At 42.7% G+C, this 218,889-nt stretch overlaps 2 protein-coding genes, 1 long non-coding RNA gene and 1 pseudogene across 6 annotated transcripts; all 4 read right to left on the bottom strand.

The window, feature by feature from the left end:
• Positions 1-32,123: 32,123 nt before the first annotated feature.
• LOC118076974 (nucleoplasmin-like) lies at positions 32,124-32,726 on the bottom strand (annotated as a pseudogene).
• A 19,625-nt stretch (positions 32,727-52,351) lies between these two features.
• Positions 52,352-55,705, bottom strand: LOC132592798 (uncharacterized). Its single transcript, XR_009558318.1, has 2 exons — positions 54,648-55,705; positions 52,352-53,617 (listed from the first exon to the last, which is right to left on the bottom strand). It is a non-coding gene; the product is annotated as an uncharacterized LOC132592798 (long non-coding RNA).
• A 24,800-nt stretch (positions 55,706-80,505) lies between these two features.
• Positions 80,506-157,452, bottom strand: HSD17B4 (hydroxysteroid 17-beta dehydrogenase 4). The gene is made up of 24 exons (XM_035099591.2): positions 157,328-157,452; positions 150,362-150,415; positions 144,422-144,529; positions 142,534-142,593; positions 141,530-141,551; positions 141,388-141,434; positions 140,511-140,595; positions 139,429-139,616; positions 132,921-133,012; positions 131,755-131,779; positions 130,719-130,847; positions 124,266-124,372; positions 122,268-122,504; positions 120,333-120,384; positions 119,756-119,827; positions 118,552-118,655; positions 117,027-117,092; positions 99,781-99,850; positions 96,303-96,409; positions 95,588-95,674; positions 93,059-93,136; positions 91,373-91,511; positions 81,876-82,003; positions 80,506-80,927 (listed from the first exon to the last, which is right to left on the bottom strand). Exons 1-24 carry the CDS (start codon positions 157,383-157,385, stop codon positions 80,838-80,840), a joined length of 2,205 nt encoding a protein of 734 aa, XP_034955482.2. The 5' UTR covers positions 157,386-157,452; the 3' UTR covers positions 80,506-80,837.
• Positions 157,453-167,062: 9,610 nt separating this feature from the next.
• TNFAIP8 (TNF alpha induced protein 8) lies at positions 167,063-207,659 on the bottom strand. Of its 4 annotated transcripts, none has more exons than XM_035100001.2 (2): positions 207,469-207,659; positions 167,063-169,798 (listed from the first exon to the last, which is right to left on the bottom strand). In XM_035100001.2, the coding sequence occupies exons 1-2, from the start codon at positions 207,491-207,493 to the stop codon at positions 169,233-169,235; spliced, it is 591 nt and encodes a 196-aa protein (XP_034955892.1). In that variant the 5' UTR covers positions 207,494-207,659; the 3' UTR covers positions 167,063-169,232. The 4 variants fall into 4 exon arrangements, with proteins under 4 accessions (XP_034955892.1, XP_060136128.1, XP_034955893.1 ...); XM_060280145.1 differs by lacking the exon at positions 207,469-207,659 and adding an exon at positions 207,290-207,456; XM_035100002.2 differs by lacking the exon at positions 207,469-207,659 and adding an exon at positions 207,222-207,416.
• Positions 207,660-218,889: the final 11,230 nt, after the last annotated feature.

Consider the following 218,889-nt stretch of genomic DNA (forward strand, 5'->3'; position numbering starts at 1 on the left):
CCTGCTGGATGTTCAGGCCTACCAGAGTGTATGACTGGCTGTGACTGGCCAATTTTTCATACACTGTGATGCTTCTCTGCATAGCTGCCAAGTTTTCCCTTTTCTCGCGAGGAAGCCTATTCAGCATAAGGGAAAATCCCTTTAAAAAAAGGGATAACTTCGCAGCTATGCTTCTCTGTGAACCAGACACCAGTTTCCATAGTAGCCAACTTCTAGGGGTTGAGGGGTCTTTGGCCCCCCACCCCAATAAAATATTTGAGGGACTCAGCCAGCCCCTCCCCCCCATTAATGGACTTTGCCATTAGTGTGTGCCATGTCATGTGATTGATTGTGCAGGGCGGGGGTTACCTGGGCCCCGAATATTTTATTCAAGTGGCACCCTTGCCAGTTTGTGAGTGTCCTGGGTTGTGCCTCATCAAGCTGGATTTCCCTCTGAGTGAGTATGGCGGTCAGTCCCTCAGCAAGTTCAGTAGGGGGGGGGTTCAAGGACCAGCAGATAAAAGTGATAGGGAACTGTTTGAAGGGCATAAGGAGTCAATAACGTTTGGCACAAAGTGAGCAAGGCTCTGACACATGTTGTTTTGCTCACAGGTGGCTTAGTTTTGCATCACCCCTCCATAGCGCATGACTGAGTGGATTCGTTTCCCCATTTCTCAGAAACGGATACCAATGTTTGGCTGGAAAATTTGCACCAATTCAATCCTTATCTGCCTTTACTTAGTTCAGCAGTTCAGGACCTCCTGCAGACTTACAGCTGCGCTTATGAAACCTTGGGAAGGGAGCCTATGCTTCCTTCATTAGTGAAAGATCTTCCTTTGGTCTAAATCAGTGTTTCCCAAACTTGGGTTTCCAGCTGTTTGGGGACTAAAACTCCCATCATCCCTAACTAGAAGGACCAGTGGTCAGGGATGATGAGAACTGTTGTCCCCAAATAGCTGGAGACCCAAGTTTGGGAAACACTGGTCTAAATGTACGCCCTGATACTCTTATAATAGATCTCAAGCGTAATGTGACTTTGCATGGTTGCTGAGTGTATATTCTGAGAAACTGCAACAGTCCCCATATCTTAAGAATAGTCATTGAATTTGGGCGGGGAGGAGGGAAGCAGCACACAAAGGCACACAATAATTTCGTATGCAAATATCAATTAATACACACAGAAAGAAATAATTCTCTCCCCTTTTAAATATTCATCATTCATTCTTCTGTCATCTAAAATGCTTTCTCCTCACTAGGAGAGATGGAATCTTGGCAGACAAATGTAATAGCTTTTTAAATAGAATTAACACAGCAGATTCAGTATATTAGATTTTAATAAAGTCAATGATAGCTGGACTTGCAAAATAGGACTTCAGGGAACGTAAATAACTCCTCTTTGGCATGTAACACTGACAGATATCTATCAGGCACTGCTGCATAAACATTCTTCATTTGAATGGAACCCTCCTGGGTTCTGTATCAGTGTTCTTAAGGAAAGCTGGCAGCCAGACCCAAGCACCTCGCTTTCTGCATTCCACCACCATAGCAGTTTGCCAGAAGGCAGATCAAAATCTCTCCCTACCTTCTGCTTTTAGACACCACCAACATTTCTTCCAAGAGTGAGGATCTGCAGTGATTGTCAGGTGATCCAAGGGACCAGCGGTGTTTAACCTGATCTGATCAAGCCTGATGCTTTGGCCTGGTTCTTCAACCTGACCAATCTCGGGTAAAGGTTGAGCTATCCTAGGGTTGCCATATTTCAAATAGTAAAAACCAGGACACCTCGAAAGTTGTTGACTTGCCTAAGATCCAGGACAAAGCACCACCTTTCGGAAATTCCCCCAGACGTCAATTCCTCCTTTGAAATCCCAGTAAAATCTGGACATATGGCAGGCCTAAGCTACCCTCAGCCTGCCCCATATGATCTTCTCAAAGCTTAGTTCTCTAAGCTGCTCTGGTCACTGGTTTACTGTACAGCTGTATGCTTGCCTTTCTTTCTGTCTCCTTGATTCACTTCCTAATATACCACCACTACTAGAGGTTGCCATACATTTGGATTTTCCCGGACATATCTGGAACACCATAGTCGGCAACATTGTCTGGGCAGAAATCAGTTACATGTCTGGGGAAATCCAGACGTACGGCAGCCCATGTTGGCAGTGCCGTTTTTGCCATTTCCCCATAAAAATTGCTCAAAAATGGCAATTATTATTATCATTTTGGCCCAAAACGACTTTGGCCAAATTTCTCTGCCCAGGTTTTCACTGTTTGAAATATGGCAACCCTAACCACTACTTAAATGACTGTATAACTAGAAAGCTTGATGGGACAGGCCCCATCTTGCAACTTCAAAGATAACTACAAGGGTCATGACCAGCGGGAGAAAAGAAGAAATTGAAACTGTAAAGAAAATATTGAAGGGATAGAAATCTTTATTCTTACTAAACGGCCCTGAGAACTACTCAAATTAAGCAGAAGACATATCTAAACTGTGAAAGTAGTCTTAAGCACCATTACTAAAGTTAAGCATGGGATTGGCATAGAAATTCATCCCATAGAGTCCCATTGGCATGAATGCATTTTCTCATCTTGATATAAGTGGTCTGTGCCATTATCTCGCAAAACCTCTGTGCTGAATGTATTTGGAAGTATGCATAGCTCTCAAGAACAAGTGGGGTCTGATAACCTTGCAGCTTCCTACTACACGGCCAACTCCACTAGAACTTAGACAATTACAGTGCTTAAAAGATCAAAGGTAAGGTGTACAGTTTCAACCTCTCACATTAAAGTAATTATATCAGAGCCACTCAGTACACATGACCTCATGATTGTTGTTGTTTTTTCACCAATTTTTTTCCATTTAAATATAAACATACAGCATACACACATAAAAACATAAAAACAAAATGCAACAATACAACAATAAACAACAAAATACCAAAAAGAAAAGAAAAGAAAAAGAAAAAAATTAATACTTATAATTCTTATTTCTTAACATTTTGACTTCCTCAAGTACTGTGTTTCACTGTAAATCATCTTTAGTAATTTCTATATCATGCTTTCAATCAACTTGTCTAATTTTTTATCATTCTTTTCAAATATTCTTACTTAACATTTATACCTATCGGTCCTAAAATACTAAACATATTTCTCTCTACAGCCTATATCAACTTCCAAATCTATATCAAACCTTTCAAATATTACAATTCTTTTTTAAATATACTTTTAATTTCTTCCAATCTTCTTCCACCGACTCTTCTCCTTGGTCACGCAGTCTCCCACTTAGCTCAGCCAGTTCCATAAAGTCAATCATCTTCATTTGCCATGACCTCATGATTGTTAAACGATACCTCTGCAGTGAGAAACCCGCTTTCCTCATTGGTCCTAATGAAGTTTGCAAAGCTTAACTCAGTAGTTGAACTCCTCTTTAAAAGAGAAAAGGGTGGTGCTCTAATAAATCCTAGCAAATCATGGACCAAAAGCAGACTAGAAGTTATGCAAGTGAGCCTAGGTGTGCTTCTCATTCTGTGCAGAAAATTTGCATTTCAGATCTGGATCCCATGGTCCATGTCTTCACTAACCTACAGCAGACTCTGATACACGTCTACTCGAAAGTATGCCCCATTAAGCAGGACACACTCCCAGTTAAGTGGATAAAGGATCACTGACTAAAATTTATTTAGGGAAAGAGAAAAAATAAGCAGATGTCTGGATAATCTCACAGGAAATTATCTCGAAGGTGCTATTAGGAGCGCTAGACTTCTACACCATGGCAACAACTAAAAGCAAGCAAAGAAGGGGAAGGCCTGCTGTCATTGTGTGAGATAAACATAATAATCATACGAAACAAACAAATACTGGGAAGATGGTAGCATGCTAAATATAGAAAAATACCAAGTAGAATAAATTTATTTGTGCTTTAAGTTTCACTCATGCTTATTTCCTAAAATAAAAATGACAACTTCTCTTCTAGGCATACCAGCTTCCACAAGTCAAAGAAAGGGTGCCTCTTCTTCCCTTCTATATTTTCCTTACATCAGGGGTGAGGAACCTGCCCCCCTCCAGATGTTGTTGGAATACACGTTGGAGGACGTTTCTGAGCACAATTCAAAGTGTTGGTGTTGACCTTTAAAGCCCTAAACGGCCTCGGACCAGTATACCTGAAGGAGCGTCTCCACCCCCATCGTTCTGCCCAGGCACTGAGGTCCAGCTCCGAGGCCCTTCTGGCGGTTCTCTCACTGCGAGAAGTGAGGTTACAGAGAACCAGACAGAGGGCCTTATCGGTAGTGACACCTGCCCTGTGGAACGCCCTCCTATCAGATGTCAAGGAAATAAACAACTACCTGACTCATAGCTGCCAAGTTATCCCTTTTTTTAAGGGATTTTCCCTTATGCTGAATAGGCTTCCTCACAAGAAAAGGGAAAACTTGGCAGCTATGACCTGACTTTTAGAAGACATCTGAAGGCAGCCCTGTTTAGGGAAGTTTTTAATGTTTGATTTTTTAAAATCACTTTTTTGTTGTTATTATTATCATTAATTCTGTTGGGAGCTGCTCAGAGTGGCTAGGGAAACCAAGCCAGATGGGTGGGCTATCTATAAATAAATAAATAAATAAATACTATTGTTGTTGTTGTTATTGTTATTATACAACTCCCAGAATCATTGCCCATTAGCCAGGCTTGACAAGAGTTAGATTTCAACAACATCCGGGGTGTGGGGGGCCCATGTTCTCCATCACTGCCTTAATTCACTCAAGGTGTCTCCTGAGACAGACAGATATGCCAACAACTGTTGTTTAGACTGCTTTACTGGAAGCTTTTTCAATTACAAAAGAGCAATACATTAAACAACATTTCATTAACCACTTATTTCCAAGTACTGCCCCACTGTTTTCATTTGGATTAGAGAGAATTGTACACATTAGTAGCAAGAGGAACTTTAATGACCAAAATGAGGGGAAGCTAACATATTGAATCTGTCTAGCCGTCGGTCCTTCTAGTACAAACCTATTATTATATTGATCTCCTCAAATGTTCTCTCGGAGTCTCAGTAACAATTCAAAGTAAAAAGAATTCCGACGTTACTGGATGAGAGAGATTGGTATTACATTAGAAGTTCGCATTCACTTTTCTTCAAACATTTGTAATTTTCAATCAAAGGCTTTGCTACAAGCCAGGAACTTTATGTAGTACTTATTGTTCCTGGAACTCATTTTACTGGAAACAACAACACAAGGCTAGTACAGGAAATGAAGTCCTTATCTCTATTTATTTCTCATTTTAACATGCCTTTGAACCTTTCTTAAAGTTGAGATGTGAAAAACTGTTATTTTAATTGTATTTTTGTCCTCTTTCTTCCTAATATCTATTTCCCTAATACCACAGAACTTCGTGTATTTTTTTTATTCATTTAGGATGCAAAATATTACAATGACAGTTTTTCACTTCCCTCATTTTGCATGAATCTGTGTTGATAATGTGACTGTGATAATGCCCTTCGGATTATTATTATAAACTGCAGATAATAACAATGTTTACTTCTTACCCTTTTGAATGCATCAAAGTAATGCAGCTGATATTAAAACCCTGCATAAATTAAGCACTCTGCTCTTCAATCCATCTACTTGAAGAAATAAAAGAACCAACATCATTATAGAGGAAAGGCTTGTCATGTGAGAGTGTCTGACTTTGGCTCAAATTGACCAGGGCAAATTGTGCTTTACGGGGAAATTTACCAAAGGCACTAAAAGCAAGTTGAGCTCTTTGCTGGAAGTGACCCATGGGGAAATGGAGCAATAGCAACTATCCTTTCTGAACTACAAACCCAAGAAATACAAAATAGCCAAATGTTTATTCTCTCCTGCACAGAGTCCAGAATTAATCTCATACACAGAAAACTCAGGTTTCCAGTTTTGATTTGCAAATTAATCAAGTGAATCTTAGTCATTCAAAAGAGGGATGTTGATTGATTAGTTGAAAATGAAGGAAGAGTTTTAAAACAATCCGTTCAACAGGATTTAGGTTTTTTGGGGGGGATTAAAATATGTTGTACTGCATGCACAGATCTCTTGTGTTTGCATGGATCAGAGCTATATTTTGCCCATTCCTCCTGTTTCCTCCTCATTGGAGCAGCCAGATATTGATGGATGAACACTGAGATCCTTTAGAGCTATGCTAACTGCAGATGACAGAGCATACTGCAATCATGTCAAAATGTAAATTCCTCTACCTCTTAAAGAATACAAGTTTCAAGTGTATCACATTATAACTGGAAGCACAGCTATAATGCAAGGGAGATGTAGCTTAAGTAGAAGAACAGCCTTGGATAAATTGCTCTTGCCAATGTATTATCAATTATTTGGGGTTACTAACCTGTTTTATGTGTTGGGGTGCAATACAACTTGCACTGGAGGCTGATGTGGCTACATGGGAAAGAGTAAAGAGAGAGGGACCTCCAAGTTTCTCAGACTGTCCTTCTGACCTTACCTGTGCTGACCTTCCGTTAGGTGCTAGACTGATATTCTTATTGCCGCTGACCTCATTTCCTGCTTCCTGCTTCATCCCTCACCTTGGGAGTGGATAAATCTTTTGTGTCTCTCCTGCTGAGATGGAACAGCAAGCATGGCTCAAGGCTTCTCCACCTTAGATAGAACTAGGGAACTTCCCTATATAAAAAATATATGCTGTAATAAATTTGGCTTCCTTATTTTCCTAAACTTGGAGTCTCAGTATGATTATATCCTTTGCAAAGTATGCTCCTCCAACAGGGATTCAGTATTTAAATCGACTTCTGCTGAATCCTTTAACTCTAAACGTCAACCCAGTCACACATTACTATTATTAAATTCATAACACTGGCAGTCGCATAGGATTTTATTTTTAAAAAGTTACAGTACCAATTCGTTCATCTATCCCTTATTTAAAGTTAAAAACAAGTAGGAAATTGTTTTACCAACTGCTCTGAATATCATACAGCCAGTGCTAAATTCCAAATTATTATTAACGAGCAAACTTGCCTGCTATTAGTCAATAAAAACAAGCCATGTCTATGGCAATTATAAATTAGTATAATTCCATTTGAATAACTTCCTACAAGAAGTCAAAATGCCAACCTCAGAGAGTACTAAAAAATCAGAACCTGATAATGAAAAGTTAACTAATACAGATATAGTGGCAAAACTTGTATAATTGCAGCTTTCTAGTCAAAGTTCATCTCAACCATCCTCATCTATTTTTGCAGAAATGAGTCTGAGAAACTTTCCCTGGACTCTAGAAGTTTTTCATCCCCATTTGTGATTTTTTTAAGACGCTGCTATAGGAATTTAGGCTGTGTACATGCTCCCATTGACTCTGCTGGTTTGGGAAGCAGTGCCCAAACAGCGCAAGCCATACTTCATAGCTATCCTGTCACTTCCTGATGAAGTACTCTGTTTTGGTGGGTTTTCTCCAAAACCAGCTTCTATCCAAATTGAGAAAAAGAATGACCTAACTGCATTTTAAGCTGGTAGTGTGTCACATTAATGGCTGCCTTCGGAGCAATGCTGGAACAGATTTCAAGTCAAAGCTCCCAGTATCCAGCTACCATGTTGATTTATCTATGAAAGCAGACTGAGAACATGTGTGCTTTTCTCAGAAGTCATGGTCATGCCAACCATTTCCCCACCCACAACTATGTGGATACAATTACCTGAAGAAACTCAGCAGTGCGTCCTTGACACAGAGACCCTATTAATCTGTTTTATTGGGGGGGGGCGTTGTATGTTGAAATTAATTTGTAATAAATGAAGAGGAAAATGACATTTTATTTTTTAAAATATATTTTTATTGATTTCATAACCAATACAAAAAAATAGATAAAAGAAAAAAGAAAAATAAAGAAAAAACATTAAAAAGTACAAAAAGGAAAACATTTCTTTGACAATGTAATAGTCCAATATATTTTCTTACTCTATCGACTTCCTCCTTCCCCCCCTCCACGTTTCCATTTATAACTAATATAGCACTCTCTACTTCTTAAATCATTTCTTCTTCTAAAACTCTCATTATGAATATTATTCTTGATCCTTTTTAACCACAAATTTCCACTATTTCAACATATCATTGGATCAAGAGATCATAGTAATTAATTTACATTTAATCTTAACACCCTTATCACACACATTGACTCCCTTGAAATTTACTTTGAATGGCGTCATAGCACTCCTTGCCTGAATCAGGTCTTGATCATCATTTAATGTTGCTGTATTTTAACAATTGCTGGGCTTCTGTGAGCACATCACAGGGGCCTGTGTATATTCCCTCGACCCTCCTCTTCTTTTGCACAAACAGCCACAATCACAGGGGTGTTCAGTTCAATTAAGAATTAAATGTTATAGCACACTCTAATATAGTTACCTCAACAATGCCAGAAGCACATCCCCCTGGGCATTAAGACAGCCTCCCTAGATTAGGGAGCCATTGATTCCACTCAAGAGCATTTTGATACCCTGTAAATAAAGTCCAGCAGTTCATTTTCTGGCATCTTTTCACCTGCCATCCCTAGTAGCAGCACACAGTAAGGGGAAAAAACTCCTGCTCTTTCCTTCCAGTTCAGACATATAAACACTCCAGCTTCATATGCATTTCGGCACTGATACAGTACAGTACAATGTGCAAGTGGGTGATCACTATTGCATATACAGCGGTACCTCAGGTTCATAGCTGCCAAGTTTTCCCTTTTCTCGCGAGGAAGCCTATTCAGCATAAGGGAAAATCCCTTAAAAAAGGGGATAACTTGGCAGCTATGCTCAGGTTACAGACGCTTCAGGTTACAGATGCTTCAGGTTACAGACTCCGCTAACCCAGAAATAGTACCTCAGGTTCAGAACTTTGTTTCAGGATGAGAACAGAAATCGCACGGCGCCAGTGGGAGGTCCCATTAGCTAAAGTGGTATCTCAGGTTAAGAACAGACCTCCAGAACAAATTAAGTTCTTAACCCGAGGTACCACTGTATTAATATTGCACAGTCTGAAGCAACTGGATGCATGAAAACTGAGTCCTTTGGGAGTGAAGCATTGTCAAGGCCCATAACTTGCAGAAGTTTCTTTAAAACGTAACAAAAAGACTGTACCTATATGATACATCTAAACAGTTCCGTATCTTGCACAAGTTCAGCATCTTATTAGAAATGACTTTAAACAGGATTGAGAGAATAACTTCCCCACTCTAGCCTCCATTAGCCCTGGAGCTGTTTTTTTCTCCCTTCAGGAGAGCTTCATTTACATCCTCACTCCACAGAGTTTTGGGAACAAAAAAGACCAAAGGCTTCAAAATGGAGATTTGGAATTCAATACCTTAATCACCTGTTATAAGGTTAAAACGCTCACTGATTGTTGTTTCCTACCAGCAGGTTGGCGGTTTGAATCCCTGCAACAGGGTGAGCTCCCATTGCTCGGTCCCAGCTCCTGCCAACCCAGCAGTTCGAAAGCACGTCAAAGTGCAAGTAAATAAATAGGTACCGCTACAGCGGGAAGGTAAACGGCGTTTCCATGCGCTGCTCTGGTTCGCCAGAAGCAGCTTTATCATGCTGGCCACATGACCTGGAAGCTGTACGCTGGCTCCCTCAGCCAATAACGCAAGATGAACGCCACAACCCCAGAGTCGGTCACGACTGGACCTAATGGTCAGGGGTCCCTTTACCTTTTTACCAGCTAATTTTAAAGAGAGAGAGATCTTATTGTTGTGCCTTATTTTGCTTCAGTGGAATCTCCCCATATTTAAACCTTCATCAATACACAGGCATTTCCCATTTCTGTGTGAATTAAAGCAAATAAAAAGATTCCTTCCAGTAGCACCTTAGAGACCAACTAAGTTTGTCATTGGTATGAGCTTTCGTGTACATGCTCATACCAATGACAAACTTACTTGGTCTCTAAGGTGCTACTGGAAGGAATCTTTTTATTTGGTTTTGACTACGCCAGACCAACACGGCTACCTACCTGTAACTTGAATTAAACCAATTATACTTAACAGTACATGACTAAATGTTCCAACATGTAGAAAACTCATTGCCTGTAGAATGTCAGCTCAGCAGGAAAAAGGACTCTAGCTTAAGATTCTCCCTGATTTGGGTTACATGCACACCATACAAATTTAAAGCACATGTTGTTGTTGTTTAGTCGTTTAGTCGTGTCCGACTCTTCGTGACCCCATGGACCAGAGCACGCCAGGCACTCCTGTCTTGCACTGCCTCCCACAGTTTGCTCAGACTCATGTTTGTAGCTTCAAGAACACTGTCCAACCATCTCGTCCTCTGTCGTCCCCTTCTCCTAGTGCCCTCAATCTTTCCCAACATCAGGGTCTTTTCCAAGGATTCTTCTCTTCTCATGAGGTGGCCAAAGTATTGGAGCCTCAGCTTCACGATCTGTCCTTCCAGTGAGCACTCAGGGCTGATTTCCTTCAGAATGGATAGGTTTGATCTTCTTGCAGTCCATGGGACTCTCAAGAGTCTCCTCCAGCACCATAATTCAAAAGCATCAATTCTTCGGTGATCAGCCTTCTTTATGGTCCAGCTCTCACTTCCATACATCACTACTGGGAAAACCATAGCTTTAACTATACGGACCTTTGTCGGCAAGGTGATGTCTCTGCTTTTTAAGATGCTGTCTAGGTTTGTCATTGCTTTTCTCCCAAGAAGCAGGCGTCTTTTAATTTTGTGACTGCTGTCACCATCTGCAGTGATCAAGATGGTGACAGCATCTTGATCACATCCAGCACCACAAAGAATCCAGAGGCCTGTAGTTTGTTAAGGGTGCTAGAAATTAGTCCTGCTAGGGATAAACTACAGTTCCCAGGACTCTTGGAGTTAAATGCTGTAAATATGTGGTGTGTGTACAACCATCTTTTTTGTTTTGTTTGTTTTTTTAATTCAAGTGGTTCTTCTTTCCAGAGGAAAGTGAGCCTTCAAGTAGCTTCTGATCTGAAGCAGTACAGTGCCAGAAGACTGGGCCATTTGATTCCTCTCAACATGTATCCTGACTCAAAACAATATACAGCTTTAAAGGTTGGCCATCCTAAACTGGTTTTGTTACAATGGTCCCTCTAGCTGGGTGGATCAGTGAAGCATCTATCCCCATGTGTCCAGAGAGGATCAGATATGTTGAAGGAGTGCACCTGACCTCTGGAATTAATGCCATGTGTACTTTTTTCCAAAGCAGCTGTCCAAGACCCTCCACTGGCGAATGAAGATCAATGTGATTCTTGCTCAGTATTTGCACTGCAGGCGCTTAAAATTAGTTTTGATTTTGAGTATTTGGAGAATGCCTGAACAAACAGAGTTGACATTAGGACCAGGAAATTGAAAACGGAGATCAAAGTGCAACCCTACATGAAATGGAGTGTTAGGAGGGAAGTAAACAAGACAGGCCACAAAAAGCTAAAGAAAATAATGGCTCACTGCCAGGTGTTTGTGTTTCCCACTCTCAAGGTACCTAATATATTCAGCTAAATGTTTTTTGGAATACAGTACTAGACAAAACGCAATAAATAGAATTAAAATCTGAAAAACCCCTTCCTAAAAGGTTACTTTCATATGACAGAAAGCAGCTCTGCAAATGGCCTCTTGAATCAATTTCATGCTCTCCGTTCAGGAACTAAAAGCTAATCCCTGATTATAACAGCGGGGAGAGATATAAACAATCAATTTGGTAGTGTGATACCTCACAACTCAGTAGTCACTTTCTTGACATATTTTTGTCATAGTTAATAGTCATACGTGGAAGAAAGAGGGTCAAACCAGAGCCAGATGCAGCTGCATAAAACTTCATGAAGCTAATATTCTAGTATTGTAGTGGGTTGGGATGATTTCATGATAAATTCCATGGCAGACTAACTAACAAATTCCAACCATATAATGAGAAAAGTCCAAAGTTCAGAGCAGTGTAAACCCATGATATGTATTAGTTAACCCCATTTTTTTCTTGGTATATTCAGCAGACCCACTATCATTTGTGATATCAGAATTATTTTGCATTTTAAGGAGGAGATTATGCATGTTTCAATCTCAAATCCTTGTAGGCTCTTGTCTTGTTCTCTTGTGGATCCTTGCTTAACTTCTTGATCTTTGAGCTGCAAACAGCAGTGGCCAAGTATGTTGGGCTAAAGCCACCCTCCGGATTCTGCACCTTGCCTGGGCAGCACCAGGACAGGACAGGACAGTGATGAGATCAAAGACCTCATCAGGCTCTCCCACCAGAGCATCTGCACAGCCTTGACTGCTGCCTTTACCTACACCAAGGGTCAGCAAACTAAGGCCCAGGGGCCAGATGCAGCTCCCCAGGCTCGTAAATCCGGCCTGCGGACCCTGCCACCCGCTCAGTCAGTCCCCGCACACAGTGGACACCTCGCCACACAGGGACTGACTTCTACAACGCTGGCACGGCTTCTGGTCACGCGGTGACACTGGTGCGGCTTCGGGTTATCTGCAGAAAGTTCCTGCAGCCAATCCGAAGCCTCACCTCCCACGTGCTGAGGTAAACCCGGCACGGCCATGGACAGAGAGGCCGGCAGGCGGGCGGCGGGTCTGGGCCATGCCATGGGCATCGTGACGTGTGCGTTGCAGGGATTCAGCCAGAGCCTGGTGCACCTGCTGGCCCCACGCCTGGTGCCCAGCTTGGCGCTGCTGCTGGTGGCGTGCTCAGTGGCCATGCTGGAGCAGGTAGAGCGCGAGCTGCACACCGCCTGCCCAGCACTCTGCATGCATGGCCTACCCGCCGACCTGGCCTCAGATGATGGGCCGCAGTGCATGGTGCACACCACCTGGGAGCTCCGCGGGGATGGGCCGATGGATTGGCTGCTGCTCGTCAACAATGCCAGTGAGCGCATGGCGCCGAGATGTGCTCCTGAGCACGCGCAGACTGCATTCTTCTTCCAGGTCCGGAGGCAGCTGCGGGACCTGGCTTGCAGGGCATTTATATTTTTCAAAATATAGTCCGCTGCCGCCCCCACAGGGTATGAGGGACAGTGGATGAAAAAGTTTGCCGACCCCTGGCCTACACCAACCCCATCCAGATAAGTTGCAGTGACCCTGTTGATGGCTTGGTAGCTCTGTTGGTCTTCTCAGAGTAGTAGCAGCAACAGGGCTTGATGGAGTGGCATGGCCAATGTCACCTCCACAGCCCACTGCTCAAGCCAGCCAGGATAGAAGATGGGAGGCAGGCCTCTTTGCTGTTCCAGCTCCCATGGGTCCACTGCTGTAATGCTGCTTCACTGAGGTCAAAGTCTATGCCTATAAAAGGATCAGGCACCAATCCAAATACTTTAAGAGCCCAGGATGCAGTTCGGCATCGACATCACCCAGTTAATGTGAATACTTTTCCCCCTTTGAGATGTGCCTTTAATTAAATTCCTACAGAGAGTTAACTGTCAGCCATTAATATCTTAACTCTACACAGCTCAAACCCCCCAAAATTATGCTTGCTGCTCAGCTGAATTTAGGAAAATATAAGCAAGTTGTCCTCTGCCCCCTAAAGTGATTCATCTGTAAAACAAAAACAAAAAATATTAATCTTCCTCCTTTGTATAATCTATTTTACTAAAGAGGAATGTTGTGCCAAATACTAATCATTTTGATATGGATCCATGTGCTTGACCTGCAGTTTTGGGGCACAAAATTATTTTTGCATTAGAGCCACATTACTATCCATTCATTTTGCTCTCTGTTTTAATTGACACTGTCTTCCATTTTATCTTGCTCAATAGGCACTAAATACCAAACAAATAAATAAATACTTTATTATTTATACCCTGCCCATCCAGCTGGGTTTCCCCACTCTGGGCAGCTCCGAATAGAATATTAAAACTACGATAAAATATCAAACATTAAAAACTTCCCTAAACAGGGCTGCCTTCAGATGTTTTCTAAAAGTCAGGTAATTCCTTGACATTTGATGGGAGGGTGTTCCACAGGACGGGCGTCGCTGCCAGGAAGGCTCTCTGCCTGGTTCCCTGTAACCTCACTTCTCGCAGGGAGGGAACCGCCAGAAGGCCCTCAGTGCTGGACCTCAGTGTCCGGGCTGGACGATGGGGGTGGAGATGCTCCTTCAGGTATACAGGGTTGAGGCCATTTAAGGCTTTAAACTAAAGATCAGAACCAACACTTTGAATTGTGCTCAGAAACATACTGGGAGCCAATGAAGGTCTTCTAGGACCCGTGTTATATCGTCTCAGCGGCCACTCCTAGCCCTAAGGGCTTTCCTGTGTCATCTGATTTTGTCAGGACTAGGGCTCATCTGGGCAACCTCTCTCTTTCTCTGGGCAACCTCTCTCTTTCTCTTTGGTCATTTATATGTATTTTCTCTTTGTAATAATGACAGTAAAGAATCCCGTGGTCTCCCAGTCCTTTCTCAAAAGAAAACTATATGCCCAAATCCAGCTTTCAGAGACTTTCAGCCCAACCCCTGTACATGACTGCTGCTTGGAAACAAGTCTCATCAAGTCCTGTCAGGCTTACTCCAATGTAAGTGGGTATAGGATTTCAGTCTAATAAAGATACTCTATTACCTCAGAGGCTGAAAGCTATTGAAACTTTTCCCAATTAATCCATACACAACTTATTTATTGCTGGGTGCTATAATTTATTTTCTCTCTACTAATTCAAGGCACAATTGGACTACTTTCTGAAGCCTGAATTTTCTCCCTGAGTTCACCTTGGTTTTGTATTCAATTATTGCCGTTAACATTAAGATCCAGCCAACATATAAGCCAAATGTGGTTCTAATGCAAATAGATGATGTGATCATACTGACAAAGACCTCTACTACCGGATCATTTATAAAAACCACCTTGAGAACATGCTGTTTATTGAAGGAGCCACACATAAAAGCACATTACTTTGATCACTGACATTATGCCAAGGAGTCCTTCAAAATGCAAATTCTGGGGGTTTTCTGGGTGCTTTGCAATAATTGTGATAGATGCTCTTCTTAGATGTGCATCTTTCATGAGCTTAGGTGTGATTAATAGTAGGTATCTAAATTGGATTCCCACCACCACTCTTGCAAAAGGTATGGATGCAAGGAGGAACAGCAAGACCATTTGTAAGTGTTAGCTCTGGAGGAAGTCGGCATGAAGTCAACTGCTAAAATTTCGTGAAGTGTCAAGATTGTATTGACAATTTAGAATACCATGAAGGTCCAACTTTCCATTGTGATGCTGTTGCAATGATTCATCTCCTGCCTTCGCCATTCATTCATGATCCACCATCATAAATGCAGTCATAAATCAATTCACTCATCAAAAAGCTCGTCGGTTTCAGTTAATCGTGCAGTTATTCCAGCTGCTATAACTTATCAAAGAATGAAAGAACTCCAATATTGTGTGTAATTACAATTATGCGATCAGTCCACTGAATCACAATATAACACATTCATATGGACTTTCAGATTTAAGCATGCAACATCATCCATTCCTTTGGTTCCTGTCCTGACTTCCACTTGATGATGAACTCAAATGCAGAAGATTCCCCCCACCTCCACCCCTAGAAAAAAAAAAGTTTTAATGCTCAGATCAATGCAATACCTACGCAAAAGTTCTATTCAAAGGCACAGCAAGCAAAACACATAACTTCAAAGGCACAATATGCAAAGGCACAGCAGGCTACACAAGGGAAGACATTGATCCAATGATGACATCCCCTCCTGCAATCCTGTTCTAAAGGAATGAGGTGGCCATAATGTAGTGCAGCAAGTGACTCTGTTCCTTAGCAAGCAACCTAGAGAGCTGAACCTACTCCATCTGTTCATGCCTCTGCTGGTGTCTCCAGGATCTAGGTGATGAGAGAGGTATCGTTGGTGCCTGAGAAGTGGACAGGGCTGGTGGAGCACGCCCCCCCCCCCCAGAAAGGCAGGGCTAGATCCAGTGTCTGACAACTCTGGAGGCAGAGTGGGTGGCAAGACAGGCACAGCAGAAGCATCAGAGATGGCCTCTGACAAGTGTGGAGAGGAAGGTGGGGCTGTGGCTCTCACTCTGGTGACTGGCAGGGTGCGAGATGTTGAAGGAAATCTCTCCCCCGCCCACTGGGACCCTCCTCAGAATCCTCAGCATTGGGCTCCCTTGAATCAGGGTCCTCAGCAAACCACCCCTCTGCATTGTCGTGACTTAGCCAGCCCATTACAGAACCCACTTATTGCCCTAAAATTGACCCTCAGTTATTTCTTGTGCTGCTATAATATTATTATTGTATCCACATTTCCAGGCACATTTCAGTCTGATTGCCTACCAAAGCTAAGCCAGTGCACTTGGGTTTAAGGCACTTTAACTTCAGTATGCTTAACTGGATTATTGCCAAATACTGGGTCTTAACCTGAGTTGTAGAAAGGTCTTTTAGACAACAGGCAGCTTAATAACTTGCAACAAAGAGTGTAATGCCACTTCTTGTGGGCAGCCGTCTAGGGAGACAATGGAAGAGTGTTCTTTGGAGGTGAAGGCAAACCGTTGGAGAGTTACAGCGCCTGCTGTGGCTGTAGAGAATGATACGGCAGAGACATGTTTTGTTGCCACTTTTGCTATCATTTCGCTTCTACTTGTGCCTAGAGAGGACAATACCTAGACAGGGCCCTGGTGCTATGAAGAATTATTGCCTCTGTTCATTCTTCATAACTCATTGCTGTGAGCTCATTTGTTGTATTCAAGAGAGCCAAACAAGATGTCATTTCATTCGGACAGTTAGGAATGGTGCAAATTCCATGTTTACATGGGATTGTTATTGTGTGCCAGAACGGCTACTTCCATGGGCTGTGTGTGTCATTTATACCGTTCATATTTCTTTTCCTGACCTCTTAAATGACTAGGTACAAAAATGATAAGGATCTGGGTAGAATTTGATTGAATTTGCTATTGAACTAACCAATTATTGTGTTCCTTTTTTCTCCATGCACCATGCTGATGAGTAATGTGTTTTTCTCTCAACACTGCAAAACACAGTATGGAATTTTAAATATTTCTGGTGTCCCTAATGTGGCCCATACTGCACTGCTTTCAAAATCTGTATCGTTGGCTTGCATTTATTTATTTTTCTCTTAGCCACTCACATCACCACTCATAGCAGTCCCTAAATACAACTGTAGAATGTGGCATTGGGATGAGAGCTGCGTCTCCTACGTTTAAGCTTACTCCGTTAACCGCCTCAGAACATAGAATCAGGAACACCACAGTATCTCACATTTCCAATGAACATATTTGGAACTGGTCCTACCAAATATCAAAACCATATGGAATGAGTTCCTTAAAGCCCAAGCATTATTGTTATTATCCATCATTTCATGTTCGGCAAAACGTACAAACCAAGGAATGTACGTATATGCCCAGGCGTGCAAGAGATCCTATCTTCCCTGTTCTTATGCTGCTTGAAAATCGCTGGAGCCCTTGGGATGGGGCTGCTTCTTCTGTCAACCATCTCACGCCTCACTCCAGATTATTTATGACCCTTAAAAGCTAGTACTACAGCTTCTTTATCCTCATTATCTGCCCCCCCTCCGTAGGTCTGGGTCCATTCTTGAGGGGAAGTGCCTTCATCTTGGCCCTGCCGCATAGCTGGGTCTAGAGTAAAGACCACCATTTTAATTTCCCACTGTGCTCTTGAGTCATGCTGCATTGGGGCACTGTGACACATGTCAGTGGTGGCTAGACCCAGCCAGCTGCAGTGGCGTGGGATCAGCGGACTAGGAGCACTAGGCTTGTCCTCTAAATGTCCCCAGTAAATTAGAGTATTAAAGTATTAAAGCTTGGAAGCTTTCACCCAGCTTCGGGATGGAGGCACGATGCTCTGACAGGGTCCAAGTGGGACCCACTACTTTGGGAAGGAGGCAGGAGGGCTCCAACATCCTGTCAGAGGCCTGGCGCCTCCTTCCCAAAGCCTGGGTAGCTTCTGTCTGGCTTAGGGAGGGAGGAGCGATGCTCACATGCAGGACGTCAGGACGTCACAACTCCCCCCATCACCCTTGCAAGCTGGCGTTTCTGGCCCTAACTGTTCCCCTATGAAAAATTTCAGTGCACCCTACTGGCCAGTTGTTATTCTTGGAATGCCAGGTTAAGTTAAGGGGGGCCCAAGGCAGGGTCAACAATGGCCCTAGCGGAGTCCTGGCATTTTCCTAAGGTTTCTGGTGCCAGCACTGCTGCCATTAATAATGTTGTTGTTTAGTCGTTTAGTCATGTCCGACTCTTCGTGACCCCATGGACCAGAGCACGCCAGGCACTCCTGTCTTGCACTGCCTCCCACAGTTTGGTCAAACTCATGTTCGTAGCTTCAAGAACTCTGTCCAACCATCTCGTCCTCTGTCGTCCCCTTCTCCTAGTGCCCTCAATCTTTCCCAACATCAGGGTCTTTTCCAGGGAGTCTTCTCTTCTCATGAGGTGGCCAAAGTATTGGAGCCTCAGCTTCACGATCTGTCCTTCCAGTGAGCACTCAGGGCTGATTTCCTTCAGAATGGATAGGTTTGATCTTCTTGCAGTCCATGGGACTCTCAAGAGTCTCCTCCAGCACCATAATTCAAAAGCATCAATTCTTTGGCAATCAGCCTTCTTTATGGTCCAGCTCTCACCAGCTCTCACTTCCATACATCACTACTGGGAAAACCATAGCTTTAACTATACGGACCTTTGTCGGCAAAGTGATGTCTCTGCTTTTTAAGATGCTGTCTAGGTTTGCCATTGCTTTTCTCCCAAGAAGCAGGAGTCTTTTAATTTCGTGACTGTTGTCACCATCTGCAGTGATCAAGGAGCCCAAGAAAGTAAAATCTCTCACTACCTCCATTTCTTCCCCTTCTATTTGCCAGGAGGTGATTAATAATACAGTTGGCCATTAATAATACAGTTCAGCAAAATCTAGGGGGGGGGGGATGGGGACAAAAATAGTCTATGAAAAACACATACCACTTTATTCTGTGCACATTTGCCCCCAGGTGAATAAAAATATTTTCTGTTCCATTCACTGTTACTTATTCTCACTACTTTTGTATGCAAAGAAGCAATATTCCAAAGTCTGTATTCAAAGATTATGCTTGCTTTCTTAAAGGAAAAATACTGCAAAAGACCATGAAGCACCATCATTTTACAGATTAACATAGCACTTTGAAATGAATATAAGTGAAATTGTTTTTCTTGGCAGCTGAAAACATTTGCATCCTGCGAATCTGGATCTATATGGTGTGTATTCCACTGACAGCAAATGTTTCTTCATAATTCCTTGGGTTTCTATCTCTCTTCGCCTCCCCCCCCCCATATTATGTTATTATTAACACCTAAAGGGCCCCAAAGTAAAGTTCTCCATTATGTATGAAATATAAGCAGCTGGCAGCAACATATCGAATGTCTCTTTGTGCTAGAAGAGTTTTACCATCTTTATAGTGGTTATCAGCTGAAAACAGTATAAAGCAACTGTCATTCTATCCAAGATTTCCAGAGGCACAAAGCAGCCAGTTTAGCTTGAAAACTTCCCCAAGATTCCTTCCACTCATGTAGTCAATAAAACCTTTTATTTTACTGTTTATCTGACATGAAATTCATAGCAGAGCTGCCTTGCCAGCAGATTCAGTTTATCAAAGACATATCATGGACTGATACCTCATCAAAGAAAAGCTCCGGTATATTATCTAATGCACTGGTCCCAATCTGCAGCGCGAGTAGGCCAACCCATCCGACTGATGCAGAACAGATGTTGGACTGTCGATTTTGACAGTGCTGATCTTCTGTTTGGGAGGGCTAGAGACCTCATTCCAAGTTCCCACGAGAAGAAAGAAGATTTCTCCAAGTTGCTCTTATCGGCTTGAAAAGATAAATTACATTATGGGTGCCCTAAGTCTTATTGGAGGAGATCTACCGCACCCATTTCCATCTCAATATAGAGACTGGTTTGGGGTGCTGGATGTTTATGCATACATCAAGCTACTGTGGAGAGAGGTTTGCCAATTGTATTATTGAGCTAAATCTGATCCTATGGTTTGCATTACCTGCATTGTATAATTCTGATTTTGTTGCTTAGCCCCCCCCCCCATATCCCTGGGATGTCTTGCTTAAAATGCTTTTTTCTTTGCCTCTCTCTGTGTGTCAAAGTGGAATGTAAGCAAAAGGAACAGGATGCCCAGCTTGCTATCAAGGCCGGATGGCTGGCCTTGTCTGACACTATCAGTCTGACGCACAGAACAGTCAGGGATTCAAGCCCCCACTCAAGGCTGGGTGAGGATGCTACCGGGGTAGCATGAGTCAGCATGTGTTTATGCACAGGACCGGACACAGATCTTCCTTATATGTACTTGTGACCCCCTTTGTGTTTATGAGAAGGATACGGATTTTCCTTATATGGATTTGTAACCTGTGACCCCCTTGCATGCGCACATTTACAGAGGAGGGGGAAAGGAGCCCAAGAAGTGTATAAGAAGCTTTGCAAATTTGTGTTTCTTTACTCTTGTCGTGGAGCTGACCACCAAGAGTCTCTTAAATTTAAGAATTAAATTCTTTCTCTGAATTCAACCCCCGGTGTCATTATTGGCTGTCTCTGTCCCTGCCTGGGCGCAACTTAAAGGACCCTTAGTAGATAATAAGGCTACACTACCTCCTCAAAAAGGGCTTTTGTGCCCATTTTACTTAGCAGATAAGTTTTCAACATATGCTCCTTGCAACATATGCTCCACAATGTTTCAAGGGATGTATGTATTATATGTGTAGTAAAACCAGCACCATTTCTTCAATCATTTTGAAGTGACTTTTGAGCAACGGCGTCCATGCCAAAGAAATGACAAAATATTTAATAAACACAGTGAGTTGATTGGTTTTGGCGGGAATTTGAGGAATGAGCTGCCATTATTCCATAAAGGAGCGCCCAAAAAGAAGAGATAATTATTATTCATTCTTTCTATTCTATTCTATTCTAAGTGCCACATGTTGTCCCACAAAATAAAGAAATCAGTGTAACAAAGGAAACACTATCATAAACATGAAATGCTGTAATTTCTTTCTCAGGAAGGCTGTCACTTCTCAGCATATTTACTTGAAAGCAATCCCGATTAAAAGTATTAGGACTTAATTAGGATGGACAGGACAGGAGCCTGCCAGGACTATTTTTTAAGGAGTGAGGGAAGAGAGAGAGAGAGAGAGAGAGAGAGAGAGAGAGAGAGAGAGAGAGAGAGAGAGAGAGAGATTAAACATCCTTGGACCTGCTGACATTAAGGATTGTTTCCTCTCATACAAATCCTCCCAAACATTCAGCATCATAGGCTCCACTTCATGGGTTCTACCAACCATGCAATTTGGCAAGTACAGTGGTGCCTCGCTAGACGAATTTAATTTGTTCCACGGGTCTTTTCTTATAACGAAAAATTCGTCGAGCGAATCCCATAGGAATGCATTGAATTTTTTTTTGAATCTTTTTTTGCCCATAGGAACGCATTAATTGAATTTCAATGCATTCCTATGGGAAACCGCGATTCGCTAGACGAATTTTTCGTAAAACAAATTCGTCTAGCGAGGCAACCTCCACTAGAAAAAACCTTTCGTTAAGCAGAAATTTCATTAAGCAGGGCATTCGTTAAGCGAGGCACCACTGTAGGTACAAGAGACAGTGCTTTTTCCTTGATGGTGTCTTTAGAGCCATATCTAAAGAGGCCTGCAGTGGACACATCACTGCTCAAGTTTCATCACATGGTAGAGTCCTAGCTTTTTTATTTTCATTGTTGTTCCTTGTCTTTGCTGATGATACTGTAGTCTTGGGGAGTTGGAAGTGCCTTGCAATATTTTATTTATGATAGGCTGCATCCATAGGGTTGTATCCAATGTTAGTCCTGCTCGGAGTAGACCTGTTGAAATTAATGGACATGACTAGATGACCGTCACAGTCTACAGTTCTATGGTTAAGAGTCTTGTGGCACAATAAAGGGAACTACCTTAGGTTAATTAATTTCATTTGGGTCTAATCCATGTTGGGTGCAACCCAGAGTTCCTTCTGCCAGTAGCAGCAGATGGAACAAGCTTGTTTTCTGCTGCTCCACAGGGTAGGACCCAAACCACTGGACTCAAATTCCAAGAAAGAAGGTTCTGACTAAAGATTAGGAAGAACTTTCTGGTGGTAAGAGCTGTTTGAGAGTGGAGCAGACTACCTCAGACTCTGCTTCATTGGTGGTTTTTAAAGAGAAGTTGGATGGTCCTCTGTCAGCTGCAATTCTTCATTACAGCGGGTTGTACTAGATGAACATTGGGACCCATTCCAACTCAACCGTGCTATGATTATATTTCAAAGAGGCCAATGTCTTATTTGCCAAAAACTCTAAGTATTTCTTTCCTTCACCCAAAGAGGAAATATTAAAGAAAATAGCAGTGTTCATTTCAAGAGGTAAATAAGATTCTGTGAGAAAGATGTTCATTTTCACACAGTAAACATGACACAATGAAATTAGTATGAATGGGTGGGGTGGGGTGGCACCCTCTCTTTTCAACCTGAAAAACCTCTCATCTCTACTTAGCCCAAGTTGAGCTTCAAGAAAAATATTCTTTAGGCAGTTACTGGAACATAAACCACTGGTGTTTTCTGACGGGAAACATAAGTGTCTGTAAAAGATGCCTTTAAAATGCATGAACATCTGGAACACTGCTAATTGCAAACAGAATGCTACATAAAACTTAGAATCAAAGAGTTTCTTTGACTCATGTGTCTTCCATAGAAAGAATTCCATTTATTCTGAAACTCACATGTTGAAATAATTGATAACATGTTGACTGATTTACCAGAATCAACCTCATATGTATTAGAGCAGAACAATGAACACCATGGTTTCTCAACAGTGACAACCGATGGCAGGATCTTCCAGAACATTTAATAGCAGGAACTCATAGGGTGATAATTTCCACTAATACCAGCAGGTGAGCCACATCAGCTTCAGCTAGCAGGGTTACTGCCTTTCTGGTGCAGAAAAACAAACAAGCGCTATAGGATGAAACAGAGGAGAAACAAACCATACTAGATGTGTCTGTACTAGGTTGTCTTCAGTTGTGGTACCTAAACCATATAATAGTTTAGTCTTTCTACAGAGGTTTATCAGCACAAGAATCCTCTGCTTTGCTCATTTTTTAAATGGTTCATAAGATTACTAAACATTGTAGGGAGACCTACATTGGCTCCCAGTACGTTTCCGAGCACAATTCAAAGTGTTGGTGCTGACCTTTAAAGCCCTAAATGGCCTCGGTCCAGTATACCTGAAGGAGCTTCTCCACCCCCATCGTTCTGCCTGGACACTGAGGTCCAGCGCCGAGGGTCTTCTGGCAGTTCCCTCGCTACGAGAAGCCAAGTTACAGGGAACCAGGCAGAGGGCTTTCTCGGTAGTGACACCCACCCTGTGGAATGCCCTCCCACCAGAGGTCAAAGAAAACAACAATTACCAGACCTTTAGAAGGCATCTCAAGGCAGCCCTGTTTAGGGAAGCTTTTAATGTTTGATTTCTGTATTTTAATGTTTTGTTGGAAGCTTCCCAGAGTGGCTGGGGGAACCCGGCCAGATGGGCAGGGTATAAATTATAAATTATTATTATTATTATTGTTATTATTATTATTATTAGTTGAGTCTTTGCTCTCTCTCATTTTTAGTCTGCTTTTGATAAAAATGCCATCACTAAATGCATCATTAAAAACCATAACGGCATCTTTATTTATGTTAATTTTTATTGTGAGATTTCTGTTTACATTGTGCTGTCATTTATATATTTCTTAGTAAGCAGCCTTGAGTCTGATTTTATCCTAGAAAGGTGGGATTATAAATATTGCCCAATTATATAAACAAACCTTTAAGTGTGACCAGATGGCTTCTTATCGTCCAATAAGAAGAGGTAAGTAATGCACAAACTGAATCATGTTTTTCACACTGAAAACTGCTATAAAGGAGTAATCAAATTAAAATATTTCTTTCTACTTCATATTCTGAGCATGCCTTGCCGCTGCTTCCAAAGGCTTGAAACTCGTTTTAGAATCTTTGTAAAGCGGCTGTATCACAGGTTTTTCCCAAAGTGCCTAAATTCTGTATGAATTATATAGCTTCGGGGATGACAACAAGTGATTCACATACTCCTAAACACATCAACAGGAAGCCCAATTAGAGAAAAGTTGACAATCTACTATTTGTATTTGCATTGAGAGGAATTCCTGAATAGCAATATCACAGCTGTTTTCAACAAAATGCACTTCAAATCTAAGAAAAAAATCATGTGTAGAAACACATGAAGAACAAAATAAAACAGCAGAGCAAACTATTCGTCAATGAATAAAAGGATAGACCCAGAAAACTTATTTCTTTGAGAATCATCTATATGCAGGTAAAATAGTTCATGTCAGGTAAGAAGCATTGTGGACAAACAGGGTCTACCACCACAAGCCACATTGATCCATGTGGCTCAGGCAGAATTTGCGGTGGGTAGGAAGGGGCAAGTGTTCTCATTGAGGTGCACAGCAATGCCTTTTCTCACCAAAGGCTTGGGACTTGACAAGTACCAGGATCCATGGTGGGAAAAGGCACTCCATTTCCTACCAAGGAGAGAGCCCTGTGGGGCCTCATCTTTAGAGGTAAATGATACACGGAGCTTCGGTTCTTACCAGGGCATTTGTTCTGGGCCCACTGCTAACGTTAAAAGACCTTGAGCTTTACGATCACGTCTCTTTGCAGCTGCAGCTATCACCCTGTCTGCTGCTGAAGCGTCTTCAGCAGCCTCTACAGGAGCTGCCTGTGTACAGTCCCATAACTCTTTAGCTTGCAGCCAGACCTTCACCCTGGCCTTCCAGTCCTGCCAATTTTTCCCATTCAGCCTTGCAAAGGGGACTGTAAAACTTTCCTGGGGCTCTGCCATCCTCCCTGGGGCTTAGGCAAGGTAGGTACACTCTTGTAGACTGCTTGCTTCCCAACTAATGAGGTGGCTCCGGCAGGCGTCTTCCAGCGAGTTCAAAACCGCACAGTGCCTCTTTAAAACTTTCAGCACATTGCAGGACTCAAGCTGCTTTCTTTTGCTTTCCCCTTTGCTGGCAGCCTCTTCTTGGCTTCGCTCCAGTCCTTTCATAAATCACTCTGGACTTCAATCCTTATCTCCTTTCACGCACTGACCATAACCTGTCCATAAGCTTTAATTAGCTTGTGTTTAAGTAAACAAAGTTACCGGTCCAGTCGCGCTTCCGGACGTAAATCTTCCCTTTCAGCAGAGCGTTTTAGCACAGCGGCAAAGAGTAAGGTGAGTCAGCAAGAGTTAATTCAGGAACTCTGGAGCAGGTTGCAAACTCAAAAGGCTTTATTTAAAGAAACGTAGCCAGGAGATAAGGCAGACATTCTTCATCTCTGGCCAAGTAAAAACTTAAACAAAACTGTGCCTCAGTGCACAAACTTGAGGCATCACTCCTACACACAGCAATCAAAACTGATAGATAACGCTACTGAGAGAAAAAACGCCCCTAAGAGAAAGAACGCTTGCAAGGAACTGACTATTTATACAGGCTGTCTTACATTCCCGGATGTTTAATTAATCTCAGCTGCTCAGTGTTCAGAGCGATTAGTGTAACTTAACCCTTTAATACCAACAAGCACGTTCCTAGTTTTCTGTTTCCTTGTAAAGCACAAGAGGTCTAGCCCAGGCAGTTCATTGATTTCAAGTGGGGAGATTTAATCATATGCTTCATCACCCATTGGCATCAATGGTACTTCAAATTTATCCGATCCTAATGGAATGATCATTACGTACCGGTAGAAAATAAAGCAGGATTCTTGGACATGTCTCAGCCAGCCTCAAGCACTTTTAAGTACTGTGGATGTTGCATGTGCAAGCCATGAGTCAAAAAAAGGCCCAGGAAGAGAGCAAGACTGGGTCACAGCTTGATTGGAAAGTGCCCTCCAAGTACGGGTAAAATCACAGCAAGTATAGATGCGAATATAAGGGGGGGGGTGAGCAGAAAATAGCAGCATTACAATCCTAATCAAGAGCGTAGCTAGAGCACTCTGGTATTTTAAAATATCCCAGAGCAGCTCAGACTGGTAAACGCATTGCATATTTTGATGCATGCATATAAATAACGCTCAGCTGAACATTTTCAGGTGTGAGGAAAGGGGTGATCATTGTGTAATATTCTGCCGGGATGGAAAGGTCACTGTTTAAGGGAAACAAATGTAATCCTCAGACACCGTTTCTCATTGTAAGTGCTATTTTCCCTTTAGGTTTAACCAAGATGGCTTACTGAGGTCAGGAAAACTGAACTGATATTTTTACTTTCAAAGTGCTTCTCTTCTCTCCTCCCTCTCCCTCTCTACCACTTCAAATACATTCTTTATAATGGAATAGAGGAAGAAAACTGTTTCAAAGCAAAAGGATGTTTATTGTATTTAAAAGGGACTAAGATATATCATAAAAGACTGCACCAAAAATAAAAGGAAAAATGCACACATCACAACTTCATTTTGCAGGTTTTCATTTGTACACACACACACACCCTTGTGATGATCTTGGCATTTCCAAAATACATTTGTAAGGTGTGAGCAAGTGAAGCTTTATAAAACACAAACAAACATTTTCATTGCTATCACAGTTTATGCTCCTGTAGTTCCAGGATATAGCAGGAAAATTGATAGCTTTTTTTATTGTTGCTGTTTCAAGAACTGGCATCAGAGGTCACGATGATGAGAAAACATACCTGAGAGAGGAAAGGTCACTTCTAGGATTATATTTCTCTCCGGATAATATGTAGCCGGTGGGCTTCAAAGTGTTACTTAATTTCACAGGCCACAAATCTCAGTATAAATTGTGAGGCCCTGCTACTTCTGCTGCTGACAATATTGTAATGAAGCAGAGTCGAGGAAGTAGTTTTTCAATGTTTTGGACGACAGCAACTTCTCACTTGTATTTACAATGGTGGGGGTTTAAATGTGAAGTGATTTGAATAGCTTGAATTCTAAAACACCAGGTGTAATTTTCCTCTGGGGAAAAAATAAATTGGAGGCGCAAATACCTCTTCAAGTTTTCAGTGCCCATGTTTTCCTACACACCGAAACAAATAAGGTCAATATGAAGCTGAAAAGGGAGCACAAGCTTACATTTTATCCATTTTCAGTTCATGATCCAAAATTAAGCCATCAAATTTGGATGAATGTACCCCTTTCAGCTTTCCATTAACCTTGTCTGTTTCAGTGCAGGAATACACTTTCAAGGTCAATGGAAAACTCGAAATGGTGCATAAGGCTGTTTTCAAATAATATGTATTAGTAAGCTGTGGGCTTTGCTTGTTTGTTTGTTTGTTTGTTTGTTTGTTTGTTTGTTTGTTTAACAGGATCCAAAGAGATATCTGTTGCTCACTAAAGGACACTGTTACATCAACACCATCCACTTAAAGCACTGTAACAGTCCAGGGAATTATAGTTTTTTAAGGGTGCTGATAGTTGTTAGAGCTACAATTCTCAGCACCCTTAACAAATTACAGTATTCCTTGGATTCCTTCCTTGCTCTACATCAGGGGTCTGACATATTCTGAGCAAATGAAGATGAAGGCACCTGCAGCCTCCTCACCTGAGACTTGTCTTCGGAGCCCTAAATAGTGTTTTTGAAATGCGTTTTGAAAAGTAAAACACCAAGAGATGCCAGAGTCTGCCGTGGTGGGCTCTCTGGGGCCATAGGCCCAGGCATTTGCCCAATCGTGCAAGTAACTGGTGCTAGATCTTTTATGGGACCAGCCGCATAGCATGAGCTCCCCACCTCTGGGGTGGGCGCACATGCACCGGGGGGGGTGCATGCCCCAGGAGCGAGGCATGGAGTGTGGAGGGTGAAGGATCCCACCATGGCACCCAAACCCTCGTTGCCAACAGCACCAGAGCAACCCCACTTTGCACTGGAGGCAAGCATGGCTCTGCTGCACCTCCTGCCAGCCTGGGGGGGGGGAGCCCGGCCAGCCAACGCAGCACTTGGCAGGAAGGAACCAGGTGCCTCCACACCAGTGCCCCCAGTGTGGCCCAGCCTGGTGCTCCTCCCCATGAACTTTGGTTCCTCCTATGTCAGGAGAGGAGGGCTAGGCCAGGCTGCCCTGGGGTGCCTGCTCGGGATGCCTGTTTCAGGCCCACTCAAAAATCTGCGCTGGGACCCCCACACACGCTGGCACACACACACCCCACGCTATGCCCCTTATAGTTTTTAATTCTATTAATGTTCAATTGTGGGTTTTTTAATGATTAAAATATTTTAGCTGGTCTTATTTTACCTGTAAGCCTTGAGTCCCTGTCAGGGGCAAAGGGGGGGTATATATATATACTGTAAATAGGTGGTGGTGTTGATGATGATGATGATAACAGGAGCATAGGCTCCTGGGGTGTGTTTCTACCTGGAATCCTGATGCAGAATGCTTTCAGAGGTTTTGAAGACCAACTACAAGTTAGACATTATTTAGTGGCGCCTTTATAATAATAATACACCACTCATCTGGCCAGGCCTCCCCAGCCACTCTGGGCAGCTCCCAACAGGATATTAAAAACACGATAAAACATCAAAGGTAAAAAAAAAAAATCCCAATGCAGGGCTGCCTTCAGATGTTTTCTAAAAGTCAAATAGTTGTTTATTTCCTTGACATCTGGTGGGAGGGCGTTCCACAGGGAGGGCACCACTGCTGAGAAGGCCCTCTGCCTGGTTCCCTGTAAACTCACTTCTCGCAGGGAGGGAACCACCAGAAGGCCCTTGGAGCTGGACCTCAGTGTCTGGGCTGAACGATGGGGGTGGAGACACTCCTTCAGGTATACTGGACCGAGGCCGTTTAGGGCTTTAAAGGTCAACACCAACACTTTGAATTGTGCTCGGAAGCATACTGGGAGCCAATGGATACTGTGGGGTTCTTTTTCCTTAAAATGCCAGATGGGGATCCTGATCAAAATCAGTTCTACGGGGTGGAGGGTAGGGGGGATTTAAGTGTTCGCCACCTGTTGCGGTTTCGATCAAAATCAGGTCTCACACAGCTCCAGTTTGCATTGTGGGAGGACAACTTCCATTCATTGTCCATTCAGGTCCATAGGAGGGACAAAAGGTTAACATCTACTGCTCCTAGTCCAGATCAAAGGCTGTGCTGTCTATTTATTTGCCCTTTCTATACTCTTTTTGACACTTGTTGCTTATCAAAACAGCCACTCCACTTGTGCATTCCCCCATTCTCTAGTCATGGAGAAACGTCTCACACTGCATGATTCCTATCAGTGTCTGTTCATGCACACAGACCTGGCGCTGTGCTAAGTTTGGTTCCTGAGTAAGTTGCTTTCTGTCCTCTTCTTTGGCTGAAGTGGTTGCCAGTCTGGACTCTCCATTGATTCCTTTGGCATTACTTACTCAGAAGAGCTTTTCTGCTGTCTCCTCTTAATGCCAGGAAGGAATAAGCAATGTTGCATTAAGGATCAATAGTATGTCTGCTAATCTGGTCACTCCTCTAGTCCGACCTCAACACTCCCATTCTTTTCCCTCCCTTAACCATCACAGTTGCAATGGCATATTTACACTGATAAAACAGTCACATCATTACTACACTATCATAATTTAGAATTTTAGCTGCCAAATGGGATTTAGGTGCAATCCTATCCTCATCTAGGCACCATAATTCACAATTCAGCATATAGCTTGCACTATTAGCCTGTTGGGGAGAAGCAAGCGAGAGCTAGTAATTGCTGATTCCACCAGGTACTTAAACATATGCAGAGCCTATTTGGTTCAAATGCACTAAAGCAGAAAGGCATTGTAGATCTTCTTGCAAGGTACTATAAAATAAATGTTTCAAGCACTATTAATTATACTTGGCTAAAATTGAACTGTCACAAACCATGAGACACTCACAAGAAAAATAAAAACTACAAAGTAAGAACCAGCCAGCCAGAAAAAAAAGAAGGGGGAATGATTTACTGAGTTAGAAATGCATTTTAATGTGTATGCACAGACATGAAAACATAATGGGAATTTCATGATCAAAATACAACATATCGGAGATGAAAGAACAGGCAATCTCCAGCCTGCAATAGGAGCACAATGCAAAGGCACTTCAAGTTTGAGTCATCCTTCTCTAGATTCAGTGCCTGCCTATGTGTTGCTTAACTGTGCGTCTCCCCACTCCCTGCTTGCATGGTTGGGGGAGAGGCATAGGTATAACATTTAATGGAGGCTTGTGTGCCTCTCCTTTCTTTGCTCATTCAAGGGAAGAGGTTTCACTAGTGACCTAAAGGCTCTGGATATGCCTGAGTATACTCCAATAATAGAGTGGTCAGCTATGCCTGGCCAAAAAAGACAATTTGCATCATCATAAACAGAGGACAGGTAGTGATTTATATATCCTTTTGTACCTCTTGTTCTGTTGTCCCAAAGAGAATTATCATATTTTGTGGTAGCCAAATACAAACCTCTCCCCATATCTAGAGCTTGTGTAGATCCCCACTGGGGGAGCTGCAAAATATATCTATCAAACATCAGGAAGACAGAGGAAGGGGAGCATAAGGCATTCACACATCCTGTTTCTTCCATTTCAGGATAACATTCAAAGCTGCTGCTGGTGGTAGGACAAATTTCATTTTTGCAGGTTACTATCAGATTCCAAATGCATTCAGTGCCAATACTTTGCTGTAATCTACAGGAAAGCAATTTTATTTCTATGAGGATGATTTGCACTGTTAAAATAGAATTTATCAAATGGTTGTTTTAGCAGCTCGTAAGCACACAAGCAGTCTCAAAAATCCCCAGTGTGATTCTTTTCTATCAAAATTCAAAATGTTAGAATTATGGAGAACAGATGCAAACTATAAAAGATTTCTGGAGTGTAAGATTTCAAGACGGCTCTCCTTTATTCAATTTCCTACAGTGCAATGTATGTTGTAAAATGCAGTGACTATGCACGGCATTTACTCTTCATTAATAGAGCAATCCTATGCATGCCTATTCAGAAGTAAGTTCCCCAGAGCATAATGAGACTTACTTAGAGACCTATCTACTTAGAGGCAAGCTCAATTGGGTTTACTTCTGAGTTTAGAAGTACAGTGGTACCTTGGTTTAAAACCACAATCCATTCCAGAGGTCCATTTGTAAACCAAAACAGGTTGTAACCCAAGGCACGCTTTTGCCAATGGGGCCTCCAAAAAATTTTGTTTGTAATCCCCCCAAAATGGATTGTAATCCAAAAAAAGGTTGCAAACCAGGACACACACTTCCTGGTTTGACATGTTTGTAATCCAAAACTTACGCAAACCAAGACGTATGCAAACCAAGGTACCACTGTATAGGATTGCACTTAAAGTAAAGATGATGTGTGGGGAAATGAATTGATTTTGTATGTAAATGTTTAAGAAATCTCTAGATATTCAGGATCCTTAGAAGAAATTATTTGTTACACTTGAGATTCTGAAGAATGTACTTAAACAAGCAAATGGTTCATATCACTGTGGGCTATTGCCCTTTATAGTCTTAAAATTGTGGGCAAGATATGGTTTGCCCTGGGTTCTTTCATTGAAAGAGGACTTGAGTCTTGTTGGAGGAGCCCCCCGAGGAGTCACATGTTAGCCGCTCCTGATATAAGACACTTCCCTCCTCTCCAGCACTTCACTACGATCTGTGGCATCCCACTTTCCACCCAGTTTAAGGCAATGCAAGTTGTACCCTGAATTCTTATGGGCTGGATCTACATTGATTTTAAAAAACGTAATAGAAAAAAATGCTATAAAAGCTCTCAATGCAAAACTGGTTGGTGACAGATCACAGCTCTACAACACCATATGGTGTCACATGTTTAGAACACAGTTATAACAATATAATTGATTGGTGTAGCTGAGTCCCATGATTAGAGATGCTTGTCCAAGCCAAGAAGATCAGGCTAACCAGCCAGAAGGGAAGTGGGTTGGTTGATCTATTGGGGTTTAGATGTCTCAACATCTACTGGGATTTCCTCTGCACACCTTTACATGTGTTTAGGCAATGAAAAGAACAGGGAAGGAAAAGACAGCTACTGTCCTTGGTCTTCAAACCAAAGGTGAGTTTTCCCCAACCTGGGAGATGTAGCAGAAGGCATCCATTTTCCTATTTTCTTTTTCATATAATGTGCACTTTTTATTCATTTTGATCAGCTCTAAATAGACCCATCTTTCAGTTTCTTCTATCAGAACTCATAAGCACAGTTCTCCCTTCAATGCAGGCTTCCTTATTCTGTTTGCTTTACTCCCCAGAGATTGCTCCTGAACAGATTGCTGTTGTTCTTTCTTCACTGCAAATGCATGCTTGCGGGGTTGGATGTTGTTGACAGTTTTTACATGAGATGCTTCCTTGGAAAAGCTTTCTGTCACTTCTTTTCCTTCCTCAAAGCACTTTTCCTGATCTCCTTCGCCATCCCAGTGAAAGCCAACTGAGAAATGTTGCCTGGCAAAGTAGATGGGCCCAGAGCCCTGATTTTAGTCTGAATGAGGCAGGAGGAGTCAGGTCAAGTCCCACTAAGATAAGACACTAGGAGCACAGAAAGTTTCAGGGTTGCTAGCTACACACATTGCAGTCAATGCGTTGCTGTCTTCTGGGGGCGTGATCTCCACAAGACTGATTTCATCCTTGGCATTTTCCCCTAGACAGACCTTCCTCAGGGACAGCTGCTGAGTGATCATAAGACCACTCCTCTGGGATATCAAACATGCAGGTTAGGTTCTCCCCACCTAGCTGACCTCCACCAATTACTGTATACAGGTAGGCTTCTCTGATCTACAACTTTCAGCGGTGATCATACTGTCTTCCAGTTTAGAGAGGGGATCTTAAGCTTCCCAAACAAACAAAAGGACAACAAAACAATGCACAAACTGAAAGGGAGCTGTTTTTCAAAATCCTCACCTCTCTGGATTTTGTGATGAAATTCTCCAACCATATAACATGCACTATAAAAACGCACATATTTCTTAAAATAATAACAACAAAAACATAAAACCTGCATTATATCAGGTGAAGTTGCTTGTAAAAATGTGCATATTGGGCAAGATTGCATACAAAAATGTGGAGTGACACTTGTAGTTAAATAATAATAATAATAATAATAATAATAATAATAATAATAATAATTTATTATTTATACCCCACCCATCTGGCTGGGTTCCCCCAGCCACTCTGGGCAACTTCCAACAAAATATTAAAATACAGAAATCCATCAAACATTAAAAGCTTCCCTAAACAGGGCTGCCTTGAGATGTCTTCTGAAGGTCTGGTAATTGTTGTTCTCTTTGACCTCTAGTGGGAGGACAGTCCACAGGGTGGGTGCCACTACCAAGAAGGCCCTCTGCCTGGTTCCCTGCAACTTGGCTTCTTGTAGCGAGGGAACCGCCAGAAAGGCCCTTGGCGCTGGACCTCAGTGTCCGGGCAGAACGATGGGGGTGGAGACGCTTCTTCAGGTATACTGGAGCGAGGCCGTTTAGGGCTTTAAAGGTCAGCACCAACACTTTGAATTGTGCTCGGAAACGTACTGGGAGCCAATGTAGGCCTTTCAGGACCAGTGTTATGTGGTCTCAGCAGCCACTCCCAGTCACCAGTCTAGCTGCCGCATGTTGGACTATGGTTGTAATGGAGATTTAATAGAATTGGATTAACAGAGAAGATGCAGGAGAAATAAGTTAACATAAGGACCCGCAAATGGGAGGGGGGAAATCCATGGTAATTTATGGAATTCTTTTTTCTTTTTGCTTGATGATTGTTTGTAAATTTGCAAATTATTTTTTTTTTTTAAAAAAAAGATTGCATACAAAAAATGTGTAGATTAAGAGAAATTCTCCTTTAAGAGGAAGTGTGGGATACAAATATAAGAAATTAAAATGCAGGTGAAACTTCATGCAGATTGGTTGTTGTTGCTAAAAACAAACTACTGGAGAAATCTGAAGAACTGAACTTAAGTTGGGGAAAACAAGGAGAGAAACTGATTCATCCATCTGCAGTGAACCGTAAGCATAGGAAAGGTGTGTAGATCAGTCATATAACCAAATATGTGACATTTTTAATTCATAAACAAGCTTTCAGGCTATTTGTCACAGCGCTGTCAGGCAAGGAGTGCCCAGTGCGAGGACTTAACTCTTTATTGTTCAAGGTACCCTTACAAGTTAGGAAAAGGCATGTCCATCAGTCCTATGTCTCTCAGCTACTTCCAAGTGTGCATCCGATGAGGCGGTTGCATCAACAGAGAGGCACTGCCCCAAGCTCGGTTTATTTATCTCCTGCACACAAACTGCTTGCAGTGAAGACAATGCATACATGTAACCTGTTTCTGCTCCTCATGCTTCAATCCTTTCCTGGTCATGGAAGACAGTGGTGCAGGGATGGGGAGCTGTGGAAGTCCTTGACTCTGCATCAGCCTAATTTCTCATTCCCTCCTCCTGCAACTTATGTCTCCAGTCCTGTTCAGGACACCGGTCCTGAAAGACCTAATTGGCTCCCAGAACGTTTCCGAGCACAATTCAAAGTGCTGGTGCTGACTTTTAAAGCCCTAAACCGCCTCGGTCCAGTATACCTGAAGGAGCATCTCCACCCCCACCGTTGAGCCCAGACACTGAGGTCCAGCTCTGAGGGTCTTCTGGTGGTTCCCTGATTGTGAGAAGTGAAACTACAGGGAACCAGACAGAGGGCCTTCTCAGTAGTGGCGCCCACCCTGTGGAACACCCTCCTACCAGATGTCAAGGACATAAACAACGATCTGACTTTTAGAGGACACCTGAAGGCAGCCCTGTTTAGGGAAGTTTTTAATGTTCAATGTTTTACCATGTTTTAGTATTCTGTTGGGAGCTGCCCAGAGAGGCTGGGGAGACCCAGCCAGATGGGTGGGGTATAAATTATTATTATTATTATTATTATTATTATTATTATTATTATTATTATTACTTCAGCCTGATCTATCTCTTCCTCTTCCTGAACCTGTGATTCACTCTGCCTCTGACTCTTGTCTCCTGGCTGTTACACACTCAAATCACTGATCCATTCTTCCAAATCAGTCTCCAATCCTGCTTCTCCTGGTGGCCACTCATCAGTATCCAGTCGCCACCTCTCATTGTCCAGGCAGTCGCTGACAATATTAGAGAAAAATTCACTAGGCAAGACTGCCTTGAATTCAAAGAGTGCATTCTGAGGCACCACCAAATTATTGACGTTTAAAAAGAAGAAGAAATGTAACAATAACATTATTATTTTCCTAAGAAACAATTGGAGAAGCAAGTGCACGATGCTGAAAGAAAGAGAAGAAGAGGGGGAAGATTGCATTGCTTCTTCCATCCCTGCAGATTAGAACACAAAATTGAATCACAGAAATAACCATGCTTAAAATTATGGTCTCTCTTCACATTGCTCTTAGCTTGTTTCGTCTGAGATTTTAATAAGTTTTAAGGCCAGGCGGGACTACTACGAGCCTCTAGCTTGACCTCCAGAATAACACAGGTCATGGACTTTCCTCTGAATCCTGTCTGAAGGGAATCATTTTTCTTTACTATATAAGCCAACGTGTTGCAAGGCAATCATTGGAGATTGAACCGCAGCATTTTTGGACGCCTCCTGTTTTAATGAACCACAGAACCAAGATGCTGAAACTGTGTGAGAGAGAGACAATCAACCCAACCTAACTAACACAATCTGCATGCAGAAACAGAGTTTTTGTCAGCTGCATCCTGCTTTAAAACTGCTCCGTGTTTTACTTGTACCACGGTACACCTCACTGCTATCCTGAGCACGCCCCATTAGCTCTGGTCTCCTACAGCTTCACTTCAGATGTTACTGTGCCAGACAAGGTATTGAGTCCGCAAGACCAAGGAAGCAAACCATTGTGTACCCTAGCTGCCCTCCCTAAACTTACCTTAAGAGGTATGTTTTCCCTCTTTTATTTACAGTAGGGATGGACCAACGGTAAATCAGGATCTCCTGGGAGTTCTTAAGAATGATTTGCAGTTGATCAGTAAGTATTCTGACTCCCAAGAGCAACGACAACATCAACAACAATAATGTTATTCTTTATACCTTGCCCATCTGGCTGGGTTGCCCCAGCCAAAAAAGATCCCACCGACTTCTAAATTAGACTACTGGGAACTACTGGGATGGAAACTTGTGGGAAGGAAGCCAGGAGCGAATTTTTGTGTGACAGAACAGCAAGCTTGGTTCTGGTAATGAAAACTGAGCATGTGCTCATTTTAATAGTAAGTTCCCCCCAAACCCACACCATTTTTTTACCTGGTTCATGGAGCTCAAACAGTGGATGTCCTGTGGATGAAGGATTGATCTTGTTGTCCTGAACAGTTCTGTTCCAATCCTGTTTATGTTGACCTGTTAGGGTAGTCAACCCCTGAAGCTAATGGAACAGACTTTTCTTCTAATAGCTTTGGGTGGTTATTTATATGATCTGGCAGGATGTTACATTGAACCTTAATTGATAACTGGAGTAGACAGTTATTCTAGGAGGTGGTCATTGACAGCCCCAAGGCATTCTCTCCCAGCTGACTACCAGAATTCAGCCCACTCAATGATTTAATGGAGCAATGAAGGAAGACAACCTGGGTGTAGGTGGAGAAAAGAACATGGATAATCCAAACAAACAGCTTAGAGTTCATTTAAGGGTCTATTGCTTTTAAATCACCCATTGCCCTTTTTGTTGGGAAAGCTCCAGTCAGGAGAACTCGAAAACAGCATGCAGGGGAAGGAGAGGAAGATCACTCCATCTGGCAAGCCAAAATGCTCGTATTGGCGGCATGATCAGAAGAGCACGATGTTGCATTTATATACCGCCCTATCATAAAGAATATCAAAACAGTTTACCATAATATCTATACAGTGGTACCTCGGTTTATGAACACAATTGGTTCCAGAAGTCTGCTCATAAACTGAAGCGTTCATGAACTGAAGCGAACTTTCCCATTGAAAGTAATGGGAAGTGGATTAATCCATTCCAGACGGGTCCACGGAGTACTCAACCTGAAGCGTACTTAACCCGAAGCATGGGTGTAATTGGTTCCGGAAGTCTGTTCATAAACTGAAGCGTTCATAAACTGAAGCGAACTTTCTCATTGAAAGTAATGGAAAGTGAATTAATCCATTCCAGATGGGTCCGCAGCGTTCGTAAACCGAAAATTCGTAAACCGGGGTATTCATAAACTGAGGTTCCACTGTATACTGCATAATAAAACATATTGTCAGGGGACCACCAGGGGTCAGCGGAGAGCCTGGTGGATCGGAAGGAGGGCTCTCAGACACTACCAGATCCCCAGAGCCTAGCGCCTGGAATATGTGCCCCGCCCCTCCGGGAGGCGCACCCCACCCCCAGAACGGGCTCCAGCCCCGCCCCCGGTGCCGGAGAATGAAGCTCCACCACTGCTGGCAAGTATCTTACAAACTACAACAAAATGCACTTGACTTTCCTGCTGAAACCATCTATTGATATGGACAGGAGTGAGCCTACTCTTCCTGAAATCATGAAATGCTCTGTCTTCCTGCAAGTCCTAACCTAGGCTCAAGATCACCTATCTATTAGCTACAGAGAGCCCTGAGATCTTAAGCATCTTTCACAAGAAGTAGAACAGCTGAAGCCCAGACTTCTCCTTCTTTGTTGCTAAACAAAAATAATTCAGTGGTTTTGTTGTTGTTCTTGTACTCCGGGAAATTGCCATTCTAGGATCATCCTCTTCCTTCATGAGTCTGCAGATACGCATAGAGATGCTTGTTCTGAGCAAGCCAGATAACACAGCAACATCAAAGAAAACTATAAATAAAGGCGTAATACACATTATTTGATTGGAGAACTGCATCCCAAAGTTCAGAGAACTGTGAATTTCCAAGGATAGTACTGTTTCACTCTGCATATTCATTTTGCAACATTTGAATAAGCTTGGTGGGCTTCAAAATATGAACAATTGTCACATATGTATTATGATATACATTCTTATCTCCTAAAGTAACCAGAATATAAGCAAATATGTACAGCAATGTATATAGCTGTATGACGCTTCTTATGTATTAGTACATATAAAATTATGCTGCAGAAATGTAATACAGTATAATACTGTCTTATATGTCCTCAAAACTAATAATTTCTCCCACTCACTGGCTAGTCGTCTAGCTTCAAGGAGAGGATCTGTAGATCAAAAGATTGGACTCCAGCTGCCTGTGAACAGCTGAGAAGTCATTTGAGATGAAATGTTGATTATACGTCCCCAAATAAGCAGATAAAAACCAATGGAGTGATTTGTTGCCTTCAGAAGATTCCATTCCAAGTTCCAATGCCAATATAAGTGAAATATAGAGCCAAAAGAAAACGGCAGAAGCAGTTCACAAGATTTAACAATGCAGCATGAGTTGCTAAACATTGTTAAGTTGTTAAGCAAAGACTTTCTCACAAACAGCTATAGCAATGATACGTGATATATGTTTGTTTATCTCCTTCCTTGAAGAGGTAAGAAATTCAAGGTAACCTTTCACAGGCAGCTTCCATAGTGTCCTTGTTTTAAAAAATGTTTCCAGGCAAAGGTACAGAGATAACAAGCCATAGCAACAGCAAGCATGGGCAACGCAGTTGCAATGGGAAATGAGTTCCTACTAGGGGTCTTTCTGCACTTGCCACAGAATGGCAGAGTCCAAAGAAACCCCCAAGGGTGGAGGACCAATTTAAGTTAAAACCTTCTGAACAGCTTAAATTATAAATTGAATGATTGGTTCCAATACGTCCAGATAAATGAAGTGTTTAAGATGGATTAAAAAATTGGTTTTCAGACAGAAAAATCCAAGTTGGAAATGGAATTGTTAGAGACAAAAATGAAAAATCTTTCCAATTTTTTTTTCGTGTGCTGGAGTGGCACACGAAAGATGAACAAGTGAAATCAGTAATGATTGACTGGGCTAAAGATGTGGGGCACAACATTATGATGGTGGATTGAGAGAGGATGTGGAAAAGGGGAATCAAGTTCACAGCATGTAATGTATTGAGAGAAAATATGATGAAAATGATGTACAGGTGATATTTAACACCTGTTAAGCTAGCTAAAATTTATCATACAAATGACAATAAGTGCTGGAAATGTAAAGAGGTGGAAGGAACCTTTTATCATATGTGGTAGACGTGCCCTAAAGTAAAAGTCTTCTGGGAATAGATTTATAATGAATTGAATAAAGTGTTGAAAAACACATTTATTAAGAAACCAGAAGCCTTTTTACTTGGTATAGTGGGGGAAGCGATCCCAAAAAAGGATGTTATTTTCTTTTTGTATGCCACAGCAGCAGCAAGAATATTAATAGCAAAATATTGGAATAAACAAGAATTACCAACTATAGAAGAATGGCAAATGAAGATTATGGACTTTATGGAACTAGCTGAACTGCCTGGGAGACTCCGGGACCAGAAGGAAGAAATGGTGGAAGAAGACTGGAAGAAGTTTAGAGTTTATTTATAAAAATGTTGCAGTATTTAAATGTTAGGATATCTTTGGAAGTAAATTTTAGGCTGTAGGGTTAGAAGTAAATGTTAGTACTGTATAGAATTTAAGATGACTATATCTAAGTGTTATAATGTGAGGGATTTATTGCAATGGTTAAGTTGTAAGAAATGTTTAAGATTATGATTTATGAAACTGCTAAAGATGACTTGCAATGAAAATCAGATAGGGGGGGGACTTGGGGAAGTCCACATAACAGTGGTTAGAGAAGATGGAAAGACAAGAGTTTATTTGTATTGTTTCTGTTTTGTTTGGTGTGTTGTTGGTTTTTTGTTGTTGTATTGTATTACTGTGTTTTTATAATTGTTGATATAAAACAAATAAAATTTTATGGGGGGAAAAGAAACCCCAAAGGTCATCCAGTTCTATCCCCTGAAATGCAGGAATCACAGCTAAAGAATCCCTGGCAAATGACCACCCAACCTATGTTTAAAACCCTCCAATGAAGCTATACTATTTGTAGTGGTACAGTTGTTGTTCAATCCAACATCTTTAAGAGTGAATTTCTACTCCCCGAGGCGCATTTTTCAATTGTCTGCCAAAACAGACAAGATGCCAAGCAAGTCATTGTTTCAGCAGCCTCTAATACCGGTATTTCTACTACGGTATAATCCTTTGTATAAGGATCTGCTTTAATAAGTACTGCTATATAGATTTCTATCCATATCATTGAGAAATATATAGAGTGCATTCACTGATCCAGCGTAAACAGGAATAAGCCACTGAAAAGGTCATAAACTAGGGCGTTACAAGGAAAGGGAAACAAGTTGCCAATTTATAGTCTAACTTTAGTGAAAAACAAGAATGATTTAGAACATATACTAAAGTACCAAATGCAATTTATTGGTATAAATGTTATATAACCGCTTTTTAAAAAAATACTTTGTTAATCTAATAATATCCTTTCTTTCAATCAGTGCAACACCAGGCATTAAAAAGATATTTTAGTAAAGCAACAGTGTTTTGTATATTTCTAGTATAAAGGTAAAGGTAAAGGGACCCCTGACCATTAGGTCCAGTCGTGACCAACTCTGGGGTTGCGCGCTCATCTCGCATTATTGGCCGAGGGAGCCGGTGTATAGCTTCTAGGTCATGTGGCCAGCATGACAAAGCCGCTTCTGGCAAACCAGAGCAGCACATGGAAACGCCGTTTACCTTCCCGCTGTAGCGGTTCCTATTTATCTACTTGCATTTTGACATGCTTTCGAACTGCTAGACTATTTCTAGTATAGTCCTGTGCAAATCAACTCAAAAGGGCATCCCTTTCAATTAATGAGATCTACTCCAGAGTAAATGTCTCTAGAAGTGCATCTTTAAACTATTTATATTTACTACTATTTGGTGTTATATCACCGGTCCTGTGTTTTTCTCTTTAAACATTCTGTCATATATTTTGCATAGAATAGGACCTTCTCTTAAGAGTGATGGAACCCCAATTCACTTTATCAGTGAAGGCACACAACATCCACAATGATATTTCATTTTTTTAGATGGCATTTTGTTGTTGTTGTTGTTGAAAAAGGAGTTGGAACCATGGGACATAGATAATTTTTCCCTTCACCCTAGAAGAACTGGTAGTTTGCAATAAAAGTGCTGCTGTTAAAATATGTCTTCTTCTTCTTCTTTGCATACATCAATTGCTTTGTGACTACGCTACATGTTTTTAAACTTATGTGCTTTGGCACTGATCTACTAGTTTTCTCCCAACACATGCTCCTGCAAACTTCACATTTGCTCGATTATTTGCTTGCTTTACTTCTACCTATTAGAATCTCTGCCAAATTTTAAATTAATTAAATTTGGTATTGTAAGGCTGTACAGCTGAGTAGCGCAATATTGTCTAAATGCTAATTTGGTGTTTGCTCAGACACTTCTCAAAGCCTCCATCTTCCCAAGTTGGATATTCTGTTAAATCTGGATGTTTTTTTATTAAAATAAAAATAAACAGCCTAGGGCCCTAAGTGTTTATTTGTTTCCCATGTTTTGCCATTTGCTATGAAGGTAACCTAACTCTTCTTCTGCCATCATTCTGTGTGAAGTGGGGGGAGGGGAGGGAGGAAAGAATGAGAATGGTAAACATTTCCCTCTAGGAAAAAATTAATAGAGAAAGAGAGAGAGAGAGAAGGTCAAGCCTGAGCAAAATTCCATGACAATATTGGCGTACTCTCAATAGGCTCCAAAACATCTTTTCAGTAGCGGGTTTTTTGTTCTTTTTTTACAGAAACCAAATGAACAATAGCTTAAGGAAGCAAATCAAAATGGTACTCATGCCTTCCTGCAGAGAAGTGTCCTCACATTGTCTGGGGTTCGAAGTTCCATGTTATTGCTAGTTCCTTGTGCCCTATGGGGCTCTGGGCACTTATATCTGAACTAGTAGCCTCCACCACATGACAAACCCAGTTTAAAACTGAGGGAACTTTCTAAAGTTATATGGCATTACAGTAGTAGCCTACCATTCAAAGGACAAGAGCTCAAAATCTCATTGGATATGCTCAATTCTTTGTGCATGCTTAAAGCAGCATTTGGTGCCAGTTCATTATATGACAGAAAAGATCACATGGGCATTTTCAACTGCAAGTTGACCATGGACGTATCTCCCCTAGAACTCTGGTGCATTGAAATGGCTCAATAAATATCCTAACACCATCCCAAGAATTGTGAAAATCATTCCAGGAGCTCAAGGATGTTTTAGATATATGACTCCTCAAAAAGCATGGAGTTGTTGCATTTTCTCCCCTTCCCTGGCCTGTTGGACTGTGCCAACTAGCATGCCAACACATCTGATGGCCCATTGTAGATGTTGTCCACCCAAAGGTGAACTTTCAGAGAACTACTTGCATGGCGATACCCCGACCCTCCCCGAATAAATAAAGACACAAGACACGGTGAGTAAGCTTAATGGGCATAAAAGGCCACAACTTTATTGATTACGGATGTAGAGAGGTATTGGCTTAGGCATTGGATCTAACCAACTATACGCGACTCCAGCCTGTTGTGCTGGCAGTCTGTGAAGGGTTAACCACCATTGGGTGAGCCCTGCGATGCAGATCAACTAGGAACTCACCCTGGGGCCACCAATAGGGGGCGTGCCTTAGGCCCTCATCTACCACGGCTTCGGACATGGCAGGAACAAAGAGGCTGAGGCCCAGCCGCGCGTGCGCTTTAAGGCAGCAAGCCACGCCCCTGGGACGTCCAGGTTGGACGCGCCAGGGAGCGCCGCGCCCGGGGCCCAGCCTATGGCTGGAGGGATGGCAACCATCCCCCCAGCACGCGAAGGGCTCGTGGGTACCTGCAATCTCCCTTCCTGCTATTCCAAAAGGGACTTTGTTCCCTAGGGTGACATGTCTGTCTTGGGCTGCCTGGCACACTGTGTAGTAGCATGACAGTGTGCTAGGATGATGGATGGTGGAAGAGAGAGGAAAAACCCATGCATGTACTGCAGATGCATCTGATGCTACCATCCAGTCAGATAAGGTTTCAAGTGGGGGGATATTTTTTTTAAAAAAGAATTCTCCCAATCAAATTTCAATCTAAGCCAAAGACTTTTAGCTCTTAAAGCTCACCTTCCTTTGAGGTGGACAAGTCTCCAGAGAGAGTTTCCAAGCAAGAACTTGGAGAAATTCACCAGCTCTATCAAAATTGCAAATACTTTTCAAGCTTTGAGGACGTTGCTATATTAAAACTAGAAGTGAAAACCAGTCCAGCATTTGGAAATGCTGCCTTGCATTTTCTACTACGCTGAATAAGACCAAAAGAAACAAACAAACAAAAATATTTATGCATCACAGATTTCTGCTGTGATACTGGGTCCTAAATGAGAAATTAGCATTTCATCTGGGCATGTTAACGTCACACAGTCATGGCTTGATCTGCGGAATGCTAATGAAACAAAAATATATTCTCTTAACCAACAGCAAATGGCTAAATGTAGATTTAAGAGTTTGAATTGAATATAGGGAAACCACGAGATGAATTTAAAGAACATAACATTATATGCAACCCTGTTGCAGGTGAGCTGTTTGATAGATGGAAATGGCAGGTAGATAGTTGTTCACCAAGATAGAGACAAAGCAGATGAGTTGACCATACAAATAAAGAAAGAAGTGGTTCATATTGGTTAACAAAGTGGTGCATTTATTAAAGCAATAGAACAAATGGATTGCAAAAAGAAAAAGAAGTGAAGAAACAAATGATCAGGAAATGAATGACTTTTAAAAAACAAACAAACACCTTTTGGCAACAGTTAGAGCACTGTGCATTAGACGCAGATATACTGATAGCTGAAACAATCACTTCACATAGCTATAATAAGGTTTGTGCGGCAACCTGGATACGGAGATGTTACAGAGTGCTTAGATATGTGACAACAATACTAGAAAGAAGTGCTTGGAGCGAATAATTAAGACAAGTAGTGTGTGTGAAATACCAGATTGCTGGAACAACAATCAAAACATAAACATTAAGAAGAAAGCAACTCACAGTCAGAGCTGCCATTAAGGTTGAATCCTGACAAGACAGAAGTACTGTTTGTGGGTGACAGGAGGTGGGCAGGTGTGGAGGACTCCCTGGTCCTGAATGGGGTAACTGTGCCCCTGAAGGACCAGGTGCGCAGCCTGGGAGTCATTTTGGACTCACAGCTGTCCATGGAGGCGCAGGTCAATTCTGTGTCCAGGGCAGCTGTCTATCAGCTCCATCTGGTATGCAGGCTGAGACCCTACCTGCCTGCAGACTGTCTCGCCAGAGTGGTGCATGCTCTGGTTATCTCCCGCTTGGACTACTGCAATGCGCTCTACATGGGGCTACCTTTGAAGGTGACCCGGAAACTACAACTAATCCAGAATGCGGCAGCTTTACTGGTGACTGGGAGCGGCCACCGAGACCACATAACACCGGTCTTGAAACATCTACATTGGCTCCCAGTACGTTTCCGAGCACAGTTCAAAGTGTTGGTGCTGACCTTTAAAGCCCTAAATGGCCTCGGTCCAGTATACCTGAAGGAGCGTCTCCACCCCCATCATTCTGCTCGGACACTGAGGTCCAGTACCGAGGGCCTTCTGACGGTTCCCTCGTTGCGAGAAGCCAAGTTGCAGGGAACCAGGCAGAGGGCCTTCTCGGTGGTGGCGCCTGTCCTGTGGAATGCCCTCCCATCAGATGTCAAAGAGAAAAACAGCTACCAGATTTTTAGAAGACATCTGAAGGCAGCCCTGTTTAGGGAGGCTTTTAATGTTTAATTGTTTTATTTCATTTTTCTGTTGTAAGCCGCCCAGAGTGGCTGGGGAAACCCAGCCAGATGGGCGGGGTATAAATGATATATTATTATTATTATTATTATTATTATTATTAATATTAAATGAGGTTAAGACTCTAGCTAGGAGACCAATCCTGTGGAGACTGGGGGCTGTAGCAGAGAAACCACCTTTGCTGCAGTTCAGTTTTTCCTTAATTTCTCTCCCACTGGCTGCACAGGGAAAGTTAACTATGTCATCTGCAGCGTTTGTGCTGCTTTGGGGAAATATTAGGGCAATGGGGAGGAGTAGAAAGGCTTTGGATCCTGTAGATCTGTGGCTTCCCCTTATCTCCACCCCTTTTGCCTCTTGCCTCTGTTGAAGCACCAAGGACAGAGGAGCACCAAAGGTTCATGAGGACAAAGAGTGCCAGGGAGTGAACTGAACAGGAGAAATGGGAAATGAGCCCTTGGTCTGATCGGCTCCTCTCAGAAGAGGAGGAGTGGAAGTTTCGTCCTCCCTGTCTCCAGCAGTTTCAGGAGGAGAGGGAGATAGGGATGATGTACAGCCAAATGAGGAAATGCCTAGTTACAAGATGGGGGGGGTGGGAGTTAGAGAGCAGACAGTAGAGACCTCCCTGGAGAGAATGGGAGGGCTCGCTGGTCCCTCCACATTCAAGAACAGAGAATTCACAGGGATGCGACTCCTGTGCCTTCCCATAGGTTTGCAGGACGATGTGGGAGACGGAAGAGGAGGGACTCAGATTAGCCAATATCTTCTATGCATGGAGACGTGGATCTTCTGTCTTGCCACCAGATAAAATACGAACTGTTCGTTCTTCTTGCCTCTGACGCTACCGAAGGAGGAGAGGATACTCCATGCCTGACATAGTCTCTCCAAGGGGTCTGCCTCACTGCCTGAACAAATGCACCCCACTGGACAGTTCCTGTGTGGAACAGGCAGTGGGTGGATGGGCTTTCTACCACAGCAATGAGGAGGCTTCTTCGCCAGGGGCATAGGAAGATAGGGGCATAGGAAGATAGGGGCATAGGAAGATAGGGGCATAAGAAGATAGGGGCGGTGGGGGCGGGCTACCCTGAGCGGCGCGATCCCAGGGGCGCCATCGCGGCAGCCCGCCCCGCCCCCAAATGTATATCCCGCCGGCACATCCCAACCCCAAAATGCGCGTCCCACCCTGCACATGGCACACCCCGCCCCAAAACACGTGCCCCGCCCCCGCGCACAGTGTGTCCCACCCCCAGAACGCATGCCACGTCCCTGGGGGCAGCGTGCCTGCTCTCCCCCCCCCCCCGGTGGTGGAACATGAAGCTCCGGCGCTGTTCTTCCCTCTCCATCTACAAAGAAAGAAGTCCTCTGGCATCCCACCAGCATGTGTGAGTGACATGAGCACATTGTCATGGAATACAGTGGTACCTCGACTTACGAATGACTCGACAACCAAATTTTTCGACTTACGAATGGGGCAAATGGCCACACGCTTACGATTTTCTCGACATCTGAACAGAAACCACGGTGGTTTTAGATAGGGTTTTTTTGACTTATGAATTTTTAGATGGGGTTGCTTCGACTTACGAATTTTTCTATTTCCAATGCATTCCTATGGGGAATCGTGTTTCCAATGGCACTTTTCGACTTACAAATTTTTCGACCTACGAAGGTGCCTTCGGAACGGATTAAATTTGTAAGTCGAGGCACCACTGTATTGAAGTGGTCCAGACCTCTGAAAATTTCAGGGGGCCAAAGTCCCTCCCCCCCAGCTGGTACCCCTGCATCCTACAGCCCCTCAGCCACACTCTCTAGAATTATTCCCTCCATAGATTTTGTAACAGAAGAGAAAAAATATATTACATATGTTAAACCATACAGTATTAGACATCCTCATATATATTGCCTGCAGTGCTTCTTTTCAACCTTTCCTTCACCTTCTGTCTCCTTTTCATCCTTTTTTATTTTTATTTTATATTTTATTTGTTTATTCAAAATATTTCAGGATGCCTTTCCAGGCACAAAGGTGGTTTAATAAAACCATAAAACAATTTCAATAAAATATCATAGTTTACATTCGCAAAGGTTGCTGGCTTCCATTGTGGGAACCTTTAAGGACCCATGATCGTCAACTAGCTGCACATTTTGAGGATGAAGTCACTCGGCTTCAGAGGGACTTTGCAGTTCTTGCAGTTTCCCACGTTGGGAAAGTTTAATATATACTTAAGGCTGTGTTTATACAGTAGGGTTGCCATACTGCTTTAACATTGCTATATAGTGATTTATACTGAAGTTCAGACAATTCCCACCAGACCATTACTAACTCCTTAAAATAAAAGTATGCAGTGGGTGCATAACTGCACAGTTAGGCTCTCAATCAATTCTTTGCCGGACTCTCAAAAATAGAGCAGTTTTACACCATTTCATGGGCACCAGTAATTAGTAAGTTGACCCTGATACCTAGCTGTTTTCTATGAATATATTTTCCATCAAGCGGCTATCTGAAAGATTCCCCCCCCCCAAAAAAAAGGGAGCTAAACTACTTTTTCTCCCCTCATCTCAGAACATTCAGGCTACATTATTTTTTGATACTTCGGCAAACTCTGAGAAAAGAGACTAAATAATTTATAGAGGCACCGAGGAGCTACCGCATGAAATAAAGATGAGTTAGTCTTTCTGTCACAAAGAAAAAACAGTTAGCGTTCAAATTCATTCACATTTGCGTATTGACTCCCGAAGATTGCTCCGGTTGCACATCTACATACAAAAATACTCCCACCTGAGGACAACAAGCCCACTTGATCAACAGCAATCTTCAGCCAAATTGTTTGAAGAGGTAAGAGGAACATCCTAAGAAATCAGAGCCTCAGCTAGAAGCTCCAAGTGGGTTCAAGCCTCAGACAGAGATGGTACTTTAAGGCTACCCACGAAGACAGAATCCAAGCTGGAAAAGATAGAAGTGCGCTGTTCTCTGGTATAAGCAAGCTATCCATGGCTGGATCTAGACACATTAAAGAAGCATTTCAGTTAAACACGCTGCAAACTTTGTATGAGAAATCGGGTTGGCAAAAACAGGACTCCACAACGCCATCTGGTGTAAGAGGCTTAGAATGCATAAACAACGCACCTAAAGTGTTTTTTCTTTGCCAACGTAGCTGAGGCCCATATTAAGTGGCAACCATATAAACAGAAGGCATTGGGTTTTATCGTCTTCTTTTTCTCTTTAAGCGTATATTACTATAACTAGAAGCTACAGCCCCGGTTCACTTTGCTTGCCAACCACACCTACCCACAGCCCACCAAAGCCACCCTTCCCTTTACTTCTCAACAATGCCACACACACCTTTTTATTTTAGACAAGAGAGCTTTTAACCACTCAAGTAATTTTATAAAAAAAAATGCTGTGATTTTTCTTCTTCTTCTTCTTGTATTGTAAGCTGTTTTATTGATTACAGCATTTGAGTTCTTGTAAACTCAATGATTTTTTTCTTTAAACTGAAGGACAGTATAGAAATATTGTAAACAACTAAAGTAACATAGCTGTATTCACAAACTACTCTCACCACCTCTAAATAAAATACTGTAATAATAATAATAATAATAATAATAATAATAATAATAATAATAATAATAATATTTGTACCCCGCCCAACTGACAGCCACTCTGGAGGGTTTCCAACATATATGAAAACATAATAAAAGATTAAACATTAAAAACTTCCCTATACAGGTCTGCCTTCAGAAGTCTTCTAAAAGTTATATCCCCTTAACATCTGAAGGGAGGGTGTTCCACAGGGCTGGCGCCACTACTGAGAAGGCCCTCTGCCTGGTCCCCTGTAACTTCACTTCTCGCAGTGAGGGAACCCCCAGAAGGCCCTTGGAGCTAGGTCTTGGGCCTATGCTTTGCAGTATCTTCACTCTGACTCTCACAAAGCAAAGGTTGAGACCATGCCAATGCACTCCGTGAGGAATTATGAAAATCAGAAAGTGTAGAATTTTTTTTAAAAAAAAAATTAGTCTTTTGCTTTCATGCAAAGCATTTTATGTAAGTGTTGAACACACTGCTCACACAAATGTGACAAAGGATGATTTCCACAGAGGGCATTTTTCCACTTGAGAAGATTTTTTTAAAAGATATAAAATGCTGCAATGATTCCAGGAAAAGTCAGCGACATGTTCTGCAAATGTTAACAGGCTCATGCATGCTGACTCTTTGTTTGTTGCAACCTTTTCCCGCAACACAATCATAGCAAAGCACCCAGCTTTCTTCTGACATTAAGAACTGAGGAATCAGTTCATACATCATTGTCAAATGTACCTGCAAAGCCCACCCAAGGAATCAATTATTTGGGGAACAGATTGAGACAAAGAACATTTTCAGGTATCCCATGCCTATCACATAGTCTATGAAATATCTAGATTCTAGGGCAAAGGATGGGCAATAGGGTGACCAAGGTTTTCTCCCAAACCATTTTTTTATGGACTGCCAAACTTTAATGGAAAACTTTAATGGCATTATTAATTTCCCTATTTAAACAATTCATATAACACTTAACTACAATAGTCTGTAAGATGTGTACAAAAATATACAACTGAGAAAAGACAAAAATCAGTCAAAACTACGAAATCAAGCTTCAATTAAAATGTCGGGTGGGATAAAGAAACAAGTCTTCATCAGGTACTGGAAATGCAATAAGGAGTCAGTCTGATTCAGTCCCTAAACCATGTCTGAAGCCGGGCTGAAATAGATCCTGTTGATTCATATCCTCCAGGAAATCCTGGAACTGCTAGTGCAAAGTTACATTTGGATGCAACCCATAGATTTTAGCTGGCAGTGTACAATTTTGCACAGGTATTCATTTATTTTACTGGCACCTGTTAAAGGTAGCCTGGTTACCACCAAGGCCATTAATACAGTAGCTCAGTTTTATTTCCTTAGGGGGTTGCCCTCCCTTTTTTTTGGCATTCACTGTGTCTCAATTAAAAATATTACTAGCATCCATACTAGAAAATAAAATAATAATGCTCTAAAAATGCACTGCTTTATAGAGTGGGTCAATACATTTTACAATAATCTTTTGGAAAAACAGCAACACATTAATCTATCCAAAATGTGTAGACAACATTAAAATGTGTAAGTCAAACTTTAGACCAGGCAAGGATGCCTTTTTCAAGGATGTATCTTAGAAAAATCAATTCATCAAAATGTATGAACTAAAAAACAAAACAAAAGGAAGGTATGGGAAAAAAAATACATTTCAACAGAACTAGCAATCTGCTAATACACTATAGTACCAAAAAATACACTGCTTTATGGAAGGCAACGAACTTGTAATATGTTCATTTTCAAACCATCTACTCAACAATTTCCATACCCCAGCTTTCTCAAACTACTTTATATTTATTTCTTATGCTCCTCGGAATGACTTGATCCTAGTCAAATGGGTCATAAAAATTGATAATGAAACTTTTATATATTCATTCACAACAACACTGTCCAAGAAATAAGAATGCACATCACAGCTTTTATAAGAAGCTCTAAAGCAAACAAAAGAAGTGAATTGTGTACAAAATCGCAATGCAGGATGGTTCAGATATATCTAAAAGAGATATATATCCTTTGAACCAAAACAGAAGAAAATTATTCTGTAACAAAGCCTCAAAATTTAACTGTCCCACAGATTATTAAGCAGTAGGCTGAACTTTGAATGCATAAGATATAGATGGTTCATGTTCCTCTTATGCTCAATATCAGACCCTCCAAGTGTCCCTATTTTACAGGGGCAGTCCTGGATTTACAGAAGCCATCCCAGTTTCTGATTTGATCCCAGAATGTCCCGCTTTTCCTTAGGGTGTCTCTATTTTCATCAGAGAAATGTTGGAGCGTATGGAATAGGGTGTCCCCCGGGCATCTCTCAGGTGGGTGCCATTACCGTTATAAGAGAACAAAGGATGTGTTCCTGGTGAGTTCCGGCACCTCTTTTTCTAGAAAAATAGCACTGGCCGTCCCTATTTTCATCTGAGAAATGCTGAAAGGTATGTCTTTATTTTCATTAGAGAAATCTTGGATGGCGTGGAATAGGGTGTCCCTATTTTCACTGGAGAAATGTTGGAGGGTATGAATGAATGAATCGATTTATTTCGGACACTGACCAGAGTGAATTGGAGGGTATGCAATATGTATATTTTGAAGCAGTCTTAGGGTAGAGTGACTGGTTTGGCCGCACTGGGCGCCACACTGCAGGAATGCCACAACAATGCTATACAATGGCACCTCTGGTTAAGAACTTAATTCGTTCTGGAGGTCCGTTCTTAACCTGAAGCACCACTTTAGCTAATGGGGCCTCCTGCTGCCACCGCGTCGCCGGAACACAATTTCTGCTCTCATCCTGAAGCAAAGTTCTTAACCTGAGGTACTATTTCTGGGTTAGCAGAGTCTGTAACCTGAAGCGTTTGTAACCCGAAGCGTTTGTAATCCGAGGTACCACTGTAGAATGGAGCAAGAGGCAGGGGGTGCCGAATTTTAGTGTCACACAAGGCACCGCTGAAATTTGAGAAGTGAAGTCCGCCACTGTCTATCTTCACACATCACCAGGGCCAATAGATAGAAGAGACTGAAAATGGCATCTCAAAAGAGAGAAAGAGGGATTAATCTCTGGGTACAATGCTAACCCTACTTTTAGAGAAACCAAAAGCCATTGAATGAGCACTTTGTCGCACATGCACACATATACCGAAGGGCCAAGTGATGAAGAACAGCAGCACAATTTGTGTTCAAGGAAGAATTAAGGATTATAGGATTACAGAAAATACTAAGAATATCATATAGTAAAAGGCCAGAGGCATTCCTCTTAGGAATATTAAATGACGATATCCCAAAAGACAAAATTTATTTTTTCTTATACGCGACGTCTGCAGCAAGATATCTGATGGCTAAGTATTGGAAAGGGAATCAGTTACCCACTAGGGGAGAATGGTTTCAGAATATTTAGAGTTAGCCAAATTGACAGATATTATAAGACAAAAACCAAAAAGTGAAGTGAAAAAGGAATGGGAGTGCCTAAACAAATACCTTAAAAGTCAAGGTTCGAGGACAGAAATCTGGAATAACCTTGTGAAGTGAAAGGATAAGAAAGAGGGATTTATATTAGATGTTAGGATTGAGAGGATAAAGGAAAGAGGAAAACAGGAAGATACATTGAGAGGTAAAGGAGGTGCTGTGGGATTGGTGTTTGTCAATGTTTTTTTTTCTTTTTAGTGTTTGTATTATTAATTTGTAAGATTTGGATTTGTTTTTCATATGCTTGTTTTTTTGTTTTGTGTATTGACATTTTTCATTTTTTTCTTTTTTCTTTTATTGTTGCGTGGAAAATACTAATAAAACTTACTATTATTTTTTTTAAAAGGAGGGTTATAGTTGATCTGGTTTATGCATGCACGACACTAATTAAGGTGTATCACTTATAACTCTTTCCCCCCCAAAGAAATAAAATTGAAATTGTATGCTCTAATTCAGGGGTAGGCAACCTAAGGCCTGGGGGCCGGATGCGGCCCAATTGCCTTCTCAATCCAGCCCGCGGAGGGTCCAGGAATCAGCATGTTTTTACATGAGTAGAATGTGTGCTTTTATTTAAAATGCATCTCTGGGTTATTTGTGGGGCATAGGAATTCATTAATTTTTCCCCCCAAAATATAGTCTGGCCCACCACATGGTCTGAGGGACGGTGGACCGGCCCACGGCTGAAAAAGATTGCTGACCCCTGTAATTTTTATAGAAGGGATAAATGGAGCACATGGTCTATGATAATATACAGCCAGCTTACATTTTTAGGTTTGGGGTTTTTTCCATTAATGTTTGGTTTTTGTTTAGGATACCTAAAAGATGGCAAAGGCTTAAGAACCATTGTCTAATACAGACTTAGGCTTACTTACGATTGCTGAAACCAGTGGGATCAAACGCTATCTCAGTGTAGATTTGCAGCCAAGGTATTTTTTGCAGTCAGAATTATTGGTGCAGTTCTGAGTAAACATTTCATGCAGTATTAAACGCTTAGCTAGACAAGCCAGTCAATAGTACTCATGCAACTAAAACTATGGAGGTGTTTAGTTTATTATGCAAAAAGTATGTTTTCCCCACATTCAACTCCATCTTTCTTCACCTGAGCCCAAAGGTGGAAATTATCCAACACAGTCTAAGAGTAATTGGTCAAGGAACATCTGTTACCCTCGGCCTAATCTTAGCCAGAAAGATTGCAATACATTTTTGTTTTTCTTTCTGGAGCCAACAAAATGCAAATATGGAAGCTCAGATAGAGATCAAGATTTGCTTATAATGGACTCAGGCCAAGACAAAAGACAGACAGAAAATTAGGAGATATTTCCACGGTAACTCCCGGCAGGGGAGAAGATTGATTATTCCTAAATGATTCACCCAACTATTGATCAAAAGCTCAATACAAGTTCTTGAAAAGTTAAACATTTCTGCATTCTCCACTTTTGCAGTATGAAAACTAGATGCAAAAACAAAATGCTTCAAGTCAAGAAAGCTTTGCTAAGGCTCTTCACAGCTGTCACACATTCCGAACAGTTGGATTTTCATCCATATGGAATGGATGATTAACAAGGTGACAGGAAAGTGCTTTCTGAAAGCCTTTGAACTTGCTCAAATTATCACAGGTGTCAAATTATGTATAGCCATCCTAGGTTCAAGCTGGGCACGCTCCTCTCTTGGCTCAGCAGTTGGAAAGTCAAGATGGCGACATTTCTCACTGTGTGTGCAGAGTGTTAAGAAGATGTGGCCTTGGAAGGGAGCCAGCTTATGGGCAAAACTAGGGCATAATAAATCACTGCAAGATTCTTCTGAAAACAGTCAGGGTTTTTTTTGGCTTTGAGTAGTTTCCTCGGCAAAATCTCAATGAGAAGATCAAACTTCATCCTACACTTTCAGCATTCCTGTGGGAAAACAAATTCATTTTAATCATTTTTTGTATATGGTAAATGTACACGTTCCTGCCTCATTCCTGTTACTTTTAAATATCTACTATGGTTAGCCACCTTGATACTTTGGCAATAAGGCAAGAACTAAATTCAGAAATTATAACTAATAAATGCCTTCAAATAAAGAATTCAAGTATCATGGTTTTTATTTGAGGCTGGATATTTTGAGAAATGAAAAGCAAAAGGGGGAGAGAATTTTAATTCTTTTTTTCAGGGCCAGGATATGATACTGTCTTTGTTTAGATCTTTGAGTGAAGTCAAGTTGGAGGCAGAGATTTAAACCAGGCCATACGGTAAGGGTGTAATTTATACTCAAGCTCAAAACAGCAAAGGAGCAATAAGCCTTCTTTGAGCAGTCAGCACCCAGCAGTTAAGAGATCTTTGCATCACTAACACTTTTGGGGGGTTCCAAATACCTTGAAAGGCAAAGAAGATGGAAAATATAGTCATATAAGTATGAATCAGGACAACAGGAGAATAATATTGAAACAACAATTTATTTATATGCCGCCCATCTGACTGGGCTGCTCCCAACAACAAAAAGTAAAAACACAATACAGTGGTACCTCGGGTTACAAACTTAATTCGTTCCAGAGGTCCGTTCTTAACCTGAAACCATTCTTAACCTGAGGAGCGCTTTCACTAATGGGGCCTCCCATTGCCGCCGCACCGCTAGCGCACAATTTCCATTTTCATCCTGGGGCAAAGTTTGCAACCCGAGGTACTACTTCCAGGCTAGCGGAGCTTGTAACCCGAAGCGTTTGTAACCCAAGGTACCACTGTACATCACACTTTAAAAACTCCCCTAAACAGGGCTGCCTTCAGATGTGTATTAGGTTCAGTAAAGAGAAACTAAATTGATTGAGTCTGAAAGAAAATACATTCATTCACACAGACAGTAGAAGTTCATTGTTGCCATCTTCATGAAACAAAACTAGGGGTAGAGAAAAAACTTTATTCAGTTTGTATTTAAAGGTGAACTTACCTAATTGTCTGAAACAACACACATTCTGAAACACCCTTCAATATTTGGACTTGTGAATTTTGCAGTGCAGTTCTCCAGCCAAGGAATGTGTATCGAAAAGCATACACTAGGGCAAAGTGTGCATAAAAATGCATAGATTGGTGAAAATAACATACAAAAATGCATTATAAGTTGCTTAAACAAGTCCACATTTCACTGGGTGCCAGGATTGCTGTCAAGCTCGGAGGGTCCTCCCCTGCCTTTGGTAACTTCACAGATAAGAATTAACAAGCAGTTGATAGATTTATAGTTCTTTTATTACAGCTTCATTTTGCGATCACAAATACACAGGTCTGGCAAAAAGCTTCTCTTTGTGAGTGAGTAAGTATGGAGTAAGGAGACAGTGAGAGATTTTACTTTCTTGGGCTCCATGATCACTGCAGATGGTGACAGCAGTCACAAAATTAAAGGACGCCTGCTTCTTGGGAGAAAAGCGATGACTAACCTAGACAGCATCTTAAAAAGCAGAGACATCACCTTGCCAACAAAGGTCCGTATAGTAAAAGCTATGGTTTTCCCATTAGTGATGTATGGAAGTGAGAGCTGGACCATAAAGGAGGCTGATCGCCGAAGAATTGATGCTTTTGAATTATGGTGCTGGAGGAGACTCTTGAGAGTCCCATGGACTGCAAGAAGATGAAACCTATCCATTCTGAAGGAAATCAGCCCTGAGTGCTCACCGGAAGGACAGATCCTGAAGCTGAGGCTCAATACTTTGGCCACCTCATGAGAAGAGAAGACTCGCTGGAAAAGACCCTGATGTTGGGAAAGCTTGAGGGCACTAGGAGAAGGGGACAACAGAGGACGAGATGGTTGGACAGTGTTCTCGAAGCTACCAACATGAGTTTGACCAAACTGCGGGAGGCAGTGGAAGACAGGAGCGCCTGGCGTGCTCTGGTCCATGGAGTCACGAAGAGTCAGACACGACTAAACAACAACAAATATGCAAGTGGCTGATTTAGGTGCTTTCCTGATAGGTGGCTGGTCTGGGGTACACACACACCAGTTGGTGGCCCTGTCTCTTTTTAAACTCTTGTACAGGGTGAGTCCTTTAAAAGAGGCCCTGTGAATACAGAGTACACATGTTCTACAGGGCCTCTTTTAAAAGACTCACCCTGTAGATGTGGCTGTTGCTTCGTGTTATGCCAAGCCCCCACAACAGCCATTTTGTGTTCTGCCACACCCCTACAGCAACCATTCTGTGATTGGCATGCTTGGCCCTTTCTCCAAAGGTTGGTGACCGCTGCCATACAACATCTCAACAATTGATTAGACAACTCTGTTGTTGTTGTTTTCCCACTTGGCATGTTTTAGTCTAGTTGCTGTTATGTCTTTTTATTGCCTTGGGTCCTGAGTTTTCTCTTGCTAGCAGAAGTATTCCCTGAGTGGGATTTTTCTCACACTGCTCCTGCCAGTGGCTGAGGAGGAGGAAACGCTCACCAATTACCTTCTCTGCCCTTGCAGCCCCCACCCCCTCCAAAATATGCTCCAAAGCGTTGGAAGACCACCCAGAGCAACAGGGGTGCTGCAGTGGAAAGCAATAATCAGCAGAACTTCAGTGTGAATTTTTGCTTTTCTGTTCCTCAGTATATTGAACCAAACATTTAAAGCCATTTAGAGCCAAAAGATTAATTGGATTTTATTGGATTCTATTGGTCTCCAAAATTAAAGAAATTCAAAGCACTGTGAAACAGAGAAAACAAAACAAAACAAATGGATATGAACTAATCAGCAAGAGGTAGTTTAAAAAGAAAACACCCAAAAGGCATTAACCTTTGGCATTGGACAGCCTGTAAAAAGCCATAAAGAATTATCTTGAGAGAAAGCATTTCCTTCAATTGAGCTGATTTGTTCCAGACTTTAATTCTAAACCACAGATTGATGCCTGGGACTCCTTTTTCTTCCCTCTGCTTCATCAAAGCGATATTTCACGGCTATTGTCAGAGCATCCAATCAATAGTCATTAGTATTAATCACCTGACCAGGTTTTTTTGTGTGTGTGGATGTGTTTGTTCTCAGTGCTCTTTCACCCAGGATTAAGTTATGTTTTAAGCCCTGGGTGGTATTCAGCTAATTTTTTACTCAGAGCAGACCCAGTGGAATTAATGGGCCGAACTTAGGCATTTTTATTCTTTTCAGTGGGGCTACACTGAGTAAAATTTGGTTGAATACCACCAGCACCTTTCTCTCTCTCATTTTGAGTCAAGCATCCACCTCTCTCAGGTCCAGCCTAAAGATATGACAGGATCTCTCTCTCTCTCTCTCTCTCTCTCTCTCTCTCTCTCTCTCTCTCTCTCTCTCTCTCACACACACACACACACACACACACACACATGTATACATGCACACATGTTAAAAGAAAGCAGGGGAAGCAGAACCGGGCCAAGTTAGATCAGATTGTCCCACTGCAATCCCTAACCTTATTGGTGAGCCCTCTATCAGCTAGCATTGCTCTGAGTTGGGACTGGGACCACAATGAAGGCTGTGGTCTCTCCCCTGTACCATGTATTTATTGGTTGGGTTTTTTTTACAAAAAAATGCCCACCAGATCTAGAGCCACAAGTAGCATCATGTCTAAGATTGTCCCCCAGGTCATAGTTTCACAACTTATGTCACATTTAACCCCCTCCCACTTTTGTCCCACTTTGCTCCATTTGAGCAAACACTAAACTCATTTGATGCCTTATTTCACACACCTTGCATGTATAACACTCTCTGACCAGGCTGTATATATTACCAGCAACTGGGATGAAGGAATCAGCCTACTAACAGCAGAGCTACAAATACGAATGAATAAAAAATACTGTATAGAAGTCCACCTTGAATCTGAAGATTTATTAAATAGTGGTTCTCCATATAATAAATTTAGTTTAGTGGGCAAGGAATGCAATCAAAACACATATCTAGGCACACTCCAGCTTACTTTTAAGATATCAGGATTTATGGTGAATATCATTGTTTTAGAATGTGATCATTTCCAAGGGTAGAACTTTTGCACTGAGCCTAGTGAGATGCCAGCATAAATGAAAATTTAATAGCTTTCCACCTGAAGCAGCTGTGCAACTCAGGAGCTACAGCCCGCAGTAAATATAACAGCTGGTTCAGTCAGCATTGATTTGCAAAATGGCTTCCATCATGTCAAGTAATGCTGTGAGGGTCCATATAGAAAACACGCTAACAACTTATGTAGAATGAAGAGTAGGGTCCATGGAGATTTGAAGAAATGTGTGCTTTAAGTCATAAATAATCAGAAATGTTACTCATCTCCTTTTGTATATCTCCCCCACTACCTAGAAGTGCATTGAAATAAAGTATTTACTTTGCAATTATTCTTAAGCAGCTAGCTTAAGACAATTGAACATGATATGGCTCGCTGAATTATTTCCCTAAAGAGAAATGAGAAGCCTATCATATATCTGGGGTTCATTTCGATTTTCTTCAAATTATGTTATGATATATAATGGCGTGCCTGCAACACCAATTTACAGCAATGCATGGAATCTTAAAAATATGAAATAAAAAGGAGAGAACACACAGTTATGGGGTACGGGAATTAAAGATGGAATTAATGAGATACCTTATCAGATGCACCAATAATTTAAAGAAATTCAAGCATTTCAGTCTCATAGAACTATAAATGATTATTCAGATCATTAAAATACTCTTTCACATTCACTTTAGATTTCATGCCAATGGTTTCTGTTGTGCTTTTTTGCTCAGTGTATTGTAATAGATCATTCTATTTTTTGTTTGTTTTTTGTTTATTTTCACTGATTTTTCCAAATTATTACAAATCAAACCAAATTAATTTAATACAATTTCTTAAAATCAGGTTTCCTGCTCCCGTTGGAATCATATGTCCAAGATATTTCCCCATTCCTTTCTTATTTAATCTCCAATTGAAATCCTTCCCTTGACATTAAGCCATTCTTCCAGCTGTCTGCTTTTTCACCTTACAGACAACTATCTCGGTTTCATCTTATATGTATATAATCCGTTTCACATGTGTATTCTACATTTCTATTCCAGACCTGGTGTGTTGAAAGAGTTCAGTTCTTTGCAGTGTTCATCTGGGTGGTACGAGGTCACATTCCATTTCATTCTGCTGTTATCAAACGAACATGTGAGCCACAGCCGTAAATAACTCGCAGAGTGAACTTTCCAGACTTCTGCCATTAAATTCACCTCTCCAATTCCTTCTCGGCACACAACACACAGAAAAATATTTTCTCAGATTCAGCCTCTCTTCAACAACTGTCCAGCTGAGGGTCATTTCTTTCTCTCACTGTAATCCTCCAACAACACCCCTGTCCAGAGGTGGTCATAAATAAAATCCATTCACCCTTGGTTGAGGGGGCGGCATAACAAAACCTTATTAAATTCATTGTAGATCAACCCCCCCCCTTTTTCCCCAAAGTATCAAGCAGAGTAACAACTACACACGTCTCTTCCTTATGTAGGGGATGACAGGAGAAAATGACCATTATAAAACCGTAACAAAGCGCAAAGCACCTTGCCTTCCCCCTTTTCTTTTCATGGCTATTGTAGGGATTCACAAACTTCAGAAAACCATTCAAATACCTTCAGAAAACCAGTCCTCATTCTTTTGGCAGCTGATTGACTGCAGCCCATTTGCATATGATGCTTTGTGAGCACCTCTTGATTCATGCCAATTATCCAAATTGAGGAGGAACCTTCCACAAATCATGCCAGTAACAGAGGCTTATCCAGGCATCCCCAAACTGTGGCCCTCCAGATGTTTTGGCCTACAACTCCCATGATCCCTAGCTAACAGGACCAGTGGTTGGGGAAGATGGGAATTGTAGTCCGAAACATCTGGAGGGCCGAAGTCTGGGGATGCCTGGGCTTATCCAAGGCGGGGGCACACTCCCAGATAGCTCCCATTCTGCCTTCGAAACAGAATTACACGACTGTGCTGGTCCAAGGGTAACCCGAGAGGCCGGTCTGAAGTCTAGGGAATCTATGAGAGGTCAGTCCAATGAAGCTGAGGCAGGGTGCAGGGCAGGAGACTAGGCAAGGTCAGGAGCAGGAACACAGGCAGGAATCCAGGGCAGGGCAGGAGCAGACAGGAATCCAGATTCTGGAGCACAGGCTGGACTGGCAATCAGCAATGTTGCTCCTGCAACCTGGGGCGGGGTCTGACTGCCTTTTATCTCTGCTGAGGTAATGGCCAGTCCCGATCCCCTGATGACTCACCACCCTGCCTTGCCTGAAGGCGAGCACTCCTCCTGCGAGTACTCAGGTCTCTCCTTCTCTCAGACCTGACTCTCTGCAACTAGGGAGATACCGGTGGGTTACTGGACCCAGGAGCCGCCTCAGCCTCTCCTGACTCAGCCAGTAGTGGATCAGCTATCGGTGATGACCGAGCTGACGGCAACGAGGTATTCCCTGCATCTGGAGCCTGGGCAGGCTCAGGCCCCTGACTCGGCCCAGCCGGTGCTTGTTGCAGGGGAATCTGTACAGACTGAGGCTCCTCAGAATCAGGCCCCAAACTTAGTTCAGCTGATGCCCGAGGCAGAGGATCCGGTGCCAACTGAGACTCCTCTGGTTCTGAGTCCGAGCCCGAGTCCCAGGACATCACAACGACACTGTGGGATGCAGTGAACTCCCCAGACCCCACCGGAAAGCATTAGAAGAATTTATGCCTCATTCCCTTCCTTTCCCCTGCCTGAACTTCTTTGCAGCCCCCCGGAGGGCTACGAAGAACACCCGCCATTGACTCATAGACGTGACCAGAAACTAGATCCCACTCTAACATTAATGAAAAGGATGAAACTAATCCAGTTAGATGTGACTCAATGTACCAACCCATAGTTTATTCATTTGTTTGTTAGATTTATATCTTTCCTTTCCACCAAATGGTGCTGAACATGGCTAACATTACTAATACAAATGCAAATGCTTTCCCTAAAACAGATTATCCTAGTTTAAAGTATTCCTAAATTCCACTCTTACCTTTTCTTGAAATCATCTAGAGAGAAGATTCTGCAACTTCCCCAGCTTATTCTGTTCATGAGCACACATTACAATGGGGTGTCCCCGACTCCCACTGGCTAACAATTAACTCTAATCTGTCTTTCTGGCCATTTGCTTCTTGGTTTGAACTCATCAGGCAGGATGCAACAGGGAGCTTCCCTTTTCTCATTTTTTTTCAGTCTTGAATTGTCACAGCAGCTTCCCCTACCCCTCCCAGCTGCAGGAACCTATCTACAGTTTGAATGCAAGACTTGCCCAGGAGAAAGCTCAGCATGGTTGGTTTGAAGGGCATCTGAAATAACCATCAAACTCTCTCTTTTCTTATAAGAGCTGTGTTGTTTGCTCTAATTGACCACGAGAAAGCCACACTGCTTTCTTGTCTCTGTTAACAGCTTTGCAAAATAATTAAATGCAAACTTATAGGTAGTCATTACAGACAGACATGACTCCTAATTAGCCAGCCATGTACATTGCTAAGCATTATTGACAGCTTTTGGTGGAGCAGTGATCATTGTTTCCACCTCATTAGAAAATCATTTATTCCTTGTTATTATGGTTGCTGGTCCCCACTCCAGCTTTCCTACAGATTTTAGCTTGCTTGAATCATCTAGAACAGGCATGTCAAACCTGCGGCCCTCCAGATGTTTTGGACTACAATTCCTATCTTCCCCAACCACTGGTCCTGCTAGCTAGGGATCATGGGAGTTGTAGGCCAAAACATCTGGAGGGCCGCAGGTTTGACATGCCTGATCTAGAACAAGCATCCCCAAGCTGCGGCCCTCCAGATGTTTTGGCCTACAACTCCCATTATCCCTCGCTAACAGGACCAGTGGTCAGGGATGATGGGAATTGTAGTACAAAACATCTGGAGGGCTGAAGTTTGGGGATGCCTGATCTAGAACCATAAATTTGTCATGCCATGGAATAACTCGGCCATTGCCAACATAGTGACCTCCAGCTGTTTTGGCTACACTTTCCATCAGACCCAGAGAGCATTGCCAAAGGTCAGTGATGATGGTAGCTGAAATACAAAACATCTGGTGGACACCAGGCTAGTGAGGGCTGGAGTAATTTGTTCATACTTGTGGACATTTGGAAATGAGATACCTTATTGGAAGCACCAATAATACACCAATAATTTAAAGAATTCCCTTGAGTTAATATGCCACAAATTAATATGGCAAAGCCTGTTCTAGAACTTGGAATCCCCTGCAAGCCTTCAGTGTGTAGTTGCAAAATTCAAATCGTAATTTGGTTAAATAAATTTGTAGTACAGTAATACCTCAGTTTACAAACACAATTGGTTCCGGAAGTCTGTACTTAACCTGAAGCGAACTTTCCCGTTGAAAGTAATGGAAAGTGGATTAATCTGTTCCAGATGGGTCCGCGGAGTACTCAACCTGAAGCGTACTTAACCCGAGGTATGAGTGTAATTGGTTACGGAAGTCCGTACTTAACCTGAAGCGTACTTAACCTGAAGCGAACTTTCCCAGTGAAAGTAATGGAAAGTGGATTAATCGGTTCCAGACAGGTCCGCGGAGTACTTAAACTGAAAATACTCAAACCGAGGCATACTTAAACCGAGGTATGACTGTATTTTATACCATGCCAAGCTTTTGTGATTTCCCCTCCATAGGGAAAGGACCCACAAATTCCAACTCTTTGAGAATATGTTACAGCAAGTGAAAGAGAAGGATTAAACAAGACTGCAAATCAAGTTTAAAGAGTTTAAGACCGGTATGCATTGGATCTTGAAATAAACTGTACAGGGGAAAGCACAATACAAATATGAAAATATAAAAAGGTAATGTCCTGGGAGATCTTTCACCTTAAAAAAATGTCATGGGAAATGAACCTTCATTATTATGCATCCCCCATCAGATAAGGCCGGCACAGGCTAGTCTCATTTTCATTGCTGCAACAGAAAGAAATTCCCTCTGGCATATAAGAACGGTGTAAGATGAGCATCACTCTTCACTTCTAATCATTTGCTCCCATTACACCCCACATTCATCTGTCAAAAAGAGAATAGAATTCTAACTGGAAAGGAAGGAAGGAAGGAAGGAAGGAAGGAAGGAAGGAAGGAAGGAAGGAAGGAAGGAAGGAAGGCACATATACACAGAACCCATTTTGAAGGAACTGAAAATCAGGATCTTCACTTGCCTATGTTCTGTTTTCAAGTGAAAGAGGACACAATGAGAGTTGGTGTTGGTGTTGGTGTTGACCTTTAAAGCCCTAAATGGCCTCAGCCCAGTATACCTGAAGGAGCGTCCACCCCCATCGTTCAGCCCAGACACTGAGGTCCAGCGCCGAGGGCCTTCTGACGGTTCCCTCACAGCGAGAAGTGAGGTTACAGGGAACCAGGCAGAGGGCCTTCTCGGTAGTGGCGCCCGCCCTGTGGAACGCCCTCCCATCAGATGTCAAGGAAATAAACAACTACCTGACTTTTAGAAAACATCTGAAGGCAGCCCTGTTTAGGGAAGTTTTTTTATGTTTGATGCTTTATTGTGTTTTGAATATTCTGTTGGGAGAGCCGCCCAGAGTGGCTGGGGAAACCCAGCCAGATGGCCACGGAATAAATTATTATTATTAATTATTATTATTATTATTATCATCATCATCTATTACTAAATAGTTAGAAACCTTTCTTTAACAGTATAGGGCATGTGCACCTCCTTGCCCCTATGATTGAGGGGGTCTGGGACTGCATGACATTGGTATGCCATGTGTGCACGCCCCCAGCATGCGTGTGATATGTCAGCGTGCCCTGAAGCATGCTGGCGCCACATGTGCACACTACGGGGCATGAACGTGCAGCCGTCAAATAAATCTGGGGGGGCTTGGCCCCCTGATTTGGGTTTGGGGGGGTTGGCCCCCATGGCCCCACATACTTTGTGCCCATGGTATAGGGCCTTAAAAAAACAGACACTTCAGAGCTATGAATATCTGCTAGTATTTGTACTAATGTATTATTATTATTATTATTATTATCGTCACTATTGTTATCGTTTCAATGCATGCACATCAGTTTTCTTTGTCTGGGTTTAGAACATCTGGCCACAATGCCACCCTTCAAATTAAGGGCCAAAAACACAGGTAAAAAGAAAGTCTTTGCTTTGTGCCAATTGTACAATTAAGCCTCGCAGGAATTTTATGATGAGAAGAGTACCAGAGCTCTTTAGTAAAGGAATGCATAGGGGGCCTATTTAACCTCTGCGAAACTGAGGCTCTGAAGGAATCTTGGTAAGCATCTTTCAGCAGCTATAACTTAGATCAGGCATCCCCAAACTGCGGCCCTCCAGATGTTTTGGTCTACAACTCCCATGATCCCTAGCTAGCAGGACCAGTGGTCAGGGATGATGGGAATTGTAGTCTAAAACATCTGGAGGGCCGAAGTTTGGGGATGCCTGACTTAGAACAATAACCAATACCTTGTTCCTGCTTTGTCAATATGCACGTCTTTACTTGTGCCATTTCAAGCATTCTTTAAACCAAAACTTACCTAATTTTAAAGACTTTAAATGTTCTTCACCTGCTTCAATAAACACACACAAACACCTCTGATAACATCAAATAAAATGTGTGTGTAAATGCCCTGGGTGAGCCCAGGGCATTTTGGTGATGGAAGCAGGGAATAAATGCCCCATAACCAGGCAAAACATCTTTCTAAACCATTCAGGCCCCAGAATTCCTCCATCGTTATTGTGCCTGAAGCCAACTGCTTCACTTTGCTTCATGGCACAACTAGTGCTGTGTCCAACGTAGCCTGTTCAAACTGTAAATTTGATACTGCAAACTCAAAAGTAAATTCATACATATTTCTGCATTTTACTTCCAAAAGAGAACGGAAAACGTGCTCCCGTTTGTTTCCTGTTAGGCTTTGTGGTTGGCTTAGGTTTTCCGAGTATGAGCAAGAGAAAAACAGATTAGCTACTAATGCCAACGTTGCTGCCACAGATCTGCATAATGGATCAGACGGTTTATGCCGTCCCTGTTTGTTCAGCTCCTCAAAACAACTAAAAGGGATGACGCCCGGCATTTGAGTCCGTGTCAATGTCATGCAAAGGGCAGGCACCCCCAAACTCGGCCCTCCAGATGTTTTGGGACTATAACTCCCATCATCCCTAGCTAACAGGACCAGTGGTCAGGGATGATGGGAATTGTAGTCCCAAAACAACTGGAGGGCCGAGTTTGGGGATGCCTGATCTAGGGCTTTATATATCAAAACCTAAACTTTGGATTTATAGCCTATCTTGGCAGCTAGTGGAGATCTTTCAATACTGGTGTTCTATGCTGACGAAGAGCTGAGCCGTCACCAAAGGCAGCCGAGGTACTCGAGATTAACATGGGAAAGAGGTAGGTGATACAGGGCTATTTTTAGGGGCCATCATGTACCTGTGATAACGTCTAGTTCTAAGGCATGATGCTTTGAAATGCTTGGGATAGTTAGAAATGCTGAAGAATGAAAACCAGCTAATTGGAAAGCCGAGCTGAGTAAGAGAGCAGCTGGGCTGGAACTCTAACCTCGCACAGTGTCTCTAAATCTATGGCTACGAGGAAAGGCTGAGTGAGAATAGATCCCAGGAGGCAGGAAAAGCTAAAGGGTGGAGACACTCGAGACAGTAAATTAATTGCATGCAAATTTACTTGTAGCGGGGAATTCCAGTCTGCCTTTTATGTGGTTAGCTTGATTGGGACAATATTTCATGCAAGGAACACTGCAGGAAAGTGAACACCTCTTTAATGAATCTGTTGTTATACAATAAAGAACTGGAGTCCACTATGCTTTTGCAGAAATAGCCTAAAAAATATAATAGCATGAGAGCAGGTAGGGGGTGAAACTCCTAAGGACTATGGCAAGTCTCTCCAAGCACCAGACTTTTGTACAATTTTATAGAAATGTAATCTTCTCTTCCTTTTTCTGTCAGAGTCATTCAGTAGATTCAGGAATACCAAGTTACCTGCAAAATAATTCTCACTGAACTCAGTGGGGCTTACTTCTGAGTAACTATGTGCTGTAAGAGTTATGGGATTTGAGAATTCTTGAGACTTCTAGAACGCCATTTTCAATCTAGCCACTCCTAGTCTACTTTTCATATTTAGAGAATAGCTATCCTGCTTTTCAGGTAAATCCTTTACCCACAAGTGGCTAACATAACATTTTAAATATTAAAGCAAGATACAATAATGTGTCATGTAAAAGCATCATGAAATAAAAGCAGAACAGAAGCTTACAGCCAGGTTTCATACACACATACACTATACTGCAGGCATCCCCAAACTTCGGCCCTACAGATGTTTTGGACTACAATTCCCATCACCCCTGACCACTGGTCCTGTTAGCTATGGATCATGGGAGTTGTAGGCCAAAACATCTGGAGGGCCGCAGTTTGGGGATGCCTGCTATACTGTATATAATGAATGCATCTAAAAGGGTTAGGTAAATAAAGAGGTTTTCATCTGGTGATGGAAAAACATCCAAGTTGGCACCAGAGAAGCCTTTTCTGGTGACAACACAGAAGAGTTGAGGCATCACAGCCAAGAAGGCTCTGTCACATGTCACCACCAGCCTCATGTCTGAAGGTAGGGTGACCAACAGAACTGCTTCCGAGACAGAACTTAGTAGCCACAGGCTTCGGTGGGAGCTGGCAATCTGGTCTCAAGTCATTGAAGGCTTCATATCAGGGTAGATTATGACCTATAAACCCCTACACAGCTCGGATCTGAAGAACCATATTTCCCTGTGTGGGTTTTGAGATCTTCAGGGAAGACCTTTCTGCCAGACCGATCATCATCACAGACAGACTTTGGTAATATGGTACCCTGAGCGAAGACAAAATTTGGTGCTATCCTCCTCCCCAGTCCCCATATTTTCAAAATAAAGCCTTTTGGTACAGTCACTTTTTACAGATCTTCTCAGTAGTAAGTAAGTAGTAAGTAAAACCTTTATTGGCATCAAACAAACTCGCAGACAAAATAATAACAGATTAAAACTGTCACTGTGGCAAACGCTGTGTTAAGAGAGAGAAGGGAATAATCCGCTATCCGCTTTCACGACAATGGGGCTTCTAATAATTCAGACGACTGCAGAGCACAACAACGAGAAAATAGTAAATTAAGATATTGAGCCACCATCTTGGTGAGGACCTGGTCCTTCCCCAGCAAAAGGAATTGTAAGATTTCCCACTCAATATATTTTGTTGTTGTTTAGTCGTGTCCCACTCTTCGTGACCCCATGGACCAGAGCACGCCAGGCACTCCTGTCTTCCACTGCCTCCCACAGTTTGGTCAAACTCATGTTCGTAGCTTCAAGAACACTGTCCAACCATCTCGTCCTCTGTCGTCCCCTTCTCCTTGGGCCCTCAATCTTTCCCAACATCAGGGTCTTTTCCAGGGAATCTTCTCTTCTCATGAGGTGGCCAGTGTATTGGAGCCTCAGCTTCAGGACCTGTCCTTCCAGTGAGCACCCAGGGCTGTTTTCCTTCAGAATGGATAGGTTTGATCTTCTTGCAGTCCATGGGACTCTCAAGATTCTCCTCCAGCACCATCTCTGTCCAAAAGTGGCCATAGCTGGTCAACCAGCTGTAACTGGAAATAGGCACGCCTAGCCATCTGAGTCTCCAGCAACAAGGTTGAATCCAGAACATTCCCCAAGCTATGGAACTGTTCTTTCCAAGGGAGCCCAATGCCATCCAGAACAGGCTGCCTCGCCACCTTAGAACTCAGAACACATAACACCTCCATCTGTTCAGAATTCAGCTTCAATTAATTATAGAACTCACTAGAAAAGAAAGATGGGGGGGGGGAGAGGAGAGACCCAAACAGTTTATCTTTCGCTGCCAGGTCATTTCATGGAACAAATGATAAATAAAAACCTGAAACAACATTATTATCCCAACCATCTCCCTTTCCTGCCCGGAATTAACAGCACCAGTATCCCAATTGAAAGGAAGTGGAAAGTGCATTAATTTGTTCAGGTGTTTAGCAAATCTCTGTAAGAAATTACAAAAATTAAGATAGAAACAAAGCTATCCTAATCTTATAATTACTAGATGCGGTCTCTGAAAGATATCGCCTAATGTGTAGTAAGCCTCATACCAAGTCATTAATGTGACATTGTTTCTGCTAATTGCTTACAGTGATATGATCAAATCACTGGTTCTGATTCGAACAGATAATGGAATTAGCATCTGGATCAGTAAAACCACCAGAATAGATATAATTGCTGTAATTGCTTAATGCATAATAGTCAGACATGTTATCCAAAATTATATCTAAAGGACATCTCCAGAGGACATCTATAAGCAAGTCATTATAACACTGTGAATCAAGAGTTTCTGGTGAGATTTTTAAAATTATTATTATTTCCCTATCTCTGTTTCAACCCCCTCCCCAGCCCTGAATGATTAAATTTAACTTGTTTTTCAGAATGGAAGGTACCACTTTATACAAACGTTGCAGCTGTTATCTTGGTACGATGTTTGAGAAAACGATGGAATCAGCACAAAGCCTTACAATGGAACTAGAACACAACAACATGTGCAAAATGTTTAAACCCTTCAAATATTAAAACCCTACCTCAAAGACAAGCCCTCCATTACCTTATTGTGGCCGTTGCTGGCAAGGTTTAGGTGGGTAAGTTATATCATAATCAGGGGGCCAGTGTGATGAAATTTGAAGAAATCTAGGCTTTAATCAGGGAGAGGAGAATCTGGGTGCCTAAAGCTCACAGGATGAGCTGAGGGTAAGTCACTATAGCTCAACCCAACAAGTCTTTTGATATATATACATATATCATCCTGATTTCTGGGTTTGAAGGTTACATTACAGCAAATAGATTAAGCTCACCTAGCAACACTCCCCCCCTTCACAAAAATAAATAAATAAATACCCAGCTGGAAAAGAAGTTCCTTGTGATTGGAAAGGATTGTTTTTTTGTATTTTTTAAAAATTGTCTTGCTAGGAGGACCAGACCCCTTAAGGTTTTAATGAACCTTCCCTGCCCACTGCCCAGCTGTGGGCCATTAAGAAATGTGTAATCTCCTCGAAGCAGGTAGTGTTTCTACAACCTGGATACAAACAACAGCTCAGATAGCGTGAAATAGTGTGGTCTGAAGAGAAGAGGAATATAGGAAGCTGCCTTATAATGAGACAGGCCATTGGTCAATCTGACTCAGTACTGTCGACACTAATTGTCAAAAGTTGGGTAGGATAGCTGGAGGGAGGGAATCACATCTGGCAACATATGTGCCCTTTTGTTTTCAGATAGTACATGGTTAGACGAGTCTAAAAAGCCCGGGACACAAATTTTCACATCCCTCTAGTGGCTATGGTGGCTCATTTATCAGAAGTAAGATATTTAGTGTTAAGTCTCGATTCTGAAACCAAACAAAGCCTCCTAGAGCACCATATACATCGGGAGGCTTAGTGTGGTCTCTCAAAGGCTTTCTAAAACTGCTGGATCAAAGGAGAACCTCTTTCAAGACAGTGGGCATAACTCCTTCGTATAATAAATCATTAACAACTCTCTGGACCATCCAGTCAGTCTCCTTCTCCTAGATGTTACTGTTCATCCCTCAGGCTTTAACTGGATGCGGCTTGAACAAACCTGAACTAGTTGTGGCATCTGCTTAGGTTCCTATGGTATATGAAGATTCCTTCTCAGACAAATCGTCTGAAGATTTGGGTGGAACTCCAAAACCACTGTAAATAAGAGTAGAAAAATTCACTGGGGTTCTTCAGACTGCCGTTGTTGTGCACAAACGGGGAGCTATAGAGACCCACTGTCAACATAAATTTGTATAAGTGCATGCCCCCAAAATGAGATCAGGTCTTCCTAATGCTAAGCAGCCTTGCATAAAAAGCGTGGAGATACAGCATTTCAACTAACACAGTCCCTTTTTCCGGAAGTCATTTCTTGCAAGTCCCAGAATGGATCTCCATTTCCAAAGAATGCCCAAAGTTAATTCACTGTTTAATTATCTCCTCTGATTTCACATAACAATGCATGTTCAGCTAATTAGAATTTCAGACTGAGTGCTTATTTGCATTTTTTTACCCCCACGATCAAAAAAAGAACCAAATAATAGATCATCTTAAGGTGTGGCATTTTCTCTGACTCAATTAAAAAGCAAAGATACACTATTTCTGTTGAACATGGTAACCATTCTTTATAGTGCGGAATATATTAATTACTGATAACATTCATGTCCCGTTGCCAACTCAGAAGAATGTAACTAAAAACTAATTACCCTGTAGAAAAAAATCTCTTATCAGCTTCACACATTTCTCTTGTAACCCAGCATGGCCGCTCCGACAGACAATGTGGGTGGTCGGTGCCATCAGAAGCATGAATGAAAGCTGCCCCTATTACATACACACAACACAATGGAAAGAAAGGTTTCGACGCTAGTTGCATTTTAGGGATTCATCGCTGCTTGATAGTGACGGCATCTGCAAAGTGCATCTCTAAATGCCAGTGCCATCTCTTAACCCAAGTCTCCATTTCTGAATGGACCGCTGTTGCCTCTGCTCTCATTCAGTTTCCCTCTCCATCTGGATCCAAACATCACAACCACCCATAGTCAAAGTGCAAGGGACATGGTGGCTTCTGCTCGATCTCCTCACCTTCTCCTCTGCTTGCATGCTTGGAGAATGAAGGTAAGCAGACAGCATCGCCGGGGACCTGAAAGGGGAGGGCAATAGCTCGGGTGTAGAGCACTTGCCTTGCAAATAGAAAGACCCGAGTTCAGTAAGGCTGGGTGGTATCTGGCTGTCAACATGGCAATGTTTGGATCCCTTCCAGTCAGGATTCAGGCCTCATCATGGGACTGAAACTGCCTTGGTCGCACTGGTTGATGATCTCCAGCAGGCTAGGGACAAAGGTAAGAGCTGTTTCCTAGTCCTGCTGGATCTCTCAGCGGCTTTTGACACCATCGACCATAACATCCTTCTGGACCGTCTAGAGCGGCTGGGAGCTGGGGGCACTGTCATACAGTGGTTCCGCTCCTTCCTCCTGGGCCGTGTTCAGAAAGTGGTGGTAGGGGATGAGTGTTCAGATCCCTGGGCTCTCACTTGTGGGGTGCCTCAGGGTTCTGTCCTCTCCCCCATGCTTTTCAACATCTACATGTAGCCTCTGGGAGAGATCATCAGGGAGTTTGGGCTGGGTGTTCATCAGTATGCGGATGATACCCAGCTCTACCTCTCTTTCAAATAAGAACCAGTGAAGGCGGTGAAGGTCCTGTGTGAGTGTCTGGAGGCAGTTGGAGGATGGATGGCGGCTAACAGATTGAGGTTGAATCCTGACAAGACAGAAGTACTGTTTTGGGGGGACAGGAGGCGGACAGGTGTGGAGGACTCCCTGGTCCTGAATGGGGTAACTGTGCCCCTGAAGGACCAGGTGCGCAGCCTGGGAGTCATTCTGGACTCACAGCTGTCCATGGAGGCGCAGGTCAATTCTGTGTCCAGGGCAGCTGTCTACCAGCTCCACCTGGTACGCAGGCTGAGACCCTATCTGCCCACAGACTGTCTCGCCAGAGTGCTAATCCAGAATGTGGCAGCTAGACTGGTGACTGGGAGCGGCAGCCGAGACCACGGAACACCAGTCTTGAAAGACCTACATTGGCTCCCGTACATTTCCGAGCACAATTCAAAGCTTTGGTGCTGACCTTTAAAGCCCTAAACTGCTTCGGTCCAGTGTACCTGAAGGAGTGTCTCCACCCCCATCATTCAGCCCGGACACTGAGGTCCAGCTCCAAGGGCCTTCTGGCAGTTCCCTTGCTGCGAGAAGCCAAGTTACAGGGAACCAAGCAGAGGGCCTTTTTGTGGAACGCCCTCTCACCAGATGTCAAAGAGAAAAACAACTACCAGACTTTTAGAAGACATCTGAAGGCTGTTTAGAGAAGCTTTTAATGGTTAATAGATTGTTAATAATAATAATATGGAGTTGATGATAATGATGATGATGATGATGATGATGATAATTCTCAGCATTACTACTACTGTCAATTATTATTATTCATTAGGGCTATTCAGGAGTAAATTTAACTCTGTCATCCATTTTCATAGTTGTGCCTATGCCCCCCAACCTCATGCCCTCCTGATGTTTTGGACTATAATTCCCATGAGTCTCAAACAGCACAGCTGATGCTGTGATCTGGCTAGTGCTGATGGGAATTATAGTCCAAACTATCTGGAGGACACCAGATTGGGGCCGGCCGGCCTACATTTTCAGAACCATTAAATGGCCAATTAAAACTTACACAAAAGTTATTATGGATGTGTATTCATGTATTACAAACACTAAATGTCAAATGTAATGCAAGGCAACCGAAAATTTAAAAAAACCAATCATATTTGATATGGGGTGCACCAATTGATTTGTAATACAGTATGTTTGTTCCTTTCTCCTCTAAGAGTTTTATTCTTACGTCTGTTAAACTACTTTCACCATGTTGAAATATTAAAAATAAAAGAAATATGTATATTTGTCCATTTTTGTATCGAGAAAAGAATTGAACCACCACCGGCTCTCTGAAGAAGCCAGGCTGCTCTCTGCATCAACCTGGCAGCAGTCATTTTATTGGGCTGCTGCAAAGGGAAGATGCAAGGAAGCAGGACCACTCCATCAGCACAGCTGAGACACAAGCATCTTCAATGAATAAACCAAAACTTGTAACTAAGAACTTGTATGAGCTTACGTTTTTCCTCTCCCCTCCCAATCTGTCTTCCTTTTGTGCCATGTCTTTTTAGATTATAAATCTGAAGGCAGGGGCAAACACTCTGATAGAGATAGAAATATATATCTGCCATGTCCTTTCTTCTCTAGAAAAAATGGAAGTATTTTCAAAACTGTTGGTGAAAGAGGCAACAGCATCGTATGTTAGAAGTGGGGCGTTTTGATCTTGAAGAAAGAATGCCAAGGTAAGGCAAGGACAGAGCACAAATCCCAGACAGGGAAACATTAAGAAGCGATGCATTACTCTGCATTCAAAATTTAATTTTCTCAGGAATAGTGATTGGCATGCACTGCAATCAAATTCCCATATACCAGACCGATAATGTTTCAGTGTGTACCTCAACAGGAAAATCCTCCTTAAAAGTATTCAGAAGATGCTAACAGGATTGGGGAACCAAGTGTAAAATTAAAATGCTGGTGTCTCTTCCGAGGCTGAGTGAACCTGACAGAAAGAAAAGAATCCTAACCAAAGATAAGCCATATAGCAAGATTGCATCCTTCCTTCTGCTGCAATCCTAAATGAACCTATCCGAAAGTCTCCATGGATGGTTTTTCTCCTGCGAGGATCAATTCTTGCTAAGCTTGAGGATGATCTTGCAGACAAAAACGAGTTGTCCTCACAACTCTACTCATGGGAGAAATGTGACAGGCACGCCAGCAGCTTGTGTTCATTGTGTTACAATCTCAGAGCTTCCTGGAGCTGATGCAAGGGGCTCCCTGCTCATCTGTTCATTCCCCAAGAATAGCCTGGTGCAGGACTACAATAAAAGCGAATAAGAAAAGAACGACACAAGCTTTCAGTTCTTTCAAAGATAACCAAGGCCACTTCAACACAAATGAAATTGGCCCAAAGGCTTCGCCACCCAATCTCCTGCCATTCATATTCTGTAAACCTTTGGAAAGCTGCCAGTCAATAGAGGGTAAGAGAAATAAAAAATTGTGTTGAACTTTCGCTGCCCTCCTTATTTCCAGGACACACAATACACTATTGGGTTAGGGCCATGCAATATTAGGTCATTGTAAGGCAGCTTGTGAGCATGTAGAACTGGCTCAAGATGAATTGCGAATTCACACAAACTGGGGAGGAAGAGGGGATGGCAAGTGTGGATGAAAGGGCAGGCATAAGCTGTATTTCCTCATAAAGGTCCCATGTCGAACATTTGCCACCAAAGCTTCCCATATTCGTAGTGTTCAGACAGCTATTTTTAAAACGTGTTTTTGCATTTCAAAAATCAGTTGGTTATATAAGGGACAAGATGATCTTTTAGATATGTCATGGAGCTACTTGCTTGGAAAAATCCGTTTTTAATCCAATTTCACTTGTGAAAGGAGGCACAACACAGGTGATTGTAAGCAGAAACGCAAATCTCAAAACGACAGTCAGTAAGTCAATTTCAACACCATTAATCCACTCGGTATCAAGCTAAATGCAAAATGTGTTTATAAGCTAAAATGGAAAAAAAGAAAAAAGGGCAGGAACAGAGGTTCAAAGCCACTTGTTTAAAATGAACTGCAGCATATGCTGTTCCAGGATGGTTTATTACCCCTGTTTAGGGAAGTTTTCAAAGTTTTATTTTTTATTTTATATCCTGTTGGAAGCCACCCAAAGTGGCTGGGGAGTAATAAAATTATTATTATTATTATTATTATTATTATTATTATTATTAGCCCTTCTTATGCATTACTCACATGCAGTGAGTCGAAACAAAATAAAAAAATTCCTTCCAGTAGCACCTTAGAGACCAACTAAGTTTGTCATATGTATGAGCTTTTGTGTGCATGCACACTTCTTCAGATACACTGAAACAGAAGTCACCAGACCCTTATGTATAAGTCAAAGGGTGGGGAGGGGTATTACTCAGAAGGGTGGTGGGAATGGGTGATTGGCTGATAGGTAGTGATGCAGTTCATGTCAGTGCTGCTGGTGGAGCAGGACCAGGCTTTTTCACCTTGTCCCCAGCAACTGGGCCTTCTTTCTGCAGCCACCTTGCACACAGGACAGCCAAACAAGTCATTGCACTGAGTCAGTTGAAATCCATCTCCTCCAGGGACCAGCGTTTCTGAATTCTTCCCTTTTGAGGAAATTCTTGTAATTATGGCACCCTAGGCTTTAAATGTGATTCCAATGATGTTATTTCTGCAGCTTTGAATTGTGCCTTCATTTTTTAAAAACCATTTGAACTACTTTTTTAAGCCTTGGAAATGCCTGTGACTCTCTCTCTCTCTCTCTCTCTCTCTCTCTCTCTCTCTCTCTCTCTCTCTCTCATTCTACAGAGGAAATAAACGTGAATCATTGGGTAAACAGCTAGTCCATTATGGTGTCTGCTGTCAGAATCTTTGCATTTTGCCTTTTCTCTCTCTGTCTCTCTCTCATTAGAGAGGTTGTCTCTCTGATCGGATAACTCAGCAGTCAGCCATATTCATCACTTTGGATAACACCTCTCCCCTTCACACCTGAATATGTAGGTAAAAGGTAAAGGACCCCTGGATGGTTAAGTCCAGTCAAAGGCGACTATGGGGTGCGGTGCTCATCTTGCTTTTTAGGCTGAGGGAGCCGGTGTTTGTCCACAAAAGCTTTCCGGGTCATGTGGCCAGCATGACTAAACCGCTTCTGACGCAATGGGACACTCTGATGAGTGCCAGGGTGCACGGAAACGCCGTCTACCTTCCCACTACAGCGCCATTTACCTTCCCACCTATTTATCTATTTGCATTGGTGTGCTTTCGAACTGCTCGGTTGGCAGGAGCTGGGACAGAGCAATGGGAGCTCACCCCGTCGTGGGGATTCCTTCCAATTGGCAAGCCCAAGAGGCTCAGTGGTTCAGACCACAGCACCACTTGCATTCCTCTGCCTGAATATGTATCTCTCCCCACCAGCCATTGGCTTCTTCCAAAATAGTGTACTGTCCAGAGTATGTAGACCTTCCAAGGGTCCCTATTTTCCAGGGATGGCCCCAGATTTACAGAAGCCCTCCGGTTTCTGATTTGATACAGGAATGTATCACTTTTCCTTAGGACACCCCTATTTTCATTAGAGGAGGGTATGGAGTTATGCGACCCCCCCCCAAAAAGCCAAGGATATAAGTAACTATATGACCTTTAGGAGACATCTGAAGGCAGGCATGTATAGGGAATAAAAATTAAAATTAAAATTAAAAAAAACCACCTCACAGTTTTATTATGTTTTTATTTATGTTGGAAGCCACCCAGAGTGGCTGGGTCAACCCAGTCAGACGCGCAGCGTATAAATTATTAAATTTGTTGTTGTGAAATAGGACGTCTCTATTTTCATCGGAGAATTGTTCCAGGGTATGGAGGTTGGTGTCAAGCATTCATCACTCCCCAGTGAGCCCCATAGTCAGAACTGAAGCAAGGTTTTCCACAAATGTCAGCTAAATTCTAGAATTCTAGAATTTCACGTTATTTTAAATTTGCCCTGATTTTTGGTTGTTCAAGAGCAATAAGCCTAAATCCCAAGGGCTCGCAAAACTAGTTTCACCGTTCTTAGAATGTGGGCTTCAAGGCTTATAAAAACATATTGTAAAGCAAGAATCAATATATGCCTTGTACAGTATACACTGACAGCCTTCTCTAAAGCCCCTTAATCCATAATTGTGGATTTGACTTTTTCTACAAAATTTGTAGAACTGCTTGACAAACACACTAAGGGGAGCATCATGGGAAAAGTTAGGGCCTCTGTACACGTGTCATTAATTATGTCACTTGCAGATGACACATAAATGACCAAGCCTGAGATGCCATGTTGGCACTCCAAGCCAAGTGTCACCCCAAGGAAGAGGGTGTGTGTTCTGCATAGCAGATGGAGGTGTTTAAATGTCCTCTCTTTTCTACTACTCAGATAGGGCTGCAAAGTTCCCGTCCTTTTATCATCACATTCATTTTTTAAAACGATTCTTTAATAAGGAATGCACCTGTCGACATTTAAGCGCAAAGGTCTGTAATTCCCGAGGACAGTTCTTAAGGGCAGTCAAATCCTCCAGAACAACCTAATTAAGAGAAATTCCAGTGGCTTAGACGAGGCAGAGCAGCCAGAGGCCCAAAGGCAGGCTGAAGCAAAGGCAAAACACATTACGGGCTTTACCCCTATTTCACTTCTATTCTCGCGTGTTATTTAAAAGGCCATTAAACGGGTCACTTAAAAGGATGTTGAGCTGTAATGCTTCAATTGGTTTGCAGGAAATGGGAATGAACTGCATAAGGCGACAATGCAGACGACAGGGGCGAATGCATAAAGTCCTTGCTAGAGAAAGCATTCAAAGAAACTTAAATCAGACCAGCTTACCAATGATCCAAGCTATTCCAAGGCAACTTTTTTTTTACATGCAGCTCTAAAGCAACCCATTGCTTTCCCATTTTTGCAGGCAGAACTTGCAGTTTAGCAAATATCCAGTGTATTGACTTCATTCTATGCTACAGAACACATAGCATCCTTCTGTTTTTCTAAAGCATCACCAGTTTGAAACATGCCTGGGACGACCGCCTTCCCAGCCAAGAGACCTCAGACTTGTTCTTATAGATCAGGCATCCCCAAACTTCGGCCCTCCAGATGTTTTGGATTACAATTCCCTTCTTCCCCGACCACTGGTCCTCTTAGCTAGGAATCATGGGCGTTGTAGGCTAAAACATCTGGAGGGCCGCAGTTTGGGGATTCCTGTTATAGATCATCTGCCAGTAGGAGTGGGGGGGGGCGGGTTGGTTGATTTAATTCACATTTACATGTAAAATTCGCTCTTTCCAAAGCAACACATGAACCGAAATGTACTCCCCCTTTGAAATGGGCACTTATCCCAATTTTGAAATGCAGCCAAGTAATGGACCCAAAAATCCAGATTCTGTATGCATATATTAGTGAAAATAACACAAAAGGTGCATTATATTGGGGAAAACTGATTTGCAAAAACATGTACATTGGGCAAAATTGCATAAGAAAACATGTACATTTGGAGATATCTGCATGAAAATGTTGGTGCATATCCAGGAGGACTTTAAAAACAACAGCCCACAAACTGGTGTGGAAATGTGGATAACTGATTTTAAGATTGGAAAAATGAGGAATTCATAGAAACCGATGGCTTTGCCCATTGCTATCTGCCAATGTCTGCCACCAGCCTGACTTGACAATTAGGACACCATGAATATGTCAGCAGTACTAGTCTAAGGAAAACAGAGATGCTCCAGACCTGGAGGGCTAATGGAGCTGTTTCAGGGCAACATCGTTCAGCACTACCGATGATTAAAGTGAAGCGAGAAACTGACAAGAGAGGAGACAGCAGGAGCAATGCTGAAGGATACTTGCTCCAATAAATCTCCTGCTATCCAAAGTCTTCAGGGCCCAAGATGAACATTTGTGCTGCATTTCGTCAAGAGAAGATGCAAAAGGCCAGATCACATGTAAAGTGAGAAATGAATGTCAAGCTAGCTACAAAACGGCACATTTGACCATAAGTATCAAGAACTGCCTTCTGACAACACTCACTCTAGAGCAGGCATGTCAAACCTGCGGCCCTCCAGATGTTTTGGACTACTATTCCCATCTTCCCCAACCACTGGTCCTGCTAGCTAGGGATCATGGGAGTTGTAGGCCAAAACATCTGGAGGGCCCGCAGGTTTGACATGCCTGCTCTAGAGCATATTGAACAAACAGCAACACAAAGCCTACGTGTTGGTTGAAAATACAAGGAAAAACAACACTGAGAATTGCATCATAAGCTAAGTGGGACTTTTAGCCTTGTTTTGCCAATTTCACATTTTGTTTTGCCAATTTCACATTTAGTATCCAGATTCATTATATTTCATTATTATACAGTGGTACTTCGGGTTACAGATGCTTCAGGTTACAGACTCTGCTAACCCAGAAATAGTACCCCGGGTTAAGAACTTTGCTTCAGGATGAGAACAGAAATCATGCGGTGGCAACGGGAGGCCCCGTTCGCTAAAGTGGTACCTCAGGTTAAGCCCAGTTTCAGGCTAAGAACAGACCTCCAGAACGAATTAAGTTCTTAACCAGAGGGACCACTGTATACCTTAATGCTTAAACTCCATTTACAGTGGTACCTCTGGTTACAAACTTAATTCGTTCCGGAGGTCCATTCTTAACCTGAAACCGTTCTTAACCTGAGGTACCACTTTAGCTAATGGGGCCTCCCGCTGCCACCACACGATTGTTGCTCTCATTCTGGGGCAAAGTTCTTAACCCGAGGTACTACTTCCAGGTTAGCGGAGCCTGTAACCCGAAGTGTTTGTAACCCGAGGTGTTTGTAACCCAAGGTACCACTTTATTATTAATTTCCCCCCTGGAGTCCTGAAAAAGTTATAGTGGAGAAATGAAGGGTGTAATGGCGCCTGCCCTGTGGAACGCCCTCCCATCAGATGTCAAGGAAATAAACAACTACCGTGTTTCTCACATTTTAAGACACCGTCTTATATTTATTTTGCTCAAGAAAATAAGCCTATGGCTTATTTTCGGGGGTGTCTTATTTTTTAAAAATTACCTCCTCTTCCTGCTGCAGCTTGCCGCCCGGAACTGGCTGCTGCTGCTTCATTGCTGGGCGCTTCAGCAGGGCACGCTGCTAGGTCCTCCCAGGTCGGGGCTCCAAGCCGTCCACGCTGCGGCTCTTGCCGGGTCCTGCCGCCGGGTCGGGGCTCGGCGCGACGTGTGCTGCAGCTCTTGCCGCGTCCCGCCACCGGGTTGGAGCTCAGCAAAGCGCGCGCTGCTGCCTTTGCTGGCTCCCGCTCCGCCGGCTTCCGACCCAGCAGGGCCCGGGAAAGGCAGCAGTGCGCGCTTTGCCAAGCCCCGACTGAGCGGGACCCAGCAAGGGCAGCAGCGCTGTGCCGTGCCCCAACCCAGCGGGACCCAGCAAGGGCAGCAGCGCGCGCCGCGCTCCGACCCAGCGGGAGCCGGCAAAGGCAGCAGTGTGCGCTTTGCCGGATCCCGCTCAGTCGGGGCTCGGCAAAGCGCGCGCTGCTGCCTTTGCCGGCTCCCGCTGGGTCGGGACTCAGCGCAGCACGCGCTGCTGCCCTTGCCGGGTCCCGCTGGGTTGGGACTTGGCGCGGCACGAGCTGCGGGTCGCGCAGGGTCCTGCTGGGTCGGGGCTCGGCGCGGGGCGTGCTGCAGCTTCTGCTGGCTCCCACTCCATCTGAGCTCCATGCGGCGCATGTTGCGCATCCGCTTCCGGCAAGGACAGACATCTTCCTTTTCCTATTCCTTACGGAAGCGCCATCCGGACCTGCTCCCAGCACGGTATTGTACCGGTATTCCCAGCATGTCTTATTTTGGGGGGATGCCTTATATTTTATTGCCTTGAGAAAATCATGCCATGGCTTATTTTATAGGCACGTCTTAAAATGTGAGAAACACGGTACCTGACTTTTAGAAAAAACATCTGAAGGCAGCCCTGTTTAAGGAAGTTTTTAATGTTTGATATTTTAGCATGTTTTTAATATTGTGTTGGGAGTCGTCCAGAGTGGCTGGGGAGACCCGGCCAGATGGGTGGGTATTATTATTATTATTATTATTAACTGTGTGAAATTTGGAAGTGAACATGATGCTATAACACACTTGGATGCATGTGTGCAAACATCTCTGGTGGGTTAAATTCAGGAACTTACCACCACCAGAAAATGTTATAAAAACAACACAATATTCCTCTCTTGGGCATGTTGGTCAAGAGCTGTTGCGTGCAGACCCAAGGGTTTGCTCTGGCTTGCTCAGGTTGTGCAATTAATGCTAAACCATGGTTTAGCACTATGTCACACGGTAATAAAATGATTCCTTCTCTGACCCATCCTTAGTACCGTTATTGTATCTCTCATTGGATTTGTAGTTGTACTATAGGTAAATTCACTCCATTTTTCAGAGAATAATCCTACTGCTATGGAGTTGAGATAGACCGATTATGGTCTAATAATAAATAGCTGCAACGGTTGACCTGATTATCCCTGCAATCTACAAACTGAAGTACAAGAGATGAATCCCACATATTATTCATAATTGCAGACTCTGCCCCTCCAAGTAACAGGAGCAATATGGCTTAGGCTTCTGAACAACAATAACCCAGAACAAGATGGTATCAAAGTTATGTTTTATTGAATTACGTTTAAATTTCATATAGAAATATATTAACTGAGTGAGTTTTAATTGGAAGCAGCTCCAAGGAACAAGGTATAAGGAAGGTATGAATGCTTGCAACGTTGAAGAAAGAAGAAAGATCATGTTAAACCCATCAACATCCACACCAACTTTCTGTATCCGCAAGAATCAAGGCAACTTGCGAGTTAGCAATAAAGTCTATTAGAAGTTATCTAAGACAGGATTTGCATAAAGGTTTCAGGTTGTTGATCTGAAAAAGGAAACGGCTCCTTTTTTCTTCCCAGGCGAACTCAATCCAGCAGGGAACTCACAGCTTTGCATACTGTTGAAGAATGGTCCCCAGCTTCTGGCTCAGCATGATGTTTCCTTTAACTTTCAGCTTACCGGAGATGAATGCCTATAGCAAGCAGAGTGTGTGTGGGGGGGGGGAACAATTAAAGAGGCTGTCTCTGCTCTTCCAGAGTTGCACTTTTAAAGAACAGTTGCAAGAGAATGCGACAACGAGGAATTAACTGGGGACGGGGGCGGCATCTGCTGTGGACAATTGGGGTCAAACCTATCGAATCACCAGGAGTTGTTGTTTCTTTGAACCAAAGGAAAGGAATGGAATGGACTAATTCTGAATAGTGATTTTGAAGATCCGGACCATTCCACAGTTAGGAGTGTAGAGCTATGAGACTGCAAAGTCTCATATTGCCCATTGCAAAATGTTACCATGGGTAGAAAGCTGATGCGGAATTCTTAGGCTATACATAGCCAGTCTTAACAGCATGCAGAACATAAAGAGGCAAATTCTCAGCAATGTATCACTTTTAGGATGCACAAAATGAAGTTGATAAACCCACACTATTGTGGGTAATCATTATGGCTTGGTGCACGCTATTCTGTCATTACTTATGTCTAGGCTTGCCATATTTCCGGAAAATTCCAGACATGCCAAAAAAGGCCTGGTTGAATCGGAATGCTTTCACCTGGCGCCTAAAAATATATAATGAAGGTGCCGGATAAACCTCCCTGGGGAGAGCATTCCACAAATGGGGAGCCACTACAGAAAAGGCCCGTTCTTGTGTTGCCACCCTCCGAACCTCACGTGGAGGAGGCACATGAAGATGGGACTCAGGTGATGAATGCAGGGGCCAGGACACTTCATATGGGGAGAAGGTGTACATAACATTATAACAACCGAAACAAGATGTCCAAGATGACTAACAAGTTAGGTATTTTCCTTAATATGGGAACTTGTTGCTGCCCTAGCCATCCTTTCTTTAGGCTTGTTGCTTTAGCATCTCTTAAGCACCTGCAAATTAAAAGTCATTCCTTTAATGCATGGATTCTGCATCCGTACCTTTTGTGGGTTGATCTTGCCTAGCACCAAATCCACAAAGTCGTCATCCGACAAGCTGAAAATGGTGTCGGCCTTCCCGCGGGCTGGTCCTTGGTACAAGTCTCCAGAGCCATTCTTTAAGTCTATGGCTGGGGAAGATTGATAAGAGTTTTTTAAAGATTTGAAAAAGCAAAAACTGAATGTTACGTGCTCCCTTAAGAACTTTCTTTTTAATCAAGGCGAGTCATACAGAACATTGGGAACTTAAAAGATACAAGACAACAGTGGTTAACAGCAATGAGATTAATTCCTGAATTTAATTAGTCTGAACCTAGCAAACACACACACACACACACAGCAGCGCTCAACATTCTTAAAGTAGAAAAAGAGAAAAGCAAACATTTCTTTTATCACTACACCCAGATTCCCAACAACACAAGTTCCTAAATTATTTTAATTTATTAACACAGAGGTAATGAAGTCTACCGAATTACGTGCCTCCCACTCAGTCATTTGAGTTACCTGCTGTGGAGATGCTCCAATGGAGAGTGGCTCAATTTATGAAACGAATGCAACTCCCCATTTAAACTCGCTATCCCCAGACACTTGGGTCCTTTGAGCCCCCTCACAGTATGACAACCTGTTCGGCTTTCCGCCGTATCCCGCAACCTACCCTCATTAAGCATCCGAGTGAAGAGGTTGTACTTATGCTTTAGTAGCTAATTACCTGGGGGAATTGCTTCTGCTGAAAAGTGTTGGCTCGATCCAGAGAAGTGTGCCACAATCTCTGCGAGCTGCCTCAAAACATTTATTTCCCAGGCCATTTGAGATGTGGTGCCAAGGGGGTGGGGGTGGGGACACAGAATGACGGTCCTGCTTGGAGAAGGCAGTGAAATCCCTGACTGGAAGCAGGTTCAGAACACACAAAATGAAGTATTTCTTCACTTAAGCAATTGGGCTCTGTGATGGCCCTGCCTTCAGAGTCACAACTGCCTATTGGCTCCACCCCAGGACCTCAGTGTGTCTGGGGGGTAGAGCCAGTGAGGAAAGTGGGGTGTCCATTGTGCACAACCTCCTCCGCCAATGTTCTTCGGACATATGGAGCTTAATTTCTGGAGTGGGCTAATAGAATTCACTGCCACAAGATGTGGAGATGGTTTTAACTAACCTGGTGTATGCGCAAAAGCCAGCAGCACAAAGGCGGCGGCGGCAGCAGCAGCAACAACAACAGTTTGTTGCAATTGTGGTTGTTTTTTGAAATCGTTTTTATTTGAGTTTACAAATGTAAAGTTCTAACAATACCAAATGCATATCCATATATAGAGATTTCTCTGAATCTCACGACTTCCCACCATCCCCTCCCTGGGTCCTATTGCCAACATTTTCAGCTGCGTATCATTTCATAATCTATATTTTGCATCTGTCCATATTATCCATAGTGCTTGTTACATTACAAGTGTTATTAGAATCCTGCTAATGTTTTCATCTGCTTACAGTGGTCTCCTAAATAAATTATAAAATTTCCTATTCTTTCTTGTGGTGGTGGTGGTGGTGGTTGCTTTCTGTTTTTGTTTCTGTTGTTGTTGTTGTTGTTGTTGCTGCTGCTATTATTATTATTATTATTATTATTATTATTATTATTATTATTATTATTGTATGTGCCACCCATCTGACTGGGTACATTGAATTCCTCCCAATGGATCTACTTTGAGTGAAACTTAGTTAAATACCATGCTATATGTACAGAATCCTGGGCCGCAACAAGAGGAAGGGCAGGATAGATCTAACAATATAAATAAATAAATGTCTGCATAAAAATTGGGTTTTACAGTTCATCTCTCCCCTCTCAAGCACTTTCTATACTATACCGCTGCAGTTAGTAGGGAAGATGTAATCTTTGATTGGTACTCTCAAGCAGTCTTTTCCCGGAAAATGAAGAGGAAGACAGAGAGATACTAAATTTCTCTGTCAGTACAGGAAGTTATCTGCTCAGATAGAGGACGTATATCGCTTATTACCAAACTCTTGGGCTTGAAAAAGTCACAGCTGTAAAGATAATAGTAAGTACTTCAGTATCGCCAAGTTCAATAGTAATATGCTGGAATCTTTCCTCTGCATCCTGCTAAAAAAGTTACACAAAATTGGAACACAAAATTGCCTATAAGTGTACGAGGGCAGCGTGCTCTGTATGGATTTTCCCCAGAATAGTTATTGCAAAAAAGAAAAAGAAAAATGAAGGCAGTATTCACATTTAATCTTTTTGTGATACATTTCAGGGCCAACTATATTCCAGGCCAACCATTATTTAAAATCAAAAATCAGTGTCCTACTTTCCTTCTCCCCCTTCTAAGCTAACACACACAAGGATATGATGCAGGATGTTTTGTTTTGTACTATAGTGCTTTTTTAATGTTCCATTTCAAGACTATCTTAAATCTTAGCCAAGTATCTCTCCTTTCTCTACGGAACACCAACAATTTCTCAAAATGTCCCTTCTCCCAAAGTCCTATTTCCTGCACAAAATGCGCTGCCAAAATGATCTACTACAGGGTATAGAAGCTGTCAGGTATCGCGTAGCTTGCAATGGAGAATGTTATGACAAGATTTTGCTTTGCCAATTCATTTTCACATTTTGCAAATTTCCAGAGCCGCTCTCTTCTCTCCTGCCCCTGCTGGAGTGTATAAAAACAAAGCCATTGCCAAGCTAATGCTCCTGTAAGGACCTGACATTTTTAATTATGATATCCAAGAAATTTTACCATCGGTGAGACAACAAGTTGGAAGCGGCTTTCTTTGCTTCTAGGTTGTCCTATGAATAACAGCTTCACAAAGAACAGGTTGTGCTTGCATTTGTTCTAAGAATTGCCTTCGTGAGATGTTGTCTATATGCTATGCAACACACCATATCCCTGAAGCAGTTTTACATGGAATTTTAATACGGAAGACTTCAGCATTTACCTGATTGGTTCCAATAAAGTTATTGCTCCCCCCCCCTTTACAAAAAAGGATGAACTTTGCATAAAACACTTTAAAAGATTTCACATAATCCTTTCTGAAGATGAGAACGTTGCCACATTGCAGTACCACCATACTCATTTTTATTTTTATTTTAAGAATTATTTTTTCTGAATATAAGATAGTCACAGAAAGGGTTCCTATGGAGAACATTGCCAGCTGTTTCAGAGAAAAAATAGGGCACAAGTATCTTCCATTTTTAAAAAATTATTATTATTATTATTATTATTATTATTATTATTATTATTATTATTATTTCTATACCATCACAGGGAGGTTTGCAATATAAACAATTTAATGGTATACTGGATAACTGCTTGGTTCAAATTTCAATTCACCCAAAAACTCACTAGCTGAGCCACTTTCCTCTCTGCCAGCCATTTGTAAATTAACATAGCATTAGCTAACCATGAAGCTGTAATCCTATACACAGACTTACCTGAAAGCAAGTCTTACTGGGACTTACTTCGGAGTCGACAGGCACAGTGCCTTGAATACATCTAAAGCACAATATCAGACCCTCCAAATGTCCCTATTTTCCAGGGACAGTTCCAGATTTACAGAAGCCGTCCCAGTTTCTGATTTGATCCTGGAATGTCCCGTTTTTCCTTAAAGGTAAGGTAAAGGGACCCCTGACCATTATGTCCAGTCGTGACCAACTCTGGGGTTGCAGCGCTCATCTCGCATTATTGGCCGAGGGAGCCGGCGTATAGCTTCCAGGTCATGTGGCCAGCATGACAAAGCCACTTCTGGCAAACCAGAGCAGCACATGGAAATGCCGTTTACCTTCCTGCTTGCAGAGGTACCTATTTATCTACTTGCACTTTGACGTGCTTTCGAACTGCTAGATTGGCAGGAGCTGGGACCGAGCAACGGGAGCTCACCCCATTGCGGGGATTCGCACTGCCGACCTTCTGATCGGCAGGCCTTGGCCCTGTAATTTAACCCACAGGGTCCCTTTTCCTTAGGGACACCCCTATTTTCAACGGATAAATGTTAGAAGAGTAGGGTGTCCCTATTGTCACTGGAGAAATGTTGGAGAGTATGGAGTTATCAATCCCTGAGCGAAGGAGATAAGTAACTATATAACCTTTAGCAGCCCTGTATAGTGAAGTTTTTTAATGTTTAATGTCCTACTATGTTTTTATATATGTTGGAAGATGCCCAGAGTGGCTGGGGTAACCGAGTCAAATAGAAGGGTATAAATAACATCAACATCATCATCATCGTTGTTGTTGTTGATGATGATGATGACTAGGACTTCCCTATTTTCATTGGAGAAATTTCGGAGGGTATGCAATATAAATGCTAAATAGTCTTGCTTTCATTACTACGAAGGAGCCTTTTCACAAGATAAGTTTACCATTAGAGAAATAAGTCTCTGCTTTAAATGAGGGAGGGAAACAATGAATTGCCTTGATAAGATCTCAAATGCATTCCACGCAGTGTATAAAAGGAATTCTTATTGTTATTCTGCATTTATGCAGAAGAATTTCCATCCACTTCCATCGCAAGTATTAATTCCGGTTCACATGTCCCAGCTGCTGAGGGACGGTAACGAAATGAAGAGGCTGGCATGATATGGAATGATACAAGGGAGGAGGTTCTAGTCAATTGCACAAAGCAATAAAAGCTTTTTTGGCACTTGTGAATTTGGGAAGAATAAAATTATTGGCCGTGTCAACCAGAACTGCAAATCATTTCCTTAAGGGCTGCGTCTCGTCATTTACTCCTCTGACATTCAGCCCAAGGACATCAGTTGAAGACGCCAGAGATTCGGCCGTCACCCACAACAGCTATGAGCTGCAGGGGTCCAGAAGGCTGCTAGTGCTGTCAACAGCAGCCATGGCAGATTACACCAGAGAAGAAAGCCAAGGGAGAAGCGACAAGCCAAAAGAAGAAGCGCCAAGGCAGGCACAGCAGCCCTGTGGATTTATCAATGGGAAGAGGCCTAGCAGGTAGGCCGGAACAAAAGCAGCTCCCAAAGCAAAGGCACCGCTGGCTAAAATCTAGCTGCAAACCTTTAGCAGCAAAGGCTCAAAGCAGAGAACAGGCAGAAGAAGGAGATCCCATGAGAATCAAAGTCCAACATCATCAATGTTAACAAAAAGCATGTGAGATTTCATTATTATCGTTGCCCTTCCTAGTGGAAAACGCCTGGCATATCGGAATTGGGGCTGAGCGATGTCTGGTTTTCAACGGGCGAAACAGGTGGCAAACGCCGGCAGCCTGTCTAATCTGTGTGCATTCCGGTTGATACTTCGTTCGACCTGTTGCTACTTTGCTGACCGCTACAGGAGCCTGAAAAACGGAGCTTCAAAGACCATAAAGACTGGTTTCGCCTTTTGGTATTTATTTGTATATCTTATCTGCTTTGGGCATCTGGTTTTGGCTTCTGTTTCAGCATTTGTACATGGTTCTTTTATTGTACTAATAACACTTGATTTAATCTTGTGCCTCTGTGTGCTGCTTGTATTGTATTGGACTTTTGTAGAAATTGGCAGCATTAGCCCATTATTTTAGTGTTGGTTTTCAACACCAGCTAAATATCATGATATACCGATATATCACGATGTCTGAAATAAGGGTGGAGCTATGTTGAGCCGAACAGGGTACTGTCCTGGCAACTGCTACTGCTTAGAGTTCTAAAACAGACATGTTTTTACAGAGCAAAGGTTTGGCAGGAATCATGGAAGAAGCGACGGCTAGCTTTGCAGTTTTCCCCATATCACAATTTTTTTACTTAGCACATGCACACACATCACGATTCGCAATATGTCGCCATGTTGAATATGATTAAGCCGTTACAACGTGGACTTCAAACCAATTTTGGGCGATGTATCGCTCAGCCCTAATTGGAACCTAGTCAAATTGGGGGGGGGGGAAGCAGGTTGAACGATAAAGATAGATTAAAGTAGAGCTAGCTGCCATTTGTTCGTCAAAAGAGCCCCAGTACATTATAACCTTTTGAAAAGGATATTCAAGGCTACATAAAAGGAAGAGCGACAGGAATGTATGGTTGCTATACGAATACTCACCTGAAGCTCAGGCTGGAAGTCAGGCATATAAAAGGTCTTGAACAATCTGCAGCCCTAGTCAAGTGTTATGGTCACATATAAAACCTACTTGCAAGCATGGTGAATGGGGATGAGCGAAACAAGCATCTCCTGTCCCTCGCCTTTCAACTCATGGAGGTCAAGACTTCCTCTACTCATGGAGACATTCCCCACACAATAATCTGAGTTCTAAATCGTAAAGAGTCTCCACAAGAGGTTCCACGCTTCAGACCTTCACCCTCCATGAGATGGAAGATGGCAGAGGTGGCGAAACTGCTTCGCATGCTCGTCCCCTACTCGCATGCAGGTTTTCACGCATGAGCAGAATGCCTGAATGGTGCTTATATCAAGCCTAAATGTGCCCAGCAGTGCTTGCTTATACGATGAAGCACTGAATAACCACAGTCTGCAGCCGTTTTCTTCTTCCACTGCCCCATGAGAGTTGCTGACCTAGATGCCTTCAGCGTACGAGGTTTCGGGTATGAAAATGGAAGGAAAGAGATAAGAAAACAGGGATCTTTCTGCTTCGTTCTTAGTGTTAAGGGAAGGAAATTCCCAATGCTCTTTACTTTTGATGGCTCTCTGACATAAAGATGTTCAAAAAAGGTATTCTTGATTATTCTTAAAGATTAGTTTTGATATTTTTCAAAACTTTTAGAAGACTTTGTACCAACTACTTTCTCTCAAGTTTCTCTCTCTCTGTGTGTGGAGAGAGAGAGAGAGAGAGAGAGAGAGACTTAGTGATATGGACAAAATTATTTTTTCTTTTGGGTCAACCAAGTAAATTCTTATATGGAGATTTGAAATTTAATGATTTTGTTTCTGTACTTAAATTAATCTTGGTATCTTTCATATATGGCTGATAATCAGCATTTTTAATTGATGTGTTTTTTTGTATTACAGTGGTACCTCGGGTTACAGATGCTTTAGGTTACAGACGCTTCAGGTTACAGACTCCGCTAACCCAGAAATAGTACCTCTGGTTAAGAACTTTGCTTCAGGATGAGAACAGAAATCGCGTGGTGGTGGCGCGGCGGCAGCGGGAGGCCCCATTAGCTAAAGTGGTGCTTCAGGTTAAGAACAGTTTCAGGTTAAGAACGGACCTCCAGAACAAATTAAGTTCTTAACCCAAGGTACCACTGTATTTGGAACATTATATTAAATGTCTGCCTTGCTTAGGATTCACTAACATATAAAAAGCACAAGTTAAAGAACATACTAAAGCAGTGGTTCCCAACTACGGGTCCGGGGACCCCGGGGGTCTGCGGAACACACCCAGGGGGCCCGTGGCACTGTAACCTACCAGGGACTCACTTATCTTGTTAATTGCACAGTGAAAGCCACAATGAGGATCTACAAAGCACCCAGACTCTGCTCATGACCAGGGCCTGCTTGCCGGCAAGGGAAAACTTGTGAAAGTGTTCTGGGTGGCAAGTGAGCTGGGATTGGGCAAACACCTCCACAGTTTCTTGAGGGTCTTGCGATTGGTGGGGGGGAAGAGAGAGAGAGAGAGAGAGAGATGATAGATAGATAGAGAGATGCCCCACACAAATGGCTTGCTCCACCATCAAGTTTAGAGAACTCTCCCACCTGCTTGTAGGTAGGGTTTCAGTGAATCTGGCCTTATGAGTTTGGGATTCATGTCTCATCTTGGAAGTCCAACAGGGGAAATAGCTAAGCAAATTGCCGCTGTCGTTAGCACAACAACTCACCCTCTGATTACTTAGTTTAGTTAGGGCTGCCATACGTCCGGGATTTCCCAGACATTACTAGGATTCCAAAGGCAGAAGTGATGTCCGAGGGGAATTTTTAGGTGGGTTTTTAAGGAAACAATTTTAGGGGTTTCCTTTAAAAAAAAAACCACACACCTCAACAACCAGTATACGCTGACATCATATCACAGTGACTGGAATTTATCTTGGCTGCTTCTTCCGAGATACATGACCTAGCCCTACATGGTGAGCGAGTCCCAATGCCTCTCAGTCTCAATCGGGAGCCAAGGAGCATAGGGGCTTTGTTGAACTGCTCATTGGGGTGTGTGTGTGTGGAAGAGGACTCTTGCCCTCCCCCAGCTGAACAGCTCTGGTGCCTCAGAACGGCATCCTGCCACCCCACCCCCCAGCTGAGGGAGCCCCGATGCTTCTCTGACTTGCACACAAACAGGAGAAGCATCGGGGCTCCCTATAACTGGAGTGGTGGTGGAAGCCACCCACCTGTCAATCACATAATGTCATAATGACATCACGTGATGGAGAAGTGGGTGGCTGTGCTCATCTGGGCCATGAGGCCGATCCTGACCAGGATCTGGCCCATGGAGACTAACAGGTTCCCCACCGCTGCTTTGCAACAGAGGTCAATCACTCAAACTCATTGATTCAGCCTCCTTTAAAAAAACAAAAAAAACCTAGTTCTGCACTATGATCAGGAAAGACATTGGCACAGAAGAGCAGAGGCTTTCAAGACATGCATGTTTCATGTACTTTGTTTTTTCATCAAGGCACTTTTAGCAGCAACAGGGAACACCATACATAAATACGAATGTGGAACAGCCATACATAAAAATGCAGTTGCCATTGAGGATAACATATTAATGCAGCCTAGCACAACAGAGTGATCAGAACAGAGGATAATGACGACAGAAAGTATAAGAGGGCATTTACATGATGATCATCAAATGCTATTTACCGCCAGGCCAAAGGAGCATTAGCGTGATCCTCCCACATGCGGGAGGGGGCGGGCATAATGTGAGAACTGGGATTTAATCCAATCTACTGAGATCTAATTCATTGTTAACAGCACATTATAGGATTGAGTCAGATCTAAATACTCAGGATGCAGTTTCCAAACCGAGATGGAAGACCAGTGGAGCCTTAAATGAATATTTCTGTAGACATGGATGCATCTTACTCAAAACAGAAAGTATTATCTATTGTTTCCATGTCAAACTGCTTTGTAGATTACGGCTGCTTGCAAACGGGGCAATAAGCCAATGCCTTGCCGTGACAAATATGAAAAGGAAAACATTATCCACAGAAGAGAGGAGGAAGAAAATAAACAAGATAATTTAGGGAATTTGTATAGTGCTTTTGACCGTCAAAACTACACACGTCACCACTGTAACCTTTGCAACAAATCGATGCAGCATGATCCGCTGAGATTATCGTCACTGAGGGATAGTGTCCTTTTGTGATATATCTGAACTAGGACTTCAACTCTTTGCATAGCAACCTCATTGCACACCAGCTCTAAGGTGACAAGATGCTAAAGTCTTCTTTTCGATGCCACAAGTCCTACTGTAATAAAATATACCTTCACTTTATTAGAAAGCGAACCTTCCTTGGCTGCCATATTCCTTTTGTCTAGCAGGGCTTAGAACCACATGCGGTTTCTCACTTCATTAGACAACGCAATAAGGCATTCCGGAAATTAATTAAACTTGCGACTTACTCCACTGCACTGCAGTCTTTCCGTCCTTAGTGATGTTCCACTGAAATATGGCATTTACTTTCTTCACCAGGTCACTGCCAAGCTCTTTGATGCGACGGCCAATTTCTCCAAACACAAGGTCACTCTTGAGTCCTACTACCTAATGTATACAAAGAGATATGGCCATTGAGGGATTTCACACCCAAACCCATATCCTTTGAGTCATTACCGCACGCACAGATAGAGAGAATTCTAGCCTCCTCCTTTACAAGATATTTTGTGGCCCTTCTTTGTGGCGTTATAGGCCCCAGGTAGTTTATTCCCCACCTCGAAAAAGGGCTCAATATGCTCCTACTCTTTTTGATATAAAGGTGGAAGGGTTTAAAGGGCAAGTGACAGGTTTCTAGATGAAAGATTACGGGAAACTGCTCTAGCAGTATTTCCTGGTAGAAACACTTCACAGCCATGTGTTACTACAATTAAAGCCTTTATTCAGCTAGACTATGCAAAAGTGACTCCATTTATAAACCAACCATTCACAAAACATCTCCAAGCAATTCAGCAACAAAAACATCAATGGTAAAAAGCATATGTAAACAGAATCACAAGCTCAATTTTAAGCAGAAACAGACTGGGATAAAAAATCTCCACTTAAATGGCTGGTTGGGAAAAGGAAGGCTGAAAAATAGGAAAGACGGCTCCTGTCTGACATGTAAGCCACTTTGATATATTTTTGTATGAAGCACTGCATAAATGTTAATAATAATAATAATAATAATAATAATAATAACAACAACAACAATAAGGTAACAGGAAGGCATTCAAAAGGGTAGACCAGGCATCCCCAAACTGCGGCCCTCCAGATGTTTTGGCCTATAACTCCCATGATCCCTGGCTAACAGGACCAGTGGTCAGGGGTGATGGGAATTGTAGTCCAAAACATATGGAGGGCCGAAGTTTAGGGATGCCTGGGGTAGACACTTAAAAGCTCCAATTCCCCCCTGCCAAAATGCTAATAGGCCCAATTTCTACATCATGTAGAATCAAGCTCCTGATGAAATGGTATTGGCAAGATGCCCTCTCCTGCAGAACACAGCTGGGTATACAAGGGCCGAGATGATATTTTAGGCATCTTTTAGTTACTTCCACGCAAACACTCATACCTTCCAACTCAAACATCCTCCCATCCAACCAATTAAACAAGTGCACGGGAGTCTAATGCTACTGGATTTACACAAGAATCCTCTGCTTTCGTTTACAACAGAAGCCATGTTGCTAGCCCCTGATGACTAGAAATATGGAATTGAACGTCTGTGGCAGCCATGTTTTCTGCAAACTGATAGGTTTGCTCAGCACAATCTCTAGAGGTCAAGTTAGAGAAAGTGATCTCAGTGGTTTGTATAAACCAAATTCATCCCCTGATGACTTGCAAAGCCAGGGTTTATGCAAAATTAAGCAAATGGATGCAAATTGGCTGGATTTAAATACATCACAGAAATTGTTTTCTGGGAGGGTGGAGGATTTGGGTCATAATGCAAAGGTTTGCTGCTATTATTGCCATTTCATGACTAACTTAAGTCTCTTCTGTTTTAATGTGTCTACTCTAAGCGTGACTAGATTTCTATCCAACTCATTTTCATTATTCAGTGTAGCATATAAACTGTTCATGAATTCATCATACAAAGCAACAACTCATACTTTTCCTACCTTAGCTGAAGGCTGTTCAGAGGATGAGGTGAGGTCGACATATGCTCCTCCAATTGCAACCTCCCCTGTCTCTTTGACCTGGGGGAAAAAATCAAATATAAGCAATTTCTACAGCACCAGCACGTGTTTGAAAAGTGTGAACATAAAATTATAAACAGAACAATAGCTGTATTAGAACAATTTAAAGATCTTCTTTGCATCTTAAATTACACAATTCAAATCTAGCAAAGGAACAGCTAATAGGAAAGGAAGGGTTGAAAAAGAAATCATTAAGCAAACTGTCCTAAAGCCAGAACCATTTTGCTTGCATCCTTTCAGAAAATCAAGTATGGCTTAATGAAAGAAACCCTAAGAACAATCAGTGACAATGTTCTGGTGGGTTAAAAAGCCACAAGAGCAGAGAGGAAATAATCAGTTCCAATCATTTCAAATATTAAATACAGACTTGTCAATGAAAGGGCTGCATGTTTTAGCCAAACATACTGTGTATGAATAAACATTGAGGGCAGGCTGCCAGTGTTTAACAAGCTGCTGCTATTTAATTGGCTCTAAAAAAAGGATAGGAAGAAAGAAAGAAAGAAAGTGTTGTTTGCTGCTTTTTACACCTTTATTTACTTTTAAATCTCGGGGGCAATCGCCGTTTTCAGTTTATCTACCTCTCTGGGTCTTTTATGAAATTAAGGGAACGAAAATGATTTCCAAAAAGAGATTATAGAACTACGAAGACTGGGGAAGAGACGCCAAGGGACTCAAGGTCAACAGAATTATCAAACACTCTCTTTACATGCATTTTCAAAGATGCCAACAAAGTCTGCCTTAAAAAATAATAGTATGCATGTGGGCTGGAAGAGATTGAGCACATTGAATTGAGGTCTTGAACAGCGATTCTAATTCTGCTTTCCAGAACCCTCAACCTTGTTTCTGACAAGAAAAAAAATAAATCTCGGGGGCAAAGGAAGTGGAGTACTGTAGCTATTCCGAAGTCCTGCGAGGACAAGTGATGGACTGTGGCTCAGGGGCCAAGCACAACTCTTGCATTCAGAAGGTCCCAGGTTGAATGTCTGGGATCTTTAGTTTAAAAGGAACAGGTTGCAGATGATAAGGAAAGACCTCCACCTGGGACCTTGGAGAGATGCTGGCAGATGAGATAACACTAGACTAGGTAGACAAACAGTACAACCTGATAGATGTAGCTTCTGATGCTCCTAGCCCTTACCTGCGCTTGTTCCCAGACGTCTTTAGTACAGAACTAACTTCCCACTTCCACACCCAATTTATGACCACATGTATTTCCTGCAAGGAGCATGAGGTGGCGTCTGAGGCTTCTGTCCCTGTCACAACAACCTTGTGAGGTAGGTTACACTGAGAGAAGGTGACTGGCCCATGGTCATTGGGTGAGCTTCATGGCTGAGTGGAGATTTGAACGTGGGTCTTGGCAGACACTATAAATGGTAAATTACACTGACTCTACTTCCAAGGTCTAATGTTACCCATGTCGTCAGTAGACTCAATCATTAGCCATAAATACACCTGGTTTCCCTAGTCAGCCCAAAACCCTTTGCTGCCTGAGTTAAAGGAAATAATAATAATAATAATAATAATAATAATAATAAATTAATAATAATATATTTATACCCCACCCATCTGGCTGGGTTTCCCCAGCCACTATGGGTGGCTCCCAACAGAATATTAAAAACACCAGGCATCCCCAAACTCGGCCCTCCAGATGTTTTGGGACTATAATTCCCACCATCCCTGACCACTGGTCCTGTTAGCTAGGGGTGATGGGAGTTGTAGTCCCAAAACATCTGGAGGGCCAAGTTTGGGGGTGCCTGAAAAACACAATAAAACATCAAACATTAAAAACTTCCCTAAAAAGATGTCTTCTAAAAGTCAGTTGTTTATTTCCTTGACATCTGATGGGAGGGCGTTCCACAGGGCGGATGCCACTACCAAGAAGGCCCTTTGCCTGGTTCCCTGTAACCTCACTTCTTGCAGTGAGGGATCTGCCAGAAGGCCCTCGGAGCGGGACCTGAGTGTCCAGACTGGACGATGGGGGTGGAGATGCTCCTTCAGGTATACTGGGCCAACGTTGCTTAGAGCTTTAAAGGTCAACACCAACCCTTTGAATTGTGCTCGGAAACATACTGGGAGCCAATGTAGGTCTTTCAGGACCAGTGTTATATGCTTGCAGGAGCCACTCCCAGTCACCAGTCTAGCTGCCGCATTCAGGGTTAGTTGTAGTTTCTGGGTCACCTTCAAAGGTAGCCCCACGTAGAGCGCATTGCAGTAGTCCAAGCGGGAGATAACCAGAGCATGCACCACTCTGGAGAGACACAAGCGTGGTTCTTTGTCATGGGATCTTTACAGATACTCTCCGAGGAGATGGGGGAACTATATGTTAGCTGCATACAATTTCATCCACTCAATCCCCACCGAAATGAATGGGATTTTTGCGCGCAGGAAGGGATCCATTCTAGGGTACTGTTTTGTTTTAACTGCCACAAATCTTGGTTGCACCCTACTGACCTTGGTCTGAAGATGAATCCTGTTTCCTTCCTTCCACATCTCTGTTTGCAAAGTTTGTCCCGGGTAAACCGGTTTTGCAAAACGCACCTAACACAAAGAAAAAACAGGAATGCTTTAACAGGGATTTGGGGGTGGGGAGAGAAATCCTATGAAATATTAAAAACACTTTGCTATGGCCGTTTACTGCTGTTATCCCTCACATTCACTTTTAAGTGTTTGCTTGTGGAAAGATGAACTATTTGGATTACTCAGCTTAAACACTGCCACCAAAGTCGACAAGCCCCATCCCCTAAAGACCATTAAGACTGTGGAAAGAGCTGGAGGAGCCTAATTTCCCTTTATTTTAAGGGCAGCATCAACAAGCCTGCCCCAATGGAACTGTAAACAACTTCTCTAAAATATGTTTGTAAGCCACTACGCAAATTGTGTTGTATTATGTAAATTGCTTCGAAAACTTTGTGGCTGAAAAAAAAAAGACAAGTACTTACTGCAAATAAACAGAACAAGAAAAAGGACAGTGTAATTGAGGCGTTTCTAATGTACATTAATAGCAAACGAAACGTACAGTGTATGTAAAACACGCAAGGTAACATCAAATCAAGTGTCAACGTGACACAACGAATCGTATTTTATGTCTGCATCTTAAGTACAATTAAGAAATCTAGTCTTCAGCTCGCAATGAACACAAAATATCCCAGGAGAAGCATTAACAGACCTTAATTGCCTTGAACTTGGTCACATCGTTATTTGCAAAGTGTTTCAAAACATGCCTGGCAGCAAATCCGAAAGAACAAAGTCCATGCAATATGGGCTTCTGAAATCCTATTCAGAGAATACAAATAAAGTGTTGTATTTCTTGCAAAAACATGTCTACATTTAGAAATGCGCTCCAAGAATCATCTGCATTTAAGTCATACTCTGCTAAAGGCCTTTTCAGGAATTAGTGGCTTGGGGAGGCAATACTGGTTCATTTGGGGGGGGGGGTTGCCACATAGGTCACATGACTCTACTAGCCACTCTCATGATGAGGATACCCCAATATCCCAGGGCTCTCAGTTGCCTCCAGATAGAAAAGGCCACTGCAGAACTTCGTCTTCACCATGCAAGGGACTGGAGGAATTTGCACAACTTTGAAGGTGAGGCTAAATTTGTGGCTCCAACGTCCAATGTGGCCTCTACAAGCCAGTAACACCTGAAGAGGATGTTAACCAAAAACGGGATAAGCAGAGATGCTCAGATAAAATGTCCGCAGTATCGCATCCTCTTATGACCTTTATAAAGCCTGGAGACACTTCACCCCATTTTTTATAAAAAGGCAAACCGATTATTAAGAAGGGGCTATTTGGCTAGGCAGAAAAGATATTCATTGGCTCATGGTTTGATTTTAGATACAATGCAAAAAATGATGATTTTGCTCTTAGCATCTGAAGTTTGCCTCTTCCTTAAGATCAGCTTGTGAGATCTTTTCCTGGATTTCCCCATATATACAGCCCGGCTCAGTATACATGAAGGAGCGTCTCTACCGCCATTGTTCAGCCTGGACACTGAAGTTCAGCTCCGAGGGCCTTCTGGGAGTTCCCTCACTGCGAGAAGTGAGGTTACAGGTAGGGTTGCCAGACTCAATAGAGGACAGGACTTCTGTGCCTTTAATTGCCCTGCTCTCTTTTGAGTCTGGAAACCTTAAAGAGAAACCAGCAGGCCCTTTGCTTGGAAATTAAACAAAGGGTCTGCTGGTTTCTCTTTAAGGTTTCCAGACTCAAAAGAGAGCAGGGCAATTAAAGGCACAGAAGTCCTGTCCTCTATTGAGTCTGGCAACCCTAGTTACAGGGAACCAGACAGATGGCCTTTTCGGTAGTGGCACCCGCCCTGTGGAAAGCCCTCCCACCAGATGTCAAGGAAATACAACTACCTGAATTTTAGAAGACATCTGAAGGCAACCCTGTATCAGGAAGTTTCTAATGTTTGATGTTTTATCGTGTTTTTAATATTTGGGCCATTTTAAAATGAGGCTGCATTTTGAAACAATTTTTAAATCTAAATTGTATTTTAATCTGCATTTTAATCAATTGTTTTTCTTTCTTTTATGTTTTATTGTAATTTTATTGATGTCAGCCGCCCTGAGCCCGGCTCTCACTGGGGAGGGTGGGGTATAAATAAAATTATATTCTTATTCTTTTCTGTTGGGAGCTGCTCAGAGTGGCTGGGGAAACCTAGCCAGATGGGCAGGGTATAAATAATAACTATTATTATCATCATCATCTTCGTAGAGTACCAGTGGTACCTTGGGTTACAAACACCTTGGGTTACAAACACTTCAGGTTACAAACTCCGCTAACCCGGAAATAGTACCTCGGGTTAAGAACTTTGCCCCGAGATGAGAACAGAAATTGTGCGGTGGCAGCGCAGCGGCAGCGGGAGGCCCCATTAGCTGAAGTGGAACCTCAGGTTAAGAACGGTTTCAGGTTAAGAACGGACCTCCGGAACGAATTAAGTTTGTAACCCGAGGTACTACTGTAGTTATATGGCAGACTAGGTATATGAGAGAGTGAGAGTGAGACAGACAGACAGACAGCGAGTGTCTAGTGACTTCCCATTAATGGAACATTGTTCCCAGTAAGTCTTGAACGGCACAAGTTTTGTAGCATTCTTGGCACCAAGTAAAATGTTCAATTCCCCAATGTTTTAGGTGCTCGATGATGGTTGATTTCATTAGCACTGCTATTTCTGCTGTTTTAGTCGGTTTTCAAATTTTGTTTAGTTTTGTTATTGGGTTGGGTTATATGTTTTGTTTATCATGAACAGCTGCATTTGGTGCTTTTACAACATTAAGGTGGAATACAAATGTGATCTTCAGATAAAGGGAGGTGTGGGAGCAAAGAAAAGAGGGAAAATAACAAATTTGGATAAAATGGAATCTGAGGTACCTATCAGCCATAATGATGGGTCACAAATAGCTGGGAAGAATTAACCTTTCGCTCAATCTGCGTGCACCTATATATAGCAAAGTGAGGGAACCATATGCAATTGCTTTCAAATTTAATCCTTTTCCAGAAGGGTAGTAAAAACAGCAGTGCATCCTGTGGCCCCTTTAAAACTAACAAATCTATTTTGGCATCAGTTTTCGTGGACTACAGTCCACCTCATCAATTCATAACATTTTTGTTTTGTTTTTAACAGGCCACAAGAGGCTTTATTGTTTTGAATTATCACAACATGATACCAGCTCCTAAAAATCTGAAGCATTCTTACAGCCTTCTCTGTGACCACTGCTGTGTTTTTTTTTTAAAAAAAATTGATAGGAAATTCCAACAGAAGTATGAAAATGATGTACCGCAAGAAACCAAGCACGTACAGCCTGCCAGCACATAGTTATAGTTTTATGTTTACATTCATTGTAATTATGCGTGCTATACTGGCAACTCTCCATATAGTGGACAGACAAGGCACAAAGAGGTCAATTTTTGCCACACAGGAACACAGGGTATTTCAGTATACTCGAGCAGACTTTGGACTTCTGTTTCTTGCTACGCTTTATAGAAAACCACATTTGAAAAGTTTTATTCGCGTGTGACACTGATAAAAGCTGCCTTCACCCATGCACATGTAAAAGAGTGCGTGCTTGGTGATTTGTACAGCTCAGTTCTTGAGTACACATGAACAAAGATTCTTTACTTTTTGAACGTTAGGTGTGACTAGTTGTACAAGTGTGGCAGCTCAACTTTTTTGTACACAGATTGCACCCTTGCTGAATGTGAACACCCCCTAAACTGTGTCTGATGCGCCATTGCTATTCAAATAAAAAGCTAAAAAAAATAAAATAAAATGCAGCGGACATGCTCAGTGCCTAAGCGTAGCTATCTGAATTTTGGTTTATATATTCCTCATGGGAGCAAGGTTCCAAAGCAAACTAAATGAAAGGCAGGAAAAGAGAACTACAAATTGCAATCTTGCCACCTGGAAAGTGGTAGAATGAAACAATTGGTTTAGAACTCAAAATTATGGGAAAGCTACCTATACTTCAAAAATACCAGTTACCAGCTGAAAATTCAACATTTGGTTAATTTTTAATTTCGGGGTAGCAGTTGTCAATTCTCAAACCTTGAATGCAATTTTTTTAAAAAAAAAATTTGCTGAAAAAGCACTTGTGACTCGTATCAATAAAATAAAGCAAAAGAGAGTTCCTTCAAACTTACCTCCAAGGGCAGCAAAACCAGGTTCAATGTGTAAAGGATTCCAATCTCCACTCAGGCGATACAAAGCAGCCTATGGATAAAAATAATAATAAATATTAGGAATCATTAAACAACTGGAAACAGCTCCAACATGTTTTTTTTCCATTGCCAGGAGCCCAATTTATTTATTTATATGCCAAACAATTGATATTCTTTCCATACTGCCTAGAAATGTTCAAGGAATGTTATGGCCAGCATCATAGAACAAAACAATTAATATCCAAAGAACCTCACAATGAATTGGAGCAAGCAAAACACAGAAAGGAGATGTCTGTCCTAAGACACCATAATAAAACATAATTTGCTCAGGACAGCTGCGTTCCTTGACCCAGTAGGGTAGACAGGCCAGGTTGAAGACAAGATGTGTTGGGGGGGTGGGGCATGAAATTACCATTCCCCATAACTTCTTCATACTGCAGTGCCCGAATAAATGCCCACCTCAATGTGCCAAGGCAGAAGGGCAGTGGAGAGAGAAAAACAACCTTCATTTTAAAGCATCTGCTCAAATGATTCATAACTACTAGTAATCCAATAGAACAAGACATGCCATTTGTGTTCATCTTAAATAAAGAACTGAATTCAGAGCTCCGTTTTTAGGTGAGGTCTGCAACAAAATGTTGCTGCTCAGGGTCTCCAGCCAGCCATTCCATTCCCCTTTCCTGCAGGCTCCCCTTCAAAGAGTCAGCCTACTGAGCATGCTCAGATCACCTTTTTTTTTGTCTTAAAATGTTTTTATTAGTTCTGCAAACATTAGGGTTCTGCACACTTGCTGTCATCTCTCGCAGGTGTGGATAGTGCCCATTTTGGGTTACATAAGGATTAGCACCCAAGAAAATGAGAGCTTGCTGTTGTACATAGACAGAATTAGTGTGTGTGTGTGTGTGTGTGTGTTGTGCACGCCTTTGTGGTTGCACCGAAGTCATATTTAAAGACACTTCTTCAAAATCAAGGGAGATATTGTATATATAGCCAAGAGCCACAGAATTTCAGTATTTGTTACTTTCACAGGAACCTTCAGCATTCAGAGATTCATTCATGTCTCTTCTTATTGCTTTTCACTCCTCAGACTGATCCTTTGGGCAGCCCGTAGTCTGTGTATGCACACTGTACGCTTTCCCATACGCTACCTGATTACACGTGTGACTGAACAAAACTCAAGCTTATGCATGGGATTTTTTTTTTTACCATAGTACAAATGCTTTTTTATTGCTGCAAAGTTTAAAGAGAGCTACGAGCACATCATTTCTGACTTTTTCAGAATCACTCCTCCTTTTTGGAAGTTGTGACTCCGGGGTCAAATGGACAGATAACACCCAAGCTGTCTAAACAACAGACAATTTCTAACATCCATAAACACCAACACTACAAGGTTATACTGACTCGAAAGGATCAAGTCAGTGAGGCTGTTAGAACATGGCTCAAGATTGATCATTCGGGGACATTCCACAAGTAATCCTGTCCCTCTCTATTTGTTTATTAATAGCAAGGATGGGAATGTCTGGCCCTCTAGAACAGTGGTTTCCCAACCTTTTTTGGGCAATGCTCTACCTAAGCACCTCTAAAATCCTGATGATCCCCCCATGACATATAATTCTTATTATTCAAAGAGTGAACTCCTATTCACGTGGACGCAGGTGACGCTGTGGGTTATATCAGAAGGTTGGTGGTTTGAATCCCCACAATGGGGTGAGCTCCCGTTGCTCAGTCCCAGCTCCTGCCAATCTAGCAGTTCGAAAGCACGAAGTACAAGTAAATAAATAGGTACCACTCCGGCGGGAAGGTAAACGGCATTTCCGTGCGCTGCTCTGGTTCGCCAGAAGTGGCTTAGTCATGCTGGCCACATGACCCGGAAGCTGTACCCGGCTCCCTCAGCCAGTAAAGCAAGATGAGCGCCGCAACCCCAGAGTTGTCCACGACTGGACCTAACGGTCAGGGGTCCCTTTACCTTTATTCACGTGGAGGAAGCCTAAAAGGCCATTAACTGTTAATAACTCGTTCTCAAATTGCCCCCCTTAAAAATCAAATTGCCCCCCTGTGGGGCGTGTGCCCCAAATTGGGAACCATGGCTCTAGAAGTTGTTGAACTCCAATTCACATCAGCTCCAGGAAGAGAGCGATGGAGGACTCATAGGTTCTGTGCTGGTATGACCCAACTCTGGCTTATGAACACAGTGTGGTGGGTCTCAATTTGCATACCCTGTCTGCTTATGAGTCCGAATTCAGTTTGCCCACCACAGAAGCATAGAAGAAGAAGAGGAGGAGGAGGAGGAGTTTGGATTTGATATCCCACTTTATCCCTACCCTAAGGAGTCTCAAAGCGGCTAACATTCTCCTTTCCCTTCCTCCCCCACAACAAACACTCTGTGAGGTGAGTGGGGCTGAGAGACTTCAGAGAAGTGTGACTAGCCCAAGGTCACCCAGCAGTTGCATTTGGAGGGTGGATGGACTGCTAATCCACACTTGCCTCTTGAGATGGAGCCACTGTGAAGATACAGGCACAGAACAGCTGTTTCACATGGACAACAACTCCTACCAGGGCAACAAGCGTTTAGTAAATCTCCTAACTTAACAATATCCCAACTTGTTACTTCTTCTTTATGTTTCTATTATAGCTGTGCCAATGATGCCATATGGGGAATGGAATCTTCTGAACTGTGTCTTAATTCAACAAGTAAACAGTCTTTAAAAAATACAAGACTTTGCAAAGGCAGAGATGCAAAAAGCTCTGACTTCTGCACTGCTCCAACAATGACATTATTTCAATTAGCATATAAAAACCGATCTGTCTTTAGACCATAACAAAAGTCAATTGATTAGCAGCATTAGACTGAAGTTGGTCATAATATGGTTGGATTGCTCGCCAATTAATAACACAAATTGTCAAGTTTTATTTCCTAACAATTTAGGAGTTCTGCCAGATCAAAAGAGGAAAGGCAATATTCAACCTGTCGGCATCAATTTTTCAGGCTTGCCTGCTGTCAACAATAAAGGTCACTGGCAAAACTAAGGGAAACGGCAATCTTGTTATACAATCACATAGTGTTTTATGAATGGGTAGGGTGGGGTCTGTCACAATAGCAGGTATTCCAATACAATATATCTCCATACTGAAAATAATTTTTCTCTGGAGAAGCATGCAATACTTTGGTAATAAAATACAGATACTTAGGGGCAGAGGACCCAACTAAAAGAACTGCATCTTTAACTTTTGGCAAAAAGAAAGAAAGAAAGAAAGATTGTGTGTCAATTTGATCTGGAACTAGAACGTGAAGGGGGGTGGAAATGTTAATTTTATCTTTGTGACATTTTCCTGAAGAGAAAACTGTCAATCTCTAAGGGGTCCAATATAGTACCACCAGTGTATATGACACAGTAGTTCAGCCTGGACACTGAGGTCCAGCTCTGAGGTCCTCTGGAGGTTCCCTCACTGTGAGAAGTGAGGTTACAGAGATCGGCTACGAGTGATCGCCAAAGAAGAAGAAGAGGAGGAGGAACACTCTCCCGTCAGATGTCAAGGAAATAAACAAGTATTTTTTAAAATAATATTTTTATTGAGTTTTACAAGATTTTTTTTTAAAAAAAATACAAAAAGTAGCAACCAATATAAACCCTAAAATTCTTCACATATAACTAGCAATAATATAAAAAGAAAAAAAGAAAAAAAGGTTATTCATATTACACAACTTCAAATCTAAACATTTCGGACTTCCTCATTTCCCCCTCTTGAGTTCTAAATAATTCCCTAACTCATGCAGTTTCCAATTCTAAACTCACATTCTTTCTTCCAAATTATAACTTCTTTTTAACTATTATCCCTTCACACAACACATTGCTATTTTTTACCTAATATTCACTACCCTTTACCCAAAAATATTCAAACTAGACTATCAAATTCTTTTACCCCCTTATTCTTCCTACCCAGGAAACTAAATCTACCCCCCTTCCCTGGAGTCGGTGTCTCCAGAGGCATCAGCCAGTCCTTAATACATTCCGGATTCAAACCATTTTTTATCCGTCAATACAAATTAATACAATTCTCCCTCACCCCACTCCTGTTTTGTCCCAATCTAGATTTTGTTGAACCCTTTCCCCCCTCTTCTGTATTTCCCACACTTTGTTTCCAATCTCTTTATCTTTCTGCCCCCCACCTACTTGCTTCTGCCCCTCTCTCACAGGGGTAATAACCTTTTTGTCTTTCCCTTGGGGGGGGGCTTTTGGATCCCAACCCTTCCCTGCTTCACCTCTCCCACCAGTGAAACAGTGGTTTCTTCTTGATGCCCTCCCTGTTCCCCCTCTCCCACCGGTGGAACAGTGGTTTCTTCTTCCTCTTCCTCCCTTTCATATATCAAGTCTGTTGGTTCAGCAAATTGTCCTTCAAATTTGTGTTTCTCAACTTCTGGGATTTCCCCATAAGTCACTACGACACCTTCATGCATCTCTAGTCCTATTTCTTGTCCCTTTTCTTGCTTACTAAGTTCAAATGGTTCATCTATTTCCATGCTCAAAACTGGTATTTCCACAGTCTTATCCACCAAAAGCCATGTATCCAGTTTAGAAATTCTCACCTCCTCTGTCAATTCCAGAATTGTTTTCAATATCAATAAATCCCCGTATGTGTCTTCTTCACCGCCATCCAGAACTTTCTCTCCCAGCTCCATGCCACATTCCTTCTCCATGTTTGTAATGAACAGGAAGTGGTGTTGTTGTTGTTCTTACATTTTTTTATCCATTGCAGAAAAAAAAAGAGTATAAAACCAATTTGGTCTGGATCTCACCTTTAATTCTTTTCTTTTTCTCTTCTCCAAGTCGATTCTGAGCAGCCTTGTAGTTGTTGTTTTTAGCAGAAGTCCTCTTTATCTATCTGCAGCTCTCAGCCTCTCATTCTCAGACAGGCACATTCCTTTCTATTGTGATGTCACAAAGAGAACTAGCCGATACTTCCTTTGACCCGGCTCCAAGTTCACAGAGGTGTTTTTTCTCGTCAGATCTGTCTTTTGCAGAGGTTGAATAAACATTTCACTTTTCCCTTTACTCTGCATCAGGGAAAAGTTCTATAAAAAAGCATTTCTGGGTTTTCCAAGCTTACTGCTTCAGTCCATCCTCAATTAGGGGGGGCTGACTCCCTTTTTATGCCTCCTCCCAATGCCAAATTCTTGCTCTAATCAACAAATTTTTGACTTACTTAGTCCAGATTATGACTTTTTTCAGGAAGAATCCACCGCTTGCTGGCTGTAGGCTCGGGGCTTCGCTCTCTGGAGGTAACGATGGTGCCCAAAATGGCTCCCGCAACTGCCACTCCGCTGGCTCTCGGGGGCTCTACTGAGCTTCCCAGGCAGCGGAGGAGTCGCTTTCGGAGCTCCGCCGGGCTAGCTATGCCCCCTGGACGCTCAACCAGGGGTTTAATGGGGATCCGCGTGCCCCCGCTGATTTCCTCCCCCCCTCCACGATGCCAGAGACCTCGGCGCTTGAGGTCTCTGCGCCTCCATGCCAGCGCGGCAGACTGGAAGTGGAAATAAACAACTATCTGACTTTTAGAAGATATCTGAAGGCAGGAAAGTTTTTAAAGTTTGATGTTTTACTGTATTTGATGTTTTAGTTTGTTGGAAGCCGTGTGGAATGGCTGGGGCAACCCGGCCAGATGGGTGGCAAACAAGCAAGCAAATAAATGGGCTAGCAATGAAAGAAAGGCTAGCTCCAAGGAGTTTATAATCTTTACCACTGTCAGCATTTAAATAGAAGGGAGGGGGCAATGGTAACTGTGAGGGACAAGGGATACAGGGAAGTCCCTCCCATCTTAAGTTCCAGCCCATCCCCAAGCGCTGGAGAGAGTAAGGAGAGCTCTGCCTCCAGCGGAGAGTCAGGAAGTGGTGTCCGAGGCTCAGGCAAGGTTGTGGAGCCCATGCCTCAGGTGGGACAGGAAGTTGGACGCACGGGGGGGAGGCCAATCCCCCCAACTCCCGAATTGCGACGCAAACGTAGGGGGAAGAGGTTGGGTCTGCCAAAGCTTTGGTGCTGGAAGAAAACGCGCCAATCGCCATTCGGAGGTTCTGACACCTCACCTTAAGGATGCATTTTTACTGCTCTGAACACTGTAAATAATCAGCACTTAATAAAAGCCTTAAAAGACCATGCTGGAGTCGTTACTCTAGAGTAGCCATATCAGGCCCTCTGACAGCAACCTCCGAATCTTTTTTTGGCTACTTTGGAGTGCAGCGATGAGCGCTCAAGAGGCTGAGCAGTGGAGGCTGGAGGCCGAAGCAGCGAAGCAGGAGCTACGGAACCTCACAGCGCAGGCACAGCAGCAATTGCATGCCGCTCAGGAGGAAGCGCGAGGGGCGCAGGAGGAGCTGAACAAGCTGGTGGACCAGGTGAGGACAAAAGAGGAGACTGAGAAACAGCTAAGGGTGATGGTATTGGATCTGCAGAAAAAGTTGGAAGAGGAGAAAGCCGCTAGAGGTGGGGGGGCGCCCCAGCCGCAGCTAGTCCAAGTGAGAAGGGGACAGAGCCTAGTCACCAAGTATAGCGGCGACCCTAGGGAGTACCTAGGATTCGAGACAGAAATAAATTATGCGCTGGAATTGCATGCAGCAGAATTCCCAGATGACGCGCACAGAGTCTCCTTTATCATAGAGCATTTGACGGGGGCCGCCCGGGAATGGGTAAGACCGCTCATCACGCAAAAAAATCCTTGCATGAAGAACGCAAAATTATTTCTAGAAGCTTTAAAAATAATGTACGCTAGTGACAGTGAAATGGAGGCCACTAAACAGGAGCTTCATAACTTAACACAAGGAAAATTGACAGTGAGGGACTACTGGGCGAGATTCACCATGCTGGTGCACAAACTGGGGTGGGATCTGCAAAGTGAGCCAGTGAAATCAGCCTTCTACCTGGGTTTGCATGCAGATGTTAAGGATGAGCTGGCAAGAGGTCCTAGACCGCGGACTATGGATGAGTTAAGCAAAGCGGCGCTAGCGGTGGGGGTGAGACAGGAATCCAGATGGTATGACAAACAAGCGACGCGCGCAGCAAAACCTTGGTTCCCACGCTCCCAGGACAGACCACATCACCAAACCCCACCCCAGGGACCACCCCCAGACCCGCCCAGACCAAGCCCAGAGCCAGAACCGATGGAGATCGGTGGAGCGCGCGCGCGGGCTTTTCAAACCCCGGCGGCGCCAAGACGCTAGGAGGGAAGGGGCGGGAATTGCTTTCTCTGCAACTCCCCCCGGCATCGCGTCAGAGACTGCCCTCATCGCAGAGAGTGGCAAGGAAAGGCGGGAACGGTTGTACCTTCCCCCACTGAAGCAGCACCACAGCAGGGAAACGAGACAGCCTGGCTGCAGGAGACAAGGGGCAGCAGCCAGGCACAGTCAGCAGACAACAGCCCCAGCCCGCCCACCCGCACAGAGAGGAGCAGAGCCAGCCCACCCCTCCCAGAGCAGGAGTGGTTCTAGAAGTCACGCTAACGCTCCCAAATGGCTATCCCCTGACTGTCCTTGCCTTAATTGACAGTGGTGCCTCAGCCAACTTCTTCTCGAGAAACTTTGCAGAAGAGCACCAGATCCAGCTTCTGCAGCTGGATTTTCCCCTGCACGTAGCCACCATTGACGGCAGAGAGTTGCTGGGAGGGGCCATCACTCATCAAACCCCCCCCCATGAGAATGACGGTGGGAAGGCACTCAGAGACACTGGCTTTCAACGTCACAACCATCTCAGACCCCCCCATCGTTTTGGGAATGAGCTGGCTGGCGCGCCACGACCCCTCCATAAGTTGGCACCAGAGATGCATCACGTTTGGGTCGGACTTTTGTCTGGAACATTGCATGCAGCACCAACCAGGGGAGGGGCCTCCAATAGCCACGGTGGCCACCATGCATGTCAAAGGGGGTGAGGCGATACCCAAGCAGTACTGGGACCTGCAGGAGGTCTTCAGCGAAGCGGAGTCCGACCACCTACCCCCACACAGGTCTTTCGACTGCCAGATCAACCTGGTACCAGGGGCAACGATACCCCCAGCCAAGCTGTACGCCATGTCAGATCAGGAACTCGAGGATTTGCGTGCGTTCATAGACAAGAACCTCAAACGGGGGTTCATCAGAGAAAGCAAGGCAGCAGGAGGCAGCCCGGTCTTCTGGGTGGACAAGAAAGACACGCAACAGCGCCGTCTTGTGGTGGATTTCAGACGGCTCAACTCAGTGACAGAGCCAGTGGCTTTCCCCATGCCCAGAGTGGACGATCTCCTGACAGCGGCACGCAGGGGCAAGATTTTCACCAAGCTAGACCTGAGGGGGGCGTACAACTTGATCAGGATCCGGGAAGGCGATGAGTGGAAAACCACGATGTTCACACCTCTGGGCTCTTTTGAATATCTGGTGATGCCCTTCGGGTTGCAAGGGGGCTCAGCATGCTTCCAGGCCTTCATGCACCACGTCCTGGGGTCCCTTCTCTTCAAGAACTGCCTGGTCTTCCTGGATGACATCCTTATCTATTCCGCTGACCCAGTGCAACATGTGAAGGATGTCAGGGAGGTGTTGCAACGCCTGAAGGAGAACCACCTGTATGTGAAGCTGGAGAAGTGCAAGTTCCACACCAGGGAAGTGGACTTCCTGGGCTACAAGCTGTCAGACAAGGGGCTGGCGATGGACAAGGACAAGGTGCAGGCCATCCTGGACTGGCACAGCCCCAGGACGCGCAAAGATGCCCAACGCCTCCTAAGATTCGCCAACTTCTACAGGAAATTCATCAAGAACTTCTCGCGGGTTACGGCTCCCATCACGGACTGCCTGAGAGGCAAGCAGAAGTTCAGGTGGACGCCAGAGGCGCAAGCAGCGTTCGAAAGCCTCAAAAGGGTGTTCGCGTCCGACCAGAACCTGTTCCACGTAGTGCAGGATGCGCCCCTACGCATTGAGACCGATGCTTCGGACCGGGCTTTGGGAGCGATCCTGTTGCAACTGGACGCCAACAGAGAGTGGAGACCTTGTGCCTTCTTCTCCAGGAAGCTGACACAGCCTGAACGCAACTACACGGTGTTTGATAGGGAACTTCTTGCGATCCACGCTGCTTTCCAGCACTGGCGACACTTCCTGGTGGGCGCCAAGCACCCCATCCAGGTGTGCACAGACCACAAGAACCTGGAGTTCTGGAGAACGGCCAGGGTGCTCAACCAGCGACAGATACGGTGGGCAGAGTTCTTCTCGAACTTCAACTTCTCCATCCACTACATCCCGGGGGAGCAGAATGTCAGGGCGGATGCCCTCTCCCGCAAACCAGAGTACATGGAGCAGGAGTTGCCACCAGCGCCCAGGCACATTTTCCCCCCATCAGCATGGTCATGCGGAGCAGCAGTGGTGAGCGAGGCAGAACTCACCGCACTGACGGCAGCAGATGAGTTTGCCTCCCGCATCTTCAGAGAGCTGCGAGGGGGGAGGGAGCAGGCTAAAGACTTTGAGGAAAGGAGGGGTTTGCTTTTTTACAGGGGAGCCCTGTACCTGCCCACCAAACAGCTGAGAGGTAAGGTCCTCAAGCAGATGCACGACAACCCAACGGCGGGTCATTTCGGAAGGGACAAAACCACTCACCTAGTTATGAGACACTTCTGGTGGCCAGGGGTGCGGGAGGATGTGAGGGATTATGTAAGGGGCTGTGACACCTGCCAGCGAGCAAAGGTGGTCAGAGCGCCACCAGCAGGTTTGCTGGAGCCCTTAGCCACACCGCACAGGCCGTGGGAAGTAGTGTCCATGGACTTCATCACAGACCTGCTGTCGTCCAGGGGCAAGACCGCAGTGTTGGTGGTGGTGGACCTCATGTCCAAAATGTGCCACTTTATACCGTGTGCCAGGGCGGTCTCGGCAGAAGAGACGGCCAAACTGTTTGTTGACCACGTATTCAGACTGCATGGATTGCCTTTAAGAGTTATTTCGGATCGTGGCCGCCAATTTGTTTCCAGGTTCTGGCGGCGGCTAATGAACCTCCTGCAGGTGGAGGTCAGTTTGTCTACGGCTCGGCACCCGCAGACCAATGGACAGGCGGAGCGGGTCAACGCCATTCTGCAGCAGTACCTGAGATGTTACGTCAGCCAGAGGCAAACGGACTGGGTGGATCGCCTGCCACTGGCAGAATTTGCCTACAACAATGCGGTGCACGTCTCCACAGGGGTGTCGCCCTTTAAGGCCAACTACGGGCGCGACCTCAGATCTTTCCCGGAGAGGGAGGGGGAGGAGGAGGAAGAGGGCCCACAGGCAGAGGATTGGGCAGAGGACCTGGAGACGGTGCACCAGCAGCTCAGAGAACACTTGGAGAGGGCCAAGGAAGCGTACAAGAAGGGGGCAGATCGCCACAGGCGACCGGGAGAGGTCATCAGGGTGGGGGACAAGGTTTGGTTATCCTCGGAAGGTCTTCCCACCAGGGGGCGATGCAAGAAGTTAGCACCCAGGAGGCTGGGCCCCTTCACGGTCACGCAACAGGTCAACCCGGTAGCCTTCAGGCTAGCACTGCCTGAGGACATGAGAGTGCACCAAGTGTTTCATAGATCACTGCTGTCGCCGTACAGAGAAAGTACTAGGTTCAGGGACAGCGATCAGCCTCCAGAGGGAGGGGGGGAGACGGGAAACGCCCGCCAGCTCAATGAGGCAACTGAGATTTTAGACTCAAGGAGAGGGGTGAGAGGGCTGGAGTACCTGATAGCATGGGAGGACACTCCGCCGTCCCACAATGAGTGGATACCAGCCACGGAAGTACCTGAGGAATTTTTAGTAGAAGAGTTCCACGCCCTGTTCCCCCACAGGCCCAAGCCCTGGCACATGGAAAGGGAGGAAGAGGGGGAGGGGCGGGAGGAAGGGATCGCAGGCAGCAGCTCTCCATGGAGATGGGAAGCGGAATTTGAGGATACGGAAGAAGAGGTGTGGGTTTCACCGAGGTCGACGACGTCAGAGGCAGGAGAGGACTGGCAGAACATTTTTACTCCCACCAGCTCTGACGCCACTGACTTCTTGGGATTCCCGTCTTCTCAGGGGGAGGGGGAAAGATCGCCGGATTGGGGGGAAATTTTTACACCCACAGGCTCGGATGCCACAGACTTCTTGGGGTTTCACTCGTCCCCAGCAAGCAGAGAGCCCCTAGGGAGGGGGGGAGGAGCCTGGGAGGGGGGTGGATGTGAGGGACAAGGGATACAGGGAAGTCCCTCCCATCTTAAGTTCCAGCCCATCCCCAAGCGCTGGAGAGAGTAAGGAGAGCTCTGCCTCCAGCGGAGAGTCAGGAAGTGGTGTCCGAGGCTCAGGCAAGGTTGTGGAGCCCATGCCTCAGGTGGGACAGGAAGTTGGACGCACGGGGGGGGGGAGGCCAATCCCCCCAACTCCCGAATTGCGACGCAAACGTAGGGGGAAGAGGTTGGGTCTGCCAAAGCTTTGGTGCTGGAAGAAAACGCGCCAATCGCCATTCGGAGGTTCTGACACCTCACCTTAAGGATGCATTTTTACTGCTCTGAACACTGTAAATAATCAGCACTTAATAAAAGCCTTAAAAGACCATGCTGGAGTCGTTACTCTAGAGTAGCCATATCAGGCCCTCTGACAGTAACCAACAACAGATAGGCAAGAGATGCATAAAAGCCTAAAATGATACATCTTTGGTAGATACCTGACAATATAAAGAAGCAGTTCAGAGTTAATGCTTCCCTGCATAGCAAGGCTTCAGTATGTGGTAAAATTAGCCCACCAGGGAGAATGCTATGTGAAAGCTTCATTTTCTTTCTGATAATGCTCGTTTACAAAGCACAGGAAGAGAAGTGAAAAGTGCAATCCACCCACCCCCAAGCTGGCAGGCTAAAGTGGTACAGTGCAAAACTCTTATCACCCCTCCATCAAATAATTCATTTTGCCCAGTGCACAGAACAGCTCTCAGTTCTCATACTCAGCCTGCAAGTGTAGGCATGGAAGCTGTTTTGCACCTAAACTGCATTGCAAGAGTAGGCCCGTAATACACAGGATGAGCCCAACTTGCAGCTACTTCCCATGCTAGCATCAACTCCTTCACAAACAGAGTTAACACAGGAATTGGAGCGAGCCGCAAGGTGTTCCTGTCCAAGATTTCTCACTTTACCTTGGGCTGCAAGAAGAGAAGTTCCACTGCACTGGGATGAAATGAACACTCTTGGTCTAAGATTTATTCCAGAAACCAACTGTTGGAGTGCACAATTCCATACGCGAGCAAAACCTTTGTATTTATTATCTGTATATTCCAGGCCTGAGTGATTGCTGCATCTGCTGTTCCCATTCAGATAAATTCAAAGTGGTTCATTCTTTTCCACTATGTTCTGCCAAGGCAAGCACTTGAAACCACACCATCAAAATAAGATTTATCTCTCGATTCAGAGTAGCAATACAAAAGAGAAGCAGCAAAGTAATCCAACACTTGGCTTAAATCAAGCATCCCAGTACGTTTCCGAGCACAATTCAAAGTGTTGGTGCTGACCTTTAAAGCCCTAAACGGCCTCGGTCCTGTATACCTGAAGGAGCGTCTCCACCTCCATTGTTCTGCCCGGACACTGAGGTCCAGTGCCGAGGGTCCTCTGGCGGTTCCCTCGCTGCGAGAAGCCAAGTTACAGAGAACCAGGCAGAGGGCCTTCTCAGTACTGGTGCCCGCCTTGTGGAACACCCTCCCACCAGATGTCAAAGAGAAAACAACTACCAGACTTTTAGAGGACATCTGAAGGCAGCCCTGTTTAGGGAAGCTTTTAATGTTTAATAAATTATTGTATTTTTATACTTCTGTTGGAAGCCGCCTAGAGTGGCTGGGGCCTCAGCTTCAGGATCTGTCCTTCCAGTGAGCACCCAGGGCTGATTTTCTTAAGAATGGATAGGTTTGATCTTCTTGCAGTCCATGGGACTCTCAAGAGTCTCCTCCAGCACCATAATTCAAAAGCATCAATTCTTCAGTGATCAGCCTTCTTTATGGTCCAGCTCTCACTTCCATACATCACTACTGGGAAAACCATAGCTTTAACTATACGGACCTTTGTCAGCAAGGTGATGTCTCTGCTTTTTAAGATGCTGTCTAGATTGTCATTGCTTTTCTCCCAGGAGGAGGCACACAAAGAAGGGCCTGAGAAGATGATCCCTGAGGGTCTTCAAGGAGGGTGGCAACATGAGAAGGGGCCTTCTCTGCAGTGGCTCCCCATCTGTGGAATGCTCTCCCCAAGGAAGTGTGCCTGGCACCTTCATTATATACCTTTAGGCGCCAGGCAAAAACGTTCCTTTTTAACCAGGCCTTTGGTTGATTTGATTGACATCCAATGCCCTTTTAAAATGTGGTGGGGTTTTTGGGGGGGGGGTGTTACTGGGTTGTTTTTTATTTTGCTTATATATTTTGTGGTTTTATGTTTTGATTTTGTTCTGTGAACCACCCTGAGACCTCCAGGTATAGGCCGGTATATAAATTCAAATAATAATAATATCAAGAACAATAAACACATGCAATTGCTGCACAACAGGGGGAATTAAAGCAGCGCCTTCCAGATGTTGGAGAGTACAACTCGTACCATCCCTGGCCAAAGACCATAATGGCTGGGGCTGGAGGGACTTGTTATCAACAACAGAAGCGCCCCTGCTGGCTATCCTTGCTGTAGAACTGAAACAGAGCTTTCCAGGCTAAATTCAAAATGCTTTTGCATTTAAAACCCTGAAGCACCAGCTGTGTCCAGACAGGTATTGGTCCGTACTCTGAATCCTTAGCAAGGAAACCCAGAAAAGGGTTCCGATAACTAAAGACTGTACCTAAAATACTGGAGAAAGGACCTTTTCAGCGGCTTGCCTGCCCGCTCACTTTCTTTCTGGTGCCAAGCGAAAGCATTGGTTGTTGTTGTTTTTTAACAGGCTTTCAGCTTTTAAAACTTTTGTTGAGCTTTCAAACACTGATAGCAAAACACTGATTTGCTATCCAAGAGGCTGTCTGTAGTGAATTTCGGTTTCTAGCTTATTTTATTGTATTAGTTATTTCACAACCTACAATACTTTATTGTGAGCTACCCTGATTACGTATTTTAAGGCCCTCGTATTAGAAAATGACTATTAAATAGACTCAAAGCAGTCCGCAATATCAAGTTTTTATTGACTGAGAGAGTAAAGTAATAAAACTGCGTCCGTGGTTTCATTTCTACATTCCCAAGGAGGAATTCTGCTTCTACGGAGAGCTTCACACACATTTTCTCTGCAATCCCTACTGGGCCCTGAAAAAGTTGTTGTTGAGGCAAAAATAATTGATTGGGGTGGATGCGGGGCAGGGGCTTCCTGGCTCAAACCTCACACTCTTAGACTGAAATCTGAAACACACTTTCTAGGGACTAAATCCCATTGAAGCAAGGTGGAACTTGCTTCCGAGTACAGTATATATGCTGAGGATTATGCAATTTGCCACTATGCTACATCAGATAGCTGCATATACAAAATTTGGAAGTGCTTAGCATGAAAGGGGGAAAGGCTAAAAAAAACCTGACTTTTCAGTGCATTCTGAAAAGGACATGTGTTGCCTAAAAATGTGCAAATTTACCTAACTTCACGCACAAGGGACTTTCTGAATTTTCAGCTATACACAACAGAAATGTGGTGTGTGCGCATGTGAGTGAGACTACTAATAAGCTCACACACATAAATGTAACCTTGTCAGGAATGTTTGCATTCAAAATGGTTACAAAAACTTCCCTGTATCGGGAAGTTTTTAATGTTGAATGTTTTATTATGTTTTTATATGTGCTCAAAGCCTCCCAGAGTGGCTGGGGAAACCCGGCCAGATGGGTGGAATATTAGTAGTAGTAGTAGTAGTAGTAGTAGTAATAGTAGTAGTAAGGGACTTAGAAGCAGAGCAAGGCATCTGTAAAGATGAACTGAATTGCTGGATGGCTATCTCTTCAACAAAGGAGAAAAGAACGAGGGACTGACTGTTCCCCCAAGGAAAATAAAAAAATTCCTTCAGTAGCACCTTAAAAATTCCTTCAGTAGCACCTTAAAGACCAACTAAGTTTTTATTTTGGTATGAGCTTTCGTGTGCATGCACACTTCTTCAGATACAGTGAAATGGAAGTTTCCAGGCACTTATGTAGAGAAGGGGTGGGGAGGGGTGGGGATGGGGAGGGGGGATCACTCAGAAGGGTGGTGGAAATGGGTGATTGACTGACTGATAGCTGTTGATGACCGCAAACGACTGCAAATGGTTTTGCATGAAAAAGCAAGGGTTGAGATGTTCCCCCAAGGCTCAGTGTTTTTCTGTCATCTGGCAATCAGCGGCAGGCCAAGGGACTCTATTGAGTATGTCCAAGATAGAATTACTTCTGCCCAATATGGGATTAATTCCGCACACAAGATTATCTGCTAGATTAACAAGAAGCAGCGCTGTGAATTAAGGCCAGTCCTCTTGTGTAACTCCAAAACCCCACGAAAGGGCATTTGAGGTAGCAAAAGAATCAAAAGAGGTGAAAGCATGTCCGAGGCAGCCGGCAAAGCTGGTGTACATTTTGCACTTTACAGAATCTCGGATGTGGTTTATAGCAAATATTAAGGAAAAGTTGTGATCAATATTTAAAATCCTCTTTTTTAAACTAGACTCAACCACAACTTGAGTGAGACTATGCATATTCCCATACCTTCACAGGATTTTGCATAACTACAGTGCGTGAAGCATAGTTAATTTCTAAACATAAAAAGAGAGAGAGAGAGATTTTGCCAGTAAAGGCTTCTTAGGTCTGATTGCAGTAATAAGCAGAACAAAGTCCTGAAGTATTAAAATCAGGAATGAGAAAGAACAAAGGTAACAAAGTGATATTCATGAAAATCCCAATTTATCACTATTTCGTACAACCAGCACAAATACTGCAAGTTGCAAAAAAAAAAACTTAATTAAAGCTCTATTAAGCTCAAACATATTCCCTAGAACAGGCACGTCCAACAGGTAGATCGTGATCTACTGGTAGATCACTGAACGTCTGTGGTAGATCACTGGTAGATCACTGGCTCCCCCCAAACTTTAGCTCCCGTAAAAAAAAACCTCAACAAAGTTTGCCCTGCACCGCCCCAAAATGTGGCTTTACTCCTCCCTAAAAGGTCAACAACTTTGATCTGAACCTAAAAAAACAGGGCTTTCCTTCATAGAAAAAGTTCAACAACCTTGACCTGAACCCCCTAAAAGGGGGTAGATCACTTCCAGTTTTTAACTCTATGAGTAGATCGCAGTCTCTTGGGAGTTGGCCACCCCTGCCCTAGAAGAAACACAGAATACCACAGAAGACGTGTATTACAACGACACAATATTTCCTTCTGTACTCAGGGTGCCAGATAGTGATAGTTTCTTCATTGTATTTTTTTTAAAGAACACACACACACACACACACACACACACACACACACACACACACACAAAACTGTAAATCACCACTTGAGGGTTCTCTCCATTGGTCTCTACGAAAAATGTTCCTTAATACACATTTTGGGAAAGGACTAACAAGAAAAAAACATATCATTCGGGACATGGGTCACAGAACACATATTTCAATAGTGTGATGGATCCCTTGGCAGAACAATTCTTCGTTCATTGATTTAAAACATCAATCTGATAATTGGCAGGAAAGAGATGATCTTTTAAACTCCATAGTCACGTAGAAAGTCCCCCTGTAGAGCTGAAATTAATTTATTCATCTCTCCACAAACTGTTAACAATTTAAATGCTTTTGGACTTGGTTCTGATGTTCTGTCAACACTTCCTTTCTTTTCAAAGATTTATGGAAGTGAACACAGTAATTCAGTTACTGTGCAAAGAATAGGAAAAAGGAAAGGAAGTAGACGGTGTAGTTGTTTCATAAAATGCATGTTTGGAAGGGGAAAGCTAGCATGGAAACCAAGTCAGCTAAAAGAATAGCAGCAAAGCAATTCGCCCTCTTCCATCAGCCTGCTCGCTTGCCTGCCTGAAATCCCTATGACCTATGGCAGGCACCCCCAAACTTCGGCCCTCCAGATGTTTTGGACTACAATTTCCATCATCCCTGACCACTGGTCCTGTTAGCTAGGGATCATGGGAGTTGTAGGCCAAAACATCTGGAAGGCCGCAGTTTGGGGATGCCTGACCTATGGCGACCAGGTGACTCGTTAAATAAAAGACACCTCTAACTTCACAGGAATATTTAAATATACCGTATATATATTTGGCAGGAAGTAAACTATTTACCTGATCTCCTGTAGTGAGATCCACGGCTGTAGCATCTGGTGGTCTGTTGGGTGGGTTCGCCGTGACCTGAAAATAAAGATAAATTAGCACTATGCCCCTGTTCTTAGTGACATTTTATGTCTGGTTGTTTTGTATGTTACTTAGTTTCGAGACTCGTCTTTCTAAAGGAGCCAGGCACCACCAACTAAAACCGCTGAGACTAGTACTGCAAGCCCAGATGCTCAAACGGAGTACGTTTTAATGCCAAGCAGCATAGGGAATGCAGTTTTCAATGGCTGCTAGGCCAATTCTATGTTCCTTCGTGGAAATGGTCACTCTCAAAGATGCCTGAGAACTACTCTTGCCTTTTGCTACATGCACAAAGGTGGAAAGATACAGCCTTGCCCACTATAGAAGAATGGCTGATAAAACTATTGGACTTGGCTGAGGTGGCTGAGAAGTTAACATGTCTAATTAGAGAAAAACCATTCCTAACATTTACTAAGGATTGGAAATTTCTTATGGACTTTTTGCACGAAAGAAAAAACGAACTTGTCATAGCTGGATTTGAAGACTGAAAAAATACTGGTTTAAGATAGGACGTTTGGATCTTAAGGAGTGAATACTCTACTTAGGTGTAGCACAGAGAGCCGAAATTCCTTTTATTCTTATTTATCTTTCTCTAATCTTTCTCTCTCTCGTTCTCTAGGTTTTCCCTTTCCTTGTCTTTTCTCCTTTCTGCCAATGGTTTTTTTTAAAGACTAAGTAGTTGTTTTATATCAGCAGATTATAATAATATATTTTGTAATGGGCATGTATTTTTGTATCTCTCTGAATAAGTATCAATATTTTTAAATAATAATAATAATAATAATAATAATAATAATAATAATAATCATGTCCTCAAGGCATGAACAGGTCACCCGTGCCGATGTGATGTCACACGCATGGCATCATGTGTGCGACGGGGGTGCGTGTGATATCATGTGTGTGACATCATGCATGTGTGACATCACATCATTGTGAAGAGCTCGGCCACTGAAGCTGTGCCGAAGCTTGGCCTCCTCCCCCCGCTCAACATTGTGAGTGCCTGACCCCCTCCCCACAGATATGGAGGGGGCCAGACACCTCAGCACTATAGAGTTGGGACCAGTGGTTTCTACGCACAATCCCACACGCTCTTGATAATCCCTCCTGAGGGATGTTGGCCCAGGCAGAGTTCTGAGGGCCAGGCAAGAGAGATCTGGAGGGTCACATTCAGATGCCAGGCCTTAGGCCAAACTTTTCATCTTGGTGACAAACTTTTTAGACATGCAACATTTCACAACACAGTAATTCAGTTTTACTAGCAAACCGGAAGTTAAACTAATACCTTTCCAGCCCCAGGAGGAGCGTGGGGCGCATTCACGCGACCCACCTACACACTAATGTGTCGAGACGTACAATTTGGAACGCTCTGGCTTTAGGCTGTCTATCCCTGGTTCAAAATAAATTTTGAATTTGTTCACAAATTAACCCATGTTGCCCAACTTAAGGCTCATATTACCTTGGCTTTCTCAGATGAGCGTTTCCCGCCAAAACCGCCAGCTCCGACAACAAAGACGGAGAACTGGTTATAGCACAAAAGGTCCTTTCCAGAGTATGTGTTGACTAGACAAGATCAGGCCAAAAAAAGAAGCATTTTAGGTTAACTGCAAACAACATAACCTCCTTTCTTAAAATACAACCCATAATGATGTAACTGCAGAGTATTAGCTGCATCTCTGTTTTACAATATGCTAAACTAAAAACTAATGTAGTGCTGAGCGAAACTAAGAAATCAACAGAGAAATTTTGACTTAAATTTTCAGGGAACTGGGTGAGAAGAGCTACATAGTTCTTTTACTCTATTCCTTCTGCCCAGTGCTATTTTTATAGAAAAATAGGTGCCAGAACTCACCATGAGACCTCCCTCATTCACTTAGAATGGCAATGACGCCCACCTGAGAGGTGCCAGAACTAAGTTCTGGCTGGAGAAAAAAAGCCTTGCTTCTGTCTAAAAAATACTGAAATTTGTCTCCTTTTCACTGCCCTGACCCAAGTTTATTAACCACATGAGGCTGCCTGAACCTTGCGGTCATTTTCTAAGGGGTGTTCTTCCATGTCCCCCTACCTTAATCTGAAGTTAAGTTTGGGCCAATACACAGACAATTTCATTTGCCTGGGCTTTTGTCATTTAATATAAGCTGATTCTATGCCTTGTTTCACTTGTCTTGAGATTATCTTCACCCACGCTCCTCTAACTTCTGCAATTCTGTTATTTTACAGGACAAGCTGCGTTAGAAATCTCTACTAAAGAGAATATTTGAAATAAAACACGAGCTATGTGAATACAGAGTAAATACAATAAATATGGGGTTGGCTGTGGGGAGGGGTAGGTCCCACGAAGTCTTCACTCTGGGGGGGGGGGGGACAGAACTCTTATATCCTAAACCTATAGTGCATTCCAGAACATGCACAAACACACTAACCACTCTTTGAGGTTTTAAACTAGGTTGGCAAAATATCAAGGCCAATTCACGTATGTTATGTCTTTAGATGCGTGGCAAACCCAGATACTATTGAAATTGCCCTGAAGGTAAGACAAGATTCCAGTAGCTGTTACAAAGCCTTCCTCCGAGGTGGCTCCAAGGCACCGCTAGGAAGGTTCGTTCCGTTTTAAAGGCTCATTTCCCTGCCCATTTGCTCTTAACACATAGTAGGAGAGTTACCATCCAAGAGAATAAGCGCTCCTGAGCCTTTATCTAGGATGTCAGCAATAGTAGCCTCCGAAGTTAGTTTTCCTAAAATCGAAAAAAAGAAAAAGAAATGACACAGAAGTAAAACAGAAATATTTACAGGCCTCCCAAGAAAATCAATAGCTAAAGTTTGCAATATAAAAATCCCCACACACCCAAGAATAGCATGGCATGGTTTGAATTTTGGATCAAGTATATTGTAGAACATACTAAATAGTGAAAAGTGGGCTGGAAGGTGAGAACAGAGCCTTGGCCCCTGACACATGCATAATGCAATAAAAAACCTCCCCTTGAAGGGAGAAGATATGAGAATCAGTTCCCTGGATAAAGAATGGGCTGAGGGCTGTTTTTTGCAGGTAGAGAAAATCCACGTGAAACTGTACAGAGATCATGAATAATATTAATTACTCTTGGTAAAAACACCAACAGAGTGCTGCACCCCATATATATATAAATGTGTGTGTGTGTGTGTGTGTGCATGACTATACACACACACACACACACACACACACACACACACACACATTAATTAGGTGAGCTGAAGTCTTACCCGATGTTGGCAGAGGTTTATACAGCTCCAAATATTGCTCACCATGTAACACCTACAATAAAACAGAAATATGCGTCATTTGCGCTACTGTCAGAAAACTGCAGTCTATATTGCCGCCCTTTTAAAAACAAAATAAAGAGATTAAGTATGTTTACTTATTTTTTTTAATATGACAACACAATGTATCATTATTTTATTTCTCTATATATTTTATTTTATTTTATTTATATAAGACCCTTGGGTAAAGACAGTCTATTATTTGATCTGGAAACATGATATGAAACAAAGCACAGACACTTAGGATGCTTTTCCTCAAAAGGGTTCACACTTTGCCCATTGAGAGGAATAATAGTTATCATATGTTTTATGGCCTTGTAAATTTTCAGTCTGAGGTGGATAAACTATCGGATGCATAGCCACCATTCCTCACCTTTTTCCATTTAAAGAGTAATTCTTTGTCTAATTCACATTTTGCTTCCATTTTGTTAAACAGGTAACACCTTAGGTATTCTTTATGGTGGAGATGGGGAAATATCACCTCATTATTAACATTATCTTTGCCCATTAACTATTAAAGAAGGAGGTTTGTAGTCTCTGGATGCTTTCCCCAGGCCTCTCATGGGTCATAGGAGAAACATGATGCAAGTCAGCGGTGAAGAATTTGTGGCCTTCCAGATAAAGGAGCCCTGGATGGTTAAGTCCAGTCAAACTTGACTATGGGGTGCAGTGCTCATCTCGCTTTTCAGGCCAAGGGAGCCGGCGTTTGTCTGCAGACAGCTTTCCAGGTCATGTGGCCAACATGACAAAACCGCTTCTGGTGCAACGGAACACTGTGACGGAAGCCTGAGCGCATGGATACGCCGTTTACCTTCCCACTGGAGCGGTACCTATTTATCTACTTGCACTGGCATGCTTTCAAACTGCTAGGTTGGCAGGATCTGGGACAGAGCAACGGGAACTCACCTCGTCACGGGGATTTGAACCGCCGACCTTCTGAGGTTGGTGGTTTAGACCACAGTCCCGCCCACTCCCTTAGGCCCTCCAGTTACCGCTAGAGTCACACACCCTTTCAGCCCCATTCAGACTGGCCAGTTGTGAGGGGTGATGGGAAATGTAGCCCAGCAATATCTGGAAGGATGATAGGTTCCCTGCCCTGATGTAAGTGAAATGCATAGCACATTATTTTCAGTTTCGTTGTTTCTCCTTTGTATTGTGACTGACACTGTAATGTTGAGATAAAGGTAAAGGGTAAAGGGACCCCTGACCATTAGGTCAAGTCGCAGACGACTCTGGGGTTGCGGCGCTCATCTCGCAATATTGGCCGAGGGAGGCGGGGTACAGCTTCCAGGTCATGTGGCCAGCATGCAAAGCCGCTTCTGGCGAACCAGAGCAGCACATGGAAACGCCGTTTACCTTCCCACTGTAGTGGTACCTATTTATCTACTTGCATTTTGATGTGCTTTCGAACTACTGGGTTGGCAGGAGCTGGGACCGAGCAATGGGAGCTCACCCCATCGCGGGGATTTGAACTGCCGACCTTCTGATCAGCAAGCCCTAGGCTCTGTGGTTTAACCCACAGTGCCACCCGCATCCCTGGAATGTTGAGATATTGTGGAGGTAATGAGTATTTCTTTCCCACTCGCATTTGGAATTTGCCATGTGTTGCAGTCAGCTGGGCTTGCTAGGCTCTAGTTTTCATCACTGTCCAAAGTTTTAAGAGAATGTATCATCTGGGGCAACAGCAAATGAGGGCAAAGCAGGCTGTTTCATTTCAAAATATTGACTCCATGTTTACTACTGATGATTAATGCACAAGGTTTTAGCGTATCCAAAATTTTCCCCTCCGTTGCTAAATCTGCACCTGCTATGCATGCTGTTTCATTTGCTAACAGTTTGATACATAAAATCAATTCAGTTGTTGTGGCTCACACTCACCTTAGTAAAATCAATATTAAGTCCTGGAACGCTAGACAATCCACCATCGAGCATAGAGGCCTGAGCTGGTATAACTCCGAAGCTTGGAAGACAGCAAAACTCTTCGCTTCCTTCAAACAGGAATTTCAGGTGGTCCGGATCTTTTGTTGACATGCCCACACCAAGTGCATACAGGATGGGCTGCAAATGACTGTACTCATAAGACATTGAAGGCAGCTTCTGGCCAATGCTCTGCGACTGCAGGTATTGAAAACAGGAGCACACATTAGTATTATTAATTTGGATGTTCTGTTCCTACCAAAAGCAAGCTCAGAGTGATTAACAAGTCATCTTTGGTGAATGAGTACCACCTCAAGGCAAAGAGAGAAAGCTGTTATAAAAGGTGAAGACATTGGATTTTCTCTCAGGCCATATGCATGCTAAAAATAAAATAAAATAAACACAAATGTGTATTAACCAGAGATGGAATCTGTAGCCACTCCAGATATGGTGGAACCATAATTCCCATAATCTTTGACCCCTGGCCATGCTGGCTGGGTCTGTTGGGAGTTGAACATCCAACAACATCTACGAGTGTCACATGACACCCATCGCTGCTTCCAATTTATAAGATGTTCGTTTGTTTTACAGTCTAATAACTTTTATGGGTTCACATGTATGGCTGAAATATAAATAGGAAGGAAAAAATCTTACTCAATCCCATGCAGAGTGAAAATCTCATACAAACGTACTAAATTTGATTTCAACCATTAATAGGTCAGCCGAAAGAGGAAAGTCTTTATACCACTGGGATAGGTAAAGGATGTGTGAGAAAATGTATCTAGCTCCTCCTTCCTTGTGTATATCATATAGGTACACATACTCAACCTGAATACCAGACAAGAATGCAGCAACTCATTCTTAGCTGATCTTCAAAATGGTGACGGGAAATTGAGAAGAGCTAATTCCGTCCGTGGGCCAGTTAAATATTTTGTACCAGTTCTCTTTTAGGACAACTGTTGCACGTCTAAACTACTACTGCTCCAGGGTATCGCAAAACTAGAGTATTTAAAAACTCGGTGCCACTCCACTTGCCTGAAACAGTCCTCCAACTCTGTCCAAGTCAAGCAGCAGAGAAAATCACTGTGGCTTGTCTTAATCACCCCACTACTTTGGGGTGGTGTTTTTTGGGGTGGACACTGCCTTCGCTACCCCACTTTTACTCCATTCAAGCCATCCCTGAACTCAGAGAAGCTGCTCTTGAGCCAGTGGCTAGCCCAGAAATCCAAAACTCCACTTCCCCCCAGGGTCATATTTTGTAGAGGAAAATTGGAAACTGCCTTATACCAATGCAGATCATTGGTCCTTCAAGCTTGCTACTGTCTACACTTGACTGTTGGCAGCACTGCAAGGTTTCAGATAGAGGACATACCTGGTCCTACCCAGAGATGCTGGGGATTAAACCTGCGATCTTCTGCATGTAAAGCAGATGGGCTCAGTTACAGCCTTCCCCTTTCCCCAGTGAGACAGCAGCCCATTAGGGACAAATAACCTAAAGGCAGCACATATCTTTGTCCACAAATTATGCCAAGCTGTTCCAAATGCATGTTTGATACACACATACACACACTTAAAGAGAAATGTGATGCTAGATTTTAGCAACTGTGGAAACAGAGGGGCCATTAATTTTTAACTTTTTGAAAGAGATGTTACTTTGCCCTACAGACCAATGCCTAGAGAAATTACACCTGACTAGCAAACCTGCAGAACTAGAGTGTCTGGATTCTTCGCAGAAGAAGTAGCAAATTCTCTAGTCTAATCAGTTCTCATAAATGTTACTTTACACTATGGAATAGTGTACAAGGGAACAGTGGGGGGAAGCAGTGCCTTCTCCAGCTCACATTTTAAAATTGACCTTTTGAGACAGTACACTGCATCTTCCGACTCATGTGTCACAGTAGCTCCAGGCAATGGAATATCTTCAAGTCAAGTACCTTGCAGAAGCATTTTTTTACTTACAGGGTCAAAGTCTGTAGAGGATCTTGATGCAGTGTAGCTTGTGGGATTGGGGGAGACATCTTGGGATTCTATTTGACTTAACACATCATTCAGCATGCTGACTGATTCTGGAAATACAGAGGGGAAATGGTTTTGAAACCACACACACACACACACACACACACACACACACACACACACACACACAAAATAAGTCTTTCCACGGCTTCGTTCCAAGCAAAAATACAACCGTCACAAAATGCTAACATGGCACTTCAACCTCACTTTGGGGGAAGTCCCTCACAACCGGCTAGCTGTTTACAAGATGGGACAGTTTGGAGAACAGTTTGCAAAAAGAGCTTTCAAAGTATGCCCCACTAGCCTTTAAAAATTGCTCAAATTAAAATCAGAAACTTAGTAATCGAGACACAGGAGAAAGTGTACTTAAACTGGCAAATTAAAAATACTTCCAGGTATCAGATTAGTACCACAAAGTATTTGAACACCTCTTCCAAAGCTGGTACATTTTTAGTCTTCCAGTACTTACATCAAAGGTCTAAGGTTGTTTTCCCCCTGTGTTTAGCATCTCTATCGACTTCTATTCTTTACCCCACATACAACCTCAGAACAGAATAAGCTGCCTTGCGTCTGTGCCAGACTACTGGTTGATAGGGGATCAAATACTTATTTCACTCATTATAATGCACATCAATCTCTTGACTTTTGTCTTCTGGGTTTCTGGGGGGTTTTCCTGTTGTTATTCTGTCTCTCACAGCTACAATAAACCTACCATTAAAATTATGGACTGGTCATTTCTTCATCAGGGGGCAAACGGGCAAATTTAGCAGGGGATCAAATACTTCCCTCCCCCTCACTGTATATAAATGAAAAGGATGTTTAAAATAACCTTTGTTTTTTTTAAAAAAAACCATAACCTTTTCTTTGGGGAATTATAGGGACAGAACTATCTAAAATGTACAGAAATCCATTAATGTATGCTACTACAGTGGCAAGAATGTTACTTGCCCCAAAATGGAAAGAAGCAGACATCCCAGCAAAGGAAGAATGGATACAAGAACTTATGGAACATGCAGAAATGGCAAAACTTACCGGAAGAGTAATAAACCAAGATAACATTTTTTTAAATAAAAGAATGGAAATGGTTTCTTGAAGATTTACAGATAAATTGTAAACAGATAAAGACATTGGCAGGATCGTTGTAATAACCTGCACTTTCATAAGACTATATATTTAAAGAGGATGAATAAATGAGCAAATTAAGTTACTGGGTAATTTGGATATGCAGAAGATATTAAAAATAAATTTAAGGAACCGCAGAAAGAGAGGGAAGGAAGTCAAGTTTTGAAATGTCAAACTGATTGTAAAATTAGTAAAATGTATAAAAGTAGTGAAATATTTAAACTTGAAAAGTGTGTGTGTGTGTGTGTGTGTGTGTGTGTGTGTGTAGATCATACCTGCCAAGTTGCTGTCAGAGAAATAAGGGACCGGGCCGGAAATAGCAGACCAGAAGTAGCGCTGCCGCCATTTTGGGACTGGGCGGAGAATGCTCAGAAGTGACTTTTGATGCTGCTTTGCCCAGTTCCAAAATGGCCGCCGCGCTAGAAGTCGCACTGCAGCCATTTTTGAACTGGGCAGAGCAGCATCAAAAGTAGCTTCTGAGCATGCTCCAGCCAGTTCCAAAATGGCCGCCGTGCCAGAATAAACCGGGGGAAAACAAAAAGATCCGTTTTTTCAGCTAGGAACAGCTGGAAAAACGGGGATTTCCCGGGGAAAACGGGAGACTTGGCAGCTATGGTGTAGATTTATCATCTATCTATCTTTTGCCAGCCTCCTGAACACTGAGCATCTCTGCCAGTTCCAAAGAGGGGAAAGCGTGGGCAGTAGGGCCAGCACAGTAGCAGCGCCAATCCAATATTCCTGCCCATGCCTCCCTCCCTGTGCTTCATCCTTCTCCCAACCTACAGCAATGCTCAGTTTTTGGAAGGTAGGTGTACAATGCTTCCCTGCCGACCTCTACTTGTCAAGGGCCTGGTCCTTCATGAGGAAACAAGACGGGCCATTAAACCGAGGACTAGAGCAGAGAAGTGCATGCAAGCCTTGTCCTCCATGTCCCCAAGCATGCCAGCTACACTTTAGGCCTCCCCACAATTAGCAGAAAGGTCTGCTTCGAATCTCTTCCCACAACAAGAAACCCTGAGAAGCCAGGATTCGGATAGGGAAGTTTCTGGAAGTGCTCAAACATGCTTGAAAACCTTCAGGCCTGCATACTAATGGTGTGAAGATCTGAAGAGCAGCTGGACACATTGGGTGGGACTTGGGGGGGGGCGGTGTACCCCTATACTTGTTTAATGCTTCACATATTTAGGTAAGAGTCTGAACATGCATAGAGTGGCTTGTCAGAAGCTGCTAGGTGAACATCAGAGCCTAGAAGGCTTTTAAAACTTCATTTGCCACACACAAACCAACATGGCATACTGCTGCCCAAACTTGTTGCCTCGATATATTTGGAAAGTCATTAGAGGACCGGCTATCAAATTAGCTTCAATCTAAATGGTGGGGGGGTCAAGCATAATTTAATTCAGAATTCATTACTAGTTTCTTTAATAAAGTTTGGAGGCAAATATGCTCTAACTCCAGCCAAAGGTACAGAGAAAAACTCTCATTTTGCCCTTCCTCGACTAAGACCTAAGTCTAATTAGAGTAAGATCGTTATAGGGGGAAGAAATCACTTTTTGAAAATGATACAGCTCAAATTTCAGTGCTTTTTAATCTGGGGTAAATGAAAATCAGGCCTACACACTCAGCATCTAAATAGCCACACACACCATTATAAGCCACAATTTGTGGTTCTAATTCTAGGCTATTCTCGCAAATGATAGGTAAATGATTACACTAATTGGAATTTTTTGTATAATTATATATGATAGTTGAGTATATAATAGCTTTTCACAGCATCAAATTACTTACATTAATGCTGGTAATAGTTTTTAATGAAATCTCCGGGGACAGCTTGAGCTTGCAGATATAAAGTAACATAGCTTCCATTTTTTAAAAATGTGAATACTCTAATTAGTTTTCCTTACTTAACAGTTCGGTGCCTTGAGGCACTAAGGAAAGGGGCTTTCTTACTGAGGGAAATTTTCTAATGTCGTTCCACTGAAAAATTAAATGAATTAGCATGTCAGATATCAGCAGCATTTTACCAGCCTCTCTGCTAATTCTCACAGATGAGAGATTAATCAAGGGCATGTTCTCATCCAAACCACAGCCAATAACATAACTGAATTCCTCACCCAGCAGAAAAATGTAACAATACATTGGATCTAGCATGCTATATTCCCCTTGGAATGTTAACAACCAGTTTAACTTTCAGCAAGCAAAATAGATTAGCTCCTGGGTGGAGTTTATTCTATCAGAATATTCAACGCATACTTATATTATTTTTATGTACAAGCCATCAGCCATTCAGCCCATATAGAAAATAGTAACAACATTATGGCCAATTCCCACATCGGGGGGGGGGGGGACCAGCCTGGCTTCACGGGGGTGGAAAAGAGAAGTTGGAGTGACTTCTCTAGTTTGAGAAATGAGTGCTTGGCAAGAAATCTGGTGCTGCACTAGGGAGATCGTACAGCTGACAGTGTCTGCTGGGACGCAGATGACGCTGTGGTCCAAACCACTGAGCCTCTTGGGCTTGCTTGATCAGGAGGTTGGTGGTTCGAATCCCCGCAACAGGGTGAGCTCCCGTTGCTCTGCCCCAGCTCCTGCCAACCTAACAGTTTGAAAGCACCTCAAAGTGCAAGTAGATGAATAGGTACTGCTCCAAGCGGGAAGGTAAACGGCATTTTCGTGCACTCTGGTTTTTGTCACGGTGTCCCATTGCGCCAGAAGTGGTTTAGTCATGCTGGCCACATGACCCGGAAAGCTGTCTGTGGGCAAATGCCAGCTCCCTCGGCCTGAAAGCGAGATGAGCGCCGCAACCCCATAGTCGCCTTTGGCTGGACTTAACCGAGGGATCAAGAGACAAGAAAATCCTGCTCTCCTTCTAAATCTACCCAACTGCTCTTCCTTCAATCTTTAGTAGTTGGCATCCCTGTGTTAGTATCATCTGTTAAGGCTATACCAGTAGTGGGGGGGGGGTATAAATAAGCTATTTTGAGAGAGGCTGGGATGTGTAGCTAGAACTCCACTTTTTATTTTCGTTAGTAGCCATGAGTCTCCACACTATTAGTATATAACTTGGTTGCAAACTCCAATACAGGCCACAACTGAGCCTATGATGATGCCAAAGGATGAATCCTAAATCCTGAACTTTCTAGGATCTGATCAACTAGATCGCCACTCATAAACATATAGTCAAAAATAATCTTCACTGGAATCAGGTATGAACTGTCACAGTGGCCGGAGCAGGCTACTTCAGAGAAACGACGCTACGCAGCTCTGCATTTTATTACTTTATTGGTGCTGCGTATTTACAGTGCTGAAGTCATTGCTATTTACACGGAACGATGGGGTCATTATGTTGCAGAACCTCCGAATGGCTTTTGGCGCGTCTTTCCCCAACACAAAAGCCTTGGAAGACCCATCCTCTTTCCCCTCCTCTTTCTGCGTAATTCCGGAGTTGGGGGGATGGGTCTCCCCCCCTTATTTGCCCCTTCCTGTCCCACCTGGGACCCTGGCTCCGCTACCTTGCCTGAGCCTCGGACACGACTTCCTGCTTCCTCACTGGAATCGGAGCTCCCTCTGCTTTCCCCTGTGCTCGGGGATGGGCTTGAACTCAGGAGGGGAGGGACTTCGCGATATCCCCTGTCCCTCACATGAACAGTCCCTTTAAAAAGGGTAGCATTCCTGATTCTGACAAATTTATAGGCCCATCAAGTCTCTTCCAAGTATGACTTAGCATTGTACAATTTGTATTTAAGAGTTTTTTTGGGGGGGGGGATCTCTCCTAAATATTTCATTTGTCTGCTGCTGCTTTCCATTTCTAGAATCAAGAGTATATGCTCTGAAATGGAGAAGTCTACTGATTACTATATCTTCCGATTTCCATATCTGATTATTTTAGCCCCACCAATTTGCTCATCATCACAGGAGCAAACTAGAGCTGGGCCATATCTGGTTTTCAACATTGTGTTATATCACCAGCTAAATATCTCAATATTCTGATATATCACAATGCCCGAAATAGGGATGGAGCTATGTAGCATTGGCTGGCTTCACAGTTTATCCCACATCATGATTTTTGCATAGCACACATACACACAAACCTCATGATTCGCGATATATTGCCAGGTCAAAAATGATGAAACCAATATCACAATATGGACTTCAAAGCAGTTTGGGACAATACATTGTTCAGCCCTAGTGCAAACTGAGCTCCTAAGAGTCTCACTGCCAGACTACCGTGTATTCCGGCGTATAAGACGGCTTCTGAACCCAGGAAAATCTTTTCAAAAGTTGGGGGGCCGTCTTATATACCGGGTACAAGAATCTGCAGTCGCCACATATGGTGGGGGGAGCTCAAAAATGGCCGCGGCTGCATCCCCGCCGTATGCAGCGACCGTATGAACGCGAAGAAGTGCTCAGGAGAGGGCTGCTCCCCGCCAGAGAGAACGGCTCCCTCATGGCTTCGCGACCCGGATCAGCATATACAGTTTTGTGTATTTCATTGGTGTCAAGCTGCCGCCTCTTCTCTCTTTGTCAGCACATAGCGAAGGGATCTCTCTGTCTCTCTCTCTCTCCGCTCTCTCTTTCACTGCTCTGCTCAGCGTCTTTCGCTGGCTGTGCGAGCCCCGATGTCTCTGCCTCTCTATCTCTCTCCTCTCTATGGCCTCTATTCCCCTTTCACTCGCTCAGCCAGCCTTGATGTCTCTGCCTCTCTATCTCTCTCCTCTCTATGGCTTCTATTCCACTTTCTTTCGCTCACGCAGCCAGCCTCGATGTCTCTGCCTCTCTATCTCTCTCCTCTCTATGGCTTTCCCCCCCTCTCAATAACTAAACAAACAAACAAACAAACAAACAAACAAACCACCATTTCCCCAGCTGCAGACTTGAATGCTGGAGAAGACAGCCTCCCCTCCCCTCCCTGCCAAAAAAGGGCTAGAGTATATCCCAAATTCTATATTTTAATTAGGGGGTCATCTTATACGCCCAGTCGCCTTATACGCCGGCATATACGGTACTCCAATCCATCAGAACACAAACAGAAGTGTCAAATATCTAAGACTACTCTTCAAGAAAGCTAGGAAACTCCTCGGAAAGAAACAAGAGTTTCATGTTTTCCCTTAATATGCATTATGGTAAGACCTGACACTTCCAAAAGTGCAACATGAGTCATGTACCATGATGTTTAGCTGGGTGATTTAAAAAAAGAAGAAAAATAAAACTGGTTCTTCAATAAAAAGAAGACCACATGATTATTTGAGAAATATAGTGAATTTTAAGTGCCCATACCCTGGATAGTTCGAGGTTTGTTGGCATTATTGAAGTCACAGATATTCTCCCATTTATTCTGCACCTCCTCTGGTGTAATCGGCTGGTTCTTCTGTCTGACAATGGCTCCCAGGGATCGCTCCCAGCGTACTAAGGAAACAGTGATAGGAAGAGATAGCCATCAACTGTTGAAACTGCGGGTCCACTGCTTCCTTGTAAAAGTAGCAGCCTTTCCCATCAAAACAAAAGTCTAGATTATCGCTCCCTGCCGAGAACCGAACCTGATATTTACATAATTCAGACTCCCACGTAGAGCAGAAATTCTAGCTCAGACCTTTAAGTAAGAGATCTTCGCTAAATATGGCTTTTTTGCCATTTTGTTTATCAGTGTTCATAGCCTGCATCATTTTGAAAGCTTAAAGAGAACAGTAGTTGTAAGAATCATAAAAGCACCCTATTCCATTTTAAATAAGATCTGATAAGAAAACACACCATATTTGCCCTCCGTTACCAAAAAGCAGGTCCACATAATATAGAGTGCACATAAAACATCTATAAAGGGTGCAGAGATGGAGTTTTGAGGAACTGTTTCATGGATGTACGGCAAATTACGCCACTATATGCCCTTTTAAAACATATTGGAGGAATTACTGGGTTTTCTTGTTTTTGTTTTTATTACGTATTATGTGTTTTTGTATTGTGATTTTGTGTTGTGGACCACCCTGAGACCTGCGGGTATCAGGCGGTATACAAATTTAATACATTATTATTATTATTATTATTATTATTATTATAAATAATACTTTATGCCTTTGTAGTATAAATGTGAGCTCAATCCACAGTTACTTACCAAAACATGGTAACGCTAAAGTGGTTTAGAAATGGCTAAAAATACCCCTTTGTATAATTCTGAAGTATTGGCATAAAGGTCCACTACGCTTAATAGGCAACAAATTAAAGTTTCCATATTCTATTTTATGACAACATAAAGATTTCATTTCATATTAAATTCAGATTCTTTTGGAAGTAATAGACCAGATTGTACAAGACCACTTACGTTTTCCAATCCATCCAGCTCCGACCTGCAATATAAAATTTTAAAAGTTAATATAACCTCAAAAAGCAAGCAGTGACAGAACTGTACTTCTAGCCATACTGGAGAGAGCAGTATGTTTCATTTCAATAGCGATGACAACAATAGCCCAATTCAGATGATCATATCTTGGTTTAATAAGGAGATTATATGAATATGAGCCTACAAATGGCAAAATGTTTAACTTCTGTTTTGTCATACAAGAGACGTAATGGATTGCTGTATGGAAATGGAAATTTCCTTATTATATTTATATTTAATTTTTTATACCTATTAAGTCTTTTATTGTTAGTAATTCTTAATCCAGTTTGTCCATGTATTTGTTCTTGTCTTTGTCTGTCTACGAGCTTAAAACTGAAATAAAGTGATTGATTGATTGAATATGAGCCTTTTGCCCACCCACTCAACCTCTTCAGTCCTACTTTCCCATCTAATCTAATCAAGAAGCCTCTAATTAACTATCATCGCCTGCTTTATCTGAAATGGGAAATTATGGTTACCACTTTGTAACAAGTCATAATATTAAACCAGCTTCAAACCTTGGTTGAACATCCTAGCCTGTTCCAAAGCAGCTAATCATAGTTTCCTGGTTTTGATGGAACAAGAAACAATGGTTAATAAGAGGCTCCTTGGTTTGATTGTTGTGAAGGCAAGAACTGTTGTGAAGGCAAGAACGGGCAAGCAAAAGATTTATTCATTATCTATGTATTAACCTGAGGTATAATCAGAATGTAGCTAATACGTCAAACAGCTACAGTATATACTCTTTGTGTGGTATTCAATTAAGATTTACTCAGAGCAGACCCACTGCAATTAATTAACATGGCTAAGTGAGGTTTGTTATTATCAGTAAGTCTACTCTGAGTACAACTTGGTTGAATGTTGCCCTTAAATTTTTGCAATTTGTTTCTTTAACCCTAGCATATTATTTTCCTAGCTTCAAGAAAGCTGTTAAGTGGGTAGGCAAACCCAAAATTGAGAATGTAAATTCAGGTATCACTCCCAACTGATGAGCTTATTCGCCCTAATTTGCACACGCGTGTACCTCACTTTAACTCTCATTTCTCAAAGATTCACAGCTGACCATGTGAACAATTTGTGGCTGGGAAAAGATAATACAGGGATATTACCTCAAACAGTCCACTGTTCTCTTGACAACTTTCATGGCAAAGCCAAAGAACCAGAGGAGCCACATATTCTGGCTTGAACGCATCCAGCATATCTAGGTTAGATGGAGTTTAAAACAACGTAAGTTTACAAAATAAATAAATAAATGCTATACACTCTAGAACAGATGTTGCACAGCAGGAATAAAAAACCTGCTGTCCTCGGGGTGCAGAAGGACTACAACTCCCATCAACCTCAACTATTCTCCATGGCCAACAAGAGTTGGAGTCCTAACCACATCTAGAGGGCCACGGTTTCCCCATCCTGATAATAATACCAGGCTTAACTGATACTTGTAAGTGCATGCTCACATTCATCCTTTGTTCATAGAATCATAGAGTTGGAAGATACCACAAGGGCCATCCAGTCCAACCCCCTGCCGAGCAGGAAACACCATCAAAGCATTCTTGACATATGCCTGTCAAGCCTCTGCTTAAAGACCTCCAAAGGAGGAGACTCCACCACACTCCTTGGTAGCAAATTTCTCTTCCTCACTTCCCCAAAATTTTAGACTGTAACTTCCTTCGGGAGAGGGGGCACTAATAATAATAATAACAATAATAAATTTATATCCTGTCCATCTGGCTGGGTTCCCCCAGCCTCTCTGGGTGGCTCCCAACAGAATATTAAAAACATGATAAAACATCAAACATTAAAAACTTCCCTAAACAGGGCTGCCTTCAGATGTCTTCTAAAAGTCAGATAGTTGTTTATTTCCTTGACATCTGATGGGAGGGCATTCCACAGGGCTGGTGCCACTACCGAGAAGGCCCTCTGCCTGGTTCCCTGTAACCTCACTTCTCACAGTGAGGAAACCACCAGAAGGCCTTTGGAGCTGGACCTCAGTGTCCAGGCTGAATGATGGGGCTGGGATACTAGGCCGAGGCCGTTTAGGACTTTAAAAGGTCAGCACCAACACTTTGAATTGCGCTGGGAAACGTACTGAGAGCCGATCTGCCTCTCTTCTTGCCTTCAGAATTTAAGAGCGTTATGTGGTGTACAAAATAAAACATTGCAAGTGATAACTTGCTGTCCAAAAACACCTAGCATGGAGTTTTCATCCAGGCATCATAGTGCAGAGATAGAAGTTGGGACACATTTTAATGTATCATCCCGCCTTTCCTCCAAAGAGCTATACTGTACTGGCCCATGGCTCTCCCCCTCTCCTTATCTTCAGAACAACTCTGTGAGGTAGGTAAGGCTGAGAGTCAGTGACTGGTCCTAGGCCACCCAGGGAGCTTCATGGCTGAGTGGCGATTTGAGTCCCACCTTCCCAGGTCCTAGTCTGACACCCTAACCATTACACCGCATGGGTTTTATGATGACCCATGGGAAGAACAGATGTGGCACAAAGAGGCAGGAAATGGCGAGACAAGCCTATAGAAGTCAAGAAGTATGGTTGCTGCAGGAGCAAGTCGCTTATCAAGTTTTCTGGCAAATTCAATAAATGTTGGTGCACACACACACCAAGAGTAAACAAAAAAAAAAACCCTCCCAAATTAGCTTTGCCTATATCAACGTTTTGAATTATGGTGCTGGAGGAGACTCTTGAGAGTCCCATGGACTGCAAGAAGATCAAACCTATCCATTCTGAAGGAAATCAGCCCTGAGTGCTCACTGGAAGGACAGATCGTGAAGCTGAGAGCCAATATTTGGCCACCTCATGAGAAGAGAAGACTCCTTGGAAAGGACCCTGATGTTGGGAAAGATTGAGGGCACTAGGAGAAGGGGACGACAGAGGACGAGATGGTTGGGCAGTGTTCTCGAAGGTACAAACATGAGTTTGACCAAACTGCGGGAGGCAGTGGAAGACAGGAGTGCCTGGCGTGCTATGGTCCATGGGGTCACGAAGAGTCGGACATGACTAAACGACTAAACAACAACAACAATATCAACGTTAGTCTGGCATGGAATCTCCTCTTGCTATTCCTTTTGCAATGCGATGTGATGCAACATCACCACTCTGGGCAAATACACCTAACATGTTTAACATACTTTCAGTGGCGGAATTTGGTACTGTGGCACCCTAAGCTAGTCCAAAATTTGGTGTCCTCCCTGGCAGCCGTCCTTGTCAGTTTGCATTTCTTGGTACAGAAAGTACTGATCTGATGTGTAGAGATCTTTCCTATTCTGGTTAATTCAGGAGTGTTCCGGAAAGTTTCTTTCTGTGTGAGAGAATCTCGCAGAAGCTTCTCGTTTGGGTTATTTCTTCTGGGAAGCTGAGTATAGCTGGTTTAAACTGGTTCTGTTATCTTTCTGTCAAGGGCATGCTGACTATAATAGGCCAGAAGGAGCCTGGGCTTCACTTTATTTTCTCTTTTCTGTCTCGTTGTTCTGGTGCCTTTCTATAAATGAGGAATTTCAAGGATTTGGTGGGGAACTTTTTTATCCTATTCATGAGATTATTAACAGTTGTATATCTTTAAGAGTTGCTGGTGTTGTACTTCTAGCAAGGAGTGGTTGATTTGAAATGATTTACTGATTGAACCTTGTATTTAACCTTGTAAGTAACTGTTGCATTTTCATCAATCTTTGAGGATTGTGAGCTTCGGTAGTCTTGTTAAGCTTTTGCACATGAACCTTTGGTGAGTATTTTAAACATTTCTGTACAATGTTTTAAAGAAATGTCTAAGTATGTATGGTGCATCATATAAATTTATACAAATTTATTACTTAAGAAAGAGTAATATGAGGAAAGAGGAAAATGAGGAAACCATTCCTGTGAAACGGGCAAGAAGCTGGCCACCCATCGGATGAGATAAGAACGCATGGGAAGAGATAAGAACGCATGATACATCATAGCACTTTACTATCGGACTTGATTATTGCACTTTATACTGGACTTTTAAGACCTCGAACATGAGATTTTGTACACATTTTTGAAACTCCTTGTATATGTGAAGGTTGTTGGTGCGTATACATTTATATATTTGCACTTCACGGTGGTTTACCTTTTCATTGTTTTGCTAACTTTACCGTGTTGTCTGTTTGTTGCTGCTACATTTGCCTTCAGTAGCAGTAAAGCTCTGCTGCATGAAGTACAATTGCCTTTGATCTTTTTTCTTGGAAACTCTGCAAAGTGTTTAAGTTTTTCCTCCTCCGGAGACGGCGCGACACTCCTGCCGTGCCAGGCTTTGGGAAGGAGGCATGAAGCCTCCAACAGGGTTCAAAGCCCATCTACCTCCTTCCCAAAGCCTGGCAAGAACTAACTAGGCTTTGGGAAGGAGGTGGAAGGACTCTATGACCCTGTCAGAGCCCTTACAGCACTTTCCCATAGCCGGGCAAGTGTTTATGGGGTGCCCTCCACGTAGCACCCAGTGCAAGGGAACCAATTGCACTGCCCTAAAACCTCAGCTGTCACTTTGGAGGAACGCATGCTGAAGACTGAAATTTCAGTTTAAAAGCTAAGTAACAGGGTGCTCACATAAAATATGCCGGCCCTTACAGGTTCACATTAGAAGTCACCCATGTGGCATTAAGTGAAGTGATGAACAAATTTTTTGGCATTTACTTTTTATAAAAAAATGCACAGGTTTTTTTCTGAGCACTTAAGAGGTTGATGTCGACGACGGGTACACTCAAGCAAATGTCAACTTCAGAAGTGAAATGGGAGTCTGTGCAGGACACTAAAATAATGTTGTTGTATCTCATACTGCTTCCTAGCATTAGAACATGGGTAGGCAAACTAAGGCCTGGGGGCCGGATCCGGCCCAATCAGCTTCTAAATCCGCCCCACAGACGATCTGGGAATCAGTGTGTTTTTACATGAGTAGAATGTGTCCTTTTATTTAAAACTAGTATCATGAAGCCCGTTAAATTAACGGGTGCTAGAACAGACCTGTTGCTCTAGCAACCTCGGGGACATGCGCAGAGCGCATCCCGCCACGTGCCCACGCACACCCGCCGCTTCATTGTGTCCTCTCCTTCCCCTCTAACGGAGAAGAAACCGGGAGGAAAGAGAGAGATCCTTCTGTAGCACAGCAGAGGCAAGGGGAAGCCACACACTTTTTTTGGTATGGTTGTGTATATGCAAGCATGTAATCTCTCTCACGGTCCTGGTTTATCCCGTCCGAAGTCTCTGCGCTCCAAGTCCCAACGGCTGTCCATGGGGCACATGCGCAGTAGCGCAATCCCATGGACACACGGACTGGAAGCAGAGACACTTGCACTTTATTATATAGGATGCATCTCTGGGTTATTTGTGGGTCATAGGAATTTGTTCATTCCCCCCCACCCCACCCAAAATATAGTCATCCCCCCAAGGTCTGAGGGACAGTGGACCGGCCCCCTGCTGAAAAAGTTTGCTGACCCCTGCATTAGAACAAAGGCCATAAACAGGCAGAAAGCCCTATCCAGTGAAATATGATACAACTGTAGCTCGCTACAATTCAGGAGGGTGAATCTCACACACTGTGTCCTGAACAGTCCTTTCTCCCCATTTATGAGCAGATAAGTTTACTTTTATCAGATGTGAAGCTTTTAACTGCTTTCTTCTAATGGATCGTACAACTATTAAACTGGTTCATAAGAAGCACTGTATACTGTATTTGTGGATGTGCTTGAAACAATACGGCTAAAAGTGGTGAAATACACACGCTTGCAAAGGGTAAATAAATTAAACTCTTATTATTATTTTTAAAATAGGGAGATACTGGAAGGTTTGCAGCAGCCACTGGGCTGAATCGCTCATTTAAGAACTGGGCTCTGAATTATTAATACAAGATATGAAATAAATATATTTCCAAAGTGCATCAATGCAGAACGTTGCACTTTACGCGTAAGTTCAAGTGACAGCACGTCAAAGGCCAAAAGCTTGATTCCGAGTCTTAGCGGTCTGCGTGTGTCTTTGGAAGACAAGAGGAACGTTATGAAGATACGGGATTAAAATGAGCTTCACACACAAGCAAATCTATTCCAGCACCACAAACATCACGAGAGGAAGCAAACGGAAGGTGCTTTGAAAACAGCACAATCAGCAGCACTGGTGGTCTCATACAGAAGCAGTCCAATCCATCACTGGCAGGCAAGAGGTGGTCAAAAGAGGTATGTCCCCAAACAGCAGGCAGGAAATTTTCTCAGGCCTTGCTTTCAATGAGTCTAGACCCAGGGCCGGCCCTAAGGCAAGGCTGGGTGGTGCAGAGCACCAGGGCACCGGGCCACCGCACTGCAGCGCCTGTGAAAGCCGCACTGCATGCTGCGCCCGCCCGCCAGACAGCCGCACGCTCAGAAACGGGGGGGCCCACCGGAGGGATAGTTCGTGCCACGGCGCCAGCTACACTTAAGATGACCCTGCCTAGACCTATTTAATCCCCAGCATGCTTTGTGAAAATAAGTTTTGGGTCGTTCCTCATTTGCTGTTTGGAAATATATAAAAGCATTGGAAATATATAAAAGCAATGTACTGGAAATATATAAAATATATAAAAGCACGTGCTTCTCTAAAAGCCTTATGCAACACTTAGGGCGAGTGAGTTACATAAATTTGTTCCCTTTGAAATGTAGGGAAACTGAATTCAGCTCATCTCTATGTCTTTTTATTTCTACAAGAAAGAAGATTCCACCTGAACATTAGGAAGAACTCTTCCTGACAGTAAGAGCTGTTCGGCAGTGGAATTTGCTACCAAGGAGTGTGGTGGAGTCTCCTTCTTTGGAGGTCTTTAAGCAGAGGCTTGACAGGCATATGTCAAGAATGCTTTGATGGTGTTTCCTGCTTGGCAGGGGGTTGGACTGGATGGCCCTTGTGGTCTCTTCCAACTCTATGATTCTATGTTCCTTGAAGGACAAGACCAACAGTTTAATCTAGTTTACAGTTTCCATTTAATCCCAGATACTGTATCGCCAACAACAGCTTGTCCAGTGATCTAGGAAAAGGTATCATTACTGCAAAAGAGAAACAGACATGTTGCTAGTGCAAAATTTCTTATCATCCAAATTTAAACGACCAGGTCCAGAATTTTGATTTTAAATATTATGACAAAGAGCCAATGGTAGATCTATTCTCTGTTACATTTTTTCATTCTTTTTCTCTCTCCTTCTTTTCAAAAAATCTGCACTTGCTGGGTACCAGTCAAAGCAAGTAACAGTTCAATATTTTAAGTTCTAGTTTGTTCTTGATTCAGGGTAGTTAGGGACACACCAGAGTGTGGAACAGTAGTTAGCGTCCTGGGTTCAAATTCCCACTCAGCCATGAGGTCACCACACAAGGTTGTGGCGAGGATAACATGGGGAGAATTATGTACACCACTTTGAGCTCCTTAGAGAAGAAGTGGCATATTACTAACATAACAAATAAAGAAAAGGAAAAACGAAAAACATTTGACTCTGTAATTCTATGAAGTTTTGCCACCGTTTCGGTGATTTAATGACACATCCGAAGCTCACCTGAAATGGAAGAAATGTCAGGAACAGAAAAGTAGCTGGGCAGTTCTGTGATATTAAATCAGCCACTTTGCTAATATTTAAATTGCTTACCCTGAGGCATGACAGTCTGCGTTAGCCGAGATCCTGCGGTGGGAGCGATGGTGTTGCAATGGATATTGTACTTCCTGCCTTCGACAGCAAGTGTGTTCGCAAGACCCAAAAGACCAAGTTTGGCAGCGCTGTAGTTTGCCTGGCCAAAGTTGCCATATATCCCAGCAGCAGAGGAAGTCATAATTATTCTTGAAAACAAAAAGCAGCGAATTGCTGCGTCAATATGTCGCGGCAGAAAACACTTTGAAAGGTGACAAGGAGACTAGGCCAGAAAAAGCAAGGAAAATGAATCCTGTAATGTGAAGGGGCAAGTCAGCAAACAGCAACAGGCTTTTCACATAGTGGCAAAATGATTTCCCCTCTTATCTAGTAAGAGAACAACCAAGTCATTTAGCAAGGTTTGGAAGTGCAAGCAAGTGACTAGCAAATAGGAGATATTCTGCTATCTCAGGGTAGCATCCCACAAACTATTACAATGGCAGCGATTAAGAGAGACACTTGGGCATGTTACCATGATCACTCATAGCAAATTTATTCTCACTCAGCCCCACACCCCTGGCTGGCCATTTGGGGCAATAATATTGGCTAACCTTAGTACAGGGGTTGCCAAGGTGGTGCCCTCCAGATGTTGCCGACTTTCATCATTCCTACACCAGCATGTCCGATGGGATGAGAATTGTAGTCCAATAACATCTGGAAGGGACTATGATGGTTATCCCATAGGGGGCTGTTGTATGGAGGACAACTAGATAATACCAGTATTCAAGGTTTCTCGCATGCAAGTGCTCTACAGCTATTAACCATTAGTGTTAGTATTATTGAACAACAACAACAACAACTATTACTGCTGATATTGAATAACCATTACATCATGGTTTTGATGGTTGTCAACCACCCTGGGGTTCTTTTTCTTTTTGTAAAAAGAAAGGTGAATTCTTTTTTCTTTTTTCAAGATTAAATTATCATGGATTTTACAGAGTAAAAGGTGGTAATATAACCACTGAGTACTTTAACTCTTATTAATTCAACGGAGTCTTGGATTCCTCCGGCAATATGTTCAATGACCAATCCAATCTACTCACCTGCCAAAGTTCTGGTTTTTCATATGGTTCCATGCAGCTCGGGTTACCAGGAAAGACCCCCTCAGGTGAACTTTGTGAATTATATCTAGAAGAATTCAAGCAGTTTAATGCATGCGTTTCCTGAATGAGTAAAGGCAGCCAATTCTAAAGCGCAATATGGACGCTTTTCTTTGGAACAATGGCCTGGAGTCTGACTAGCCCTCTGCGCCGCTTCTCGTGCAGCTACGGTACCGTAGGTACCCCAACACTCCAAAACAGATTTTCAAAGGAAATGTACGATCTGCAAAAACTACCATAATAGCTTCTGTTGGAAGAAGGATCCTATTAGCGGAACTCTGGTCTGGTCTGCTCCATCAATGGAACCTCAGTTTGGATCTAAGCCAACAGGATGAACCGTCAGTCTGTAAGTTTAATTAGGTCCATCATGGCTTCCCATTTGGCCTGCTACCTCTTTTCAGCCAAACCCAACATTGTATACAACATCAGGTGTGGGGCAGGTAAATATATGGCTCAGCCGAAAGAGGGATTTACAGGTACTGATGATCAGCAATACCTGGAAGGTTCTGTGCTAAACACTAGAAGATTATCAGGTCTTATGAAGAGCTTTGCATTGGGGTTCGTAATGCCCAATGATCAGCTGACCTTTGGCACTTTGCAAGCTGTGCCTTCAGCTCCACTGTTTCATTTCAAAGTGCGTGGGCAAAAATGGGTCACCTGATGTCATTGCTGCATCAGGTGATTGACAGGTGGCTGGTCCACCCACCTGTCAAACATGGTGGGGGGGAGGGTGTTGGGAGATAACGATATGCCCCACCGACCAGATTCTGTTCCCCGCCACTGATCCACGTCATTGAGCTTTGCTACTTAGTCAACTCACCCCAGTCTTCATCACTAATTCTAGCAAACGAACGGTCCCTCAGTATCCTAAATAGAAGAAAAGGAAGCAAAATCATCACAGCAGTCACAACGTAATGAATCTGTGGCAGAAGAAAAAGTCTTTGTCATTCAGATCTACTTACCCAGCATTGTTGATAAGTATGTCTGCAAAATAAATGCACACAAAATGTTATATACACTCTATACATAGTTTTGGTATGCATGCTAAAATATTTACTACTACTTGAGTTGCATTTAATTTTGCCTTTAGCAAATCTGGCCAGTCCTGAGACACAGAGAGAGTACATTTCAGGAATGCAAAATGCTTGCACTTGTTAAAGGCTGGAAGTGACTCCAGTCTCTGGCTGCAGCACATTAGACTGGTGGTACAACAACAACAACAACAACAACAATAACAATAATTTTATTATTTGTATCCTGCCCATCTGACTGAATTGCCCCAGCCAGTTGTAACAGACTGGCAAGAGAGAAAAGAACGCCCCACATTTTTGTTTCGAATGAATGAACAGTTACTAAAATTTGGGCAAACGCAGTGCTTCTTGGAACGTAACTGGCCTAACAGCCTCATTCACATTCAGGGGCACTTGCATATCTAAATGAAGCAATGCCTCTCAAACAAAGGACAAAGACACGCTGATGCATGCTATCCTAAGCATTTGCTAGAACAGCAAGTCCAAGGTTCAGGCCACCAGACTTAGCATGAATATATAATGCTGCTGCAACGTGAAAAAGAGAGTTGATTCAAATTCAATACTCCTTACGTATTTTTGAAGCGGCCCCATAAACTTTGCCTTGCCGTTTTATGCATCTGTGAGTTGGCATTCAAAAATGTACATGGCTACATCACAGTAGCTTCAGGACATGACTCCTCAAATGCCCTGATGCCTGCATGGTGCTCCCAGGTGAGCTGGAATCCTCCCTCTTCTCATCAATAGGATGGGTGGCTCTTGATGACAAAGGGATGCCTTCATGCAGCTGCCCACCGCTCAAGTGGATACAGAAGCCTTTTCATGAGCTGCATCCGAAAGATCAGGGCAGCTATGTGGGAGCTAACCCCCTAAGTCTGTCCTAAACCTCCTTTTAGGACAGAAGTGCTCTGTCTCATTTAAAAAAAAAGTAATCATACCTATCCTCCCAAAAGCATCCAGTGCAGTTTGCACAAGCTTCTCGCCGGCTTCCACTGAATCTGCAGAAAGAAGTTATAGAAAAAGAACTTAAACCTCAATCAGCAATGAGAATATTCTAGTTAGAGAGAATACACCCATGCGGGTGGAAAGCAGGACACAAGAAAACCTGAACGTGATCCCTAGAGGCCATTACACATCAAATTTTGCTCACGGACAAACTATCTGGGCTATGCATTTGCATAAACAAGTTGATTACCATAGACAGCAGTAACTCCTGCGACTGCAGCTACTGCAATTTCTTCCTGCTGCATTCATGATTACCAGAGACATTATGCACACAAACAGATACCTGTGGATAGACAGAATAGCCGGAATGGGGAAGAAAACACTGGCTTAGATCCTATGTGCTCTTTGGGTGAGTGGAAGCCACTTCTGCTTGTTCATAGCAGGGAGCGCCAATACCCGCCCCAGCTGCAGCCCCTCCCACACATGCCATTCCAGAGGGGTCTCCTGGCTCTCACAAGTAAATTTGCAAAGAGGCACCAGGGGGTATGGAGCAGAAAAAACCCTGCTTTGCATATGGCACAATGTGCACTGCTGTGGTCAGGATCCAAGCCACTGTATGTGCACATGTCCTTGGAAGGTAACACATATTTAAGACCCTGAACCGAAACAAAAAGGCTTCAATGTGGGAACAAGCAGCATTTTGAGTTCCGATGCCTGGGCTTCAGACATCACAATCTAAAGCAGGCTTCCTCAACCTCAGCCCTCTAGATGTTTTTGGCCTACAACCCCCATGATCCCTAGCTAGCAGGACCAGTGGTCAGGGATGATGGGAATTGTAATCTCAAGACATGTGGAGGGCCGAGGTTGAGGAAGCCTGATCTAAAGTCAAGTAAGCAACAAATTGCTTTAGTATCTAAGGATAATTGCATGTGTCAGATGGGCAAAACACTAGGCTCATTTAAAGCACCAGACCATGATCTTCAGTTCCTGGCTGTGCCTTGAGGCTAGAAGGACATCGATCAATAAATTTCACGACACGCTGCAGGTTATTTTCTGGTGTTCTTCTGACACAAGGGCCACACAGTTCCACATGCATTTCACAGCGCTTACCATAGTCTGTGCAAATAGATGGGAGCTGCAGGTAAATACATGCATGTCATGTGTCTGTTACATTTATGTATGGACTTAAGCCTTTATAAGATGCAAGATTGGAAACCACTTTCAAAAGGCAGCGGCATGCGCTGCAAATAGAGAACAGTACGCTCAGCTCATGGCCACTAAGAAATTACCAGATAGATCACAATGAAGCAGCACCCGGGTGCTTAAAGAATAAAGAAACAGAGCTACCATTTAAGGACTCAGCATAAATACTAGCCATCATGATCCGCACCAGGTAAGCTAAACGTGTACGTCTTCATTTAATGCAACAGCATAGGCTGCAAAAATGATAATTGTTGGAAAGAGAATCACACTTACGTAGCCGCAATGAATCGCATAACTTCAAATCTTTCCAAAATGTGTGGGCTTATGGTTCATGGTTCCACATTCTGACTACCTAGTCACAATTGGTACAGCAGACCCAATAATATTGGGCACTCTTAACTTTTTAGCTGGGTGACAATAATTCCCAAGCTTTTTTTCCCCAGTTCTGAGATTAGGATCAATTGGAAAGCAAAATTCTAGGAAACCACTAATCGTGCAACAGTCATTTAAAATTTCATTTATGGTTACATATAATTTTGCCAAAATGTCAGACCCTTCTAAGAACCTTACCTGGGTTTACATACTTCAAGAGTTAGAAATAGTAGCTTTGTGAGCATATTTTTTCGGGGGGGGGGAGGGAGGAGGAGGCAGGATAGAGATGAGAGGGGAGAAACATACCATAGTTGGCCACTGCTTTTCCACCTTTGGCTCTTATTTCTTCAACAACATTGTCAGCAGCTGACGAGCTCTTTCCATGTCCCTTGAAGTCACCTCCGAGATCATTCACTGGGTAACAAACAGAGAAGATTGTAATGAGAATTAGGACCAGCTGCTGCAACTAAGGGTAGGGACAGACCTTAAAGATCAGCAGTGCCAACTTAAATAAAATATTGGGGGGCCCAGGTAAGCCCCGTCCCACATAATTGATGGAATGTTGGGGTACAGCCCACAGCATTTAAATGGCTCAACTTTGGGGAGATCCAGGACCCTTAAATATTTTATTGCATGAGGCCGAAGGGACCTGGGCCCCTAGGAGTTGGCTCCTACAGTATGTTAACCATGACTCTGGGTTCAGATGACACGCTAAACTAAACCTTGGCATAGTTGCCATTCTGCGCCAAGCTAAAAAGCTCAGGGGTCGGAGCAAAGCAAGAGTGAGCTCCCCATTGGGAACTGTGACTGTGCGAACATGCCAGAAAGTCATACTTATCAAGATGTGTGAGCCAGACCTAACACACAGTGGTACCTTGGTTCCCGAATGGCTTAGTTGTCGAACAAATCGGCGCCCGAACGCCGCAAACCCGGAAGCTCCTGCAGCCAATCGGAAGCCGTGCCTTGGTTTTTTAATGGTTTCAGGAGTCGAACGGACACCTGGAATGGATTAAGTTCAAGAACCAAGGTACCACTGTATATGGGTCAGAATAAGTACACATTTAGTCTGCCAATGTTCAGTTTTAATCTGGGATAGGGAACTTGCGGTTCTCCAGATGTTATTGGACTGCAGTTGAACAACATCAGGAGGGTCACAGCTTCCATGTCCTTTATTTAAACTAACACTTCCTAGACCGAAAAATCATGAGCAGATGACTCTGGGACATTTAAAGTACAGGTAATGTTTCTGGCACAGCAAGCATTTCTGTAATCGGATACCTGTGCAAACAGGGTAGGCTAAGACTACATATAAACTTAGAGCTGAAATTGTCAGAAACCCAACAAGAGCTTACAGGGTGAGCGAAATTATTTCAGGACCATATGAAGGCCTTCTATTGGCAGTCTCTGTTTAAAAAGCACACTCGGTAGTTAAAACAGGAGCCCCCAATATCATAGATGTATGCAGTTATTCTGAAAAATCTTTTTTTTTCTTCCCCTGCAGCGCACTAATTAGACTTCATAGACAGGCAGAAACAGTTTTATTTTCATCATTGCAATTCAGTGCTTTTGAACTGGAAGAAACATGCATGGATTATTTGCATATTTTCAGACATAAAACAAGAGCATGCAGAAAATCCAGGTTACGTAATAATAATGCTAAGCAGCTCATCTTGGAGGAGAGCTCAAAAGGGAAAGCAAATTGTGCTTGCGGATATGTATATATATATCATATTTATGAAGCAGCATTACCCCCATGTGGTCAAACAAAATAATGCAATTTAAAATTTGCCTCTGCGGTCAATAATTCCTCAGGCGTTAATGAAGTACATTAAAAAGGTGTCCATAAAAATTTGTTCTGAAAGATACACAGAATCAGGGGATAGCATAAAATTAATATCCTTATGCAGACACCTCATGATCTGCTTAAAAGCATTTTACTAGCCTAAGTGTTGGCTAAGGCTGCAACCCAACCCTGCTTTACCTGAGAGTAAGCTCCACTAAATTCGATAGGACTTACTTCCAAGTAGACCATGTTAGAAACCAATAGAGAACTAGAATTGCATAAAATAACAAATGTAAGGGGAACCTATAGAATGTTACAGTAAGCTAAAGTTCTGATTGTATCATTCACTCTTTTCAGTTGTGATGGAAGGAGAGGAAAGAGGGGTAGTGTGAAGAAAAAAGTCTGTACATACAGTGGTACTTCGGGTTACAGACGCTTCAGGTTACAGACTCCGCTAACCCAGAAATAGCACCTCGGGTTAAGAACTTTGCTTCAGGATGAGAACAGAAATGGTGCGGCGGCGGCGGGAGGCCCCATTAGCTAAAGTGATACCCAAGGTTAAGAACAGTTTCAGGTTAAGAACAGACCTCCAGAACAAATTAAGTTCTTAACCTGAGGTACGACTGTATCTCAAGTTTAATTACAGTGCAATCCTATATATGTCTACTTGGAGGCAAGTCTCATTGACTTCAGTGGGTTAAGAAGGTATAGGATTGCATTCTGGTATTCAAAATCATACCGCCTTTGGTCAAAGCACAGCTATCGCTACTAAGGAGAGTGGAATAGTCTTCGAGACTGCCAACTCTAATGCAATGACCCCAAAAAATCAAAGCGGTTTCCAGAGACCGAGGCGATTTAATGTCCTCTGAAACAGAGCTTACAAGAGGGAGTATTGTCAATTTTAATTCTTGATTTCACACCCTCTCCCCCCCCCCCCCGCAAAATTCATTCTGCAGTAGCCTTGAAGTTGAAATCAAGAAAGTCGTGTCAGAGGAAGCTCCAGCACATGCTCAGATCGCAAAAGCTAAAGAAGCAGATTTCACAGGAGACATCAAACAGACCTCTAGTCAAAATCATTTAAGGGCTCTTCCTATGACCTAACAGCAGAAATATACCAATTACAAGTGGGTACCATTATTATTTTTAATGAATAGATTTACTGAATGTTCCTATTTATACAAACACTTCTAACGTTAAAAACTGGTGGTTATTTGCTTGTAAGAGGCTTAAACATGCATATCTGTATTAGCATTCCAAATGTCAAAATGGGTATTGATTAATTGTAAGGGAGGCCAGTAAGCTCTGTAGCTGATAGACAGATGGACTGACAGGCAAGGATTATATTTCTGTTTCGTGCCAGTTTCAAGTAGCCATCTTAATAATAACAATAATTTTATTATTTGTACCCTACCTATCAGACTGGGTTGCCCCAGCCACTCTGGACGGCTTACAACATATACAAAAACCTAGCAAAACATTAAACATTAAAAAACTTCCCTATACAGGGCTGCCTTCAGATGTCTTCTAACGGTTGTATAGTTACTTATCTCCTTGACATCTGATGGGAGGGCATTCCACTTGGAGGGTGCCACTACCAAGAAGGCCTGCTGCCTGGTTTCCTGTAATCTCACAGTGAGGGAACCACCAGAAGGCCCTCGGAGCTGGACCTCAGTGTCTGGGCTGAACCACGGGGGTGGAGACGCTCCTTCATGTATACAGGGCCTGCATACTTGGGCATCTTTGGAAAGACGCATTGAAAGACTATTTTTATTTATTTCATTTTTATGTTTATGGTGCCACCTGCCTTCCATCACTGACCCCAAGGCTGTATACATGAGATTCCCAGCTGTTACCCAACCAGGCACTAACCAGTCGCAGACTCGCTTAAGCGCAGCAAGGCCTCACGTGCCTTCAGACCGAGACTTGCACAACTCATAAATGAACTATGCGTATATAGAAACTATGCGCTGAATATATTTGCAGTATTCTGGTCTTCCACTTATAAAACATTGACAGTTATGCAGAAAACATATGGCATTAAAGACAAGACCTGAGGTAATAGCAATAGATCTCCGAGTCCTCTCTCCTGCAAACGTCTAGGATTATTTCCCCAAGGCTAACAATTGTTTGAAAGTGTATCATGTTAAACTAGACTGAAGGAGCTGGAAACCTTGTACTGAAGGGTATAAGGTCTGGTTCACTAGGCTTCTGTTCTAACTGCTGCAAAGCCTCTGTTTTTGAGTATGTTTTGAACATTCTTACATTAAAAATGACGAAGGCTCGCATTTCAAACAACTTTAACCACTTCCAGAATAAAAGCCGTAATTCAGAGCAGCTGTTAGCTAAAATGAAAAGGAACTGCACACGTTTCTGAAGCTTTTAGTGCAGTTAGTGCTGTAGCTGCTTTGACAACTGCTTGGTTTAAACAGCGTGTCACACTGGTTATTGGAGCTGCGGCAGCGGAAACGATGAAGAAAGCCAACCCGGGCTGCAACCAGCAGTTTGCAATGCGAAACAGGACTTGTAGATTGTATCGTAAATGTGTGAGCTGCAAATCAGAATAGCTGCTTGGTAGAAAAATATGAATGATATATATTATTTTCCTAATTGCCATTTATCAACTTCTAGAGTTGCCCACTGCCATTAGCAAATAGGATAGCAATTCCTGGCTACATCGCTAACGAAGCCTGCAATTCTGCTTAGTTCTGAGCTACCTAAACATTTGAAAAACATGTTCTCTATGCCTTAATTCAGGTCCACCAACACTTCTGTCACTGACTCAATTCATGATCAAATTGCCATCCTCTCAGACATTACCTCCTTTTCCTCCAATCTTCCTTCCCTTTCATTTTCCTGTTTAGCACTAACTGCAGTTTGCTGTGGTGTTCAAATGGCCTAACTATGGTTAGGCTTATGATTACAGTGGAACCTCGGTTTATGAACACCTCGGTTTATGAATTTTCGGTTTATGAACGCTGCGGACCCATCTGGAACGGATTAATTCACTTTCCATTACTTTTAATGGGAAAGTTCGCTTCAGTTTATGAACGCTTCAGTTTATGAACAGACTTCCGGAACCAATTACACCCATGTTTCAGTTTATGAACGCTTCAGTTTAAGTACTTCGCGGACCCATCTGGAACGGATTAATCCACTTTCCATTACTTTCAATGGAAAAGTTCGCTTCAGTTTATGAACGGTTACTCCGCGGACCGTTTGGAACGGATTAATCCACTTTCCATTACTTTCAATGGGAAAGTTCGCTTCAGTTTATGAACGCTTCAGTTTATGAACAGACTTCTGGAACCAATTGTGTTCATAAACCGAGGTACCACTGTATGGTTGTCTTCCAAATTTAACACACAGAGTGGAGTGTTAAATAGAATGTGCTCAACTCACTCCCGCTATAGCATTTTCTTTCAAAATTGCACAATTTGTGAACTTTTGTCCATTGTCACTAAAACCGAAGCTCAAGATGTTCTTGCTAAACAGGCATTGAAAAGGCATCTAATTGCAATCCTTGGGAAACTGCAGCTACTCAATGAAAGAGCTCTCTGGCCATGTGTTAAGAGCTTTGCTCCAGATTTCAAGGTTTCAAATTATGTAAAGCTACATGAAAATTCAACAAACCCTTAGAAGTTGTGTAATTTGAAAAGTGCCCCAACGAGTAGAAGGAAGAGTCTGCTGCTGCCAACTCAAGATGGAACACAAATGATTATCAGAAATAATTTACTCAGAATGCAGTGAGTTTTATTTCCTAGTTTAGTATGTAGTCTTAAGCCTTGGAAGTGTCGCTAGCTAAAGAGGACTTAATCCATAACACACATTTATATTGCTGTTGTCTTTAAATCCTTCCATAACTTGGTTTATCCTCCAATATATTAAACACATTCCAGAGTTTCCAGTATGTTCCAGTATGCTCCTAACCTATGTGCATATATGCACACTCAGAAACTACTTGGTTCCCTTTAATGAATCACATGAAGTTGTTGTTGCCCAACTATGAAAAACAAGCCAATTAATCACTAAAGTCCCGCAGTCTTGCATGAGCTCCATTAACATGACATGAAAGCAATTACACACACACAACACTCTTCTAAAATATTGCATGTGGCATTGTGCGAACCACAAGTGCTTTTGTTTTCAGGAAACATTTCTTTTCCAGCAACTAGCTACCACTCCAACTTAACACTTGGTTCCCCATAAACATGTAGTGCCCGTGGGCAAGAAGATGTACTACCCAAATGCCAGTATGCCATTATGTAAAACCCCTAGCTGTCTTGCCATCGAAACTAGGTCAGAGAAATTAAACTGGAAAAGCTTAACAGTGGATCTCCACAAGTAAGGAGTGCAACGATTAATAGATAAATAAATGAAGTGCAAAGGTTGCTGGGACAAGTTGCAGCGTTTTAAATCACAAATGACAAAGGTTGCTGGCAAAAGAACTAAAGTAAATAACTTACCAACCACAGAAGCTCCTCTTTCAGCAAACGCCAGGGCATAGGCTCTGCCCAGTCCTACCAGGGATTAAAAAGAAGAAGTTCTTTTAGAATCTCAACAGTTTAAAAACTGAAAAAGAAGTCAAGTCTGTGTGTGTGGACCCAACAAGAAAAGGAACATTTATTCTGAAGTTGCTTCACATCCATGTTTTGTACAATCATCTGATATAGGGAATTAAGCAGAGGCTCAGAGAGAGATATCCAAAGCGAATGTCATCAGTACTCCTGGCTTACTTGCTGATCCTGTTCCCAGGAGGGCTATCCCAGAAGAAGCTAATCGCTTAAGTCCTTTCATCTGCAGAAATACTTGGAACTATCTATGTAGCTAAGCTGTGCGGTAGAGAAGGAAATTAGCCAGCCATGGTTCATTCTGGGAAGATGGATGGAGTGAAGGAAAATAAACTAGGTAGATTAATCTACTACTTCCCAAGTTAATATGGTAGCCTTGCAAGTTTAAGTTTAACATCAGTGAACATTTTAGAATATGCCTCCGTCATGGAGATTGTGGTGGGGGAAGTAGTTTGAAAACATATTCTGATGCATATATTTTCTGAACATACAGCAAGTGTATGTTCATTTCCGGCCACCATACTTTAGAGTGTTTGCTCATCTTCACCGAAAATAGCGGCGATACTCATTCATGAGAAAGGCTTTGGGAGTAAAGCCCGAGGAAGAATCCATACCTGCTGCTTTGTGAGACATCTTTGTGAAAAGAAAAGGTTGAAGGGTAAACACTACACAAATATGGAGCAGAGTCCCCAAGGCAGTTGGGGTGGCGTCTTATACGCCTCCTTCTGGCAACTCCTGCAGCCAGGTAAAAAGGTAAAGGGACCCCTGACAGTTAAGTCCAGTCTTGAACAACTCTGGAGTTGCGGCGCTCACCTCACTTTACAGGCAGAGGGAGCCAGCGTTTGTCCGCTCCGCAGACAGTTTTTCCGGGTCATGTGGCCAGCATGACTAAGCCGCTTCTGGCACAACATAACACCGATACCAGAGCAGCGCACAGAAACGTCGTTTAGCTTCCCGCCGGAGCGGTACCTATTAATATACTTGCACTTTTTGGCGTGCTTTTGAACTGTCAGGTGGGCAGGAGCTGGGACTGAGCAACAGGAGCTCACCCCGTCGCAGGGATTTGAACCGCCGACCTTTTGATCGGCAAGGCCTAGGCTCAGTGGTTTAGACCACAGCGCCACCCGTGTCCAAATGATTGCTCTGCTTTCCTTTGGACCACATCAGCAAGACCGAGAGAGGGGTCCTGCTGTCTGAGCAGCCCAGTACCTCCATGTACACTGCCCAGGGAGGTCACTTCAGTGCTGCTAACGCAGCAAAAACAATGCAAGAGGCAGCAGTTACAAGTTACCAGTCTCTGCAGCCGCAGCAGGCGCTGTGATTCTTCAGCAATTTGATCACCCCCAGAGGCACAGTCCATTGTCTTTCGAGACAGATGGATGCCAACAAATAAATTTACAATGCAATCCTACGCCTGTCTACACAGAAATCCCACTGACTGTGTGGGTATGAGATTGCAACCTTGCAGTACAATCCTAACCAGGTCTACTCAGAAGTAAGTCCTGGGGCTTACTCTCAAGGTAGGGGAGTTTAGGACTGGAGCATTAGATTGCCTTCCTCATATTGCACTAAAGGCAAAAACTCTTTCTTCCGTAGGGACCATTTGTTCAGCATGTACAACAGCACTGTAACAGAATCCAATTGTCCTTCTCCTATTTGTATTTCAGCCTTGATCCCATGGACAATTGAACTACAAAACTGAACTACAAAAGCCATTTTAGTGGGGGGGGGAATTAATTGATCCTTGTAAAAGGTTTTTAGAATGCAAAGACAGAACCTGAAGCCCTTTTTCATACAAATGAAGTGGCTTCAAAAACAAACTTGAACAGGCACTTGGCTAAGCAAAATAACAACACACAACTTCAACAACCCATGATATCCAACTGTTGGGCTAATTCATGAGATCACTCTTGAGATGCCCCCCCCCCCACAACAAAAGATACATTGGTAGTGCAGTGTTCTTAAATCTAAGGTTTCTTAAAAGCATTTATAAATTAGAATTGTTTATTCGCAAGTGACCAGTGCAGCGTATCTGTGGGAACTTGTTTTTCCAACAAACGCTCTGTGAATAGAATCAATGCCCTATTCAGTTATCAAGTGCATTGTGACACTGGCAGCTTTAACATTTATATGCATCTTGGAGAATAAAGAGCCCTGTGCAACTTTAAAAACTAATTTATTCCGGCATAAGCTTTTGTGGACTTCCTGAACATTTCAGGAAGGGCCATAGATCAGAGCATCTTATCTGCATGTAGAAGATACCAGGTTGCCCAGCGCATCTCCATGTAGGACCGATCTGAAACCCTGGAGAGCAGAAGTCAGTCTGCATAGACAATTTTGAGCTAGACAGATCAATGATCTGCTTTGGTATAAGGTATTTTCCTTTGTTCCTTATTACTATAGTCCACTTAATCAGATGCATTCTATAACTATAACCAGTGCTTTCTTTTCTTTAAAAAATGTGTAGGGCTACTCTCATTTTCCTACTCATATTGTAAAACTGCCCCTCAATGAGGCCATATTTAAGATTCACAAAATGTTTAGGGGTATGTGTACTCCTGCGTCCCCCCAGAAAAAAAAAAAAGCACTGCCTATAACTCAGGATATACACATGGTGCATGCAAGGATAACTGTAAACAGTGAGTTCAGTGGTAAATTAAATGCAGCAAAGAAAATGAAGTCTACAAAAACTTATGACACAAGAATGGTTTACGCAAAGAGCAGGAAAGAAAGGATTACTCCGACAAAGGAGCCGTGGTTACACAAATTAATAGAATTTGTGGAATGGCAAAAATAAGAAACTGGGATGAAAATGCAGTAAAATAAAAAGCGAGTGGGATTGCTTTCAAGAATATTTAAAAAGAGATGGTATCAAGGCAAATTTTCAAGTGGGCATAAAGCAGGGGGGAAGTAAGTGAATCATAGGGATGGAAAAGGTAGAAAAAGAAAGGCAATGTAGCGAATCAAAGAAAATGTGCTAGGAGGTCAATGAGGGATAGGTTGGGAAGTCTATGTAGTAGTAAGGTAAGATGATGCATGCATGTACGGCAAAGTGTAAACTGAAAAATGCATAAATAAAATTAACAAAAAAATTATTTAAAAAAACCTTATGACACAATAGGTCTGTTAGACTCTGCAGTGTCATTAGACTCTTTGAGATTTTTGCTGTGACAGTTACCCTCTTTGAAGCTTGCATCTTGGTTATTCCATAGTTTGTCTAGTCAATGGGCACCAAATAACTTGCTAATGTGACTCACTAGCAAACCTGAAGTGGCCTGATACACAGACACCTTCTCCCACAACTGATCTTTGTGCCAAAGCTGGTAACAAAGCCCTGGCAAAACGTACTTTACTTTGACGAAACTCATATCTCAAGCCAGTTATTAATTATGGACAATTCATGTCCCTCCCTCGGTTTCTTCTAACTCTTCTTTTGATTGGCTGATCTAGCTGAACAACTTGCTCAAGAATCCTTATTCCAAACCTGCACTCCCACACCTCACATGCAAAAAGATCCACAGCAGTTTCATGCAGCAACTTAGCAAGATTCAGGTGAATAATGAACCGACTAAACTTATACAAGAGACGCAGGTGGCGCTGTGGATTAAACCACAGAGCCTAGGGCTTGCCGATCAGAAGGTTGACAGTTCGAATCCCCGCAACAGGGTGAGTTCCCGTTGCTCGGTCCCAGCTCCTGCCAACCTAGCAGTTCAAAAGCACATCAAAGTGCAAGTAGATAAATAGGTACCGCTCCAGTGGGAAGGTAAACGGCGTTTCCATGCGCTGCTCTGGTTCACCAGAAGCGGCTTTGTCATGCTGGCCACATGACCTGGAAGCTGTACGCCGGCTCCCTCGGCCAATAACGCGAGATGAGTGCCGCAACCCCAGAGTTGGTCACGACTGGACCTAATGGTCAGGGGTCCCTTTACCTTAAACTCATCCAATTAATTGCAATTTGCTTAATTGGATCAGATTTTGGGACAGGAGGGGGTGGGGGCAACCAGGCCTCTCCAGTGCCTCCACTCCCCCCATCCCACTCCCCACAGCAGCTCGGCTATAAATGCCCTCCTCTCTTTTACTGGCTTACCCAGCGGCAATGGCACCAAAATGGGCTGGGAGCCATTTCTCTACCCTAAGATAAAGAGCAACTTTAAAATGCTTTCAAGCATTAACTCACAATACAGCAGTGTCACCGCTGTTTCTGGGTAAGCACACAAGTGTGCACAAGCAGGAGGCTGGCATATTTAGCAGCACTTCCACTTGAGGGACTCAAGGGGCACTGAGAGAGAGCATCCACCAAGGCAGGCATCAGCTAATGTCCAATGTCCCCGTATCCTTGGTGCTGACGCTAAGCCAGAACTGAATGACTAAACCTGCCAGTTCATAAAATGCTTTGTGGATTAAGAATACTTACAGTGCACTTTATAGCCCTGAGAAGCTCTCAAAGTCCCTTACAAAAAATGCTCACAAAACAAACACTAAAGTACCTTATTAGAGCCAGGATCATTGAGGTGGCATTTCCTGCCCTCATTCTTGGTCTTCCCAGGTGTTGCCTTTTTTAGGGTTGCCAAATTACAAAAAGTAAAATTCCTGACACACGCAAACTTGTTTAGCTTTTTTTAGGAAGACCCCAAAAATGTTGACCTATTTTTAGGAACAAACCCAAATTGTTGGCCTACCCCCCAAAATAGTGAGCTATTCCCGCTGCTTTTCCCATCATGTTGCCATACATCCGGGTTCTCCCTGGCAAAATTCCCTCGATGCCATTTTTACACCCAAGAACCAGGACATGTCAGGAATTTTCCTGACGTGCGCAAGCCTATACATTTTATCCTCTGCCTATCTAGCATCAGTTAGGGACCCAGGTGGCGCTTTAGGGACCCAGGTGGCGCTGTGGGTTAAACCACAGAGTCTAGGGCTTGCTGATCAGAAGGTCGGCGGTTCGAATCCCTGCAACGGGGTGAGCTCCCGTTGCTCGGTCCCAGCTCCTGCCCACCTAGCAGTTCGAAAGCACATCAAAGTGCAAGTAGATAAATAGGTACCACTCCGGCAGGAAGGTAAACAGCGTTTCCGTGCGCTGCTCTGGTTCGCCAGAAGCAGCTTTGTCATGCTGGCCACATGACCCAGAAGCTGTCTGCGGACAAACGCTGGCTCCCTCGGCCTATAGAGCGAGATGATCGCCGCAACCCCAGAGTTGGACACGACTGGACCTGATGGTCAGGGGCCCCTTTACCTTTACCTAGCATCAGAGCCCACTGAAGTCATCTTTTAATGTTTAATGATTCGTTATGTTTTTATATATGTTAGAAGCTGACCAGAGTCGCTGGGGCAACCCGGTCAGATGGGCAGGGTACAAATAACAAAATTATTTATTATTATCTGAGGTAAGGGAGGCAAGTCTTCCCAGTCATGTCCTCTGAGGCAAGGAAGTGAGGCTGAATAGTTGGATTTCACTCAGCCCATACAGGAAGCAAATCTTCCCTTATGTTTTAAGCAATAACAGGAATTTATACTAGAAGCTGGCAATCATTGACTCTGAAAAGATGGCTGTTCAGATATATGGCTTTAATAATAACCGAAAAGATATGATAGCAAAGTCATTAAATCATATATGATTTAGCTGAGATTCCTGAAGGAGTCTCAGGCTACATGACCCTTGATACCTTCCAACTATACAATTTGATGATTTTATTATTCTAATATAGAAGGATAAAACACTGGTACTAACTCTAGAATCAGCATACTTTGCATTAAGGGCACCTATACGTTGACTGGTTTAAGAAGTTAGTGGCAGTACATATTGCAAAACACAGGCTTGGCTTGTTATGCATGTTTATCATCTTCCTTGGGAGTTGTTTCATCCCTGAGTGGGAAGGTTTTGAAACTCACGTATTCCCACCCACAATCTCAGGGATCTAGGCAATACTGTATTCTGAAGTGACGTTAGGAACACTTCCTACCTTTTTTAAGAATATAGGCCTAGAGTTGAAAAGGTTTTCAACTTAGCAACTTACTCCAAAGTTTTTTTAATTGTCATTATTGTAACAAAAGCCGTTTTGCAGGGTGGGGTGCGGGGGGTAAAAGGACCAGAATGTCCTATTTTGCAGTCCCATGTCAGCAACAATTACATTATAATTTTCATCTTTAACTTGCATAATTCACTGCAAACCGATGTGGCAATAAGCAAAGCCACTAGTGGTTGTTATTTATTTCGTTACTTATATTTTCCTCTGAGGAACTAAAAGAGATGAGCGTGATTAACTTCTCCCCTACTTTTGTCCTCTCAACAGTCCTGTGAAGCAGGTTAGGCGGAGGCAGTAAGTACGTAGTCGAAAGGGAGCTTCATCACTGAGTATTTGATTCTGGGTCTCGCCAGTCCTAGTTTCACACTATCAACACACAAGGACAATGAATGCCTGTCAGCCATAACAGGTATATATATAAAAAGCTGCATATAAAAGGGTTATAATTTCACTGAACAAACGACAGGAGACTGTGTGCGTGAGCTTTCCAGAAGAATCTGCGTCGACACTGCCAGAAACTAGATTGATCTTCCAGTACAAAAGTGTCTACTGTACTCAAAAACGAAATCTAGGCAAGTGCATAGAAGATCTTTGCAGCCCAATACACGTCTACTCAAAAGCAGATCCCAGCGGGACTTGCTCGCAGGTAAGAGCGCACAGCTTTAGCCTCGACCCCCAAAAAGAAGATCGCAAAGAAATTGCAGCCGGCTATTGACAGCACACACCTAGCAGCAGTGGGACCCACGTCTGCAGACCCTGCAGGCAGCCTCCTCCTACCTGCACCCGGGCAGGTAGCTAAGAAGCAACCTTTAAAGCCCTCGAGGTCGCTACTGCTTACCTCCCCCTGCGCCAGTCACCAGCACCACCCGCCCGTCAAACCTCAACGGAGCGGACATGCTGCTTCGGCAACTCGAGAGACACTCCTCCCCAGCTCCTGCACAGCGCAGAGGGTAAGCGGGGAAGAAGCCGGCCAAAGGGCAAAGGAAGAGCGCGTGCGCGAGTTGGCTCTTTGCATTCTGGGAACTGTAGTTCGCTGGAGCAAGCAGCCACCACCACCACTACCACCACCACCTCCGAGCCGCGCAGCTTACAGTACTAACGATCGGTTTCAATGGACCAGGATTTCCCCAAACTTAGGTCCCCATAGGTCAGGCATCCCCAAACTGTGGCCCTCCACATGTTTTGGCCTACAAATCCCATGATCCCTAGCTAACAGGACCAGTGGTCAGGGATGATGGGAATTGTAGTCCAAAACATCTGGAGGGCCGAAGTTTGGGGATGCCTACCATAGGTTATTGTTGTTGTTTCGGACTACAACTCCCATCATCCCTAGACAGCAGGACCGATGATCGGGGATGATGGGAATTGTAGTCCGAGATCCAAGTTTGGGAAACACTGCATAAACCAGTGATGAAACAAAAAATAAATAAAAAATTCCTTCCAGTAGCACCCTAGAGACCAACTAAGTTTGTCATAGGTATGAGCTTTTGTGTGCATGCACACTTGTTCTGAAGAAGTGTGCATGCACACGAAAGCTCATACCTATGACAAACTTAGTTGGTCTCTAAGGTGCTACTAGAAGGATTTTTTTTATTCCCCCCCCCCCGACTACATCAGACCAACACGGCTACCTACCTGTAACTAAACCAGTGATGGCCAAACTCGGCCCTCCAGCTGTTTTGGGACAACAATTCCCATCATCCCCTGACCACTGGTCCTGTTAGCGGGGGATGATGGGAGTTGTAGTCCAAAAACAGCTGGGGGGGGAGTTTGGCCCTCACTGGCATAGACCCTCTGAAGGTGGAACTGAGACCTTCCCTTTAAATGCAGAGGTGCTTGAGCACTTCCAAACAAAAGGTGGTAAAAGCAAAGAGAAGCCTTCCCGTTTTTTAAGAATGAAAAATGTAAGTGGTGGGGCCATTTTGAACCGGCAGCTGAGCTCTCACTTGCGCCCCAGGAGATATTTAAAAATGGCAGCGCCCATGTGAACCAAGAAATCTGATTCCTTGTTAATGCAAAAAGGTGGTTCGTGGAGGAGCAGAAGCGCATCTTCTCTCGTCCAGATGTTGTGGACTACAACTCCCACCATGCTTCACCATTGGTCGATCTGGCTGGGGCTGATGGAAGCTGTAGCCCAGAGGGCACCAGGCTGGGGAAGGCTGGAGTAGAAACTGTCAATGGGTGTAAAAGTAATTATAGGAAGGGCAAAGGATGTGTAGGTTATGCTATGGATAGAAATGTGTTGCATTTGTGCCTCACAGCACAATAGGGTACGTCTACTCCAAAGTAAGTCTCACTGAGTTCCATGAGGCTTACTCATGGGTAAAAGGGACATGGGTGGTGCTGTGGTCTAAACCAGTGTTTCTCAACCAGTGTGCCTCCAGATGTTTTGGGACTACAACTCCCATCATCCCTAGCTAGCAAGACCAGTAGTCAGGAATGATGGGAGTTGTAGTCCCAAAACATCTGGAGGCACACTGGTTGAGAAACACTGGTCTAAACCACTGAGCGTCTTGGGCTTGCCGATCAGAAGGTCAGCAGTTCGAATTCACATAGGGGGTGAGCTCCTGTTGCTCTGTTGCTTCTGCCAACCTAGCAATTCGAAAGCATGCCATTGCAAGTAGATAGATAGATACCACTGCAGCGGGAAGGTAAATGGCGTTTCAGTGGGCTCTGGCATTTGTAATGGTCCAGTGTGCGTCAGTAGCATAGCTGTCAAGTTATCCCTTTTTAAAAAGGAAATTCCCTTATGCCGAATAGGATTCCTCGTGAGAAAAGGGAAAAGTTGACAGCTATGGTCAGTAGCAGTTTAGTCATCCTAGCCACATGACCCATGCCGGCTCCCTTGGCCTGAGACGAGCTTGACTGGACTTAACCGTCCAGGGGTCCTTTACCTTTACCTATTCTTGGGTAAGTGGGTTTAGAATTGCAGCATCAAACTCAAGTGCTGTTTTAGTTCTAGGGGAAGGAAGGCTTGGGAAAACATATTTATAAAAGAATACCAGCAGCCTTCTGTAAATTTGCACACATGTTTTCTGAGAAGGCAAAAAGTCTCCTGAGCTGCAGCAGTCTTTTTTTAAAAAATAAAACTTTGCCAGATGCTTTCAGTTACTGCTATGTTGCAGTTTTTCAAGTTCACAGTGTTACTCAAACCACTGCAGATGTATCTTTCAAATGGAAACAGAAAAGGCATCTCTGATCTTGTCAAATCTGCTGGCTGGGTCATGCGACGATTTGTTTGGTTAAAGAGACATACTGTACAGATATGTTTGAAACTTTGGTTTGTCAGAGGACGTTAAAAGTTTAAGAATTGCGAGATTTACAGCTTGGTATGAGGCATGCCTTACTACTTGCGGAACTGGTAGATGGGATCTATCCGTTCTCTTCGTAGCCAAGAAGGGCAAGATAAAAGTAAAGACTATCCAAAATCCATGGGCAGACAATATTTGTTAAGACCAATGGAAATGTAACAAAACAGGGGGTCACTTTTAGTGTTCATCTGTTCTCTTATTAGGCTGCATGGGAGAGAGGGAGAGAAGCTGGCTTGACATTAGAATATACATTTAGTCACAGAATGAGATAGAAGAGCATACTGTACTCTAATTAAATACCATATGGGAATTTAGAGGCATACATATGGTTAACTGAACTACATAGTCCACAAAAGTTTATGTGATAATCCATATGTTAGTCATTAAGCTGCCTGGGGACTATTTGCTATTAACATAACCAAGTCTATTCAAGTTTCAGGTTACTGCTGGGACGAAAAGCAGTTCGAAATATATTCTTTCCCTTAACAAATTTTGGGCACTTTCGTTTGTTAACGACGCTACAGATTTTTCTTTATATACCGAAAAGCCCAACCCTAGCCTCCTACAAAGAAGGTTGAGCCATAATAATCTGGTAGCTGAAGAAGTGTGCATGCACACGAAAGCTCATACCTATGACAAACTTAGTTGGTCTCTAAGGTGCTACTGGAAGTAATTTTTTTATTTTGTCATAATAAACCGGTTAATTTTTTAAGATTACGGCAGCTGCTCCGGAATTTCTAAAAAATGGGTAATACACTAGCCGCACATCACTGTTTTAAAAGCACCGCAATGGTCCTTTTCGATAAGTTATACAGTGACTGCAAAGAGTACTTTCAAATCTCGCGAGACCTGCTTTCTTGCGACAGAAGCCAGAGAGAGAGAGAGAGAGAGAGAGAGAGAGAGAGAGAGAGAGAGAGAGAGAGAGAGAGAGAACGCACGCGCAGTCACTCTCCGAAATGACGTATTTGGCAGTTGGGCGTAGCACGTGACCGCCCGACTTCTTCTGCCCAACCAGCCAATGGGGGCGCTCCTCGCTCAGGCCGCGGGGCTTTCGAGGGCTCGGTCGGCGAGACAAGATGGCGGCGCTTAGCGCCGAGGCATCTTCTCAAATGGGTAAGGCGTGGCGGCGGCCGGCAGGGCACGCTCTTTTAAGGCGTGGGAGACGCGACCTGCCCGGACGCAGCGTGGCGGCGACGAGGAGGAAGGGGAATGACTGCGCCCACCTCATGGGGACATGGAAAGGGGGCGGGGCTGATGGATGCCCTCTGCACATGGCCAGGAACGCTCGTGCTGTTGCTTTTGTAATTATTCCCAACCCAAAACCCCGCCTTTTTCCGAGGCTCCCTGCACAGTAATATAAATATCAAAACCTTTTTAATGTCCAATTTGTCAACCTCAGAAAGCCACACAAGTAGCATCACACACACTATGGAAACATTTGAAAACGAATGAAAATTAAATAAGTTAAATAAAACTACACAAGGAGACCTGCATTTTTCAAGGCCGGTGGTCCCCAACACAGGACATGTAAGGGATATATGTAATCCTGCAAAAAAGAGGGGCATATTCCCTGATAAGAATACTATATCAAAATCTGATTTCCTCCCCACTAGGGGGAGTATTGTACTGCTGACACAACCACACAATTTTGCACCCTCTCAGTGCTTTGCACCAACCTCAGAATTGCATCTTTATAATTAGATGATTTATTACTGTAGAAAGGACTGACTGCTGGTATGTTTTCAGTTTCTGAATGAGAGAACGTTGCTTCTTTGGTTTTGTTTTTTTGTTTTTGTTTTTTTAAATGCATTAGAGAAAAAAGGGCCAGTTTAAAGGAGTGGATTCACTGAAGTATGTTTTACATGTAGTCCATCACCATCTCCAAGCACCACTCTAGCATTTCAATCTCTTCTGATTCAGATGAAACAGAACTGGGTGTCCTCCATGTTGGTGACACCTCACTATGAAACACTGAGCATTTTCAGATACTGTAGCTGTTAAATAATATGTCAGCTTGCATGGCACATCATCATTATCATTAATACCCAGCTCCACTCTGGGCAGCTCCCAACAGATTAAAAACAGAATAAAACATCAAACATTAAAAACCTTCCTAAACAGAAAATTTGTATGGCACCAAACGATGCATAGCTACTTTTTGGAATCCACCCTGCAGGTGAAACTACAGTACTGAAGTACAGTGTCCCCAACCCTGATCTCCCTGGGCTGTTCCAGAAGAATACCATTAGCAACAGTATCAAAAGTCCCTGAGAGGTTGAGAAAAATAAGTAAGTATAGATGGCTCTAACTAACTGCACTGTCCTGCTTTGAATCAGTAATTTTGTCCCTAAGGAGCATCACAAATTTGTCACAGCAGGCTGCTCAGGGTGTCAGAGTAGCTCTCTTGGCCAGATGACAACAGCCCATTTGCTACTTGGAAGCTCTGCTGGACAGCTACCTGCAGTGGCAGTGGTGGCCCCAGGTGGAGGAAGAAGGGGTGGGGGGAGCGCACCACCCCCAGCAGCGCAATCCCAGTGGGGTGCCATTGCGGCTGTCCCCCCGCCCGCGCTGGGCGCCAGGCCCCCCACAGGTGGCACACCACACCCCTGTGGACGGCATGCCACGCCCCCAGGATGCCCGCCCACGCCTGTTCTCCGCCCCCCGGTGCCTGAGCATGAAGCTCCGCCACTGGTGGTGGCACCAAAGGCACTCAGTAGCAATTGTGTCAATGGCTCTGTGCAGCCCACCATTTCAGTGCGACAAGAGTGCCAGCCAACTGCTTAGCATCTTCAGTCTTTCATAATAATGTATGAGGGTTCAAACTAGGGGTGCAGGGATGTGTATTCTAGCCCCACCGCAGCATTCCCAACTCCTTCCTCTTCTGCCATTTTTCATTCAGCATAAAGGTATGCAGGAAGATTCTAACTGGAACCCAGATTGTGCATGGTTCCCAGTTGCAGAGAGCATTAGGATCACATTCAACTGAACACTCTTATAATTCCCCTTTGAACCATTGCACAGAATATGTGAAGGTCAGCAAAGAACCCAGTACACAGGGGATATTGGGGTAGGACTTTAAACCCAGATTTTTCCAAATGCCTGAAGAGCACTTTTTTCCACTAGGCACCAGAGCCTAATTTAGGAGATGTAGTAATTGTATCCACATCCCTCGTGTGTATAAAGGACGGTGACAGAACTCATGCATGCAAAATCATGGCTAGTAGGACAGGCTTCCATCAGCTGTGTTTGGTTACTTAGTAGTGAGGAAAACATTGCATATGCTCTGAGATACGCCTTCCCGACTCAAGCTACAACATAAAAAAATGATTTTGGAAGCTACATACACACTAGAGACCTTTGACTACTGTGTTGTATGTGCTAACTTCAGGCAACTATCATGCTTGCTTCAGTATTTTTCATCCCAGAGAAGCAATCTTTATTTTCCCACATCTTTGATTTTAGCACATGCCCCTGGAAAAAAAGAGACAAAATTTTCATTAAATTCTGAAACCCTTTCAGGTTTCATGCCTCAAAGCTAATGTCCCCCATGAATAAATCAAAGCTTGTACAAGTTGTCTTTTAATGGCATACATTGGGTTGCACAAAAAAGGCATCTTCTGCTAGGTAAAAGACAAGTTGCCACTATTGATAACAAACTGAAAAGTGTAACTTGATGAAGGAGCTGTACTTATCCTAAATTCGGTTTCCTGTCTGAAATACCTTGCATAAGGAGGGAAAGTTCCTCCCTGTGTTTTAACAGCTATTTTTATGTTCCCCCAGTTTGCAATACATTTTCTGAAACGCCTTCACTGGAAGTAGTGTCTGTAGCAACTGTGGTGTATCACTAATTCAGTAGTGTCCCCATAGATTAACTATAAACATGTTATATATATCCTTTGCTTCTTTGCTTCAAAAGCACTGAAGTCAACCTCTTTTCAGATACATGCAGTTGATCATCTGTCAGCAATGGTATCTGAAAAGCTGCTTCCTGGATTTGATGGCAAGCAACTGCATATTGTGCAACACATAGTGGGAAGTTCTAAAGAACAAATTGGCAAAGGTAAACATTTGAGAAGCACTTAACTTTCCACTTTCATAGGAGAGGTCTGCTCGCTTGTTTTCTTGCAAGAGCCAAGCTTTGCATTTGTAATGCATGCATTTGTTCAACTAGTTGTGCCTAAGGCACCAGGTCTGGCAAGCTACTGGTTCCACTAGTTAGGTTGTGCCCAAGGCCCCAGTGTCTCAATGTGCTAATGTACTGGTTTCACTAGTTAGGTTGGCCACAAATAATGTAACAAACAATTGTTGCATCAAGTGCTGTATGTGGCTTGCTACTATTAGAGATACAATGCAGTAGTCTGAATTATAGAGAACTCTTAGCAGTCTACTTATACAGTATGTATGTCTACTCAGATGTAAGCTCCATCAAATTCAATGGCGCTTACTCTCAGTTCTGCAGCTTAATTTAGAATGGTAGAATGTACAGCCATGGGGGGGGGGGGGACAAATGTGGATCATTTGGTCATTGAACGAATTAACCTGTAGAATTTATCCAGCATGTTAAAACTACCACCATAATTATTGGTGAGAGGAGAGAACATTGGATGAAATCACTGAGCTGTATTTGTAGTTGCTATTCAGAGATGGAGCTTGCATATTCAGACAGAATATGACAATTGCAGATAGATATTGACAGCAGTTTAGTTCTCTACTAGTTGGATCCATTGGGTCTGACCTGTAGGAAAGCTTAATATTTTAATATGTAACTGATGGAAGTAGTTGAGTACATATGTGAAATGAAGTGGAATCAGGCTGCTGAACATATGGCTAAAATTATTCTTTATTCTAATGAGTTCAGTAGTTATTCTCAGTTTTTCAATTGAAATTCAGAAGACCCAAAGATTAAAGTGTTAAAGTGCTAATGTGGGGACACACAGAGAGAAATAACTTACTTTGAATGTAGAATTTGAAGGACAATTTTTTTCCCTGTGGCAAAAGATAAAGCAGTAATCAATACATGGCTTTTATTCAGATCTTGTGAGGGAACACCAAATCTATACTAATGATGAAAAAAGCAAACAGAAGAAACTTGGGGGGGGGATTATTGTGTTCTTGCTGAGTCTAACAGAAAATGATACTGGCTTCTCCTCCATTTTGAGCTTATTCCAGTCAATAGTACTTAGCATATATTTAGCAATAGTACTCTATTTTAAAATTTGCCATGAGGGTAGTGCTTTGTGCCTAGCAAGTGTTGGTGTATTTCTTTCCCCTCCCCTCTTCCAGTAACTCAACATTATTCCAAATTGTTTCGTTTTCCTGTTTTCATTTCCACATTTCCCTTCCCTTATTTATTTCTCACTTTCCCCCCTCTTCCCATCTCCCATTTTACATACTGTGTTATTTATGTTATTACTCAAGATGGCCATCCATGTAATGACCTGGTTAGAATAATAAATCAAGCAATGCTCTTTCCATTGACAAGATATCATAGCCCCTGTGGTTTTTAACAGTAATGGTTTTTAGGTGGAGACTGAACCAGATCTCTTTCGGCGCATTGATCTTGGAACATCCACATCTTGCTTGATAGCCACTTCCTTAGATGGTATTGTCTTCCATTTTCCAGCCACTGCTTCCTCTAGTTCACCTTTATTTCTATAAATGTTTATATTCAGCAGTATCAGGATTTGTGAGTGGCTTTTTGTGGTAGCAAAGTGAGGCATTCTATCAATGTGAACAACCACACAGAACTGGAAGCTCAGCAATAGTGTATTTTAGTCACTTGGAACCTTCCTGTGGTTGAACTAAGAGCCATTCAGCATCTATTTTATCACTCAGGTGTTGAAGCTTTACCATTGGTTTTCTTTCAAATTTATTTTCACTATTAGTCCCGATAGCTTTCAACAGTTTGCCTTTCACTGAAATTTTTTCAAGAGTTTTATTTGTCTCTCTGGAGAATGAGTTTGCCCTTGGCTTGGGGGCTAAACTGTGATGAGTGCCATCTATAGCTAATGCAGGTAGTTAGATACGGTAGTTCAGGAGCCCAACCCTCCAGTCTGGAATCCTATACTGTCCCCATTCTTCACCCTCACATTCCTATAGAACCCACAATTTCCCTGACCATCCAGTTTTAATAGAAAATTCCATGAGTGCATATTTAAAACACTTTTTCATCCCCATATCCAATGGTACCATAGCAGGGCATTTTAATTATTAATTTTATGCTTTAATTCAGCAATTTTTGAAGGCAGATTGCCACTTATCTACAATATCTTTACAGATGAGTTTTATTTTGTTATTTCTTTGAGGAGCTCTGCAGCAACTGTCTGTCACCTCTTTTTTTGCACTTTTGATTGCTTTGGCCACCATTTTATTGGCATATGAGATTTTTTTCACATCAGCTGAAACAGAGGTACCAACTGCCATACAGTTTGCTGTTAATTCATGCCATTAGGTAGTTGTCCTATGTTCAACATACACTTCCTGAGGCTGCTTCTTTTATTTAGGAGAGGTGATAAAAGCCAGTGTGGTGGGCAGTTTTTCTGCTATGGGAGAAAACACTTAGGCTTCCATCTTTCTATGCGTGTGAATGCACACACCCCTTTTGCTTATCATGTAATGATTACAGTATTTTGAAAAATTAAAAAAGTGATGAATGCTATAGGACACTGATTCATTACCTTCTTGCAAGGGAAGAAAACAGCCTTAGAAATAGTTGGTGTACATAAAGAATCAAGAGCAATAGGTAGACAAATGTAGAAATGTTCAGTAATATATTCAACTAGATGATGCTTTGTATAGCCACTCTGTACCACTTCTGATATTCCAGTATGAAATTTTGCCAGCTAAAATGCAATTATAACATTCAGAAACATGTTTGCTCAAAAATAGGTCCCACTGAGTTCAATGGGTCACCCCCAGTTAAGGCTTGTACAGGATTGCAGCCTTAGAATATTATGTGCCACCTATATAACAGAAGTATTATACATTATCCAGGGTTTGATAGCACTCAAATTTCTAGTATATATTTTCTTAGGGATTTCCCATGCTCTGAATTATACCCATCTCAATCTAAATGTAGTGGTGTTAAAGGCAGCTAAATAAGTCTTAATAGAATCATCTCAAACTATGCTAATGAGTGGTAAAATTAAAGGGAAATCAAGTTTCTTCCTGCAGCAATAAAACATATATTTTGCAATACCTTAGGGAAAGCAACTACCCATAGTAGGAATCACATGTTGTACAAAAATTGTTAGAGACTTGTCAGAAGGAACAAAACATGGTTTGGATTTAATTAAGTAGTGCATATCCATTTTTTGATTCATTATGCCAGAGAAAATGAGGCACAGCATATATAAGGAATATATTCTTTTAGTCACAATTCTTTTTAAAAAACCTGGCAATCAGCAAAAACTTGTGTGACATACAAAAACATTACATTTTCAGCAAATTCCTTTGGATAGTCCTATTTTCACCTCAATATTATTTTTTAAAGAAATCTTATACAAGCTGCTGCAGTTATAAGATGCATTTCACCATATTTGCTATACATTTATTCTAGGTTCTACACAGTGACTTCTATTTCAGTTATGTACACAATATCGTTCAGAATTTGGTGCTGGTACTTATGGTTGCAGATTCAAAATACCACCCATACAGTGGTACCTCGGTTTACAAACACAATTGGTTCCGGAAGTCTGTACTTAACCTGAAGCGTACTTAACCTGAAGCGAACTTTCCCATTGAAAGTAATGGAAAGTGGATAAATCTGTTCCAGACAGGTCCGCGCAGTACTCAACCTGAAGCGTACTTAACCCGAGGTATGAGTGTAATTGGTTTCGGAAGTCCGTACTCAACCTGAAGCGTACTTAACCTGAAGCGAACTTTCCCATTGAAAGTAATGGAAAGTGGATTAATCCGTTCCAGATAGGTCCGCAGAGTACTTAAACTGAAAGTACTCAAACCGAGGCGTACTTAAACCGAGGTATGACTATAGTTACTGCATTTTGTCACCCCACACTATAGATTCTCATGTGCTCACATACACAAAACGTTGACTTGTGCATGCAGGCTGCCTCATTTTATTGAGGAACTTGATCTGGAAGTACATTCTTCTACAGAAATGAGAAAAGGCATTTGCAGACTGAACTCCATGTGCCCACTGTGGGATTGGAGTATTTAGGACAATTTCTATTTAAAAGCAAACCCCTTAGCGATGAGAGTAATTTTGGATTAAGCTAATTTTTTGTTTGTGTGAGGGTATTGTTAGCAGAATGGCGAAATGTATATGGGTGCTTCATTTAACTACACACTACTAATGTACAGTATAATTTTCCTGGCCACACTTTATTACTGTAACCAACTAAGAATAGCAATACATCAATCAAATCCAGACCATTCAGCTGATAAAGCACACTAAATTATGGTACTATATATTAACAAGCCAAAGCCTTAAATCAGGCATCCCCAAACTGCTGCCCTCCAGATGTTTTGGCCTACAACTCCCATGATCCCTAGCTAACAGGATCAGTGGTCAGGGAAGAGGAGAATTGTAGTCCAAAACATCTGGAGGGCCAAAGTTTGGGGATGCCTGCCTTAAATGATATGATTAAGGGTAGGTGCATATGGAAGCAACCTTTGTGAATTCCCTCGAGAGTACATGCCACGAGGTTTAGAGGTGGGCTGTACTGGTCTTCCATGGAAGTATGTTATGTGAAACCATGCCAATACATGTAAAGCATATGCAGATGCAATAACCACAGGACAACAGCTTGATGAACTACTACTATCGTTATGGGAACAGGGGCTGCCATGTACAGATGTCAGTTTATGCCAATGAAGTATTTCCAGATGCATCTGGCAGCAGCCCTGCACATTTCAAAGGTAATTGTGTGGTCTCTTACTGTCTTATATGAGAACCAGCCCTACGAAACAGAACTATTTTAACAGTATAACTAAGACCATGTGACCTAAGCATTTATGTATAGCATATATGGATCTAGATTAAGTAGCATAGGTTCTATTAAATCTAACTCCAGTTATCATATATGTGCCATAGTCATGATTTGTGTATATAAAAAAATATTGATCCTTTGTAGGATTATAAATACTCTTCTACATGTAGAAATATGCATTTTGATTCTGATTATCTTGCTGTACACTTTTCCTGTCTATTTTACAAAAGCTCTGTTTCACAAGAAATCCCATTTCATGGCTTTATTGCTCCACGTTTTAAAGCAAAGTACTGCAAAAAGAAAGAATAGCAATAGATGACTCCAAATAAATGGGTCAATTTGATGAAGAAATTTCTAAATATTTAGTATTTGCTTTGGTATTCAATTTTGCCATTACCACACAGTTTTTCTAGCCCTCCTTCATTGAATCAAGACCACCAGTAGTCCTCAGCCTATGAATATACACCACCGATGCAGTTACTTATATATTCCCTTCATCTAACATTTTGTTGACACCATCACAGAGTCTCTGGAGGTGAGACTTGTAAGATCCAAATGGATTGTACAAGGCAGCCAAAAATTCACAATCTGAGAAGTGATCAAACACGTGGTTGACTCGTCCATGAGATTTCGCAGTTAGGTGACGCTGAATGATTTCATGAAGCAGGTCTCTGCATTCATTCAAGAGTTTTGACAAAAACTTTCTGTCAAATGTATAATCCACTTGATGGAAGCTCACCACAGTTTTGGCCAACTGGTGAACTTTCTTCTTGAATTTCTCCATAAGGATGATCTCTTCTTGATTAAACTGGTTATTCCTGTAGAGGATTGCTAACTTGATTACAGTCTTAATGAGATTTTTAATGATCTTCTCCGCTTCCTTTTTGCTTTGTGTGTATTGCCTTGTCACTCTGTAAAGCTCATCCAACACATCACTGCTAGTGTCATCTATCAAAGCATTTGCTATGGATTTAGATGCCATTTTGCCAAGGATTTTCTTCTGGGCCTGGATGGCCAAACCTTTGGAATTGAAGACATCTGTTGCCACTGGAAGAAAAGGAGTAGATGTTAGTAACTTCAGTCCATCTGATGCAATCCATTGATTTACAAATAACTAAAACCTTTATACTACTTAGGAGGGTATATATTTTTATATTTAAGTACTGGTGTTATTTCAGTGAAGAGTGCCCTATTTTGCTTTCTTGAAATATAATCACCCAAAGGAATCCTGAAACCAATATGGGAAGCTAATTACAGACCCTAAAAAAATAAAAATCCTAAAAAAAAAAGATAGAATACACCTGAAGAACACAGAGAAAGATCATTTATTTATAGGCAAAATACCCAGAATTTTCAAGAAGCAAGGGTGGTAGCTACTGGGCAAAGCAGTTTATCATGAGATGATAAGAGGCTGAGCGATGAAAGCTTCCCTTAAGCTGGGCTGGGGGGCTGATTGAGCTGAGGCGTATCTGTGCCAAAAGCCACTCTCCCTTCTGCCTAGCAAACACATAGCTGCCAGGTTTTCCCTTTTCTCGCGAGGAAGCCTATTCAGCATAAGGGAAAATCCCTTAAAATAAGGGATAACTTGGCAGCTATGAGCAAACATGCTGGTGGGAGCCAGCAGAAAGTCCTGAAATGGGATATTCTGAGGGCTGTGGAATGGCTGAGCCAATCCTGGATCTATTATATCCTGAGCCGGACTCACTGCTGTTACATGATGGCATCTGGCTGGCTGGTGCTCCAGCATGGAGCTGGTGCAGGCACATCGCTGTCACCATGAGGTTCTATCATCCTGCCCTCTCCACTTCTACCACTCTGAGCAGCAGGGCTGTGGATGTAGCTCCAAAAAGCAAAAAAGGTAGTTAGTGGGATCTTGGATTGCGCCTCGAATGTACATATTTGAACACTAAATGTGCACTTTGGTTGGTAAGAACAATTTGTTTGTTTTGAGTGAAATATAGGATTGTGGTTCTTTGTCTTAAGTGTCAGATTTCCATGCCTGTGCTGACATACCCCTCCATAGGACACATGACCCATGTGCAACACCACAAACGCTGCACTGTATAAAGAAACGCCTTGTCTGCCCTGAATCTAGTGCCAAACAATTCAGGATTTTTTTTGGGGGGGGGAGTTGATTCTATTCATCTTATCCACATCACAGCATTATTTTATCATTACAACATTATTATATCTATTATGCTCCCTCAAATGGTTTTCCTAAATCCACAAAAGCTTTAGCCCATGTTTCCCAACACAGCAGCTGTGGGCACAATACCTGCAGAGTCAAAACTAAAGTCCATCATGAGATCCATCCTTATCTTGGAAAGTTACACAACTACACTACTCCACTGGAAGAAAGGTAGAGCAATTCTGAGGAATATACTAAACAAATAGGATCTGGCCCTACAAAAGACTGTTTAGATCTTGAAACAGCTAAGTGGAATACTGCTTTATTTGTTGTTTTTTAAAAATCCAGCTAATCACATGCATATGGATTAGCACAAAGCTTTACACGTGTCTGCTCCTCCTAGACAATATTTGTTGAGAGAATAGCTGATGAACTTTGAATAAAGTCTTACTCAAAGAGCAAACTATGTACATCTGGAAGACTCCTACAGATCAAATCCTGGAACTTGGAATGTGTCCAAGATAGCCTACTAGTGCTCATGACAAAAATTCTGCTATTAGACACAGTCTAAACAGTTTATTTTAACTCTCAGATCATTTAAACATGTCTTTTAATAGCCCAATTTTCACAGATGAAGCTACTCAGATGCCAGATGGGCTATTGTGATCTATTTTAAGAGAAGCAACTGGGATCACATGATGGACAAACTTGTGTTTTAACCATGTGGTGGGGGGTGAGTCGGTCGATTTAAGAATGAATACTGCACTAAATGGCTCACTGGTAGTCTCAACTGTTTGTAAGAATCAAAACTCAATTTTCTCATATTAAGTGACAGCAAATTTCTTTTCCTAATACACACATTCACACACACAGCCTTTCCTGTGATTGCAGTTACTTTATTTCAGTTTTCTATCACCAGATCCTTTAAAAGTTGCTCTAAAATGACTGACATTCCACTTTATAACTACCCTAGGAAACCTATTTAGAATTAAGTAATTTTAAGAATTCCTGCCAACCTAGCAGTTTGAAAGCACGTCAAAATGCAAGTCGATAAATAGGAACCGCTACAGCGGGAAGGTAAACGGCGTTTCCATGTGCTGCTCTGGTTTGCCAGAAGCGGCTTTGTCATGCTGGCCACATGACTTGGAAGCTATACGCCGGCTCCCTCGGCCAATAATGCGAGATGAGCGCGCAACCCCAGAGTCGGTCACGACTGGACCTAATGGTCAGGGGTCCCTTTACCTTTACCTTTAATTTTAAGAATAGCAAACTAGTGCTAGAAGTTTTTAAAATATGATTGAGATTATTATATGTAGTTTTCGACAATTACTATTACTTCCATTGTCCAATACTGTACTTCCAATATCTGACACAAATCTAATAATTCATGTTTTCCACAACAATCCTATAAATGGTTTTCTAAACTGTTTCAGCCTTTGTTATTGCACAGTGAGTGATTTCTTCATTGAAATAAATAAATAAATAAATAAATCCAGGGCTTAAATCTGATGTAGTGTGAAGGATTAAACAAATTGATGGAGGATAGGATTACCAATGGCTACTAATCATGACGACTATGTCCTGGGGTCTCATTTTACACTAAGCCAGGCATGGCCAAACTTGGGCCTCCAGCTGTTTGGGGACTACAACTCCCATCATCCCTAGCTAACAGGACCAGTGGTCAGGGATGATGGGAGTTGTAGTCCCAAAACAGCTGGAGGGCCAAGTTTGGCCATGCCTGCACTAAGCCAAGCTATGTCTTAAAGGAACATTGTGGCTGATTTACCAGTAGTTTTCACTGGGTGCTGCTGCTGCTGCTGCTGCTGCTGCTGCTGCACTCCTGTGAGCAAAACCATGAATCAACTTAGAATGTTATCCTAGCTGGATCCATGGTGCTTCTTGCTCCAGACAAAAACAAAAGTTGTAACCAAGGTTTGATCTTCGGTTTATAGCTCATGATTTGTCATGGAGGCAAACTATAAGACCAGGTTGGACAACATGCTAAGCCAAAGCATGCCTTGGCTTAAAGCAGCAAAGCAGAAGGATGATCGGGGGGAAACCACAGCGGTTGTGATCTCCTTTCTGGGAATAAACTATGGTTTGGCTTAGTGTTTTGTGTGAACCAGCTAATTATAATCACTTTCAGGATCAGACACAGCATGAACAGCAGGAGAGGGCCACTGAGCTTATGTCCTGCTTTTGTGGGCCAGGCTTCCCATAAGGATCTGCTTTGCTACTGTGGATAACAGGATACTGCACTAGGCAGGGATTTGGTGTGGTCCAGTGGGATTTATATTCTTATGTTGAGGTCTCACAGTTTACTTAGCCACAAAGAAAATGAACTGCTTTAAATTTAATTCATAGTTTGTTTTAACACAACCTCCCGCCCCCATATTATAGTGAGCAAGAGTGCAGAGGGAATTTAAGCGGTTGCTATGGAAAAGTCAAATTCCAACTTACAATGCTTAAATAAGCTTTGAGCTAGTTTACACACACATCCTGCTGTTTTGTTATTATTTGATTTGAATTCTATTTCTTCTAAACTGCTCTGATTTTGCTACATATAAATAAATATTAAAATCAACTCAACTGGACTGTTGGACTGCAGCTCATGTATGACTGAGGCGTTGGATGCTGGTGGCGCTGTGGTCTAAACCACTGAGCCTAGGGCTTGCCGATCAGAAGGTTGGCGGTTCAAATCCCCGTGACAGGGTGAGCTCCCGTTGCTCGGTCCCAACTCCTGCCAACCTAGCAGTTTGAAAGCAAGTGCAAGTAGATAAATAGGTACTGCACCGGCGGGAAGGTAAATGGCGTTTCCGTATGCTACTCTGGTTTCACCAGAAGCGGCTTTGTCATGCTGGTCACATGACCTGGAAAAACTGCGGACAAATGTCGGCTGCCTCGGCCAGTAAAGCGAGATGACCACAGCAACCCCAGAGTTGTCCGCGACTGGACTTAACTGTCAGGGGTCCTTTACCTTTTTATGACAGGCAGAATTTTCAGTACTTCAAGCAGGAATCCTCTTCAATGGAATATTGAAAACCAAGTGAGGCACATATATGTGTGAACCAGTCTGTGGTTTTGGGGGGTTTTTTGGGTGTTTTTTTTAAGGTTCTGATTAAGTGGGCACATCTATATACACATTCTTCCTTCTAGACATCCACTACTGGCTCTGTGCTCTCAAATCCACACTCCCCCAAATATGCTATTGGTCAGCAATCTGCAGGGCTTTTGCAGACACATTTCACACAACAACAAGCCTGCAATCTGGAGTCATGTTTGAAATTAAAGTTGTGCGAGTATAAGATTGTGTCACTTGCTTAATACAACAAAACTGCATAGAATACAAAAGAGGCAGCTGCATGCCACACTATAATTAATAATGCTGCCTGGATAGCTCCATTGGTTAGAACATGGTTCTGAAAATACCAAGGTTGCCGGTTTGAGCCCCATACATATGGGACAGCTGCAGACAAACACAGCTTACTGCTTGACCAAAGATTTTAAACCAAATGAATGTGGGTGGACAGGGTGACAGTTGGCTATGGTATTTGTGGATTTGTTGCTGCAGGCTTTGCCTCAACACCACCTCTAACATTCCAACTTTCTATCCATCAAGCCTAGATTTTGCATGTCAATGGCAGTTGACAGTTTTAAAACTAGTATGTATTAACATTTATTTAACTGCAAAAGCACTGTTTTTCTTTGCACAAGAGTCACAGGGACGTGATCATTAATTTTTTAGTTGCTTTTCCTCACAAAAATGATGCAAAGCGGCTTACAAAAATAATATAAATGTCAAAACCAGTTATAACACACACACAGCCAATAAATGCCTAAAAAGCACATCTATGCAGATGAAAGGCAGGTCATACATATCCCACCACACTAAAAGAGGCAACAAATGTATGAAGCCCTTCAAATTAAGTAAAAAGGAAAGCTTTTGCCTGGTGCCTAAGAAATAAAGATGGCACCAGGGAGAGCATTCCACAAGTGGGGAGCCAACACTGAAAAGTTCTCATGTGGCCATCCTGCCCTCCTGAGGAAGGGACACAAAGAAAATACCGCAGACGACAATTCAAGGATCTGGGTTCGTTCACGTAGGAAGAGGTGGTCCTTGAGATACTGGGGTCCTGAGCAACTTAAGGTATTTCAGGTCAAAACTGGCACTTTAAATTGAGGCCAGAAACATAATTATGGTTTGACTGCACTGGCTAATTTGTAGAAACCAGCTGCGGTTTCTGAACCATCTTTAAACCCCACATACAATGCAGTAATCCAACCTAGAGGTTACCAGAGCTTTAGCAATGGAAGCTAGGCTATCCCTGTCCAGCTGGGGCCACAGCTGGGGCACTAGTCAAAGCTGACGGAAGACACTCCGTCCCACTGAAACCACTTGAACCTCACACGTGATAGCAGTGGATCCAGACGTTTCCCCAAACTACTACGTACATACCTGCTCTTTCGGAGGGATCATAATCCCATCCAGGGTATATTAATCCCATCTATCCGGTACCAACTAACACTTCCTCAGCCTTATCTGGGCTAAGCTTTAGTTGAACAAAGTCAAGGAAATGAGGGGTAGAAAAACATGGAAAGGAAAAAATAAATAGTCTGGGATAACGGGGTAAATGAGTAAAATAAAAAAATTCCTTCAGTAGCACCTTAAAGACCAACTAAGTTTTTATTTTGGTATGAGCTTTCGTGTGCATGCACACTTCTTCAGATATGAGGAACATGATAATGCATTTGGGCAGATACATGAGAGACGAGCAAAAGGATGTACAGTATGTACTGTATGTATGCATTTAATTTCTATACTTCCCTATACCTGAAGGTCTCAGGGCAGTTCACATAAAATATCAAATACATAAAAATCAAAATAACAACAACAACCCAATAACACACACACTCCCACCCCCACACAAAGAGCCAGCATTTTAAAAAGGGTATAGGATGTAGATCAAGTCAGGCAAAGGCCTGGTTAAAAAAGAATGTTTTGCCTGGCGCCTAAAGGTGTATAGTGAAGGCACCAGGCAAACCTCCCTGGGGAGAGCAATCCACAGACGGGGAGCCACTGCAGAGAAGGTCCATTCTCATGATGCCACCCTCCTGACCTCTCAAGGAGGAGGCACATGAAGAAGGGCCTCAGAAGATGATCTCAGGGTCTGGGTAGGTTCATATGGGAACAGGCGGTCCTTAAGGTATTGTGGTCCTGAGCCCTTCAGATCAAAATGAAGAAGAAGATGGATATGGGAAATAAAAGGGAAGGAAACAACTAGAGATGAAAGAAAGGACTATTAGGTCAGACACAAAGAGAACACTAGGCGGTGGAGGTGCGAACATATACAGAGCAATGGGTGGGGGGAGGCAGACGTGAACTGGATAAACACACTGGTGAAAAGGATGTGTTAACAGCCAGAAGAGACACAAAGATCAGCCAGATATTTCCTCTCCTCACGCCCCTTGCCAACTACAGGACCAGAGTGATGCTAAACAGATACAGGCCACTTCTTTTAACTTGAGTTCAGACTTTTTCTTCTTTTTTAACCATGTCTAATTCTACATCCTGACATTTGGATGCTGCTGTCAAACACCTGATAACCTTCAGTTTTAAGGACATGTCTTGCTCTCAGGGGTGTAAAAGAACACTTTGGGCATATTTATAATTATGAGCTAATGACCTGGAAACAAAATATAAAAGAACCCCAATGGTTAACTTTCACTTCATAATGGAAGATGGCATTTTTAAACACTGCCCCTGCACAACATATTTTCAGCAGTCAAACTACTCTCAGCCTGACGCTTTCTTTCCACTATTTGCTTTGGCATTTTTACAAACTAATTAGACAAGATGTAACATATACGCTGGAAACTGCAGTGGGGTTTTTTGCTCTACTGAAGCCTGGCCATAGACTAGGCTACTTAAACCTCTGTTCTGAGTACTTTTAGGATCATTGTACCAAAAGTGACTTGCTGAGACCATTATATTCAAAATGCATACATTCCGAGTTGCCTTTCTACTATGACAGGTGACTATGACTAAAACAATGAATGGATTATTGTACATCACCGTTTCATGTTCCAAGCGTTTTACCATTTTTTATCTTGAAGAGAATAAGGAAATTATGCTTAATAGCAGTATTTGGCTGGCCAGCAGGGCCATCACTCATAATATCTGTTTATCAAACCATCTGCTTCTGCTCTCAGACCATCTCTATTCTGTATTTTGTCAAGAAAACCAAGTGGCAGACACTGACCTCACACAATACACATGGTTGATTCTGCTGTTAGAAGACTGATAGTACCAAAATGAGATAGCAGCTTCAGTGATCCAGCTTATTCCCAATTTGAGCTGACAACCTTAGAAACAGCTCCTGTAGCTGCCCTTTAACCACTAGCCAGGTCTGCAGCAGTTAGCAGGTGGAAATGTTTAGTTCCATGCCTTAAAAACCTTCACCTGCTGATTTCACATCTCAAACCTTTGCTAAAAAAAAAAAAAGATCAGTAGGAAGCTGCTTTTATCAGGTCAGATGTCGACTCTGCAGTTGCCCAAGAGGATTACAGTATTTTCCCCAAATTGCACGGAATGTTTCTGCCAGGGTCCTTACAGGTTATGACACCTTGTAACGGGGGAATTCCCCACCACATTGTATCCTCAAGTCAATAAAGAAGCATCCTAGACCCACTGATCCAGGTAAACTAAAGTCCAGGTATCAACCTCACTGCTAGTAATGAAGCAAATTGCTGTTAAGAAGTTTTAGTAAACTGTGCTACACCAGGCATGGAAAATTTGTGGCCTTCCAGCTGTTGTTGGGCAACTCCCAGCACAACTGACTACTGGGCCATGCTGGCTGGGGCTGCCGAGAATCTGACTCGAACAATATCTAAAGGGTCATAGGTGCCCCCCCCCAAATCCACATAGTTATCAGTACAAAGTCTTTGAGTGAGAGTCATACCCTTTTGCACTCAAGTTACAGTTTCCTGAGTACTTCTAAAGTCAATTCTGCAGGATACATATGGGTTGCAAGCAAACTGAGAATATTAGAGATACTATCTTTTTCCAAGAGGAGGACAAAACAGAACATGGGGAGATCTAGCCACACTTCTTTTCTAGCAGATATGCTCAAGCCACTTTATTGCTCCATTTGAAAACCGCTGGGGAGGAAATTTGCTACAGGATGTGGGTAAAGGTGCAATCGGACACAAGCAGGACAACACAAATTCACATACTACTCTGACAGTGCCATGCTATACAGTAATACTGATCTCATCCTCCAAGTGTTAATCTTTATGTAGCCAGAAGAGGGTGAAAAGAACGACGAACTAGCCAAATGAATACTGAGCATCCTCAGTTGGTGTGGGATGATGACCGACTGTTGCGGGTGGGGGTCAAAAACCAGGATGACAAAAATGGAATGGAGTATCCTGGGAAAGGACACAACTGGCCAGTGGGCACTTTAAACATTCCATGCTGCAACATGTGTTACAGGCCCCATTTGTATTAACCCTTGTTTAACTTCTTGGAGATTGTGTCTAAAATTTGTAGGGCTATGGCCCTATTTGAGTGTTCCAGTTATCCTATGCAATTAGAATCACATGAAGAAGAGTGGCAAAACGTTGCTAGCTCAGCTCCCTGTCACTGTTCTCACCACTCTCTCCAAGTTAGAGGCAAATGTCTTGCAATGCAAAGCAGGGCTGGGTCCTACTAAACAGCAAGTCATGTAGAAAAGATTCCATACTTCGGAAAATAATGCTCTAATTTGTGGAGGGTACAACATTTTATTTATTTATTGAGGGAGAGGGGAACTAGCCCACTAATATGAGGTATCAGAATATCTAAATAGGGCCTAGATGGATGGACCAATAATATAATCCAGAAATACACATTTTATTTTAATCAGACAGCTAAAGCATATACTTAGCTGTCCAAAGATGTGGCAAGAGAAGGCTTAAGTTAACTTGTACAGATTGCATTACAATCTTCAAGACATTATGTGGAGTATATCACAACCACCATTTTTATTATTGTGACTGAATTGCATATTCTGCTGAAATGTTTACCGATTTTGCCTTGAAGAACTGTGTTAGATAAAATCCTATTTCCCCTTAAAACCAAGACACTCACTCATTTCTGCAATACAAGAATTAATGCGGACAAATGCAGCATGAGACTGTAACTCTTCTCAATACTCTGAATGACATGAATCTACTTAACAGGAGAGTGCACAGAGTATTGTTAGTGAGACTATTCCTGTGAGATAGATGCCAGTGATTAGTTTAAAACACACAACTACTAACATAGCTAGCATTGGATTATCATAATCAAGAACTGCTCTTTTCTCATTTATGTGCAATGACTTTCTCCCTTCTCTTCCAACTAAAACATAAGGCAGTGATTCTTAAGCGCTTTAGCCTAGGCATTCATATATTCTAAGCCAATAAATATGGTGAATGCAAATACAGAATGCTGATTCGCAGTTCTTTCTATCTATATGAGGGAACATTACAGAACGTTAACGCATTTCCTTCCTCTTTGCCTTTCTGTAACAATAAGCGCATCTGCACAAGTACTGCTGTGCTACAGTTATTAGTTGGTACATCAGGCAACATTAAATTCTTAAACTTGCAGAATGATAAGCACTGCCATTCTGCTGGGAGAACCAGCATCAAAATGAGCAGGGGGAAGTCATGCAATGTGAGTAGTAGTAATTTCAATTCACTAAAGCAGAGATAAAAAAAACTGATATTACCAGCTCTACTGTAGTTGGGTAATGAAAATGTTTTTCAAATGTCAGATAACCAAGGCATCTATCTGCCTCTTCTCAAGGGAGCTCAAGGGAGCTTAGAGGGTTCATGCCTCCTAATTGTATCTTCACAACAACCTTGTAGGGTAGTTCAGGCTGAGAAATAGTGAAATGCCCAAGGTCATTCAGTGAGCTTCACAGCTTTAAACAGATCTGATCTCCCTGCTACTATTCAGACACTTTAACCACTGCACCACACTGGCTCTGGATATGCTTCCTGCCAGAGTGGTCAGCAGAGAGGGGTGGCACTGAGCACCTGGCCCCACAAATAACCCAGAGATGCATTTTAAATAAAAGCACACATTCTACTCATGTAAAAACATGCCCGCGGGCCGGATTTAGAAGGTGATTGAGCCGGATCCGGCCTCCGCGCCTTAGTTTGCCTACCCATGATTATGTTCCAAGCACCCAGTCCTTCAAATGTCTGTTCAGTTCAAGTGAACAACAGGTTCAGTGTCACCTCATTGGAAAGATGTGAGAGAATTAACTGTGGTAGGGAACCTTTGGCCTGTGGGTTCCCCAATATTCAAAGCAGATTTTCAGGGAGCTCAAGAGAGAGCAGAAGGATTGAATCCAAGCAAATGTAACTATTTTTAAAAAATTAATTACCATAAAAGCTCATTATGGGCATTTTGATATTTCACTGTTTTACCTAGTCATGGTACCTACTCCCATACACTGACTAATTCATGTATCATTTACCTTTGTATCCTGAACTACTTTGAATGGATTTGGAATATTTACAGTCAGACTTTTAGCATAGAGATTTATTTTACAAATTCTGTTTTTAAGTCAAAAATATGCACATTTCCAAAACTAATTCAAGGGGAGTTTTTGAAGGTATATTGGAGGGAGTTAGCAAAGTTAGGTACAAATGCATTTATTATGTGCAACATTTCAAAGATAGTATTTGCTATTAAAAAACCCCAACACCCTTATATTTGCTCAAATCACCACACCTTATCAAACGTTTTGTGATAGTTGATCTAGGTATATTTGTACTAGCTTTTACACAAACAAAGTGTTTAACATTTATCAGCCCATGAAAAAAATGAAGCCATGTCTCTATTGTTGCTGTGTACCGGTAGATGTTGCTGTTCACATGCTTGAATCTGCATGCTTGAAGGAGGAAGTCTCAATTTTGTGTTTGCGTGTGTGTATTAATAGTATGTTTGTATATTTGCAGTGATCCAATGAAAAGAAGTGCCCCTGAAGAAGGAAAAGAATAGTGAAAAGTCTTGGACCTTTAAACTACAATAAACTTTGAGAACACTTCCCTCTTTCATTTTCTTGCTGTTCGCATAACTACACAACCCAGAAATTATGAAGCTGTGAATGTGGCTAGCTTCATGCAAAGACTGGCTAAGGTATAGGAAGTACTGTACATTGCTAACCACTTAGAAATGTTTTGCTACTTTTAATGGTAGTGATTCTGAGAGAGAGGTGAGCCTCAGCAACTCAAATGGCCAGTGCACATGTAATTTACTTAACCACATGCTCCTTCCCAATCCCTCCCTTGTGGACCCTGGCTAGCCTAAACCACATAATCACATTTCCCACAGGGACATTATTCCCTGTGTTTGTGGTGTTCTTTTAAGTTGTGTTAAAATTCATTTACATTTTGTGCTCAAGACTGCCTTCAACCTTTCACAGGGCTGTACTGTTCCCCTGAGGCAAGGTGAGAGACCTTCAGCTCCCAAGGTGAAATTCTGTATCTCTAGATCAGGGATCCTCCTTTGGCTCCACCAGACGTCCCCATTTGGCGCATGAGTCCACCATGCGTAAGCCATGGCCACCCCCATGACACCTGATGCCATACAGGTAAGGGTGGGGCTTGACCAAAGCTGCTTTGTCCAGTTCCGAAAGCAACTGGCAACCAGTTGGTTGTCAGGAGCCTTTGAAGTGCTACACAAACCAGTGCTAAGCAGAATCACTCTCCCTTCAAATCAGCTGATCCAAAAGGAAGATCAAATTCTAATGAACTCTGAAGTTCTTTAGCTTATTAACTTCTCTCTCTCCCTCTCTCTTAAATATTTTTCTATTCCTTTTTCTCTATTTCTTCATTTTCCTTCCTTTCTCCTCCTTCTCCTCTCCTCCTTTTTTGCCTTTAGATTAATGTTTCAGTTTGGATAAAGAGAATATGTTTGACAATAATCTTTGTATTTTTCTTTATAAACCTTAATAATTATTTTAAGGAAAAATATATAGGGAGATGCTTTTGTGGCAAAAATAACATGCTCATTCAACATAGGTTTCATTGTCCCAAGTTCATCTGATTTTGTTCCTAACATAAAAAATTATTGTCAGTTCACCAAATGAGAAAGTAAAACTATGAAGAAAATCAGGTGCCATTAACCTAGTCTCTATTTTCTTGGAGAAGGTCTTTGAGCACTAGAAGAAAATTAAGAGAAATTCTGAGTCATTGTGTGTGTGTGTGTGTTTGCATACCGCCCTATATCCATAGCTCTCAGGGCAGTTTGCAGCATAAAAACAAAACAAAAAACATGTAAAATGAAATTTTGTAAAACCGTTGCCAGATAATGAATCTTTGGAAAATTATGATATACAGTATACAGTATAAGTACAGGTTACGTACTTAATTTGTTCCGGAGGTTCGTTCTTAACCTGAAACCATTCTTAACCTGAGGTACCTCTTTAGCTTAATGGGGCCTTCTGCTGCCGCCGCAGATTCCTGTTCTCATCCTGAGGTAAAGTTCTTAACCCAAGGTACTACTTCTGGGTTAGCGGAGTCTGTAACCCGAAGTGTTTGTAGCCCAAGGTGCCACTGTAGAACATGTTCGTTACACATGGAAATGAAAAATGTGTCTGCAGGTTGACATTTTAATAGAATTACACAACTCTGAAAGAAGGACATGAACAGGTAACCTGAAGGTTGTGAACATAAATTATTACTGAAATTAAGTAACCCTTCAAATCAATGCAAATAAGAATGTAGCAAGAGTCCTGCTGGAGGTTGGATCTGATTTAGTTCATCATCCTATTTTTCAGAATGCCCAGTAAGATATCTATGGGAAGCTTACAAGAAGGGCTCACTTCTAAATATATGTATAAAATAAATACCTTCCAAGCAGTAAAGCCATGTGGGTATGCTGGGTAACTTATTGTCCAAAGCACCACGAGCTCAGTAAGTTCTATACTGTATTAGAAATCACACACTAAATTCAACCACTACTTTTCAGCTCTCAGAACTGTGATCCCTCCTTATAAAATCAGGCTTTATTTAATGTACGTAGATAATGTGGGTGTTTAATGCAATAGTTACATGAAATATCCACATCATTCAATATGTCTAGACCAGGCACCCCCAAACTTCGGCCCTCCAGATGTTTTGGACTACAATTCCCATCTTCCCCAACCACGGGTCCTGTTAGCTAGGGATCATGGGAGTTGTAGGCCAAAACATCTGGAGGGCCGCAGTTTGGGGATGCCTGGTCTAGACTATCATTCATGCTGCGTTATGATGTAGCGTGTGTGCAAGTTGGTCCAAGACCCATTGAGGTATGGATTGGCTTCTCTTATTTAACTCTAAACAACAACCACAGGTCAGATTCTGACCTTATAATGTTTGCCACCTCAGTTCAGTCATTTGCAGAAGAGTAAATGGTTAGACTATCACAGAATAATTAAGGAACTTAAAGCAAATGCATACCCAGCGCAGCCAGCTTTTATGGCCGGTGGTGGACCAAACAGAAGACTGGGACTGTCAGGTCCGCCACTGGGGCACTGCCCCCCCACTAGGCTGTCAATTGGTCCATTTGCCAGCTCCCCACAGCCGTCAAGACTATTACTGACATCAGCTCGCCACGCAGTTGATTCTCACCCCCAGCTCTCCTCATGGCCCCATGCCCTGAAGAAGGTAAGCAGTTTTAATATTAACCACCAGCGCCACCACAATTATTCTGGTGTGACTTTATTGATCATACAAATAACAAAGCATTAGTAAGTTCTAATGAACTATGAGTAGTTCAAATACAGCTTTCTATCTTACCCAGAAATATACTGTGAAAAACCACAGAGGTGAGGCTGCTCACCTAACACATTCAAACCCCCCAAAAACCTGTCAAAATGCCTCTTTTTAACGTGGGATACACGATTTAGCAAAGAATGTCTTCCAACCTTTCCCAATCCCACCCCATCTATCCCAAAATCACGGAAGTAGCTGAGACATCTGTCTGACTTAACTCTAAACCTCCCCTAACTTTAACCCTGCCCACACTATACTGCAACACGACTGTGTTGTGCAAGAAGGAGAAGCATTGCTACTAAATTGGGGGAAATATGTGTTCTAGCTAAACTAAGAAAGCAATTATTCTAACCAGGATGTCAATTTTCACATTAACTCACTCCCCCCAAAGTATTTAAGGGAAGATAATGTTACAGATATTTAGCTTAAAATCACTTGTGCTGAACATCAGTCCAGTACAAATACCTCTAATAATAGTTTGTGGTCAAAAATTTAATACAAAATTTAATACAGAATGTAACAAAAAGCACAATTCTATTGATCTGTTGAGGTTTAGAAATCAATTATAATGTTCCAGTGTAATTGCTCCTTAGCAGCATCATTTGTTATGGGATATTAAAAGGCCAGTATGTGAGAAATTTGCATCTGGAAAATACAGAAAACAGTGAAAGAAACACACAAATACTGCAAAGCCATGGAAGAATGAAATGAACAACATTAACGAGACCTCTGCCAAAACAAAAATTAAGTGCCCTATTTTCCTAACTCAAATTTCCTAACCCAAGACATTATTTTATATTTTTTATCTCTCCCCTTGCAGCCCTTCTGAAACAGCTTATAAGACAAACACACACACACACACACACACACACACACAGAGAGAGAGAGAGAGAGAGAGAGAGAGAGAGAGAGAGAGAGAGAGAGAATGCAGCTTAAATAAAAAGCCACACGCACAGTAATCAGACAGGGGGGGAAATGGAGTCAGGAATAGCATCAACACTTTCCAAAGGCCTGTCTGAAAAGAAAAAGCATAGATGGCCAGCAAAAGATGGAAAACAAACAGGCCTGATAAGTCTTTTTAGGAGAGTGTGACTACCAATATGCTACTGTTCCTTTTAACTTGCTGTTCAAGGCCGGAGTCCTCTGCATTCTTACCTAGAAGCAGCTCCCCATTGGAAACAGTTACTTCTGACCAACAATGCACAGGATTGCAATGCAACTGAGGCATAACACTGGCAAGAGGAGCTCATTTATGATCCCAGCATCCACAGAGGAACAGATAAGTTATCACCAGGCCCAAAAGTTTACAATGTTGTTGTTGTTGTTGTTGTTTTGTAATGACATGCATCAACACAATTAGCAAAAGTTTGTGGTCTTTAATTTAAACACCTGAGTGGAACTCTGGATACACATCTTTATAACAAATACAGTGGTACCTCGGTTTAAGTACACAATTGGTTCTGGAAGTCTGTACTTAACCTGAAGCGTACTTAACCTGAAGCGAACTTTCCCATTGCAAGTAACGGAAAGTGGATTAATCCGTTCCAGACGGTCCGCGGAGTACTGAAACTGAAGCATACTTAACCTGAAGCGAACTTTCCAATTGAAAGTAATGAAAAGTGGATTCATCCGTTCCAGATGGGTCCGCAGAGTACTCACCCTGAAGCGTACTTAACCCGAAGTATGAGTGTAATTGGTTCTGGAAGTCCATACTTAACCTGAAGCGTACTTAACCTGAAACGAACTTTCCCATTGAAAGTAATGGAAAGTGGATTAATCCATTCCAGACGGGTCCGCGGAGTACTTAAACTGAAAGTACTCAAACCGAAGCGTACTTAAACCGAGGTATGACTGTATATTGTTTGGTTTCATCATTATTTTCCCTTTTCTCCATTCCATGCCTCACATCGTAAACGCTAATTACAACAGCCATCAATCCCACTTAAAACTGAAATACTGCAACCTAAATTTTGGGTGGACAAAAGAAATCCATCAGCAGAATTGGGGGGTAGGTAATTTCCTGCTATTTCCCCCTCTCACTATAGCCCCTCCACCCAACGTGCCCTAGAGGTGCCCCCAACACACTGAAACAGGTTTGTAAACTGAGACATAATATACTGTATTCAACTTTTAAAAATGCCAACATGTGTTCTACTTTGTTTTCCTTGATTACCCCCCCCCCCCAGAGAGAAGTTTCACCTTGCTCCATGTGAAACTCAGGAGTTTTGTAGAAAACAGAAGCACACAGGGGCATCTCAAGATGCCAGAAGAAGAACAATCACCCTGTAGCAAAGATAGCAGGGGCAATTTGGATGTTTTATCTTAAATCAACTGAATGTTCGTGTGAAACGAAGGCCACTTTCAGAAGGTTTTTCTGCAATCCTTGTGTCATGTCATAGCATGCATGCTGCTTACTCATCTCGCATACAGGAGGGATGGAATGAACGTGCCACCAGGGGAGGACCGCACTGAGGAATTGCCAGAGGAGAAAGGTTTAGTACAGTTTTACAATTGTTCAATGGAATTGGATTCACATTTATCCTCTTGGTTGTTGAGGAAAGGAAAGGGACGAGTATTAAAATGTTTTTAGCATCATTGTATTTGTTAATTAGCTATGCTGCAGTTTGTGGATTTCATTTAGTAGGCTGTGTTTTTTCTGTGCTAGGAAATACACACTCCTTCAACTCCAACTGGAAGGATAAGAGCTATGTTGAAAACATTGGCAAGGTGGGGGTATCAGATAAGCCATGGGGAGAATAGAGGAGAATTCCAGTGTTTTGGAAAGTTTCCTAATCTACTACAAACTGGTGTTCTGACTAGCTTATACCAGCCCTTTATTTAAGGCAAGTTTATCCGGCTTCTTAACAAGTCAGGAAATTCCAGTTTTTAAAAGCGTGCCCACATTTTTAAGGCATTGTCCTTACCCCATTCCCACCCCTTCTCCAAACCTCTGATTTAAATGGTTTTTGTATTAACATTTCAGAAAGCCATTTCTTTGCTTCCTCCACTAGATTCCCCCCCTCCTCTCTGTTTACACACATAATTGGGGTATTTCCAGCTCTCCACATGCTCTTCCATATCATAAAAGTAAATGAAATAGTTTTCCACATTGACAAGCCTTGTTTCAGACCTAGTGTTACTTAAAGGCACACATACATCAAGAGTATATACCCACACTGGAAAAAGAAGTTGTTAACGCCAAGAAACCTCTTTCCTAAAAATAACGATCTTTCAGTTCTCTGTATTACACAACTTCCTTTTGCAAAAGGAACACTGCATCTACTAAAAAAAAAATATCTTCCCCTTTCAACTTAAGCCATTGTTGCTTGTGTGAACACATAGCACTCAGCCCTTTGAACATTATTAATACTGTGTATTGTATTTAGTTATCATTGCACAAACAAAACGCCATTGGCATCAAGGCTCGTGTTTCTGCATTTTCAGTGAAATCTGAACAGCAGTCTTTAGATGCCTTTTGCTTTCTCCCCTCCCCTAGGAAGAGCTCAGTGCTACAGAGAGCACAAATCTCTATTCATCATCTCATATTGCTGCCAGAAGCAGCTCTGAAGGAGACGCTAACTTTTTTCAAAAACAGAAACCCAAATCTTAGAAAACGCTAAAGTCATACCTTCTTTAGATTCATCTGCCTCGGCGCTCATGGTATCACACTAAATCTCAGGAGATTGCAGATGACGTGCACGTCTGAGAAGCAGCAAAGTCAACTTCTCAAAAGAAAAAAAGGGGGGCTGGGAGTAAGAGAGGAAAAGTCCTGTGAAACCAACGAATCACAGCTCAGCTGCTCTAAAAGTTTCCGCCTCTTTTGGAATGGCATTCTGAGCAACTGTCTGAAAAGGAGCACCTTTGCAGACACCCATTTCATTTGCAAGGAATCACAGTTTATATATTTTGTTCTATTTCAGCCTTTCAAATGGTGGACTTCTACTCGTTAGAGCCTGCTAAGCAGTATGAGCACATGCACATGAAAGGCAGTTAAGACAAAACAGCAGAAAAGCCACTCAGTTTTTAATATCCCATTAAGAGGCTGACAACCAGCATGGGCCTACAACCTCCAATTGTAATTGTCTAAAACAGTGTTTTGAGCTATTAACAATTAACGTGATATTTGATAATGAATTGCTTTATAGGGTGGATGTGGGTGGGAAAGACTCAAGGAAGGAAAAGGTATTAGCATTGTTTCTTCCAGTTTTATTTTAAAATTCAGCCTGTGGCTTTTTATCTGTCCATAACAGGAGCAATTTTGGTGAAATATTTTTGCCTCTGCCCCCATTATCTGTGCATTTCACACCTTTAATGTCTCAGCTCAGATAGATCTGATGTTAAACCACTGTTTGTTGTGAGCAGAGTTTAGAACCCAAACCATAGTTTCAGAGACCTTCGGGTATAGGACGGTATATTCATAGTAATAATAATACTCCCAGTACGTTGGCTCCCAGTACGTTTCTGAGCACAATTCTATGTGTTGGTGTTGGCCTTTAAAGCCCTAAACTGCCTCGGTCCTGCATACCTGAAGGAGCGTCTCCACCCCCATCATTCAGCCCGGACACTGAGATCCAGCGCTGAGGGCCTTCTGGCGGTTCCCTCATTGTGAGAAGTGAGGTTACAGGGAACCAGACAGAGGGCCTTATCGGTAGTGGCACCTGCCCTGTGGGACGCCCTTCCAACAGATGTCAAGGAAATAAGCAGCTATCCTATTTTTAAAAGACATCTGAAGGCAGCCCTGTTTAGGGAAGTTTTTAATATTTAATGCTGTATTGTTTTAATATTCAATTGGGAACCACCCAGAGTGGCTGAGGAGACTCAGCCAGATGGGCAGGGTACAAATAAATTATTATTATTATTATTATTATTATTAAATGAAAATAATGGATTGTGCTTCCAAATGTACAAGGATGACCATGACTTGCAGTACCTTGTCTGCTTTTACATTCTGCCCTCTCAGCTTTCCTAAATTGAAAAGGGCAGAAGCATATGGAGACAATGTTTGCAACTGTGGTTTCTGAGGCATTATACCAAATCTTGGGGCTGGTTTAGATGATACACACCTGCCTGATCTACTGGATAGAGATGGGAGAACAAGCCTGCCTGCCAGCCTCACCCAGACAACACGCAAGCACCACTCGAGTCTCACTATGTGTATGGTCGAGAATGTGTATGATATTATGCCTATGCATATACTAGATTTCATTTAGGAAATCAACTGGGAGGTTTTAGTGTATGTATGTGGACAGCATTCACATATTATGTCCCCACATGTAGGTGTGGAGCCACCACAGGTGGATCAAGTACTCTGGACAGGCAGGTATGTTCATGGTTCTCAAGGTACTTGGAGCCCTGGCTCAACTGGCTCAAACATAGTTTCCAACCCCACTTCAAACTATGGGGTCCAATTGCAAGCAAAGGTTCATCAGTTCAGACGTGATACAGAATCATAATTCGGTTTCCTTAACCATCATTAAGGGTGGCATCTGTATTGTTGTTATTATTATTATTATTATTATTATTATTATTATTATTATTATTATTATTATTATTATTACGGTACTACTACTACTACTACCATACTACTACTATTATTTATTAAATTTGTATACTGCCCTTCGTCTGCAGGTCTCGGGGCGGTTCACAACATAAAATTGAATATTGAACCTTTACTGTTGTATGAACTATCATATCAGTTTTACTGAGAGTGACATAGGCTCTGTAATGAGCCTATTCTTAAATTGTTTAAAAGTTTTATGCTTTTGTTTTGAAATTGCTTCTACTGAAGTATGTTCTAGGTAAATTGTTTTAGTGTTACAGTTCAGGGTGACAACATCAATACTAATGTTGCGCTTTCTTCTTGCAACAATTCCGCACAATCTAAGTGTCTTCTTCAATAGGCTTTTGTGGTGCTTTGTAAGACCAAAGGCTGCTGCAATTGTGTCAGTCATGGTAATTGCCACGAGATGTATTGCTCTCTTGTGGAAGAGGCACTGTTCGTACCAAGAGTGCCCGAGGTGATTGTTAGACTACATGTGAAGAAGCTCTCCTTGTGCCCTGTCAACTCAAACAGCAACTGGCGAGTTACCAATCTCTTGAGCATTAAATACTGTTAATGAAAACAAGCAAAACAGAAAAACAGAAAAATCTAAGTTATGTTGGTAGAGAATTTACTTGAGCAATGGAACAATAGTTAACTTGTTTTTTTTAACAGAGTGCTGTATTTTTCCTCTAACAGCAAGTTCAAAGCTCGGGAGTGCTTTTGAATCTGGCGTTGTCTTGCCCCGGGAGCATGCAGACTGGATACTTTTTAATTCATGACAAATAGGGCTGCCTTTTAAGTGTTCACAAAGAAACTTCATCTGGTTCTGAATACAGGAAGATATTAACAGGGGTTTTCCACAATTAACATTTTGCCACTGTTCAAATATCCCTATTGTTTTCCAGTATGTTTCTGACCTCAATTCAAAGTTCTCCTTTTGATCGATAAGGTCCAGCAGTCCTCAAAACTCCCTCCTAGGGCCCACTTGAGATGGCCCATGATTCATAAAATGGCAGTGAAGGAGCAGAGTTGATAACCAAATGATGGTCAATAGAGACAGAAATAGGTATAACTGATGAGCCAGTTATTGACACTTCTATCTAATCTCTTTGCCATAGCAATTTCCTTGTGGCAGGGAATTCCAATAGTTAAGTACAGATATTGGCTTCGGAGGCATCATGATTTAGACTCTCCATTTTATTTTATAAATTTGTTCTTAGTCATACAATTATTTATAGACTATCTTTTTAGGCACATCCAATGGTGGTTTATGTTTTATTTTAGGCAGAATTTGCTGATCAGATGGCTTTTATATTTTCCCTTCCACATGCCTCTCAAAATAGTTTTACCCATCCACCATTTCATCTTCCCATCTCATTTCACCCCTTTAACTTGTACCCTTTCCCCAGTCCACAAACTGTCAGTTTCTTTAATCCCTCCTTTAACAGCTTCCCTCGCCCTGCTTCCCCTTTATTCCCAGTTTATCAGTACTCATTTTATAAATACTGGATTTCTCCTAAGTTCCTTTAATGCCCCCTCTTCAGAGGAGGCTCAAACTATCCATTCCTTTCACTGGTCCCTCCTCCTTCCTTCCTTCAAAGCCAGTTAAACCACACTGCCCATTTTCTCACTTTTCCCTCTTTCTTAGCCTCCAACTTTGCATGCTACAGCCTTACTCTTGCTGGAAAGTATAGGGCATTCTGGGCACAACAGCCTAAGTCTGGCAGGCCCATGCCCCTTGCCCCCCCCCACCAGCTGGCTTAGACTTTCAATGCCCAGGGCAAGTGTACCCAGCTACTCTCCACTATGCACAGGCAGTATCAGAAAGTAGCCAGGCACAAGGCACATTTTGCGACTGATGCGGGTCCAACTGTGACCACACAGAGATCTCTGAATGCCAGGTTGGCAACTCATGTCTCAATCTGGCTGGCCTCTCCAGTTTTCTTAAGCAGGTAAACAGAAGAGATTATTGCATTTATATCCCACCTTTTTCCCCCAAGGAGTACAAGGTCTAACCCCCTCCTACAATGATGCTGCGAGGTAGGGTAAGAGGCTGTGACTGGCCCAGGGTCACCCAGTGAGTTTCATGGCTGACTGGGGATTTGAACCCTGATCACCTAGGTCTCAGTCTGACAATCAAACCACGTTGGCTTCCGAGAGTACTTCTGCTATGGGGCAGCTATATAAATTAAGTAGGTAAATAAATATGGGGGAAACAATATGAAACATAGAGAATCATCTGAAATATTTTCCTTGAAGCTTTTCCTGACAGCAGGAGGAGGAGGAGAGGGTTCCACCCCCTCTACACCAGCAGCACTGTCACACTCCTCCCTCGCTAGGCCAGGGAGACTTTAAAGTCTAGGGGAGGAGAAGCACAGGGGCGCTGGCGGTGGGTGGCTGCGCCACTCGACTCCCCCCAGCCTGGTGAATGCTCCCCCCCCACCAGCAGCATAGCTAGCCTCCCGAGCACCGACATGGGAGACGGGATGAGATACCATGGAGGAAGAGCTAGCTGCCCACTGGGCAGCGCGAGCTGGGGCAGGGGCCAGCTAGAGGGCAACTGCGGCCGGGAGGAAGGCGGCGGCTGGGACAGCCTACAGGCCATGCTCCACATGCGTCCCATGCTGCATTTTCAGGCAGTGCTGGGCCCATCCGCTGGAGGGTACCCTGCAGCCCCAGTGATGACTGTGTCACCCCGTTGTTGTCGTCCCGCTCCCTTCCTCCGCTACTGATGCCTCCTGTTCTAGTTGTTTCCCCAAACCTTCCACAGGAGATGGGGGGTATGGAGAGAGAAGGAAAGTTCTGCTGTGCAAGCAAAAGTCCTTGTGCAAATGGTACAACTTTATTGGATCCAACCCTTAGGCTACAATCTTATATCCACTTAAGTGGGAATAAGCACCATTGAATTAAAAGAACTTCTGAGTACATATGTATAGGATTGCACTGTAAGTGATGTAGATGAGAGTGGCAACAAACATTCACATAATGTGCATTCACATAAATAACGCTTTTCTATATTTTCCACAATATCAAATATTTCTCTCAAACATAATCAACACATAAAGTTCAACAAAGTAAACAAAGGCCCCAATAGATCAGTTCATTCATGAGGTCAAAATATTTGCTAGTTTCTATTCCACATATGTCTTTGTATATATTCATAAAATCCAAATGGGAGCTTGCTACAGTTCCACAGAACTGATAAGGTGATTGTGACAAACTGGAATGAAGGTAGATTTACGTTTAAAAGGTTCTGGTGTCCAAGGAGTATTACCAAAAAAATCTCTTAATTTGATCTGACGAATTAATTTGAACAAATCAATCCTGGTTTGAAACGCAGAATACTTAGGTGTAGGAACAAAACCTAGACCTAAATTTAATACTAGAAATTCCTCTGGTTTTAATATTCTGTCAGATAAATTAACCACTAAAGTGGTTTCATAATTTGTTGAATGTATTTCACGTAACCCCAGGTTTGATGCTGTTTTGCAAGATGAGAGTGGCAAGACATTGACACTGTAGTACACAGTAACAGACCATGGCATGTCAGCTTCCTTTCCTACTAATGTTCACAAACTTCCAAGCCCTATGGTTCAGTATTTTGTGTAGCAAGAGTTCTACAGGACCCTGAAGGTTAAAAAAAAGAAAGAAAGAAAGACATTTTTGGGATGCTTTATTCAAGGCAAAGTTGAATTCCCATACAGCTATTGGTTTTAATGTGCTCAAAACCAACATAAATGGTTCCTGCCTTCCACAGGTGTGTGATAAGGCGAAATGAAAGTTCATCTGCAAGCATGTATGCAAAACAGGTCATCTAAAATGCATACTAAAACACAGAAGACATCTAATGATGGCTTGGAAGCAAGCAGTTATTGTTTGCACTCATTTGAAAACCTTAAACATACATGACACCTGCCTCTCTCTTGAAAGTCTGCTTTTATCTTCAAAAGAGTTTTGCCGTGCAGCAGTATCTGTGTATGAATCCCATATGAAATTAGATAGAATTAATGCTACAGATTTGATCCAGTTCTTTTCCCCAAGATAAATGCATAATTCAATAATCTGGACTCAGTTTAAAACTGTGTGAACTGACCCCAATTAAGGAATTCTTATCTACAGTACAGTACTGTATTCTAAATTTGGTTCAAGCTTTAGAAAATGTAGTTGTATCAACATGCCACTAGATGGCACTTCATCACTAAGAAACAATATCCTTTTACACAGGAACAAGTTTTCTGCTGGTTGGAACAAAACCATTAGAAGCTTCACAAGAATTTTACACAAGTGTTTTTCCCCCAAAAAACTTGAAAAAACTTTATGCCTTGACTCCAAAAACAACAACATATATTTAAATATCTATTTTCTTACTATATCAGTTAAAATGATTAATTTTCAACAAGGTTATTGGAGGCAATCCACATAATCACACAAATCCATGAACATAATTAAATATCAATTTTTTTTATGGCCACATTCACTAAAATACAGGAGAGAAGAATTAGATAAGTTTGACGCAAGTTACTATGGGCTGTATTTAATGAAGCCATTCCCCGAGTTCACCTATGGAAATTAATGAACCTAAATTAGTCATGTATATTAACTTCAATGGGTCTACTCAAAGTAGGACTAGCATTGAATACTACTCTATAGTAGGAACAGAAGAAAAGTCAAAATTTCATTGTCATTCCTATATATAATTTGAGAGACTTTCTAAGTTTGTTATTAATATTGATACCACATCCCAAATGGTTTGCATCCAGTGTGCTGAAAACCAGAGTGAAAATGACTCGGCACCATATTAACAAAGCTATTTTGCAGCCATTACATTTGACCTCAGGATTCTGCTTTCTTCTTGTTCAAACCAGATTATTCCAATAGCCATGTAACAAAGCTTATGCACAGTGCAAACAAATACATATGAGCAGCAAACAAAGTATATGTTTAGTCAACAAAGAAATAAAAGGTGGTACTTATTTTTCTAGATGTTTAGCTTCGTAACTCCTCAGGGAAGCTACCTTACTGTGTTTCTGTATAGCACAGTATTTCAAACTCAGTCCAATCATCACTTTTTAAACAGGCTCGCAATGCTTCTCAGATATTTGTTACACACACCGCCTTTCCCTTTATTCATGCATAGGTGATTTCACAGCTGGAGATCCACATAAGCAGGTAGGGATGGATGGAATTTCAAGCCTGGACACTAGATTTCGGAGTGCCTGTAGCCCTCCTGTTTTATTATCAACAGGTCACTGGAGTACCAAGGTGACATACATGCTTAACAGTGATGGTGAGGAGTAATTGTGTGAGCTGTGAATTGTGTTATATTATCTGTGGTTTGTACGAGTCTGCGGTTTTTATTTGATTTGGTTTGTTGTGTCGTGTTTTATGATGGGCGTACAGCCGAATAAACATCTTTGCTTTGCTTTGCTTCAGTGTGAAAAGCACGCATACGGAAGTCCCCCCAAACCACAGTGAAAGCTTTCTCCAACACCACAAAAACTCATCTGCCCAGGTCTCAGTTATATATGCCAAGCCGGCTCCCCCTTTCATGATCAAACTGTGGATGATGGATGTTTTGATTCTGGACAGACCCATCAGTTAACACCACCAGCACCACCGCCACCACCAGGCCACGAGAACTGTTGATAGACACTCCCAGATTCTGAATTGCAGCAGTCAAAGCCAAAGCAGAGGGAGAAAGGGCTTTGATGTAATTAGCCCTTCTCTCCCACTTACATACTTTCACCCACCTCTGTATGTATGTCTCTCTATCTACAATCATCATTGGGATGGAAGTTTCACTTGGCACCAGCCTAGACACAAAACTTTCCTTACCCTGACTGTTCAGCCCTAATCGTTTAAGGCTTGGAAAGAAGCAAAGCATATACGGAAGAGGCCAGAAGACTCTGTCTTCTACTGGTGCATCAGTCTGAAGTACTTAAGGCACTTCAAGCTTTAGCAGCCACCAGGATATGCAGTTCCAGGTCTAGAAGCAAACACAAGCTGCATACGTTATCATTAAAAGTGGAGAGAGTGTGAATAGAACAGGCAAATCTCTCATCAAATTGATGAAACTTTGTCAACATTTCCATATTATCTGGATTGAGATGAAACATTATTCTAAATTATTCTGCAGAATTATATACCTAGTGATAAGATGCAATATTTGATTGTTCCCAGTTAGAGAACAGCCCTAGTATTGATGCAACCATGACCATAGTATTTATCTTAAGTGGCAACTGATGTAGTAAGTTGGAATGCAATCACAGTTCTTGCTCAACAACAATAAGCAAATGCATCCCAAGTAGTAGGAATGACACAACTGAATTTAAGGCTCCTTGCAAATAAGAACAAATATGAGTCATGTTACAACATGGGTGTTCCCGTATTATCACTGCTCAAACATCTAACAGTCACAGAGTGAATTTTGAAAACATTAAAAGGGAAAGTCATAAAGAACACAGGAAAGAGAGGAGTGAAAACATAGTGATGTGTTTTGTAAGCTCATCTAATGATTTCAAGGATCCTGCTATAAAAGTGTTCCTTGAAGTACAATGATTCAACAATAAAAAGGGCAAGACTAGAATTGTTGCATTATAACATTTGGATTTTAGTGGTCTTTTGAGCACTAACACACACTTTAAACTGGCCCATTAATTTTTTTGGGGGGGGGGGCGTTTGGGTCACTGAGCATTCAAGAAAATAAATTGAGATATTAACTGCAAAATACTGCAAAATGTTAAGTTATGCTGCAGAGTTCATGTTCTTACAAATGAGGTATTAACTCTTGAATTATACCTTGTACACAAATGCAAACCACACAAATAGGCACCTATGTGTTATGTTATTGTTCAGAAATAATAATCAATACAATTTACTGTTCATGCATTTCTCATTGCAAACTCTTAATCATATTGAGCTTAATTTGAAGTCTGGAGTCGAAAATACACAAAAGCTTGCCTCTACCTTTATTAGGACCAATTAGAATGCTGATCCTACTAAAAGGTTCTCATTGGCTACATTTGCACATCATAATAAATCACACATGAGCCACAGTGAGGTTCAGTGGTAGAGTGTTTGCTATGCATATGGAAAGTCCCAAGCTCAATTCTTGGCATCTCCAGGTAGGGCTGGGATAGACCCAAGTCTGAACTCTGAACTCCTTAGAGAGCTGCTGCCAGTCAGTGTGTACTATACTGAACTGGATGAACCATAGGTCTGACACAGTTTAAGACAGCTTCCCAAGTTCCTATGCTTTATGTGAAGCTTTTAATTTCACTTTTTTTTAAAGCAATGGCTTCTCATCTCTTTCAAATTGGGGAGTGTGGTTTAACAAGCTATGGACTATGAAGTTGGCTTGCTTAAATTCCTTCTCCCAACAATATGGCAGGAGGAGAGGTGGGGAGCTAAGAAGTCTGGGGTTTGCTGTAGCTCATGTACATAACCCATTTTTTTCCCTGAGGGTACTCAAGGGTACACAGTACCCACATCCCCCCAATGTTAAAAGTGTGGCACTTACTGTAACAATTTCATGGTGAGTAAAGGCGCCTTTCTTACTTAAAAAGCACTGCACATAACAATAAACCATGGTTTAGCATGGCATTCAAACTATGTCACTGTCACTTTATTTGCGTACTACTTTTCTAGACTATGTAATTTGTTACTCGTCCTTCACAAACAAGTCTAGGAGGGCTGCTGCTGCAATAATTTAAAATTCAGACATATAAATACTTAAAACAAATCACAGTCACATGAATAGGGTGGGTCCTGAAAACACACATCTAAGGTGTCAAAGACCAGGGTAAAGAGGTGCATCTTCAGTATTTGCCGAAAGCTGCATAGCGAAAGTGCTAGACACACACAGTGTTAAAGGAATACCTGAGAGACAAATGGCAACAAGGAGGGCAGAACGCTGCTATAGATTGCAATTACAGAGCAGTAAAATCAAAGAGAGAAAACACGATTCGCTTCTCTGACCTCATTTGGAAAGTATGCAACTACAGCATTGCTCTTGGTATCAATAGATGATGTTCATCCCTCTGGCATATACATAGATACACACTAGTAAGCTCTATATTGTTTGCCTTTCCCAGTTTAGCTCTCTGCAAAAACTACCCTCGGGCATCAGCCAGTGGAAAAACACGATCAACAAAAGTAGATAAATAAATAAACAAGGGTCTGGACAACGCAAGGCCTAACACAGAGCCAGGGGGATTAGGGGTGCTTGACGTGCAGACCAATTGTAGCAGCTTACACAAAAGCTGGAGTTCATGTAATATAAAGGCAAAAGCTCTCTAACACATAAAATAAGCAGAAAGCCTCTACCATGGCAGAATACTCTTTGATCCAGCAGAGGTTTTATCAGTGGAACAGAGAAGGAATGTGAATTTCACCTTTCCTTTAGCAGCACCGATTACCTCCCAAAACCTTCTCCAGAAGTTTGGGAGTTCCTTTAGAACAGCATGGGAAATGGTGTGAGGAGGAGTACAAATTGATGAAAATAGCCTCATTTCCTTTTTGGCTGACAACAACCTCTGCTGGAATCAAAGAGCCTTCCTTCGTTAAAGCAACCATACTGCATGTAACCCACAGTGATTTCCCGCATTCATTCTGTGAACTTTTGACTAGGGGGCAAAATGGTATTTCACATACAATTCATGTATTCTTTCAACAACGCCACTACTTATTCACCTGTTTATTCTGGGAATCCTTTCTAGCAGTCAGCCTAACTTGTTTGTCTTTTAGGCTACTATGTGTTAACTAAGTATTCAAATAGCTCTATTTCCATCTGCAGCACAAAGCTATTTCCCTATTATTCAAAGAAAAGACACTGATATGCACATGGATGCATTAAATACTAGGCGAAAACATGAAGACAATCTGCTACTAAGCTGAAAATAGATTAACTGAGAAGAAGAAAGGACAAAGACACAATATGTCATTTTGTCATGGCTCATCACTTCCTGATTCTTTGAAGATTTATGTATTATTATCTTATATTTTATATTATATATTAGTCTAATAAAGTATTCTTTATTAAGTAATTACATTTTGTGATATATATATATATATATATATATATATATATATATATATATATATAAAATGACATTATAAATGCAAGAAAATATGAATGTGTTTATTGTTCTTTAAAGCTCAGAAGTATTTGACCCATTATTTTGAATAATGTAAAATTCAGTGCTCCTCACTTCTCCACACTCTTTTCTACCAACAGGTAAAAAGAGGGTCAAGCCCACACCCCATTCCTATTGCAGCCTCCCAATTAACTTCCCAATTATCTTCCAGCTCAGTTGACACACCTCTAAACCATCCCTCACCACCTCCATGCCATAGAAACCAGTGGTTACAGAAAAAGACAATGGTCTTTTAAGAACAGCTCCTCGGAGGAAATAGGGGCTATGTGGTGGGTTAGGCCAGCCAACCTTCAGGAGTCCTTAAAAGGGACAACAGCTCTCCCAGAGTGAGTCCTAGTCAGCACTGGCCAATGTGAGCTCTCCAGGGTACTAACAAGCTTTCTTTTGCTCTTAGGGGCCTTGCTGTCTTTCCTGGTTGAAATGTGGCAATGCCAATTTTGCCTGGAACACTCGTCTACTGCCTCTGCCCTGTCCCTGCTCTTCAGCACATGGCCTCCATGGTGCAGAGCATCAATCCACCCTTGGATGGGGCACTATTTTGCTTCCCAGCCTCATTCAATAAAGTGAAAACTTTACCACTTTGGAGTCATGCTAGGAGTTTTAGTCCAAAGCATCCAGAGGGCAGTATGCTAAAGGACATACAGCTCTCTGGTGTAAAAGGATGAAAGGAATCACCATGGTGTTGGAATACAAAGGAATACACCTGAGTATTTTGTGTGGCAATTTTCTTGACTTCTTGACTCACTTTCATCCTGCACTGGGTGGTGTTGTGGTAGCTCCATTGCACAGGTTCTTGGAGAGGCAAGTGAACTTGGCAAGGCAGCAAACAAATCATAGTTAAGGACAGAACACTAAGTCATTGTTAAAACACAATCAAAGTTTGTTCTTAAGAACAAACTATTGCTTCATACTGAAGCTCGCTGGACATTAATAAACCATAGTTAAGCCTCTGGGCAGAGTTCAGATGATGAAATAAGCCATAGTTTAACAAACCATGGCTTAGTGTTATATAGCTCTATAGCTTAGTTCAGCTTCTTGCCACTCACCAGCATCAGATGATGAAAATAAAGTGCTGTACAGTGGTACCTCGGTTTATGAACACAATTGGTTCCAGAAGTCTGTTCATAAACTGAAGCGAACTTTCCCATTGAAAGTAATGGAAAGTGGATTAATCTGTTCCAGATGGTCCACGGAGTACTCAACCTGAAGCGTACTTAACCTGAAGCATGGGTGTAATTGGTTGCGGAAGTCTGTTCATAAACTGAAGCATTCATAAACTGAAGCGAACTTTCCCATTGAAAGTAATGGAAAGTGAATTAATCCATTCCAGATGGGTCCACGGTGTTCGTAAACCGAAAATTCGTAAACCGAGGTGTTCATAAACCGAGGTTCCACTGTACCGGTATATTAATAAAGTCAGACCTTAATGTCCAGTAACTTTTCTCATTCATGCCTCTTCCATATTCAGAATGAAGGCCTCCCTCTAACTGTCTTTGCATACACCAATTGAATTATATGCTTACTTCATTTGTGCAGCTCATCCTCAAACTAGTTCCAGAACCTGCTATGCAAATCTAAATAAGGAGCTATGCAAAGAAAGCCCTGTTTACACTGTAAGCGTAGACAGAAGATCAGGTGGCAATATGAAATACAGACACCATTATGAACATGTATTCCACTTGTCTCTATGATTCATGTTTCTATAAGGAAAATTATATTTTAGTTGTTTCCTCCATCTTATATACAGTACCATTAACATTCAGGTGGAAAATTCCAATTTAATATAAAGGTCAGCAATTGGGGACGACGACTCCAATGCAGCTGTATGTTTAGTCATACTAAGGAAAAGAAAAGCACCAGTGCACCCCACACTGCTAAGTGAAGCCTCCCCTAGTACCAAAGGCAGGTACCGTAGCTAGATTATTTCGGATGAGGTGGGGGACCCTGGACCAAAATCAGCTTCCTAGGCTGATTCCTAGGCTATTCCGCCCTCTGGATTCTTCCCAGATGGTGCCTCCCTCATTTGCAAACTACACATCATCATGCTCTTCATGCTCTTAAGTGCTTTTGGCTGGCTGTAATGCGCCCTTTAACTGTGTTAATATTACCTGCTTGCCTGTATGGCAAGATCTGGGTGTAGTAATTTCCGCCTTGTGTGGCTAGACATGGGTAGGCAAACTAAGGCCCGGGGGCCGGATCCGGCCCAATCACCTTCTAAATCTGGCCCACGGACGGTCTGGGAATCAGCTTGTTTTACATGAGTAGAATGTGTCCTTTTATTTAAAATGCATCTCTGGGTTATTTGTGGGTCCTGCCTGGTGTTTTTACATGAGTATAATGTATGCTTTTATTTAAAATGCATCTCTGGGTTATTTGTGGGGCATAGGAATTTTCCCCCAAAATAATATAGTCTGCTCCCCCCCCCACGGTCTGAGGGACAAAGGACCGGCCCCCTGCTGGAAAAGTTTGCTGACCCCTGGGCTAGAATATACTGCCCATGGATCTCACTGAAAAATCTGAATGTCCCCATTGGTCTAAACGGGTTGGTGACTTGTGGATGAATGCCACAACAACAGGCTTTCGCCAATTTCCAATGATCAGTGATGGGAGTTTTAGCCGAAACGTACAGGCTACACATACCACTTGCTCCATACATAATAGCATTCTAAATGAACACAGTAGCCGAAGAAACCACCAGCAAGCACTTGAAACAGCACCAAGAAAGAGTCTTGTTACCTCCGAACACTCCTTGGTGCCCAGAGAAGACGCACTAAGAAGGTGCCCAGATATAAACAGGTTACAGATGTAAAGTTTCCTCACTCCCATCACTCTTGTCTTTTCAACATCTTGAAAGTCTAAGCTGTGAACAAGAACTTAGTAATTATGCTCATGTAATGAAGAATTTTATTAAATGGTTATGTTGGGAAACAGCCAAACACTTTAGGCTTCCTGCACAGTTCCTGGGTTCCACCTTAATAAATCAAAGTGCTGTTCCTCCCAAACAGAAGCAAGATCCTATCTTCTGGTCTGCAGGTGCTAGATGGGATAGCGCACAGGCGCATGCAGAAGAATGGAAAATGAAGTAAACAAATAATCTTCTGTACTTCATAGTATTTTGTAGTACCATTCATACAGGAGATTTTGCCCCCAAATTCTGCTATTCTACATTGCATTCAGAGGAACGAACACGCATACACAGGAAGTGCCTTTACATGTGTGAAGAAAAACCTGGTTTACATCATACTCATAGCGTACATATTTTAAGGCAGCATGGCTTTTAATGAATTTTAACTTGACACTGGAAGTTTCAACTTTGTCTTAGTATTTAATGTTTTCTGTTACTGTTTAAATTTATTGATTTTTGTATTTTCTTTTCTTAAAGTGCCTTGTTAGAGCCATTGGGCCATCCATTTTTGTTGTTTATGCACATCACCTGGGAGCTAACATTTACTGCAAAAAGTGTACACATGTAAAGACAACTGAATCTTCTCCCACTCACCCTCTAGGGGCCTACCATCTGAATGACGCTAGAAGCGCACCAGGTTGGGGGGAGAATGACTCTTAGCAGTGGGCCATGGGAAGATATGTGAGGGTTTAGCTGTCAGCTATACAACCCTTTTTGATGTTAAATATTACCCACAACATGCCTTTTGAAAATACAAAAATGGAACAGATATGTGGGTGGTGAGGCTGCAATAGTCACATCTAATTTAGCCCTTGAAAATGAAGGATACAGTTCCTCAAATGAGAGCAACTTCCTTACCAAGGACAACTTAAGGTAATGCTTCCTATCAAGTTCCTTACTAGATGATGTACCTATTTGCCATTGTTCATTTTCTCCCTACTGAAGCGAAAAATCAATAATTTTTCCAAACTCATTTGCCCTTGTCACAAGCTGTCCGAAAATTCAATAGTTATTAAAATCATGGTAATGTATTTTAGATTTTACTTTTCTCCCTTCATCACATTTTGGCCAGTAGCATGTAGAATTATGTCTGCAACTTCATTTGGTAAGGTTAATAGACCTTGGAATACACTAGGACTGCTAAGGGCTGCTTTATACTGTATACTAAACTATTTTACAAGTACACAAAAAGGTTACATATGTATATGGCATGAACACCCATAGCTTTTTGTAAGATCCAAGTTCCATGTCACATGCACACTATGGAAGCAAATACACATTTGCTGCTGAATATTATGTGTTGTTTCCAAATTAATCACTACTGTTATAAAGGCAGCAATTCCAACAGTAACTGAAAGACTTTTTCTGAAGAGTATACAGTACTGGTAAAGGGAAGTATGCTACCTACTTCCATCAACAGTCAGGAGAAAGACAACTAGACCGAACATTGCCTCAAATTGTGGGAGAGTTAAGCCATAGATTTGTTGATCAGGCATGAACATAGAAGTGTAGAGCAGGAAGGGACCATGAGAGTCATTGAGTCCAATCCCCTGCAAGGGGCCCCCAAGTGGGGCTTGAACCCACGCCCCTGAGATAGCCATCAACACCCTGCAACCCTATTTGGAGTTAATCTTCATGAGAATAACATTCAGATGAGGGGCTGCACCTATTGGCCTTGTACCAGTATCCCTACCGACCTAGCCCCATCATCCATTCTCTGCAGGAACATGTCTGTAGAGGAGCCTGTTCTCAGTGCACAGTCTAGCTACACAATCATGGTTTTAAGTCTGAGAGGAGTCTACTCAGGTAGACCTGGCTCCTTTCTACAGTTTGCCCGCAAACAGGACTCCAAAAGGGAGGAAAATTCTAATCACAATCCTCTTAGTAGTTGCTGAACTTACAACCAGGACCATCGATCCAAACCTTACAAAACTTCAATCTTATTTCTGAATGATTGCTACCCGTATCTCAAATATAAATAAGGCTGTTCACACCCTTTCCAGACATTTCTTCTTCCCTAAGCAGTGGGCCGGAAACTCCTCAACCTGTATTACTGGAATGTTTGCCTATGTTACAATTGCCACACATTACATTGCCCCAAGTCTTTTTCTTTCTTGAATTGTCCTTAAAAAATCCAGGTAGTTCACAAATCACATTTCACAAGTACAGAGATGGGTACTGGAATATACTGGGGGTATGATTCTTGTTTGTTACTGTTGTACTATATTTTTTTGTGTTTTTATATTTTAAACTGCCCTGTGACCTTTGGGTAAATGGCAGTATAGAAATATACATACATACATACATACATACATACATACATACATACATACATACATACATTGAGCATCCTGAAAATCTCTTTTTCCTTTTTAGAAACAGTAAGGATAATGCCTAGTGAAACCTCAGGTATGTGAGAGCAGTGAGCACGATTTCTGGTTACCAAGAGGCATACTTTCACTGCCTTATATAATGTTTTGTCCCTCCACTAGTAGTGGAAGCAAGGTAATATACACAAATCAAATGTATAAAAAATTGCACTGTCACAGAATTTAGCTTTCATTGACAAAGTATGTGGAGTATCAGTACATACTCTTTTCTTTCCCCTTTATTTTATTTTTAAGTGAAGAAAATACAGAGCCCTGGATTACTGGCATGCAGGGAAACATAGCTTTGGCCTACGCAGGATTTTTTGTTCTAATGTGGGTGCTTTCACTGATGTTTAAGGCAGGAGTCTGGTACAAGGTGCAAGACAAGATTGCTCTGAACTATCTACCAGAACAAACTTGAATCATTGCCAAACTCAGGATGCATATCCTATTCTTCCTGCACTACACCCAACCAAATACACATTATACATACAAAGCGGGTGTATCAAGTATACACCTATTAAAAAGCAAATATTTGCTTTAGATGACAGGAAAAGCAAAAGAATGATTACATTGGTCACCTTAGTTTGCTTACAAATGAAAAACATTGACCAGAGAAATCTGGTTTAGCCACATAACCCAAAACATGTTATACAATGTATAACAGATGTGTGCATGCATGCACATACACATAGACACTTATTTGAGTTTTTAATCTTCTTTCCAAACAACTCAATAAAATATATTTTGGTGAATGAAGCAAAATAAACTGGTTTGAATACTTCCATTTCCCCCAGTTTCCCCAAGGCAGAAACCCATGAAATAAATACTCTGATTACAATCACCATCAAACTTAGTATTTCTCCCATTATATAAACTTGATCATTAAAACAACAAATCATTTTAAAAAATGTGTCAAGTATTATGATCATGCCTTTTTTCTTTTTACAGTTTCACAGCAGTAATTTAGTTTGAACAATCATTGTTCTCGGGAGGTTAATCAATAATATAGATTATTGTCTAATTCAGGCATCCCCAAACTTCGGCCCTCCAGATGTTTTGGACTACAATTCCCATCTTCCCCGACCACCGGTCCTGTTAGCTAGGGATCATGGGAGTTGTAGGCCGAAACATCTGGAGGGCCGCAGTTTGGGGATGCCTGGTCTAATTCCTTGAATAGGTTAATATTGTTTCCTGCTTTCAGGCTTGCTCAAATTAGAAATCAAAATGCAGTTTATTTTGACAGAATATTAAAATTTCTAATTACACCCATAAAAAACCCAAGGCATTTGTTTCCTTTCTTCTCATACACACACACCGTTCATATATAGCAGACATGGGGAAGATGTGCCTCTCCTGGTGTGGCTGGGCTGTAATTTCCATCATCATTGATCACTGGCCATGCTGGCTGGGACGGATGTGAGCTGGGGGGGTTAACAACATCTGGAGCCCCCCACAACTTGGTGCCCTCCAGGTGTTTTGGACTGCCACTCCCATCAGCCTCAGCCAGCAAAGCCAACAGTCAAAGATAATGGAAGCTTGAATTACAAGTTGGGGATGGTCGATATATAGGCTGCATTTATTTGCAAAGGAAGCTGCCTTAAACCAATTCAAACCATTGGTCCATCTAGCTCAGTATCATTTACAGTGGTACCTCATGTTGCGTACGGGATCCGTTCCGGAGCCCCGTACGCAACATGAGCAGTACGCAACATGAAGTGCTGCGTCTGCGCATGTGCACAGCGTGATTCGTCGCGTCTGCGCATGTACATGACGTCATTCGTCGCGTCTGCGCATGCGTGAACCGCCGAACCCAGAAGTAACCTGTTCCGGTACTTCCAGGTTCGGCGCATACGTATCCCGTGTCGTACGCAACCCGCAGCATTCGTAACAAGATGTATGACTGTACACTGATTGGTAGCAGCAGTTCTCCAGGGTCTCAGACAGGGATTTTCCCAGCTTTACCATTAAATGCCAGAGATGAAATTTAGGACCTTTGCTCTAGCACTGAGCTATGGCCCTTCCTATTATTTGGCAACTGTCTTTTGAACTGCCTTGTGTGTACAAATGCAGCAGACAAGACAGATAGTAGAGCACACAGAATGGCAACCCCTGAAGCTTTTAAATTGGTATCCGATTCCCTTAAATAGCCTTAACAATGTACATTTAACATATATTTAACATTAAATATTTAACGCTGCAGTCCTGCTTACACAGTGCAGTTGCTTAGATCCTAGCGACCTGTACAGCCACACTTAGAAGCCTCTCTAAGCACACTGAACAACAGGCTAGAAGTTAACCCACCATTCAGGCGGTGTGTATGTGTGTGTTTTTAAAGGCCAGCTCCACAATGAACCCCAAAAAAGGATGAGAAAAGAATAGAAAGGGCTCTGGGGCTGCAAGCCTCTGGAAATTCCAAAGCAGCAGCAGCCATACGCCTTTCACAGTTACACGAGCTGACCCAGCAACCCAACCTGAGAGAGTTGGGGAGACAGTCAACTTCAACAAGAGGCGCCCCTTCCAATGATCCCAATTGCTCAATGGGATTGCAGGAGCAATGTCTTATTCTCTCCCCCGCCCACCTTCCAAAAAAGAGGAGTTTGCAGAATCATAGAGTTGGAAGGGACCATGAGGGTCATCTAGCTCAACCTCCCTGCAGTGCAGGAATATTTTGCTCACAACCTCTGAGATGAAGAGTCTCAGCTCGCAAGATTTCCAGCTTTCTGTCTCACCCCCCCTTTTTTTAAAAAAAGGAGAGCAGCAGCTCGCTCCTTCGCAGTCCTACTTCTCCTTGGTATTCCAACTGGGATGCCAATGGGGGACAGATATATATTGCATATAAATTCAATAAATAATAATATCTGTGAACCGCCCTGAGACCTCTGGGTATAGGGCAGTATATAAATAATAATAATAATAATAATAATAATAATAATAATAATAATAATAATAATAATAGGGGTGCAGGTATATATTAAATATAAATTCAATAAATAATATTATTTGTGAACCGCCCTGTGACCTCCGGGTATAGGGCGGTATATAAATTCAATCAATCAATCAAAGCCCTGCCTGTGGTGCAACACACACACACACACACACACAATTTGAATGGCAATGTCCATCAACTTTGGGGGAGGGGCCGGCCCCTCAAATATTTTATTTGGGGAGGGGCGAAGGGACCTTGGCTCCTAGGAGTTGGCTGCTATGTATCCCAAACCAGCATGACTATTATGTGAGCGTCATCTGGGGATGGTTTTCGAATAAGACCAACATGGCAACCTGTGATTTTTATTTTTGTTTATTTATTTATTTATTGTGTGTGTGTGTGTACTACTCCCTATCTATCTCACGAATTCCTCAGCGAAGTCTAAGACGTTTCCCCAGCCAAGAAGGGAAGCCTCCCCTCAGAGCGCCCCCACCGTAAACTATTTAAAAAGAGCATTTTCCCGTCTCCTCACAAGCGGGGAGAAGCTGCGGCTGCCGCTACTTCTCTCTTTCTCGTCATAAAGGACCCCCCCACACACACACACACCGACCCCTCCCTCCAGGGTCGCAGCCACGACGTCACACACTCACTGTGTAGCCCGCGGAGAAACCGTTGGGAGGGGGAGGGGAAAACCCGACGCCAGCAGCAGCAGCAGCACCTTGGCGACTCCTCACAACTCTTCCCAATTCCCCGGGGCGCGCGAGAGAGCGCGGCTCCGAGTGACAGGCGGGTGAAAGAAAGAGGTTTGGCCCACAGGGGGACAAGGAGAGGCGGGGCTTGAAACTTCGGGCCAATCGCAGAGCGGAGGAGAGGGCTGGGGGGCGGCGGGGGTCTCACCGGAGGTTTGAAAGGTGCGCCGCATGAGGATTCGCCCTCAGTGGCCGCAGGGCGTTGGCCGCTGCTCGCCAGCGGGAGAGGTGGTGTTTCGTTGGCCGCTTGTCTCAGGCGCAGAGAGCCGTGCTCTCTCTCTCTCTTTCTCAATGGTTTAACCCTTTGTAAAGAAACGGGAATGCGAAACATAGCTGACAAGTTCTCCCTTTTTTAAAGGGAAATTCCCTTATGCTGAATAGGCTTCCTGGCGAGAAAAGGGAACACTTGGCAGCTGTGATGCGAAACACGAGTCTCTCCTTTCTGAAGTGTCCCGCCTTTGGGTGCTTCAGCGCTCCTGTTGCTTTAACCGGTACAGGACACCCGCCTGTCCTCATCCTCTGTCTATCAGATCGGGAACGAAAGTTGGAGTTGGAAGGGACCCGAGGGTCATCTAATCCAACCCCCTGCCATGCAGGCATCTCAGCTAAAGCATCCATGGCAGATGGCCATTTAAATCGCTTTCTTTTGACCCCAAGTGCTCAGGAAAATCTGTCAAAAACTTTCTACAATGTCTACTTTTAGTTAAGTATTTTTATTTATTTACTTGATTTTGGGGGGGGGCGGTTTGAGCAGCTCCGCCCATGTTGCTAGGTATAAATAATAAATAATAACAACAATGGGCACATCATAGCTGGCCGACTCTTCAGGTGGGGAAATCAAGATTTTACTATACAGTACTAAGGGTGTCTCAATGTGTATACATGCTATCTATTTAAAGTACATGACTCGCCCCAAATATTCTTGGGAACTGTAGTTTAAGGATGCTGGGAATCATAGCTCTGAGATGTAAATTAAAGTTCCCAAGGTTCAAAAAGGTGTACCAGACCGCCTCTTATAGGGTCTGGAATATGCTACAACATTTTGCTGCAGTTCCCACTTGTGTATGCACAATACATACCCCCAACACACACATAACACAATAACAAAAAAAATCAACAATATATCCAGCTGCGCGTACAAAACCTAAATATATTAAATAATGACACCCAATTTAAAATCACAACCATCTTTCTGTAGATAGTGTGGTGAGAGATACAGTTTAGCTTCAGATTTACAGATATGTGCTATTTTTCTTCAATAACTAAATTCCAAGAGATTTTTTTATGCCCTAAGCCTAAGGATATAATCTTTTTTATTTTTTTTATTTTTTTTTAACAATTTCCACTATTTTGCTATAGGGATCCTGGCAGCATCCATGTCAAAAGTTCCTTTTGGCAAAATGTATTTATGGTGTATGCCCTCATATTTAAGTAGGGATAACTGGGGAGAAATTTGAATATGTGTTTTAACAATCTTTCATATTCCCTGAATAACTTCATTCCAGAATAAAGCAACTTGTAGGAATCCCTGTCACCATTCATCTTATAGTTTGGTGATGTATTGGAAATAATATTTGGAAGTGCACAATGTTTATAAAGAGGTAATGGGCTTTGGGTTTGCTTTGTCATGAAAGGAGCCTTGAAGGAGCTTGAAACAACAACAAAAAGTTGTTGGTTTCTCTTTAGCATTTATATAGCCATGTGGGATGTAGGCTAATTATTATTATTATTATTATTATTATTATTATTATTATTATTAAACCTAGACCTGCTGTATTATATGGTCCCAGATAATTTGCCATTATTGTAGCTTCAGCTCCCCGTCTATTAAAGGGGGAAAGCAACACAGAATCTTAGAACTCGCTTTGGAAGTAACCCTAAGGGTCATCTTGTCCTCAGTATAGGCTACCATTACAGACTGTAATGAGGCTGAGCACAAATACGAACTTCCAGAAGTCCTGTGAAAACAATATCTACGAGTATAATTCTGGGTTTTAGCTCTTTAAATAACCCACACACATTTTCTACTAAAACATACAAAATGCTATACAGAAGTTTAAAAACAAGGAGAGAACTGTAAAAGACAGATAATAATAGGCTCTAAACCAGGCACCCCCCCCCCAAACTTCGGCCCTCCAGATGTTTTGGACTACAATTCACATCATCCCTGACCACTGGTCCTGTTAGCTAGGGATCATGGGAGTTGTAGGCCAAAACATCTGGAGGGCCACAGTTTGGGGATGCCTGCTCTAAATGCTATTGTTCATAGTAAATGGAAACATTGAAATTTCTGGCTTTTATGAGCTTAATACCCCGGCTCTCATTTTCTTGCAACTACAGATTCCCTTATTAATCAGTTGCACTTCCAATTTTAAACCCTCCCTTTAGATCCACAGTCTTCACCTATTTAGGAAAGCCTAAAAAGACCTACCTAATCCTGAGAGAAAAAAGGGACGACTCATCTTCTGTCTGAAAAATGCAGTTTTAAATTGCTGTCACAGGTCTCACACCTCCTGTTTGTCTTGCTTTCTAATTTTGCAATGTTGCAGCACTTATCTCACAAACTTCCTACTAGTACACAATAATTAAAAGCATATTAGTCTGCTTCAGGTGAAAAGCTTCTGGCTAGAGTTCATAAGTCTGAAGCAGAAGCAGTCTTCCTGGCTGACATAGGAGACAAAATAAAAATAAAAATGTTTTATATATGTGGCACAATCAAAGCTCAAGTAGAGCATTAAACATTGGTCATAGGACCCATTTGGAGAAAGATACTTATTTTCCTCCTCCTCACCACCTGAGAAACTAACTTTGTGCTTCCTCCACTCTGCTCTCATAGTGTTTAAAATACAAAATTTGAAGATGGTTAAATTAATCATTTGAAAGGGGGAGGGGTGAGTACAAAGGATCCTTGGCTCCAACATCCACATGCTGGGCATAGACACCTCTGTAGGTCAGGATGAAGAACCTGTGTCCAACTCCCAAGAGACCGCGATCTATTCACAGAGTTTAAAACTGGCAGTGATCTACCCCCTTTTCGGGTCAAAGTTCTTGAGCTTTTTTTTAGGGAGGAGGAGAGACCCATTTTGGGGGGGGGGTTTCAGGTAAAAGTTGAAAGTTGATAAGTTTCTTTAGGGGAGCCAGTGATCTACCTGTGATCTGCCACAGATGTCTAGTGATCTACCGGTAGCTCATGATCTACCTGTTGGACATGCCTGGATTACAACATCGGCCCAGTATACCTGAAGGAGCTTCTCTACCCCCATTGTTCAGCCCAGACACTGAGGTCCAGCTCCGAGGGCCTCCTGGCAGTTCCTTTGTTGCAAAATCTAAGGTTACAGGGAACCAGGCAGAGGGCCTTCTCAGTAGTGGCACCCACGCTGCGGAATGCCGTCCCATCAGATGTTAAGGAAATAAAAAACGATCTGATTTTTAGAAGACATCTGAAGGCAGCCCTGTTTAGGGAAGTTTTTAATGTTTGATGTTTTATTGTGTTTTTAATATCCTGTTGGAAGCCCCCCAGATGGGTGGGGTATAAGTAATAAATTATTATTATTATTATTATTATTATTATTATTATTATTATTATTATTATAGCTAACATTCCTAACCATTGGCTGTGCTGGCTAGATCTGAAGCGAGTCCAACAAGATCTGGATGGCCACAGGTTCTCCACCCCAGCTCTATACTGAAAGAGCTCAAGGCCCAAATATGTCATTTAAGGTAAAGGTAAAGGTACCCCTGACCGTTAGGTCCAGTTGCAGACGACTCGGGTTGCGGCGCTCATCTCGCTCTATAGGCTGAGGGAGCTAGCATTTGTCCGCAGACCGCTTCCGGGCCATGTGGCCAGCATGACTAAGCCACTTCTGGCAAACCAGAGTGGCGCACGGAAACGCCGTTTACCTTCCCGCTGCAGTGGTACCTATTTATCTACTTGCACTTGTACTTTTGAACTGCTAGGTGGGCAGGAGCTGGGACCGAGCAACGGGAGCTCACCCTGTTGCGGGGATTCGAACCGTCAACCTTCTGATCGGCAAGCCCTAGGCTCTGTGGTTTAACCCACAGCGCCACCTGCGTCCCTTGCATAAGTTTAACTTACATCAAACCGTGATTCCTGTTGTGAAGGAAACTAGTGGTTTGGAGGGGAGGGGTTAATACCCTTTCTTTTCCTTGTATAGATGTATTTATTTATGTAGTACTTTTGTCTGTGTAATTCTAAGCACCAGCAGACCCACCAAGTATCCCTATTTTCCAGGAACAGATTTACAGAAGCCATTGTGACACCTTCCTCTGTTGGCTCACTGGTCACCAGAGTGCTAAAAGGCCTGGTGAGCTCCTATGGTTGGATCATTTCCTGTTTGTTACAGAAAGAAGACAGACATGTAAGTAGGATTTATCTCAGCATCTGCATTCTGTGATGATAGTGAATTCCTCTTGAGCTTTGAGGCGTGAATGCCAGGAGAGTACTAACACTGGGCCCCATTTCTCACATTTTCCTCTTTCTTTTCTAGGCTTTCAAGGCTGAGAAAAGTGTTTTCCCGGTTAGGGAGGAGAAATAAGATTTTGCCTCTCCCTGACAACCTCCCCTTCCGCCTTCCCCTCTGGACCTCTCTTTCAGAGGATAAGAAAGGTAAAACGCTTCAGCATATAGATGTTGCTTCCAGAGTAATATTAGTCCCTAAGTAAGGTTTCGTAGGAAAGGTCTCTCTGTAACTGAGGCCTATTTCGAGGTTCAGAAAATAAACATATCCCATGTGGCTCTTTGTAGGCTCTGCAGACCTGCCGCCAGCCAGAACTGAAAACCCCAGGGAAAACATGAAGGCAATGCCTATTTCCAAGGATATGTTCAGGGTATATAAGAAAGTCCCTAAAACAGTTATAATTGCTAGCCTTCTCTTCTTTTCCAATTAGATGACATAGTATTTGAAGACCTAGAGGGAGAGCAGGGGCAGGAGAGCTTTTATACTGACACCATGAACCACAGAATCTGAACACGGAGTTTGCCCTCACTCTCTACCAATGCTGGGCAGAGTTCCACCATGGAACGAACCTTGCAATTTCCCCAGTGAGTGTGTCTCTTTCTTTGGGGCCCAAAGAAGCCCACTGGCTCAGCTGCAGCATACTCTGGCATACAGCACTCATGGTAAGGCAACCTTCTGAGAAACAGCTTTTTGGTGAGCAGTGCATGCTGTCATGAACTTCACCTTACAGCTTGGACGGTCTTTTCTCAGACAACAAGGAAGCCACCCTCCTGGGGCTCCAGGGCTGCCTGGGTCATGGCGGGGTCGGGAGAGCTAGACTCCACATGGCCCAGCAAGAGCGGGGGCAAGGGAAGCCCCGGGCATGTCCTCTATGGGGGATCCTACAGGCCCAACTGGAGAGAATTTAATATTTTTAAAGCAAATGTCCTGGATTTGGGGTTTGGTTCAGGCTCTGACTCAGCAGCAGTGGAGGATCTATCAGGCGACTTTGTATGCCTTGAAAATTGGCAACCCCAGATAAGTTTTGCTTCTCTGAATCTCAACAAACACACAAAACGTAACCGGCTGTGCTCTTACATGAATAAAATATATTTTTCACTATATCAAATAGCTCCTAGAGTTCCACGGAAATGGCTCATAAAGTTCGACAGAGTAAGCAGAAGACCCAGTAGATCAGTTCCTTCACGGATCAGTTCATTCACAAGGTCCACACATTTACTAGTATCTATTCCACCTGTGTCTTTGTACGTTCAAAAAATCCACATGGGCGCTTGCTACAGTTCCATGATTCCACAGAATCCTTTCACAAGAGTCTAGACAAGGATTTCCAGAATATTGGCCTTCAAAGGTCAAATGTGGACTTACACTATTGATCCAACAGTTGAACGGTTCAAAAATATCCTCAGAAAATATAAATATCAAGTCATCTACCGGTATATATCGGCCATAAAACAAAATGTATTCACTATATGGGTTATTATGAACAATGTGCTCTAAATCAAAATTTCTCATAAAGATTAGTCACACTGGGAGCACATTTGGAGCCCATGGCTACACCTTGTTTTTGAATAAAGTACTTCGAACCAAACCTGAAGAAATTATTAGATAGAGCTAATTCTAGAATCTCCATTAGAAAATGGACTGGTGGAGAAGACTGATTGTGATCAACCAGCAGTTCTTGGATTTGAGATTTTACTACCGGTACATCCAGAGGTACATTGGTATAGAGAGACGAAACATCCCACGTAGCAATTATACCATGTGGAGTAGCATGCAAATTTTCAATAAGGGTTATAATATGTTTTGTATCCCTGATGTAAGACAGGGTTTCTTTAGTAAAGGGATGTAGAAATGTATCAATGTATTATGAACAATTTCCCAACAAAGATCCTGAAGCTGACACTATAGATCTAACTGGTGGTGGGAGCATATTTTTGTGTATTTTCGGAAGTGTATAAAATATTGACACTCTGGTGTGATCGGGACATAAAAATTCAGCTAAGCCTTCATCTATATAGCCTAAATATATGGCTTCATTTAGAACAGGCATCCCCAAACTGCGGCCCTCCAGATGTTTTGGCCTACAACTCCCATGATCCCTAGCTAGCAGGACCAGTGGTCGGGGAAGATGGGAATTGTAGTCCAAAACATCTGGAGGGCCAAAGTTTGGGGATGCCTGATTTAGAATCGCCTGTAATTTATTCTTCACAGATATGGTAGGGTCACTAGGTATAGGCAAGTAGAAATTTGAATTACTTAGTTGTTTCTCTGCTTCCTTGATGTAATCAATCTTATTCATTAGTACAATAGCTCCCCCTTTGTCTGCTGGTTTTATAAAGTTTTTATCAGCAGAAAATTCATTCAGGATTAATGAATCTTGCTTGCTTAAATTATACTGCCTGCAATGTTCTGATATGGTGTATGTGAGAAACCGGAATGAAAGTAGATTTACGTTTAAAAGGTTCCGGTGTCCAAGGAGTTTTTTGTTTGTTTGTTTTTTAAACAAACCTCTTAATTCGATCTGACAAATTACCATATTTTCCCACGCCATAGGACACACCTGACCATAGGACGCACCTCATTTTTAGAGGAGGAAAACCAGAGAATTTTTTTTTTGTTTTCCTCCTCTAAAAGACTGTGAGGGGGGCACTGGAGGGGGAGCGGAGGAGGCAGCGGCGGTGGTGGGACCAGTCTGGCGAAGGGGGCAGGGGAGGAAGGGGCAGCCCAGTAGCGATACTGTCAGGCTTCCCCTTTCCCCCCCTTTCACCGGTGTCGGAGGAGGCAGGGGATTCTCCTGCCTCCCTTGCCCTTGCTGACACCAGCAAAAGGGGGGGGGGGAGAAAGGGGAAGGCCTGTAGCGATGCTTCACAGAGCAGGGAAGGAGCAGCTGCCACCCGCCCCTCCTTCCCTGCTCTGTGTCAAACATTTTCCCCCCCTCCCCGCCGCCATGGTTCTTAAAAGCAGGCTTTCCCAAGCGGCAGTGGTGGGCAGTGGAGGAGATGCTTCCCTGCTCCCCGTCAAACTTCTCCCCCCCCCCCGCCGCTTGTAAAAGCAGGCTTTTGCAAGCGGCAGCTGCAATGGGGGGGGGAGGAGATGCTTCACAGAACAGGGAAGGAGGGGTAGGCGGCAGAAGGGTGAGCAGGGAGAAAGGGCTTTCTCGCCGCTCGTCTTTGTCCGTGCCGCTGCCACCCGCCTCTCGCAAGTGCAGGCACTGGGAGAGGCGCAGCACCCCAATGCCTGCTCTTGTGAGTGGAGGAGGCGGTGACGTCGCTCCATAAGACGCACAGGGATTCCCCCTTCCTGTTTAGGAGGGGTAAAGTGCGTCCTATGGAGTGAAAAATATGGTAGTTTGAATAATCCTGGTTTGAAATGCAGAATACTTAGAAGTAGGAACAAAACCTAGACCTAAATTTAAGACTCGAAATTCCTCTGGTTTTAATGTCCTGTCAAATAAATCAACCACTAAAGTGGTATCTTTATGTTCTGAGATTATTTCCTCTGGTAAGGGCATCTGGTGCGCCGTTTGGAAAGAGACTGGTATGTATAATCAGATCTTGGCCTAAGTTCTCTGTCTTCATCTGATCTGTTGGTACTGGATAGGGTAGAGTGCTCATAATCAGTAGGAATGGTCGAAAGTGGAGATGTATTGGATCTGTTAGACTGCCTGTGAACTAGTCCTGAAGGTAGCATATCTGATTAGACATATTTAACTAGTGGGCAAACAAGCCTGGTTGTTTCAGAGGCTTCTTTCTTTGCATGTCTTGTTGAGATCCTAAAATGTCTGTCCAACAGTTGCTTGAAAAGCTTTGAGAGACTGAAAGCATAACTTGGTATTCATGAAGTACAACTGACTTGATTTTCTTTAATGATACATTTCAAGGCAGCTGCTTTTTATAAATTGCCAATCTGCCTAGGGACAGCAAATCAATGAGAAATATGAGTGGTTGCATTGCACAAGCACACTGTATCTTAACAGCGACCATTAGATTTGTATAGTATTTTCCACCAGTGCTAAGGTAGCCGACTCGATAAATTCTAAAGCAAAATTTCCCACCATTTTTTTAAAAGTAGCATAATACACTGAGCTTTCTGCAGATTAACTCTGACATTATGTGAGACTTAAAAAAAATACTGCAAGATCTTGTGTAATATCTTCAGATGCGCAAAAACAAAAAACCCACCTTCTTTCCCCTGCCCTTCCTGGAAGGCATGAAGGCAAGAAGTGGTGCCTGGTGCAGCAAATTGTGCAACATTTCAAAGCAGTATTGACATTGAGAAAATGGCAAGAGGTTTTCAGTGGGAGGGAGAGAGAAAAGAAAGAAAAACACACCACTGCCGGCCCCCTTTCCCTTCATAAGAAAACCCAACTAACAGTCCACCTTCATTGCAAGCCTTCCACATGAACTATTTTTGGAAGTTCATACTTTAATGTAATTGGGGGGGGGAATAGTAATTCACATGAAAGTAATGGATTCCCCCCCCCCAAATCAGGGATCAAATCTAAAGGGTTCAGGACCATCCACATATAGAATAGGGCTAAGTAACTGCTGCAAGTAACACCTAAGTAAAAAAGAGCTTAAAAACACAACTTGTCTTGGGCAGTGCCAACTGCTACATCAGGGTGGGGAACCAGCATAGCTCCCAATTTGGCCTGCAAAACCATTTCCCCCAAATCCTGTGACCCACACCTGATGTCATGTGTGATGTTAGGTGTGGGGCAGGCAGAGACTGGGCAGGATCAGCTGCAGAACCAAGTTCCTTATGGAAAGTTTGTGCAGCAGAACCCTGTGGAAAGCAGGGTTGAAGTCACCACCCATCAGCTGCATGACTGAGTTTCCCATGGGAAATTTGACTGCACAGCCAAACCCTACAGAAAGCAGCTCTGCTCAACATAGGGATTGCAAAGCCCCTTGCACTGCACAGACACAGCAAGCAAAACTCCTGTTGCATAATGCTGTCTCATACATAGGCATGCCCCTTCTCTGGATCCAAGCCTTGATGTTCCACGTTCGATATTGCTAGATTCCCAACTTCCCATCAGCTTCAGCTAGGTGTGGGCCAATTTCCAATGGTCAGGGATGGGGAGAGTTTTAGCTGAAACCTACAGGCTCCGTACAGGGCTTTTGTTCAGCCAGAACTCACTGTAACCCAGTTCCGACACCTCTCAGGTGGGCACCAATGTCATAAGAAAATAAGGGAGGCGTTCATGGTGAGTTCTAGAATATGCATGAAAGCATTCTAAATGAACACAGTAGCTGAAGAAACCACCAGCAAGCACCTCTTGAAACAGCACCAAGAAAGAGTCTCGTTGCACTCCTTGGTGCCCAGAGAAGACGGACTAAGAAGGTGTCCAGATATGCACAGGTTACAGATGTAAAGTTTCCTCACTGCCATCACTCTCGTCTTTTCAACATCTTGAAAGTCTAAGCGTTGAAGAAGAACTTAGCAATTATGCTCATGTAATGAAGAATTTTCTTTAACATTAATCACCACACACCCTCTTATTAAATGGTTATGTTGGGAAACAGCCAAACACTTTAGGCTTTCTGCACAGTTCCTGGGTTCCACCTTGCTAAATCAAAGTGCTGTTCCTCCCAAACAGAAGCAAGATCCTATCTTCTGGTCTGCAGGTGCCAGATGGGACAGCGCACAGGCGCATGCAGAAGAATGGAAAATGAAGTAAACAAAGACTCTTCTGTACTTCATAGTATTTTGTAGTACCATTATTACAGGAGATTTTACCCCAAAATTCTGCTATTCTACATTGTGTTGAGAGGAACGAACACGCATACACAGGAAGTGCCTTTACACATGTGTGAAGAAAAACCTGGTTTACATCATACACATAGCGTTCATATTTTAAGGCAGCATGGCTTTTAATGAATTTTAACTTGAGACTGGAGGGTTTTAACTTTGTCTTGGTGTTTTAAGTTTTCTGTTACTGTGCCAGTTCATCGATTTTTGTTCTTTCTTTTCTTGTATAGTGCCTTGTTAGAGCCAAACGGTGGCATAAAATGTTTCAATAAATACTCTATATAGTATTCATATTATTGAGGACAAGGACTTTTGCAAGAGGGCTTCCTGCTTCCCCATGACATCATCCGCCAAAGTGGCCTGTAGGGGTCAGGAGAGCCCCATAACAGCATGTGTTGGAGGAAAGGGCGGATCGTGGTGTCTAGCAAGCTAAAATGTTTGCACTGACAAGTGTTGCATCAGAAGAGCGTGACACTGAATTCCTTCCTCTGCTATCAGTCTGATGTGTTAACCATTCTTGCTACAAATTCATGATCACGTATGAAATCTATATTTCAGCAACAAATTGATTAGAAGGATGGGAGAAAGTGTATACCTTACCAATCTTCAACATCATACCATGGTTTCCCCAGTTTGTGAATGAGTCAGATTGAGTACTGAACTAAGGATACCAAAAGGTTAGTAGAATGATCCATCTTAAACGAACTGTTACACCCGATTTAAAGGAATTATGGTTTGTTTAAACTACGGTTTCATATCCTGGGCATATGAAACGAACTGCAATTCCTTGAGTTCAGATGTAAGAGGGAACAGCGGTTAGTTTCAAAATCAGAAGTTGCATGCTTCAAACTCTTTACTAGGAGCACAAAAAAGAAAGGTGGGAGGGAATATATTAAACCGAGGGGACAGACATAAGATTATTATCCTTAAAATGACCTTCATGCTAAGGAAAATGTCTTCATAAAAAGTTCATAGCAACTATGGCATTTTGGAACAATGAGTCTCTACACGATTTTTTATTTAGGCATTACGGGTGGGTACTAAATACATGACAATATTACAAAATTTAAGTTATTAGCTGAAGAGTATTCTTCACGAACACACCCATTCACCCATTTTCCTTGTAGAAGTCCAGAACTGTACACAATATTGGAATATTGGCATACTTAAAGTGCAACTTGTCGAAAGGTTTACTAAAAAATAATAGTACTTCTCAAAATATATATCTCCATCTTAAATTTATTTAATTTTTCTTAAAAAGTCTGAACTGCTGGTACCCTGAACTGTATGCTTGGCTGCCTTTGTGATTCAAATATAAAACTCAGAAACGGAAAAAA

The sequence above is a fragment of the Zootoca vivipara genome, chromosome 11, assembly GCF_963506605.1.
Source record: "Zootoca vivipara chromosome 11, rZooViv1.1, whole genome shotgun sequence".
Lineage (NCBI taxonomy): Eukaryota > Metazoa > Chordata > Lepidosauria > Squamata > Lacertidae > Zootoca > Zootoca vivipara.

Bases quoted from the DNA above. Each gene is read 5' to 3' on its own strand.
- HSD17B4 (XM_035099591.2), bottom strand. From the start codon at position 157,385: ATGTCCGCTCCGTTGAGGTTTGACGGGCGGGTGGTGCTGGTGACTGGC. The intron at 124,373-130,718 runs GTATGGGCACTT...CTGTATTTCCAG, and splicing joins CAAACCTCGAACTATCCAGG to AATCAGTCAGCATGCTGAAT. The intron at 96,410-99,780 runs GTAAGTTTGAAG...TTCTCTGAATAG, and splicing joins TGGTTTTGCTGCCCTTGGAG to GATTTCAGAAGCCCATATTG.
- TNFAIP8 (XM_035099999.2), bottom strand. From the start codon at position 187,330: ATGAGCGCCGAGGCAGATGAATCTAAAGAAG. The intron at 169,799-187,299 runs GTATGACTTTAG...CTTTTCTTCCAG, and splicing joins GGCAGATGAATCTAAAGAAG to TGGCAACAGATGTCTTCAAT.